At 43.4% G+C, this 288,358-nt stretch overlaps 9 protein-coding genes and 2 long non-coding RNA genes across 16 annotated transcripts; 6 read left to right on the top strand and 5 right to left on the bottom strand.

The window, feature by feature from the left end:
* Positions 1 to 2,617: 2,617 nt before the first annotated feature.
* On the top strand, positions 2,618 to 19,639 carry LOC134531174 (uncharacterized). 2 transcript variants are annotated; one of them, XM_063366816.1, is made up of 8 exons: positions 2,618 to 2,851; positions 5,452 to 5,548; positions 6,872 to 7,008; positions 8,723 to 9,071; positions 9,154 to 9,351; positions 14,211 to 14,541; positions 17,559 to 17,837; positions 18,180 to 19,639. In XM_063366816.1, coding segments are annotated over exons 1-8 (1,638 nt in total). In that variant the 5' UTR covers positions 2,618 to 2,849; the 3' UTR covers positions 18,425 to 19,639. The 2 variants fall into 2 exon arrangements, with proteins under 2 accessions (XP_063222886.1, XP_063222879.1); XM_063366809.1 differs by lacking the exon at positions 2,618 to 2,851 and having other exon boundaries at positions 5,458 to 5,548; positions 6,872 to 7,178.
* A 4,735-nt stretch (positions 19,640 to 24,374) lies between these two features.
* Positions 24,375 to 30,833, bottom strand: LOC134531187 (histidine-rich glycoprotein-like). 3 transcript variants are annotated; one of them, XR_010074960.1, is made up of 5 exons: positions 30,713 to 30,821; positions 28,550 to 29,111; positions 27,819 to 27,996; positions 27,144 to 27,270; positions 24,375 to 24,578 (listed from the first exon to the last, which is right to left on the bottom strand). XR_010074960.1 is itself a non-coding variant. In XM_063366835.1 (3 exons), the coding sequence occupies exons 2-3, from the start codon at positions 29,106 to 29,108 to the stop codon at positions 24,568 to 24,570; spliced, it is 570 nt and encodes a 189-aa protein (XP_063222905.1). In that variant the 5' UTR covers positions 29,109 to 29,111; positions 30,713 to 30,827; the 3' UTR covers positions 24,375 to 24,567. The 3 variants fall into 3 exon arrangements, 1 of the variants encoding a protein (XP_063222905.1); XR_010074959.1 differs by lacking the exon at positions 27,144 to 27,270 and having other exon boundaries at positions 30,713 to 30,833; XM_063366835.1 differs by lacking the exons at positions 27,144 to 27,270; positions 27,819 to 27,996 and having other exon boundaries at positions 30,713 to 30,827.
* Positions 30,834 to 46,064: 15,231 nt separating this feature from the next.
* Positions 46,065 to 83,586, top strand: LOC134528608 (uncharacterized). The gene is made up of 8 exons (XM_063362360.1): positions 46,065 to 46,193; positions 49,063 to 49,378; positions 49,410 to 49,511; positions 70,952 to 71,013; positions 71,088 to 71,284; positions 73,625 to 73,742; positions 80,049 to 80,371; positions 83,347 to 83,586. Exons 1-8 carry the CDS (start codon positions 46,065 to 46,067, stop codon positions 83,447 to 83,449), a joined length of 1,350 nt encoding a protein of 449 aa, XP_063218430.1. The 3' UTR covers positions 83,450 to 83,586.
* A 4,278-nt stretch (positions 83,587 to 87,864) lies between these two features.
* On the bottom strand, positions 87,865 to 96,017 carry LOC134528609 (uncharacterized). Its single transcript, XM_063362361.1, has 4 exons — positions 96,012 to 96,017; positions 93,307 to 93,492; positions 89,892 to 90,236; positions 87,865 to 88,021 (listed from the first exon to the last, which is right to left on the bottom strand). The coding sequence occupies exons 1-4, from the start codon at positions 96,015 to 96,017 to the stop codon at positions 87,962 to 87,964; spliced, it is 597 nt and encodes a 198-aa protein (XP_063218431.1). The 3' UTR covers positions 87,865 to 87,961.
* Positions 96,018 to 106,032: 10,015 nt separating this feature from the next.
* On the top strand, positions 106,033 to 112,565 carry LOC134531199 (uncharacterized). Its single transcript, XR_010074965.1, has 3 exons — positions 106,033 to 106,140; positions 107,096 to 107,275; positions 112,242 to 112,565. It is a non-coding gene; the product is annotated as an uncharacterized LOC134531199 (long non-coding RNA).
* Positions 112,566 to 117,975: 5,410 nt separating this feature from the next.
* Positions 117,976 to 121,953, bottom strand: LOC134531201 (uncharacterized). Its single transcript, XR_010074967.1, has 3 exons — positions 121,864 to 121,953; positions 120,138 to 120,377; positions 117,976 to 118,113 (listed from the first exon to the last, which is right to left on the bottom strand). It is a non-coding gene; the product is annotated as an uncharacterized LOC134531201 (long non-coding RNA).
* A 6,320-nt stretch (positions 121,954 to 128,273) lies between these two features.
* Positions 128,274 to 139,006, top strand: LOC134531205 (uncharacterized). The gene is made up of 7 exons (XM_063366864.1): positions 128,274 to 128,488; positions 129,825 to 129,893; positions 131,071 to 131,158; positions 132,467 to 132,531; positions 133,783 to 133,924; positions 137,973 to 138,042; positions 138,758 to 139,006. Exons 2-7 carry the CDS (start codon positions 129,840 to 129,842, stop codon positions 138,780 to 138,782), a joined length of 444 nt encoding a protein of 147 aa, XP_063222934.1. The 5' UTR covers positions 128,274 to 128,488; positions 129,825 to 129,839; the 3' UTR covers positions 138,783 to 139,006.
* Positions 139,007 to 139,467: 461 nt separating this feature from the next.
* Positions 139,468 to 162,831, top strand: LOC134537695 (L-xylulose reductase-like). The gene is made up of 5 exons (XM_063378460.1): positions 139,468 to 139,647; positions 141,557 to 141,815; positions 160,131 to 160,245; positions 161,991 to 162,201; positions 162,643 to 162,831. The coding sequence occupies exons 1-5, from the start codon at positions 139,596 to 139,598 to the stop codon at positions 162,744 to 162,746; spliced, it is 741 nt and encodes a 246-aa protein (XP_063234530.1). The 5' UTR covers positions 139,468 to 139,595; the 3' UTR covers positions 162,747 to 162,831.
* An 8,492-nt stretch (positions 162,832 to 171,323) lies between these two features.
* Positions 171,324 to 181,369, top strand: LOC134531213 (piggyBac transposable element-derived protein 4-like). Its single transcript, XM_063366874.1, has 2 exons — positions 171,324 to 171,473; positions 171,834 to 181,369. Exon 2 carries the CDS (start codon positions 171,837 to 171,839, stop codon positions 173,802 to 173,804), a length of 1,968 nt encoding a protein of 655 aa, XP_063222944.1. The 5' UTR covers positions 171,324 to 171,473; positions 171,834 to 171,836; the 3' UTR covers positions 173,805 to 181,369.
* A 9-nt stretch (positions 181,370 to 181,378) lies between these two features.
* On the bottom strand, positions 181,379 to 198,994 carry LOC134531218 (small nuclear ribonucleoprotein-associated protein B). Of its 3 annotated transcripts, none has more exons than XM_063366887.1 (6): positions 198,867 to 198,994; positions 189,965 to 190,058; positions 187,292 to 187,564; positions 184,716 to 184,892; positions 184,304 to 184,369; positions 181,379 to 181,739 (listed from the first exon to the last, which is right to left on the bottom strand). In XM_063366887.1, the coding sequence occupies exons 1-6, from the start codon at positions 198,867 to 198,869 to the stop codon at positions 181,717 to 181,719; spliced, it is 636 nt and encodes a 211-aa protein (XP_063222957.1). In that variant the 5' UTR covers positions 198,870 to 198,994; the 3' UTR covers positions 181,379 to 181,716. The 3 variants fall into 3 exon arrangements, with proteins under 3 accessions (XP_063222957.1, XP_063222965.1, XP_063222975.1); XM_063366895.1 differs by having other exon boundaries at positions 184,235 to 184,369; XM_063366905.1 differs by lacking the exons at positions 189,965 to 190,058; positions 198,867 to 198,994 and adding an exon at positions 189,774 to 189,927.
* A 30,679-nt stretch (positions 198,995 to 229,673) lies between these two features.
* Positions 229,674 to 233,362, bottom strand: LOC134531235 (immediate early response 3-interacting protein 1). The gene is made up of 3 exons (XM_063366919.1): positions 233,178 to 233,362; positions 231,984 to 232,085; positions 229,674 to 229,949 (listed from the first exon to the last, which is right to left on the bottom strand). The coding sequence occupies exons 1-3, from the start codon at positions 233,266 to 233,268 to the stop codon at positions 229,894 to 229,896; spliced, it is 249 nt and encodes an 82-aa protein (XP_063222989.1). The 5' UTR covers positions 233,269 to 233,362; the 3' UTR covers positions 229,674 to 229,893.
* Between the last annotated feature and the right edge of the window lie 54,996 nt (positions 233,363 to 288,358).

Raw genomic sequence — 288,358 nt, forward strand, 5'->3', positions numbered from 1 at the left:
AGTTTCTAAGACAGACCATGAACACACACATTTTGCATTGTCTCTGCATACAGGCATGCAAGGCTATCAAAAGAAAACTAGTCTCCAGACGCTGTTTGGGAACTCTGTATCTGGGAACTCTGGATCAGAAGACTGCAACACCTCCAGGCAACTGGAGAATCTATTAGGACAACAATCTCACTGATGGTATCACCTCTGGTCTTGCCTTGATGTGTAGACGTTAAACAACAGGCGCCGTGGAAGTTCGGCTAGAAGCGTCGTACTCTGTAGTTTTACGACAGTGCAGATATGGCCAATGTTTGCCCAAACATTCACCAAACAAATGTACATCTCGCCGAAGTCGTCGGCTCTTCCTGGTGCCTGCCCGTTGCACAGAAACAATCTTGCCCTGTGGACAATTACCTAGAGCTCAAGTACCATTCTTGCAAAATATTCCTAATTCTATCATGCAAAGCAACTAAGGAAAATGCTATAAAGAGAATAGTTTCAACCATTATTTCTCCATGGAAGCTAATGCAAATCTGTAAAACTAACAATTAAAGGGTATCCTGTGCGGGAGTATACTAAAAAGGAAAGTTGACAAAATATTATAGCCTGATGATTATTACAAAGATGAAACTGTGACCCGAACACCAAGCCTCTGGTACTCCGAAAGAAGACTTCAGGGACCTTCAGCTGGGGCTACTGTTGGTGTGGCAGCGACCTTCAACCTTCTCAGGGATTTTGGGCAACAAGGTTGGGTCCCTCCCCTACCCTGGCTTGAAAGGTACACTGCTGTCGACTTGAAGAAGGAAGATGAAGATGGAGCAACGCCAGGCTGCCTGGCACCCTGTGCGCCTGCAGTTCGAGCCAGTCTACTGGCTCGTCTGCCCACCGTCGAGAGAACTTGTGCTCTCGGCCATCATTCTTTACTGCTGTGGCTGCCTGGGCAGCTGGGCTGGGCTGACGAATGAAGTCGCCCGCCCCTGGGGGCGCATGCGCCCCTGGCTAATAATAACCCAGGAGTGCCCAACATTTAAATGCGGGCTGCAAGGCCCAAGCACCCAACCCCTGCATGGTTGATTTTTCATCCCCGCCCAACTCTTCTTACCTGGACCCTTCTTCCCTCTTGTCCAGTAGTTACCTGCTTGCTTAATGCATGTTATTTGATCCCCGCATGACCCGGCCCAGGGTTTTCCCTGTGTCACATTAGTTAGCTTTTAAGCTAGATGTTCAATGGGGCGTCAGCCATGGGGCCAATCGCTGCCATGGCTGGCCAGTAAACCCCAATTAGCACATAATGCACATGACCTTGTCCTCCATGGTTACAAACCCGCATGGTAGTGTGTATAGGCTTCGGCCTGAGACACACTTAGGTCCTCCCCTAACCTGGACCCTCCCCTTAAACAGTAATTTAGGCTAGGGGAAAAAAATCGTCTAGGTGGCTCTCCTCTCTCCCAGCCAATCTGGTAGAATAAAGAACAAAACGACAAATAGTGGTATTATTGGCTTACTTCTCTCTCCTCCGCTAGCGACTCCTAATGAGACCGCGGGCAATCCTCCGTTAGCGGCTCTTCGTGAGATCGTGGGCAATCCTCCGCTAGCGGCTCTTCGTGAGACCGTGGGCATCTTCCTCCTTCAACCCCCCCCCCCCCCCACAACTGTAAGGTTGACAACCATCATCCCCGAAGGCCCATTCCGCGCATGCACTTCCTTGGTCAGCTGCACTGGGCCGAACGGTCCACTCCCGCCTCAGAGTGCGAGGCTGCTCTACCCAAGAGCTGGCGCCGGGCAAACACCATGACTACCGAACGACCGAGTGACCTCCACCCCATCACCACATCTTCATCAGAGACGAGGCAGCGACAAACCAACACGATGCACTCCGCTACTAGCCTGCCGTGGACCCTCTTTCGTGAGCACAAATGAATGTGACAGAGTATTTTCTGTTCAATAAATCAAGACTCCTAACTATAAATCCATTACGCTTGAAGTAAAATGGCATAACACTTAGCAACTTTAAATTTACCTACGCAGTTCAGTCCTCTGATACAAAAATGCATGCCAGCAACTCACCAATCACCAATGAAAGCTATTATTATGCTGCTTAGTGTTATAGTCTCACTGTGACACAAATCCACCTAAACAAAACGGCCCCAGTTCCAGACCATGTTGTTTTAGGTCGTCGTCCTTATTTGTTTGCTCGTGACTGCAGTGAAGAGGCCGCCATGCCTCTCGATGACACGTTTCGTTCGGGTGGTGCAGGAAACCATGCTGCCAAGTCCAGTGCCTAAACAATTCAGGGAGTTCTAATGCTGAAGCGCCACTGCCTCTGGCCATATGGGAACCCTTGTGCTCTGCTCAAACGCATAGGGAGGCAGCTGGATCCATGTCAGGAGGATACCACGTCTGCAGCTCCTGTTCTGCACCAAGTTGGTTAGGCACTCTAAATTTTGGCTAAAGTTACTTTGGAATAAGTTTAAAATTACGTATTGTATTTACACATCATGAAACGTAATCAAGCACCATTTGCACAATGTTTTGGGCGTAACAATATGGCAATTACGAGGTAAAAATGTGGCAACATTATATCATGTCTTGTCTGAGAATCTCTAACTCTTTGACTTTTTACAGTGCTTTGTTTACTTCTAGCAAATATTGTATATTTGCTTCTAGTTTACGAGCTGTGTAATGTGTTTGTGTTTTTGACATATTTAGGGTATTTTAAGGAATGAAATGGAGATTGTTAAATTTATTGTGAAAGTATATTGAATTCTTAAATAGCATTTCTATATAAGCTGTAACATTAAAGTTTGGTTAGGTCATCAGTATGTACAGATTATTTTTTTAATATATTCCTTCTATACTTAATGTAAGTATTATGAATTAACGTTTTTCTAAAAGTTAATCAATTTTTGCTGCAACCTTTGGTATTGAGAATGTTTGGCTTGTCGAAAATGTGTGAATTTTTTTTCGTGTGCGTCAATCATAACCTGGTAGCTTTGTCGTAGGCTTGTCGACTAGTCCCTGACATACATACGTCCATCCTGCCGGCTACTCAGGGTTCAGTAGAGGGGGGTCCGGGCCGCGTGCCCGAGGGACTTAGTCTCGAGAATTGAAATGAGAATAACTTGAACAAAGTTTGCTGGTCCTTTATACTCAAGACGATGAACAATTTACATGGGGCTGCCGCGTTTCCGCCTGTGACTATTTCTATATGGGACGAAGCCCGGTTCCGCGCACTAATATGGTAATGAAAATACGGGACGTCCCGCCCGTGACGAGTATTACCCACACTGTAAGGAATAGAATTCTCTATGACTCGCGCGCAATAGGGTGTCTGTACGACTATACACCACAATGACCGGGGATAAATTTGAAAAGCACAGAACATACGACGGCGAATGTCCAGTTTGCAAAATAAACCATGACTCACAAAAACTAGGAGAAGAACACGCGTGCGACAAAATGACAAGATAAGAGCACGCGACTGAAAGACAAAGTAACAAACTCGACTGCAAGGCTGAAAAACACTTACGCACGGCCAAGTCTAGCACTACTACAAATACCGCTCCCGCTCAATCTTACCGTCCCGGAGCGAAGTCACGAACACGTCCGTCGCCTCTCGTGCCGGGTCCCCGACTCCTTGCCACTAGCGTGGAGCGATCACACTCACGTGACCGCTGTCCCCCGAGTCCTGGCGACGACTAACTCCATCCCCCGCCTGGCGCGGCAGAGCGCCCGCGTCTCCCCCTCTCCGCGAGCCCGCGGAACACGCTGATTGGTCACAGGCGGAAGCCACGGCCTTGGCGCCCGGTGAACAATTAAAACTTACACGAAAAACATAACCCTTCAATACAAAATTAATTATAATAAAATATAAGCAAAATATATACAAAAACGTAAAACAAAAATATATTTACAATAAAATAATATGTCAAATCCTGTTTGGAAACAAAACGTCGCACGTCACTCTCACTTGCGTCGCACAACACACGCAAGAGATGATGCTGGCGAGGCATAATGGCCTGAAGGAGCCGGGGAGATACTTGGGTCGACGTCAGCTTTTCGTTTGATTTGATTCACACTCGCAATTGGGTTTTTACCATTTGTCAAGGAATCATCAAATTTTTTCTGACTCGACCCTTCCTCCTCCCTTTCTCATTTGTTTCCTTAGGTCCCTTGCATATCTCGCCCCCAGCCCATTCTACTCCCTCCCTGCCCTCACTAGGACGATATGGCTTCCTCTTGTTTGCCTCCTTTCCTCCAGCGTTTTCAGTTGTCCCGAGCCACCTTCTCCCTGTAGCACCTTTAACAGCCTGACTAACCTTTCCACCTTCTCTTATGCTTCCTACCCCAACTCCTTGTTCATCTCAGAGGAACCATGCATTTCCCCCTCCTGCCCTCCCCTCCACCGCCACATACCCATCACACTGCACCTTCTCCAATAGCTAGGGATTCCAGATCATCGCTGCATACTTCACCATTGGCCTGACAAACATGGAGTATGTACTTTCCCTTGTGCTGATCTCTGCTCCCTGCGGGGTCCTGCCGATACCCCGGCGCCCTCCTTCCTGTACGCACCACTTGCGGGACCTTTTTGGCCCATCCCGAGTTCTTTTACTCTATTGCCTCCGTTATGCCCTGCCTCTTCCAGCTGTACACTTCCCTTGTTACATTCCTCCTAGTTATTTATTTATTTATTTTTATTTTCGTCCATCTGACCATACAGACATTTGCACAAATGGTATAAGACACAACAATAATTATAACAACAACAACAACAACAACAACAACATCTAATTTTACAGGTACTAAACATAAAAGCTAAAATTGTACATTTAATACAAGTAGCCTATAACACAAAATGGTTGCACAAACAGTAGTACAAGTACACATATAGGCTTTATACAATAATGCAGTTGTATACAGATCAAATTTAAACAGTAGTAGTGCAGTTACAATTATATTTTTTTTTACAATACAATAAAAAATACATATATCTAAACACAGACACACAAAGGTAAATAAGTAATACTTTTGAGACAAAGATTGTACAATATATTTTGATTACTACTTTATCTCATAAACATTGAAATTGCATTTACAGAAAATTAAAAAAATACGTATAAAGTGGAAGTTTAAGTCATTATATTGAGATATTCTGCTGTGGAGTAGTCGTATTTTTGAAAGTTAAAAACACTTTTTTTTTTAATTGTTGTAAATGTTTTCCTCGTGAATCTAACCACCTTCAGTTTGTACAACATTCAGCGACATCCATTTTTTCTCCTCTGTCCATCGTTCCAGCCTGATGAGATCCCCTTTCAGGTGTCCTCTTCCCCCTCCACCTCACACCTGCCTCCATTCCATCTCCTTCCTCTATCGTTCATCATTATCGTTTTGTAAGCTTGCTACATTTTCACATTCCTTTTATGCTTTGTGAGTACGCAGATTATTTTTTACCTCTCCCAGGTTGAGATGCCGAACCAGAGACTTGGTGTCGGAGTGGCGTGAGTTCGACTCCTCGCAATCGCGAGAGCAAGACATTTTCATACCTGCTTCTGAACTGGTGAGTAAGACATATCCAATCAAATGTACCTACCAGCATAAGTATTAGAACCGTAATAAACATTGTAATTGAAATGAGTTAAATTAAGTTGGTTAGAAAGTTTTAACAAAAAGCAATTAATAATAGTGGTGTAAAGGGTGACAAATTCATATAAATGTTGCTCTGTATTATATCGATGGCAAAAGTTTTGTGTCGAGTACCCAAGTCTATCCCTTGATTCTAATGTCATGATCCTGAATACATTAGTGTGGTGGTACATGATGCTTGCAGTTTTAATTTAGTACATCGAAAGATCCTGGCTATCACAAAATTTGTGATGTAACAATGTATTATTATATCAAATAAAATTCCAAAAATTATTATTTTTTTTTCCCTTCCTAGCAGTGTTTGTATTGTAATATTTTTTTCATGTCCAAGATCTTTCGACATACTAAATTGAAACAGCAAGCATCATGTACCACAGGCTCAATCATACAGTATCATGCTATAAGGATCAAGGAATAAACTTGGATACATGATAAGGCGCACTTAACCATATCAATACCAGGAGCGACCGTACAAAAAGCTATCAAGGTGTAAATAAAGGAAAGTTGTTGTCTATATCAGTGTTGACCATTTGAAGGATGCCTATTGGTTTGTGAGGGGGAAAAAATTTGTTTGTAGCACACCACTTGTTAGAATCAGTATGGAAACAATCTTTTCATTGCTCAATATATGGAAAGATGAAACATCTGAAGTACATCCATGCCCTATTACATTTGCAAATAAAGTGGTTGTGGTGTGAAACGTTCAGCTCGGTTGCCTCCCATCGATGGTGGACCAAGTTCGTCTTGCGCAAGTGGTGGAAATGTACGAGCTGGTGTATTTTCCTGCTGTGAGCCTGGTCCTGCCACGCGTGCTTTCCGTGAGTGATCTGTCCTCATTTCAACCCGCTCACCGTCACTCGTGATCTCGATGTGCACGAGATGTTGAACCCTCGTTCTTTCAATTACTGTGATCAATAAGTGGGTCCTAGTCTTGAATTTTTAAGTGGTATTTAGTTAAAATGCAGTAGCAGTAGACATTAAACACTACAGTAGAAAATGGGATTGTAACGTCACTTTTTCTCGGCCACGCGTGCTTTCCATAAGTGATCCTTTCTCATTTCAACCCCCTCGGCACCACTTGTGATCTCGACGTGCACGAGCGAGATGTTGAAACACTCGTTTCAATTACTGTGATCAATGAGTGGGCCCAGTCTGGAAGTTTGAAGCGGTGTTCAGTTAAAACGCAGTAGCGGTGGACGTGGTGCTGGATTGCGAGACGGGAGGCGGCTGTCCCCAGGCATGGCGACCGCCCGGAGGTGCCCGGCGTTCGCGACGGGCCGCTCTCTGTTCACGACGGGCGACGGCTACTACTACTTCTGCAACAGCCAGAAGCAGTGCAAGCTGTACCTGCGCTGCAGCGACAAGCGCTGCAAGGTGCGCGCCTCGATGCGCCGGAACCTGACCAAGCTGCGGTCGCACGGCCCGCACTGCCACCCCCCGGACCCCCTCCTCGAGGAGGAGAACAAGCTCAAGAGACGCATCCTGCGCGCGGCCGAGCGCGAGAGCGGCAGCCTCAAGGCCATATATGCGCGCGAGTGCGCCAGGCGAGTGCTGGCGCAGTTCTGTACGAGTGTTACTTGAGTCTGTAGTTAGTCACTCAAAGATACAGGAATACGGACTGATAAATTTTTAAGTACATACGTATTTTTAAGGTGGATTAACTTTCACCACATTGAAATAATTAACTTTTTGCCACAGCTTCTATTTATACTAGCTATTAATTCACTGTATTGTCGTAGCAGTGCATAAATAGGCAGTAGCGGATCCAGAGGGGGGGCTAAGGGTCTCAAGCCCCCTCCAAAAGCATCTGGGTCCACTATTGTTTTAGTGTTTGCCTTGATAAAGCCTAGCCTCAGCTGGGTCAAGCCCCTCCCAAACCAAAATCCTGGATCCGCCACTGTAAATAGGTAATATATTTTTAAGTGTATTCACGGTCTGGTGTGAATTAACAGGCTCCTGCGTGTAATCGCCACAAGTTAATAACTTATTTGATGACTTGGGGACACTAGGCCACAGGTGTGTTGACTTTAGTGATGTCAAGCTTACTGATGAAACTGCACTTCTACGTGCATGTTGTTTCTGATGTGCTGTTCGAATTAGCACATATAACTATTTGTCAGTTCATCCTCAAACAGTAACAATGTGTTGCAGTGCATTTATTGCTGCAATTAGTGGTACATAATATTCTTTTTTGTATTGGTAAAGTTGAAATGCATGTGTCATACAGTGCACTTAAAAATAATTGCAATCATTTCATCCTTACTTTTTCACATTCTTTTGATAGTCAATCCAATAATGTGCTGTAAACAACCAACACTGTTGGTTGTTTTCAGTAGTTGACAGTGTAACAACCCAGATTACAGCCTTCCTCATGCAATACAGTAATAATCTTTTGTTATAAATTTTTTTGTCAAATTTCAGGTTTGATGTAATTTTTTTTTCCTTTTAAAAGTTATTGTAAACGTAATTCTCCGGGTTTATTGTTTTTATTTTTAAAATTCATAAGTTTATTTGTCTAGTAAATTTTTTGCTGGCCTCTTTGTGTGGTACTGCGTGCTGACGTAATTCTCCTTCGTTTTTCCACAACAGAGGCTTCGTTTCACACGCTAGGCGCGTGAGTCACGGTCGCGGGAGTGCGAGAAAGAGACAAAATCGCAGCGTCGTGGGAACAGAAGTAAGCATTTCGTGGAAGCCTCTGTTGCCATGCGCCGTGATTGGCTGAAAATTACTACAGCGAGCCCATGACACTGCCCGCACGAAGGGAAGGAAGGCTGTAAAGTCAGTCATTGTCCGAGCACCGGACCGGAAGGTCGTTGTTCGAGCGCCGAGCCGAGCAGCCCGTGGTCGGGCGATGGCTCCCGGGGGTTAGCTTTTTTTTTTTACGTACATGTAATTAATATTTATTCCGGTTGTACGGAATGTAGTGTGATTTTAAAATGAATTTAAAGAAACAGGTAATACGTCGAACATTGTGAATAAACTTGTTCCTTCTTCGTGACCTGTAACACGTATGTTCCGCTCGGAGCTAGCCGGAGGTGGTGAGCGGTGGGCACGCGGCCAGGTCCGTGAGGCGCGCGTGTGTGCGCAGCTTCCCGGAGGAGGTGTGGCGCCGGCTCAACTACGCCAAGCTGGAGAGCACCATGTACAAGGCGCGCAAGAAGATGGAGCCCCCCGCGCCGGCCAGCCTGCAGGACTACGGCCGCCTGCTGGAGGACCCCCAGTACCTCGGCCGCTACGCGCTCACCGAGGACGGCCGGCCGTTCTACCGCGGCGTGCTGGGCCCGGAGGGGGAGCGCTGCGCCGTGTTCGTGTCGGACGCGCTGGCGGAGCTGCTGGTGGCGTCGCGCTGGTGGTTCGTGGACCACGGCCTGGGCGTGCGGCCCGTGAGCCCGCCCTCCGCGCAGCTGCTGGTCGTGTCCGCGCTGCACCAGGAGCACGTGAGTGGCCGTGCCCTCGCCCGCCCCACACCTGCATCCTCCGGTGTCCCTGCCCCTCTGACGTCGTTCCCACGCTCTGCAGTTGTACCCGGCCGTGTTCGTGCTCATGGAGCTGAAGACGGCGAAGGCGTACGAGGCGCTGTGCGAGCACATCAGGAGCTGGGTCGGCGACCACTCCCCGGACAGCATCGTGACGGACTTCGACCCGGTGCTGCAGGCCGCCTTCGAGGCAGCGTTCCCGCGCAGCAGCGTGCAGGGAGCCTGGTACTACTACGCGCAGGTCAGCGCCGCCTGGCGACGAGCACGGTCGTGTCTCCTACACGTGTCCCCTTCAGGCCACAAGTCCATACACATCATCATCATGTTTCAAGTGGGGACCTGTCTGTATAATTTCATCCTATTATTATTCATTATCCTTAATAAATAATCAATTATCATTAGCTGGGGAAAACTTACAAAAAGTTACTCCATATTAGCTTTACATATAAACTTTTTTTTTTATTATTAATTATTATGTATTTTCCTGCAGTATTGTAGGAGTAAAAAGAGTTGTTTCGTTGTGTGTGCAATGTATAAAACTACGTAGCAAAATTTCATCAATTTTTTAATTATTTTTGTTAGTGTGGATATGTGAATAGTTTTTCCCAGATGTCAATATTTCGGATGTAATAATCCATCTTTCAGGATTTTTGAGAACAACCAAGATAAAATGTTTATTTAATGTAACTAGGGACATACATAACAAAGAACTAACATAATGTACATTCTATAATGGTTCACATAATACTGAATAATATCTCTTTCAGTACATCAATGCCCTCTCTCAAAAATGTAAACTAGAATGGCTTTTACTTTTATGTTCTTTGGATTCCTCTGCAGTACTATTCCCCATACATAGTCTCCCATAAACAGTCCCTACGTCCCTGATTCCTTCTTTCCATGAGCTCCATGTTACTCTCTCACCTCTCCTAAATGTGGTCTAAAGAAACCAATATGGAAACAAATAGTGCATTGCGACAGACATTCTGCACCCAAGCACAAGGTAACTCGGTATCAAATTGTCAATCAGTTCCTTGTCATTTTCCACTTCTTTTGTTACCCGGAAAACATTGCACTACCTTTCGAAAAGTTTCAAGAGCATTGCGTTCATTAAGAGTCATTACATCTACAAGTTTTTTTTAGATTATAACATCGTACAAATCCGAGGTCCGGTAAATATTCCACCTTTTATTTTTGCTTCAGATGACTTGGAGAAACATTTGTCTGATGAGAGAGTTAGAGTTGCTGTTCAAACCTTTGATAAATTGTTTGATTAGTCCAAATTTGATATAGAGTGGGAGTAACAGAATCATCTCAGTAGACACAAGAAGTTCATGTTTTACGTTGTGTTTCGCCCGGAAGCAATTTTTTTCTGGTCGGCCAGTCTCTCCTGGCGTGACGCTGGTCGTCTGCCCTGCGATCCCATCAGCAGAGGAAACAAGACTACTTGATGTAGCCACTTGGAAGCCCCAGAAGAAACCTCAACATATCAATATCCCACTTGTGGCATCCACAGTTTAGTTTTACCAAGACCAGCTTGACGTTTTCATGTGTTTCTTTCAGGTGAGTAGCATGAGGTAGTGGGTGGAAGGAAACTTGCTCCCATTGTGTTAAGACTTGTACTTGAGCTGTGTACAAAAAGGTGCCACTGTTCTGGTTCATAAGCAATCTCCGGGTGTTGAAAGAGAGCATTACATTGCTGCAAAAACACAGATGTTCTGACATTTCATAGAAGCAGGCAAATAAATTCCTTGTGCCGTACTCTGTATTTTTTTTTATTTTGCATCCTTCTGCAGGCAAGTTGTTTTCCTTAAGACAGGATTTAAGGAGTTCAGCCTTTGATTTGGTTATTATCTTTGAAAGATTTGTGCAATGGGAGTGCATGACTTGATGTAGGCTTTTGGACATACGCCATTGCTTAGCAATGGCATATGTCCAAAAGCCTACATCAAGTCTTGATTTGGTTAGTTCCAACTCCCTAAAAAAGTCATCAAACTTTTTTTTTGAGTGAGGAGCTGTGGTTTCTTTCCATTTCATCATTATTGGAGAAGTCACTGTCATCACTAGATTTTTGTACTTCATCTTCAGTATTAGAATGATCTGGTGGCACTGGAACTGGCAGGTGCTCAGAGTGCGGTACCAGAGCAGTAGATGATGATATGCTAGGATATGGAATATGTTTTCTATTCTCGGTACTTTTGTAATGTGTAACGTCCACCGTACAAACGTAACAGTCGTCGTGATGGTTGGTTGGCTCACTCCATATTCGAGGAACTGCAAACGGCATAGATTTTCTTGTTCCACGTAACCAACCTGACTAAGGTACTGTGGCCGGCAGTTATCTTGGCGTGTCTCAACGCGGGGGTGCGGGGACAGCGGGACCGTAGCCGAGAGCCGTGTAGTGGCTGTTAGGAAAATATCGCCCTTCAGTGTATACCCGAGAATGGAAGGCGAAGGTGGCAGCACGCAGAGGCGCGGCAAAGTGATACATAGCGGAGAGCGGGAAATAATAAAAATCGTGATGCAGTTTTGTGATGATGAAGCGAGAAATAAATGTCTGCTCGAGCCTTTACAGAGACCGACGGCAAGAGCAGCGAAGTACACGGGTGTGAGTGAACTGTCCATAGTCAGGATTCGTAAAGTCAGCAAAGAACAACCACATGACCCACAGACTACGCCAGGAAAAACAGATATTTTAAGTATTTAATAAACAATGGAAATATATCTTTACTACGTTACTGTTACGTAGTGTATAGTGGAGTAAAATATTTGGGCAGTTAGGGTGTGTGTGAGTTGGGCGGCTATTAACAAGTAAGGTCTTGATAGCCTATTGTGGAGAAATGATGAGTATGAAGCGTTGACGAAATGACAGAACGGGGAAAACGGGAGTACCTAGAGAAAGTAATAAGAATAGTAATAATAGTAATTAATTTTAACTTAATTTTGTTTTTCGTCACCTAATACAATCAATTATCATGGAAAGAGAACTTCATACTTACATTAAACAAATCATATAATATATATGAGGTTTTGAAGGTTATAATATGCATTCTAAAGTGGAAATACAATGCAAATTGTATTTACATTTATAATAAATAATCGATTATAGGTGCATTCAAATATTAAGCCACACATACACAAGCATTTTTTTAATGCCATTAACGTTGGTAGTCAGGTGTTTCCTAAACGACTGACATGAAGTTAAAGCAGCAAATATAACATAACAAGCTCCATGTTTACTTAAATGTACATCCAGCGCTAAATTGAACGTTTTAGGTACGGAAACCGGAGAACGATAAGGGCTAGACTGGCTCCTGCGTCATCAACTGTGAGATAGCTTTCGCGCGGAGAGTTACAATTGCGTAATGTTTTGGTCGTTTGCTTTTTCTTGTAAGACTTTTGTTTTAATTAACTTTGAGAACACAATGAATTGTGAAGCATAGTTTTAAATTTATTTTACATACTAAGTGACCTAGTTTTCCAAAGTAAATCGTTTCTGGTTTTCGCTAGTTACTGAGTTAACATTTCAATTAATTTTGGTTAGCATAATAATTAGCAGACACCGTAAGTATATTTAATGGGACAAAGTAAAACGTTGCAGGTTTAGATAATAGTTTGTTACTTTTCCTGACAGATGAGTACAAATATTCGAGCACAACCATTGCAATTTACACAATGTTACACTTATGTAATGCAAGTACAATTCATAGGATTTCTCACTTTTGGTTTGGTAACCCATAGGCAAAAGTCCTTACCGCCCTGGGGCCCCCACGGACGTGGATACAGACTTACGTAGTGTAGGAAGTCACGCGCCGAATGTATTCTGTTCTGCTAGTACAAACCTGGCCGCTGACCTTGACAATAGGGTATCGCTTCCTCTTCGCCCTCCCCTCCCCCACAGACAGGACTAGGGAGCTCAGACGCCAAGATATCTGCCGGGCATAGTAGACCCACAGCTACCGCAAGACACATGAGGATCCCGTGCAACATTTTGATCTCCAACTGGTACACAGAAATAAGCTTTGTAAGCATTACAGAATTTTGTCCCAAGCACAATTTTGAGTTTCACTTGTTTAGATTCGATATAATGTCCACAAACATAACAAAATGTGTCCGCAGGCAATTTACAATGTCCGGATACTGACATGTTTAATATAAAGATAACCACCAAATTTTTTTTTATAATCACATAAACGCAGCAATACTTCACAAACACGAGGAAGACTGTTTTACAAAATATCGATATACATGGATAGGATTGTTACAGATGTCTTGTCTACTGATTTTACAAATGAGAAATGCCACTGTCATCAATTTCTGATCGCTCTGAACTACTACGATTGTCAGAAAAAAGTGTTAAAATCAAAACTATGATTAAATTATTAAAGTACCATTATACATTTTTATTTTGGAAAATATCGACATTAGAAAAAAAACCAATGGTATATTCGTGTTCACCTCGTTGATTTTATCCAGCAAACACTAAAAAAGGAACATAAGATGTGTTTGAAGTGATAACGTCTTATAAATCGATGAACGCCGGCTGCACGCACGAAAAAGCATGACTCACTGTCACGTTCCGCCTGAGCCGAGCGTGCAAGTACCGGCCAACCCACCGTGCGAGAAAATCTTCCGTAATATCAAACAGGTTAAGGCGGGCTTTTTAACTAATTGTTCGTCATTGTATTTGAAACAAAATTTATTAAAATTAAATTTGCAAAAAAAAACTGTAAATAATATTTGAAAATTAAAAAGTATGCAGTTTTTCATCAATGTATTCTTATGACGTTATCATGTAAAGTAAAGTCTACGAGAACACCCAGTGTGGAGGCGAGTGAGTGAGGAGGGGCTGCAGACGAGATAAGGGAGGGGTGAGGCGGGAGGCCTCCGCAGTACAAGGTTTGATCGATTCCTCCTCCGAGGCCTCTCCGCCCAGCCGTGTGAAGGAAAGGACGAGCATTTCCGCGCTTCCAATTCGTGTGTCCTGCGAGTCCTTGCCAGGACCTTCCGCCCTGCAGTACTGGAGGCTTTACAGACAAATCTCTTTTTGTTGTTACGTAGTGTGATGTGTGATAACGATGGCGTGACGTGCGTGCGCAGTGGGTGGGCAGGCAGGCGGTGGCGCTGGGACTGCAGCCCCACCTGTGCGAGAGCACGGCCGCGCGCGCCGTGCTGAAGATGTGCATGGTGCTGCCGCTGCTGGGGCCCGCGCTGCTGGCCCCCGGGCTGGAGGCGTGCGTGCAGTACGCGCGCACGGTGGGCCGGGCCGAGCAGCTGGCCGCGCTGTTCGCAGCCGTGCGCGCGCGGTGGCTTGGGCCGAGCACCAGCGTGCACGACTGCCCGCAGCGCACCAACAACCACCACGACAACTACAAGCGCCACTTCAGGAAGAGGATGGGGCTGCACTGCAAGAACGCCTGGTCCTTCACGGGTACGTCCCATCTCGGCTCCACGCGTCATTCGCTTGTACTTGTACTTTAATATAGTCTGCCTTTCACCTACTCAATTAATACACTAGAATCTCGTTATAGCGAGCACGGTAATAGTGAGAACACAGCTATAACGAGGTCTTTTTGAGGAATTTACGGCGTGATCGCGTGAAGCGCGCTTTGGTAGTTTGTCTGCTTTATCTCCACCCCTCTCGCTCGCCACTAGACATCTTGCCGTTGACACCTGTCACATTCTTCAGCCTCGCAGTCGCCACCTAAGTGCGTGGCTTTAAAAATAGAATCCCGTCCTTTCTTTTATCAAACTTCCGTTAGTTGTCTGTTCATTAATATTATTCTATTCCTGTGAACTCAGTATAACAAATGCTGAATGTGCTGGGGATATGTGCATGTGTAATGCAACCGCTAAGCTACAAAGAGTGCAGTCCCTTTGTTTAGTTTCTGACTACGTCGCTACAAGATAAGCCGGCTATCCTAACGCCCAAACTCAGTGCGTGCGTGCGACTTCACAGTCACAGCATCACTGGCTGGCTTCAAGGCCAAGGTATGCTCAACTCGAATAAACCAAGCCTTTGAATATACATATACTTGTACACATTTCTTATTATTTAGAAAATAGACAAAATCTATTTTTTCCCGCCATTAAACATAACAGTGTGGACTTTTTTTTAAATATAAATGCTCTTAATTAATTTTTGGGGACATTTTCGTTAACGAATAATAACATTGTTTATAACTATGTTAGGCCAAAAAGTCAGAGCCGTCTTTATACTTGTTGCTAATTGATCGCGTTAATAATACACAAATATTTATAAACTTGTTTGGAATTACGTATTTCAGTCGTGACACATTTACAATCACGTCACGTTATTTATTTTACTATCCGACAAATAGTAGGCACTACCGTAAAATTTCCGAATTGCTAGGACAGTTTTCTTGTTCGGTCAGTTGTTGGGGTATCTGTCCGGTTTGAGTTTAATCCAAATTTATTTTCTAAAAAAGTTAACAGGTTTCTTTTAATTGAAAAAAGTATAGTTTTCCAGCGACTATTTCGTTTGAGGCGTACGTGCGTTGCCGCACTCCTGCTTTTTAAACGTCGCTCTACACTAGCACCACCTGTTAACAACATCCCGAACCAACATGGCCGCCAGCAGACAGCCCGCGTCGACAATAGATAGCAGGACAATGCTGTGTCGGCCACGGGCTGAGATGCTATACTTACGTGGCGTGGTAGGGTATTCTGGTTATTTTGACGCAATCGGTGATCGCATCCGTACTTGTGGGGTATCGTTTTAAAGAGAATTCACATATCTGCTCACAGAAATTAAGATTTCGTTAATATAACCAGTTATTTTCCAATTATTCAGGTTTAAACACAATTTTTATGCTATTTAAGGTTAATTTTTATTTTTTGGGGGCCATAATCTGTCCAATTCGGTTATAGCGAGGAACAAACCCGGAACTGTGACACCTCGCTATAACGGGACTCTAGTGTACTTTCATATTCAACACCTAGTACTTTCTGGGAAAAAAACACTTCCCAATACTTTGAAACTGTTGAGACTAGCTGGAACGCACAGTATGTTTAGTCTCTATGACCTTACTGTTAAATCTACATCCAAAAATCTGCCCTCTTCAATGTGTGGCAGCTGCTGTCAATCTCCAGGTTGGTGCTCGTAACGTACTCATTACCAATCTCACGCCTCTTGTTTGTTTTGTAATGATACATCCATCTTCAGACATACGAGCACCACACGTGTCGCTGGTCTGCTCACACGCTCAGAGCTAGGCCGTGCCAGGGGTGTTGTAACAGAGCGGTGTGTGTCGCTAGTCTGCTCACACGCTCAGAGCTGGGCCGTGCCAGGTGCGGTGGAACAGAGCAGTGTGTGTCGCTAGTCTGCTCACACGCTCAGAGCTGGGCCGTGCCAGGGGTGGTGGAACAGAGCGGTGTGTGTCGCTAGTCTGCTCACACGCTCAGAGCTAGGCCGTGCCAGGGGTGGTGGAACAGAGCAGTGTGTGTCGCTAGTCTGCTCACACGCTCAGAGCTGGGCCGTGCCAGGGGTGGTGGAACAGAGCGGTGTGTGTCGCTAGTCTGCTCACACGCTCAGAGCTGGGCCGTGCCAGGGGTGGTGGAACAGAGCAGTGTGTGTCGCTAGTCTGCTCACACGCTCAGAGCTGGGCCGTGCCAGGGGTGGTGGAACAGAGCGGTGTGTGTCGCTAGTCTGCTCACACGCTCAGAGCTGGGCCGTGCCAGGGGTGGTGGAACAGAGCGGTGTGTGTCGCTAGTCTGCTCACACGCCCAGAGCTAGGCCGTGCCAGGTGCGGTGGAACAGAGCGGTGTGTGTCGCTAGTCTGCTCATACGCTGAGAGCTAGGCCGTGCCAGGGGTGGTGGAACAGAGCAGTGTGTGTCGCTAGTCTGCTCACACGCCCAGAGCCGGGCCGTGCCAGGTGTGGTGGAACAGAGCGGTGTGTGTCGCTAGTCTGCTCACATGCTCAGAGCCAGGCCGTGCCAGGGGTGGTGGAACAGAGCGGTGTGTGTCGCTAGTCTGCTCACACGCTCAGAGCTGGGCCGTGCCAGGGGTGGTGGAACAGAGCAGTGTGTGTCGCTAGTCTGCTCACACGCTCAGAGCTGGGCCGTGCCAGGGGTGGTGGAACAGAGCGGTGTGTGTCGCTAGTCTGCTCACACGCTCAGAGCTGGGCCGTGCCAGGGGTGGTGGAACAGAGCGGTGTGTGTCGCTAGTCTGCTCACACGCCCAGAGCTAGGCCGTGCCAGGTGCGGTGGAACAGAGCGGTGTGTGTCGCTAGTCTGCTCATACGCTGAGAGCTAGGCCGTGCCAGGGGTGGTGGAACAGAGCAGTGTGTGTCGCTAGTCTGCTCACACGCCCAGAGCCGGGCCGTGCCAGGTGTGGTGGAACAGAGCGGTGTGTGTCGCTAGTCTGCTCACATGCTCAGAGCCAGGCCGTGCCAGGGGTGGTGGAACAGAGCGGTGTGTGTCGCCAGATGCCCTGCGCGCGGAGGAGCGGGTGTGCCGACTGGACCTGACGCGCACCAGGAACGGCATGAGCGTGACGCGCACGCGCAGGGCTCGCTGGCTGCTGGAGGACGGCAAGGTCCTGGCCGCGACTGCCGCGCTCCTGAGCGGCAAGATCTCCGTGTTCAAGTTCCTGCAGCGCACCAGCGCGGCCGTCAACGCCATCCTGAACAAGGCCCTCTTCCACCGCCGCGCGGAGCTGGCCGGCACGATCCGTGCGGTGGAGTCCGAGCACGAGGAGGCCTTCAGTGAGTAGCGTGCTGCCATGGTGTGCAGTAGCCCTTGAACATCTGCCCTTCACTTGGACTTGCTAAATCCACACCAACAGACTAGACAGTCTTTTAACGTACATCTTTTGCATAATTTATTTCATGATTCTAAAAAAAAAAAAAAAAACAAGTTCTCGAAAAATGAGTATTAAAAGTTTCCAAGTGTGTTTCGTTGTTTAACTTGCGTTTGAGTGCTGCACAGTGAATCAACTGAGTATATTGCCGTGTCTTGTTCGTATCTTAAGTAACTCGTGAACAGCTCCTCTGAGAGCTGTGGAGGATGGAGCCGGTAGCCAGCGAGGAACGACACGACGGTTGCAGACGCGGAGGAAGACGAGCTGAGCGACTGGCAGGGCCACTGGCTGGCCGGCGAGGACCTGGGGGAGGGGGAGGACGAGCCGGAGTGCTGCGCCATGTGCCTGGCGCGGCCCCCCAATGTGCAGCTGGAGCCGTGCAGCCACACGCCGGCCTGCAGCGAGTGCTGGGAGCAGTGGCAGCAGCACTCGGACATCTGCCCCGTGTGCGGGCAGGAGGCCCACGGCTCCGTCACCATCCTGCTGCCGTAGCCGTGCGTTTCATCGCAGTATCGTCACACACCTCATTTGATAAGTAGGGGTGCGATTTCCATGTGAAAAAAAAGCATTTCCGTGGAGCTATAATTATCCATATAAACAAAACCCATTCATGGAAAGTACTTTCATTTAGAAAGTCGAGTACACGAAAACACGCCAAACAATTTAAACTAATAATTCACGCAACAAACACACATTTTGTTCGACTTTAAATACAAAAACGTAAACCGTAACCCGAACATGAGCTGGAACTAACGCATAACTGTCGTAGGACGCACCAACCACGAAAGAGTGCAGGCTATCAAATGTAATTTACGCAGCTAGAGATCTGCATGCAATCGGCGAGCTACCGATATTGATGTTCGACTGTGTGTGTGCACTCAGCACGGGCATCATCTGAACCCAACATGAATGATGCCAACTAGCGCTGGCTGCATTTTCGTAAGCAGTACACAGCGGTGACTAGGACGAACAGATAAAGCTTATAATGATTGAAAACATCCTTAAAAAAAGATTTACACATCAAATGTCATATTTCTGTTAATTATATAAGTAAGCGGTAATATCCGAACAAATAATAGATTTAAACTTTAAAAAACATAGTTTTGTACGGGAAAAGAAGTTTATGGGCAACATTTTAAATGGTAAAAAATAATCAATATCTTATTGAAAAAGTGGCGGGACTGAAAATTTTGACCTTGTTTGAAGGGAAATTGTATTGAGCAGGTACAACTGAAACGACTATTGTAATTGTATTTTCCCATTATAACTACCAAACCGCCTGACAGCAACTTGAAAACCGATTGCTGTTGCACGGAGCTTTATCCTATCATGTTTACTATCTGCTCAAAGCGCTCAGAATCTCAGTGGGACAAAAAACATAATGCAACGTTTATGCGACAATTTTTTTCTTCCCAATTTTGTTGCCCTAAAATATGGTGCGACGATTATGCGATGAAACACAGTACTCGTCGCAAATATGTTACTTGCAGTGTCAAGTAGAAAGCAAGATGCAATGTGTTGTGCTGACAAGAGTTGTAATGAACTGGTCCGTCGACATGAACATGCCAGCGTGGGGAAGTTACGGATCGCAGCATTTTGTCGGACATCCGAGTCTAGTGGTCCTTGAACTTTTGTGTTTTTTGTAGAGCTTTTAATTTATAGCATATACACACAAGTATAGTGAAATAAAGTTAAGCACAACTTTTATTTATTATGCGTTAGTGTTTGATGGTTGTGATATTGTGATGAGTTGTTGAAGCAGAGGTTCCACGAGAGTGCGCTGCCTCCTCGCCTCTCCCGGTGCGGCCGTCGCAGGCTCGTACGGAGGAAGGGCTTTAATCTAGCAGTTTGTAACCACGGCTGCACCAGACTAGCGAACGTCAATATAGTTTCAGAAGTGTGGGATGTAACCTGCTAGAAAACTGCAAACACTTACTGAAATGAAAACTGACTGTTACAGTAAACCCTGCAGTGGTGCGACATGGCGGTGAAGGTTTTAACAGCAACCCACCAAAAAAAATTTGCTACACAGTCGGCTTGACTTGTTCCGGATTGCAGTAATGAATTAAAAGATACTAATCCTCATGGATTATAGCTTTCCTTCACTTGTAATTGAAAACGAGGTTTAATGTTTTGAAAATGAACTGAAAGGAAATTCCATTCACATAAAAGGGATGTCAAATTAACAATTTTTCTGCTTAATATGGCTGTGCGGTTATAGTTTTTATTGATCGGTTTAGTTCCAGTTTATAAAGTAAAAGAAAAAACCCGGTTACTTTAAAATATTTAATATGAATGAGATTAACTGGGTTAACAACTGGTTGTTAACCCTTTGGTTGGTGAGGTAAAAATTAATTTTTGTGTATCCTCTAGAGGGAAGTTTTCAAAAAAAATTTTTTTACTAAATTTTTATTTCTTACAGAAATCTTAACATTCTTTAGAAAACTACAAAATCTTTTATTTTTTTTTTTTGCAAAAACAATTATTATCATTAGTTTTAAGAACCTTCAAAACATTTTAAAACTGACATTTTTAATTACTTTTTTTTTTAAAAACTACATATAATAATAATAACATATACACATTGTACACACCGATCAGATATTTAAGAAAAATCAATATTTCAGTGATCAAATGTACTTTTAATATTTTGAATAAATATTTTAATATTTTGATAAAAATTTAAAATATTTACAAACACAGTTTCTTACAGTGCAATCCATTTTGACTCGAAAAAATAATGTCTATGAAAGATTTTTATTTCAAGTTATTTCAAGATGAAATTATTTCGGTACTTACAATATTATACAAATATAATAAACAAAATCTGTTAACAAATTTAGAAGTTTTTTATTGTGTGGAATGTGGTGAAGCATGGATGTACGCAGAGTCCTACATCACATTCTGCACACATCCACCTTGTTTCTTTTCGCCTTGGTTTGGTCTTTGTGCTGTGCTTGCACACGTAACACTGTCTTTGTGGTTTGGCCTTCGCTGCTGTTGATGGCACTGGAGTTGGGAAGTGTCGAGCAGTTAGCCGCAATGGTGTTGGGGTGATCACAGCTGAGCGCCGCCCACCTTTTGAAGGCTTGCGCGTAGGACAAAACTCCTGCAGTAGTTGTCAAACCAAATTGAGTCTGAACTGCACCAGCCTAATTTTCTTGTTATGTCTGATATTGTACATAATACAGGCATTCAAAATTATTATGTCCAATATATGGAAAAACAATTTTTTGTACCATTTTATTGTCTTCCTAGTACTATCAACAAAACTTATCTGCATGTCAGCCTTATCCACTAACCCCATGTTTCGATTGTAGTCAACCACGGACCGAGGCTTCATTATGCTTTCACCCTTTGTTCGGTCTTTTTTGTCGGTTTCGACAAACACGTGGTTATGAACAGTAGTAAGCATGCAAACCTCCCTTTTGTCATGCCACTTTTCAGCTAGAATGTTTTCTGTGTGTGAGACTGCACACTGACCTTTTTTTACTTTTTGTGGAAATCTCGGCATTTCTTTCCTGTTTGGGCGCACTGTTCCGCATGCACCCGTCTGATGTTCAAAAAGAAATCCGAACAGTTTTGGGCTTGTGTACCAATTATCCGTAAACAAAATGTGACCTTTGTCTAGGTAGGGCTCCAAAAGTGTAATGACGATAGAACCTGAAATGCCGAGATCGCTGATTTTGACAATGTTGGTTTCACTGCCAGTGTAAACAATAGAATCAACAATATATCCTGTCTCACAGTCACACAAGACGAACAACTTAACACCAAATCTGTGCCGCTTGGATGGAATGTATTGCTTGAAGACCAAACGACCCTTCCACACCATAATGCTCTCGTCAATACATAAATTTTGATGCGGCTTGAACAATGTCTTGAATTTCATTTTGGTAGTTTCCAAAATAGTACTTATTTTGTACAGACGATCTCCGTGTGGCTGACTGTTGCTATCAGAAAAATGTAATAGACGAAGTAAGAGCAAAAAACGATCCTGTGAAAATATTTTTCCAAAAATAGGAGTAGACATAATTGGGTCAGTGGACCAATAATCATTTATACGGTTTTTAGCTGTGTGGGGCATGAGTATAACTACAGCTAAAAATGTATAAAATTCTGAAACATTAGATTTCACACATTGTTTGAGTTTAGATTTTTCTTTGACTTCAAATCTTTCTGTTATGTATGAATGGTACTTATCCGATTCATCAACTATGTGCTGGACCAAATCTTGATCAAACAATGAAACAATATTTTGAATACATCCAATTCACTGAAATTTTCCGGCAAATTGAATTCATCTGTGAGCCCCGAAAAAGAATTGTCAAAATTAAATGTCCTTGGTTGGAAATTTTCATTGTTTTCCCAATGGAAAGAGTATTCTGTATTAGTTGAAACATCTATGCTCACCTCTGTTCCTGTAGTTGCATTCATGGCACCTAGACTGGAAACTGCATCACTGTTAGTGTCTATGTCACTTACACTTTCATCACTTCCTGATTCCCAGTTAGCGATAATTTCTTGTAATTCTTTTTCAGAAAGTATTTTTCTTTTGCGAGATGTGGCCATTATTACAAAAATTTTTAAAAAAATCACATACGAATAACAGTCATAAAAACATTCGGTAAAACAGTAGCACTATATTTCTACTTCTACGAATTTATGGCCAATAGATAAACCCCGGCACTGAACATCGTTTGCACGAACAAGCCACTTGTATATCTTAGTAATTCAAATTCAATGACACAAGCATAGCGATGGAGTACATATCAGACTGAAAAATAATTGCAATAGAAAAGTGGTCTATACCTCCGCGAAAATATTGTGCTGTAAAGTTCTGAAAATGATAGCTATAGGCTATCCATCTTAGTAAGCTCCCAGTGGAAAAAATTTTGTACTTGCTGCTCAAACAATTCCTTCATCAATACGATTACTAGAATAGTATATTGTATAGAAAACAGACATGTGATTCATAATATTTACAAACTTTATTTTAAATCCCTTTCTTTTTTCGCACAGATTACTGGCTATTATGAAGAGCCTATAGTTCAGTATCTGTGACCGCGAAAATAAAAGCACTCTCAAATAAATACACCCCTGTTCACATTACCGGGAGATAAGAGCAGATAAAAGATTGACTCTGCAATTCTATAGGTGTGCGACTGTTGCTATCGTTCAAAAACCCCACATATAAGGACTTGACTACGCCGCTATCTGACGCATTGTGTTTCACCACCTTGTAAAATACACAAGAATTTTAAAAATCACTGGGAATCATTTTGTAAACTGTACAAGAGAATGTAGGACATTACAAAACATTATACTGCTGCCAAAACTTAAATTATGGTCATACTATTAAATTAAAGTTAAAAACGTACATTTACGTTCATACTCTCTAATACCATTAAAAATATGCCCGTACATGTACGTTCATACTAGCCAAAGGGTTAAAACCAATTCTAAAACATATGAATGAGGCAGTACACTCTGTGCATTAGCCTTAAAGTTTTTTTTTTTTGATAATTTTTAAGCTAACTTCAAACCTTGGAATAGGTTTTGGCGTCAAAATCCTGACGGTGAAGATACATTATCTTCTGGTTCAGGATTTGTAGCACCCATTATTATATTTTTCTTTTAATCAAAATTTAATTGTTCTCCATAGTCTAGTTTTAACATACATACTATGTTTATGCATGTATTCTTTGTTTATACTGTATTTATGAAATCGTAACATTCCAATTGGCAAAGAAGGCAGTAGTCAATATATGGATTTTTAATTTCTTATTTGTTAAAGCAGAGATCACGTGTAAAATTGTTTGAAACAGCATAGCAAATCCTGAATTATTTTTTCAATTTTCTCCTATCATAGTTTACTGCAGTGCTATAGATGAAAGTATGCTTTCAAACCACAACTAAAATTGTATTAAAAATTTTAATTTGGCGCTCTCCTGACCACGTTTCTGGTTCTGCCATTACCGAAAGGTTGCAGGTACAGTTGTTAATTCAGCGTTGGTCAACAGAATACAGAGTATACCCGTGTATAATTGTGTGGGATCTACAGTACAAGTTCGCCTCGTATTTACAAGTATGTGCAAGGCATGTGGTGAGTTCAGTGGTTGCAACTGGTCGCTGCGAGGTGCCATCGAGTTTCCCTGCAACAGTCGCTCAATCCAAGACCAAGATCGCTGCACTTGTCCATCCAAAATTCTGAACACACATTCATCCTCATTGTTTTGTATTAATTATTCACCAACATTTTTAAGAAAAACTCTGAATTGATGTATTTAATAAGATGCTACAATTTGTAACAAATTTTTATCTTGTTAGTAGTTCTGCTTTCTTATATGTTCAATGATTTAGTCTTGACAAAAGCTGTGGCCATGGCTGCATTATAAGTAATGTTTTTTTAAATGAGAAATGGAGAATGAAACTACATAAAGACTTTTTTCCTCATCAGTACTTTATTTCACTGAAATGTTGTTACATATGCAGTAAAAGTACAGTAATTGACAGGCAATTCAAATAATTGTACAAAATCTTCTCATTGACCCATCTTCATGGGATGCACCAGTGATGGTGTTGGTAGCCGTGGCGACAGCTGCAGGTTGCCGCTCGTCACAGTGTTGCCACGCTTAGCAGCAGCCTGCAACAAGACGATCCTTGCTTTAACGACGGCACCGCTTCAGCATACAGGACCCAAGTCCCATCTCGCAACAAAAATATCTACTGATTGTAGTTTGTTACTTTCACATTCTAGAACATAAATCTTCACAGCTATAAATCTAACCAAGTTCTGCAACATCCATTAGAGAACACTGTCAAATATCTTCATTGATCATATGGATGTTAAGACAGGAAAATGCAGTTCTCTCTAGTGATGTGTACACATCCAACTTCGATAATGAGCGAATTTGTGTTTTCTCATGTTGCAAACTAACTTAGTAATATGAAACTCTGAAGCCAAATGTAATGCAGAACACTTAAACAACACAGCACGTGATAAATATACGAAATGTATTCATTTAAGGGGGGAAACAAAATTTTTTTTCCCCCCTTCTTAAAACTTAAATATAATTCCACTTAACAAGATGGTATAGTAAAACCTTTACAACAAACACCTATGTAACAGAATCGTTAAAGCAGCTGTTAGGTCCTGTCAAAATGCTATTTAACCTTATGTATTTGAACCTCTATATAACGAAGGTTTTTTTTTTTCCTGCCAAAATATATGCTACAGTGAAGGTAAAATATCTTCAAAATGTTTCTACAGAATTGTTATATTATTTTTCCTTTCAATTTGCTTTATAAATGTATTGCGTTACAGCAAATAAATACGGGAAGACTTCTTTTCACAGACATAGCTAAACGCCCAATTGTGCATCTTTGGTTTTTTTCTTTTGTTCATTGTAAATATTTTTAATGTAGCTATACTTACCTAATTTAACCAACCGTCCACAATGTTTTAAAGTATTTATAATGTATCTAACCTATCCTAATTGACCGCAAAATTTAATGCCACACCAGTTTATACAATGAGAGAGAAGGGGGGGGGGGGGGGGGGGGAAGCTAGCATTAACTTCGCGTGTGGCTCTCTCGTCTATGAAATGAAGGCTTCCCAAAAAATACTGCCATCTTACAACTGCTGACCGCAGAACTATTGACATACCTAATGAAATACACTTTGCAGATTGTACCAACATTAAAAAAAACACTTGGATTAATCAGTGCTCCAAACATTGCCTTAAAATTTCTCACACATCCAACTTGATCAACCTGACATCTGTCCTGTGAAAATGTGTGATCATTGTAATGAGTGCCTATATGCATTCTAGATTCTGTGGATATGTTGCTTAACTAAAATTGGAGTTAAAGAGATTTTTCCAAGTTGTGGTAAAATAATTTTTTTTTTTCTTTCCTTATTTGGAGGTTAGTGTTTACCCTGTCAATTTATTTTACACGCAAATTAGTTGTTGGACAAACCATGTGACATAATTCATAAAAAAAAAAAAAAACAAAGCAATCACTCTTGCCACAAAACCGAATTCTGTATGCTGTTAATCAGGGATGCAAACAGGTCAACCTAGCTAAAAGTTTTATGCTGGCTTGCATAGTCATGACTAAAATAAAGTATTAGCCATTTAATTGAACTGTTAAGTGTTTGCTCTTAACATTCCGAACTCAACTATATTAACTATACTTATTCTATATTAACTATTTATTTTTGTAGTACTAATCACTTGTTAGTTTTGAATTAACCTCAGTAAAAAAACACCTAACAATAAAACACACACACCCAAAACAGTCCCTTCAAATCTGTTATAACCAGGTTTTACTGTATTATAATTTTTGAGGTTATAATTCTTAAGGTATGTTGAGGGTGAAATGCAATGAAATAAGTTGACAATGCACATGCATGTAGAAACTGCTAGAAGTCCTCAAGATGACGGACCCACTGAAGATGTACCAAGTGTATTGGTATGCCAAAGTAAACTTTATGGTAGTGAAACTATCCTTGAATATATTTTAATTTGAAGTCATAAAATATTATAGCAACTTTAAAAATACCTACAATTTATTAGCCAGGAAAGTTTTGTAGTGATGAACATGGCAACAAAAATATATAACATTCAGTTGGTTCTTTAAAGCATTACGAATGTGGCGCTATCTTTGAAGTATTTTTTTCAAACTCATAAAGTGCAGTCCAATCGATCCCAGATTTGGACTTGACTTTCAACAAGGCATTATTTATATTTAATACTGCCCATCTTTTTAAAATCATTAACATTTCTGAAAACCTGCCCCTTGGAAGTGCAGCCCATCAGGATTTTTCTGACAGTAGTGTTTTTGAAAGGTTGTCTGAATTGTTGCCCCTTGGAAGGGCAGCCCTTCAGGATTTTTCTGACAGTGGTTAGGTTAGGTCACTTTACAAACTAACCACTGTCAGAAAAATCCTGAAGGGCTGTTTCTCCAAGGGGCAGCATTTCAGTCACCCCTTATAATGTTATTAAATAGGTAAAAAAATTCTTCTTTTGGCAAGATTTGATCCTTGTAAAGCCAGTTATTTTCAGATCATTTAAAACTTGAGATTACTATTTTAAATGACTACATATTCTGGTTCACTAAATATATTCCAGCATAGTTTCACTATCATTACCTACTAAGTTTTATTTTGCACACCAATACATTTGGTATGTACCCTAATATTTACCAACGTAACGACGTGCAGATTTATGTAGAACGTAAGCAGACCAAGGTTGTCAACCTGGCCATACTTCCGACCTTGGCCATTTTTCTTTTCAACGTGTGAACTCTTGTGGTAACCATTAGTCATAAACCTAGTGAAAAAACCATTAGTTTTGTTTTAAAAATTTAATTTGTTTCTTGATTATGTCATGAATAATTACAATGGTATGTAAGCTGTACAAAGAGGGAATTAGTCAGCATTTACTGGAAAAATTATTAATTAAAATAGTACAAGTGTTTTTTTTTTGCATAATTGCAAGTTTCTGTCTTTAAAGACTAAAGAAAAGAGACATAAGTAATAAGCTTAACAAGTTCTATATGTTTAAACTTGGATCATTTTAATTCAGAGGAAAATACCACTGAGTCATTGCTATATTAATAAACTAAGGACTTGCATAGTATTACAATACCAATTCCAAATATCATTCTTAAGCGACTGGGTAACTAAATCAACCTATTTTAAGCTAAATACTTGGATTTGAGCCACTCTAGTTTGTTTAAGATTCCCTGGATTCTAGCAAAAAGTTAGTTTGCAAACGAAACAAGACCTGTTGCTTATTGAATGGAACATTCTAGACACACACAATTGCACAGAGTTATGCAATGGCACATGTCCAAAAACTTTCACTCTACAACTTACCACCGTTGCAAAATCTTTCACAGAACCGAGTGTGTTGGGTGTCCAGCCACACCGGGTCGAACGCGTCCAACCACAACGCCACGCCATCTCACGCTTGGTGTGTGAGGCTGCAGTAGGCTTTTTGCTGGGCTGGGAAGCCTTTATTCACACACACACACCTCACGCCTAACGGGGAGTCCTGTTGTAACACAACAACCGTTCCTGACACACAGGGGCGCAGGCAAGGAAACAAGGGGGAGGGGGAAGAATCCTGCACATTCTACCCCTTCCCCCAAAGTCAGAACAACATAGCTGAGAAAATTTTTGTATATTAAACTTTTAATTCAAGTTAAGGGTTTAGTATCTTTTGCAAATAAAAAATAATAATTTTACACACTGTAAGCTTCTGGGTTAAAAGACCAGGTCTATTGTCAATTACTTTTTTGATGTTTCGGGAAGTTACCAACAGTAGAAATGGCTTCAGACCAGAAGTCAAGATACGTGTACTGCCTCGAGGGGTTGAAATCATCCAGTTATCAAGTACGTTTTCCTGAATAAAAGAATATAACACAAACACAGTTTACAAATAGAAACTAATCAGTGCATTGCACTCTGAATTGCATTTCCTGCCACGCCCCTGCTTCAAGATGGCCACATGCCAACAACAGACCACGACACAGAACATCTTCCTCGTCACACGAAGACTGGCATCTCTTACGTGAGGACAGTGCCTAGCGGGGCAAGTTCCTCACCTGCGGGAGTGGCCCCACACTGCTGGGGTGGCACAGAGGCGCTGCGCCCGAGCCCACAGCCGCCGTGGCGATGAGGACCAAAGTGGTGCGGCCCATTCAGATGGAAGCCCTTGAAATGATGGCCACCCTTGTGGTGATGGCCCTTGAAGTGGTGCCCAAACTTTCCGTGGTGCCCAAACTTGCCGTGGTGGTCACCCATGAGATGGTGCCCAAACTTGCCGTGGTGACCCTTGAAGTGGTGCCCACCTTTGCCGTGGTGCCCAAACTTGCCATGGTGCCCAAACTTGCCATGGTGCCCAAACTTGCCATGGTGCCCAAACTTGCCATGGTGCCCAAACTTGCCATGGTGGCCACCCATGAGGTGGTGCCCACCATTTCCGTGGTGGCCCATGCCACGATGGTGACCCGGCGACCAGCACAGCAGTGACTCTCGGTGGGGAGGCAGGCTGCCGTCGGCCGGGGGAGCCGCCGAGGTGGAGGGGCCGGGCCCTTGCTGGGCCACGAGGCCGCCCTGCGTGCTCAAGGTCAGCACCAGGACCTGCTGCTCCTGTGGCCGCATCTCCTGCAACACCCACCACTCAGGCTTCATTCCTGATTTCTGACTCATGATAACGAAAACAGAATTGTCTGCATATTCAAAGTATATATTTTTCTGGTTTCTAATCGTTGCTAAGTTGCCAAGACGGAATTACAATAGTGTGTGGCGTCCGTCGAACACTTACACTGCCAGTGCCATGCAGCTGGCCAGGAAGTTCTCAACACTTCAACTGTCCGCCAGAATTTATTTTTGAAAATAGTAGTCAAGCATTTTTTTAATACACACGAAACTTGTCAACCTGTATCGACCCCCCTCTCCACCTTTTTTCCCCAAGAAAAAAAAAACACGCACGGAGATTATATTTACAGAACTAGTGCTGTGTGGTAATTAAATCATCTATGGGTAAATATGTAGTTGGGCGATGTTTGTTTAAAAAAAATTAAAATTCCGAAAATACTTTAATTCTATGCTTTTTAACTTCCTCTTTTCATAAAACCTGGCGGAGATAAGAAATTACAAATACTTTAGGAGATATAGCCGTTCTTATTTTGCAATACAAGACCTGTGCAATCATTCGACCGTCCCCATTTTTTATTTTGCCGTGTCTTCGTGAATGCCTAATTAATTTAAATGGTCGATTAGGTAAGGTCAGTTACATTATAAATACTTTCAAACTAAGCGGACATTAAAAATAATATGAATTAATTTTAATGGTTGTTTAGTTTTAAAGTATTTATAATGTAACTGACTTGACCTAACAAACCAGATCAAAGGATGAACAGTAGGAACTCACGTATAACTTTTTTTTTTTAACTTACTTGCGCAACAATAGCCAAATAATAAATATAACATTAAAATTTGAAACGTTAAAAACTCATCTAAGTCAGAGGCGGGTACAATTCCTTTGCCATTAGTAGAAAATTATTTCATACTCGTAAACAAGAAACAATGGTGAACACCAAATGAATGGCACAGGTATTGTGATGAAAATTGAAAAATTCTATATCTCCTGAGATATTTGGAATTCCTTATACTTATCTCCGCCGGGTTTAATAAAAAGAGGAAGTTAAAGAGCATAGAATAAAAGTATTTTCGGATTAAAATTTTTTTTAACACATATCGCCCAACTACATTATTATCCTCTATGTCTATGATCATGACATTGTAAGCTCAAACCTCCCTCCCCCCCCCCCCCTGGAAAAAAATTACATTCTAGGCAACTCGTAATTGATTATAGATATAACGCGATCTTGCGATGGGAGCGTAGGTAATAAAAATAAATGCAACAATTGAATGAATATCACGAAATGCTGCTGTTATTACAAACTTACCATGTCTAATAAGGTCGCCGTAAATTTTCATGTCTTCGCTTATACATTAACATTTTTGAGAATCCTGCTTAGTGCGTAATCAAGCTCGTCGACAATTACGTTAGGTATTTTTAAAAATAATTCGCAATTAAATATTTAACACATGACGAGTACTGTGTTATTTCAAAGTTTACATTAAAAAAGTGAATACCGAATGCTGAATTATTTGGAACATTTTGTCATGCAGGCAACGAATGTTAGAAAATCTGTTCTGAGGTCGCAATAAAAAAAAATACGTGAACAATGTGTACTTACAGTTACAGCTGCTGCTTCTGACGTACGTGTCAGTCAAAAAGCCTACGGACGTCGACGGGCAATAACGACTGGGCTACGCTGACTACGCCACAGACTGCGCAATATATAAGGCGTTGGCGTGGGGGTAGCGGCGCCTGATTGGAGGAAAATGACGTCACCGCACCGTGTGATCGTGAGTCATCGCTTCTCCGCGCATGTGCACTGCGCACAACATTGCGCTTGCGCAACATTGCGCAACACAGGAATCACTTTTTAAACATGAACAACAAATAACAATCCATAGTAGGACAGAGACGAACAGTTCGTAAGTTTCGTTTTACGTATGGTTACGTTTCCGGAACGAGTGTTCACAACAGAAGTATATTCACGTCCACGTGGTATAATCAGTTACCAATATGTGCGTTTTTTGACGTGAATACGTCTTTATAATTGCTTCCACAGTGGGAGGCAATTAAAAAAACGAATGATAACAAAATCGGGGGATACAGTTTGGTGTTGCAGCTACATATCTATTATCTCAATCCAAAATTTAATTACGCCACTGGATGGCTAAAGGATCAAAGAATTCGTTACGCTAATTGAGGTGTGCGACGAATCGCGCGGGGTGGAGGGGGAAGTGCCGCCATTTTGAGGTCATTTCGCTGCGTTTCGAGATTTCCATTTAGTATAACTTTTGACTCGGAGAAGCTACGACGTTCGTTTGGTTCGTTTGAGTTTCAATCGTCAGCTCTCGTCAAAATCTATCGATTGCATGTATAAAACATTAGCGTAAAAAAGTTACAGTGAATATATATGGTGTTAAAATAATAAAAAAATATATAATGTCTGCCTACAAGCGACTTCTTAAGGTGGGTTTACGATTTATTTCCTTAAGAATTATAACTTAACATCGAGCACACGATTAAGTCAAAACTACATTTTCCAGTTTATGATTGACATAGAAGTCGTTAATTCCAACCAATCACAGCACAAAATACATGGTCGGCCATTGTTCGAAATGGAGAAGCAGGTTTGAAATAGGTTATTGACAAATGGGATAGCTATCAAATTCTGTTGCATAAGAATGTTCACTCATGTCTAAATTAATTCTTAATTACAAATTTACGAATTCTAACCAAAAATACTGCCTCGCTCGGTCCAATATCAAGACATAAACTTCCGGCTGAAAGGTTCCGGTTTGTTGTGATTGGTCACTTCCCTTAAGTCTTAACGAAAAATATAAAATATAACCATTTCTGTTAAGTCTTAAGTCATCATATGGTTCGCACACGACCCGTCAAAATTCACACACGACAATCATAAACCATTCCACTAGTTTACATAGTCTTATATGGTAAGTACACGACTAAGTCTTAATTCTTAATTCTTAATTTTCAATCGTAAACCCACCTTTAGTGTTCAAACATGATTATAACATACATAAAATAGCGTATTTTATATTTTGAATAGAAAATATTATACCTATTACGTATACGCGTATTCACGTACAACACAAAGCCGTGTCCATGACACAGCCACACTTTTTTTTTCTTTTAATATTAGATATACCGACATCTGTACAAACCTGTATGTTCATACGCGAGTATTTGGGTCATTTTTAAATATATCTAATTGTGATATCGTATATATTGCGATGGGTGTAAGACGGCGTGCATGGAGTATTTTCAGCACGAACTGAGCGCAACTTTCTAAATAATCATAGCATGTTCAGTTACTGATTTTAATTCTTAACAAAAAATTAAAATTTGTCTCCTATTTTTAAGTAGGTTATGTTATCGACACACAAATAGTTCCTTTAGGAACAAGTGCTCTTGTAACCTGCCTACTCCATGTAAGTTGTTTTGAGTGTAATTGATGAGAAACTGTGATATTATTTTCAGTAATATAAAAATAATTAATAGGTACCTACCTTATGATTATAGCACAAAACTCCAGATCACACACATACACACATCACCCACCAACAACACCACCCACATACACATATATATATAAATACACACACATACAAATTGTATTTAATCGTTGAAAACGTACGATGCTAAATTAAAAAAAATTGAAACCATACTAATACGATATAACATAATATATTGACAACATTTTTCAAACGAATTTTAAAATAATAAAATACATTATTACTGAACCTAGGGATTTAAGTTGCTAATTGGTGGAATAAACAGATAAGAATGACCAGTGGCGTAGCCAGGATTTGTGTATGGGGGGTGTTAAGAAGCCTGCAACCCCCCCCCCCCCCGTATTAAAGCGGGTGGGTCCGGGGGTCCCCCCCCCCCCGGGAAAATTTGGATTTTAAGGTGTAAAATAGTGGTATTTAGCTGTTTTCGGTACTTAAATTTAAATATTGTAATGGTAAATTTTTATTAATTGTTAATATGAAATTTGTTTGAGTGATGAATAAGAAATTTAATTAAAATTTGCTGCTAAGGGGGGGGTTTGAACCCCTAAAACCCCCCCTGGCTACGCCCCTGAGAATGACGTTAGTAGTAGGTATATATAGTTCGTCCTGGGACACCAGAGGCAGGAGGGGGATTCGGGGATTCGAGGCGGCCATCTTGAATTTAATCACTTCCGGCGGCCATCTTGGATTACGTCACTTCCGGCGGCCATCTTGGACTCAAAAATTCCTCAAAATTTCTGAAAAACGACTCAAAATGACTCAAAATTTCCGTTTTGAGGAAAAATTTCTCGATTTCTTCCTCAAAAATTCAAAAATTAGGATTTAGAAAAAACTCAAAAGTCATTTTGCCATAGAAAGAACACAATGTACATATAGAGGCTAAAGCATCCATGTATACAGCCTCCGATAAGCCTCTGATGTCATCTGGCGGGGTAAGGGATCCAGCTGAACCGTACAAAATATTCAATTTTAGCTCTAAGTTTTATTATGCCTAGTTTATGTGCATCAAAATAAACAGCTTCCAGGAGTGAGTTATCTTTTACATTAACAGGCACCATGCCAGTTTTTCTGTATTTTCTGTAACATATAAATCCACATATAACTCCCGTTTGCTGCGAACACCCTTCACATGACTTCCTTTAGAGCAGGAATAAATCATTCATCCACCCATTCTTTATCTCGGTGATCATAGTTTAATTATTTATTTCGAACAAGGCTACAAGACTTCTTGGCTACAAAGCTACAAGCTACAAGGTTCCAATCGGCTACGTGTCTACAATACTACCAGGCTACAAGACCACGAGGCTATAAGGATACATCAAATGCATAGAAAAAAATCTGGGTATAAAAATACCAAATCAGCAAATTTAAAGCTTACTGTAGAGCTGAATTTCGAATATTTTTCAGTTTAATGCTTCTCTGTACTTAAACATTTGTGTGGAGAGGGAGTTGTGTGGACTTTGAATATTTTTTAGCTAAATGCTTCTGTGTACTTAATATTTTGTTTGAAAATGTAACTATATAGGGCTTTGAATATTTCAGCTAAATGCTTCTCTGTACTTAAACATTTGTGTGGAGAGGGGGTTGTATGGACTTTGAATATTTTTCAGCTAAATGCTTCTCTGTACATAAAAATTTGTAAAAGTTACCAGTTACCAGGACTTTGAATATTTTTTGACTACTTCTGTGTAACTTGTCAGTTACAGTACTTTAACATTTTAGTGATTTTTTAGATTTTTTTCGGGGTAAGGTAGTGCTAACTTAAGGATTGGTTTGTTGAAGCTGTAGTTTGTAGGTTTGAAGTTATGTATGCAATCATTCTCATGTAATGGGTAGCTACATTGTTTTCTTAAGACTTCTGTTATAGTTCTCCGTACGTCGGGCTTCCTTCGTGTGTTCCGTGCATTGAGCACAGACTACCGATTGTTGTGATGACATAAACCATGCAGAAATGACGTTTCTGCCCTGCTACCTATACGGCAGCTAATAACTGCTAGCGTTATGAACGTCAGTGTGCTGACAACCAGCAGCATGACCTCAAGCAGTGTCATCTGTGTGGAAAGATGGTTGCTCGCAGTGATAAATTGCGGTAATATCTTACAACATGTACTGGTGCTGCCCTCACGACTTCAGTCACCTGGTGTAGCTTCTGTTCAAAACCTTCGAAAAATCCAGCCATGTCACACATCATGAGAAGACGGCTTGCGGTCTCAACCCTAGCCATAAAATGTATTCGTGTGGGAACTATGCTAAAGTGTTCGCCAGGGCTGGTAAGTTGAAAGCACATACCAAAGTGTGCAAGGGTCCTGATCCACTATCAACTAAGAAGCAGAGAATGGCCGCGCTTAAGCCTGTAGTCATACCTAAGCCAAGCACCAGCCGAACATTGCTGGTGACAAGAGGCGGGTTTTGGCCAACATCCACGACTTCATCATTGCAGAAGTGTGAATCTGGGGTAACTTGAGGACTTGTGTGGTAGAAAATAATACCAGTTCTGTCAAGGACACATGTATATACTTGGACTCTATCAAGGTTAAACTAATAAGCCAACTTCTAGAGGAAATTGAAGAGGATGGTCCACTCAAGTATTACATCGTGCTTGAGTGCAATTGTGAGAAGCCAATGGGTACGTATGAAGACAAGAGGGCCTTCAAAACCACGAATGTTCCACTCTTTGCAGTTCGTGAAGTGGAGGATTTCATTACTGAATACATCTTTAAGATATGTAAAGAGGAAGAATACTAATTATGAAAGGGGTCCGAATGGTCTTTGTCTGGTGTTAAGCGACTACAACTACACATCAACAAGCTTGATCCACTTCGAGCTAGCTCCTACATCGTAATACCTACCTGTATCAAAGAAAAATATGCGGTGGTCAATCTGTAAATACTTAGATGAGCACATATGTTTTAAGTGTGCAATTATGGTCAAGTTAGATGTGGGTGAGGATTTGAGCATGTTAATCAGTCCTACAATGACTTGGAAGGAATGTTCAACTTCACTAACAACGAGTTTCCCAATCCACTTCGCCAGATACCTCTGTTCGAGAAACAGAATCCTCGTGCCTGCATAAACATCTATAGCATCGACGAAAACCAGATGATTGTAACATCACGAGTCGCTCTAGAAGAGAAAAGAACATCTTTCAAACTTCTGTTCTTGATCTTGAAATATACGGTTTTTTTGATTTGCGTGGATACTTGTTTGAAATATTCTGAGATGTGTTTGAAATATGGTGAATTGTGTTTGAAATATGAGTATTAGTGTTTTAAATGTGTCTTCACATTAGTAAAAAACACGTCTGTATTCTTTTAGAGGAATGATTCTGAGTAAATAAATTAATTTAATGGAATGTGCTTCCAGGTTTTCTTGAGTCATATATCTTTTATTGAGTTTTATTTTTTTGTATTGGTCTTGGAATATATTGAGAGATATCCGTTTGTATTGTGAATTCCTGACACCAAATAAGAAATGTCCGCATTTTAATCAGGTGGTACTTGAATAAATAATCCATTACTCATTCGTTAAATAGGCTAAGTACAGCCGAGAAACACTCGTTTGTAACATGATTCTCTCCCTCCTTGAGGTCTGGTTAAACAAGGCTGGTTAATGTTAAGAATTGTGTGTCCATAAAAGAAAGGAAGTGAAATGGTAGCAAAATATTAGACGACTATAATGATCACGAGAAATGTGAAGATGATGATTCTAATAGTACTATCCCAGGTCTTGTTAATTATTTGGAACTAAAAGTTAACGAAGAAAGTATCAATTTCATGGAGGCGACTAGAACTTGGTGTAAATTTTTTTAATTCCCCATTTCCCCAATTTTCAAACACAATTCATCATATTTCAAACACATCTCAGCATATTTCAAACAAGTATCCACGCAATTCACAAAAACCGCATATTTAAAGACCAAGAACAGAAGTTTAAAGGATGTTCTTTTCTCTTCTAGAGCGACTCGTGATGTTACATGCATCTGGTTTTCGTCGATGCTATAGATGTTTATGCAGGCACGAGGATTCTGTTTCTCGAACAGAGGTATCTGGCGAAGTGGATTGGGAAACTCGTTGTTAGTGAAGTTGAACATTCCCTCCAAGTCATTGTAGCACTGATTATCATGCTCAGATGCTCACCCGCATCTAACTTGACTAGAATTGCACACTTAAAACATATGTGCTCATCTAAGTATTTACAGATTGACCACCGCATAATTTTCTTTGATACAGGTAGGTTTTTCGATGTAGGAGCTAGCTCGAAGTGGATCAAGCTTGTTAATGTGTAGTTGTAGTCGCTTAACACCAGACAAAGACCATCCGGACCCCTTTCATAATCAGTATTGTTACGATCGCGCTTGGCTGCAGTGCTTGGCATCGCCGTGCTCGTTCGGCCTGTCTGCGCCCCCTTCCACCCGCATCCTCTCCCTGGTATCTCGTGTCATACTATCTCGCGACATCCTGACCGTCGCAGCGCGCACCTGCCTCAGATCGAGTTACTTAAAAGAGGCCGCACTGCGGAATAAAAGGATTCAGACATGTTTATCGGCGCGTTTTGTGGGAACCCGATGCTTGTTGCGTTTATCGGCGTTCTTTGAGCAGCCGCCGCGTCCTTCGAGGACTCACGACGCGTTTCTGGGCATTTCGATGGCGAAGGTCGCGCGATATCTCGGAGACATGCCCGATTGTTCTGGACGGGAACCCAAGGGCTATATAAGGAGGTTGGGCCGACCTTCGAGAGGAGTTCAGTGGGGAGTTCTCCCGCGGTGGAGTTTCCGGGCGATAGTGCCGCGGGTGCGGCAGAGTGGCAAAGTCCTTGGACGAAGGTTCCAGGGCAGAGAGTCTGAGTGAGTGGAGTCGGGAGTTCTCCCGCGGCGGAGTTTCCGGGCGATAGTGCCGCGGGTGCGGCAGAGTGGCGAAGTCCTTGGACGAAGGTTCCAGGGCAGGGAGTGAGTGAGTTCAGTGGAGTCGGGAGTTTCCGAGCGATAGAGTCGCGGGCGCGGCGGAGTCCCGAGTGAAGTTGCGAGCGAGTCGTCATGTGGGATCTCGGCGAAGGGTGTGACGGCGGCGGCGGAGTGCGGCGACGGAGTCCCGCGGCGGAGACCCACGAGGGGTGCTGCGGTCAGAGTTGCGCCGGAAGTGCGGCCCAGCGAGGTGTGTGAAACGAGTGACTGGGGAATTGACATTTCTTTATGGGTAATTCATTATCTGCCAATTTAGAAGATTATTTGTAAGTGATAAGTAGTGGTAATAAATAAAACTGTGTGTGAAATAAAATCTATTAATTGGGCTATCCTTTACGAAACCCCGCAGAAAATCGTAACAGTATTCTTCCTCTTTACATATCTTAAAGATGTATTCAGTAATGACATCCTCCACTTCACGAACTGCAAAGAGTGGAACATTCGTCGTTTTGAAGGCCCTCTTGTCTTCACACGTACCCATTGGCTTCTCACAATTGCACTCAAGCACAATGTAATACTTGAGTGGACCATCCTCTTCAATTTCCTCTAGTAGTTGGCTTATTAGTTTAACCTTGATAGAGTCCAAGTATGTACATGTGTCCTTGACAGAACTGGTATTATTTTCTACCACACAAGTCCTCAAGTTACCCCAGATTCACACTTCTGCAATGATGAAGTCGTGGATGTTGGCCAAAACCCGCCTCTGTCACCAGCAATGTTCGGCTGGTGCTTGGCTTAGGTATGACTACAGGCTTAAGCGCGGCCATTCTCTGCTTCTTAGTTGATAGTGTTTCAGGACCCTTGCACACTTTGGTATGTGCTTTCAACTTACCAGCCCTGGCGAACACTTTAGCATAGTTCCCACACGAATACATTTTATGGCTAGGGTTGAGACCGCAAGCCGTCTTCTCATGATGTGTGACATGGCTGGATTTTTCGAAGGTTTTGAAGCAGAAGCTACACCAGGTGACTGAAGTCGTGAGGGCAGCACCAGTACATGTTGTAAGATATTACCGCAATTTATCACTGCGAGCAACCATCTTTCCACACAGATGACACTGCTTGAGGTCATGCTGCTAGTTGTCAGCACACTGACGTTCATAACGGTAGCAGCTATTAGCTGCCGTATAGGTAGCAGGGCAGAAACGTCATTTCTGCATGGTTTATGTCATCACAACAATCGGTAGCCTGTGCTCAATGCACGGAACACACGAAGGAAGCCCGACGTACGGAGAACTATAACAGAAGTCTTAAGAAAACAATGTAGCTACCCATTACATGAGAATGATTGCATACATAACTTCAAACCTACAAACTACAGCTTCAACAAACCAATCCTTAAGTTAGCACTACCTTACCCCGAAAAAAATCTAAAAAATCACTAAAATGTTAAAGTACTGTAACTGACAAGTTACACAGAAGTAGTCAAAAAATATTCAAAGTCCTGGTAACTGGTAACTTTTACAAATTTTTATGTACAGAGAAGCATTTAGCTGAAAAATATTCAAAGTCCATACAACCCCCTCACCACACAAATGTTTAAGAACAGAGAAGCATTTAGCTGAAAATATTCAAAGCCATATATAAATACATTTTCAAACAAAATATTAAGTACACAGAAGCATTTAGCTAAAAAATATTCAAAGTCCACACAACTCCCTCTCCACACAAATGTTTAAGTACAGAGAAGCATTAAACTGAAAAATATTCAAAATTCGGCTCTACAGTAAGCTTTAAATTTGCTGATTTGGTATTTTTATACCCAGATTTTTTTCTATGCATTTGATGTATCCTTATAGCCTCGTGGTCTTGTAGCCTGGTAGTATTGTAGACACGTAGCCGATTGGAACCTTGTAGCTTGTAGCTTTGTAGCCAAGAAGTCTTGTAGCCTTGTTCGAAATAAATAATTAAACTATGATCACCGAGATAAAGAATGGGTGGATGAATGATTTATTCCTGCTCTAAAGGAAGTCATGTGAAGGCAAAGAATTACCTACAGTTAGCAATTTTATATCTTCCGATTTTTTCATCTAATAAATGATAATATCCACTCATGAAAGTGCGAATTGCCACAATAAATGAAAGCACTCAAAACAGAAGCTGGTAAAAGTTACGTGCATATATTCCTTAACCTCGTGACAAGACAATGGTGTGTAACGAGCTTGTAGTTACGTCTGCAGCGCCTGAATCTAAGTCATATTGACACAAAACGCACAAAAATTCCTGCGTTGCGTTTCTGTTTATCAAGCTAGTTATTTGAAGAAGCCCTAAGAAAGAGGGAAAATTAAGCACTTAATTAAATTAAATATTTGCTGGATGACATCTGTCTCCCGGTTTGGCTAGAACATAACGATCATGCATCGAGTCTCCTGGTAATAGCCATAGACACCTTGTTGAATTACTTTATGCCAAAAAACTGTCAAAGACATTTTATGTAAACAATGACAGTAGATGGAAATAGTTACTTCAAGGACAGGCACGGGAGCCAAGAGTCAGCGGCCATCTTTAATTTGACACTGACCATGACCCTGACGTCATCCTGGATTCCGCCATTTTGTTTATATAGAACCTTCCACCCTCTTGGATTATCCATCTTGGAATTGTGACATCACTATTGCCCTTTTCGCTAAGGCCACCATCTTGTATTGCACTTTTGATTACGACCTCCATCTTTGATTACCTTTTAAAATTTGACTTTTCGAATGTCATTTGGTCTGCAGTGGGCTGCCACCTTGTTTTCGTCTGCTGACATTGGCCATATTAGTTCCGAAGCTTGGAAGTAGGTTTCGGCGATGAATTTTATTTTATTTTTGTACAAACATCTTTATTTGAGTGTTTGAGCATCGAACCTTGGGATCCAAGTACATTGAGGTTTTAATGCATACACCCTACTATGCTATGAGATTACGGTATTTGGAGAATAAAGAAAGAAAGAATATATACTTTAAAAGCATGTCTTTATGCCAATAAAAATAGTGAGGTAGGGAGTATGTTTAAATTTAAAAAAAATGTTTCCCAGAGGGTACTATCTTAAGGTACAGCCATTACTGTAGTGTGTGCCACATTAAAAATTTAAATATTGCCTGCTAGATCACGCCACTGTCGACCATCTTTAATTCCACCATAAGATATAGATAGCACCATTGTTGACCATCTTAAATTCCAGGACATGCTACCAGATAGTGCCACCATCGGCCATCTTTAAATCCAGCTCAGGGTCCCAGAGGGCGCCACAGTCGGTAATCTTTAGTGTCATTGTTGTCATCTAGTCAGAGGTTATCGCCATCTATAGTGCAAGAGTCTTCCGCTAGGAAGCGCCATTTTGGATTGGATTTCATCTGCTAGGATGTTTCTCTACATGCACAGAATGTACAAAGAAAACCTTTAATGTGATACATCTTCTCGCCATCTTAGATGGAGTGGTGTAGGTAGGCATAGTGCGCCTAAGGATGTTCCATTATGTGAATTAAAAGCTGGCACGAAAAGCATAAGATATTTCTTTGTTAAAAGGCCCTTTAGTAATATCTGTGCTTTTGAAGGGATAGTGTTAGATATAGGCATACTATTTTTATGTCCATTTAAACATATGGTAATAAATCAATGTATAGATAGGAGAAGATACATGCATATTATGTTTATTATATTATTATTTCGTGACAAAGACAGTTTTATTTGTTAAAACTTTAATTTTCACCTAGATATTTGTGCTAGCATTAACTTTATTTGTTATCATATTTTTCCCATAATTTAATCCCACGATATTACCAGTCATGTCCGTCTCATAGTTACTCTAGCTAGTAAAAGACACAACCCTGTTTATTAAACATTCATTTAAAATTGTGTGGCACCATTTCAATAACGGGTACTTACTCAACAATGAAGACATGTCAGTTCCAAGGATAATATTTCAGACTGTGACAGTGTGGTATACTCCCACAGGTGATCTTGTATCATAATGTGTTGTGGCTAATAACTGACCTCAGCACAGTGAACCTTTGGCTCCAGATTGAATACCTGAATTGAAGTCTTCTGTTGTTACTCTGCTAGCGGCTCAAGATTCCTAAGAAGAATGTCGAAAATTACAACAATCACTGTAATGAATGCAGATTGTTAGAGAAATAAAATATTTATTTTAGATGGGAATTAATTCTTATAAACGTTATGATTGCAAACGTTTTTGAATAAAACAACCTTACAAATGAATTCTCCACATCAATCATAATAAAAAGAATCTAGAGGAACAAGAAATGGTATATATGTAGAGTAGCGGTATATGCGAAAAAAAAAATGTTAAAAATCCGAAAATACTTTTATTATATGCTCTTTCACTTCCTCTTTTCATTAAACATTCCAAATACTTTAGGAGATATAGCCGTTCTTATTTTACAATACAAGACCTGTGCTATCATTCGACCGCTGAAATTTTTTTTTTTAGTGGCAGCAAACATTAACAAACTATAATAGTGATTTGTTGATTTCTTTTTAATGATATTCTTATAACAGAGCACGATCATTCATGAGGCTTTAAGTACAAACCTCGTGTGAAATGCTGGCGATAAGAAGTCACGTGGAACTCGCCAGATGGCGCATCACTGAGACTATTTAAACAGCAAAGTGCGTGTGTGTTAGAGATAACAGAGCGCGCGCAATCTGCGCAGTGATGTCTGTTGTAGAACTTTAACGGCTGTGTTGGACCACGGAGCCTTCGTTAGCGCTTCCAACCACTGCAGAAGAGCAGTGCTGCGTGGATGATAAGGGTCTCATTACAATACAGGTGTATTATAAACGCACCCTCTTGCGGAGGGTTGATTCGGACCAGAAGCGTAGCCAGGAGGGGGGGGGGGGGGTTAGGGGTTCGAACCCCCCCCCCCCCTAGCACCCAATCTTTTATTAATTTCTTATTCATCACTCAAACATATTTCATATTAAAATTAATAAAATGTTTACCATTACAATATTTAAATTTAATTACCGAAAACTGCTCAAATAGCACTATTTTACACCTTAAAATCCAAATTTTCCCGGGGGAGGACCACCGGACCCCCCGCTTTAATACGGGGGGCCTTGCTTCTTAACACCCCCCATACACAAATCCTGGCTACGCCACTGATTCGGACAGGGCTTTCGAGATAAGTAAAGGACCCAGGGGCAAATAATTTTGGCCAGGTCGCCTCCATTAATAATTAATTAACAACTCTTCAAAACCCTCACTATTTAAAAAAGTGGTTGTCTGTAAAGTCAGTTTACGGACGATAGTTTAACGTGACAACGTCATAACAAAACATTGATGAAATGATTGCATACTTTTATGAATAAAATTGAATCATTTTTATTGAATTATCACTATTTTGTATGGATACAAAGAAAGAGTGAAAGGACTCTACAATTTAATTGATAAATTTACTTTTATTTGCACTCATTAATTCAAATATATGTATTACTTTAACGAAGAGATAATTTTAACTATAACTTTTATACATGTTTACTATTTAACTTCTTCCAATCTGTGTTATTCTGTTAAGGATAGGACGATGATAGGAAAAGTAGGAAACGAATGGGAGTGTTTCAAGTTTAATGTGCCTCGAAAAAGTAAAATCTATGGTTGTTCCAATCAAGTGGAAGAGAGATAGATGCAGCGCAAGCGTACAATGAGCGTAACGGGACAAAGCGTAACGGGACAATGTGTGTAACGGAACAATGAGTCATCGTTTTTAGTGCATGTCGCCGGCGTTCATCGATTTATTAGACGTTGTCACGTCAAAAACGAAGAGCATTTTAATGCTGTATAATTAAAAATACTACTATGGTGTATAAATAGGACAAAACTGATTTTATCATCGAAGTTGATTTACTTTATAAACGTGTATAAATTGCAGTTATATTATTTTTTCATGCTATATTTGGGGTCGTGAAAATCTTAATATGTCATTTTATGGTGTCATTATTTCAACATTGAGTAATATTTATTGTTAATTAATTATTATTTATTGATGTCCTGAGCAGTTATTTTGAACTGTGTAATAATTTTGTTAATTCATCTTTATTTAGGAAATTGTTGTCATTTCTTTCTCTCTCGGCCGTTTTACTCTTATGATATACTTACGAGTCGAGATTTGAGTTGCCAAAGAAGTTTCACTTTTATCACATGTAGGTAGGTGGGGGCAAAAGTTGCCATGGGGCAAAAGTTTCCATCTATATTTGAAAAAAACCGGGAATAGTTTTGAAGGAAATCCACTAGGCAGCGCACTTGTTTGTTGCTTGTCAGTTGTCTGATGAAACCTCGTGACGATCTACCAGCACCAGGCCAGGAATATGAGGTGAGTGTTTTTTTGTCCTTTTTGACGTAATTTTTTGCCGTTTTCGAGTGTTAGCTGACGTAACTAAAAAGTGTGTATAGTTTTGAGCAAATTTTCTCGTTTTAGGCCGGAACATAACCTTTCAAATCCTTTCACAAGATTTTGCACTACTTGTGTACAATGGCGGGAATTACAACTTAACCGAAGTAACCTAAAATGGGGTAAAAGTTTCCACACACAATGGGGCAAAGGTTTCCATTGGCATCCTTTGCCCCTATCATTATTTTTATTTAGTTTTATGTCCATTTTTGTTAGGGTTCATAATTTATACTCCTGTTCTCTCTTAGATATAGATTATAGTCAATGTAACTTGATTTGAATGACATATATAATAGTTAGGGTAATCATTTCAGGAATTACAAAAGAAAAACTGACCAAAAACCCCTCACTCAAGCTCTCTATGACCAAGCATGTTCATTGATGAAGGAAGGAGTTTCTTTGCGTCAGGCAGCCAAAGCGATTGGATTCTCACACACCGCATTAATGAAAAGGATGCGACTTGGAAAAGGGGGGTCAAAGCTTGGACGTTTCAGGAAGATTTTTACATTGGCACAAGAAGATGATTTAGTTCGTCACTGTGTGGAATTGGACAAACGGTTTTTCGGTTTGAGTCTCAAGTCTTTGAGATATCTTCTGTATGCTTATGCTAAGAAAAATAGCATCTCCTGTCCATTTTCTGACGAATCAAAAATGGCCGGAAGGGATTTTACCCGAGCGTTTATGAAGAGAAACAAGCTATCGTTGAGAACCGCACGTAAGACAAGTGTGGCACGTACCATGGGATTCAACCGTCATCAACTCAAACTGTATTTCGACAACTTGGAAGATACCTTAAAAAAATATAACTTTGGGCCAGAACGTATTTACAACATGGATGAATCCGGAGTTCAGACAGTGCCAAATAAAATACCAAAGCACATAGCTCCCACTGGTAAGAAGGAAGTGGCGAAGTCTACATCCGCTGAACAGGGTAAAACGATAACAGTGGTCTGTGCAATGAGTGCGGTCGGACAATTTGTACCTCCATTTTTTATATATGGAAGAAAACGAGAAAATAGGCTGCTTATCAAAGGAGGACCGATAGGTTGTGACATGGCATTGACGGATAAAGGCTACATGAACTCAGCAACTTTTGTGAAATGGCTGGATCACTTTAAGAAGTACACAAATCCTACTCCTGAGAACCCAATACTTCTTATACTGGATAACCACATTTCACACATCAGTTTGATAGCTGTTGAGTTTGCTAAATCCAATTACATTCATTTGCTTACCTTACCACCGCATAGCAGTCACAAAACGCAGCCCTTGGACAGGTGTTTCTTCAGGCCATTCAAAGCCTTTTATGATGCGGCTGCAGATAGCTGGACAAACGCAAACCCTGGGCAAACAATAAGTGAATTTGAAGTCTCACAACTTGTTAAAATTGCCTTTGAAAGAGCAGCAACTGTTGAAACAGCAGTTCAAGGTTTTCACAGCACTGGAATCTATCCTTTCGATAAAAATAAATTTACATATGTAGACTTTCTGCCCTCCGAAGTAACAGACCAAGAACCTGAAGTTACAGAACCACAAGACGATGAGGAACAGAGGTTCATATATTTCAACCATGACCGCAATGACCATCCTCCTCGAGGGGACGACCTACCACCGGAGTCACAATTACCAGATGAACCCACTTCCATGATGGATGACATAAGTCCTGGTCAACTCATCGGAGAGGCTTCATCTACTGGGAACTCGGCTCACATAGCTCAAGAAGTAGCACATTCTGTACATTATCCTGAGAGACCATCATTTTCAGGCGATTGGGTACCAGCAGTTGCATCACCTGAAGACATAATTCCACTTCCAAAGATCAAAATAAAGAGGAAGAGAACAGGGAGAGGCCTGAAATCAGTTTTACTTACCTCAACGCCTAACAAAAAATATCTAGAGGAAAAAGAACAAGAGAAGGCGAAGAGAGAAAAGAGTAGTAAATTGTTAAAGAAGAATAAGAAACCAAGAAAGGCATTGTTTCCACCATCCAAGCATAAGCTTCAGCGAACTAAGAAGCCATCACCACCATCATACACCTCCTCTGACAGTGATTCCTATTCTGTTCACAATTCAAGCTCGGATATGGATGGACTCTTCTCTGAAAGAGAAAATGAAGAAGATGATGAACCAAGTGAAAACAGCCAGAGCACCAGGAAGTTGCAGCTGAATGATTTTGCTGTGGTGAAAGTTCAAGGCAAAACCAAAGACTCGGTGAGGTTATATGTTTCAAAGATTGTCCACGTTTTTGACGATGGATATAGTGCTCTATTTTACAGAAGAATTCCTCAGACTCAGCGATTTTCAGAAACAAAAGAGGAAGCATTTCTTAAACCTCAAAATATTTACATGTCACTCTCCAAGCCAATCAAGTGCACTTCTGGACGATTCATAAATACAGTAACTTTTTCCAGTGATTTCAATGACTTAACAATTTATTGATAAACTTAAACTGGGATTTAAGTAGGCTTTGAATGAGTCTACTTCCCTACTTAATTTGTTTTTCCTACAATAAGTAGGTACTCCTTTGTTTTTACCCATTTATCTTTGTAATAATATTTTATAACATTTTTTTGTAATTTTCTTGTTTCTTACTTTTGTTGTTTTGTAATTTTCTATATTATAATAGGTAATAAATGATTCTTACATGCCTAAAAAGGCTGAATAAACCCAAACGTGTAGGCCTATGTTTTATTAGTGGTTTTTTATGCCTATCTAGCTATAAACCAATGAGTGGGGCAAAGGTTGACAGTGGTAACCTTTGCCCCACTCAGTGGGGCAAAGGTTTCCAAACACATGTTTTAGAAAAAAGAAAAATTCGGTGCCTAAATCTTTTGGAAAACAATTCATTTATATACTGAAGGTGCAGGAGATATCCTATTACAATACCAACCACTTTGTGGAACGATAGGACGATTTGGGGGCCCAGGGGAAAGTCAAACTTCGAAACTGGAAACCTTTGCCCCCACCTACCCTACCTACTGAGTTAGATGCACTATTTTTTCTTGTAACAGGAAAGGTAAAAAACGATAGAAATAAGAATTTTTTCAGCAGGCCTGCTTTATTATGGCTCATAATATAAAATACATGTGCTATGGTACAACATTTACATCAGTACAAACAGTCAAAGACAATATTTTTATTTGTCCATTGTCGTAAGGTCTAAGAGTGGTACACGCTGTGATCTTCAAGAGACGTCTTCATTCAACAAGACTACTCTTCCACGTTGTCTCAGCGCTCAGCAGCAGTCTGGAACACAAGAAAGTGTGTAAGAGTGAGAGAGATAAACTGAAGTTGAGTGGTGAAGGAGTCGTAACGTAGTGCTCCACATAAATTCGACAATAGTATTTAATATTTCAGGCAGTCAGACAACAACATCACATACAGGAGGGCTCTGTGGTGGCTGCAGGGAGAATAAGGGAGATGAATCCCCTCCCCCTTAATCCTGAAGTTATGAAAACATATGCGAGATCTTGGTGAAGGTAGTATGTTATTTTCAGTGATTAACGGTGAGTTCAGGGGCGCAACAACTAAATTTCCAAAGGGGGGACAATATACCTTTTTATAAAGAATCATCGATCCCCCCTATTGAAGCGGGGGGTCCGGGAAAATTTGTATTTCAAGGTGGAAAATGGTGCTATTTAAGCAGTTTTATTATCTAAAAATTTATTACACAGCACTTTCTTTGCCCCCGTTTGCCCCCACTTCAAGGTTTCAGAAGGGGGGGGGGGGCAAGATACCCTTCCCCCCCCCCTGTTGTTGCGCCCCTGGGTGAGTTGATATAACACCCGGAATCACTAAGGCAGTGATGCATGTTGAGAATGATAACGTAACTGTCTAAACCCCTTGTTGTTGACGTTAATTTATTGAATTAAAAAATTTCCGTACCAACCACTGGGGAAAATTATACACATCTCGCTAGTATAAAAATCTAGAAGCAATGATATGGGCCAAAGGCATGACAGTCAATTAATACATCACGAGAAATGTTTGACATAACAATTCAAGTTTTGCCTCAGAGATTCGCTGATGATAGCATTTTGTCAGCATACATGTGAATGTATGCAATTTTGAATGAAATGGACATGGTTTCCAGAAATCAACACAAAAGTTTATCACACGAAGTTAATTTTATAACAGGAAAAAAGATAATGCAGTACCTATACGTAAACTTGTCAAATGAAAAAGTAACATTTTGTGGTAAGATTGTTTTTTGTTTGAACAGTCTAAAATCTCTTAGTGTTATGACTGAACACCACCACCGAACTGGCTAGAATTGTCACTATTATTCTCCATATTTGAAAAAAAAAAATCATTTATCCAAGATGGTGTTGACAAAACATCCCAAGCCAAACTTTCAATAGTTGATCTTCCTCGTCATATCCTATACTATTTTTTGGTGATAAATGACATTGACTTTTAAACTTTGCATATGTAAAACAAATAATTTTTTTGAAGACTTTACATGATGTTTTATAAAGTATTACGAGACAAGTATAAACCTGATCAATTCCATACCTAACCACATTGTTCAGCAACACCGCAAGTCAGTCTTTTGGGAGATAACACTTTTTGTAAATTTTTGTTAAGCCTAGTAGCTGACAGGTTAACATAATGAGAAATAATCAGAAACACAAGTTTATAGCAATGTTTTTGTAACTTGACATTAATAAAAGGCAGCGCTGATACTCCGTCAACTAATGATATACTTGGCAGTATTATTTGATGATTATTTTAACATGGAATGCAATATGTACGTACGCAGATTTTAATTATTATATTTTATATTGTGTGTGTGTGTTTTTTTTTTTGGGGGGGGGGGAGGTATACAATCACTTTTCCCACTGTTTACTTTCAAATTATTTCCATTGCTGATGTAATGGCATTTAATACTCCATCCCCCCTGCATGCGCCCCTGTGAGTACACACACACGCACTTTCTCGCTCTCTTTATATATATATATACACACATACATACATACACACACATACACACATTGTTAGAAGTCATGTGAGCACTTTATAGAAGCTTACCTCTCGGAGTCCCATCACGGGGGTGAGGTGAAGAGCGAAATCCGTGCAGGAGGCCATGGTGACGAGGAGGTCCATGATGCCAGGAGTCACGGGGACAGCTGTGATGGCCATGGTGCCCGCCATGGTGCCCGCCATAGTGGTGGGGACCAGAGTGGTGGGGACCGTGATGGTGGGGCCCAAAGTGGTGGGGCCCAAAGTTGTGGGGACCGTGATGGTGGGGCCCAAAGTGGTGGGGACCGTGATGGTGGGGCCCAAAGTGGTGGGGCCCAAAGTTGTGGGGACCGTGATGGTGGGGCCCAAAGTGGGGCGGGCCTCTGTGATGACGACCGTGGCGCTCCGGCGAGAAGCTGTGACGCCCGCGGGGGGTCTGTGACCCCGGCGCCCCTGGTGTCCCAGGCATCCCTGGCGGGGACGGCGCCTGGGTCGGCGGCACGGCCTCCTGCTGCAGCAGGTTCCCTCCTGGTTGGCTGAGCGTCAGCACGAGGATGGGCTGGTCACGTGAGCGCATATCGGCGTGATTCTTCTGCAACAACAATAAAGCCGGCTGAGTAACACCCATACCTGCAAGCAGCAGTCTGGAAGGTCGCTATTGCATTTTATCACCAACACTGCTGTCCAAGTAGCCACAAGGAAGAGCCGCTGTTTAAGAATATTTAATTTAAATACTGAGTATTTTAATTTTTTTGAATTGATACATAACTAACCAAAATTATAATACTACTTCACTCCTTTTATTATTTTATTTCTATAAATTATTTGCATACAAAGTTAGTTTGTTATTACACCAAGAAGTATAACTTCTAACACGCATACACAAGTACACGCACACGTTTTTGAAAATTTTATTCAGTTTTTTATAAATATTTTTAGAGATTTCCGACCCTCAATATCCTGCGCGGATAGCATGTGTACACAGTTTAACGAATTAAATATAGTCTCATACATTTTTAATTTCTTTGTGGATTTTTGTCGCTATGTTTGTTACAATTGTGAAATATAATTTGCAATAAATATGACTTTTACATTTATTTATTTCCTTCAGTCGTTTGTGGTTGATAATATCGAATTTTCGATACAAGTTCGTAATAAAATAAATTGCATTTTAATACTCATCTAAACTGTATTTTAAAAATAAATTCTTTCATTTCAATAAAAACAGGTTCCCACTACTAAAATCTAAAAAACTTTTGAATCACAGAAGGCGTCTTTGGTTTGTATTTCTTCCTGTTAAACTAGTTCAAACTTTTTTTTTTTTGTTTCATAAGTTGATGTTCACAATTTGATTTAGTTTTCTTTCTCATTCGAGGTGCGGCAGTACAGGTGTAAAAATAACGAAAAAAAGCGTACCCGTATGTATTCGTTACTATAACAATTAGTACTCGTTACTATCCAGTGGCGTAGCCAGGATTTGTGTATGCAGGGTGTTAAGAAGCATGTGCCCCCCCCCCCCCTAGAATTAAAGCTGGGGGTCCGGGGGTCCTCCAGGAAAATTTGGATTTAAGATGTAACATGGTGCTATTTTAGCAGTTTTCGGTACTTAAATTTAAATATTGTAATGGTAAAATTTTTATTAATTTTAATATGAAATTTGTTTGAGTGATGAATAAGAAATTAATTAAAGAATTGGTGCTGGGGGGGGGGGGGGTTGAACCCCTGACACCCCCCCCCCCTGGCTACGCCCCTGTTACTATCGTATCGTTACGTTACTCGTTACTTCTGATAATACCTAATGTCATAACATGCTATGTTATGATCACGGTCTAAGACCTTCTTAGACCGTGGTTATGATAGAGCAACGAATCGAGTCGTATTGCGTACGCGTACAGTATGACGTCGCGTAAATAATAATAAATCGAATATAAACATTTAACAATATTTTATAATTGACAGCTTTGTTAACTAAGAAACAATTAAATCTCATTAGAGCGGCTTTATTATACTATTTCTTTTAAGATAAGATCAAAAAACATGAAAATAAGCGATAATAAAACAACAAAAACATACATATTTCTAATTTGTAAAAAAATACTTTCTTACCTTGTTTCTGTTCCAATCTCAAAATTTGTCTACACACACAATACCTTTGATAAACAGTAAAAAACTTGGACGACGAATTTCCAAAATATACTTTACTTAATAAACAAATATCGTTCTTTGTAACGTACGTTTTTAAATTCACCGAATAAGCGCGCGCATGCGTAAAACATACGATCAGCAAACGTTTCAATACACGCATCAACAGTACTTTTGCGTGAATTCAAACAGTGTAGGTACCCCTACTACGAAAAATGCGAGTAACAAAATTTATTCGTGTGTAACCTTTAGTTACTCGGTACTAGATGGCGCACACGTTTTTACTCAGTACCGAATACATACGGTTTGCTACAGCTCTATGCGGCAATGGCGTACCCACGAGGAAGGACTTGTTTATTGCACATCGAGCAGTGCGGGAATGTTCTGCCTGTAGACCGCAACTAAGCACGGGTACATCAGCTAGTGATGAACAATAAAGCATACGCGATATTATTGAAATGAAACTAAATGTGATTGTGCAACATATTCTTATGATATTTTAAATTTTCTTTAATGCTTACGATCGTTTTGATACTTGAGGTAGTTATTAATAAAGAGGCATTTTTTTGGCGGTCCCCCATTTAAAAAAAAAAAAAAATTCTGAGCAGGCCTAGGCCAAAAGGGCCTGCTCACACCCACCAATGAAGAAACATCATCACCCAGTCATCACATCACCATCACAGCCAGGGGCGTAGCCTTGGAGGGGGGGGGGGGTTAGGGGTTCAACCCCCCCCCCCCCTTAGCAACAAATATTTAATTAATTTCCTATTCATCACTCAACAAATTTCATATTAAAATTAATAAAAAATTTACCATTACAATATTTAAATTTAAGTATCGAAAACTGCTAAAATAGCACTATTGTACACCTTAAAATCCAAATTTTTCCGGGGGAGGACCCCCGGACCCCCCGTTTTAATACGGGGGTCCATGCTTCTTAACACCCTCCATACACAAATCCTGGCTACGCCACTGATCACAGCATCACACAACACGGATCATCGGCCCCCTAGGACCTAGTCGTCGGGAGGGGCCTCTCCCAGTGTATATTGTATTGGATATAATTTTTCTTTTCATTGTACTCATCAAGTGTAACCTTTCATGTTCTGTACTTGCTACTCAAATAAAGTTCAGTCATTTTTTGGCGGGGCGGACCCCCTGGGGGGTGTCCCGCATTAAAAAAAAATAAAAAAAAAAGCACATATTCGTTTTATACACTATCCCTGTAAAATTTAAAATTTCTAATAGCTTTCAAACGAAAGATGTACAACTAATAACCTAGAACAGACCGAGTTCCTAATTGAAGATCGGTGAGTACTTACAGGCAGTTAGTGGAGTCCCTTGTTGTCTGCTCCGCTGTTGTGCGCGCCGGCCGGCAGATGTCAGTGCTGTACTGCTGTGAGCCGCCGGCACCGCCATCTATATGGCAGTGCCGTGCAGTTGCGCCACGGCAGACAGAGATGGCGTCAGCGCACCTCGTGACCGTGAGTCACCGGTGCGCATGCGCACTGCGCATCTCGTGCAACCGACTGCGCATCTCACGCAACCCCAATACTGTCTGTAGGCAGAAATAGTGTGCTAATCACTCCCATTACATTCTGATTTACGCCAGCAATTACATTTTTTTAAGAGTTTTATAGAAATATTGAACATATTTTTTATAAAGAAAAAAAAAATAGAAATTCCGTGATTTGCGGAGTTCCATGATACGTAATTAATTATTTGATAACTATTTTAATATAATTTTATCAGTACTTTTTCTAATTGTTGAACATATTAATAAACTTAACGGAAATGAGGTAAGTCTGAATTTTGATTCCTTTTTTATGTTAATATTGTTATGATTTTTGTTCACTTAAAAATTACAATAAAATTATCTCCTTTTTTAAATTTTATCTGTTTTAACTACATTATACATGATAAAATACTTTACAAGAACAGTTAATGCAAACGCAATAATTGAAAATGTTATTTCCCCCCCCCCCCCCGCCCCTAAACCAACAAAATCGTAAAAAAAAAAAAACTATTAACACCAACAAAGGAAAGAATTTGAAAACAAGAAAAAGGCAAAGCGGTTCTATCTGCACCCCTTTTTATATAAATAAATTCTTCCTACGCTCCTGGCCGATAACCGTGTGACGACTCATCAACGGTACATTGTGTTGTGTGATTCATGTCCATAAATGTAATTGAAAACACAGTTTGCTTATATTTATCCCGCTCGGCATAATTTTAAAGAATTCCATGTTAAATTTCTTGTCCGAGGGCCAAGTATCGTATTACAGACAAATATTTTGGTCATAATTGTTACAAGTGTATTTGCAACACGAGAACATACGAATTTGCTCGTTACCGAATTAAGATGTCACACATCCCTGGGGAGTACTGCAAGACTCGCTCAATTGTTTTTCTTCTTTGTTGTTCTCCATGTGAATTTTACAGGTCTGGTTTATTTATTTATTTATTTATTCCATTTAGCCTTCTTTTGGTAGAAACCATAAGGCTATGGCTGTTTTTTATAATGTGTGGTAGTGTGTGTTTGTGTATGTGCATTGTTGCCGAGTTACTATTGGATAATGGATTTTAGTGAGCTGTGAAAATATTTAAAATTTATCACCAAATTAATTCACACAACTTGTTAATTATCATCGATAAATATGGGTTGAGTGTACGCCGCTGATGTGATAATCAGCCAAGCCTGTGTTGGATCGTTACCACAACGCCGAACGTACAATAACGCCGAATACCATAACGCCGAATGCCAAATTGACCGCAACGCTGACAGCTAGAAAACTGCTGTGTACCACAACGCCGAAATACAGTAACGCCGAAAAATGTTGCTGCGGGGAGAGGGGGCCACAGGAGCAAAATGAATAAATATAGTTTAAAAAACTAAAGAAACATGCTTTTAAAGATTATCAAACTAAAAAGTTAAAAATAATTTTAAAATTTAATTTATGACAATAGTATATAAGCAATACTAGTATAAATGAGAAAAAAGCTTGAGGCGCTTTGTGCCATATTTTTTGTATATTAAGCGCCCCATGCTTTTTTCTCATTTATGCTAGTATTGCTTATATACTATTGTCATAAATTAAATTTTAACATTATTTTTAACTTTTTAGTTTGATAATCTTTAAAAGCATGTTTCTTTAGTTTTTTAAACTATATTTATTTTTAACTTTTTAGTTTGATATTCTTTAAAAGCATGTTTTTTTAGTTTTTTAAACTATATTTATGTATAATTATCATAGGGAAATGAGTTACCGACACTACCTATTACCATCTGAGATAACTATTTGGAGTTGCAACGTCACAAAGAAATGGTAAAGTCTCTCCGAATCATTTACAGTTAGATGTATGGATAAAATCTTAGAATTTACAGGGAAAAAAAAAAAAAACATTTTTTTTTTTCGGCGTGGCCGGGAGTAGAACGCACGATCGCTGAATCCGAAAGCTGACGTCACAGAAGTTTCAATTAAATTCAAAAGTTTTTATTTACATATTTTGCACTTTACAGGTTTTGTATTTATAATATGACATTCCAGCACTCAGTGCTCTTTTGCCTAAAACTAATTCATATATTTACAGAAATTATTATTTTAATTAAACATGCTATTAATAAAAGGAAAATTTAAAAAACCTTTAGACCGCTCGGCTAACGAACGTAATGAAATTTGGTGGGACATTTTACAGTGATGAGCCACTCACTTTTAGTCGAAAGAGTTACAGACGGACAGACAAATAAACATACAAGTGAAGCTAATATAAAAAGCATGTAAAAACAACTGAATGAATTTGTGTGCTAACCTTACCTAACCTAACCTTTGTGGCATTCCTGCAATTACATTTTTCGGCGTTAATGTATTTCGGCGTTGTGGTAATTCGGCGTTGTGGTACACAGCAGTTTTCTAGCTGTCGGCGTTGTAGTCAATTTGGCATGCGGCGTTATGGTTTTCGGCGTTATTGTACGTTCGGCGTTGTGGTGCAGCCTTTTGTGTTTACGTTTTCCTTTTGAACGACCCCGCGCCGTCGCTAGCCGCTATTTACGTGTACTTACGTGGTTCCAACTGCGCGGCATGGCGCAGCGATACCTCATCCAAATACTGTATTCTTTTAATTACAAAGTTTTAGTTTAGAATTTAAATTTGTTATTCGTGTTATTATAGAGTGCACAGTAGTTATAATTATACACCTACAATACACCTACAAAATTCATGAATATTCCCTCACTCCTTGCATTGAAGCTCGGACGGAAGATAGTATAAACGGAATGATTTAAGCCGACCCCACACATTGCTCATTTCCTCAGTAGTTTTTCATGCCTATTTTCTGTTAGCTCTAATGTTGGTAACATTGCAGCACCCTTTCAAGGCGTCTGGCTCTGGGTATAAACGTTTTCATACCAGAAGTCTTAGCTAAAACCGTAATAGAACGTGTTTTTTTTTGGTATACCCACGAGCCCAAGTCAAGACAAGTCAATAACAAACATATTGGTGTGTCAAATTAAACTTTATGACAGTGAAACTACACTGGAATATATTTGGTAAACTAAAATATTCCTAGAAATAAGTAATCACCAGTTTTAAAATGCTTACGATAACTGGCATTACACTATTGATAGTATATAGTCTCCTTTAAAAGTTTAATATTGGTCTCGGTAGGGCAGCTGAGTAGCGCGTCAAACCATGTCATTGGCAAAACCTTTTACTTTTTTTTAATAACAGATTACTGGATTATACAAATTGTGCTTTAACCATATATGCATTTATACGTTTTTATTTGTTCATTTAATTGCTATAATATTATCAAACACATAGTTCAGTCCATTTCTCTGATTATTTCATACTAGATATGCCTATATATTTGATTTTACTTAAAATATAATAAAATTATATTTTCGAAAGTAATTTAAACAAAAATAATTCTCTAATTAAAACACCTACGTTTATTAGGAAATGGGTGTCCATAAATTATTAATGAATAAACTAACACTTCATAGAAACGCCACCCACACCTGCTAGCCTAAATAAAAATTCTAGATATGGTTTTCTTTAAACTTAGATTTAAGTTTACTGTGGGAACTACTATCTTAAACTTTGCGTGTATATTTGTCCCACTTGGTAAGTAAGTAATTAAATATCATATATAAAATATGTGAATCGGTAAAATTTTTAACTATAAAAATGAAATTAGGATAGTTAATACTGTAAATTAGCTAAATTGGCTGTCTGATTAATGTAGAATTATAAATATATGTACGTATCATAAATAAACTACATTAAAGCAAACTAATATTCCCTTGAATCCTTTAAATTTTATACGTATTTATAGGTTTTTGTAACTAACCTACCAATGAAAATTCTATCTCGTTAATTTAAAAATTATTATGTTTTTAGTTTTTAAATACTAAACCAAATTTGTTATTTTTTAGCAAGTGAAGTATAGAAGATAGCGTTGGCGGTTTTTCTGTAAGCATTCTAGGCATCGTGTGAATAGAGTAATGAATTATTTCTTTTCTTCAGCGACACAAACTGTTATGCCCACGGGTATAGCAGAAGGTATCGTGTTGAACAGCCGCCATGTTGGCATCGAAGCTTAGTTTCTGCGCCGCCAGCATGCGCCCTTTGTCGCGTGTCTTGTTTCTATAAACCGGAAGCTAACACACAAGTTTGCAGGTTGCGCAACAAAAGCGTGTACGTTACCGGAAAGAGAATGTAATTGTGATGGTGCTGGAGTCTATGTTGCATCAGTGTCGCTACAGACTTTTGAAAATGGCTACCTCCCAGGTCTAAAACGCCCGAGAACTCAATTATGAGCTGCAATAAAATATAAATACGAGACCCTAAAAGGGCTTTATTTCCTAGTCTTACCTTTAACGCACTTCTTGAGGAGCCTTGTTTGAAACTATCACGTGGTTCTTATCGGCCTATCCCTGCAGCCGTTACCTCGGCGTGTTTGTCACGTGACTTGTTATTTATAGGAATTAAATACTTAGTAGCGGGAGCTTAAGATATGGGTTACAATGCCTTAGTTTCAAGAAGCGAGATATAAGAATATCAGTGTAAAAAATGACGTTTATTTATTTTTATCGTACGCCAGCGTATTATGTCGTCACTATTTTGTCACATTCCAGAACAATTATATTTTATTTATAGATATTTTACAGAAACGCGTGAAACTACATCAGTTCAATTTTAATACACAATTTTTGTACTTATACCTAAGCACAACACCAACTATCTGAGTGGTAATAATTTGTGATTTTGTTTTCACTATAAAGATACCATTATATTTTCAAATTACTGTTTAGTATTACACGACTCCCTTGGCAAGTTCTTGACGAATGGGCGGATGTCAATTTTCGGGCCGTCTGATTGGCTGAAGGTGTCTTTTGTGACGGACTGACTGCTTCAAACTCCGTTAAACGTAATAAAAACAGTTATTATGGCCTGACAAGACTGAAAGTTCGTTATTATTAGGGGACAATAATATAAATAACATTAAAGCAAAATGTACGTAATTAGTTTTTTTGAAGTAGTTTATTGTAAACTGTTTCACTGTTGGGAGTATGTGCTTTGGTTTTTGTAACTAAAATCAGACCCCTTTTTGTTAAATAGAGCACAAGATATTTTTGCGGATTGATTAGCAATTGTGGAAAATTTATTTGGGGAAATTTATGTCAAAGCTTGCAAAAAAAATTTCGAATTTGTTTTAAGCTTCTTAAATAAATTTTCTTTTTCAAGAAAATTTTTAAATTAAACATATAATTTATTAATGATACAAGTTCAGTTCCAGGAATTTTATCAGTCACACACCCAGGATAAGCTTATGCCAGTCTTGATTCTAAAATTCCTTAGGGGAAAAAAAGGCAAAAATAATTGTTAGAAAGGATAAACCGAATAATAAGGGGCGTGAAAAAATTTCTCTTGCAAGTTTTGTTTATTTGCGATAGCGACTAGCTGGTTACAAAGAAGTTGGGCAGACCCGAGAGAAGGGGGGGGGGGAGGAATAGATAGATCTGCGCACAACAAGATGGCGGACCGTGATCTGAGATAACAGCCAGCAGAGCGCAGCACACACTGATAGTTGCGTGCTGCCTCGGGAGCCATGGCAGCGTAGGAGGTTATCTGCGCAGTTACGCCCCACACGCCAGGTCTACTAGCTGGCCTTGCATCTCACTCCCTCCAGTTGCAATGATGCTAAATTAAGTAGCGGATTGTCTGGAATATCGTTTATGAAGAGTTGACATTAACGACCTGAATTTTTTTGAACAGCATCTTTCCTAGGAGAATAGAAATTATAATTTTTTATCGCTGTTTTATCAGTTATTAATTTTAAATAATAGTTATAATACTGTATGCAGTCAACACGGACGTCACCTAGGCTAATCATATATATATATATATATATATATATATATATAAAGTGCATGGGTAGTAGTATACGAATGTATTTCCGGGCGCAGGCTTCAGGCTGTGGTGTCTGTGGTGTTTTCCGCCATCTTGGATTGTGACGTCACGGCGGCCATCTTGGATGGTTGTGACCTTGACCTTTGACCTTGACCTTGAATTTGATCCTCAAAAATCGCCAAAATTGGGCAAAATTTGCCCAAAATTCCTCAAAATTTACATTTCTGTGGAAAAAAATTCCGCCAAAAATTCTCAAAAAATTCCACAATCCAAAAATCAGGATTTCGAAAATCCTCAAAAGTCGTTTTGCCCTAGAAAGAACCCAAATTCCTAAAAGCGGCTTAAAACTCCTAAGAGCTAGCCGCTCTAAACCGCCGAGGTCATGACCTTGAAAACTAGGATGCCATGACAGCCATCTTGGATGATGACGTCACCGTTGCAATTTCCGTTACGGCCGCCATCTTTAACTTCTTTATTTATTATCCGATTTTAATAAATATTTTTTTAAAAATTATAAAAAAAATTAAATAATAAAATTTTAATAAAAGATTTATAAAAAAATATATTTTTACGACACGGAGTTCGGAGTCCTCGGTTCGAACCCGGTGAGGGCCAAAAAAAAATTAAAAATGGCGACAGGCTCCTTCCTTAATGGTGGCTGCAGGCAGACTGACTCCCACCACTTTTCTTAAAGCATATATATCCTCACCTAGTATGACGTCAGGTCCGCCATCTTGTCTTCGTTGCTGGAGACCACCATCTTGTTTTCGGCCGCTAGAGTGCGCTGACACCATGTTAGTTTAGTTCTTATCCGCTAGAGTGCAGTAATCATTTATTACTGTGACACCCGCCATCTTGAAATTTGTCCGCCATCATGTCTTCGTTGCTGGAGACCACCATCTTGTTTTCGGCCGCTAGAGTGCGCTGACACCATGTTAGTTTAGTTCTTATCCGCTAGAGTGCAGTAATCATTTATTACTGTGACACCCGCCATCTTGAAATTTGTCCGCTATCTTGAAAATCCGTAATTATTTAGCTAGAAATTCGGGAAAAGTTCCAAAATTAATTAAATAAATCGCTCATTAATTTACATATTGATTCGATCCGCTCCTGTCCTCGGTTCGATACCCGATCGATGCAATAATGTTTAATTTCATGTAAAAAATAATAATTTCAATAAACCATGTTCAACATTCGTAAAGAGACTTTAAATCCTCTACTACCATCATCCTATCAGACATCAAGACCACCATATTGTAAATTCGTAATTTTAATGCTAGAGATTCGGGAAAAAGTTCAAAATTCATAAAATAAATTAGTAATCCATATAATGATTGATTGGATCGACTAAGGTCCTTGGTTCGATCCCTGGCCGATACAAAACAACTTCAATTTAAAAAAATACTAAAAAAGTGTTAGGTTTGAGAAAATAAAAACACCGCAAGTTCTTTTAAAAACATTTTATTACATAAATTCAATACACTACTACAAGTACAAAAGAACACTGACAAATTACCAAAGCCTTTTGGATTCCTCGATTCAAACAGTCTTCTTATTGTACGGACTAAGCCTTTTACATGACTTTAAATGTCTATCCGATCCGTCCATCACCAGAGCCAGAGACGGACTGAAGTTCATAGCACTTATATATGGTCTCATTAGCCGGTACAACACATGAGTCAAATCAATAACCATGTTCATTATACGTCTCGGAGCATTTTTTATAATGATGATGTAAGCTATCGAGACGTGAAATTAGTTTATTGCACTTATTGCACTGAAATTGTATTCTTTGAACATTATTAGAACAACCGCTTCTTTCATGTCTGCGAGCATTTGAGGTGATAGTAAATGATGCACCACAGTATTTGCACTGATGCGAAGTACGCTCTTCATTAATTGAAGTATTCAATGCTGACGAAACTTCAGATGATGGTGGATCAGCACATATCGAAGTCTCCTCCAGTGTTGTCAGAGGCGTTGTCAACGGGATCTGCTCCAAAATCGTCGGCGCTGACGTCATGGTTCCCGTAGTCGATGGTGCATCCTCCATCGAGTTCGACGTTAAAGTCGGTAAAGATGCCATCGAAGTCTCAAGAACAGGCAATTACACGACTTATTCACCAGAAGAAACAAACTAGGTGATCCGTACACCGTCGACGGCAGTAACAAACTGAGCGTCCTGCTGTCTAGGACCCGCTTATATACATGCGCCGGCTGGAATAATACGCTAGTCAAATCAAGAACAATTTATTATAATACTAGAGTCAAAACAACATTAAAAAAATAGAAGCACCATCAACAAAAAAAAGGAAGCACATTTAAAAGCACCATCATCAAAAAGGAAGCACATTTGGAAGCACCATCATCAAAAAGGCAGCACATTTGGAAGCACCAACAACGAAAAGGCTGCACCATCATCAAAAAGGAAGCACATTTGGTAGCACCGACAACGAAAAGGCAGCACATTTGGAAGTACCGTCAACGAAAAGACAGCCCATTTGGAAGCACCGACAACGATAAGACAGCACATTTGGAAACACCGACAACGAAAAGGCAGCACCATCATCGAAAAGGCAGCACATTTGTCATTAGCACCAATATTCATTGGCTCCAATATTCATTGGCTCCATTATTCATTGGTTCCATCAGTCTATTGATTCCATCAGTCTAGTGACTCCATCAGTCATTGGCTCCTACAGTCATAGGCTCCAACTGTCTTTTGTATCATCAAATCCAAATATATTCAGCTAGAATTCTACGTGTCTAAGAGACTATGAGGCCACAAGGCTACGAGTCTTAAAAAATCTAGCTGGTTAAGAGTTATTCATGACCGCGAGACTGCATGACTAAACGAGCGCATGGCTACGAAACTACAGTTCTATGAAGCTACATGGATACAAGTCTACTCGGCTCCAACACGCTATGTACTTACAGTACACACAGGAAACGGAACGTACACACAGTACACACAGGAAACGGAACGTACACACAGTACACACAGGAAACTGAACGTACACACAGTACACACACAGGAAACGGAACGTACACACAGTACACACAGGAAACGGAACGTACACACAGTACACACAGGAAACAAAACGTACACACAGTACACACAGGAAACAGAACGTACACACAGTACACACAGGAAACGGAATGTACACACAGTACACACAGGAAACTGAACGTACACACAGTACACACACAGGAAACTGAACGTACACACAGTACACACACAGGAAACGGAACGTACACACAGTACACACACAGGAAACTGAACGTACACACAGTACACACACAGGAAACTGAACGTACACACAGTACACACACAGGAAACTGAACGTACACACAGTACACACACAGGAAACGGAACGTACACACAGTACACACACAGGAAACGGAACGTACACACAGTACACACACAGGAAACGGAACGTTCACACAGTACACACAGGAAACGGAACGTACACACAGTACACACAGGAAACGGAACGTACACACAGTACACACAGGAAACAAAACGTACACACAGTACACACAGGAAACGAAACGTATACACACAGTACACACAGAAAACGGAACGTACACACAGTACACACAGGAAACAGAACGTACACACAGGAAACGAAACGTACACACAGTACACACAGGAAACGGAACGTACACACAGTACACACAGGAAACGGAATGATCACACATACATTAGCGGAAACACACAGGCTTAGTTGGAAATCAGAATACAAGAAATAAAAACATTAAATTTTTACTTTCAATATTTAATTACTTCTCAACATTACACAAATACAAGTAAAGGAAGCCATTATTGTATGTAGCCAGCTTTCCTCAGTTCCTTGAGTATGAAGGATATTTCTTTGATGCACGAATAGTTTCCTGCACAAAGCGAGCCATGTAGAAGTCTTAGCCGGTCAACCAATATGTTTGGATCTTTCCATGATGTGTAATCAATCTCTTCTACCACCATCTTACTTGCTTGTTTATTATAAATACTGTTAATATCACAATCGTCCCAGTGATCATAATAAGCATTATCAGATTTATTTATTATAACACGACGTTTCCATCGTTTCGGTCTCAGGACATCGCCACATTCTTCGTTCTTGTCAGCTCTAGGTGCTTCATCACAGTCTATGCCTTTGTCAACAGCCTCAGAGTCACTGTAACAATCACTGTAGAAGACATCCTCTTCACCCAGATTACCGTATGAATTCGCTATCGATGATGTCGAAGTGTCTTCATCGTCTTCATGCTTCCTTTTTAGGAGTCCATCATTTTTACAAAGAATGGAGGATCTACTGAATATAGGCTTGAATGTATTCTCACTTTTCACGGTGTTGATACTTCCATTAGTTTCAGTCTTCCCGAAGCCATTAGCATCCTTCAATTTATGTTCTTCCTCACGATCGGGTGAGCTAATACCATCACGCTCAGGACAAGGAAAATTATTGTCGTAATGCAGATCACTCTTCTTTAGTCTAGTGGATCCATCGGTGTCCTCTATGCCGTAAGTAGTCTTGACTTTACATGTTCTACCATGTCTTTTTAAGCTGTCAATTCGTGTTAACAACCTGCTACAACGATTACAGCTTAACATGTTGCGTAGTGGGTTTCTAGCACAATCATTCTTCTCATGACGTCTAGCATTCCTTCTCATGGCAAAATCCTTGCCACAGTATCTACAGCGGCTTCCTTCCGATTCAGCTGCAGATAACAAACCACGATCCATGGTAGCTTCTGTGACTAATGTTAGATACAAACTGTCAGTTTTCTCCAATTGGAACCATTTCTTAAATAGAGTTTTTGAAATATTTCATCAGCGAGAGTTAAGTTATCTAATGCAAAGCAAATTGATGCAAGTAGTTCTGGCTGTCGTCAACAGATGTCGCCACGTGTTGCTTGCAGGTAAATAATATCTATTTCATTAATGTGGGATGCGGAACGCTCACTATCGATCGCAAAGGGAGGTTGGCTTCGATAGTATCCAAGGAGAAAAAAGTTCGTCCTTCCTGCTAGTGCTTCTCAGATTTCTCACGGTCCGCCATCTTGGATTGCGACGTCACGGCGGCCATCTTGGATGGGTGTGACCTTGACCTTTGACCGAAACCGCAGGAGTGATCGCAAGAACACGGAGAAAACCATCATAATATTGGCAAGAATAATCAGGAGCACACGGAGAAAACCGCCACAAGTTTTCTTTAATATCATGAAATACAAAAAAAAAATAAAAAATTAAAAATAAAAACGAAAAAAAATTCAAACATTCTGGCTTGTACTAGAACTCTATCTTTGCTCAACAATGAGAAGTTCACAAGCTAGCAGAATGTTTGAATTTTTTTTTCGTTTTTATTTTTAATTTTTTATTATTTTTTTTTGTATTTCATGATATTAAAGAAAACTTGTGGCGGTTTTCTCCGTGTGCTCCTGATTATTCTTGCCAATATTATGATGGTTTTCTCCGTGTTCTTGCGATCACTCCTGCGGTTTCGGTCAAAGGTCAAGGTCACACCCATCCAAGATGGCCGCCGTGACGTCGCAATCCAAGATGGCGGACCGTGAGAAATCTGAGAAGCACTAGCAGGAAGGACGAACTTTTTTCTCCTTGGATACTATCGAAGCCAACCTCCCTTTGCGATCGATAGTGAGCGTTCCGCATCCCACATTAATGAAATAGATATTATTTACCTGCAAGCAACACGTGGCGACATCTGTTGACGACAGCCAGAACTACTTGCATCAATTTGCTTTGCATTAGATAACTTAACTCTCGCTGATGAAATATTTCAAAAACTCTATTTAAGAAATGGTTCCAATTGGAGAAAACTGACAGTTTGTATCTAACATTAGTCACAGAAGCTACCATGGATCGTGGTTTGTTATCTGCAGCTGAATCGGAAGGAAGCCGCTGTAGATACTGTGGCAAGGATTTTGCCATGAGAAGGAATGCTAGACGTCATGAGAAGAATGATTGTGCTAGAAACCCACTACGCAACATGTTAAGCTGTAATCGTTGTAGCAGGTTGTTAACACGAATTGACAGCTTAAAAAGACATGGTAGAACATGTAAAGTCAAGACTACTTACGGCATAGAGGACACCGATAGATCCACTAGACTAAAGAAGAGTGATCTGCATTACGACAATAATTTTCCTTGTCCTGAGCGTGATGGTATTAGTTCACCCGATCGTGAGGAAGAACATAAATTGAATGATGCTAATGGTTTCGGGAAGACTGAAACTAATGGAAGTATCAACACCGTGAAAAGTGAGAATACATTCAAGTCTATATTCAGTAGATCCTCCATTCTTTGTAAAAATGATGGACTCCTAAAAAGGAAGCATGAAGACGATGAAGACACTTCGACATCATCGATAGCGAATTCATACGGTAATCTGGGTGAAGAGGATGTCTTCTACAGTGATTGTTACAGTGACTCTGAGGCTGTTGACAAAGGCATAGACTGTGATGAAGCACCTAGAGCTGACAAGATCGAAGAATGTGGCGATGTCCTGAGACCGAAACGATGGAAACGTCGTGTTATAATAAATAAATCTGATAATGCTTATTATGATCACTGGGACGATTGTGATATTAACAGTATTTATAATAAACAAGCAAGTAAGATGGTGGTAGAAGAGATTGATTACACATCATGGAAAGATCCAAACATATTGGTTGACCGGCTAAGACTTCTACATGGCTCGCTTTGTGCAGGAAACTATTCGTGCATCAAAGAAATATCCTTCATACTCAAGGAACTGAGGAAAGCTGGCTACATACAATAATGGCTTCCTTTACTTGTATTTGTGTAATGTTGAGAAGTAATTAAATATTGAAAGTAAAAATTTAATGTTTTTATTTCTTGTATTCTGATTTCCAACTAAGCCTGTGTGTTTCCGCTAATGTATGTGTGATCATTCCGTTTCCTGTGTGTACTGTGTGTACGTTCCGTTTCCTGTGTGTACTGTGTGTACGTTTCGTTTCCTGTGTGTACGTTCTGTTTCCTGTGTGTACTGTGTGTACGTTCCGTTTTCTGTGTGTACTGTGTGTATACGTTTCGTTTCCTGTGTGTACTGTGTGTACGTTTTGTTTCCTGTGTGTACTGTGTGTACGTTCCGTTTCCTGTGTGTACTGTGTGTACGTTCCGTTTCCTGTGTGTACTGTGTGAACGTTCCGTTTCCTGTGTGTGTACTGTGTGTACGTTCCGTTTCCTGTGTGTGTACTGTGTGTACGTTCCGTTTCTTGTGTGTGTACTGTGTGTACGTTCAGTTTCCTGTGTGTGTACTGCGTGTACGTTCAGTTTCCTGTGTGTGTACTGTGTGTACGTTCCGTTTCCTGTGTGTGTACTGTGTGTACGTTCAGTTTCCTGTGTGTGTACTGTGTGTACGTTCAGTTTCCTGTGTGTACTGTGTGTACATTCCGTTTCCTGTGTGTACTGTGTGTACGTTCTGTTTCCTGTGTGTACTGTGTGTACGTTTTGTTTCCTGTGTGTACTGTGTGTACGTTCCGTTTCCTGTGTGTACTGTGTGTACGTTCCGTTTCCTGTGTGTGTACTGTGTGTACGTTCAGTTTCCTGTGTGTACTGTGTGTACGTTCCGTTTCCTGTGTGTACTGTGTGTACGTTCCGTTTCCTGTGTGTACTGTGTGTACATTGCGTGTTGGAGCCGAGTAGACTTGTATCCATGTAGCTTCATAGAACTGTAGTTTCGTAGTCATGCGCTCGTTTAGTCATGCAGTCTCGCGGTCATGAATAACTCTTAACCAGCTAGATTTTTTAAGACTCGTAGCCTTGTGGCCTCATAGTCTCTTAGACACGTAGAATTCTAGCCGAATATATTTGGATTTGATGATACAAAAGACAGTTGGAGCCTATGACTGTAGGAGCCAATGACTGATGGAGTCACTAGACTGATGGAATCAATAGACTGATGGAACCAATGAATAATGGAGCCAATGAATATTGGAGCCAATGAATATTGGAGCCAATGAATATTGGTGCTAATGACAAATGTGCTGCCTTTTCGATGATGGTGCTGCCTTTTCGTTGTCGGTGTTTCCAAATGTGCTGTCTAATCGTTGTCGGTGCTTCCAAATGGGCTGTCTTTTCGTTGACGGTACTTCCAAATGTGCTGTCTTTTCGTTGTCGGTGCTACCAAATGTGCTTCCTTTTTGATGATGGTGCAGCCTTTTCGTTGTTGGTGCTTCCAAATGTGCTGCCTTTTTGATGATGGTGCTTCCAAATGTGCTTCCTTTTTGATGATGGTGCTTTTAAATGTGCTTCCTTTTTTTTGTTGATGGTGCTTCTATTTTTTTAATGTTGTTTTGACTCTAGTATTATAATAAATTGTTCTTGATTTGACTAGCGTATTATTCCAGCCGGCGCATGTATATAAGCGGGTCCTAGACAGCAGGACGCTCAGTTTGTTACTGCTGTCGACGGTGTACGGATCACCTAGTTTGTTTCTTCTGGTGAATAAGTCGTGTAATTGCCTGTTCTTGAGACTTCGATGGCATCTTTACCGACTTTAACGTCGAACTCGATGGAGGATGCACCATCGACCACGGGAACCATGACGTCAGCGCCGACGATTTTGGAGCAGATCCCGTTGACAACGCCTCTGACAACACTGGAGGAGACTTCGATATGTGCTGATCCACCATCATCTGAAGTTTCGTCAGCATTGAATACTTCAATTAATGAAGAGCGTACTTCGCATCAGTGCAAATACTGTGGTGCATCATTTACTATCACCTCAAATGCTCGCAGACATGAAAGAAGCGGTTGTTCTAATAATGTTCAAAGAATACAATTTCAGTGCAATAAGTGCAATAAACTAATTTCACGTCTCGATAGCTTACATCATCATTATAAAAAATGCTCCGAGATGTATAATGAACATGGTTATTCATTTGACTCATGTGTTGTACCGGCTAATGAGACCATATATAAGTGCTATGAACTTCAGTCCGTCTCTGGCTCTGGTGATGGACGGATCGGATAGACATTTAAAGTCATGTAAAAGGCTTAGTCCGTACAATAAGAAGACTGTTTGAATCGAGGAATCCAAAAGGCTTTGGTAATTTGTCAGTGTTCTTTTGTACTTGTAGTAGTGTATTGAATTTATGTAATAAAATGTTTTTAAAAGAACTTGCGGTGTTTTTATTTTCTCAAACCTAACACTTTTTTAGTATTTTTTTAAATTGAAGTTGTTTTGTATCGGCCAGGGATCGAACCAAGGACCTTAGTCGATCCAATCAATCATTATATGGATTACTAATTTATTTTATGAATTTTGAACTTTTTCCCGAATCTCTAGCATTAAAATTACGAATTTACAATATGGTGGTCTTGATGTCTGATAGGATGATGGTAGTAGAGGATTTAAAGTCTCTTTACGAATGTTGAACATGGTTTATTGAAATTATTATTTTTTACATGAAATTAAACATTATTGCATCGATCGGGTATCGAACCGAGGACAGGAGCGGATCGAATCAATATGTAAATTAATGAGCGATTTATTTAATTAATTTTGGAACTTTTCCCGAATTTCTAGCTAAATAATTACGGATTTTCAAGATAGCGGACAAATTTCAAGATGGCGGGTGTCACAGTAATAAATGATTACTGCACTCTAGCGGATAAGAACTAAACTAACATGGTGTCAGCGCACTCTAGCGGCCGAAAACAAGATGGTGGTCTCCAGCAACGAAGACAAGATGGCGGACAAATTTCAAGATGGCGGGTGTCACAGTAATAAATGATTACTGCACTCTAGCGGATAAGAACTAAACTAACATGGTGTCAGCGCACTCTAGCGGCCGAAAACAAGATGGTGGTCTCCAGCAACGAAGACAAGATGGCGGACCTGACGTCATACTAGGTGAGGATATATATGCTTTAAGAAAAGTGGTGGGAGTCAGTCTGCCTGCAGCCACCATTAAGGAAGGAGCCTGTCGCCATTTTTAATTTTTTTTTGGCCCTCACCGGGTTCGAACCGAGGACTCCGAACTCCGTGTCGTAAAAATATATTTTTTTATAAATCTTTTATTAAAATTTTATTATTTAATTTTTTTTATAATTTTAAAAAAAATATTTATTAAAATCGGATAATAAATAAAGAAGTTAAAGATGGCGGCCGTAACGGAAATTGCAACGGTGACGTCATCATCCAAGATGGCTGTCATGGCATCCTAGTTTTCAAGGTCATGACCTCGGCGGTTTAGAGCGGCTAGCTCTTAGGAGTTTTAAGCCGCTTTTAGGAATTTGGGTTCTTTCTAGGGCAAAACGACTTTTGAGGATTTTCGAAATCCTGATTTTTGGATTGTGGAATTTTTTGAGAATTTTTGGCGGAATTTTTTTCCACAGAAATGTAAATTTTGAGGAATTTTGGGCAAATTTTGCCCAATTTTGGCGATTTTTGAGGATCAAATTCAAGGTCAAGGTCAAAGGTCAAGGTCACAACCATCCAAGATGGCCGTCGTGACGTCACAATCCAAGATGGCGGAAAACACCACAGACACCACAGCCTGAAGCCTGCGCCCGGAAATACATTCGTATACTACTATGGGTGATGATAACAATTATTGTCAACCCTTAGTTATCGATACAGTTTTGGAGTTAATAATATATGTGCGTATGTAAGAGAGGCAGGCGGCGGGAACAGGTTTCCGCGTCGTCATTGTTCTCCAAGATACCGATGGGTAGAGACTTTAAAAATTCGCGGATTCATTTCGTGACATGCTACAATTCAAATAGTTATATATTAGTGCTGCTTCTGCCATTGGTGCACTGTTAATCTGGAGTAATGAGGGCCAATTAGAGACCCTCACGTATATAAGTGTCAATTCACAGGCCGCCCAGTCGAGACGACTCACAAGTCAACAGCCAATTAACAGTTGGCATTTGCCAGAGTGTGTAGAGGATAGTGGAGTCTATCCTGGAGGTCACTGAACCCGCGAATTTTTCCGGTCTCTAGGTGGTGGAACTGTGAGTCCTCTTGGGTGATCGGTGAGCTCTAACAGCAGCGGCGAGGTGGCGACTATCGCGACTGCATGGTGCACTAGGCCCGTAGCAGCCGAAGACAACTGCGCGGAGGTTCAGTCGGACGTGTTACGTAAACATCTCACTGCGGGTTGCTGCCCTCCAGGGGTTAGCAATGTCGCACGTACCATTCACCAACACTTGTGTTATTTCACAGCTCACTTGAAATTTTGTGTGGCTGTTATCGAGATGTTTCGTGCTATATTAATTCTCTTAAGTTCAGAAAACAAGGAAACTTCATTTTTCATTCTAACGTCACAATGTTCAGGTAAGCATTAAATATGTAATACATAACCTATTCCACAGTGTTCTTTAAAATTACCTCTGTTGTCGAAAATGGAATTTTATTATTATTAAAGTTGTACTTCTTATAAGAAGTTATCGCGTTTAACGTTTGCTTTACTTTCTAACGCTGCGCTGGAGGGGAGAAGAAACAGAGAGAGAGAGAGAGAGAGAGAGAGAGAGATAGCCGGTGAGTGATTGCTCTATGGCGCGATACACGAATATTGCTCTATGGCGCGGGGTTACTGATGCCGGTTACTGTTGGAAAGCAAAAGCGTATGACTTCATATACTTTCTCATACTTTTGCATACTCTCATAATTCGCAACTCTAAACTCTTAACTCTCAGGTTGGAACCAATGTTAGCATTGAAATTGTGAAAATCTGTGCAGACATTTTTAATAATGTTGTTAATCATATTTTGAACTATCATAAACCCATCGATTCATTCTTAGATTCCATTTGAAGACATGTACAGACACTAGTAAAAGTCTACTTCCAACGCATGACTACGAGTTTTCAGACATTAGAGTAGCATGCGCACTTCCTATACCTCTCATGTGTGAAGTGGAACTTCTGCCGTGTGGCGACCACGCACTGATGTCCTTTTTTTTATAATTTAAAACGAAAAAGGCCATCTTCACTCAGCGCCAGTTTAATGAAATGATGCTGTTACGAAACGCTTACCAGGACGAACATATCGACAAGTAATTCACCGACTGTAGGTAACTGCTCCCTGATGATGGCGACTGCAATGTCGACCGGAACGTCGGTGAATTATTTTCCAAGGACACGGCTGAAACCCAGAAGCCAAGCTACTTTCAGACAATGGCCGTGAAAGCCTGCGAACATTAATATCGACAAGTAACGATAGTTGGAGTACCAATGGATTCTATGGTCGTATGGAAGTAAAGCTATCGATACTTGTGACTTGTTCAGTCACGTCTGGAGCCGTCGGTGTTCGCGACTGGCATGGGTCTAGGGCTGGAGTCCAGTTTCCGCGTGATGCCTACGTCACTGTTAGCACATGTGCAAGTCCGGCGATGTGTTCTGGTTGTGTTTCATTGTTGACACATGCTGCGAACACCTGGCAGGAACCACTCTTGCCAGGACCGCACTGCGTTATTCCCGGCAAGGAGTGGTGGCTGGAAGCCGGGTCCTCCAGCATGCAGGTGCAGTCCATAGAGCAAATAAAGGGAGAGGCGCCACTCCCATAGTAATGATCGTTAGAAGAGTCTAGCGACAGCAATGCTATCTTCCTGCAACTTGCAACTGGCAACTGGCTCGTTCCGGGGCCGGCTGCCACACCGCTCAGGCTCGTTCCGGGGCCGGCGGCACGATCATATATCATCTGAAACTTCCATTTGTCGAACATGGCCTCGTGGCTGAGCGCTCTGTGGCGCTATCATCTAAACATAAAGTTGACGGTTCGAATCCCGGCAGGTACGAACTTTTTTTTGTACTTGTAAAAATAAATACGATCACGTAACATTTCAAAGGTAATAAATATATTTGAATAATGAATGCAAATAAAAGTATATTTATTAATTAAATTGTAATTTTCAGGTAAGGACATGATAACTAATGGTCAATTAGGTTAGGTTAGCTACATTATACATACTTTAAAACTTTGTGGACGGTTGATTTGGTTAGGATAGCTACATTAAAGATACTGTGAAATCATGTAAACTGTTTCCTAGCGCTGGATAGCTACATATTAAAAAGTTATTTGCTAAGCAACCATAAAATGATTTTACAGTAATTTTAATGTAGCTATACTTACCTAATATAACCAACCATCCACTAAACAGTCTATGTGGCATTTTTATACTGGAGAGAAAAAACGCGCGCTTAAAAATAAAAAAACATCCAGGGGGTAGGCGCTCCCGATCGGCTAACCTCGGAAAGGATCGGCATTTGCGGCCAGTTGCAGGAAGGTAGTATTGCTGTCGCTAGACTCTTGTATGATCGTTCGCTTAAATTGTAAACAAAACCCTTGCGATCATACCATTTCTTTGCAACTTGACAACGAAAAAATTACAGCCAAATACAACCTGAGGGAGGTTTAGCGCGTGATAGTTGGCATCTTTGTTCACGAGCTTGGTGCAAATACGGCACATCAATTCCATTTATTTTACTTTGCTCGTGTTTTTGTTTATATAAACGGCGAAAGCAACCTCAACTTGTCCTCGATAATATTGTGTAAACATTAACCTCCGTAGCACGCCTCACTGTTATTGTTACGAGAATGTGTGATACGGTTTTATGTTCTTTGAAAACATATATTTTTAACTTGCATTAAATTAAGGTGTTAAGCTTTAAATGGTGAACAATGTTTTTTTGCAACAATTGCACTTAACTACATTGACTCGTTGATTAATTTTACTAACAGTTCAAATTTTACCTATGACGCAATAAATGTAGTATAGGCCTACTTTCACTAAAATTAACTTAAATTAATTTAAAACTATTTATAATTAGAATAGAAGTAATTTCTATTACTGTAACAGCATCTTAGATTAACACAAATTAATAACAACTGGACATGTAATAAACTAAAGAGATCAAAACTTGTAATCTATTTTTCCCGATGTTGGCGAAACATGGTATGATCCAATTTTTAAGGATTCAGTTCGTCCTATATACTGTCACCCCCCTGGTGCAGTGTGTTACCACCAGGGCGGCAACTAGGGGGAGCAAGCGGGGCATACGCCCCGGGCGCAAAGCTGTGGGGGCGCCGAAATCGCTTGCATTGTAATTCCTACTACAACTGGTAACAGGTAAAAAGGTTTTTAACTTGCATGCCAGGAATGTCTAATCTGATTTACAATATGTCTCAACATATTTACCTAATGAACAAGTCTAGTGATTATACGGACTACTTTATGGACATAATGGGTTCATGCATGGAAGTTACAGTAGCACAGAAACTGTTACATGTAGGTATGGAAAATGCTTAAATAGCACCATTTTTCCGTGGGAGGGCCCCCGAACCCCCCCGCTTTATTGGTGTGGTATGCGCAAAAAACAAGGTGGGGGGGGGGGGGCGCATGAATCCATTCATGCCCCGTGTACCAGAGACTCTAGTTGCGGCCCTGGTTACCACTGCACCACCTCTCTCGGCTCGCTCGTGGACTCGAGGACTCGTACAGGCAAGGGGGAGGAGGGGACACATGGCAGCACTCCCTCACTCCGCAGATAAGCTAAGCCCGGACGTGATGCCTTGTCGCCACGTGACACGACGAGATATACCCCCCGTTCGGCACTGCGGGGCTACAGACCGCCGCCCCAGCTGACCCAGGCCAGCCAACTGTCTCAGCTCGCCCCTGTCAGCTCTGCGAGGCTGTCAGCTCCCGGTCACCTGCCTCTGGGCACGTCGTCAGGATACCAGGTGATTACACTCTCCGGAACCTTGTCATATGTAGTTGCTCCAGGGACCACACTCTGATGTCTCATTACATTGACGAGGCGACTGAAATGCTGCCCCTTGGATGGGCAGCCCTTCAGGATTTTTCTGACGGTGGTTAGTTTGTAAAGTGACCTAACCTAACCTAACCTAACCTAACCTAACCTAATCTAACCTAACCTTACCTAACCTAACCTGACCTAACCTAAACTAACCGTCCATACTGTTTTAAAGTGTTTTATTGTAGCTAACCTAACCGACCACTTTTAATGTTTGAATTATTTTTTCCTGCGCAAAAATAAAACAAATCCCGAAGTTGGCCGAAGGTGAATTGTTCGGGTGTAATCGGGAATGGCAGAACTTGATGTGCATCCTAGGTCTGCCGTTCCTCGCGAGGCGTCCTGCAGGCAGACTGCGCGCCGGAGTGTGGTGACGTCACGACCACGCCCCAGTGGCCAGCGGTCGGCTGTGACGTCACACGGACCCACGCAGCTCGTATGATGTGACGTAAAACCGCAACCCAGATCACATACGGGAAATGCCACGATATATTTAATGTTAAATCGGTCAATGGTGCACTTAAATTACATTAATATTTATTGAACAGGTGGAATGGTGATGTGGTTTATTTCTTATTTCTTTTTAGCAAAGTAAATAGCAAATGGAGAATTTGACTTGTTATAACGCAAAAACAATGAAAAAATAGAAGCACAAATTTGATGGAAACGGTATAGCTTAAAATGTCCACAGACTGAAATGTGTTTTACAAAAATGTAAATAAAATATTAAGTTGAAAGTTATCAAACGAACTTAGTTCTAAATATAACACAGAATAATGTTCATAAAATGTACTTTATTTTTTGTCGTAAAACAGAAGGTTGGAGGTAATGGTGGTACAGATGGAGCCACTGTTATCCGTAAGCATATATTTGAGATTGCACAGGCCTGGTTATAACATTTCATCACTCAGCGCTACACAGTAGAAAACAAGGTTGATGTTTGAAAGACAAAGCACTTCTGTTATAAAACGGCAGGTATATTTGCGACGGTGTAGGGCCTGCAGGGACTGACCTCGTCCTTACACTAGCAGCACTGTTAGTAGAGCCAGACTCCACCTGCCCAAGCCTCCTGCCACATGAGCAGTGATGTGCCACATGTGCAGTAATGTACCACATGAGTAGTGACATGCCACATGAGCAGTGACGTGCCACATGAGTAGTGACATGCCACATGAGTAGTGACATGCCACATGTGCAGTAATGTACCACATGAGCAGTGACATGCCACATGAGTAGTACCATGCCACATGAGCAGTGACGTGCCATATATACCACGTCGGCAAGAGAGCATGCACGTTTCGTTGTTTGCATTTTCACGTTAAAAAAACACTTCCTGATTCAAGCAGGAGCGGGTTGTTTGCATGTCCTGTTGTGTTTAGCAACACCGCTTATGCATCATGCATCTCCTGCAAGCAATTTATGCCTTCTGCATTGCCACTAGTTACGCATCGTAGTATTTTCAGTTCGTAAGGTTGAGCGGTACGTCTAACGTTGACAAACCTTTCTTTTTAATTACATTTTTTACTTAATTGCAATATTGCAATCATTCTTGACATATAGTTTTCCTTGATTATGCACGGAGATATGTTGATGGGCATTAAAAACTTACTCATATTTTAATGTGCCAAAAAATATATATTTCCTGGCAAGCAACACTATCACACCTCATTCTTATCGGAACTGTTATTTAGGGCGCACACCGAACAAACAGGAGATTATCGAGATAAGATTAAGATGTGTCAGGAACCTGATGGAATACTTACTCTAAAGCAGACGCAAAAGAAATGTCAGAATCGGGAGATAAGGATATGTGCCGACAGTGATTCACCACGAAAATATTTTTTCTTTTCAAACGCTGAAGCTTCTTCCTGAAGCTCTTTCAGTGGGTAATTATATTTTTGACGTGGCTTGGATGGATAAATAACATCCGTACTGACAGCAACCAATTTTGAAAGAAAAGACAAATCATTTTATTCATTTTTCTTTAAAAAATTGGTTAAGAGTTAGCGATATCTCCTGTGGCCGGATCGGACCCCAGGAATGTGTGTGCAGTCGATAGAGAGAGTCCCTTCCTCCAATCACAGAGGTGCGTGAGCTACCTGCCAAGTGAACCCGAGCACCGCTCAGCTGACTCTAGCGCGGGGCGTGGGTCGAGAACCACTCGCTATCATTCATGCCATTTGATAGAGCATTGGAAATACTTTTAATTAGGAATTTTTAAAAAAATTACGAATTATCAAGTACATGTTGAATGCCATGTTGTCCTGTGTTAGATTCATAAAGATGTGTAGTCTGTTGGGAAGTAGTCCATAGAGTGAGAGCCAGTTACCAAAAAAAAGGGGTGTCTGTAACGTCGGTTTACGGACGATAATTTTACGTGATAACGTCATAAGAAAACATTGATGAAAAATAGCATACTTATTAATTTTCAAATATTATTTACAGTTTTTGCAAATTTAATTTAAATAATTTTTGTAAATATAATCACGAACAATTAGTTAAGAAGCCCGCCTTAACCTGTTTGATATTATAGAAGATTTTCTCGCACGGTGGTTGGCCGGTTCTTGCACGCTCGGCTCAGGTGGAACGTGACAATGAGTCATGCTTTTTCGTGCGTGCAGCCGGCGTTCATCGATTTATAAGACGTTATCACGTAAAAAAAAAAAACCATTTAATGGGTTGGTTTTTGCATTCTATGGTCGTTTTTAGTACAGTGATTATAGAATGTAAGCTAGATAAACCTAACATTGCAGTCGGCATTATCTCAGTTTATTTAGCAGTCGTGTAGGGACTTCCCGTTAACTTGTTGGGTTGAGGGTTGCCCCTATCACTGTCGTGAAGTATTGTAATGCCGTAAGAACATATCGATATTGCATTCGCGTGCGTCAGAGGCGAATATTCCATGGTACCAAGAGAAACTTCCATTCCCATACTTTTATAGAAATAATACGTATATTTAATTAGATTCTAAATCAGTTGTCCAAATATATTATTTCACCATCATTAACAATTTTCGAACAAACATACTAAATATATGAGACAAAATTCTGAAATACTCTCCTAATATTGCGATATATTGTCTGTTGTCCGCTTCTTACGCTGAGACTCAGAGTTCATCTCTCTTTGAGTTATCCGCTCGTTCCCGAAGACGAAACGCGGCCAGACAAGGGAAACCAAACCTAAACAAGACATGTTTAAATTATTATTTTGCATCAACATTAGCTGTGAAAGTATATATTTTTAATTAATTCATAGATATCTAGAAACTAAAATTTTCAAACTATTGGAAACTTTAATTTTTCCAGGGTTTTGGGAATATTTAATTTCTGATATTTCTGAGTGAAAGCCTAAAATTAACGACGATGAAGGCTACTTAAATTAATCGTTTACCACATGCTTAATTTGAAAGTATAAATATGACTTTCAATCTATTAAAACCACTAATTGACTTGATAAAGTAAAAAAAAAAAACCACTGAATTATTTCAGCCATACAATTAATGAAACTATTCTTAAAGCACGCATAGTTGTTAAAAAGTAAATACAACCTGCCATTCTTTAACCACACATTAATTCATCATGTTGGAATAGTTTCATTATAATGCGTTCATTTTGTAAGAATGACTACAATAATTTTAGTCTCAGAAAATGTATTATTATGTGCCATGTGCTTAAAAATTTTTGTTTTTAAAATACTAACGTTAATATTAATCTGTGCGAAAAAAAAATGTATACATTGAAAATGGGATTACCTCTACCCCTTATATTCAATGATAGTAGTGTGTAAAAGGGGTTCCGAGCCCAGGTTTCAGGCTGTGAATTTGTGATTTTCGGTCCGCCATCTTGGATTGTGACGTCACGACGGCCATTTTGGACTCAAAAATTCCTCAAAATTCCTCAAAAACTACTCAAAATGACTAATAAATTACCGTTTTGAGGAAAAATTCTCGTTTTCTTCCTCAAAAATTCAAAAATTTGTATTTCGAAAAACCTAAAAAGTCTTTTGCCTTAGAAAGAACACAAAATCCTAAAAGAGGCTTAAGCATCCATGTCAACAGCCTCCGATAAGCCTCTGATGTCATCTAGTATTATGACGTCACCGTTGTAATTTCCGTTATGGCCGCTATCTTGAAAATCTTTATTTATTATCCGATTTTAAAGAAAAAAAATTAAAAATTTATAAAAAAATTCAATTAATAAAATTTTAATAAAAATATTTTAAAAACATACTTTTACGACATGAAGCTCGGAATCCTCGGTTCGAACCCGGTGAGGGACAAAAAAAAAATGACGACAAATTCCTCCAAGGAAGCCTTTGCAGACTGACTCCCCCCACCACTTATATCATAGTATATATATCGTCACCTAGTATGACGTAATGTCCGACATCTTGAAAATACGTATTTTTAGTGCGAGAAAATCAAAAATTTTTTTTAAACTCATTAAAATATTAATTAATCAAATTCAATTATAAAAATTTAATAAAATATTACTTAAAAACCACTGTTGCACTTATAGTTACGGTCGCCATCTTGGATTATATAAATGTTGCATGTTTCGTTACGCCCGCCATCTTGGTTGAGTATGATGTCATCGTTACACTTTACGCTACGACCGTCATATTGAATCCTTTTAATGTTGCAATTATCGTTACGGTCGCCATCTTGTAATAATAAATGATTACTGCACTCTAGCCAGTTAGAATAAAAATAGCATGATGGAAATGCACTCTATAAGATGAGTACATACACAAGATGGTGTTCTCCAGCAGACGAAAACAAGATGGTGGCAATGTCCTCTAGCAGCTGGTAGCTCCTGGTACCACGTACTGAACACAAAATGTCGGATCCAAGATGGTCGTCAAAGTAAAAGTCAAATTTCAAGGTAAAGGTATAATTTCAAGATCAAGGTCAAATATTAAGGTCAAGGTCAAATTTCAAAGTCAAAGTTAATGTCAAGGTCAAATTTCAATGCCTACAGTCGAGGTCAATGGTATGGAGAACATAAAATTATACTAACATACCATCAGCATACTCTAGCAGACGAAAACAAGATGGTGGTCTCCAGTGGACGAAGGCAAGATGGTGGACATGATGTCATACCAGCTGACGATATATATACCTTGCTATTGGTGGTGGTAGGTCAGTCTGTAGGTGGCTTATGTGGAGGAAGGATCTGTCATTTTTTATTTTTTGCTCTTACCGGTTTTGAACGAAGGACAGGAATCGGTCTAAACAATCAGAATATTGATTAAAAAATTATTTAGTGAATTTTGAACTTTTTTCATTAAAATCGGATTATAAATAAAGATTTTCAAAATAACGCCTTTCACGATAATTGATACAAGTGGTGACATAATTCAGAATGTCGCATGTGGCGTAAGACATTTTTATTAATTTTTATTGAGAATGTCTTAAATATATTAATAAATTACTGCTTTACTCTCGCCGGGAATCGAACCGAGGACTGAAAACGTTTAAATAACTAAACATTTGAAGTAGGCAATTTTTAAAATATTTTTTGGAATTTTTTCGGAATTTCTAGCAAAAAATTACAGATTTTCAAGATGGCGACCGTAACGATAATTGCAACATTAATAGGATCCAATATGACGGTCTTAATGTAAAGTGTAACGATGAAATCGTACTCAACCAATATGGCGGGCGTAATGAAGCATGCAAAATTTATATAATCCAAGATGGCGATCATAACGATAAGTGCAACAGTGGTTTTTAAGTAATATTTTATTAAATTTATTATTAAATTCATTTATTAATTTTTTTAATGATTTTTAAAAAAAATTCCCGATTTTCTCGCATTAAAATTACGGATTTTCAAGATGGCGGACATTACGTAATACTAGGTGACGATATATATACTTTGATATAAGTGGTTGGGGGAGTAAGTCTGCCAGCGGCTTCCTTGGAGGAAGGTTCGGTCGTCATTTTTTTTGTCCCTCACCGGGTTTGAACCGAGGACTCCAAGCACCTGTCGTAAAAGTATGTTTTTTAAATATTTTTATTAAAATTTTATTAATTGAATTTTTTTATTAATTTTTAATTTTTTTCTCTAAAATAGGATGATAAATAAAGATTTTCAAGATGGCGGCCATAACGGAAATTGCAACGGTGACATCATAATCCTAGATGACATCAGAGGCTTATCGGAGGCTGTAGACATGGATGCTTAATCCTCTATTTTGGATTTTGTGTTCTTTCTAAGGCAAAAGACTTTTTAGGTTTTTCGAAATCCAAATTTTTGAATTTTTGAGGAATAAAATGAGAAATTTTTCCTCAAAACGGTAATTTATTAGTCATTTTGAGTCATTCTTGAGGAATTTTGAGGAATTTTTGAGTCCAAAATGGCCATGTGACGTCACAATCCAAGATGGCGGACCGAAAATCACAATTCACAGCCTGAAGCCTGGGCTCGGAACCCCTTTTACACACTACTGGTGATTATTACACTTTTCCAGCTGAAACTACTTTGTAAAGTGTTTAACATAATACATAAACGTTTATTTCCTTAGCCATGTCTCGCTTGCTAAAACTATTTTCCCTACTTCTTCATCACCCAGCCTTTTATAATATACCTTTGGCAAATACGCTAAATCGGAAACAAATAACATGTCGTTTCTCGATTAAAGGGACAGCTTATAGTTCACTGCATTGTTACAAGTGAGAAGTGTGAGTGGTTAAGGAGGGTGAGAAGTAATGCCTGTTATATTGTTGTTTGTCCTGCAGTTGGAGAGCCGCCGCCTGCCGTGTGATGCCTTGGCCGCCTCCACCGCCGCCTCCCCATCACCACCCGCCCCCACCACCACATCATCACCACCCACCCCATCACCATTCTCCACCACCACCACCACACCACCACCACCCACCCCATCACCATTCCCCACCCCCACCACCACATCATCACCACCCACCCCATCACCATTCTCCACCACCGCCGCCACATCACCACCACCCACCTCATCACCATTCCCCGCCCCCACCTCATCACCACCACCCACCTCATCACCACCCGCCTCCACCGCCGCCACACCACCACCCACCGCCCCCAGGTAAGCAGCTACATTTCTCCCGTGAAGCATACCCTATGTATACTATCATAGTCAGCAGCTGGAGGCCAGCACTCTAGCCTGCACATGGCTAAGGCATCGCTTAATTGTCAACTGTACATTGCTTAGCAAATCAAATAATTAAATATCACATTCAATTTTTTTATTCTACAAAATATGGACTACAAAAATTTATTCATTTGTATGTATTGGAACATTCGGAGTAGGTATTGTGCCGCCAATTAGTATTTTTGGCACAATTCTAAACTTGAATTTTTGGAAAATAATGTCGCCAGTCATTTTTTTGCTGCAAGAACATAAACTTTTCCGCCTCCTGTACACTCCCATTTAATCTTTGTCAGGCCAGTCTCCAAAATCTTTTCCCAGCATTAAATCTAATTTTGCCAACTATCTAACGACCCAGCAAGTGCGCTCGTCTTGTCCCCGCCTTGGTGCATGTCCGTCGCCTGTAATTCTCCTCCGAGCCGTGACAAGAACTGCTATGTCCTGCAAGCTATTAGAGCAGCTAGGTTCTGAGAGCCAGCCTTACGCGAGCGATTTCAGGCACACCCGTGGGTTGCCTTAACTTACGTTTCGACACGACCCGGGTTCCTGCCGAGAGATTTTCCCACTGGCAGCAGCACATTACACCCCCCCTTTACAGCCTTTCCAGGGAACAAGTCCCAGTTCAATGGCCGGCCGTCAACCCCGGCCCAATTTCAAGAACACCTGTCAGTCTCCGAATTTATCACATCTGCTCTCTCGTGGCAGAGTTGCGAGTTATTTCCCCTGAGTGTTTGAACCCCTCGCTAAACGCCTGCCCCCTGGCGCCTCACGCAACAAACAGTGCCCCAGTAGTTCATTTCCAAGCCACCAGAGCGCTGCACTAGTCCCCTCCATAAGCCCAATGCTTTAGCAGTCGCCTCGTGTGAGTCGATCACTCCTTGTTTCGGACACCCCTCAGTATGTCGCGCTGGCATCGGCTAGTACCACCAACTTCGAGATATCGAAGTCAGTATTTCTCGACCATCCCCTCGGAAATTTTCGGAACCTTTCGGTCCGGAAGCCGAAGTCTCTCCCCGTTATTTCGATTGACTTCGTCTTTTAATTACGAGTCGCTGCCGCCCCAAAGTTACTTCGCGCCGCGAGAGCAGACGGACCACACTGCATTGTCGGCGAGCCGCACGTCAAGATTTAACTTCGATCTTTGTTCAAAAATGTAATCAGCTAGGCAAGGGATGTCATCCCTACAACTATTAGAAGTTGGTAATTAGTCAGTCTGCGTACCTCGTAGAAGTAGTCAAGCTTCGTTAATAATGCTTCATAATATTTTATATCTTTTTGAATCATGGAAACGTCCGCGACAACCGCTTGTTCGCGAGCTCCGCTCCCTGGCTGACGCTAGAAGCCATCTCCCTGTATGACAGAGTCCAAGGGCAGGATGCGGACCTAACATCACCATCGAGTCCTTCCTCCAGCAATCAGGACGACTAAGGCGCCCTGACGCCTCGTTAGCAGCTCAACTTCGGCCAGCGAGCGTCAAAACTTCGGTACTTCAGCTTTTTTTATATCTTCAGAATAACAGTTAGTTACCGACGTTGAAAAGATCGGAACACCAGAAATTTTTCTTTCGGGACTTTAATTGCTCTAAGCTATCACACTGGAATTGTGAGGCTTAACGTGTTTATTATTTCTGATTCTATTTTAATTGTATCCAGTGAGGTTTAATGGTATTTTCTAATTAGGGCCGGCCTATTATTTAGATAATGTAATTTTAAATCCATGTTAATATAATTTAATAATTCTAATATACTTGTCAATCAATTTATCAAGTATTATAATTCTATGTGAAAGTAATTAAAAGTTAAATAAACATAGAGGTACTTATACCTAGACGAAATCATTATTTTATCCTTTTGAAACTAAAAGATCCACCAGTCACACAAGTCATCAAGAGATAGTGAAGTGTGACAAAATGTTAACAGAGCTTGGGTGTACTATTTACCTTTTTATTACTATGTTATGTGTAACAGTATGTGCTTTGTTCGTTCTCATTGAAAAGTGATATTTTATTCAAACTTCAGTTCCTGTTTTCGTCTTTAATAAAATATGGACTTGCTAGATACTGAAATTATTTTAGTCTCAAAAATTTCAAAGGCACATATTAATAACTGAATTCATGAGTTAGCATGATGTCATGATGACACGCCGATATGGCTGTTTGCCAGTGAGGCTAGCGTCAAGGTAATTGTAATGTTTTATGTGTGGACTGCTGGGCGTGTCGGTTTATTGGGATGTTAGTGATGGCCCTTGACTCCCAGCCGATAGCAGCTATAGATGTCGGGGAAAGGGTGGGTTGGATCGAGGAGATAAAAAATATGTGGTGGGAAGAAAAGGTGAATATTTCGTGTGTAGCGGTAGGACAGGCTGAGCTGGTATCAGTGGTTGCGGCTTCTGGCTTCGCTGGGACCTATGAGGAGACAATGTAGTGTTGACGGAGTGAGGGGGTGGGGGAAACGGGATCACCGGGAGGGAACCCACTGGCTTGTGGCAACGTCCGCTATGTCTCCTTCTTATGGAAATGCTGGAGCGACTCTGCTGCTGGGAATCTAACCCAGGCCACCTTCATGAGACATGCGAGTGACCCCGTGGCCAGTGGCGTACGCACGAGGGGGGAGAGGTGTTTGGGAGTGATAAATCTCCCCCTCCCTCCCCCCCCCCATGAAATCCTAAAGACATATATCATTCCCACCAATAAAAGAAAAAAAATTAAAGCAAACGGATGGTAGAGTGGCTTTTCCATCCCCCTTCTTCCACGGATGAGATTTTGCATACATTCCAACCTGTGGCGTCCGTGTTTTGCACTGAGGCTATGGTGCTGAATGAGCCACACGCAGATTCTGTCAAGTGATTTCAAAATTTTGCAAATGAACGTGTTAAGAAGAAGTACAACAATTGAATGTTTGTTTTGTTCGCAGGTTTCCACCCGCCCCACCCCTTCTAACTCCGGCCAATATCGGAGCTGGTAACTCGCCCGGGCAAGGTGCTTGGTGGTGGAAGGGGGGGGGGGGGAGGAAGTGAAGGCTTGTCTCAAGAACCGCACTGCATCACGTGCGGAATCTGATTACAAGAAACATTACTGGCTACATAATTAATTATTGACTTTTTTGTTCAATGTGCATGCGTGCAGCTACATAGTAAACATATTACATGTAAAATTGTTTGACTTATTGATAATTGTCTTACAAAAATTAATATATATCATCTTTATAGTGTTTAAACGATTCACCAAAATGTGGATTATTATTTTTTTGGTACTAAGGCTAACAAATTTAAAGGGAAGTGGAAAATAGTACCCACCCTTAAAGGAATAGATGCTGTTCAACAGTTGGTGATTGGTAATAAAGTTTAATATTCTAAAGTTCATTAATAAAAACAACACTAGAAAACAGAGGAAGCGAGCCAAAATGTCGTGAGACGAGTAAATAACAACATTCATAAAAGAGTAGTATATAAATTTTCCTCCTATCCCTGGCTGCCGGGTGTGGGGCCTATGCCGTGATCCGCCATATTGTGACGTCACGGTGGCCAGCTTGTATTATGTTATAATCGCCATCATGGATTATGATGTCATGGCCACCATCTTCGAATCGAGTGCCCCACTCTCGAACGCTGCATTTTCCTTCATGATTGCATCGCGACTTTGACCTGTGACTTTGGCCTTTTACTTCTGACCTTGACCTTTACCCTTGACCTTTGACCTCGACATCGGCCGCCATCTTGGATTATGAAGTCACATCCACCATTTTGTTTTCGAGTATATTACTTAATTTGGTTTTCTAGCACTTTCCGCCGTTTTGAATTTGCTAATTATAATTATGACTTCACACCCACAATATTAATAATTCGTAATTATTATCCAAATATTTTTTTTAAATATACAAATATTAATTTAAATATTTATAAAATTTTAATTTAAAAAATGCAAAGTCATGAACCTTAGTGCCCTCAATCGAATACAGTAAAATCATTCAATTAAAAAAAAAAAAGGCGACAAGTCATTCCACTCTAGAGGCTACAAAAAACTGATCCCCACCAATCATTCCAAGGAATATCTATATATTATGTTAAACTTAATAACGTCATGACGGAAATATTAGACAAGCAATTTTGTTTACGTCTGTTTTCATTCGCTGCTACTTTCTACCCGCTAGAGTGCAGTAGTGTAAATCACTAAACTCTCGTAGCATCCGCCATTTTGTCGACTATGTTGGCTGCCATATAGGAAATATGTAACCATTATCCAAAAAAAAATTTAAATATTCCCAAAATCATTAGAAAATGTTATTATTAATATATTGATTCGATCGATAACTGTCCTTGATTCGATCCGTGGGTGATGTAAAAAAAAGTAATTTTAGTTTCAAAATACTTATTGTTTAAATAGAGTAATAAGTCCTAAAAGAACCTTAAACATGACATCAGCAAGTCGCTGATGTCATGTTAACCACCATTTTTAAAATCTGTTATCTACCTTCAACTTTCGAAAAAAAATTCTAAATGTCATTGGAAAATTTACCTATTAATGTATTTGTTGATTCGATCGATTTTTGTCCTTGGTTCGTTCAATGGTCGAGGCCAAAAAATAAAAGGTAAATATATTTATAAATATGGATTTAATTAAATATGGTAAAAAGTCATAAAATAGGCTTGAATTCACTATATATCAGCCGCCAGTAAGGTGCTGATGTCATTTCGCATGCATTTTGAAAATCTGTATTCATCTACCTTGAAAATTCGGAACAAAAAATTTTCAAAATTCATTTAAAAAATTGGTTTAGTAATATATTTGTTAATTCGATTGTTTTCCATCCTTGGTTAGTTCCTTTATCAGTGCTAAGAGTAAATAAAACTCTGAACTCATTATTTAAACCTTTACCTTTCGATGAGTTAATTAATCATCCTCACAACGAAACATGTCTGTGTACAAGACAACTGTCCGACTAAATAAATACGTTATGTAATATCACTATGCGTATGATATGATAACTAGAGTGCCAACTATAAGCATAACCATGACCCACGAGGACATTTTCTTGGATACTTGGAAAGTCTTTCAACCAAGTCATGTCCAGTGTCAAGCATATATGCCAAGCGTCTCTGAACCTGGGACATTTTCCGATACATGTTATAAATTTTAATCTGGTCATGTACATTGTCGGGTATATAAGCCAAGTGTATCTGAACCACGAGGCCTTCTTTTCCGAGACTTGTCTCACCTTTCGAGCAAAGCAGGATTCTCCGAACTGCCAGAACTGAGGTATGGATATAACTTATCACAAGCATATTTATCAACTAATATTGTTTTATGCTTACTATAGAACCAAGCATACCTTAAATATGATTTACACTTTCAATAAGTCCAAGAGGACCTGAACCATAAAAACTTCAGTCCTGACTACAGACTTTAATACGTACATTTAACGAAAAGGACACACATTTGGTCAAACATTTAACAAAAGGACACACATTCGTCACATAGGACACACATTTGTACACACGATCAATAAGTATAACTCAAATTTTGATACACATTCAACTAAAAGGGTAAACATTATTCTTCTAGGATGTACAATTGGACACTTATTCATCTAGGACACACATTCAACAGAAAGAACACACATTTGGTTACATATACATTAAAAAGGATACAAATTGGACATGCATTCAATAAAAAGGACACACATTTTGGACACACATCAACAAGAAGGGTACACATTCTTCATCTAAGAGACACAGTTCGACAAACATTCGTAATCTAGGTCACACAGGTGTATATGCTTTCGTTATCTAGGACACACATTCAACAAAAGAAGTCATATTCGTCATCATGGATTAGCATTATGTTTCAGTAGATCACGAAATAAATTTAAAATAATGATTTGTTACCTATATTTATTCACATTACTCTGTGAAAATCTATGAACTAACATATCAATATTTTTATTCTATGAATCCTGCTTCTTTTTGGATTTCAAGTAAGGATGATATCTCATCTGCGCGAGAATAGTCACCTGCACTTAGAAAAAAAATTAGTTTCAGCCTATCAACCATACCATTTGCAACATCCCACAATACATAATTCATCTCTTCTACTACTTCTATCTCTTTGCACCTTTACTGTCAATATTCTGGAAATCTCTATCATATTATATTTTATCACCAGTTTGAAGTTACAATTTAGATTAAAATATTTTTTTTTTTGGATAACAATAATGTATTTTCATCATGAAGGGCATGATGTCATGATTCAAATTGATGGAAAGTATTAGAAAAAATGGTGGGAAATTCTCGAAAAAATGGCACTCATATGTCAAAATTCAAGATGGCAGCTGTTACGTCAGACTCCAAGATGGCGGCATTGACTTCATAATTCAAGATGCCGGCCTAGATAAAGGCCAAAGTCAAAGGTAAAGTTCGCGATGCAACCATGATGAAACGTGCAACGTTCGAGAGTGGGGACTTGATTCGAATATGGTGGCCATGACGTCATAATCAAAGATGGCGGACCACGGGCACCACACCCGGCACCCAGGGCTCGGAAGAAAATTTATATACTACGTACTGAAAATAATCTCAATATATATTCCTCGAATTCAAATATTTTTTTGAATTTTTACCAGGTCGGTGTAATGCTGCTGTTAAAAAAAAATAAATAAACATGATAATGGTAACTGGTAAGTTGTTTTGTGTTGGGCAACATATCGTACCCAATAATTTTTATTTAGAAACTACCTGATAATAATTTAGAAATAAAATGGTGTTTTCGAGATGCGAAAATTTTGTTTTTTGCTTCCTCCATTTCTAATGTGTCGGGACAATGTTGGAAACAAAATATTATATGTTTCTATCTATTATTTGGATGAACACGTAGGATATAAATAGTTTTGAAACACATGTTATATTTGCTACAGCAGAAATCTCTCCATAAAAAAAACACAAACAAATATTTTGTTTGTATACTGGGTTTTTATGTATGCGTGCAGAATAAACTCGTAAATTATTAGTTAGTTGTACAAATGTTAAAGTTAAGTACTATGTAATCAAACATATGCCACAATGGATTGCCATTATTCTTAAAATTCATTCATAGTTCTGTATTGCCTTAAAAATTACGTTTTATAGCACAAAAATATACATTAATCTAAAGTGGGCTTAGTTGGTCATATGAATGTTACTTGTGTTAAAAACTTAAAAGCTGACAGTAGTTTATTGTTAGGTACAGTATATTCGTAAGACAACACATAAAAGTAGAAATTTGTTTGCAAAATTGCAATAGTTAAGTAGTGCTGATAAGAATATATATGGGCGTCTTATTTGAAAAAAAAAAGTTCTTAATTGTTGAGGTAAACATAGCGGACGCAGTCGCGTGATCTACGTCAGAAGACTTGTCGAAATTGAGTTGGTATACCTATTCTCCCATTAAGCACACCACCTCAGAAGATACTTTTTTTTATTACAAAAACACTCTTTTGGAAGGGCACAGAAACACGTTCAGAAACTCTGGAGTGACGAACATTTCTCAGCAGTTGTTTATTCACTGGCAACGCTGAACTGTTTGATGAGAGTTAGTTCTTCCTCACTGGGGCGGGCCTGAAACAGAGACCAGACAGTTCCCATTTCCAGACTTCTAATTGCTTAGACTGAGACCTAGTTCACTGAAGTAGTTCTGGTTTCACTCGCCAGATAGTAGCTTTCATAATAATTTCTAACATAGCTAGCCTACATTGCTTTTGAGAACTGATGCATCAGTTATAATCGGGCAAACAAAACAATGAAAATTTATTCACTTTATTTTGGTAGCCACATATTTTGTGGTGTGGCGTACCAGAAATTTTGCATCATCTACTAATTTATATGGAACGTTATTTCTTTTTTAAAATTACAAAACAGCATTAAGTGTTTTCTCGCACAGTTCCACTCCTGAGTGTAGGTCCGATGCACCAGCTCGTGACAGTACACGTATACACACTCCGTAGCCTACGTATGCGTAGATGCTGAGACTAGGGCCTCGTGATGAAGGACTGGGTAATTTCTCTAACCGACCTCGGTCAACCTGATGCTCTGTCCACTCCTGAGTGCCGGCTCGATGCACCAGCTCGCGAAAAAGCACGATTAAATTAAAGCTACCAACTAAACATATTTTAAATGTTTATTTCTATGTTAATTTAAAGTTTCTTTACATTAGCTTAAATTCAACAGCGTACACGAATTTTTCCCCTTCTTAACTTAGTCTAGGCTGGCTGGCAGCCTGGTGGGAAACGACAAAGTCGCCCCCGAAACAACCAGTGCCACCAAACAGGGGCGCAACAACTAAATTTCCAAAAGGGGGGGGGGGGGCAATATACCTTTTTATAAAGAATCATCGATCCCCCCTATTGAAGTGGGGAGTCGGGTGGTCCTTCCCCGGGAAAATTTGTATTTCAAGGTGGAAAATGGTGCTATTTAAGCAGTTTTATTATCTAAAAATTGATTACACAGCACTTTCTTTGCCCCCGTTTGCCACCACTTCATGGTTTCAGAGGGGGGGGGCAAAATACCCTTGCCCCCCCTGTTGTTGCGCCCCTGCCACCAAACTAAATGCGGACAAAATGTCCAAGTTCCCGCCCATTTGCATAGTAGTCTTTCTACTCTGTCCAACTCTTCTTCCAGAACCATCCTTCTGTTTCCTGTAACCAACCTGCTTGTAATTAATGCATTAAATTTTGCATCCCGCATGTCAGTACCCAGGGTTTTCCCTGTGTCTATGCAGGTTTTACCTGGGCCCAACTTATCTAGTTTTAACTTAGAATAGTCAGTGAGGGGAGTTAGTCATCTATCTCTCTCGGTTCTTTTTTTTTTTTTCATTTGGGTGGCGGACGAATCATCGCACAAATAGGAGAACGTAAACGAGTCTAGCAACGTATATAGCATAGAGCTCTCTTTATATATCTTTGGCCAAGTACCTATTCTCGGTCCTTTTTGTATCAGATACGTTTCACAACGATTTACCACGAAAACTTTGCCTTGAAATTTGGCCATGAAATCGCGGCCAAAGAAGTTTCATTAAAAAAAAAATCCATCTTCGAGAATGAATAAAACGAGACAATAGATTCTATTTAAAACTCATACCATTTCATGGATCTCATGTGCTATTCAGCCTTGTAATATTCTGTAATTCAGAGAGTAATGTATTATGTTCTAAATCATTGCAAAGATCTGAACATCCAATGGATTCAGAGGATTTCTTCGAAATCTACATTTCATGTCACCATTTTAATTTGTACAGTGCCTTGTGTTTTTAACCTTTGTATGTTTTCTTACAATAAATTGATGTTTTTGTGCGGGCCCCAGGTATGTGGGGCCCCTTGTAATAATAGTAATAATAATAATAATAATAATAATAAAATACTTCAAAAACAAGAAATGCTCTAAACACAAAAAGTTGGGCCACACGCAGTCTCAAAGTCGTGTCGCCTGTCACCTCTGGGGCCTGGTTCGTGCGGCCCATGAGGTGGTCCATGAGGTGGCCCATGAGGTGGCTCATGAGGCGGCCCATGAGGTGGCTCATGAGGCGGCCCATGAGGTGGCTCATGAGGCGGCCCATGAGGTGGCTCATGAGGCGGCCCATGAGGTGGCTCATGAGGCGGCCCATGAGGTGGCCCATGAGGCGGCCCATGAGGTGGCTCATGAGGCGGCCCATGAGGTGGCTCATGAGGCGGCCCATGAGGTGGCTCATGAGGCGGCCCATGAGGTGGCTCATGAGGCGGGCCGTGAGGCGCTGGCTCGTGCGGGGGCGGCTTGTGGGGCGGCGGGGGCGGCATGCTCTCTGCAACACGTCACAGAGCCGGTCAGACACAGCTGCCCGCAGAAGCAAGCACCACTGCAGCGTGTGTCGCGCTCAGACTGCGGTACACATCAGATGGCACCCACTGTTCCGGTACCACACTACCTGGCTTGCTGACGTCTAGAATAGTATTTGGCCTACCGAATTTAATTATAATAAGTTTTAGTACTTTCGACGTGATAACGTCTTATAAATCGATGAACGCCGGCTGCACGCACGAAAAATTGTCACGTTCCGCCTGAGCCGAGCGTGCAAGAACCGGCCAACCACCACGCGAGAAAATCTTCTGTAATATCAAACAGGTTAAGGCGGACTTTTTAACTAATTGTTCGTGATAATATTTAAACGAATTATTTAAATTAAATTAAATTTTCGATAACTGTAAATAATATTTGAAAATTAAAAAGTATGCGATTTTTCATCAATGTTTTCTTATGACGTTATCACGTAAGATTATCGTCCGTAAACCGACTTTACAGACAAACCCGTTTTTTAAATTTGACCTTTTTGTGAATTTTTTAAGACATTTAATTGTGTATAGGCTACTGACAGTATTATTACAGATGTAGTAATTCTGTTTAAGAAATAATTCAATGTTAACGGCAATCATTATTTCACAGAAGAAAAATTTCGTAGCGGCCAGTCAGTATTAAAAACGAGACATTCTATCAAATTACTCGTATGTGATATTTCAGTCAGAGCCAAAAATGTTAATACCCATTAAATTATACACAACATTTGCTAACAAAAATTGTTGAAATCAAGTGGCATCTTTCAGTTACCTACTTCTCCTTAGAAGTAAAAATAGAATAATATCATATGATACTTTATAAAATACAATAATCAAATTTTTTTTTTTCAAAATTCTCATTCTAAGTTTTTATTTACAAAATACAATGTTCAGAGGAATTTTTTTTTAAATTTGTGTCCAAACGTTTTGGGTTGTATAGCATACATATAGCAACAGAACACAGTGATACAAGGACAACGCTAATGACAGAAATCGTGCATTGGAAAGAGAGAGAGTAAATGTCAATCTAAATGAATACTGCGACCTAAGTATGAGATATCCTTAACAACCTGCCAATGCCGTGTTTACATTGGGCGATTGCTTATACTGCAGATCATTGTTACTTTGTCAGTCATGCTTGTTAATATTCCTAAGCATGTAATTGGAGTTATTAAGTTATTACTGTTATACAATTGTAATTACAATCAACCATACATAATACATGGTACATTTCCTATTCCTTTGATTTTTTCTTAAACAAATGTCGAAGAGAGAACATGAATTAATGGGGAAAATATCATATGATTGTGTACGATAAAATAGTTTTGAAATCACTATAACGTCTTTTCATTGTGATTCTTCACTGGCACCAAATTTGTCAGCTCTCACTTTAGAATAAACAAGCACAAACACAGATGGACTCGACCTTTTAGTCGTGAGCTCTGCCTTCAAGACTGCTGCTACTAGGAATTAAAAGTACAATGCAGTACATAAATTTAGTCCACGTTCATGTATACTCGTTAGAGGCTTTCTGAAATTTAAGGGCAACCGGGGCGAAAGCCCCGGGGCCTCCATAAACGGAGGGCCCCCACAATAAAGCCTTCGGAATTTTTTTTTTTTCAAATTCCGACATTAAACATTAGTAAACATCTTTTCCTTTGATATTCTTTTTTCGCTGTTTTACCTTTACGTACAGTACTTTGTACATATACATGATTATGTTATTGTTAAATATTAACAGAAATATTCATTAACACTAAAATTTAATTTCATATAATTCTTGTCTCCAATTATATTTTTATGTATGTTTTTTTAAATACTAAGAGAATCTACTTGATTACACAATAAATTATTTATTAGAAAACTCGACTGAAAAAAATTGTTCATTTCATTTGTAAAATAATTTTGGGCCAGGGGGCCTCCGCTCCTCTGTTGCCCCGAGGCCTCCAGACCTCTGAATCCGGCCCTGGTAGTGACAGTGACGAGTGTCAGCTGACTTCCGGCGGTGACAGCTGTCCGTCCTTGAGGGGGGGGGGGGGCAAAGAGACTCGCAGGAAGTGCTTCGTTCCGCCGTCAGAGGCGCTCGCTGCTCGCTACGCTTCGGAGGACTTCCTGTTGTTAGTTGAGCCGCTTCCCAACTCAACATCGGAGTTCCGACGCGCCAATGTCAGTGCTGAGCAGCTGGGAAACGTTTCTTTGTCGTCTGTCTCAAAGTTTACGCCTTAAAACATTCGCGAAATCTACCGCGTTGTACACGATGATGTCTAGAAAATTATTCATGCAGCAATTTGATAAAATCTTCTAATGATAACACCATAGTCTGAGTTTCATCTTATCAAATTTAATACTGCGTCTTTTAATGTAATTCGTTTACATTACAATCATTACAGTGTAATTTTAGCAGGTTTGACTGAATTAAAAAAAAAATATTTTTATAATTGTTGGCAACATTGTCGGCCACACGTTACATGGTTATTGACGTGATAACGTCTTATAAATCAATGAACGCCGGCTGCACGCACGAAAAAGCATGACTCATTGTCACGTTCCACCTGAGCCGAGAGTGCAAGAACAGGCCAACCACCGTGCGAAAAAATCTTCTATAATATCAAACAGGTTAAGGCGGGCTTTTTAAAAGCAGCAATTTTAAAAATTTGATTTATTTGTCCAATTTCGTCATTTCAAATCAACAATTTATTGACATTGATTCGATTTCAGTTTATTTCTATAAATAACTGTTCGTGATTATATTTAAACGAATTATTTAAATTTGCAAAAAACTGTAAATGATATATGAAAATTTGTTGTGGTACACAGCAGTTTTCTAGCTGTCGGCGTTGTGGTCAATTTTGACATTCGGCGTTGTGGTATTTCGGCGTTGTGGCAACGACCCGGCTAGAAGCACCAGCGAGCGTCGCGCGAACACAGACACACCCCAGAACAAGCGGGCCACGTGAATTATGTGCAACTGTTGACTAAGGATCGGCTGTCAGAGGACGTTCTCAAGAGGTTCCTATCGGTTGGAATGCGACATAAACGCACCTGTAGCTGGTGATGCCTGGTGATGCTCGGGGTCAGACTCCGTCGGGTGACTGGTGACCCTTTGATCGGGACGGCGACTTTATCCTGGCAGCTTCCTATCTGTTCTGCGGAGGGGGAAACTGCCCACACTCGAGGACCGAGATAACACTCGTGCGATGGCAAAAGGCGGCCTCGTTGCTGCGAAAGCTGGAGATAGCAAGTGAATGCTGCACTGTTTGCTTTCAGGAGATAGCCTTCGTGTGTGCCCACACGTACAACTGTACAACTGTACAACTGTACAACTGTACAGCTGGGCGTGGCTCATGGCCCGACTGCCGTCACTTCACTGCGCCAATCAGGGTCGTCGAGAGAAACCAATGGGGTATCTCCCCATTACCTCATGTACGATTGCTCAAAACCAAAAATTTAAAATAAACGTTACAGGCTATTACTTTGTAAATGAAACCTGTTCGCTAAGCAACATTCGTAAGGTTTCCAAAGAAAATTGTAATTTCGTCCTACTCTCAAGGTTAACTCATGCATTAAAAAAAATCTGGAAACTCATCCAGTGCCTTCATTTGTACTCCCCACCTCCCTTCCCCGGGGATATTGCACCCCTCCCCCCTCGGCGACCCTGTCAGTAACTGATAGCCCAACACTATGTTGTGAAAAGGTATATGAGAGGTATAACACACGCGACAGCTCAGCTCAACACAGCTGACAATGCAAGGCAGTAAAAAAAAATATTTTCCAAACTCTGGAATCGAGACTGGGGGACTTTGTTCATGTGAGGTAATGGAATCAGAAGATCATAAGATTTCACATGTTTAAGAATGTCCACGTTTCTGAAGAAACCAATGAGATTAATTAGCTGGAGAAAATATTTCACTGAGAGATGAATATGGCGAAGAACATTATTAATTCGCTCGACGAGTTATCGAGAAAGAATGCTTTCTTATTTCAAAACTACTGTGGTACGGGCGTGTTGCAAGGAGGTTGCAAAACAATGATACATTGGTAGGGACCGGAAAAATTCGCGGGTTCAATGACCTGTAGGATGAACTCCACAGTTCTACGTACACTCGGTCAAATGCCACCCACTCATTGGCTGCTGTCTTGTGAGACGTCCCAACGTAGCAGCCTGTGATTCGTTTAAAGCTTTGGTTGGGTGTTTCTCATTGGCCCAGAGTCATCCAGGTGAGATGTGAGCTAAAAGCAGAGGCAGCACTGAGGTATAACTATTTATATTTTAGCCTATCGCGAAATGAATTCGCGAATTTTTCCGGTCTCTATACATCGGTGATCGCTGTACGAACTGTTGCAGCCACACGTCACCAACTGGTCATAAACAAGGAGTGACGCAATGCTTGCAGGTACAGTCACCTGCAGCAGACTTGCTGGTCGCCCGGTGTACCGTGGCCAGGAGGTGTCCTGTCGCCAGTTTATTCTGTAGGTGTTTGTACATTCTACAGTTAACAGAACACGTAAGTTTATTTGTTAAGAACAAAGTTAAACAATCTCAAAGTACGTTAAATTACTATTTTTTGTATTCCCTAATATAGACGAGGAATTTTATTGTTTTTTAACATGTCAATTTTTTTTTCATTTTTATCATTGTTATAAGAGTGTAGGTATATTTTATCACTTCAGTAAAACACTGCAGTAATTCGTGGAACTATAAAAACTGATATTCTCGGCAAGACGTGTGTTGCGGCCAGGTGGCTTATCTATACTAGAATCACACACTCTTGTGCTTCGTTAGAAGTGATAGGCGATGGTTCACTGTACCAGAAACAGTGGCGATAGCAACTCACGGGTCTCTGACGAAAGGTGTCGGTCAGATATGTCACACAATTTTTTTAGCATAATTAAAAAATTTAACTGCTATGTTGTTTTATAAAGATTGGCAACATGGTGCTTATTCTAAATTTGTCGTATCCAGTAGCGTAGCCAGGATTTGTGTATGGGGGGGGGGGTTAAGAAGCATGGTCCCCTATTAAAGCGGGGGGTCCGGGGGTCCTCCCCCTGAAAAATTGGGATTTTAAGGTGTAAAATAGTGCTATTTGAGCAGTTTTCGGTACTTAACTTTAAATATTGTAAATTGTAATGGTAAAAACATTATTAATTTTTAATAAAAAAATTGTTTGAGTGATGAAGTAAGAAATTAATTAAAGATATTTTAATCAATCCAAGTGCCTTGTCCACGTCCACTCAAAATTATAAATCATGCTCGAAGCTCGACAATACAAAAAAAAAGGAATAAAAATGGTTGGGTTTCGGCAGAACTGGCCTATTCCTGGAAACAATTAGCTTTAGCTTGAAGAGTTACCCAGTCACCACCTGCTTATAATTACCGCGCTGGTTAAATACAATAGGTGTAGGTAAGATATTTGAAAGCTTGAGATCCGTCACGGCGTCACAACCTTATAGCTTCTGCTCGCGACAGGGGTAGGGGAAGGGAAGGAGAATCGGTAGGGCTCACCCAGGCTTTTAGCTAACCTGCTTCAGATTAGAAAAAAAAGGGGGCTAGGGGGGGGGGTTATAACCCCTAAACACCCCCCCCCCCCCTGGCTAAGCCCCTGGTCGTATCGATTAAATTTTTCGTTGCCTATCGGTTATCGTTCATTCTCGGAAGTTTCGTATTGTAAGTTTTTCTGTGGTGTCATTTTCGATGTTTAAAATCGTTACAAAATATAGTTTTGTAACGAGAGAGTATTTATTGTTACCGCCATAATGGTCGCTGCGTGGAGGCGTTGTGTGTTGTGTGTTCCTGTCGAGGTAGATTTACGTAGCGCTGAAAATCAAGTCATTGATTCTCGGAAAGAAAGGAACTCAGGAATAAAACCAATTACTATGAAATGAAAGAAAATTAAATTTGATGTCTCGCTTAAATAATGTTATATAGAATAACATTAATTAAAAATCTTCATTAATATACGCATGCTTGCCCTTTTTTCATTGTATGATAGATTCGTTTGAATTTAATTTTTTCTTGGGTCTTTACGTCTTATCGGAAAAGATTTAAGGAAAATTGGAGAAGCTAGCCGTAGTTATTTAGAAGTTTGAAAGTGGGAAAGAATATATCTTAATGCATACATAAGAACACGGTTGTAGTAAATGTCACGAACACTTAGCAAGAAAGGTTCAGCAGGTGTATCGTTTCAAACTACTCAACTTTTTTATTTGTGCCAATCTCATGACTGTAGGAAAATGTCGATATAAATTAATGGCTGGTAAATTATTCAGAAAACTAAGAGATACTAAGGCTTCTGTGTTTGTAAATGAACTAGCTGATCATCCGTGTTTCGCTACGGAAGTTTATGGGCAGAAAACACTAGCACTCATCACATACATCACACGAAGAGCGCGAAATATCCTGTGTTAGTGCTCGTATTTAGATATACAGTAATCAAGCAGTGAATTAGTGGATTTTTTTTAATGGTTAACTTACGTAATTAGACCTGGTCCTGCTAACATGGTCTCAAACCGTTCTTCTATACCAGATGAATAAAACAGGGGTGAATGTAAAAAACATCATAACTCCTTTTCCTTTTGTAGGCATACCATCAAATCCGTTCACATTGTTTGTAAATTTTATAATTTTTATCCAAAAATTTTGTCTGAAAATATTTTTGATAATTCAAACCATTACTGCAAAGGGTGGAAATAACAAGTGTTGAAAACCAATAAAGTAGTAATATTTTAAACATATATAATATCAAAATAAAGTTATAAATTATTGTAAAAATCCCTCAACTTTAACAAAAACCTTTGGCAGAAACAATTTTTGATGAAACGAACTATTATCATTAGACAAGAAATGAACATTTAAAAAAATTCAAAAACTTCCTTAGTATAAATTTTGTTTGAATTTATTTTAAAACATCTTAATATTATCTTGAACCTTGATCCAAAGAAAATTTTTATACGGCCACGTATTAGTGTTTGAAGACCAAACATTTAGCATAACTACCTTCGTAGGCAAAATATGACATTTGTTCTAAGTTGTTCAATGCTGTATGCATTGAAATAAAAACATTCAAAATATTTTCGCTGCTTGAAATATAATTATAAAATGTTAATCGATTATTTAGGAGTATTGGGGAACATTTAGGATGCTATGTACATTAAGTTCTTGAAATGGTCCAGTAGTTTATAGTTTATAGTTTCTAAAACATTTCCAGACTAAATAGGTACTTCGAAATCTACCTACGTCTGTAGGCTGTGTCGAAAGGTAATTTTGAAGTTACATTCTCTCAGGAAGAGGGCGTTTGTGCGGGGGCGGGGGGCGGGGGTTGTATGAAACTGTTTTTCTTCCCACGGCTATTTTTCCGGCTGACAGTCGTTGACGACAAACAGAGATTACTCATGAAGTGTTATCAGAACTCAGTGATAAGACGCGACAGACCAACCTGATAACGTATGATATGCTGTGCCGGGGGGGGGGGGGGGGAGGGGGATCTTTCCGCAGTTTCAAGAGAAGGCAATTGAAAAATGTTTACCGCACACTGCTATAGAGAATCCACAGATTTGGCAAGAAAAATATTTGATTAAAAAAAAACATGGTAAGGGGGAGGGGGCGGGAGAAAGAGCAAGAGAGAGAGAGTGTGTGTGAGAAGGGGAATGGAGGCAGCCAAGAGGGTCGACTATTATCCATATAAAATGATGACAATTTTGTAAGAATATAAAATAAACATTAAGTTTACATTTAATAGCGGTTATTACGCACAGATCCTCAAATAAGTATGAAAATACTTATACTAACAAAACATTCAACAAACATTTCAAATGCTAACACAAATGCAGGTACAATTCAGTTGATCCCCCTCTAAGAATTCTGGAATATCTGTTGCTTCCTTGCTTTCGGTTGGTTTGATCTGTTATTGTTTTAGTGATTGTTGTCCAGTACTTTGTTCTTTTAAGGTGGCATGGAGCAAATCCAGGGCAAATATAGGGTGTGCAGAGAAACCACACAAATTGAAAACTGCCCAAGATATACGAATGGGGTCAGTTTTCGAAAATGCATGTTTTCAGAGTACCTTTTAGGCACGAAACACCTGGTAGAGATTCTTGAAATCACTCAAGGGACTTGCATTACACCTTTATCTTCATTTCTCCGCCATATAATGCTATGGTTACCTCTCAGTGCAAGACGAGAATACTACGCACCTTGCGCTTAGAGGCGACACTGCGCTAGAAGCACCAGCGAGCGCCGCACTAACGACTAGGCAGGCCCTCAACTCGAGAGGTGTCAGATGAGGTTGAGGTCGGACACAGCAGGACTCCAGAGGTGTTGGTTGAAGTTGAGGTCGGACACGGCAGGACTCGAGAGGTGTTGGTTGGAGTTGAGGTCGGACACGGCTGTACTCGAGCCGACGAGACATGCGACAGCGGGCTCCTGACCACGTGGCATGTCGGCAGCTAGTCCACTCACCTGCGCTCAGCCTCGCCCCGGCCGTCATGGCCACAGGCCACACCCACCGTGTCCTTGGAGGCCTGACGTTCCCGTCCGCGATGCTCAGGTGAAGGGACATCTCGATCCACCAGGAGGATCCCCAACAAGTGCAATAATCCTCGACATAGCCGGAGTTAGAACCTGAGGTCTTTGCGCCTCCATCCAAAAGCCTTGAAACACTAGGTAAACCTCTTGACATATGTAATAGAGGCTAACGATTATGTATAATACTGTTACGAAGGTATGAGGCAAGGCCGCAAGACGAGCCAGGTACCAGGGCGGCCCCTTCCCCACCCCGCACGGCCACTGACGTCACGCCCGCATACCTTCGGGGATTATAGCGGCCCGGCCTCGCCAGCCCCTGCCCCCACTTCCTACCTCCTCGGCGCTGTCACCCATCCCTTAGCGGCCTGGGGATACTGTGGGCTTGCTGACGCCACCGCGTGAATAAAGGTTGTTGTTCTGGATGCTTCGAGCGTTTTGTGTCTGCCCGGGATGACGCGACACGTCACGAACACTCCAGCCAGTTCCAGAAAGACGGTTACGGGTATAAAAGCGGCGACGCCGTGGCCTCCGCGGTAGTTCCAACAGGTGAGTTGAGTGAAGTGCGAGTCCGGCGAGCGGCGCTAGAATCGCTACCGGAGCAGCCACTTCGACTATAGATTCATTCGATTTGCAGAGCGAAAGAATATACTACATCATGAAATGTCTCCGATAAAAAGTAAAAAAAAAAAAAATTGATAAAAACTAAACCCCCTTTTGGACCTGATTTTCGCCAAGAAATTTTATTAAAATACTGCCCACCTTGTTAACAATTCATTAAAAATTTAACACTTTATAGTTTCCACACATGATAGGTTACTATAAATAATTAGGTATTTAAAGATAGTTGTACTATTTTAAAGTTTTATTTTTATAATTCATTAGGCTATACTGTAAGTAAAAATAGAGGATATTAGCCTACATAGTATGAAATAATCAATCCAATAGACTGAGCTATGTAATTAATACCATTATATCAATACGATATACAAATAAAATGAATTTATATATATTTGCTTAAAGAACAATTTCTACAATCCATTTAACTGTAATTTAAAATAGTAAAAAAAAATTCAACATCTGAATTTTGAACCACCTATGTTCCTTAATGTATTGTTCGTGCACTATATTCACTGCACTATGAAGCCTATCAAATAATTAAAGGGGGAAAATTAGTTTTGTATTGGTTATATTTAAAACCTGAAACTACTCCCTACTGAGACTATTTTAGTTTACCAAAAAAAATATTAAGGGTAGTTTCACTATCATAAAGTTGCATTTGGCATACCAATACATTTCGTATGTCCCCTAATATTTATGAAAGTGACTTTTTTTGTTTTGTTTATTTTCATACGCGTCAGTCCGCCATATTCCTGTTAAAATTTTGTTGAATGGTGCTCGCATGTCGTAAAAATTCATTCTCGTCATTTTTCCATAATGCACCTAAAGAAGTATAACTTTACAAATATTTACATTCCATTTTTACCAGTGAAAATTTTAAGGATAATGGTTAGCATCTACAATGAGACAAGTATTTTTAAAAATATTTTATTTGAAATGGGATACAGAAATTTGATTACCGGTACCTTTAACCTTAGATCAGCGAACCATAGAAAACTTATCAGCGGCTACAATGCTAACGACGCGACGGTCAATATAATAATATGTAGGACTATTAGCAAACTTCAGCATGAAAACATTTCTTCTGCGGGCCCCCTCGCCGACAGTGTTGCTGACACTCGTCACTAGCGGCAGGCGGCCATGTTGTCTACACTCGCCGCTAGATGGGTCTGCGCTCCAGGGCAGGCGGCCATGTTGTCTACACTCTCCGCTAGATGGGTCTGCGCTCCAGGGCAGGCGGCCATGTTGTCTACACTCGCCGCTAGATGGGTCTGCACTCCAGGGCAGGCGGCCATGTTGTCTACACTCGCCGCTAGATGGGTCTGCGCTCCAGGGCAGGCGGCCATGTTGTCTACACTCGCCGATAGATGGGTCTGCGCTCCAGGGCAGGCGCGCAGGTCGAATGGTTGGCCTCATCACCAGAAGTGAGGAAGGTGATTTGTACCAAGCAGTACTTGAAGTGGAGCAGGGGGGAGGGAATTGTAAGGGGAGAAGGTGTCGGACACTGCTAGCACCAGCCGAAAATACACTCTTCATGGTCCGAAGTTAATGATTGTTTTTATCCATCACACTATATAAAATGATCTATGCCATCTTCGATTCAGAAAATATTTAGCCTTAGCTTTTATTACATGTTTATTACTTAATTTTATGGTTCATCAAACCACAGAAACTGGTTTTGGATTTTAGACACTGTTTAAGTTAACATTACCTAATTGATACTAAACTGCAGGAATGAAATATCGTTTCAAAAGGTATTTAAGATTCATGTCCATTGTTATACCAATAATTTGTAAGAGAATATCTGAATCCAAGATGGCGGGCGATAATCACATGTAACTTGATTCAAATACGTTTTTCTGGGATTATGGTCTCCAAAATTGTATTAATAAAATATAACAAATTTTGTTTTGTGAATGAAATGCAAAATAATCATTTTGCCATTCAGAATCAAAAATATTTGTTCTAGATTATAAGACAATGCAAAAGATTAAACAGCCATTGTCGGCTACGCATATTGTGTGAGTTTATGTGCAAGCATTTCTTTTATCTAATTCAAAAAATGTACAATCCAGTGTGCATGCACCGCCAAACTGCACAACAATACCCGTATTAAAATTGAAGGATTTTTTTTCCAATAACTCGTTTATCCATAACTAATTCTATTTTATGAAATTAGACGAAATTTTTTTTTTTAGGATACTGTGTACTGTCGAGGTGATGTTTGTCCTACCTACAGGTGGGGGGGAAGGGGGTGGCTAGTGATAGTGTGGAGGCGGCGGCGACCAGCGGTGGTGTGGAGGCGGTGGTGGAGGCGGCCAGTGGTGGTGTGGTGGCGGCGGTGAGTGTGGCCAGTGGTGGTGTGGAGGCGGTGGTGGGGGTGACCAGTGGTGGTGTGGAGGCGGTGGTGGGGGTGACCAGTGGTGGTGTGGAGGTGGTGGTGGGGGCGACCAGTGGTGGTGTGGAGGTGGTGGTGGGGGCGACCAGTGGTGGTGTGGAGGCGGCGGTGGGGGTGACCAGTGGTGGTGTGGAGGCGGTGGTGGGGGTGACCAGTGGTGGTGTGGAGGTGGTGGTGGGGGCGACCAGTGGTGGTGTGGAGGCGGCGGTGGGGGCGGCCAGTGGTGGTGTGGAGGCGGCAGTGGCGGTGGGAGAGCTGACGGACAACGACAGCTCGTGGAGGCACAGCAAGAGCAGCACACCATGTCCTGTGGCAGTCTTCCTGCAACACACAAGAATAGTTCCTCGCTCCTGTTACGCTCCTGTTCACCTCTATGTGCAAGACACTGAATTGTCGGCAGCATGCATCTACAGTATTTAAGTAATGATCCTGTAATCTGATAGAGAAATATCTGCCCATCTTTATTGCTGAACACATTGCGTGGAAAAATGTTTTGTACATTCTTCAGTGTCCAAAAAAACTAAATAAAATTTAAAGAAAAATTAAGTTAGTAGGTCCAAGAACATTTAAATCTTGGGAGAAGTAGGAAACCATGGAGGAGGGAAGAAAGTGAATGTCCCACCATAGAAATCCTTCGAGAACGAAGTACAAAAACAGACCGAATAAAATAAATTCTCAGATGGAAGTAACCTATGTAAACTATGTCTTTTATGAACAAGAGTTATTTTGGGTAATAAAGAATTGACCACTTTTATTACCTATCACACTGCGGTTATCTGCAGGATAAAGAGGTTTGTTTTCACTAATGTATTTGGTGGGAGGATGCCAAGCCAACACCCCAGTCACGAGGCGGTCGAGCTTTTTTTTTGAAGCAATGTTTGTACTATGCTATGTGGCTTCGAACAGACTGTCTTGGGAGTGAAGGACATGAGTGCTACGTTTTGCACGAAGAGAGGTTCCTGCCAGCTTCTTTTGTTATACACAAATGAAGGCGACTGTTGTGTGGAATGGCTTTCTTAACAATGTTATTTTGTCAGTGTGTACATGCCGTCACCCGGCCTCTGTAGAAGGCCCAGGAAGTACCTGACGGGCGCTACTGGCGTCGCGGTGCTGCTGTTGTCCGGGGGGTGCCAGGCTAGTGGGACACTAGGCCATTGGTGATGGGTCGCGGGTACTCTGCCCCCGCGTGCCCCGCCAGGTACGCAGCTTGAAATCTACCCTGAGACTCCCTACTTGGCTGTGAGGCTGCTCGGCCGTGTGGGGGACGGGGTGGTGCGAAATAATCGTAAGCGACACCGGTTATGTTGATTTGCGTTTAATTAACGGACTTCTCCGGTGGTACGCATGGGTACTCGGTACTCCTTATGTGTACTCTACGTGGTGGCAGAACCACTACAAACAATATGCGAATGCGCTATGTGGCGTCTGAGCCGTTGTACAATTACACTAACACACGCTGATTACAAAAGAAAACACGACACTAACATTGTTAATGAGGTTAATGAGTTAATGACTGTTAATGAGGTTCATTGTCTGCTCCGTGCGTGCGGTGCTCGCACGGGGTAGCTACGACGCACTTGTTTAATGCCTGTGAATTAATAATTGTGTCCTAATGTCTTGTTACTTAATTGTTTTATGGGGTCAAGCCCCCGGGGTTTCATGCCCTGAAGTTTATTTGAGTCTAGTGGGGTCACGCCCGAGGCGCTCGCCTGACTCATTCCCGCTGGGCTGGGGGTGCGCTCCGAAAACGGGATCTGGTACTAGCGGTGCGGAGCACGGGCTTAGAGGCCACGGTCGGGACGACGTCTAACGTAAATGATGGCTTCTGTGTGAGTTCCATACGAAGTTTCTCTAGGGGATCGTCTCTGGTGGTCCACGAGAATGATTCCGAGGGCGTTAGAACACAGAAGCTCGCATGTGAAGGGAGGGGGAGGGGAGTCCTGCCCCTTCAGGTGAGTAGCGCCAACTTCTCAACTAACTGTGATATCATTCAAAATGGCTGACATCTTAAGATGAACGAGATACCACCTCCCAACTTCTCAATTAAGTCCAGGAGGAAATTTAAAAAGAATTATTTTTGAGAAAGAGGGGGCAAGCGGGAAATGAAAAATAATGATAAATGGGTTAAGCCCCCCTGGGGGGAGGTGATGCATGGTATTGTGGAGAAGGGACTGGAACAATAGAATAAATTATGATGACTGATTGGGGTAGGGAGGGAACAGTGATTAATAGTGATTAATATGGATATCATTTGTGCCTCCCAGAATGTGAACATCCTCCTACTGCCACTACCCGAAGTGGCAGGGCCATCCACCAGTCACCACTACTCGAGGAGGCCAAACCATCCACCAGTCACCGCTACGCAAGAAGGCCAAACCATCTGCCAGTCACCACTACCTGAGGAGACCAGGCCACCCCCCCCCCCCAGTCGCACTATCCAAGGCAGTGGGAGGCAGGCTGATTATGTCGTGTTAGGTATTCCTATGGCATCCTGTACGTTACTGTTGAGAAACTGTGAAACAATATTAAATCACTTGCTTTAGTAGTTTAGTTGACATTCAGCTAGAGGTCTTGGAGATACAGCACTGTGGAAAGCTCATAATGGCCGGTAGTTTTTTTATTAACTTTGGCTGTATTTTACGAAACACATTTCTAACAACAATCGAAAAACATGACTTGGTCAATTATTGAAGAATAATTATTATTTACAGATTCTTTACTACCAGTTTATATTTAATGTCTTATAGGTTGGTATGTCTTTGTTCGAGCTGTACATTTCACCCCGCATATCCGCTGCCTCGCTGGCTACAGCCAACAGTGACCTGTAGGCTACAGTACCTCTCTGTACTCACGGTCTGAAGCTGCTGGAAGCGACGAGCCGTGTGGTGGTAGCCCTGGGGCCGAGACCGGCTATCTCTGATCTTATCTGAGCAGCAGCCTCGCAGTGATGTGGCGTACACTGGGTGAAGCCTAGTGATGTCACATCCGGGGATCAGCGATGCCATCGCTCGATCAAGTAGACATCGCATTTCTTCTTGCACCCGTACATCATGTGTCATCGACACACATGGAGTCGGAACCACAGTGGAGTCAGTAGGCCCGTGTGCGTGTTAGAAACACAAAGTCCCGCGCTACTTGCAGCACCAAGGATAAAACTGCCGTCAGTTTTTTTTATAGCTGCAATCCTTAGCGCATGGGAGTGAATGTGTAAGTTATTCCAATGGTGTTTCCACTTGCAGCTCATCACAGGGCCAATATCAAGATCATAACCATGTACCTAGTTGATATGGATAATATTCATATATTCTAAAAAATAATTCTCGATGCATTAGTATAAAATATGTGAAACATTTTGTCTGCAAAGAATATGTACAAAATTTTGTATTTATCATTTTGGAGTATTTGCGGTTTATGTGCAAAAAAATCAATAACTGAATGTTATGGTGTGTGTGTTACCGGTACATTATAAGTTTTCCTCCTATTTGCTTTATTTTTTGGTGGAAATGATACCTTTTTTAGGTGGGAATGCAACACATCTCACCATCACCTAACAACTTTATCACCCCTAAGGGGATGAATTATACAAAATTAAAAAAAAATAGCTTTTAGTTTTCGTATGTTCATTATTGGTACCCAAAATCACATGTTACACTTAATAAAATTCGGAGATACTATTATTTATCTTACAACCAGTGTAGCAGTTACCTACTCAGGTTCTTACGGAGCAGGGCCTCTGTGATTGGTTGGAGCAGCAACCAACGCCTGTATATCGAGCCTAAGGAGATACTTTAAAAAAGTGATATGTTGAAATGATAACCACTAATATCAGATGCCTAGTTTTTAGTACAAAATTAAAGTATGAAGTATGAAAGTACTTAGGAAATTAGTTATGGCGAAACGGAAACTAAGCGATATCCATGACCTGCAGGTTAGACATCTATGCTTACTCGGATCTTAATGACAAATCAATTGACTGCTGGTGTGTGTGAAATATTATTTTCGTCTTGATTCGATTGTGTTGGTGTATTGTCTTCAGCAGTCCCTTAGTACCTTTTATATGAATCCTCGACATCTCCGTGCCTCTAAGGCACAGATGATTCAGTGGCACTGACGTTACCACGAGATGCAAGACAGCGCTCCAGAGGAATACACATGTCTTAGGCGCCGAGCTTATCAGTGCGTCGTTATCAGCGAGGATCAAGGCGATCATCTCACCACGCCGGGCAGAACAACCTGCTTCCACATTACCTGAGCCACCTCGCGACAGAGGCACCATTCTGGAACCACAGTCCAACACCGTGATTACCACCGCTCTGCCTCACGTTCGGCCTTCAGCACCGTGAGTACCACCGCTCTGCCTCACGTCCGGCCTGCAACACCGTGAGTACCACCGCTCTGCCTCACGTCCGGCCTCCAACACCGTGAGTGTCACCGCTCTGCCTCACGTCCGGCCTCCAACACCGTGAGTGCCACCGCTCTGCCTCACGTCCGACCTGCAACACCGTGAGTACCACCGCTCTGCCTCACGTCCGGCCTTCAACACCGTGAGTGTCACCGCTCTGCCTCACGTCCGGCCTCCAACACCGTGAGTGTCACCGCTCTGCCTCACGTCCGACCTGCAACACCGTGAGTGTCACCGCTCTGCCTCACGTCCGGCCTCCAACACCGTAAGTGCCACCGCTCTGCCTCACGTCCGACCTGCAACACCGTGAGTGTCACCGCTCTGCCTCACGTCCGGCCTCCAACACCGTGAGTGCCACCGCTCTGCCTCACGTCCGGCCGTGAGTGTCACCGCTCTGCCTCACGTCCGGCCTCCAACACCGTGAGTGCCACCGCTCTGCCTCACGTCCGGCCGTGAGTGTCACCGCTCTGCCTCACGTCTGGCCTCCAACACCGTGAGTGTCACCGCTCTGCCTCACGTCTGGCCTCCAACACCGTGAGTGTCACCGCTCTGCCTCACGTCCGGCCTTCAACACCATGAGTACCAGCTCAGAGCTCCAGCTAATCAAGAAAATCTCCTCTCTCAGGCGAGAGTATTTAATTGCAGGAGAATTTTCAAGTACCTAAGACCATGTGCCAAACCTATCTCCCGCCCATCAATCCAAGTGATTTTACAAAAGTATGGGGTACACCTGATAAAAATGCATTAAACGAGACATAGATTAGCCTCTGGTTTCGCACACACTAACTGCTCCGGATGGCAATATGACGGATCTGCGGCAAATACCTGAGTAGGTAACTGTCTGAACAGCCGACCCATTGTTGTGAAGTGTGTGGTAATGTGTGTTCTCCAGGGACGAGCTTTTTGTGCTGCTGGTGACTGCTGGAGTCCTATCTGGGCATCATGGGCTCGTGCTGCGGCTGCTGTGAGAAGAAGGAGCCGTACCCCATTACAGTAGAGCTGCACCCGCCTCCAGCGCACTTCGCCCCCACACCTTTCAACGGCCAGCCACCCCCGGACCCGCCGCACTCAGGTCAGTAGCTCTCAGGTCAGTAGTGCTCATACCAGTAGCTTTCAGGCCAGTAGTGCTCAGGTCAGTAACTCTCAGGTCAGTAGTGCTCATACAAGTAGCTTTCAGGCCAGTAGTGCTCAGGTCAGTAGCCATCAGGTCAGTAGTGCTCATACCAGTAGCTTTCAGGCCAGTAGTGCTCAGGTCAGTAGCTATCAGGTCAGTAGCTCTCAGGTCAGTAGCTCTCAGGTCAGTAGCTCTCAGGTCAGTAGTGCTCAGGTCAGTAGCTCTCAGGTCAGTAGCTCTCAGGTCAGTAGTGCTCATACCAGTAGCTCTCAGGTCAGTAGCCATCAGGTCAGTAGTGCTCATACCAGTAGCTTTCAGGCCATTAGTGCTCAGGTCAGTAGCTCTCAGGTCAGTAGCTCTCAGGTCAGTAGCTCTCAGGTCAGTAGCTCTCAGGTCAGTAGCTCTCAGGTCAGTAGCTCTCAGGTCAGTAGCTTTCAGGCCAGTAGTGCTCATACCAGTAGCTTTCAGGCCAGTAGTGCTCAGGTCAGTAGCTCTCAGGTCAGTAGCTCTCAGGTCAGTAGCTCTCAGGTCAGTAGCTCTCAGGTCAGTAGCTCTCAGGTCAGTAGCTCTCAGGTCAGTAGCTCTCAGGTCAGTAGCTATCAGGTCAGTAGTGCTCAGGTCAGTATCTATCAGGTCAGTAGCTCTCAGGTCAGTAGCTCTCAGGTCAGTAGCTCTCAGGTCAGTAGCTCTCAGGTCAGTAGCTCTCAGGTCAGTAGCTCTCAGGTCAGTAGCTCTCAGGTCAGTAGCTTTCAGGCCAGTAGTGCTCATACCAGTAGCTTTCAGGCCAGTAGTGCTCAGGTCAGTAGCTCTCAGGTCAGTAGCTCTCAGGTCAGTAGCTCTCAGGTCAGTAGCTCTCAGGTCAGTAGCTCTCAGGTCAGTAGCTCTCAGGTCAGTAGCTCTCAGGTCAGTAGCTCTCAGGTCAGTAGCTCTCAGGTCAGTAGCTTTCAGGCCAGTAGTGCTCATACCAGTAGCTTTCAGGCCAGTAGTGCTCAGGTCAGTAGCTCTCAGGTCAGTAGCTCTCAGGTCAGTAGCTCTCAGGTCAGTAGCTCTCAGGTCAGTAGCTCTCAGATCAGTAGCTCTCAGGTCAGTAGCTCTCAGGTCAGTAGCTTTCAGGCCAGTAGTGCTCATACCAGTAGCTTTCAGGCCAGTAGTGCTCAGGTCAGTAGCTCTCAGGTCAGTAGCTCTCAGGTCAGTAGCTCTCAGGTCAGTAGCTCTCAGGTCAGTAGCTCTCAGGTCAGTAGCTTTCAGGCCAGTAGTGCTCATACCAGTAGCTTCAGGCCAGTAGTGCTCAGGTCAGTAGCTCTCAGGTCAGTAGCTCTCAGGTCAGTAGCTCTCAGGTCAGTAGCTCTCAGGTCAGTAGCTTTCAGGCCAGTAGTGCTCATACCAGTAGCTTTCAGGCCAGTAGTGCTCAGGTCAGTAGCTCTCAGGTCAGTAGCTCTCAGGTCAGTAGCTATCAGGTCAGTAGCATCAGGTCATTACTACTCATGTCAGTAGTACTGTAATGCTCGGGTGTGAAGCTATGAGGCCAATAGCACACAGGTCAAAAGCTATCAGGTCAATAAAACACAGTACTGTAGCACCCAGGTCAGTACCACTTAGGTCAGTAATATTCAGGTTAGTAGCCTTAGAGTCAATAGCACACAGGACAGAGACACACAGAAACACACAGGTAAGTACTACTCATGTTAGTAGCCTTAAGGTCAATAGCACACAGGACTGTAGCACTCCGTTCAGTAGTGTTCAGTTCAGTAGTGTTCAGGTCAGTAACACTCTGGCCAGTAACACTCAGGTAGTAACACTCAGGAGTTCTTGTTGAAGCCAACCTCTGGGGTGCCTGTATCACATGTCCTCTTCACTCGATGAATACACATCGTATCTCAGATTCAAGGCCAATCTTTCTCACCCGAATAAAGTTTTCAATATTTTTCACTATATATTAATTATTAGCTTCATTCGTTTGGGTATCGTCAAAAAAAACATACTCCAGGGAATTTGCCTTCGATCGTGTACTCATAAGGGCTAAATCCCATGTTGAGGATGACTTCGTACCAAACTTCCACTATTTAGGGGCTTAACAAGTAAATTTCTACCTGAGTCTCGCCAGATAAGAGCATCGCATGGAAGTAACCTTAGCGGGCAATAAGAACGAAACTTTATGCTTTATGTCGAGTCCCGAAAGTACAGAAAGAACCGGGAATCGATTTTAAATTTTTTTCGCTAAATAAATAGTACCGTGAATCCTCGGTTCTGAACTCTAATACCAGATGCCAATTGTCCGTCCTGACGATAATTTAAATTCAGTTATCAGGTATTTCTGTTCTGCGTATCTGATATTTGCGTCTATTTCTCAGTGTGTCATCTTCTCGTGGCTTAACAGTTATTGTTATCGCTTGTGCTTGGCGTTTTGCAGAACAGAATTTTAAAATTTCAACACGATTTAAACTTGTAGGTCCCTTATCTTACCAGTGAGTTACATGTGCCGTCTGATATAGTCATCGGTATATTTTCTTAAGAAAGGTTTCGTTGAAGTAAGTCTGCCTAGCGATAGTAAACTTGTGTGTTCACCTGATGACTCGAGGGAAACCCAAAGGCAGGCGCTTCCTCTCCTAGGAACCTCGTGATACCACACACTCACGTCTCACTGATAAGCCCTCTCACTTTAGATCATCGGGGACCAAGATAACTGACAGGCATCACTCATGTCCCGCTCATATCAATCTATGAGTTTGTGTGACGTTAATACACGACATCTGTGGAATAAATATAATATACATGGGAAGCCTTCCTTTCACAGACGAGAGAGCCAAACGCCCGATCGTGCATTTTCGTTTTTTTTTTTTGTTCATTGTAACTCATGATAACTAATGGTCAATTAGGTTAGGTTAGCTACATTATAAATACTTTAAAACATTGTGGACGGTTGATTTGGTTAGGATAGCTACATTAAAGATACTGTGAAATCATGTAAACGGTTTCCTAGCGCTGGATAGCTACATATTAAAAAGTTATTTGCTAAGCAACCGTAAAATGATTTTACAGTATTTTTAATTTGTAATATACCTATACTTACCTAATATAACCAACCATCCACAATGTTTTAAAGTATTTATAATGTAGCTAACCTATCCTAATCGACCGCATAATTTAATGCCACACCGGTTTATACAATGAGATAGAACGGAAAGAAAAAAGCGAGCATGAACTTCGGGGAACTTCGGGTGTGACTCTCTCGTCTGTGAAATGAAGGCTTCGCAATATACATTCAAAGTTCATTAAACTGCTTTGGCAATTTCAGTTGAAAGATTGGATAGAGCACAGTTAATTGACCACGTAGCGAGGACGCGCGATACTGTATAGGATGAATTGAGGGTTTGAGACGAAGGAGAGGTGTTGGTTGTTTATGTCAGTTTACCAACTTACTTCAGGCGAATGATGGTATGATTTCTCAACTGACGTACAAACTGCAAGCGAAGGTAACCTCTTAGCTTTGTGACTCGAGAAAGGAACAACTCGAACGATATAAACAACAACTCGAAAAACAACTCCACACAATACAGATGGACATTTTTAAGCACACACTTCCTGAATTTGTTAATCGAATTTCTTTACGCACCAAATTCTGGCTAGTAAATGAAGTGGCATAGGTAGCCGACATTTCAATTGAAGTGTAAAAAAAGGGGGGTTGTCTGTAAAGTCGGTTTACGGACGATAATTTTACGTGATAACGTCATAAGAAAACATTGATGAAAAATAGCTTACTTTTTAATAATCAAATATTATTTACAGTTTTTGCAGATTTAATTTAAATAATTTGTTTAAATATAATTACGAACAATTAGTTATAGAAATAAACTGAAATCACTTCAATGTTAATAACTTGTTAATTTGAAATGACGAAATTGGACAAATAAATCAAATTTTTTTAATTGTACTTTTAAAAAGCCCGCCTTAACCTGTTTCATATTATAGAATATTTTCTCGCAAGGTGGTTGGCCGGTTCTTGCACGCTCAGCTCAGGCGGAACGTGACAATGAGTCGTGCTTTTTCGTGCGTGCAGTCGGCGTTCATCCATTTATCAGACGTTATCACGTCAAAAGACATGAGGGTATTATCTATTGAATTATTTTCTCACTATTATTAGACAGACACGAACAACGTTCCTTAAACTGACCCCACAGCAGTCGCGTGACCTGGGTGTTGGGTTGCAGTCGCATGACCTGGGTGTTGGGTTGCAGTCACGTGACCTGGGTGTTGGGTTGCAGTCACGTGACCTGGGTGTTGGGTTGCAGTCGCGTGACATGGGTGTTGGGTTGCAGTCGCGTGACCTGGGTGTTGGGTTGCAGTCACGTGACCTGGGTGTTGGGTTGCAGTCGCATGACCTGGGTGTTGGGTTGCAGTCACGTGACCTGGGTGTTGGGTTGCAGTAACGTGACCTGGGTGTTGGGTTGCAGTCACGTGACCTGGGTGTTGGGTGCAGTCGCATGACCTGGGTGTTGGGTTGCAGTCACGTGACCTGGGTGTTGAGTTGCAGTCGCGTGACATGGGTGTTGGGTTGCAGTCGCGTGACCTGGGTGTTGGGTTGCAGTCGCATGACCAGGGTGTTGGGTTGCAGTCGCGTGACCTGGGTGTTGGGTTGCAGTCGCATGACCAGGGTGTTGGGTTGCAGTCGCGTGACCTGGGTGTTGGTTTGCAGTCGCATCACCTGGGTGTTGGGTTGCAGTCGCGTGACATGGGTGTTGGGTTGCAGTCACGTGACCTGGGTGTTGGTATGTAGTCGCGTGACATGGGTGTTGGGTTGCAGTCACGTGACCTGGGTGTTGGGTTGCAGTCGCATGACATGGGTGTTGGGTTGCAGTCGCGTGACCTGGGTGTTGGGCTGCAGTTGTGAGGGGTGTGAGGTGTGAGGTAGTGCTGGCTGTTCCAGACGGGCCGCCCAGGTGGTGAGGTCAGTGTCTCACCTGGCACCTGGGAGAATCTCCAGACTGGAGGCCGGACTTCCCAGGACGACACATCCCCGCCAACTTCAACTTTATAAACTACACATGCAATCGTGAACGAGATCTGTGGCAAACACTCATGTATTTTCCAAAAAAGTGAATTATTTTATAGGAATATTTATCCTAACTTATTTCTACCAGTCAGACGGAGTGAACAGCAGCAATAATGAGCGGCTAAACTACTTGATGTTCTAACGCTTACGTCACGCAACACCGTTATGTGTTTCATTAGCAATAAACGTTTCAAACAATGTGGGGCATGTTTTGAATTTCTGTTTTTCCCTAAATATTTTTAACTAGCGACCCGTCATTGCATCGCACGGAAGCGGACTCGACCTACTTCTGTAGCCTTATTTAGATCTAATAAGTGACTATTATAAGTATTCTGTTCTCGTAAGTGCAATATGTTTACAAAAATTATATATATATTCTAACACGCACTGCCCGTAACTAAAGAAACTATTTGTCAACAATATCATTGGAATTAGTTTAATATTAAATTGGATAAGAATTAATACTATGTCGGTCAAAATAGCTTCGCAAATAACTCATTAATTTTTTTAACAAATTTTCAAAGATGAAAATAGTTATTATGCGTCATTCGTAGACGAAAGACATATGCTATCGCGGTCTTTTCTGTATGTCTTTTAAGACCTACACGTCTGTAGTACATAAATTTGATGTGTCATTCATATATAACAGCGTAAACCCCGTGTGCGCCCTAAGAGAGTTGTTTTACGAATTGATACAAAACATCGAGATTTCTCTACTATATTTAAATTTAATACGAAAGTGTAATGAACATAAACCTTCCGGAAGAAATTCTCTAACTGACGGTGAAAACTGCATCAAAATCCATTTTGTAATCCCCAAGATGAATGCGAAAAAAAAAAAACACAGACTCGGATAGCGACTTTGTTTTAAAACTATCTAGAGAGTAAATATATAAACAAAATAAGAAATCGAGTTATCTTTACGAATCGTACGTTGCATTAGTGTCAGGCGCTGCTTTATTGACAAAACACTGACATATTTCAAAAATTTTTGTACAAAATGTCTACAAATTATACATACGAACCTTCCTCGTTTAACGCTATCCGTTCCGTGGTTCAGAGAAGTAAGCGTAGAAACAGCCAGTGACTTTGTTTTATAATATTTATAGAGATGTCCATTACGGGGGAATTCGAGGAAGGGCATACTCTATATGATAAAATGATTTCTTAAAAGACGGACAACTTTTATTATGACAAAATTTTTTTGCCATTCGTGGTTAAATTAGCGAAGTCCTTAGTCATTAGTGTTAATATGAGTATTACTATAAAATGGAAAGCAAGACATTTTCTTGATTAATTTATTATAGCGGTTTGATTGATAGCTAATTATAAGTGCAGGAAAAAAAATTAGGTAAATTTCAAACAAATACTATCTATTGCAGCCGTTACCATGGTGCGACTTCAGACGAAAAATTTTATATAGTTTTTCGTTTCATGGTCCATAAATCCGAAAACCCCCACCAACTCAAAAGTGTGTGGTGAAATTTTCGATGAATCTAATATATAAAATTCTCGTGTCACAGTTTTCGTTGCCATACTCCTCCGAAACGGCTTGACCGATTTTGATGAAATTTTTTGTGCTTATCCGGTATCTATGAGAATCGGCCAACATCTATTTTTCATCCCCCTAAATGTTAGGGGTAGTCCACCCCTAAATTTTTTTTTATTTCCAGTTTTTGGTAGGAAATCACCATGGCAACGGCTGTTGCTTTGTTGATGCTTCATTCGTCTCTATGGCAACGGCTATTTCATTGTTAGTGCAGTCCTCATCACCGTTGAAATTTTGCAAGTACTTTAAATATCAAAAATTGCCCTTTTTTTTTCAAGTATATATATTTTACAGACTTGAAACTTCACAGTAATGTTCCTTATGTTACGCAGGATGACATTTTCCGAAAATTAGATCCCATAGCATAGGTGGTTAAAACCAGGCAACAGTGGGTACTTTGTCTGCATGAGAACAGTATTTTGCATTGTTCATGCCTTCTGCGTCTCCATGGCAACAGGCATCGCGCGGCAGTGGCGTACCCACAACGAGGGGCATGTATTATGAGCGGCGCAAGAGTGATCTGCCTGTAGACTGCCGTAGCGAAGTACGGGTACATCAGTTTTATGTTGCGTGCACGAGTCGGGAAACCATCGGTACATTATACAGCATTGTAATAAATTTTCACGGAATTTTTTATTATTTACCATTACTGTAAATGGGAGATGTGGCATAATTCTTTTTCCATTAGTATAGCCGTGCGAAGCCGGGTCGGGCAGCTAGTATATATATATATATATTCATCGAAAGTTTCACCATGGTAACGGTTGCAATAGATAGCATTTCTTTGAAATTTACCTAAAATTTTCTTTTTTCTTGCACTGATAATTAGCTCTCTCTCTCTCTCTCTCTCTCTCTCTCTCTCTCTCTCTATATATATATATATATATATATATATATATATATATATATATATATATATACACTAGCTGCCCGACCCGGCTTCGCACGGCTATACTAATGGAAAAAAATTAAGCCACATCTCCCATTTACAGTATGGTAAATAAAAAAAATTCAGTGAAAATTTATTACAATGCTTTATAATGTACCGGAGAGAAAATGAATAGCACCGATGGTTTCCCGACTTGTGCACGCAACGTAAAACTGATGTACCCGTACTTCGCTACGGCAGTCTACAGGCAGATCACTCTTGCGCCGCTCATTATACATGCCCCTCCTTGTGGGTACGCCACTGCTGCGCGATGACCGTTGCCATGGAGACGCAGAAGGCATGAACAATGGAAAATCCTGTTCTCATGCAGACAAAGTACCCACTGTTGCCTGGTTTTAACCACCCATGGGATCTAATTTTCGGAAAATGTCATCCTGCGTAACACAAGGAACATTACTGTGAAGTTTCAAGTCTGTAAAATATATATACTTGAAAAAAGGGCAATATTTGATATTTAAAGTACCCGCAAAATTTCAACGGTGATGAAGACTGCACTAACAATGAAATAGTCGTTGCCATACAGACGAATGAAGCATCAACAAAGCCACAGCCGTTGCCATGGTGATTTCCTACCAAAAACTGGAAATTTTGATATATTACGCCCCCGAAACTCCCCTTGGGATCGGATTTCCGCAGAATCCGTTCTTAGTGAGCGTCTAAATCACAAAATGAGTAACTGTGCTAAATTTCAAGTCAATCGGGTGTATAGTTTTAGAGATCTCGTGATAAGTGAGTCAGTGAGTGGTATTTCGCTTAATAAACTTCTAGCGCCTGCGGAATTGTCAACACACACTTCGTACGTGTACTGCATGTTGTATATAACCCCCTCCAACGCATTTGATTCTAAATTGGACTTTTAGTAAGGATCCCTAATGTTATTGATAATATAATATAGCCTATAGCCTTCCTCGATAAATGTACTATCCAACACTGAAAGCATTTTTCAAATCGGACCAGTGGTTCCTGAGATTAGCGCGTTCAAACAAACAAACGAACAAACAAACAAACTCTTCAGCTTTATAATATTAGTGTGTGTGTGTTTATATATATACACACACAGTAAACGATAACTGTCACGATTTTTCACAAATCACTTCCAAACTGATACATCAAATCTCGCTCGAATTCGTTAATGGGCAATATCCGACCAAATGGGTAGAAATGGGGAAAGGTTTTTTGAAAAACATAAAAATTTCTGTAAGTCCCACAATAAGGTAAGTATCACTTCCGTTGAACGTATAACTCGTAGGAGTAATACCAAAATATTTTGTATGAATAGGTTTTTGATACGACCAACCATTACTTCAAAGAGTTGAAAAAACAAGGGTTGGAGGACGAAAAAATCATATCTCCCTTCGTGGCACAACATCGATTTTTACAAATTGTGTATTAATCATAAAATATTTATATAAAACTTTTATCTGACGATTTTTGACTAAACAAACCATTGCTGCAAGGGGTTGAAAAAATAGTAGGATTAAAAAAAATGCATAACTCCTTTAGTAGGTATTCTAGCAAATCCGTTCAAATTGTTTGTAAATCTTATAATTTTTTAGCTAACACTTTTGCCTGAAACAAATTTTGATAAGACGAACTATTGTTGCCAGGGGTTGAAAAATAAAGGGTTCGAATTTAAAAAAATAACAATTTACGTACAATGAACACCGTTAGATCCGTTCTGTTTGATTGTAAACCCTTAAATTGTTATTTGCAACTGTCGTCTATAATATTTTTTTAAATGTCCAGCCATTACTCCAAGGGGTAGAATAAATAAGGGTCAAAGGACAAAAAAAAATCGCAACTCCCATCGTAGGTACAACATCAAATTCTTTCGGATATTTTGTAAATCTTATAACTTTTGTCTAAAAATTTTGTCTGAAAATATTTTTGATTAGTCGAACAATTGCTGAAAGGGGTTGAAAAATAAGGGGTAGAATTTAAAAGATTCATAACTCCCTTAGTGGGTACACTATCAAATACGTTCAAAATGTTTGTAAATCTTATAATTTTTATCTAAAACTTATGTCTAAAACAATTTTTTTATAATACAAACCATTAATGCAGGAGGTTGAAAAAACCTGGGGTTGGAATGAGAAAATAAATAAAACTTATGTACCTAGTGGTAAACTATCGAAGCCATTCTTATTTTTGTTAAACTATCTAAATATTGACTAAAACTATTGTTAAAAAATGTATGTAATATATGTGTGTAGTAAATTATGAATAGCTGTATAGTTTTACCTAACCCTGTAGCACGATTTGGTTTTCTAGAAACATTTGTGTATAATTACATAAACTTTACTAGGTTTTCAAAATAACATGACAAAATGTAACATTAACAAACCTCTGTATATGTAATATTACGAATTTTTTGACAGTGTAGGTGAGGCTTTGCCTCTTGCCTCTTAGCTTCAAGGAAGTCATCTGTGTTAGTGTAGGGAGATGTCTTGCGAGGAACGCCAGCAAGCATATAAACTAATAGCCTTGTAACTTACCTTTACTACATTTTATTTGACAAATTTGCCAGTTGAAGAATATATTTAGACCATACACGGAGCATACATAAATCTTCCCATTGGTGCATAAAATATAAAATAAAGTACAGGTACGCAGTTCAGAAATAGTACTAATTTATTTAGTCGCGGGGTACAATTTTGACAACACTATATATGTATTTATGTCTGGACCACAGTTTTTGGTACTTTCCTAGACTCCTTATTATCGATCACCAGTTATCACTATAGTGACTGGTTCATAAACAGTGCACTCGATATATCGGAATACAGTCTTCTTACAAATACAATAAAGTATCTGGAGTATATATGTAAGTTTACTACCAGATCACATCGAAACTTAAAATAAATAACAATGTATTTTACTAATCTTCATATTTTATAGTCACTCTTGGGTGTTTCTTGAGTCATCCTTAGTCATGCCATTCCTCTGTGTGACGTCAGGAAGAGTAATCCAAGGGTATGTCTAAAAACCGAGGTTCAAGCATTCAAGTGAAAAGGAAGCTTACGTTTTTTTTAAAAAAATCCACAACTGTCTCCGAATGGAATCGCCAAATTCGCAGACCTGTTTTGAAATCATAAAACTGGTACAAGTAGTAAACAAAAGTTAGGCGAAAGTTTATTTAGTACATACAAGGCATACATGTTTCAGCTGGTTGGTATTCAGATCAGCATTAGACTGAGGATCCACTCCGGAGCTCAGCTCTCAGTACGGGTGGTGGTGGTGGGGTGGACCTGTAAGAGAGACAAGCGAGCATCACCATCGAGTCAACAAGGCATCGTTTCTTAGAATGATACTTGGATTTGGGAAGATGATGAAACGAAAACTTGTAGACATTTGCCATTGCAGGGCATCGTTTCATGGTGCACGACACAAGGTCAGTCACTGTCAAACCACTCTATGACGACCACAAAGAGAGTTCTGCAGAGGGAACTTCGTCAGTAAGCATAAATAAACGAGACAGAAATAACAGGACGTATAAACGCACTCTTGCAATCACTCACGTTTTCAAGGCAAAGTTGTAACTATTACCTCTCTTATCCCACTCTCAACCCCATTATTACAGCTGCCAAGACGTCTGATCGATAACAGTGTAGTTCATGTTGTAAATTATCTTCCAGAGCACCACACTCACAATCTTACAATTTAGGCACAGACAGCGATATCATGAACATTATAAATAAATATTTGCATTTTTGTATTGGATTGAGAGAGTGGAGTGGTTGTGTGTTAGTTAAAAGTTCCTTTCAAAATTGTTGCCCTAACATCAATTTGCAAACCACTTCTACACATTGTGAGCAACCCGTAGCTTATAAATCAGCAAATAGCCAGTTACATTCATTGTGATTGCTTGAATCACGGGTAGAGGGGGTATGATACCACATGGTATTTTGGTACCTGGTTGTAATAAAATTTGTACATACAGGTACTTCACTAGTGTGATTGACTTGTGATTTGTTCCAGATGCTCAGAGTGTTCTAAGCCAGTAGAAAATACTTAATACTTGTGACAGAAATATTCAGTGGCAATTCTAAAAGAAAAATATATTTTAATGGAAGGCACAGCCTACTAAATCGTTATCATTCGCATTCTATTAAGGAATCACGAAGTCTAACCTGCTAGTAAAACACTGTGCAGTCTCTTTATTTGAAATCTGACATAATTCCTAGCTCTGTGACAATGTGCAATTTTCTGATGTAAGAAACTAAACAAGTGTCCTGCCATGGAATAAGCTTATAAGTTCCACACAATGGCTTAGCCCCAGCAAAGACGTGAAGAAATTTGAAGGAAGGTTGTGATGCAATCTCCTGCTTAAGTCTTATTTATTGCCTGCATTCGGTAAAAACAGCTAGCTGCTGATAAGGTGTTATCAGCTGTGACTATGAGATAACTGATGTTTGTCATGTGCTGTTTTCTGTAGGATGGTTGATGGATCAATCAAGATATTTGTTAGGATCTCCAGGCTCTGTCAAGGAGAGACGACTGTTGCATGACCAGAACTGGTGTGACAGGATGATACTAGGAAGATGAGCCATTTATAACCGCTTGAACTGAGACTCGAACCAGGAACCTTCTAATCACTTGTCAGGGATCTCGGCCACAAAACCAAGCTGTCACACGTCCTTCAGATACAAGCGTAAAGAAAAGGCAAATCAGTGGATGGATGTGTTGAGAGAACTCATATTGAGCTATTTCAAAGAGACGTTAACATTAGTTTCTTTTTTTTGTTCAGTCTTTGATTATTTTGCATTCACTTAGCATTCTCGAATGGACTAATAATATGTGAGAAGTTTTGGGAGGCTCTTAACCGATAACAACTCAACAATGAAGGAAATTCCAACTGTGCAGCCCAGCCATGAGTGAAACTGGCTTCCCGACAAGGCACCGTCAGAGTGTGCAGGATAACCTCCGTGCAAATGAAACCACAGGTTTGTCTTTCCTGCTCATTTTCATTATGCTGTGATCAGAAACATGAGTTTTCATGCTCCCATGTCGTGGCATTCAGTGCTGTACACTGGAGTTACAGTTTTAAACGGAAAAGAGTTTGACGCTCAGACTTTGCGTTAGTAAATATTGGACTGCAATAACCATCATGCTCCACTCTGCGCATACCAGGGCAACATAAAACTTTGCTTTAAACTTAATTTAACATCATTCATTTGGAAATTTTTTTAATGAAAGTGTTTACACAGGATAGTTAATCATGCTGTACAAATCATAATTATCAAGAAGTTGGGCTCATCTTTGGTAGCGTTACCTGGGGGCGGCCCGTGGTGGTGTGGTGGAGGCGGTGGGCCGTGGTGGTGCGGTGGAGGCGGCTCATGGTGGTGTGGTGGAGGCGGCTCATGGTGGTGCGGTGGAGGCGGCTCATGGTGGTGTGGTGGAGGCCCATGGTGCGGTGGAGGCGGCTCATGGTGGTGTGGTGGAGGCGGCTCATGGTGGTGCGGAGGCGGTGGGCCGTGGTGGTGCGGCGGTCCAGGCATTTATATTCACTCAACTGAAACAATCACACCTTCACTTCAGCTGATTTTCGCAAACAAACAAAACATGAGCGGTATGAATTACGTAGTGGAGTTGATTGCAGTGTCGTATCCACACGGAAAGGGACCCAGATCACATACGTAGTTAAGTATTTAATTTGGCCGTACGACTTGTATGGAGGCAATTAGAGGCGGATACACGCAGGACAACACAGAAGTAATTGCCAATGGTCCATCCCGGCATTGATGCCAACCTTGGAAAACATAACCGAGACCTGACCCCGAGTTCTCCTGCAAACTGAGTTTAATGTTTTGCACTTGCGCCAACTCAGGTGCACATAGAACAGAAGCGAGTGTTATGACCTCGATGCTATAGTTTCCTCTGGTATCTTCGGGGCCAAAAAAAAACTTGCCAGTAGTCTCCAAATATGTATGGTTCGGAAAAATAAATTCAGGCCATTTATTTAGTTTCTGCATGGACCAGGAAGGAGCCAGATTTTTTTTTACCTATAACAATTAAAATGTAATTGAAATTACTTATTTATTAATATCACCATCATAACTTAAAAATATTTAAAACATATTCACCAGAAAATGAAACGAACCATTCTCGTTGACAATAAAATTAGTATATTCTAGGGAGTAAGTAGTTTTAGATATGGGAGTAGGTAGGTCTACGTGAGCAATGAAGGTAGATAAGTAGGTGATCAACCAAATGGCTGTGTGGGTTGTAGTGTGGTTCGCGGTTAATATCTCTTGAAAGGAGCAAATATGAAGCAAATAAGGAGAACAAAATCGAATAGCAAAGGCAGTCATATCCGATTTGAATGACTTGCAATCCTACTTATATTCAAAAAAAATTTTTATCCGAGTGGCCTTCAATTTAAAGCCCACCGATGTTGTCCAAAGAGAGTAGAGGAGTTCAACTGGCCACAGAGTTTCATTCTGACAATAGTAAAGTTAGTGCTCTGTTTTATAACCTTTATTTGAGATGATCTTTGAAAGATATGTGCAATGGGAGTGCATGACTTGATTTAAGCTTTTGGACATACGCCATTGCTAAAGCACATGTATGTCTGTAGAAGAAAACTACGAAAAACACAAAAGACAAAATTACAAATTAAGCAAAAAATTGCTGTTGTCAACAGGATATAAACACCACATAATATTCCATGGTGTTTATATCCTGTTGATAACAGCAATTTTTTTCTTAATTTGTGATTTTGTCTTTTGTGTTTTTCGTAGTTTTCGTCTACAGACATACATGTGCTTTAGCAATGGCGTATGTCCAAAAGCGTACATCAAGTCAACCTTTGTTTCGGATGGCCATGCGCCGATGTAACGACACAGATACCTACAGGGAGCTGGATTCTGGATAGTAAACAGACTTTTTTCCAAAGCTGATAAGGGTCCAAACAGAATGTTGGGGGCGATGACCAGATCTGGGGACGACGCGACATGGCTGGCCGCCCTGAGACGAGGAGTGCTGCTGTTGGTACTCACCAGACCTCGGAGTGGACGGCAGACTCGGCTGCAGGAGTGACACCCCACGGAGGGCGAGGCTCTATAAGAGCTGGAGCCTGCTATCTCCTCCGGCAGATAAGGGGCACAACACTCACCTCGAGAGATAAGCCTCGTGGTCATCACGTTGGCTCCCCTGAGTGCTTGTTCGCGGTACACACGCCTGACTCACGCCTGTCTCAGAACACACGCCCCAGGCGGAGTCCCGGGACGGGCGGGTGACGAAGTGGTCAGGGTGTCCACAAGGAAAACATATTTCGTACCAACTTAGGCGAGAAAAAACTACTAGATTTGAAAAAAAAAGTACTAAATTATAATTTGTCATGGTTTTAACAATTTAGGAAGTTATTATTAAATTGCAATGCTCTAACTTAAATATCACACCACACACACATACATTACATAGTTTTTAAAAATAATTATGCTTAATAATAAAACATATTGGAGTTACTGTAATATTATTATATTAAAGAAAAAAAAGTACTAGATCTGAGCGTAGATGCACTAGACCACCAAAAATCTTATAAAAGTACTAGATCTAGTAGGAAAGTACTAACTGTGGACACCCTGGGAGTGGTTCAGCCCCCTTCCCTCTTGGCTGCTGGTTCGGTTCCCAGCTGTCAGCGCGGGGAAGAGCCGCGGAGGGGATGCCGCGTGGGTTCCCCCTGCCCTCTGCAACACCAGGACTCTCAGTCCGGGAGCCTAACATCCAGACAAGAGCCACGAGTCCTCTGGCAAGCTCGTCCTTCATCATTCTCCACCTGGGTTCAGCCTGATCCTTTCTAACACGTCATTCTCCACCTAGGTTGAGTCTGATCCTTTTTAACACGTCATTCTTCACCTAGGTTGAGCCTGATCCTTTTTAACACGTCATTCTCCACCTAGGTTCAGCCTGATCCTTTTTAACACGTCATTCTGCACCTAGGTTCAGCCTGATCCTTTTTAACACGTCATTCTGCACCTAGGTTCAGTCTGATCCTTTTTAACACGTCATTCTCCACCTAGGTTCAGCCTGATCCTTTTTAACACGTCATTCTGCACCTAGGTTCAGCCTGATCCTTTTTAACACGTAATTCTTCACCTAGGTTGAGCCTGATCCTTTCTAACACGTCATTCTTCACCTAGGTTCAGCCTGATCCTTTTTAACATGTCATTCTCCACCTAGGTTCAGCCTGATCCTTTTTAACACGCTTATATTAGCTTCATACGTATGTATGTTAGTATGTAATGGAAACTTTGAACGTGATTTTGACCCCCTTCAAAACGTCGTATTAACTCGAAATTTGGCATACTTATCAAGGACCGATGACAATTCAATATTTTAAACAGTTAGATCTTTATCCTTACTAGGGTAATCAGGATTAGCAATTTTTTGTGTTCCTAAAACTGGTACCTACCTAGTGTCTTTGCGTCAAGACCAAGAAGGGAAACCACCAGGCGCGCCATTCACCTATTTCTCGGATAAGTTACCAACTTTGAATAAGATGAAATTTTCGGAGAGGGAACCTGAGAACCAGCTATCTCATCCAAGGGAGGCAGCAGGCGCCCAAATTGCTCATTTCTCGGATAAGTTACTGACTTAGAATAAACATCAATGACTTACCAATTTTATTGAAAATCATTGATTTTCATAGTAGGATATTGAAAATATTGTGTAGGTACTATAGTTCTTCAACACGCTATATAGAATATATATTTTAAAAGCAGCCAATATCTACTCAGACTTACTTTAATAGTAAATTGATGTAATAAAGAAAACCCAACTAGAAAATGAAAAATAAATAATAGCTTAAAAAACAAAAAAAAAACACGCTTTTATAGAAAATCCGACAAAAAATGAAAAATAAATAATAGTTTAAAAAAACTAAAAAAACACGCTTTTATAGAAAATCCAACTAAAAAAATAGAAAATAAATTTTAATAAATTTGAATCAAGAATAGTGTAAATAAGAAAAAATGTATTTTATTGTGAAAAAAAAAGCGTGGGGTGCATGGTGTCAATAGTTATAAATATTTTATTGACATATATGAGTAGAAGGATTATCATTTTGATAATATCTTAAAAAGCACGCCACGCTTAATTTACAATAAAATATTTTTTTTTCTTATTTACACTATTCTCGATTCAAATTTATAAAAATTAATATTCTATCTTTAATTGGATTTTATATAAAAGCCTGTTTTTTTGGTTTTTTAAAACTTTTTTTTTAAATTGCGTGTATAGCATCTCTACAATTATTATTAGGCCTATTATATTAACAAAAAATAATTGTGAGAAGTCATATATGTTTAAACGTTTTGACGAATTTTGTAATAGTTCTGACTTTTAATGGCAATAGTTGTTCATCTGAAATGTGTGTACATCGTAAGTTGAGAGGTGTGCCATCTTGGATTCCGCCAACTTGTCCGCTTAACCTTTGACCCCCAAACTGATATCCTGGGTCCCCGCGTATTAGATTTCGTCATCTTCATTGAACTTACATTGACCATTCAACTGTCTTGGATGATTTGAATCCACCGTCATCTAGATCCAGCATCTTGGATTTAAATTTTTCCCTGCTCCCTGCTCTATTATTACACTTGAACTATCTCAGTCCTCTTGAACTATGCTCAGTTTTTAAACAGCAATCAAATTTAGGTAGCCATCTTGGAATGTCGTCTGCAAAGTGGTAGCCAAGTGTTTCTCACATCACCTACTAAAGTGTGCTAGTGTCGCTGGTCGCCATTATGGATTATTTCCTGCTATGACCACCATCTTAGTTCTCATGTTTCCAGTAGTTCTCTAGAGTCACTGGTCATCACATTGTATTGTCGTCTGCTGGTGGTAGTCATCTTGGTTCTCACATCACAAAACTAGAGTGCAGTAGTTGTTTTTTTTCTGTTGCGTTTAAGGTCGATGTTCCATATGAAGTACACATTTTTTATAACAAAGTAAGTTAAAGTATTTCCAATAGGGTGGCTTCAAATCACTAGACCCTGTACATCAGAAAATATCGAACAAAAAGGCAATGTATTTAACTACTCGGCCATTTTTACATAACCAATGTATGGTTCTAATAGAGGTATAAGTATAACAAGATTTGTTCTGCATTTATAAAAAAATTTCAAGTAGTTTTATTTATTTCTTAATGTATATAATAAAATTACATTTCATTGAAAAAAATAGACGTATCTGTAACCTTATGACATATGTACATCTTTATCCTTAGTCCCTTTATTTTGATACAGTTGACTACTGAAAACTTTAACCATATCAAATTCAATTTCTTTATTTTCAAGTAACTAAAGTCGTACATCATGAAATATTTGATTTATTTTAATAATCAATACATATATTTAAGATTAAAATTATCATATATATAGTTACACTCATCACTCACCTGCTGTCGCCTGGGGTCTCGTGTTCGAGACCGGGCGTGTGTCCTAGCAGATATGTGGCTGTTAGGTGTTTCTCCGGGTGGGCGCCAGGCTAGCTGCTCCAACCATGATGTGGGTGTGGGTGTTTCGCTCCTTGCATGGTCTACTAGGATCGTGGGCGGTACTTACTACAAATAATGTACACGGGTTTTCTGAGACGTCTTTCAATTGCGCAGCGCGCACTGATTGGGCATAGCCTGCACTATACGTATGTTTGCAATTACATACGGAGTGACACGACGCGTTACAAAGGGAGTTACACGACACATTACACTGTAAAATTACGTAGGTTGAAAGGCACTGCTTCCTACGTGATACCCTAACGCCAGTGGCGATTGTAGGCGGCCAATCCCGTAAATTACAAGCTGAGTGGAGGCCGGGCTCACCTGTGTGAGCCGCGGTCCGAATCGAATCTAGCGAACAAGTCTGTTACACGGTTGATATCGGCACTCGTGTACCTGACACATTAAATAAAGTTCTGAGTCCTCGGGAGTCGGCCCGTGCCGTGAAGTGACTACACTGCGGGTCTAAGTCACACGCGAGCGAGGCGTTAAGCGGCCGGGCTAAGCCCTGCACCGTAAAAGGACGCGGGGGGTAGTTAAGAAAAAGGGTTAGGACGATGAGTTAATAGTTACCAGAATGAACAGTTCAGCGAAGACACTATGTCCGCCCCGGTTCGCGAGTCGCGCGGTACTGGCGTCTGGCCCTGGCGCGAGGGAGGGGGTGAGCACTCTCTCGCGCCAAGGTTCCTAAAGTGCCGTTATTCGAAAAATATGAAACATGAGTAAGTTATGGTTGTACACAAATTCTATTAATAATTAGTTATAGGCAAATTAGGCGACAGAAGGCCTACCTATAATAATTATGCTAATGAAATTTACGTAAAATTATGTTTGAAAATCCAAAGTCACGCTAGAGACTGTTCGTCGCTTGTTGACTACTCTAGTGATTGCTTATGCGTAAAAACGCGGAGGCCTAATTTGGTAGACATAACACTACACTTGATTAAGCGGAAGGTCGCAAGGGGGACACTCACGCTCATAGGTTAACACGTTCCTGCGGGAGTGACCCGGGCACTCCTGCATCGCACTTTCCCCAGAGGGGGTTGGGAAACTGGTGAGTGGCGTCTAATAATTAGGTGTGCGGGTCAAGCAGTATGGTGGTTAAGTGCTGTGGCAACAGTTTCACCTTAGAGTTGGGAGGCTTGCCTGACTCGGGTTGGTTTAGCTAGGGGTGTGTTCCGTCAGCGGGGTCAGATGCTGGCGGTTGCAGGTCGGGCTTAAGGCAGCCTTAGGCCGGACGACGCCACACTGATTCATTAATGCCAAAGATATATGTATACCTTAGACAATCTTATCAGGAAGCATAGATATTAGCCAACTCCATAGATATGTGTTTAAAATAGAAAATGGAAGTGTAACAATAGAGGAACATTTAAAATAAATCTACATAAGTAGAACACGCCTTAAATATTAAATTTAAGTGTTTATATTTATCATTTTTCAGTAGGCGCCTTATGAAAAGGTATGCTCATAATTACTAAAAAGGTTTATATCTCAGAAAGTTTAGTTCTAAACGAAAATCTGTGAAAATGTTTTCCTATTTGGAAATGTAAGTGCACATCATTGGGAATCTCGATGATATTTTAAATTTTGTACTTATGTCCTTTCGACAATCTTTGTTTTTTATTATTAAATATGCTTATATCTTTGAGGTTACAATTTTATCAAAAAAACCGTTGGTATGTTTGTTTTTTATGTATATAATATATGCTCGTACGCCCAAAAGTTTGTTTTGCCAAATTTTCTTTTTTGTAGTTATGTCAGTTTTAATTTTTATATTATATACTCTTCTTATGTGGTCACTTCATTTCTCGCTGCTAAAATTATCGGTACATAGATTACGGATTTTTTTTGGTACTAAAAATTTATAATTATATTTATATTTTTTGAAATAATTTTATACATCTGAATTCATTTTCATGTGCACAATATTACAATAAATTAATTTTTTTAATAAAAATGTTGCATCTATTAAATTGTATTGTTTGTTATATTCACAATTTTTCAATGGGCGCCTACTAACTAGTAGATAATAGTCATATCGAGTCCATTGTAACCATATTATTTTTTACTTATCCTAGGTCATACGCCCCATACATTCAGACACATACATGTCCTACCTATTAAACCAGTTTTTTTTCTCAGACTCCTTCCAGCATATACTCGAACACTACATGTTAATATGTTCAATTCTTAAGAATCCTATCAATATTACCCAAAATGGTGGCCAGTTAAACTACCACACTCTATTTTGATGTGAGAACTAATATGGTAGTAACTGGCAGATGAAAATCCCATATGGTGACCTAAATTTGACTGCTGTTTAAACATACCTATGATTCTGGCATAAGAGAATTAAACAGCAGGAGGATTAGGGATAGTCAAGGGGAATATTATAGGCCGAAAAAATTGTAATCCAAGATGGCACTGGGTGTTAAAGGTCAAGTTGTTCAAAGATGGCGGAATCTAAGATGGTGGAATCCCAGTTATCTAATACAAGATGGTGATCAGCACCATCTCCTGTCGTGTAACAGTGGACAAGGACATATTCTAAAATTGGCTACTAAAATATACTAAGAATCCTTCAGTCTGAAAATATTTCAAGATAACAGCAAACATTTCTGAATGATAGTCTCCTGAACTTGCCCTTGCTTGCTTAGTTTACGGTTATTTTATTTATAACTTAAGGCTGTGAATTATACTCATACGTCCACCACATAAAATAGCTCAAAATTTTCTTTAGAGTAAATGTATGATGTATGTATTATTTGAAAGTTGGATAAATACAACTTCACTTTTTGATGTCACGTGTTTTTACTGCTCGGGCACGTTGAATCAGTGTTCTCGCTGGTAGATACCAAAGTGCAACTTGATGAATACGCAGGTGTCACCCTTATCGTCACTTGGGTTGGAGCATGACAATGTTTCTTCGTGACCCGCGGACTCGATCATGTTGCCTTGAAGACTTTCCACGGTGCTCTACAGTGGGAGTATCTCACCTGAAGGTTGGAGTGATGAGTTCTGCTCCGGTCAGCTGATAGGCGCTATGTCTTGTCCTCACGGCGTGATAACAGCTTGGAATAAAAGCTCACACTCTGACTGAGCCGACTGCAGTTCAGAACACACAGGTGAGTAGCGGCCTTAACTACTTCTGCGTTATGTTTCTGAAACCTAAGCTCTAAAACAGCTGAGATCTTCGTAGATGCTTGCATCAGGAGTCGGAACCATCACAAGGTGAAAGTACCGGGATTTGCGGACTAATTCTATTACAGGATAGACTTCAAGCACGTATGACGTGGTTCTGTTCATCGTTGTGAATGCCTGAACATCAGCTCCGTGAACAGGGCTCCACCACGTGGCGGAGTGAGCGGCATCCAGTCAGCTACGAGAATAGCGAACACATGCGTGTAGAGAGTATGCCTACAGCCAAATAAAACAGAGTAACGTAACATTGCTCGCGGATGTATCATGAAGCTATGCCTAGACTTCAATGGGCTATGAGTACATCGCGAGTCACAAGTCCATATTCTGATGTTTGTTGTCATTAGCGTTTGGAACATGGCCACCGACTTAAGGCTCTTGCTTACACACCATGTTTGTCGTTTCTTTTAAATTCATGACTACAACTTTATGGAAATAAGATATGTCTCAAATTTTCTCAGCACATATTTACTTAATATTATCTCATAAAGATAAAGCACTTTTCACTGCTTGTAGTTAAGGTTCAATAAATACTATATCTGGTGAGAAAATTTTTAACTCAGCAGCAAACATACATGAACAGGAAAAATCCATTAACTAACGGTAACAATCTAATGAAGTGCAGTTACAAGACGCGTGAGAACGAGCCTCAATGGTATCAAATGGCCCGAATCACAGAACATAACATTCCAAATTTAATAGGCTTATTATCTACAATGTCCGTTCCTAGATAAAACCCCCAATAAGGCTATTCTATGAGATAATAGACACTAATATATATTAATTACAATTTTTAAATATTCTATCGTTGCTTTATAAATAAGTATACTCGTCTTCCGGGGGCATTGCGAGGTTGTCAATGTTTATTCCGATCAATTGCCTCATTTACCGGCAGTCAAGCTCCATATCATTATTGTTCATTTAATATTTTTTATCGTAGCTTTTATAATATATTACTAGCATAGCTGCATAGATTGTGAGAAGTAATGCACCAGCTACTATCGGCCAAACAAACCAGTGAAAATTAATCAACTCTATTTTTGGTAGCTACATATTCTGTGGTGTGGCATACCAGAAATGCTGCATCTCATACTAATATATATAATTAAAAAAAAGTATCAATTTTTTTACACAGTTTAAAGCTCTTCTACTGAGCAATCAGTCATCAAATAGTTGTATTATAACTAAAGAGCTAACACTGGCGACCTGAGTCCCAGAACAGGCCAGTGTCTCGAGTGAACACGGGTGCTTGCTTGTTCGCAGCCGAGAACAGCAGACATGGAGCGCACTCTCCTGCTGGCGCTGTTCCTCTCAGCGGGGTCTCCCTACTTGGTGAGTCCTGCTCTCGTTGTCACGGGACCCCCAGCTGTCTACGGCGCCCTGACAAGGCCACTGACAAGTGTCACACAGAGAAACAGTGGTCAATTAACCGCGACGGTCGGGGCTGACCCTGCTGACACCGCGGCCCACCTGGACGAGCCAGGGCGAGGCTGCAGGTGGCCGAGTGTGACATGACGAGGTCACAATAATCACCTCTCGCTTCGAACCCGCCGCTTCGTGTGAATTACAAGCTGCCACACACGGAGTTCGTTCAATCTGGCCAATACTGTGAAGCAACTAAACGTTTTGTGTGACGACGATGGTACAGCTTTGACAGTAAAATAATACTTTTTTCTTGTGTACGACGCATTGTTAGTGGTGGGTACATACAACAACTCAGTCCACATAAATTCATGAAGTAAACGAAAATATCTAAGGATGAAAACATACGTGCGGACAACTCTGCCGCCAGTCAGTAGCGTAGCAAGCGGGTGACAGGGATGGCCCCCACCAGGAGGGGGGGGGGGGGGTTTGCTCCGCCACAACGGTTTGTGGTTACTGAACCCTCGCCCTCTCTTTCAATCCAAGAGGGGGCGCCATATTTAAGTCTGGCCAGGGGCGCCAGTCACTGCAGCTACGCCACTGCTGCCAGTGTCTCGCGCCGAGCAATGTCACTCTGCGACTCATAGTGTCACTTTCTGCCACGGCGTCACGCCGGCGCTGCTGCGGTCATTCGAGAAGGGCGCGTTCATAGAGAACTACTGTGTTGCGTGGTGCAACGAACATTGTTACTGGTTCACTTCATGCTGCGGCATAAGGTGTCGCCGTAGAATTAAAAAAAAAGAAAAAAAAGAAGCTTTTAACAGTTACACGCTAAAAAGTTAAAGAATTCCGCTATCCAACATCCTGACTCAACATCAGATGGTACCAAAAAAAAATTGTACTGCCATCCGGATTACATACACTTGCAAAGTATCAGAACGATAAAGACGATTAGAAGTAGGTTAGAATCGACCTCCAAGATTTGTTTACCTAGTTCGTTAGTTAGTTACAAGTGAAATTAATAAATATAAGCGTATTAATAAGTAAACCACGACGTGCTGTTTGCTGGTCGCTGCTCGCACCACCTGCGGGGTTGTGCCCTCTGGGCGTGGTCCGAGGCAAGGCCCGGGACTGCGGGGTGTTGCAGGTGGCCCAGGAGGTGGCCCAGGAGGTGTCCCAGGAGCCCCTCCACGCGGTGATCGCCCGCTGCGGCGCCGAGCACGAGGTGGACTCCGGTGAGTTCAGTCCCTTCTGCGCGCATCAGTACCTCTCCCCCTCATCAGTACCTCTCCCCCTCATCAGTACCTCTCCCCCTCATCAGTACCTCTCCCCCTCATCAGTACCTCTCCCCCTCATCAGTACCTCTCCCCCTCATCAGTACCTCTCCCCCTCATCAGTACCTCTCCCCCTCATCAGTACCTCTCCCCCTCATCAGTACCTCTCCCCCTCATCAGTACCTCTCCCCCTCATCAGTACCTCTCCCCCTCATCAGTACCTCTCCCCCTCATCAGTACCTCTCCCCCTCATCAGTACCTCTCCCCCTCATCAGTACCTCTCCCCCTCATCAGTACCTCTCCCCCTCATCAGTACCTCTCCCCCTCATCAGTACCTCTCCCCCTCATCAGTACCTCTCCCCCTCATCAGTACCTCTCCCCCTCATCAGTACCTCTCCCCCTCATCAGTACCTCTCCCCCTCAACTTACTTACTAGTACTCGCGTCCGTTTCAACACTTCTGTTTGTACGACCGCAAACCCAGCGATCAATTTAATATTAGAAACTTGCCCTGCATGTTTCTCGTAACGCATATGTTATGTCAAAAATATAAATGTATGACGTCAGATTTAGTTACCGGGCAGTTCGATATCCGTGCATTCCCTTGCGATAAAAACCATGGCCGTACCACAGTATCTCGTTAGACAAAGTGGCCTAGCTAAAACATGTTGTTGTGGAATTATCAAAACTCTTTAAAAAAAAAAAGGATTTTAGAACGAGTCAACAATGCCTTTATTATTCGTTCGTGTTTTACAAACAGTAGTGATAAGTTTATCGAAGGTACTCACAAATGATTTTAGGCAGCTGGAAACCTAAGTCATGGCGAAAAAGTGTCTATCAGGTTGTTTGTCAGCACTTAGCATGTAGGCTAAGCCTTAATAAGCTTGCTTGCGGTGTTGGAATTCAATGTTTAACGAAACTATAAAATAAAAAATACTGAACTAGAAGTTAATTGCAATATATTTTTTTTTCATAATCAAGGATACTGTCGATTTTTTCTTGTTTGGGAGCAGCATCCCCTTTTTTTTTACATCACGGTTATTTAATATTGTTATGTTTAATCACATGTATATGTTTATATATTTATACGTCTAAAAAATCAATGCCAAATAATTGTTTTTGAAAAAAATATATTTAGCAAGTAGTTTTGTCATAACAATAATCGGTTCAACATGACTTGGAAATACATGTAGGGAAATAATAAATAAATATATAATACATCGACTATATCCACATATTTTTACTGTGCATTGTTTTGTTTTACTTCCAGAGAATCCATTAGCAGTGAACTGGAACACGAGCCTGCCTAGCAACATCAGCCTCAACAATACCATCGTGAGTGCGGCTCTGGAATATGCTCTTACGGGCAGAACTGCAACCAATAGCAGCTCTGCTCATCGGCAGGGCGTGTTCACTACTGTAGCCGTCCACCTAGGGGCCATTCCTTGTGTGACCGCACCATGCTATCTGACATTACACGTTCCGTTTCGCATCCGGTAACAACTTAGCACCTTCGTGATATTAGTTTTCAACATTATGTACTTCGATTTTACATATGGGGAAACAATGCAAATAGAAAAAAAATTCTTTCAATTTCACATACTTTAGGCTACAACTCCCGAAATAAAATAAAATGCTAGCTAAATTCGTTACATACTTTAACCCGCACTTTTCTTAGGAATGTCAGCGGTTACGTCCTTTGATCTGTTTTACTTTATGCTCCGGCTAGGACAGGGTGAATTCATGACAGGTTGCGTAATCAGAAAAATGAAACAATATGATTCAAAATTGGCCGCTCATAAAATTCAGCTGCAAGGTTTAATTAATGTCCAATTGATGAAACACTTGTTACTACTTTTAACTATGAGAAATATAATTATTATCTAAATTTTATTGCATGTTGCACATGATGGATGTTAGCAACGAGAAGAAGACAGTGTGGCGTTGTGATCGTGACTTGCGATTAACTTGCCAAATCCCCAACGTGGTTTTAGCTCACTAAAATATTGTAAATCCCTTGCAATTAACTCAGGATAGCACCTCCTCCACATGCTAACGAAACGAATCTCCAGTTTTCTCACAAAGATTTGTTACACATTGTAAATGCTTATTGCTTACCTGCAATTAATTTTTAGAGTAAGAATTAAGCTACGGCTGAGCATTTTAATATCTCGACAAATTCTTGCCCCAATATGATTGATAAATATCATCAGCTCACGAGCCACGCCAAAATGTCTTCCTACTCTACTCTCCTCTCATTGGTTGTTGTGCCATGCGTCCGTAACAGAAATAAAATATATTCATTTACCTTCCATACACACATCTCTCCCGTGCACACGACCCTCCTATGCGCTATTGTGAATCAGTAGGTTCAAAAACATGGCGGTACAATCTTGTGCGCACGACCTACTGTTACTGTTATTTTTGAATTGTGCAACCAGCTTAATGCTTACATTAGTTGATTTTGACAGTTCTTTTGACAAGTAGCAATATTGACTTACGAATCGTTTGCCGCATTGTAAAAGCATGGTTGCCAAGTTTGCGATCCCGCAGAGCTGCTAGTGAACTGAGTTGTCATGTTGGCAGCGCTTCTTGGGCTGCTTGTACTCGGCGGCGGGGGTGAGCGCGGCGCGTCAGCTGTACCGCCGCGTGCTGCACGTCGTGCGAGACCATCTGCAGCTGCGAGGCTGCATCTCCGCACAGGACCTGCGCGGCTGCACGCAGCCAGGTCAGCGCTTGCGCCTGCTTCGCCGAGACTCTGGTAGCGGCGTCGCTTTCAAACTGAACTACCAATACCAGGAGAACAACATTGTTATACACAAAGATCACGAATAAGTAGAGACCTGCAAAATTCGCGGATTCATTCGGTGATAGGCTAGAATTCAAACACATATACCTCTTAGATAATTTTGCTATTGGCTTACTGTTCATCTGGACGAATCTCAACCAGGGGCGTATCCAGCGTTTTATGTCAGGGGGGCGAATGTAGGTTTCAAAAGTATTTAAAATGGGAGAGTCCGGGGGTCCACCCCACGGAAAAATTATATATTTTCGCATGCAAAATGGTGTTTTTTATAGCAATTTTGTGCTTAAAATGTCAAATACACTTTTGGTATAATCAGTAAAACTTTTCACAGAAAATTAGTTTTGGTAAATGATAAAGATATCAGAAAATAATAAATAAAATATAATAATTAAAGAATGGGCATAACATTTGTAGTAATAACTAAAATTAAAATGTCTTGTACATATAATCATTGTGAATAACTAGAAGTTGCAAAAAACCGGTTTTTCTCCATCATAAAATGAATTCCACCCTGTAGGTTCTCTTGCTTGCAAAGCGATCAATGACTTTTTCTTTATCAATCTCGCAGCCATTATGAATATGCAATAATGCAAGTCCGGTTAGTCTGTCTTCCTTTGTGGTAGATCTCAACCACGTCTTAAGTCTTCTTAATGTCGAAAATATTCTCTCTGCCGAAGCGACACTTACGGGTAAGGTGACTAAGATTTTCAGGAGAATGTAGATGCCTGGATACAGCTCCTCGTCACACGAAGCGAGAACATCGAGAGCTGTGGAGGGTATTGTATTGTTAATTTCTTTCTCACGGGTCCACTTCACCTCCCATGATCGAACCTCGGCATTAAGTTGTCTTTCCACATATTCCAGCCCATTCACTCCAATGAGAGAGCCATACTTTGTAGAAATGTTTTTGACATTTACTTGACTAGAAGAGGAAGTTGGTAACAAAGCTGACAGGCTGTGAAGCTGTTGCGTTTCTTCCGAAAACCGATGTTTTAAATCTTCGACAATGTCCTCCAGAATGGGAATGAATACAGCTCTTCGGAAATATTCAACAGGGTTCGTTGATGGGTAATTTTGTCTGTGTGTTTGCATTTTCACAAGTTAAATCTACACCAAGCTCCTGAGCAAAACCATCAGCTTCGTTCAAAAGTTGAGAAAATAGCTCTTCGCACTGTGTACGTTTTGTATTTAGAACAGAAAGAGTATCTGCCAGTATATCTTGGGCAACCTTAAGGTCTATGGAAGTCTTCTGATATAGTCTACTCAAAGGAAGAGTGTCTCCCAGCATATCAGATAAGCAGATGACTGTGACAATAAATTCACTTTCACAAAGTGCAGTCAAAAACGTATTTGCTTTTGCAGCACTTTCAGCATCTTTCCAAGATTCGGCACACTCTAAAGCCTGAGCTACTTTCAGAAAAGATGTTCGGAACTGCAAAACGCCATCGTGTCTTTCGATCCAACGAGTTTCACATAGTCCAGAGAGTTGGTGACATAAAACTTTCTTGAGTAAAGCTGAGCGTTTTGATGATGCAGTGAAGAACGAGATTATCGTTTTCATTGTTGCAATAGTATTTCGAACTGCTTGGACGCAGGAAGATTTTGATATCGCCAAATTAAGTGAATGGTTGTGACATGGACAGTGAACAGCATTCACAGCTTCACGTCTGACTTCAGCCACAGCACCACGAATTTCTGACACCATGACACTGCACCCGTCTGTGGATATGCCAACCAATGGCTTAGGTCAAGACAGTGATGCTTTAGAGCAGAAAGTACTACTTGCCCAATATCTTTGCCACTTACAGTTGGTTCATATAATTCATCTTGATCCTTGTCCTCACTGTTCACAAATTGTCGAACATTTAAAAATTGTAAAAAATCTTCGTGCACTGAATCTTTGTGTACATACCTCAAAACAAGTGTTAACTGGGACTCATGTGAAGCATCAGTAGTTTCGTCGAACATGATGCTATAAAATTTGGAATCCTGCACACGTTTGATAATTTGTGAAATAATCTCTTCCCCACAACTACCAATCAACTCATTCTGCGTGGTTTTGCTGATAAAAGTTGCTCTAGATGATGCTGTTTGTAGATGGTCTTTTAGTTCATTGTCACCACACTGGATACGGTATCGAAGAAGGGCGCGGAAGTTACCTTCATTTGCAGTAATACTCTCTGTTAGTAAACCGTCATCACGATGTCCTCTGAATGCAATATTTTGCCTTCCAAGAAAGATAATAGTGCCAATTATAGGTAATAATCTACAACAGTTTTCTTAAATTTTTTTCAGACGGTGACTGTTGATCTGATTTGCCACATTTTTTCAGGATTTTCCATACACTGGAGGAATTGCTTTCCAGACTCAACAGCCAAAATGTGGTATTCATTTCTTTTGTGGGACTCCAGAACACCATCCTTTCCTAAGATTTTGGCAAAGTTCTTGAGAGGCTGAGTCACCATGGTTTTTAGTTGAACAGTTTTGTCGAAGCCACCTATATTGTTCGTGATAAACAAAGGACAAAATTTGTAATAATAACCTTTTTGGACATCAGAAAATACAAGCCAGGGATTGTTGTCGAGGTTGGTCACACTGCAACTCTCCTCACTCCACCCTCCACTCCAGTAACGAGACAGCCCAGTTTGTCGCCCGCCACCCCCTTCCAACATTCCAAGCAACGCTTTTCCCTTGAGCTCAGGACAGCTGAAAAGTTGAAGGATGAAGGAAACATGCCCAGAGTGAAGTTATTCTGTGTCAATGTGGCACACATTCGGTTTCATGTAAGACTTTGCATGTGTCCTTATGTATTTGGCTACATCATCGATTTTTCTTCCCTGGGTGAAGGGGGGCGATCGCCCCTATCGCCCCCCCTTGGATCCGCGCCTGATCTCAACCAGTTATAAACCCTCAACCAAAGAAGGATCGAATCACAGACAAACCAGCTGAGACGACTTACAAGTCGGCAGCCAATGAGCTTGCGTTATTTGCCCGAGTGTACAGGGGTATGTGCAGTCTATCCTGAAGGCCATCGAAACTGCGAATTTTGCAGGTCTCTACGAATAAGTTATTTTTGAAGTGAAAACTTCTTTTGGCGCACCGCACACACATTTTTTTCGTAGGTAGTAAGTTAGTCTGATCCCTCACGCTCTGAGGGGAAAGGCTCGATCGGGTGAACTCGGGACCGCCGAGTGTACCCGAGCGAGAAAGATCAGTCAACTGCTCTTCGCTGTTGTGTCGCTGTGTTGAGTATTATCAATTAATACGTAATAATAATTGTCATCATTATTTTAAATCTTAAGTATGCGATTACTGTGCAGTAAAAAGTGACTATAAAATATATTAATATTCTCATATAGATATATAATTTGAATAACGAAAGAAAACGGAGTCTTTGTAGCAATATAACCTAAAAATTAAGATCATAATTTTTTTAATACCTACAATTACATACTTCCAATGCGTATTTTATAGTAATTTAGCAGTTATTTTACTAACATGATAAAACAAATTTGTTGTGGAAATTATATTATTTCGTAAAAATTGCGAAAAAATTTTCACTTCTGTCTGCAGTCCTCATGACTGCTTTGAAATTTTTTATTTTTTTTCATTGCATTCATTCCAGCTGTCCGTAGTTAAATGTCTGAAACGTAGAAATGCAAACCTACGATAGTTTGTACGGTCAGGGCGTAGGCAACAACAAAAGGAAATAATTTAGAAGCAAAAAGCGGGGAAATTGATTATTCCCCTTCCTTTTATTTATTTTTTTTTCATGAAAGAAAAACTGCTTAAGCTCCTGAGCACTGTTCTCCTCTTTACACTTCACCGTGTGATTCTTGTTTGGAAGCGATATCGTGCCAGCTGTCTCCAGTAGTGTGCGGAAATACTTGTGTGCTCTGTACTGACTCTGTGACGTCAGTTGAGCTCTCGCAAGACCACAAGGCAGCCGTGCGGGGCGTGTGTGTTGCAGCCAGCAACGGGACCAGGGCCGGCGAGGACTCGACGAGCAACGTGATCAGGACTCTGCTGCCTTGCGTCCGGTGAGTGGCACTTCCGGCGGCACTAGCGCTCCTGGTGGCGCCGGTGACACTAGCGACACTAGCGCGCCCGGCGACACTAGCGCGCCCGGCGACACTAGCGCGCCCAGCGACACTAGCTCACCCGACAACACTAGCGCACCCGGCGACACTAGCGCTCCTGGCGACACTAGCGCTCCTGGTGGCGCCAGCGACACTAGCGCACCCAGCGACACTAGCGCGCCTGGCGACACTAGCGCTCCTGGCGACACTAGCGCTCCTGGCGACACTAGCGCTCCTGGCGACACTAGCGCTCCTGGCGACACTAGCGCTCCTGGTGGCACCAGCGACACTAGCGCACCCAGCGACACTAGCGCTCCTGGCGACACTAGCGCTCCTGGTGGCGCCGGCGACACTAGCGCACCCGGCGACACTAGCGCTCCTGGCGACACTAGCGCTCCTGGCGACACTAGCGCTCCTGGTGACGCCGGCGACACTAGCGCTCCTGGCGGTGCTGGCGACACTAGCGCTCCTGGTGGCGCCGGCGACACTAGCGCACCCAGCGACACTAGCGCGCCTGGCGACACTAGCGCTCCTGGTGACGCCGGCAACACTAGCGCGCCTGGCGGCGCTGGCGACACTCAGCCAGGCACGCGAGCCCTGCTGCTGAGCTGTATTGCTGCGGTCATTTCAGATACATGCTGCTAAAAGACAAGTTATAATTTTTTTCTGTTTTCAGGGGCGTATTGTCGTGTCTGACTTGAAATTGTGCAGAGGAGAAGCAGAAGATGAAGAAGCCGGGAGCCATTACTAAAAAAAAATCAAAAATGTTACGTTTTTAATATATTTAGTAAAATATGCCAACATGTAATCAAGGAACATTAAAAAAAAACCTTAGTGTGTGAATATATTGTAATTATAATAATTATTTCATTAAAAACGACATAGGAATGTCGATGAATGTATAAATAAATCAATACATAAACATCTAAACATGCCTTCTAATGGGCAATCCCAGTTTGTTATTTTCATTCTCAACATTCCAACTTTTAACTGACAATTGCGGCAAAGTTACAAGTAATTGCTATACAGTTAATCCCTAAAAAGGTGTCAAATAAATTAAACATCCTAAACTGTAACCGACGTTTGCAAATAAACAGAGTTTTAAAAAATTTGCCCACTTTAATACGAAACTATAATTTAACACGATATTCATGAGCTGAACTACTACTAGCGCTGTTAGTTCGCAGCTTCACTAGCAGACGGGAGGATGAAGGCAAGGTGTCAGGCCTGTCTATAATATGACACTTTTTTACAGCCAATAACATTGTGCCAAAAAATGTTCTATTGTGCAGCTAGTAAGCACAGTCACCCACGTCTTACCTCCATGCTTTAGAAGGTCGCTTTAATGCATTATTGTAATCTTAGTAATAAAGAAATAACATACGTACATAGTCTTTTGTTTATATATAACAACACAGTCTGTGTACATTAAAAGATAAACAATAGCTGCATTTACCCATTATAACTTTTATATTTTAAGGCAGCTGATTTTACATTCTATCAATTCGACCACCATGGAAATAAGTTTCGCATCCAAACGAGTGTGTGTTACCGGAGCTGGTCAAGGTAATTTACATTGCTTCATAGTGGGTGTGTATGGAGCCACGCGGCTCAGTGGTAACACACTGCACTCCATTCCAGAGGACACTGGTATTTCCCACTCCAGCCGTCATCAAATCCAGAAACCCATACAGCAAGTTATTGGGACAGTTCCTTACTTAAGGCCCCGCCACTCTTATCACCAACACCTACCAATATACTGTGTCAAATAAAGATGGAGGCTAATGACGTCGCATAAACGTCACTAGCGCATCCATGTTTGTTTGACAAGGTGGTAGACTTGAGATTCCGTTAAATATTTTCCATAAAGGACGGGTTCTAACATTTTTTGGATATTGAATGCATTCGGCCAATCAAACAATGAATGTTTATTCTCATTATGTAATAAATATCATTGTAAGTTAAATATATACCGGTATGAAAAAATTAAAAATTCACAAATAGTTGTAGGTAACAAGTACAACAATTTCATCCAGCACTATGATGCATTATTTTATTTTAAAATCAGATAAAAATTGAAAAATTGGAGTTAACTCAGACCAAAAATAAACTTGCATAGTGAAACATGACTTAAAACATATTTTAGGTTAAATATTCAAATATATTTGATTCTGAAAATTGAAAGCTATAAGCTATCCATTACTTCCCCTATAACATTTTAGAGTGGCGCACTTAATATAACGTTCAATCATCAAACTCGTGTCTTAAGTTATCCGTAGGAGAGATTCTGCAGTATTGTGCACGCTTGCACCAACACCTTCTGCCCATTGGCTGCTGACCTTGTGATAGGTTTTGAACGGGTCGAATGCAGAGGTCTGAGAAAGGGGTAAAAAAAAGCTATGGTGAAATATATGACACTTCGGTGAAAGCACCTTTTGGAACTTTCCGTAATAAACTGCAAAGATTGTTTACAGTGGCGGATCCAGGATTTTGGTTTGGGAGGGGCTTGACCCAGCTGAGGCTAGGCTTTATCAAGCCAAACACTAAAACAATAGTGGACCCAGATGCGTTTGGAGGGGGCTTGAGCCCCTTAGCCCCCCCTCTGGATCCGCTACTGATTGTTTACAAACGCCTGCATATCAGTGTTGTTTTGGTCAAGGCAAGGTGACCTGTAGCAGCACCCGGAATCACAAACCACAAAGCAAATGCACAAAATGTTGTTAACATAAGATTTTTAAATTAAAACAAGTGTTCTCTTTTTATTTTTAGTATTTCATATCCCCTCCAGAAACAAATCCCTGTACCTGCAACTATTAGTTAGTGATTTGGTATTTCAATGGACATTTCTTCCCCGCCTAAAGAGGTCTCCCGTGGGCGTGTCAGAGTGGCGGTGTGCAGGCCCTGCCGTCACCTTCTCAGACCACACAGTGAGCCAGTCTGTAGGTTCTCGCCAGAGGTGTGCAACATCTTACCTCGGTAGCCAGGTGTTCTCAGGTTTTGAATACACTTATAATACCTGCCGAACTCTGACACGAAAAATCAATGTAGAGTTATTTAAAATAATGCCAAGCGTGTTTCCAACTAGTCTACATTTCTGGACGCGAATCACAAGTAGTTTCCGCACCCGCCGCTAGAATTCGTTGCCGGATCAGCTACGTCGACTACTGAAATCATTTGATTGGCAAACCCAACATTTCTCTGTTAAATCAAAAGTCAAACCTCGGCTTTGGACCTGACAAGGAATTGTATTTAAATACTGCCCAACTTGTTTAAAAAAAAACATTAAACATGTAGTTAATATAATAAAATTTTCTCTTTTGTCTTTGTGAACTTTGGTTCGCGCCATCCGCCACAGATGGCAGCACTGTGGTTACACATTTCCGTTCCATTCGAGAAATGACCCCAACCAGTACGAGCGCCGAGATGTTACGCTGGTAGCGACTGCACGGTGTGCGGGCATGCACACGTGGCGCAGGCATCGGGCGCGCCCTGGTGAAGAAGCTGCTGGCCTGCGGGGCGCAGGTGGTGGCCATCTCGCGCACCAGGTCCTTCCTGGACTCACTGCAGCAGGAGTGCGCGGGCTGTCCGCTGACCGTCATCAGCGCCGACCTCAGCGACTGGCAGACCGCGCAGTCGGCCGCCTGCCAGGCCGGGGACGTGGACTGCCTCGTCAACTGCGCCGCCACCGCCATCCTCAACCCATTCCTCGACATCCAGCCCGAGGACTTCGACAGGTAGCTCCTCGTCGCCAATGTTGCAGCACCAACATTGCCAACACATCGCTGTAACGTTGCAGCACCAATGTTACAAACACATCGCTGCAACATTGTAGCACCAACAAATGCCAACACATCACTGCAATGTTGTAGCACTAACGTTGCCAACATATCACTGCAATGTTGCAGCACTAATGTTGCCAACATATCACTGCAATGTTGCAGCACTAACGTTGCCAACATATCACTGCAATGTTGCAGCACTAACGTTGCCAATACATCACTGCAATGTTGCAGCACTAACAATGCCAAAACATTTCTGAAATGTTGCATCACTAACATTGCCAACATATCACGCACTAATGTTGCAAACACATCGCTGTAATGTTGCAGCACCAACATTGCCATCACATCACTGCAATGCTTCAGCACCAGTATTGCTGTAATGTAGCACGAATGTCTCAGCAAGTTCACGATACATTCATGAAACAAGTTGTTCGCTGAATGGGCAACGCGCACATGCTAAGTTCTCTTACATCGCTCGGACGCACTATGCGCAAACGTAGCACTTCTATAATCTCCAAAGAGGTTCCAGGAAACATCCACGTCATTGGACTTATGACCAAATTCCGGAATACAAGTGATTTCAAGCAATGTGAATTGTTCTGATTTTATACAAGGTATTTCATAGTTACATAACGAGCCTATATTACAACAAAGGTAATAGAGTGAATATTGAAGCAGAGTGCAGATGAGGCTGTTTGGTGTCATTGCACTAAATATTGTAGGTAACTAACTTGCAGAATGTGCAGGAATTACAAATTTGAATACTACAGGCTGCCGTCCGCCGCGGTCTCGTGTTCGAGGTCGGGCGCAGGTCCTAGCGGGGTGGCTGGCTTTCTTAGAGATTTCTGTTCCGGGAGGGCGCCAGGCTAGCTCGGTGTCTAACCGTGTGATGGTCGTGGGTTCGTTGCCCCAGCGTGGTCCGGTAGAACCGTCGGCGGTGATGGAATTTGTTTCCTGATTAGGTTGGGTTGTTTAGGTTAATTTACATACACTGTTCTGGTTGTTCTACGGGTCGCACGTCGCGCACGGGAGGTGCGGGGTGGACTTTTTATTGTACACGATTTACACTGGTTCATTACATTAGGCGCGAGGTTTACTCGGCGGTACATGACTGCCAATGAGGCGTCGGAACACGTAGAAGTTTTGATTACACTATTATTACAATTACACTTGATAAACCGGCACTCTGTGGTGCTTTTACGTACACGATTACACTGCACAAGTTGTCTGAGAGGGACACCTGCGTGCCTCTACGTGTGTTTACTTATTAAGTCCTCACGCCAGTCGCAGTCGAGGGAGAGCGTTCGATTAGCATCGGCTAATCTCGTAATCTGTAACTTGAAACGCGCGGGCCCACCTGTGCGGACCGCGGCTCGCTACTAAATTAAAAACACGTTTAAGCTTGAATGTAGCCTGTGCCTGTGCACTGGGCGATTAACTAAAGTTCTGGGGTGGCGGGAGACGGCCCGTACCGTATACTGCACGGCCCCACGTAATGCTTTGTGTGGGGCGTGTTAAATTGACGCGGCTGGGTTAGGCCCTACACCGGAAAAGAACCGGGCGCACACGAGGAGTATTAAAAAAATAGGTTTTGGTTGTGACTATAATTACCAGATGGATGTTCGGTGAAACAAAGAGATGCTGGCTCCCCGTGGGACGTGCGTCCGTCCCGGTCCGCGAGTCGCGCTGTACTGGCGTCTAGCCCTGGCGCGAGGGGAGGGGTGAGCTCCCTGTCGCGCCAGAGTTTCTAAAGTTCCGTTATTCGTAAAAATCTATATAATTAACTAATTTTAAATGGCTCTAAATTCACATAATAAAACTTAATGATTAACTTAATATCTATATAAGTTTTAGAATTGACATTTAATAAGTTTGTCTAAAATAAGTTTGAATATTAGAGTCAAGCTGGAGACTGTCTGTTTCTTGATAACTACTCCAGTGGCGAATGATAATGCTAATTTGGGGCGGTTTGCGTTACATCACACGTTTCACTACTGAATTTTGGCTGAAGGCCGCAAGGGTTGCACTCACAGCTGTTTTAGTAGAAAACTACACGTGATTGACCCGGGCACTCCTACGTCGCACTCTATTAATTAGGGGCTTTTGTTTGTTTTTGATTACTTTATTATTGTGTGGGGAATTTTGTAGGCACGGGGAGTGCGTTGCATGCGTAATTAAAATGGTTCGCTATTCTCTACCTTGGGCTGCGGTCCGCTCACTTGACTCAGGTGGGCCATGGCTAGGGGTGCTTTCCGTTAGCGGAGCCGAGTACTGGCGGGTGTAGGTCGGGCTTTGGGGTGGCCTTCGGCCATACGATGTCAAAGGCCCCCCCCCTCGAGAAGCCCGACCTTGCGCTGCTAGTGACCCCGCCACGTGAGGGCGCCCCTAGCTTCGGCAGCAGCACCGCTTCAGCGGTGTCCGTGTTGGCCGCAGCTGGTAGGCTCTACGTCCTGGGCACAGGTCATCCCACATTGGACACCCGGGTGCTGGCCATGGGGTGGTGTCGGCGGGGTCGTTCTGCGGTTGTGCCCTAAGCACCTCCCCGGACTCGTTCTCGGAGGGTGACAGTTGTTCCGAGTGTGGCTGCGGTGTCTCGCAGCGTGCGGCGGTGCAGTGGTGGCCAGGGTGCCGGCCGACAGGGGCGGCGGCGACCAAGGTCAGGTGGCTCTCGGCAGGCGGGCAGCAAGCGTGGGTGGCGCTCGGCACGACCCGGCTCAACCTTGCCGACATGCGAGCGTTTCGCGGCCCGTCGTGTCAGACGGATGACAGGTGTCATCGTCTGAGTGACGGTCACGTGCGGTGGTGGGGCGGTCGGGTGCACAGGTGCCGGGGCGTCGACCTGCATTGTGTCAGGCAGATGCAGGGAGCTCAGGCGACCCGGTAGCCGCGGTGACGTCACGGTGTTGTGGCGCGGCGCCTGTGGTGGCTTGAGTGCGCGTCGCTTCGGCGGCTGCTGCGGCAGGCCGGCCGAGGGGCGGCGTTGTGGCTCCTGTGGCGGCTTGAGTGCGCGTCGTCTCGGCGGCTGCTGTGGCAGGCCGGCCGAGGGGCGGCGTGGTGGCTCCTGTGGCGGCTTGAGTGCGCTTCGCCTCGGCGGCTGCTGTGGCAGGCCGGCCGAGGAGCGGCGTCGTGGCGCCTGTGGCGGCTTGAGTGCGCGTCGCCTCGGCGGCTGCTGTGGCAGGCCGGCCGAAGGGTGGTTTCGTGGCGCCTGTGGCGGCTTGAGTGCGCGTCGCCTCGGCGGCTGCTGTGGCAGGCCGGCCAAAGGGGCGGCGTCATGGCGCCTGTGGCGGCTTGAGTGCGCGTCGCCTCGGCGGCTGCTGTGGCAGGCTGGCAGAGGGGCGGCGTCATGGCGCCTCTAGAGCACAGAGTGCGCATCGCCTCGGCGGCTGCTGCGGCAGGCCGGCCGAGGGTTGGCGTCGTGGCGCCTCTGGAACACAGAGTGCGCGTCGCCTCGGAGGCTGCTGTGGCAGGCCGGCCGTGGGGTGGCGTCGTGGCGCCTCGGGCGTTCCTGATGTCGCCTCAGGTGGTGACGAAGACGGCGTCAGCATCGTGCGCGTCTGTTTCGTTCTGGCGGGTTGTATCGATTGAGCCTCGAAGCCAGGCGGGCACCGCGGGGCGAATCCAGGCGGCGGGGCCTCGCACAGGCGTCTCGGCGTCGTGGCCCTGGGCGTTGCGTGGTCCAGCGTCCCTTTTGAGACCGCGTACTCATGTGGCAGTGAGGACGGCTGCATGACGTTGAAGCTAGGCGGTGGCGACGGTGTGGCGCGACGTGTCGGTGTCGAGTCTTGTGGCATCCTGGATGAGGCGTGTGTCGGAGACGATGCGGGTTGCATCGGAATGGTCCTTCGCGGCACTGTGACGGTGATCAGGTGCGGTGGCGAGGCCATCCCGGCATCGTGAGGTGTCTCCGACACGAGGCGGGTTCGGGACGTCGTGGCAGACTGCGGTGGGACGGTCGGCGTCGTGCGTTGTTCGGTCGGCTTCGGCGGGTCAAGCGTCGTCACAGTCATGTTGAGTGGCGTCAGGTCTGCGAGGGGTGTTGAGGCTGGTGGCTTTGGGCCCGGAGGCGGAGGGAGCAGGATTGGTGGCGAGAGGGTGACGAGCGTCGGCGTCGGGACGTAAGGCGTCCTTGGTGAGGCGCAGTGCGTCGGCGTGAGTGGCGTCAGGTTGATGAAGCGTGGTCTCGCTGGTAACGGTGTTTCCGGACTTGGGTCGGGAGGCGTCAGGTCTACGAGGGATGCCGAGGTTGGTGGCTCCGGGACAGGAGGCGACGGGAGGGGGATTGCTGGCGTCAGGAAGCCGAGCGTCGGTGTCGGGACGGTAGGTGGCTGGAACATTGTACGTGACGGTGCAAATTCCGTCGGGACGTGCGTTCGTGATACATCATGCGTCTGCGTGAGTGGCGTCTCGATGTCGTGAATCGTCGCGGCGTATTGTAGGGGAGCAATTGAAACGTCGCTGCCGAATACTGCACCTGGGTGGCTCGTTCTGCGGCACATCGCGCGCACGTGAAGGTGAAGGGCTCGCGCCGCAAAGTCCCTTCACGCTCGTTGGTGCAGTCTCGATGCCATAGGCCGGCACACTCGTCGCAGTGGTAGCCCATGCTACTTCCTCCAGGACACGACAGGTTTCCACACATCGTCACCCCATATAGGCGGTACTCTTGACAATAGCCACACTCGTACCCCGCGGCGGTCCTGCCATATAGGTACCAACTCGGGCAGGGATGGTAACACCCGATGCATTCGTCTGCATACATCTCTTGTTATCGTGTGTGTTCAGCTGTGTCGATTCGTGTTTTTCACTCGTGGCTCTGTGCGCACCCTGCAAGTCTGCGCGCGGGGTCGCGCTCGCCGGCTGGGCAGGTGCCCGGACAGCCGTACAAAACGGAGGCCGAGAATGGCCGCGGCGCGGGCGGGGGTGCGGATGGGCGACCGAGGCGATGGCCGAGAGCGCCCGGACAGCAGCACAAAGCGAACGGGTGGAGGATTAAAGGAGGGGGAAGCTGTTCGGATGGCCGCGCAAAGCGGAGAGTTGCTAGGGGGTGTGGGGTGGGGGGAAAGGCATTCGGCCCGTCACGCGAAAGAGAAAGTGGGATGGTGCGGAAGTGAAGAGGGGTTGGGGGTGGCCGCTGGGCTGTGACGTCGCGCGTTCTGCTGGAATGTCGTGCGCTGGGGGAGGGGGAGAGGGATCCTTTGTCTGCTGCTCCTGGTGCGTCAGCCTGTCTAACCCTCGCGCGTCCAAAATGGCTGTTTTCTTGCAGTTTGTTCGGTTTTCACGTATTTTGTTCAAAATTTAACCACATGCAGGGTCGCCATTTGCCGTCCGCCGCGGTCTCGTGTTCGAGGTCTGGCGCAGGTCCTAGCGGGGTGGCTGGCTTTCTTAGAGATTTCTGTTCCGGGAGGGCGCCAGGCTAGCTCGGTGTCTAACCGTGTGATGGTCGTGGGTTCGTTGCCCCAGCATGGTCCGCTAGAACCGTCGGCGGTGATGGAATTTGTTTCCTGATTAGGTTGGGTTGTTTAGGTTAATTTACATACACTGTTCTGGTTGTTCTACGGGTCGTACGTCGCGCACGGGAGGTGCGGGGTGGACTTTTTATTGTTCACGATTTACACTGGTTCATTACATTAGGCGCGAGGTTTACTCGGCGGTACATGACTGCCAATGAGGCGTCGGAACACGTAGAAGTTTTGATTACACTATTATTACAATTACACTTGATAAACCGGCACTCTGTGGTGCTTTTACGTACACGATTACACTGCACAAGTTGTCTGAGAGGGACACCTGCGTGCCTCTACGTGTGTTTACTTATTAAGTCCTCACGCCAGTCGCAGTCGAGGGAGAGCGTTCGATTAGCATCGGCTAATCTCGTAATCTGTAACTTGAAACGCGCGGGCCCACCTGTGCGGACCGCGGCTCGCTACTAAATTAAAAACACGTTTAAGCTTGAATGTAGCCTGTGCCTGTGCACTGGGCGATTAACTAAAGTTCTGGGGTGGCGGGAGACGGCCCATACCGTATACTGCACGGCCCCACGTAATGCTTTGTGTGGGGCGTGTTAAATTGACGCGGCTGGGTTAGGCCCTACACCGGAAAAGGACCGGGCGCACACGGGGAGTATTAAAAAAAAAGGTTTTGGTTGTGACTATAATTACCAGATGGATGTTCGGTGAAACAAAGAGATGCTGGCTCCCCGTGGGACGTGCGTCCGTCCTGGTCTGCGAGTCGCGCTGTACTGGCGTCTAGCCCTGGCGCGAGGGGAGGGGTGAGCTCCCTGTCGTGCCAGAGTTTCTAAAGTTCCGTTATTCGTAAAAATCTATATAATTAACTAATTTTAAGTGGCTCTAAATTCACATAATAAAACTTAATGATTAACTTAATATCTATATATGTTTTAGAATTGACATTTAATAAATTTGTCTTAAATAAGTTTGAATATTAGAGTCAAGCTGGAAACTGTCTGTTTCTTGATAACTACTCCAGTGGCGAATGATAATGCTAATTTGGGGTGGTTTGTGTTACATCACACGTTTCACTACTGAATTTAGGCTGAAGGCCGCAAGGGTTGCACTCACAGCTGTTTTAGTAGAAAACTACACGTGATTGACCCGGGCACTCCTACGTCACACTCTATTAATTAGGGGCTTTTGTTTGTTTTTGATTACTTTATTATTGTATGGGGAATTTTGTAGTGACGCCACTTCCGCTGCCTGTTTTAGTTTTTTAATTAAATATTGACGTTGTAAAAGATCTCAGGGGTTTTAACGGGGGTTCGGCCTCGTGGCTGCAGGCAGGAGCGTGTCTCGGTTCGCAAATTACCTGGGCTGTTCAGGCCACCCAGGACGCCTTGTAAATGAATGGTAAACGAGTTACAGGACACTGCACTTTATTCAGTATTGATACACTCATTCGTCCCGATACTGGCCGCGTCCATTGTTGGACCGCTGTGACACGTGTATCCCTGTACGTAACGGCGCGCGCGACCAAGATAGATTGCAAAGTTATATCGATAAGCTGAAACAGTGGATTCTCGTCCCTATGAAAGGTTTAGCAGATAAACACGAAACTGGTGTTGCCACAAATTAGGCTGGCTGGTAAATACGTAGAAAAGTTCCTATGTTCAGGATTATTTGCAGTCTAGCCTGCTACGAAATATTAACGTCTCTGAAATTACGTGGAAACGCCAGCTGGAGACGTACACGTAAAAGTCCCTTGGAAATGAAAGTTATTTAGATAAAACACACGTTACACATTGCACGTTTAGAATGATGATAATTAAAAGGCGAAAGTTAGTCAGTGTTATTCTCAACACTGATTACGGAGGATCTACGACGATGACGATTAATTGGCTAATGAGCCGAAAATTGCGTACCACTACTACGCGGTCCTTAAACTGGACATGGAATTACGTATGAAAATCAAGTTCCCTGATGGGAAGAATTTAATAAGTTAAGAGTCGCACGAAATTTCGTGCGACTGGGTTGGGGTCGGCGCCGAGCTGATTAAAAGATTTACAAAACTTACACTATTGCTGAAATGTTGAAGAGATGCTAAAGTTGATGGCCCGACGTTCGCGGAGCGCCCGACCCTTGCGAGCTCCCAATGGTAACTGAGCGCGAGACCGCCCTGCGGCCTCGCGCCTAACCACGTGGAACGCGGGAAAACCGTCCCGGCCAGTTTTGGACTTAAAGACAAGTTACACAATATATGCTTATAAAACAATTAGACATAATTTCCCTTACATGAATCCTCTTTTTAATTGTTATTAATTTAGTTGTTTTAATTTGACAAAATAATTATATAATTAATTAGGCGCATTGCCACACCCGGCCGGGCGCTGACATCGCTTTGGTGTTCGTCGCGGCGCACTTTCACACACTCGGCGGACATCACGCTAGGGCGTGTTCGATGCACTTAGGAGCAAGTGTTGTTGTGGCATAACGACCTTTGCGGACCAGAGGGAGCACCGGCGGTTGGCGTCAGTAGGCACGGGGAGTGCGTTGCATGCGTAATTAAAATGGTTCGCTATTCTCTACCTTGGGCTGCGGTCCGCTCACTTGACTCAGGTGGGCCATGGCTAAGGGTGCTTTCCGTTAGCGGAGCCGAGTACTGGCGGGTGCAGGTCGGGCTTTGGGGTGGCCTTCGGCCATACGATGTCAAGGCAAATGAATGTTTCATGTTGCAAAAATCGAGTAGTCGGTTTTTATTATGGGTTCCTTTTTTGGGGTGCTAAGTCCAAATATGGCGTTATCCATAAAGATTTTCTGATGCGTTATAAGATATTCACAAAAAAACAGCGACATTTTCGCACCTATATTTTTTTTAGCTTATTTTTTGAAAAGTATGTGGGAGAGCGTTAAGTTTACTCTGTCGTCACCCGACCTCTGATCAAGGCCCGGGAGGTACCTGACGGGCGCTACGGGCGTCGTGGTGCTGTTGATGTCCAGGGGGCGCCAGGCTAGTGCGATACTAGGCTGTTGATGGCGGGTCGTGGGTACTATGCCCCCGCGTGCCCCACCAGGTACGCGGCTTGAAATCTGTCCTGATTTGCGGCGCTCGGCCGTGTGGAGGATGGGAGGGTGCAGAATGACAGTAGACGACACAGTTTGTAGTAAATGGGGTTTAATTCACGTACTTTCCGGTGGTACACTAAGCGGTACAAAGTCGCTACACAAACCACGCTAATGCGCTGTGCGGCATCTACGCCGTATTACATTTACAGTTTAAAACAAAACACGACACTACAACAACCCGGCAGTCTCGCGGGAACGTGATTAATGTTTGCTGGAAACGGCCAGCGCCGAGAGTTAACGAGTCTGGGAGGGCTCGACGAGCATGACCCTAAATGAACTGTAACATTTATGTGACGTTGGAGCCGGCAGGCGTATGCGCGGCGAATTAGCTAAAGACACTGCGGCTGGAGTCGGCCAGTACCGTAAGTGGCGTGATCCGCGACACGGTGCGGAATCACTAAAAAGACGGCCGGGATAGGCCCGGCTCCGCGGAATACACGCCGAGTTGACGTGAGCAGCAGCGAATTAGAAGGTTACGTGATTACATTACTTACAGAAAAAGCAATCGGTGAGCACAAAGGTGAAGGCTGCTCACAGACGAACACGTCTTGACCCGGCGCGGAGTGGTTCGAGACTGCCGAACATGGCCGCCTCGCAAGACTGGGGGGGGGGGGGGGGGGGGGGTTACTTTCACTTCCCTTGTGAGACAGCGCCAAAAACTTATATTATATTAATTGGTTGAATTATAACAAAAAACACATTCCAGGAGCTTAAATAAAGTTTAGCACCTGGTAATTGGGTGTTTAAGACTTAACAGCTGTTTTGTATTTTTTAATGATTTTAAATGTCGCACCAAGTTGGCGACTGTCAATATAGTGACAAATTGTATCCGTGTAAATTGTTTAGGTTGGATTTCTCCTAACCTGACTTGATCAGGTTCACGGGCCCTGTAATTAAGGTCAGTGACCGCGGCGACTGGTAATGAGGTTCGTTGCCCACTCCGTACGTGCGGTGCTCGCACGGATTACCTACGACGCACTTGCTTAATGCTTATGAATACTTACTATTGTTCTAGTGTCTCATTCATTGATTGTTTTATGAAATCGAGTCCCCGGGGTCTCGTGTCCTGAAGTTTATTCGAGTTAATTGAGGTCACGCCCGGGGCGTTCGCTTGACTCATTCCGGCTGGGCTCGGTGTGCGCTCCGAAAACGGGATCCGGTTCCGGCGGTGCGGAGCACGGGCTTAGAGGCCATGGTCGGTATGACGTCAACTCCTACCTTTTTTAACGTCATCTAAATGAGTCACAATTTGTACTCAACTGCAACTCTGTAGGTATAATACTTCCCCATAGAAAGCACTTCAAATATTGTTTGTTTGTTTTTTATTTCAAAAAGTGAATTTTTAAGTTTTGGGTCAAATTTTCTGTGTTTCTGTGACAGCCCAGCTGTCTTAATGCCGAAACTGGGCCTCACAGGGTGCACCGTACCTTAGCAGCTCTCAGCTAGTTCCAGAACCTTCACTCTCATAGATAATGATTCCACCAGATACACAGCATTACATTGTGTTCAGTGATTCTTCTCTGGGAGACTTCGCAGTTATCAGGTGTCTCATGTCAACACACAAAGAACTGACTCCTGAAGTTGAACGTGGGTGTTTGCCGTCGTCCGGGGTCTCGGGCTCGAGTCCCGGTGCGGTTCCTAGCGGGAGTGGCTGTTGCAAATGTAATGAGTCCGGGTGGGCGCCAGACTAGTTCTGGTGCTAGTCGGTAGTTGGGTCGTGGGGTCGATTGCCCTGCGTGGCCCACTAGGACCGTCGGCGATGTTGCGTGGGTTTGAGGACTTCCCTACTCGGCGGGGGTTGGGAATAGCAGGTTTAAAGAAGCGTACGCTGAAGTGAGATAATAAATGATGTGCGTCATTTATTCAGTCGACAGTGGCTCTGGTGTAACGTTGCTGGTTACACGCCACGTCGTATAAGAGGTGACGTTACAAGATACAAATTACACAATTACACGCAACTGAGTCTGAGAGTTACTGAATTACCGTAGCACAAGTTTACAAAAGGAATGTTACACGAGGTTGCGTTATACAAGTTTACGAATATTACGTGGAGAGGTGCGTCGCACAAGTTTACAAAAGAATTGTTACACGAGGTTGCGTTGCACAAGTTTACAAAAGAATTGTTCCACGAGGTTGCGTTGCACAAGTTTACAAAAGAAAATGTTACACGAGGGTGCGTTGCACAAGGTTACAAAGAAATGTTACAAAGTCACTAATTATTCCGTATTATCGTGTCCCTAGGCTTTTCTGAGCCTGGTTACTCAACGAGGGGTGAGGGTGATTGGAGGCGGCCAATCCCGTAAATCTGCGTATTGAGGCGGTGCTCGCGTCCACTGCCGTGGACGCGAGCACCGCAGCTAAATTCGCTCAAGAGTTCCCTTACGGGGAGTGTCAGCGCCGGAGCGACTGAGATTAACAAAAGTTCTGTCCTCGGGAGTCGGCCCGTACCGGATAATGCACCTACCCCGCGGACCAAGTGAGGTGCAGGGGGGGTGTGATATTTATGCGGCCGGATGAGGTCCTGGACCGAAAAGCTGGACCGGGTGCACACGGAGAGATTATTAAAAGGGTTTGAAGAATGACTATATTTACCAGAAGTGAACTCGGTGTGGACAAAGGATGATGTCTCTCCGTGGGACGTGCGTCCGCCCCGGTCCACGAGTCGCGCTGTACTGGCGTCATGTCATGGCGTCCGGCCGAGGCTCGGTGGCCCTCGCGCCAGGGTTGACCTCATTACGTTAATTTCTGATCTGATAAGTTAATAAGAGAATTTAATGATGCTAAATTCTTATATTAATTATAAAGGGTGAATTAAGGTCATTTGTCCCTTCTATGAATTGAAAGTTATTATATTTAGGAATTATTATGTTTGAATGTTTTACGTAACACCAGCGACTGTTCGTCTCTTGTCAGATTGCTCTGGTGGGGTTAATGACGCAACACAAGGTTTGAATAATTATGTCATAAGGTCTGGTTGATTGATTCAGGCAGAAGGCCGCCAGGGGAACACTCACACGCGTTTTGCTGTAGTTACACACGTGAGTGCCCGGGCACTCCTACGTCGCACTTCCGTCAACCGACTTTAAATTACTACGTAATATAGTTTAATAATTAGTGTTTGTTTTTTATAACGTGGTTGATTGCAGTCTGTTTATTTGGGGGAGGTCGGGTTCTACCTTAGTTGTTGGTGGCTCGCCTGACTCGGGTGGGCCATGGCTAGGGGCGCGTTCCGTTAGCGGGGTGAGTACTGGCGGTTGCAGGTCGGGCTTTAGGGTGGCCTTCGGTCGGACGACGTCAAACGCCCCCCCCCCCCTTTCGAGAAGCCCGACCTTGCGCTGCTAGTGACCCCGCTACGTGGGGGCGCCCCTAGCTTCGGCAGCAGCTCCAGCCAGGTGGTGCTCGCGGCGGCCGCAGCTGGTAGGGCCTGCGTACTGGATCCAGGTCGTCCCACGTCGAACAGCCGGGTGTTGGCTCGTCGGTGTGGTCCGGCAGCTGATAGGGCCCGCGCTCTGGACCTGGTGCGTCCCGCGTCGAGTGCCCGAGGTGGTCCGGCAGCTGGTAGGGCCCGCGCTCTGGACCTGGTGCGTCCCGCGTCGAGTGTCCGAGGTGGTCCGGCAGCTGGTAGGGCCCGCGCTCTGTACCTGGGGCGTCCCACGTCGATCACCCGGGTGTTGGCCTGTTGGCGTCGTCCCTCGGCGCCTGGTACGGCGCGGATGGGTACAGCCTCCTCTCCCGTTCCGGTATGCCGGGCGGGTTTGGAGTAGAGGTTTCCTCGTCCTTGTTGTCCAGTTCCATCACCATGGGGGTGGTGTCGGCGTGGTCGTCCTGCTGTTGTGCCCTAAGCACCTCCCCGGGCTCGTTCTCGGGGGTTGACAGTTGCTCCGAGTGTGGCTGTGGTGTCTCGCAGCGTGCGGTGGTGCGGTGGTGGCCAGGGTGCTGGCCTGTTGGGGCGGCAGCGACCTAGGTCAAGTGGCTCTCGGCAGGTGGGCAGCAAGCGCGGGCGGCGCTCGGCACGGCCCGGCTCAGCCTTGCCGACATGTGGGCGTTTCGCGGCCCGTCGTGCCGGACGAATGGTAGGTGTCACCGTCTGTGTGGCGGTCACGCACGGTGGTGGGGCGGTCGGGTGTCCAGGTGCCATGGCGTCGACCTGCATCGCGTCAGGCAGATGCAGGGAGCTCAGGCGACCCGGTAGCCACGGTGACGTCACGGTGTGGTGGTGCGGTGGCTCTGGCGGCTTGAGCGCACGTCGCCTCGGTGGCTGCTGTGGCGGGCCGGCCGAGGGGCGGCGTCGTGGCGCCTCTTGAGGGCAGAGTGCCAGTCGCCTCGGCAGCTGTGGCAGGCTGTCCGAGGGGCGGCGTCGTGGCGCCTCTGGCGGCTTGAGTGCGCGTCGCCTCGGCAGCTGCTGTGGCAGGCTGTCCGAGGGGCGGCATCGTGGCGCCTCTGGCGGCTTGAGTGCGCGTCGCCTCGGCAGCTGCTGTGGCAGGCTGTCCGAGGGGAGGCGTCGTGGCGCCTCTGGCGGCTTGAGTGCGCGTCGCCTCGTCAGCTGCTGTGGCAGGCTGTCCGAGGGGCGACGTCGTGGCGCCTCTGGCGGCTTGAGTGCGTGTCGCCTCGTCGGCTGCTGTGGCAGGCTGTCCGAGAGGCGGCGTCGTGGCGCCTCTGGCGGCTTGAGTGCGCGTCGCCTCGTCAGCTGCTGTGGCAGGCCGGCCGAGGGGCGGCGTCGTGGCGCCTCTTGAGGGCAGAGTGCGCGTCGCCTCGGCAGCTGCTGTGGCAGGCTGTCCGAGGGGCGGTGTCGTGGCGCCTCTGGCGGCTTGAGTGCGCGTTGCCTCGTCGGCTGCTGTGGCAGGCTGTCCGAGGGGCGGCGTCGTGGCGCCTCTGGCGGCTTGAGTGCGCGTCGCCTCGTCAGCTGCTGTGGTAGGCTGTCCGAGGGGCGGCGTCGTGGCGCCTCTGGCGGCTTGAGTGCGCGTTGCCTCGTCAGCTGCTGTGGCAGGCTGTCCGAGGGGCGGCGTCGTGGCGCCTCTGGCGGCTTGAGTGCGCGTCGCCTCGTCAGCTGCTGTGGTAGGCTGTCCGAGGGGCGGCGTCGTGGCGCCTCTGGCGGCTTGAGTGCGCGTCGCCTCGTCAGCTGCTGTGGCAGGCTGTCCGAGGGGCGGCGTCGTGGCGCCTCTTGAGGGCAGAGTGCGCGTCGCCTCGGTGGCTGCTGTGGCAGGCCGGCCGAGGGGCGGCGTCGTGGCGCCTCTTGAGGGCAGAGTGTGCGTCGCCTCGGTGGCTGCTGTGGCAGGCTGGCCGAGGGGCGGCGTCGTGGCGCCTCTGGCGGCTTGAGTGCGCGTCGCCTCGGCGGTTGCTGTGGCAGGCCGGCCGAGGGGCGGCGTCGTGGCGCCTCTAGAGGGCAGAGTGCGCGTCGCCTCGGCAGCTGCTGTGGCAGGCCAGTCGAGGGGCGGCGTCGTGGCGCCTCTAGCGTTTTTGATGTTGCGTCAGGCGGTGACGAAGACGGCGTCGGCATCGTGCGCGTCTGTCTCGTTTTGGTGGGCTCCATCCATTGTGCCTCGAAGCCAGGCGGGCACCGCGGGGCGAATCCCGGTGGCGGGGCCTCGCACAGGCGTCTCGGCGTCGTGGCCCTGGGCGTTTTGTTTTCCAGCGTCCCTTTCGAGACCGTGTACTCGTGTGGCAGTGACGGCGGCTGTATGTCGTTGAAGCCAGGTCGAGGCGACGGTGTGGCGCGACGTGTCGGTGCCGAGTCTGGTGGCGTCCCGGATGAGGCGTGTGTCGGAGACGACGCGGGTTGCGTCGGAACGGTCCTTCGCGGCACTGTGACAGTGGTCAGGTGCGGTGGCGAGGCCATCCCGGCGTCGTGAGGTGTCTCCAACACGATGCGGGTTCAGGTCGTCGTGACAGACTGCGGTGGGACGGTCGGCGTCGTGCGTCGTTCGGTCGGCTTTGGCGGGTCAAGCGTTGTCACAGTCATGTTGAGTGGCGTCAGGTCTGCGAGGGGTGTTGAGGCTGGTGGCGTTGGGCCCGGAGGCGGAGGGAGCGGGATTGGCGGCGAGAGGGTGACGAGCGTCGGCGTCGGGACGGAAGGCGTCCTTGGTGAGGCGTATTGCGTCGGCGTGAGTGGCGTCAGGTCGATGAAGCGTGGACCCGCTGGTGACTGTGTTTCCAGACTTGGGTCGGGAGGCGTCAGGTCTACAAGGGACGCCGAGGTTGGTGGCTCCGGGACAGGAGGCGGTGGGAGCGGGGTTGCTGGCGTCAGGAAGCCTAGCGTCGGCGTCGGGACGGAAGGTGGTGGGCACATTGTACGTGACGGTGCGGATGTTTTCGGGACGAGTGTTTGTGGTACGTCATGCATCGGCGTGGGTGGTGTCCGGATGTCGTGGATCGTCGCAGCGTATCGTCGGGGAGGAATTATTAGCGTCGCTGCCATGTACTGCACCTGGGTGGCTCGTTTTGCGGTACATCGCGTGCACGTGAACGTGAAGGACTCGCGCCTCAAAGTCCCTTCACACTCGTTGGTGCAGTAACGATGCCACAGGCGGTCACATTCGTCGCAGTGGTAGCCCCCGCTACTTCCTCCGGGACACGACCGGCTTCCACACATCGTCATCCCGTATGTGCGGTACTCTTCACAATAACCGCACTCGTACCCAGCGGCGGTCCTGCCGTATAAGTACCCACTCGGGCAGGGGTCGTAACACCCGAAGCATCTGTCCGCATACATCTCTGCGCACTTGGTGCTCCTGTTATCGTGCGTGTTTAGCGGTGTTGGTCTGTGCTTCTCGCTCGTGGCTCTGTGTGCGCGGGGCAGGCCTGCGCGCGAGGTCGCGCTCGCCGGCTGGGCAGGTGCCCGGACAGCCGCACAAAGCGGAGGCCGAGAATGGCCGCGGCGGAGGTGGTGCGCAGACCGTTCTGCGCAGCGGCGGCCGAGAGCGCCTGGACAGCCGCACAAAGCGGAGGTCGAAAACTGTCCGCGTTGGGGAGGGGGTACAGATGAGCGTGCGAGGCAACGGGCGAGGGCGCCCGGACACTCGCACAAAGCGGAGGCCGATGATGGCCGCTGCGGAGAGGGGGGTCGGGTTGTAATGTAGGCTTCTGCGTCGCGGCTGGCGCTGGAATGCCGAGTGGGGTGGGGGGTGGTTGAAGCCCCTTTGTCCGCTTGCTTCGTCGCGCCGGCCTGTCTTGACCCTAATTACTTTTGCCTGTGCAAAATGGCCGTCCCGTGTCCGTGCTGTGGCTTGGCGTGGCCGGAAAAAAAAATTTATGATTTAATAATGGCTCAAATTTTCCGTTTTTTCGTGAAAGTTCTTGTGATTTTTCGTGGGGAAAATCTTGATTTTTCTATCTTCGCCCCACGCAGCGGGCGCCAAATGCCGTCGTCCGGGGTCTCGGGCTCGAGTCCCGGTGCGGTTCCTAGCGGGAGTGGCTGTTGCAAATGTAATGAGTCCGGGTGGGCGCCAGACTAGTTCTGGTGCTAGTCGGTAGTTGGGTCGTGGGGTCGATTGCCCTGCGTGGCCCACTAGGACCGTCGGCGATGTTGCGTGGGTTTGAGGACTTCCCTACTCGGCGGGGGTTGGGAATAGCATGTTTAAAGAAGCGTACGCTGAAGTGAGATAATAAATGACGTGCGTCATTTATTCAGTCGACAGTGGCTCTGGTGTAACGTTGCTGGTTACACGCCACGTCGTACAAGAGGTGACGTTACAAGATACAAATTACACAATTACACGCAACTGAGTCTGAGAGTTACTGAATTACCGTAGCACAAGTTTACAAAAGGAATGTTACACGAGGTTGCGTTATACAAGTTTACGAATATTACGTGGAGAGGTGCGTCGCACAAGTTTACAAAAGAATTGTTACACGAGGTTGCGTTGCACAAGTTTACAAAAGAATTGTTCCACGAGGTTGCGTTGCACAAGTTTACAAAAGAAAATGTTACACGAGGGTGCGTTGCACAAGGTTACAAAGAAATGTTACAAAGTCACTAATTATTCCGTATTATCGTGTCCCTAGGCTTTTCTGAGCCTGGTTACTCAACGAGGGGTGAGGGTGATTGGAGGCGGCCAATCCCGTAAATCTGCGTATTGAGGCGGTGCTCGCGTCCACTGCCGTGGACGCGAGCACCGCAGCTAAATTCGCTCAAGAGTTCCCTTACGGGGAGTGTCAGCGCCGGAGCGACTGAGATTAACAAAAGTTCTGTCCTCGGGAGTCGGCCCGTACCGGATAATGCACCTACCCCGCGGACCAAGTGAGGTGCAGGGGGGGTGTGATATTTATGCGGCCGGATTAGGTCCTGGACCGAAAAGCTGGACCGGGTGCACACGGAGAGATTATTAAAAGGGTTTGAAGAATGACTATATTTACCAGAAGTGAACTCGGTGTGGACAAAGGATGATGTCTCTCCGTGGGACGTGCGTCCGCCCCGGTCCACGAGTCGCGCTGTACTGGCGTCATGTCATGGCGTCCGGCCGAGGCTCGGTGGCCCTCGCGCCAGGGTTGACCTCATTACGTTAATTTCTGATCTGATAAGTTAATAAGAGAATTTAATGATGCTAAATTCTTATATTAATTATAAAGGGTGAATTAAGGTCATTTGTCCCTTCTATGAATTGAAAGTTATTATATTTAAGAATTATTATGTTTGAATGTTTTACGTAACACCAGCGACTGTTCGTCTCTTGTCAGATTGCTCTGGTGGGGTTAATGACGCAACACAAGGTTTGAATAATTATGTCATAAGGTCTGGTTGATTGATTCAGGCAGAAGGCCGCCAGGGGAACACTCACACGCGTATTGCTGTAGTTACACACGTGAGTGCCCGGGCACTCCTACGTCGCACTTCCGTCAACCGACTTTAAATTACTACGTAATATAGTTTAATAATTAGTGTTTGTTTTTTATAACGTGGTTGATTGCAGTCTGTTTATTTGGGGGAGGTCGGGTTCTACCTTAGTTGTTGGTGGCTCGCCTGACTCGGGTGGGCCATGGCTAGGGGCGCGTTCCGTTAGCGGGGTGAGTACTGGCGGTTGCAGGTCGGGCTTTAGGGTGGCCTTCGGTCGGACGACGTCATGTTGATGAACGATATGAACGGTTTCTCTCACCCACTTCAGGCGTGCAGTAAATCATTTCTCCATTAACATAACTGAACTGTTCTTTTCAAACAAAAGAACTTTACCATTCTTCCTACTTACTTCAGCCAAAGGATTCAAACTTAATTTCACTGCACCTGTAGGAGTCCAATACAAATAACACAATCACAATATTTCCACGCGAAACGATTCAGTAACTTGTCAAATATACCGACAGCCCAAACTGTGCTATGACACAGGGCGACAGAACAGGATTCCTCTCCCTGAAGACAACCACCTGGCATCCACAAGGGCCTACAGGGGTTCCACCCACACAATTTCCCTTAGTTTGGACCACTCCTTGTAAGCATATAATAATACCTTACAAGAATATCTTATTATATATTTATTTTTGTCACATGCCCATCAACAGTCGAACTTTTACGGTGGACACGACCCATACGAACAACAGAACAATAGTCACTGCAAGTACATGGGCACTGCCCTCTGGCAGGCACCACCTGAAGGAAAGTACGCATTCCAACGGGTAGGCACCATCGCAATGTACCAGCATACAGCGAGGTATAACTGGAAGTGTTTGCCTTGAGTACCTACATCATAAATCCTGTCTGCCCCAGGTCCTTCAATGCCAACGTGAAGTCCATCATCGCTGTCAGTCAGGTGGTAGTCGAGGGAATGTTGAAACGACAGACAGGCGGTGCTATTGTGAACATCTCATCTCAGGCTTCGCAGGTAAGTAGACTTCCGAAGAATGGACCAAAAATACTTGTTCAACTTACATGTATAAAAAAAATAAGTAAATGAGGATATGAGGATAACAGAAGAAAATATTTTTTTTTTCTAAAAAAACCACAAAACTTGTATTACAAATTGACGTCGTACCGACGCTACCTTCAGCCGGTTCTCACCCGATCAGTGACCCTCCCGTTCGGAGCGCGCCCCAGCCACGTCCGGAACGAGTCAAGTGAGGGATTCGCCACCTGACCTACGTAACAATTAAAACATAAGATGCTAATTACCAGGATATTTGTCAGTGCCATTAAATGAAATCCAGGATCTCATCAGTGTTAATGCTTGTAAACAACAGTGTTCCATGTGACTATATTTTCAAACAGTTAATTATTAGTGATAGAAATATTAAGCCCTCAGCAAACAGTTTCCAGGTACTAATTTTTAATTAAGTACCTGGAAGGATGTATTATATAAAATTATAACTTTAAGATAAAATAAAGGTGTTGGCGCGCGGCACGGTGGGGGGGGGGGGGTACGAGTCCTCCCGCCCCCGCGTGGTGGCCATCTTCGGCAGTCTTCGAACACTCGCGGCCGGGGCGGATGTGTGTCCCGTGAGTAGCTTACATTTTAAGTGCACCGATAAGTCTTTATGTTCAGTAAGTAAATATATCACAACCTCGCTTTACCGCTGCTCACGTGTCCCCGGACCATTTTCGGCAGAGCCGGGCCTATCCCGACCGCCTTAACAAACACCCCGCGCAACCGCGTCACGGGCTAACTCACGGTACTGGCCGCCTCCGGTAACCATACCGACTCGCGAGACTGCCGCGGAGATTAGGGTAGTTTGAGTAACGTAACCATGTAGTGCTATGTAGTGATATGTCATAAACGTGTACCAGTGCTGTGTGTCAATTGTGCATAACGGCGCATTATTATAAAGTAATTCAGTCCAACTCGTGTGTAATTTCAGTTTCACATGTATAGGTATGCAGTCTCCTACACTGCCTAGGGCGCATCCTGTATCCACTCAGTAAGCCAATCACCACCGTAAGCCGACGTACCTAGCGGGACACGCTGGGGCAGCGAACCCACGAACCTCCTCACGGTCTAGTTCTTCCAAGCTAGCCTGGCGCCCACCGGACAACGAATCTAAAGCTACGCCCTTAGCCCGCTAAGCATCCCCCGTAACTATTCCATAGGAACGGGTGGTGGCAAAATTAACAAGAATGTGTTAGTTTCCTCATGATGAAAGCACGAATCAGGATGTGAAGAGAGGGGTGTGGCCCACAGCTGGTAACACAATAGTGAATTCATATTTTTTTTGTCCCTATCAGAGCATTGAACGAATATCTTAACTACCAAATTGTTATTGCATGACAACAGTTCCGGTTTGCTAGGATCCACTTTTGCTGGCACACACTCAACCTAGACTCTTCCAATATAACTTGGTTTCATGGCGAACAAACTGTATTATCACTATAGCCAATCAAGTCTACACAGGTAACTAAGATGGCTCCAAAGAGCAGAGAGTTACAGAGATGGCTCCAAAGAGCAAAGTGTTACAGAGATGGCTCCAAAGAGTAGAGTGTTACAGAGATGGCTCCAAAGAGTAGAGTGTTACAGAGACGTATCCAAAGAGCAGAGAGTTACAGAGATGGCTCCAAAAAGCAGAGAGTTACAGAGATGGAGGTGGGAGTGGCCAGGCGCCACGAGCGCGACCCCCGGAGGTGCGACGGTCTGTGCAGGCAGCCCTCGCGGACCACACCGTCTACTGTGGCACCAAAGGTGCCGTGGACATGGTGACACGTGTGATGGCGCTCGAGCTGGGACCGTGCAACATCCGGGTCAACGCCGTCAACCCCACGGTCGTGATGACGGCTATGGGCAGGATCGGCTGGTCCGACCCTGAGAAGGCTGGCCCCATGCTCACCAAGATCCCACTGGGTCGCTTCGCAGGTACGCCTTCTGCCTCCCACCCACCCCGTGTGTACCTACCTGCCTCTCCATGCTGTTTCAGCTCTATCTTATCACAAAATGAATGCATCCAGTCACATTTATCCTGGACTAAAATAGCAAAGTAATTACATGTTCAGTGGGGATATAAATTACTGAGGCAACAAAATGTTCAGCATACTTACATATATACAGTTAAATATATATATAATTTAGTACATATATTTTAGTAAAAACTCCATGCTTAATATAGATTACATTTTTGTAATTTGAGTTGAGTTTTGATTAACTATGCTGATTAATCTCCTGATTTTTTTGACACATTTTGGTGTTTCGTGGTGTACTGACATGCTTTCCGGTGTTAATTTTGGCTTCATTGCAACTGACCAAACAATGTCGTCCCAACACGCGTGTGAACGACGTGCGGGGGCGGTTGCGTTGCAGAGGTGGAGGAGGTGGTGAACACCATCGTCTTCCTGCTGAGCGACCAGGCCTCCATGATCAACGGAGTCACGCTGCCCGTGGACGGAGGCTTCCTGGCCACGTGAGACCATATCCCTAACACGACCACTCACACTGGCTAGTTATGATGTAAGCATGTACTGAACTGTCAAATAAAAATACCAAAACTTGCGTTAGGTTCAGTTACTGCACTGCCAGACACAACATAAAAAATTTAGATTCCACGCAACATTAACTAAGAAGTAATATTACAAAATTAAACAAAACGGAACACAATGAACAAATTAAATCTAAGATGAACCCCACAGTACCAATATACTCATTATTATAACTTCTCCAAAATATTTTCACCAAAGGTACCAGGTACAGTACCAATATACTCATTATTATAACTTCTCCAAAATATTTTCACCAAAAAATACTTACACTATAACAGTTATGAAAGATATTATGACGTCGACCCAGAGGCCACCCTAGCTCCTACAGGCCGTTATGGCGCGTCACCGCCTTCTTCTGTGCGCGGGCGTGTGCGGGAGCCAGTGGTGCCACCTTCAATAAATCAGTGTCCCTCCGACGTAGTTTTTTTTATGTATATTTTCTTTTCTTTCAGCAGGACATAATTTTTATTGTAAAAACTATAATATCATCCATCATGTATAATTTAAATTAGAAGGGTAAATAACATGTATTTTAATATGCACGGGGTGAACAAGTCGCGGGTTCCCGTCCACGAGGACGTCAGATGCTGCACGAGACGCGCGCGGGGAGGGGGTCGGCGCGAGCAGAGGAGGGAGTCGCGTCTGGAGAACCGCGGAGGAGTGACGTGTCGGCCGCGAGCTCTCGCCAAGACGAGTGAAACGGGTGAGCATAGAGGCCTCCGGGCTTAACGTCAGTGACGCGGGGAATAGATCAGCAACAGTCTTCGAGTCGTGTCAGGCAGTTCGAAACTATGGAGATTAGTATGTAAACTATTGCCAAGGGGTCGCCTTATTGTAAATAGTTTAGTTTTCTTTTTATTAGTGTTTCATAATTTTTTCCTTTCCTCTTGTATGTATATATATATATATATCTTTATTCGCTTGTATAGTCATGCATTGCCTAGGATAAAATAGTACCATTGTGTCATGGACGAGACCTCGCCATTTTAATGGGACATTTCAGAAACTGTGTCCGCAGGTAGTGCTTGCCTGAATTCGCTATAGGACAGGAAATCAAAGCCCTGCCGGTTTGGGACAAACGCCATCGGTTAGCGCCGCGACGCCGGCGCCTACTACTTCCCATAGGCGGCCGTGTAAGGGGAAATTCTCGTGTAGTCAGGCCTCACCTAAGAACGGTCGTAGGCGGGAACTGCGATAGCCCCGTGCCAGTGCAAATAGTGGCCAATAAAAAGAGTGAGTGCCACGAAACCCTATGTAGTTTCATTATTAGCAGGCTAGATCCTCTTAACTGCCACGCGGCCCGAAACCCACCCCCAACTGAGCTAGCCCAAGAACCTACACAACCAATAAGGGGATCAGCCCGCTCGACGACAAGTGGCCCCCAACTAGGTGGCAACGCATTCTCAAACTTTCAAATTTTCAAAACTTTCAATTTTTTTTAAAAACTTTCAAACTTTCGAAATTTTGTCTCAAAGGGCGTAATTTGGCAAAGTGCGGGTTGCCAAGAACACGGACAAAGTGGGCGGAAAGGACATCACGGACATTATATGGACTGGAGTAGCGTGCGACGTAGCGCGAGTTGCGTCACGCGAACGGCGCGGGAGCTGCCTGGCGCGGCGGAGCGGCGGAAGCAGGCGGAAGGAGCGGCGCGGGAAAGAGATAAGGAGACGCATCCACGCCGGGATCAGGTTCACGCGGGAGAGAGATAAGGCGGCGCGACCCACGCCGGGCTCGAATTCGCGCGGTATCGCGCTGCGGCTTATCGCGCGCCGAGAGGCGAGTTCGCCGACCGAGCCGAGAAGGATCGGATAACCAAGTGAAGCCGGGTGACGACCGGAAAAATGGAGGGACCGGATGAGACAAAGGCGAGGGTGATGGACACGTGTGTGGGGTGTGGACTTCCGTTCAGGGGGAGACACGGACAGGACCTTTCGTGCGAATGCCCATGGGGACTAGCGGACGTGAAGAGTAGCGGGGAGAGTAATGACAGACAATCGGGGAGTCATTTACCGGGTCACCGCGACGAGGGCGTTAGAGAGCCCATAGGTCATGGTCATCCGAGTATAGTGATGCGAGTGGTCGAGGTGGCTAGCCCATTACCGGAGTTTGCGGGAGAACCGCACGAAGATCCGAGTGCGTTTGTAGCCGCGTGTGTGGACAGGCTTAGGGGAGTGCCACGAAGGGACTGGGTGACGAGAGTGTGTGGCCAGTTACGGGGCCGGGCGGCGAAATGGTGGACGGACACGGGGGACTATCTATCCGAGTGGGGAGAATTCGAGCGAGCACTAGAGAGGCGGTTCAACGGACCACTGGCACGAGCCGAGTGTCAGCGACAACTTTACAGTGTACCACAGGCCGCAGGGGAGAGCGCCGAATCATTTATCTATAGGAAGGTGCGGTTGCACCGGCGAGTGGGGCCGGAGAGAACAGTGAGCGAGGTCATGCCCGTAATATGCGAACAGTTGTTGCCGTCGCTACGCCCTTTTCTGCGACGGGCCGTGGACCTAGAGGTATCCGAGTTCGTGGAGCTGGCCCGGGAGACTGAAATGGACTTGGCAGCAAGTAGGAGGGAACTCTGGGCAAGAGAGTCACGACGGGAGCCTAGGATGACACCAGTGATGTCACAAGAGACTGTGACACCCGAGGACGCAATGACATTGGTCCGATACAGGGGCGGGGCCACACCACAAGGGCAGAGGACGACAGGGGGACCCACACGGGAGACCAGAACACGGTCAGAGGAGCGGAGTACGAATCAGCGGACGAGTGACAACCGTCCACCCAGGTGTCAGTATTGCCGCAGCCCGGAGTATCACTGGCACGCGGAGTGTCCAACCAAGGCGGAGTTGTGGAGGAAGATGGAAAGGGAAGGACGCCATCCGGGAAACGGACAATAGGGGGCAGGGACAGAGTCGGCCACTGCCTCCTAGATACGAACCCGGACAACATGACAGAAAAGACCTCACCGAGCCCGAGAACGAGTCAGCCCAACGACGCCCGCCATGACACCAGCCACAGGGACGAGAGGAACACAGGGACGTCGCCCGCCAAAAGTGACAGCCCCACTGGGCAGCTCGGAAGAGACACGAGGGACCACGGGAACCGCAGCATGGACGCCACAGCAGACGGGGGAGCCAGTAGCAGTCCAACAGCAGGGGACAGGTCACCACCAGAGGAGCAGGGGGCTCCTCCAGCACAGCTGGGACAGCTGGGCACGGACCAGGCGGCGCTGCTCCGGGTGCCAGTGCTCCTGAACGGCCGTCCCGTCCACGCGTTGGTGGACACGGCGGCGACCCACTCTTTTGTCTCCGCCCACCTGGTGCCGGACGAGGACTTGGAGCCACACGAGGACGAGGTGCAACTGGCAACGGAGGGGACAAGCGCGTCCACGTCTGGACGCGCACAGGTAACCATCGGTGTTCGTGACTTATTCAGTCGGACTAGCGCCCTGGTGATGCGTGGACTGCGGGAGGAGTTGATCCTGGGCCTGCCTTGGCTGGTCCAGGAGGACGCCGCCATTGACATCAAGGACAGTAAGTTGCACGTGGGCCGTCAGGGGCGCCGAACGCTGTACGGCGTGGGCCGGGCGGGCCCTGTTCCTCCCTCACCACAGATCCAGCTGGCAGACCTCACTCATGACGTGCCACCAAATTACACAGGGTTGTTCGAGGGCGTGTTGTCGCAGCAACCGTTAGTGTTCGCGGCCACAGACATGCTGCGGCGGACAACGGTGACGGAACATGCCATCCCTACAAAGCCACACAGTCCCATATACGTAAAGCCGCGGGAGTTTGGACTCAAAGACCGTCAGGTAGTGCAGGAACAGATAACCGAAATGCTCCAGAACGGAGTAATAGAAGCTAGTGAATCTCCGTACAATAGCCAAATCGTCATGGCTAAGAAGAAGGACGGGACCTTGAGGTTCTGTGTGAACTTCAAACCCGTGAACTCTGTCACCATACCCGCCCCACCACCACTGATAAACATTGCAGACGCGTTGGCAGGCTTGGGGGACGCCCGTATATTTACGTCACTTGATCTAAGGTCCGGGTATTGGCAAGTCCCCGTCAGGCAGGAAGACCGTCCTAAGACCGCGTTTACGGCCCCGGACGGACGCAGGTTTCAGTTCCGAGCCATGCCGTTCGGGCTGATGGACGCCCCCTCGACATTCCAGGCCATGATGGTCCGCGTCCTGGATGGGTTCGTGGGCGACTTCGTCACGGCCTATCTGGACGACGTGATCGTCTGGTCACGGACGTGGGAGGACCATGCGCATCACCTGGCATTGGTCCTCGAACGGCTGGCCAGACACGGGCTGACCTGCGCCCCGCACAAGTGCCATATCGGGGCAACGGAGATCAGATTCCTGGGGCATGTCGTCAGTGAGAAGGGGTGCCGCCCTCTCCCGGAGCACCTGGACCTGATCGCGTCCAAGGCGGCTCCACAGACGAGAAAACAGCTGCAAAGACTCATGGGGCTCCTGAACTGGCTGCGGTCCTTCATACCGGACTTCGCAGCGGTGACGGCCCCCATGACGGACTTGCTATCCCCCAAAACAAAATACAGGTGGACCGCGGAGGCCGACCGCGCCCTGGCTACTGTCAAGCGCTTGTTCAAGGACAGTCACACCCTCGCACGGCTGGTGCCGGGCGAACCCCTGTACCTACAAACGGACGCGAGTCAAGTAGGTATGGGGGCCGTGTTGTACCAGGTTGGACCCAATGGCGAGCGACGCGTGATGGAGTATTCCAGTGCCAAATTCGGGCCGGCCGCCCGGAACTACGATGTGAATGAACAGGAGTGCTTGGCAGTGGTGTGGGCTGTCAAGCGGTACCAACACCATCTGGAAGGGCGGGAGTTTACTCTTAGGACGGACAATCAGTGTTTAAAATGGTTGAACTCGATGCAAGGGAGGAAGAGTAAATTTACCCGGTGGGCTGTGACCCTCCAAAACTTTGCATTCACAGTGGAACACGTGCCAGGGAGGACTAACCAACTTGCCGATGAATTGTCACGACATCCTAACCCAGAGGACATCTTTGAGGACGAGGGCACGTGGGACGATCTGCTTCCTCCGTCAGGGCGCGCACCCGTCACGGGAGACCAGATGGGGCCCGCGGCATTGTACGCGGTAACACAGGAGGAACCAGTCACTGAACCCGAGGCAGTGGACACTCTCTCCCAGCTGATTAGCGCCGTGCAGCGGGTTCAGCGGGGGGACGACGTCTCGAAGGCCGCCGTGGAGGCGTGCGGGAACCAGGTGGTACCGGATCAGCGCTGCGTGGACGGGGTCCTGCAGACGCGGGTGCCGGGAGGTGGGGATGCTTGGCGAACTCACGCCCCGAAGGGGGCCCGCGCGGCCATACTGGGTTATTTCCATGACCACCAGCTAGCAGGCCACCCCGGGGCCGAACAAACCGCGGAGGCAATCAGGGTCTCCTTCCACTGGCCCGGCATGGGACACGATGTCCGGGAATACGTCCGACGCTGCCACACTTGCCAGCAGCGCAAGGCCCGGAGGACAGACGGCGAGGAGCAACAGCGACCTCGCCGCCCGCAACACCCATTCCACACACTAGCTCTAGATATCATGGGGCCCTATCCCCGCAGCAGCAAAGGCAAGCGCTTCCTTGTAGTACTAACAGACCTGTTTACCAGATGGGTCGAGGCCTATCCGGTCTCCAACGTCCGGTCGGGAACGTTGATAGCGCTGATCGACGGAGAGGTAGCCCCTCGCTTCGGGTACCCAGCGGTGCTCCTATCGGACAACGGATGTCAGTTCACGGGAGCCCGCTGGAAACAGGCCTGCAGAAGGTGGGGGGTGAGCCACCACACGACGCCGACGTATCACCCGAGGGCCAACCCAACCGAGAGACGGAACCAAGAGATAAAGGCTCAGCTCCGTCTCCGGTTGGGAGAGGACCATTCAAAATGGGATACCCATTTGCCGAACCTCTTATACTGTCTGAGGCGTCGTACGAGTGCCGCCACGGGTTACTCGCCGGCAGAGCTGGTCATGGGACGGAACCTGGCGCTGCCAGGAGAATGCCGGGTAGAGGCGGCAGCCACAGAAGCCGGATGGGGCGAATGTCTCAATACCGAGCTGACCAGAATGCAGGAGAGGGCTAGGCGGAGACAGGAGGCCTATCTACAGCAGACGACACCACAGTCCACTAGACCCCCCCCTACTCTGAACCCCGGGGACCAAGTGTACGTCCGACAGCATCCTCTGTCGTCAAGGGCAAAGAACTTTTGTGCAGGTCTAGCCCCGAAATGGGCGGGCCCCAGGACCGTTCTGCGACAGGCGGGGGCCACATCGTACTTAATACGTACACCAAGCGGGAGGCCCGCAAAAATTCACAGAGACCAACTGCGCCTAGCCGCGGGGGGGAGACAAGCTCCAAGGGACACGGACAGGGGAGAGGGGTCTGCCTCTACACCAGTCACCGACGCAAACCAAGCCAGCCGTGACATGGACGGAAGGTGGGACGAGGACATGGCGGGACAGAAAGAACAAGGAGACGTGACAGAGACGCGACCGGCAGCCGACACAGGGGCAGCCATGAAAGGAACGGAGACAGGAGGGGCAGAAGAGAGCGTAATGGAACCAGCCAGGACATTTGGGGAACCAGACGAAACGACCGCCGACACAAACGTGATCCAGTTCATCACGGAACCGGACACGGACGGGGAGGACGAGGAGGGGAAAGACCCAGACACCCCTCTCTGGCCCCTCAATACGAGTCTGGCGGACTCGTCGTTCATTATGACCGTCACCGAACCAGACTCAGATACAGAACGGGGGGACACAGAGGGGATGGAGGAAGAACTGATGGGGGTCCTGACAGGTGAACCAGGATCTTCGGGGTGGTCTGCCATCCCAACCACGAGGATGGGGGGAAAGGGCAGGACATTAGACCCCAACTGTTCGCTCAGCCCCTCAATTTCCAGAAGCGAATCTGGGGAAAACTCCCGACCTAGGAGGATACGGCGGGTACCCACCTACTTACGGGAATTTCAGTGCAATAACCTACCAAAGGCAAGCCACCACACTAACACAGGATCCCGACTCAGTGTCATGAGTTTACTGCCACCCTTCGCGAGACACCCGCACACGATACACACCAGAGGCCAAGACACTTCCTACCCTCTCGTTTCTACGATCAACGAGTGCAACGGCAGATGCGATTAAGAGACGTTGACGCGCATAATGGCCTTGTGGGAGGGGGGGGCATTTGACGTCGACCCAGAGGCCACCCTAGCTCCTACAGGCCGTTATGGCGCGTCACCGCCTTCTTCTGTGCGCGGGCGTGTGCGGGAGCCAGTGGTGCCACCTTCAATAAATCAGTGTCCCTCCGACGTAGTTTTTTTTATGTATATTTTCTTTTCTTTCAGCAGGACATAATTTTTATTGTAAAAACTATAATATCATCCATCATGTATAATTTAAATTAGAAGGGTAAATAACATGTATTTTAATATGCACGGGGTGAACAAGTCGCGGGTTCCCGTCCACGAGGACGTCAGATGCTGCACGAGACGCGCGCGGGGAGGGGGTCGGCGCGAGCAGAGGAGGGAGTCGCGTCTGGAGAACCGCGGAGGAGTGACGTGTCGGCCGCGAGCTCTCGCCAAGACGAGTGAAACGGGTGAGCATAGAGGCCTCCGGGCTTAACGTCAGTGACGCGGGGAATAGATCAGCAACAGTCTTCGAGTCGTGTCAGGCAGTTCGAAACTATGGAGATTAGTATGTAAACTATTGCCAAGGGGTCGCCTTATTGTAAATAGTTTAGTTTTCTTTTTATTAGTGTTTCATAATTTTTTCCTTTCCTCTTGTATGTATATATATATATATATCTTTATTCGCTTGTATAGTCATGCATTGCCTAGGATAAAATAGTACCATTGTGTCATGGACGAGACCTCGCCATTTTAATGGGACATTTCAGAAACTGTGTCCGCAGGTAGTGCTTGCCTGAATTCGCTATAGGACAGGAAATCAAAGCCCTGCCGGTTTGGGACAAACGCCATCGGTTAGCGCCGCGACGCCGGCGCCTACTACTTCCCATAGGCGGCCGTGTAAGGGGAAATTCTCGTGTAGTCAGGCCTCACCTAAGAACGGTCGTAGGCGGGAACTGCGATAGCCCCGTGCCAGTGCAAATAGTGGCCAATAAAAAGAGTGAGTGCCACGAAACCCTATGTAGTTTCATTATTAGCAGGCTAGATCCTCTTAACTGCCACGCGGCCCGAAACCCACCCCCAACTGAGCTAGCCCAAGAACCTACACAACCAATAAGGGGATCAGCCCGCTCGACGACAATTAGAATTAAGGATAATATAAGACATAATTCCTAAGAAACAAAATAGGAGATGTTTTTATCCACTTTCCATTGTTTTGAATTATAGTAATACACACACAATAATTTTTCCTTTAACCCTTTATAAGGCAGAGAAAAATATCTTCCCATTCAATAATTAATCGTGTAACAGGCCAAGGAAATATTATTCCCAGTTGTGCATTGTGCTGCTATCTTATGGTGTCCAGACAAACCAGTGTAACATTAGGAAAGCGCGCATATATACCTTCTATTGTTGATGTATACATTGTTCTATGGCGACTACAGTAGTGTTGTGGAAATGGATAGCTGATATTTGAAGGTAAATAATATTGCAGTAGATATCTACATGACTTTTAAAGTTATAATATGATAATTATTTATACTTTACCTGTTTTATGAACCGAGCTACAAGTGAAGAAATTTTAAGATTATGTAAGATACAATATATTTATTTGTTGTATGCATGTGGGAAAATATTTCCCAGCACCCACATGTAGAACCAAATTTTTTTAGAATGTAGTAAACAATGCATTTCTGCAAAATAAATAAAGCTCACCGAACTAATTTCTAAATGTAAACTGTTTAAAATATGCAAATACACAGAATATTAGCTGTTATACCTGTAAAAAAATCGATTGATTTGACAGTTGGAATAAATGCTGACCAATTATGGTTTCAGATCATGGCATCTAAGAAATTAACTTCAGAAGAAGCATTAGCCCTATATTTTTCTTTGCCTGAAAATGCAAGTGAATCTGAAGAAGATGGTGACACTTCAGATGAAGATGAACATGAACCTTTTGTTCCAGTAACAACTAGAAATGAAGCACAACAATCTCCATCTTCTTCGAGTGTCTGTGACCCAGGAACTTCTACGCATACGCCTCAAACAAGAGGTTTTGTCCAGCAACAACAAAAAATAAATGAAAGCCAAGAGAGGGCAATAACAAAGTCAGCAAATAGGCCTACGTGCAGACAAACTCGTGGCCTACAACGAAAATCAGATGAAATGTTAGATGAAAATCTAAGTAGGGTTAGTGCAGGCCAAGTTTCTTCAGATTCAGAATCTAGTGAGTCAGACGAGTGTGTAGTTCAGAGTAATGAAGAAATATGGTCCCAGAATGTACCCCAGTTTTATGAATCTTTGCCAGATTTTAGTGTACCTGTGCAACCTAGAATACAGTCCTTAGACTTGGTTGAGTGTAGCAGCCCAGGAGAATTTTTCTGTGCCATTTTTGACAATGAACTCTTTGAGCACCTAGTGTCTCAAACAAATACATATGCAAAGCAAAAACAGTTGGTCCACTGGACACCATGTTGTGTTGAGGAAATGAAAGCGGTGTTTGGCGTGTTTTTGCTAATGGCTGTTCATGTGTTACCATCATTAGACCATTATTGGTCTTCAGACCCACTCTTCAGAGTTGAATCAATTTGTCAGACGATGACTTGTAAAAGATTTAAAAAAATCTTAGAAGCATTGCACTGTAATGATAACACAAAGGCCAAAAAGCGTGGAGAAGAAGGGTATGATAAACTGTACAAAATACGGCCTGTATTTTCTGTTCTTCGATCTAAATTTGTGGCACTGTATACTCCTTCATCATGTCACTCAATTGATGAGTGCATGATACTCTTCAAAGGGCGGTCTTGTATGAAACAATATATGCCGCTAAAACCAATCAAACGTGGGTACAAAGTGTGGGCGAGATGTGATCCACTAACTGGTTTCATGAGCGATTTTGATTTCTACACAGGTAAGGGAACTGAAGTACATGAACAGGCATTAGGTTCAACACTTGGTTCAAGAGTAGTTACTAAGCTCTGTTCCAGTTTGTTTGGCAGCCAACAACCTACTCTGATTGTATTCGATAATTTTTTTACTTCTGTAGAATTACTGGAGATACTGTATCAGAAGAATCTCTCAGCTGTGGGCACTGTTAGGCAAAACAGACGATACTTACCACCACTACTAAAGAAGAAGAACAAGTTAGCAAAAGGAGAGCATGTTTACTCAGTGAAAGCTTTTGTGTGTGCAATTCAGTGGAAAGACAACAGGCATGTAAACATCCTATCATCTGCACATAATCCTCAAGATATTGTCGAAGTGAAACGTACACAGAATGATGGTACAAGAACTTTAGTCAAATGCCCAAAAGCAGTAAGAGATTACACTATGTATATGAGAGGTGTAGATCGTTTTGACCAGATACGTGCAACATACACTGTGTCACGTCGTTCCAGAAAGTGGTGGCACCGAATTTTTTATTTTCTGGTAGATGCTGCACTTGTGAATTCGTTCATTTTGTACACACTTTCTGGTGACAGAGGTCAAATTTCATACAAACATCTTGACTATCATATCAGTGTTGCAAAGCATTTGATTGGTAATTTTTCTTCTCGAAAACGGAAAGGTCCTATTTCTGCCAACTATTTGAAAAAACGCTTCCATAAAGATGGCAAACCCCTTGGAGTTCCTTTAGAAACTAGGTTTTCAAATGTTGGTGTACATCTACCTGTTGAATTGGCATCATTCAGAAGATGCAGACTGTGTTCCTCCAGTAAACACGAAAAAAGGACAAGAGTTGGTTGCAGTCAGTGTGATGTACCACTCTGTAGTGTCCCGTGCTTTAAGACATTTCATACAAAGTGAAGAATTTTGCTGGAACATGAAAAAAGCAGTTAAGATTTGTGTCTTTTTGTAGGCCATGGGAATATTATTCCCACTTGTTAAATATTTGAGCAGGCCATGGGAAATAATTTCCCATGCTATTTTGAAAAAACTAACGCAAAACATTGTTATATAAGGGTTTTGTGTATGATACTATTTCCACTGAATTGTAAATAAAGTAATAAAACTGTCTAAATATAACATTTCATAGTACTGCCTTATAAAGGGTACACACACAATAATTTTTCCTTTAAACGTACTTGCAGATTGGAAAATTTTCCAGGTCTCTTGAAACACGTTTAAAATGTAGTTTTAATAATATGAACTGTAAATAATGATTTAGATGTTTTCAAATACAGCATACAGCATTGCTGTCATAAACAATATGACACATTTACCATACTTGAGCAAAAACTGATAAAAGAAACATTACCATGAGTGCACTTATTTGCTGAATCAATAATTATAGTAGTACATAATATGGCAGTACCTGAATTTTTTTCTTTTGGTTTAAAATTATTATTTAAAACACCAACAGATTTAATTAAACGGAGAAAGAAAAAAAATAAAATATAAAAAACATTTAAGCATAAGACCGGTATGCAAAGTATTGAACACATGCATGTACAATAAGTTAAAAATTTTAATATTTGTTGCAACATAACCCTATAAAAAACTTTACTCGCAAAACTTCGCCTCAAAAATTGTTGCAGGATGGAACATTCTGTACTTTACCAACAAAAGATCATAGTTGCCCGGTGATTTCATTGACTGTGTATGAAGAATATATTTTCCAATTTAAGTGCCTTTTAAACACAGTTGCAATTTCCACAGGCAATAATATTTGCATGTTTACTTAGTATTAATAGAATTTTATAGACATTTCATATGTTAAGGGAACTAACTGTACCCAGCATCTCTGATTTTTTTTAAATATAGGCCTCATATTGCAGTACACATCTGTGGTTGCACAGAACATCGAACGGGTCTGCACACTTCCAAGCCAGTGTTTGCATCGCAGTGTACATGTTACTCATCTGCGTCGTCAGTGTGAAACACCTAGCTGTTACCTGCTGGCAGTTGCACGCTGGAGCCTGTTCACCAATCACAGGCCAGACTGGTGCAGCATGGATAAGGTTATAAATACTTTTAGTTTTTGTTTTGTCACACCAATTACCGAGATGAATGATTTAAAATATAAACTATAGCAAAAACTGGACAATGCATGATGGATGTGGCGGGTGGCCCACAGCACACGCCGAACTGCTATTGGCTGGTAACTTGCGCACTGCGACTGGACAGGGCAACTGTGTCTCGCGGACCACTAAGCCAGTCCCTCAGCCTCTGGTCTGCACAAGTACTTCTTGATATATTAAGGCCTCAAAAAATAAGCTGTAAAATTGTCGACATTAACTGCACATGTGCTAAGAACTCTCTCTTTTTAGAGTAATTATGGGAAGAAAAAGTTCTTCAATATTCTGGATATTGTTAAAAAGAAAAAAAGGAAGTAAATTATTTATTTAGCATGTGGTTTCTTGTAATTAAGTGTGATGATGTTTCTGTAATAAGTCTTTGGAAACAAAAAAAAAGTTTTTTGTTAGAATACTATAAATATTAGTAGCTGTGTTATTCAGTAGGCCTGTGCAAGTAAACAAATTTTCAAATACAGTGTAAACTCTATATAACGACACTTAACGGACTGAGCATTTTTCGGCGTTATAGAGTGGTCGTTAAATGGAGAGAAATCAAAGATATAATTTTACTATTCTATATATGTATTTACTAGGGATGGGGCGAATCCTGATTTCCTCGAATCCGAATCCTAACTCAAATCCTCGACTGGAATTGCTGAATCTGGAACCCGAATCCGAATCTTTTAACAGATGATGTCCACATATCTAATGTAAGTGAGATGTATTCTGCTTGCACTAAAAGTCCCTTGACTTTATCACATGTAGTTTGGTACATTTCTGGTATAGCCTAAGTGTATATAAAGACAAAAATATTTTCTTGAGAAATTTCAGTTTTAGTACAGATTAGCGGTTAGGATTTTTTCTATAAATAAGCTAGAGGTCTGCGAGCCTAAGAATTTTACTTCGAGCCGAGCTCGAGCTTTTGTGGTACAGTTACACTTTTGGGAAATTATTTTTATCTTAACCTTAGTATAATGTTTGAATAAAGTATTAAAATGAAGTGGGCTTATTAATTTTGGGTAAGTATTGACAGTGTGTGTTTACATTTTGCACTGCTAGAAAAAAATAACATTTTCTTTCCCATTGAATCTTACATGTTTCCATTGGTTTATTAGTAACTGATATCATCCAACTAACATAACCAAGTATATGTTTGTGTAAATGTAACATATCTTTGGGAAAATTTCATCCTTGTCAATTTTTCTGGAGTCCTTACTGAGCTTCAACAAACTTAGCACCAAAAATCATGTTGTTTGAAAAGTACATTCACATTGTTTCAACATTTCCACTTTTCAGCACAATAATTCTGAGAGAGATTGTCACAGAGTATTAAATTCTGTTCTTTAATCTATCATGCAGAACAATAATTTGTTCTGCATGTTCAGGAGTTAAATTAGCTCTACGATTGGAGATAGTGTTTCCAGCAGAAGAGAAGCGTCTATCGCTAGCAACCTGCTTGGCTGGAATGCTTTAGTAAAATTGCTTAACCTCAAAATTAGTGTCATAAATATCTGTAACTGGTCATTAAAGTTTAATCAATTGAAAGTAATAAAATAAAAGCATTTTACTTCATTCAATTTACACTTGCAAAAAAAAAAACATACACACATAAACCTACATGGAAATTAGTCTTTTTCAATATCCTGAAATCTGAAATATGTTTACTCATGTCATTAAATGTAGAGCTGTATTGAAGAAGCCGATTTTGCCAATATTTAGTTGAATCGGCATTTCTGCCGACTTCCGATACAGTACGCTTGTTAATTTTCGGCCGATATTACTGAAAAACGAAAGAGACTGACATAACCTAAAAATCCACGAGTACCATTTTCACTTTTCGTAGTAGTACTGCATTCTTTCACATCACATTATTTCTTAGCAAAATGTGCCAACCGTACATATCAAAGTTTAACATCCTTTTTTTTTTCAACAATGTTCTTTAATTTAATATGTCATAAATAAATAATACATTACTATCACGGTAAATATAGTGCAAATATGGTAGCCATCATGCTTCTGTAGTAATTATGGTATCTATAAAGAATCTTTAGTTCTTATTATGGTAATTATCTTAAAATATCTATTGGGTTTGTACTGCAGTTATGGTACATCATTCATATTTCTTCGTATGTTGTTGTTCATTTGTCTTTTTTTCATATTTACGTGCGCCATTATTTGAGACAGAAAGTTTCAGAAAAAATTTTAACGGACTTTATGTCACACATTTAATGGCGTAAATGATGAGACCTCGGGCAATTTAAACGCTTTATACGGAAAAACCTAACATGCGGGACCTAGTGAGTTTTACTGTATTTTTTTTCCCGTAAATAGTAAAAAACCGAATCCTTTGACGAATCCTATATCAGACCCGCCGAATCTTCGAATCCCTAGGATTCGGCGGATTCGGCGGATATTGGATTCGGCGGATATTGGATTCGGTCGCCCCATCCCTAGTATTTACTAATATAGTACACATTTTACTCACGAACATTAATATTCATACAAATAACATTTTACTCACGAACATTAATATTCATACAAATAACAACACTTATTGTGTATAGTTTTTTTTTTTTTTTTTTTTTGTTTTTCCATATTGTAGACATGGTAGAGCGGCTAAATCCAAAGCGTCTTCCAACATCACTGATCTTTTCACCCGTCTCTATTGAGCGTATTAATAAAACATTTTCGTTAATACACAAAGATTTTGGTTTACTCGCCATGTTTACAGTTCAAAAGTCTGTATAAGCAACTGCGATAATGTTAACTTGTAACAAATTGTCAAAAGTCTAGTGACAGAGGTAAACATGTGCAAGTTCATCGTTAAAAAACCAAAGACAAAATTTCTTAGAATTTCCGGTACCTACGTCAGTCGAAGTAAACACATGCTCGAAATACAACAACAAAACAGCAAACAAAAGAACCTAAAGCACGTACACAGCTGCAGTTCGTATCAACTTCGGCAACTTAGAAAGTTCTGCTTAATGATTTATAATGCCGTATTGTTGTCGTTCAATAGAGTGAGCGTGACACTATACAGAGTGTATTATTGTATAGAAAACAAGGTAAACCAACCAAAGTCAAGCAATTTCGACGTTTTAAGGAGTTTGTCGTTAAATCGAGTGACGTTATAAAGAGTTTACACTGTACATGAAGACTAGAATTCATGTTTGATTTGACTTTGAATAATAACACTTAGTAGTAACGAACATTAATTTGATTACGAATAATTGACATCGCATACTTCGTGAGTCTGTAGTACATCAAAGTTTACTGTTGAGGTTGAGGTTAATTTAATTTTGTGGTATAAATACCCAGTGCTACTGTTTTAGCGGGACCACATAGTTCAAAACATGAATGACATTTTAAATGCACAAGTATTCAAAGCTGTCTTGTGGAGCATCAGTGAAAAAATCACGTCAACAATTGAAAACATACTTTTTTTATAAAATAAATTTATAAACAGGAAAACAAATATACAACCATGAACTACAACAGAAAACAGATAGTACTCCTAATAAGTGTACAAAGTTTTTATGTTCTTTTTATTTAAGAATGAGAATACTATAATGATAAATGAGTTGTGTGAACTGTTGTTTCAAGCCGGCAGAAGTTATTATTTTATTATATAATATTAACACAAAAAAAATAATTATTACTGTGTATTATGAGACACTTGGAATTTTGGACTTTTATTGTATGCATGACAAGGAGTGAGTGATACAATGTTTCAAAATATTATGGTAATGTTAAAATTGCAGATAGAAACAGAGTTAGCTAGGGATAGAAAGTTTGAAGTGTAAATATTACAAGTTGCAGCCTAATGATGTATCAAGTTCACACTTTTCATTTATGTCACAATGTCTGTTAATCAAAGATACATAAGCAGGTAAGCTGCTACTGCGTGTCATGGTGGTATATAGATTGTCACCATCAATTTATACGCCGTTGCAACTATCACGTCAATATTTTTTAATTGCCACTGCAAGGGAGAGTCTGTCATGGTTTTTGGCTTTCATTTATTTTTTCCCCCACTACTGATACATGCGATATACCTAAAAATAATAGTTTTTTCCCCCTCAAGTTTGAAAAATTCCAAATAGTCCGTGCTTCAAATCTTGCACACTATATTTTCCGCTTTCGATTTGCATAATGTAGGAAAACTTGTAATTAAAACACAGAGTATTGTTCATGTTTGATTATGCAGTCCCATTAAAACATTAAACTTGGTATTCATATCATACAAATGACCTAACCTAAACAGTATATGACATACTCATGAGGAATCATTTTTATGTCAAATATTCAAACACCAGTAAAATATTTGTTATTTTAAAGTGATAGGTTTCGAAGACAAATAAATTGTTTCAAAGTCCAGTCAAATACAAATAAAATCAACTATCTGTATTTTCTAAAATTTCACAATATTCACATTGGCCTAGAAAATAGCCATGGTAACAATTAAAAAATAAAATTTTTAGTAGTGTTGGGCCGATTCCTAAAATATACCGATTCCGATTCCATTTTCGATTCTTAAATTAAAGGGTCGATTCTTCGATCCGATTCAGATTCCTTAATTTTTAGCTGACAATGTTCAACAGAGTAATACACTCAGAAAAAAAAAGGTTGTTTATGATTTTAAAAATATAATTGCATAATTATATATAATATATATATTATTGATATAATTGTGTTTCATTTTCTGTGCAGAAATTAACATTATATACAGCTTATATAATGTTAAAAAGTATGTTCATTACCATCAAGTTATGCTACCTTGAATTTCTAGCACAATTTGGCCTTTTAACCTTGCATATAGTTAGACGAAACATGTGTTCAAACACTGCCAATAATCAAAGATGTCTTATGACGTATTTTGTAAATAATGTTATAACTTAACCAACTTTTGATACCTTACATTATCAACTCAATTAATTAATTCTAAAAAAAGAGGTTTGTACGTTTAGGTTAAGAATTTTATTTTCAAGCGCAAGTAAATAATGATCCAAATAAAATGACAATATAACCTCGTTGATACATATTTCAAGGGACCATCTCACTTGGTGAAAAGAATAAATCCATCCAGTCTTGCAGTTCTTCACAACCGTAAAGAGAAAATAAATTTTCGGTTCTTGACTAAGAACATTCTGTGCATGTTTAGCATCTCAAAATGTCCACATTTTATGGTGAGATTTTCTTACACAAAATAATTAAACTCTTAAAAAAATTGTGTGTTAACATTTAATTCATTTCAAAAATTTATCGGAAACAATTCTGTTAAACACAACTACTTTCAAGATTGTTTATGTCTGGTAATAAAAATTTACGAACGTTTCAGCAGCAATGTTTGGAAATCCAGATTAGCCAATATATCTAATGTAAAAAGAGCATCGCTGAACACGCACAAGAACGCCGATTTACAGCAATTTGGTTATGTTGCTTTTAAACTTATTTTAATATGGTCGCAGTAATCCACTGTCAATTTGGGTAAAATCTCGTTCAAAAATTATTTCATTTAATTCTGTAAAGTTTAAAGTGCAGAGATGTGAAACATCTTAATTTTCACGTTCACGTCACCAAAGATTTGGTTCATGGCCGTATGGTTTACCATGGCCGGTAGCACAAACAAAAAATTAGGTTGTTTACAATGGCAAATGTAGCTGCCATGATCAAGTTGTTAACGTTTTACGTTATTTTACTTGCCGTTTACATTTACATAATTTTCTTTAAACATTTATGGTTTTGTCTAGTTATTTTTGAAGGTTTACTATTAAATGCAGTGCTGCTGCAACGTAATTTCCGAAAAATGCTTTCGTTTAAAGCGGGAAAGTAGATACTGCATTTGTACTATAGGGAAAATGGCGGTGCAAGTAAATAAATACGTTAATTACCGTAATTCGTAAATCAGTTTTGTAAAAAAGATTGTATTATGTAGTTTAAAAATTATATTTGCATTCATTTTAGTATTTTCTTACGTTGCGTAGGAGATGTATTTTGTAAACTTAAAAACAATGCAGGAATCGGTCATGGTCGATTCCAAAACCATTGTATTCTGAATCCCACGATTATACTGGAATCGGTGGGACCGACCGATTCCGGAATCGGAATCGACCCATCACTAATTTTTAGTTAAGGAAAGAATTATTCAGTAATGAGTAAATTTTTTCACATTACAAATGGAAGATAAGATTCCTCTCGCAACTGACATGGAATCATGTATGATTCAAAACATACAGAATGTTGAGGAATTGTACACATTTATATAAGTTTGCTTAAGCAACAATAAAACTGACAATTTTATATCTATTAAAAGTTGTCTTCAAAGTTTATTTTTTAAAAAAAAAAAATTAAAAAGGCCTAAAATACAATTACATGTTTTATTGGGTCCGTTATTTTACAAAACTAAAACCATCATGGATCGAGAACATATTACACTGACTTAGCCTTTCGAAAACAGGACACAATGGCATGATATTACCCAAAATAGCAGTAAAAAATTTCACTATTTCACACACATACAACAAACAAGTTTGATGTAACCTGTTGGCGGTCCATACGTCCTGCTCCGAACACTGTCGTAACAACACACACGTCCCGGCTCAGGGGAGCCGCAGTAAGAACAACTGACACTGACTCGGTAAAAAAGCTTCAACACAGTAAATGTCCTAGGACTTTGTCCCACCGCTCTTCCTTCCAAGTGGCTAGTACGGATGGGGCGGCCCACCTGAAAGCAAAAAGCACCACACCAGTCACACACTTGCATCCCCTCAACACGTGACGTCCCGGGCACAATGGACACACGAGGGACGTCACTTCAGCAGTAGCGACACCGCGGCTCTTTGCTGTGTCACTGTTCGTCCCTGTTAGCGCTCTAGACAAATATATACCCAGAAAGGGCTTTGCAAACTCTGGTGGAGGAACGCACATTTCCGAAGGCCAACCCGATGCTTCACACTAGTGGTGCACCGATATGACTTTACCGATTACCGATTCGAATACCGATTATGAGAGCAATAATCGGCAGATACCGATTCAGTTACCGATTATAATGAACAAATTTTTTTAAGTGTAATAATGCACACAAAATTTTTATTCCCATGTGAATTTAGGTAACATTGAGAATACAGTTATAATAACAGTATAAAAATATATAAAATACACTATTAAGTCATTGCAAAGTGTAAATTAAATTAACTTCTATTTATATTTGTTATTGTAAACAACTTGAACTACAGTCTAATAATTGTAATTTACAATGGGTAGGTTTTTGTTGCAGAAAACTAGCATTATCATCGACTATGACATAAGGTTGCATCGAGAAATTACCGTTTAACAATGTAAACATGTTGCTTTATTTTGTTCACTTGAGTTTATAGAAAAATGTTTCCACACTTCACTTTTTTTCTCCCTACTCGCCATCTCACTATAATTATATAAAAATGACCTAAAACCAATTCTAGCACATGTGATTTTATTTATGTTGACTGAATATATAAAATTATAAATACTTTTTCACTTTTCACGTCACATACAAATAACACAACGGATAATGTTACCAAAGACGCCCATAACGAGTTTGTAAAACGCAGTGATAAACTCTAGAAGGTATCGGGACCACGATTTTGAACCGCTAGTACGACTCGAAAAGATCAATTGTCATAGAATCCACTGCAACTGCTTGTGGTATTTTGATTACGTGCCATCTATTTTACGTCTCTGGCTATAGGTAGTGTACAAGGCCACTAAACAAAAGACAGAACAAAAGACGAAACGTAAATAAACGTGTAGGAAAAATGTATTTTTTATTGTTCGAGGCAATGAGATTTATTAAACTTAACGAAATATCTGTAATCATGATATGACGGAGTTAGATGAATTTTGTAATATATACAAATATTTTCGTATTTCGTCCTAAAATGTGTAACAAAATATTACACGGTAAAAACCTACTTAATTACGCCAGGACGTAGATAATCGGCAAAGTAATCGTTATGATAATCACCGATTACGATTAATCGGCAAGTACCCATAATCGCCGATTACGATTCATTGGTATCCGCATCGGTGCACCACTACTTCACACCAACGTAACTTCACTGAGGAGACAATGACGTAAAGACACCGAGATGAGAACCTGGAGAACGGAACAGTAGAATAATCCAATTGCTAGTTGTACTAAATGACTTTAGCTACATGTTATCATAAACTTATGTAACGCTGAAAACTACCGTTTTTTTTTTATTTCAGTAGATTCTTGACCATTTCACATTACAAAACAAAATTCTTTGACTTGTGAGATTTTCTCATTTACCACTCTTTAGGAATATGCAATGTAACGTTACTAAGAGTTTCTGGTTGTATTTTTTTTCGCGTGCTTGCCCTGCTATCTTGTGTTGCGGAAAATGTTATTAACAGTCCTGAAAACTGATTTTGTTTGTACTCAGTCGCCGATGTCACGTGATCATACTGTTCAAGATGCTAACATGTGTGTGTGTGTGTGTATTTATCCCAACAGTTGAACATCCTAAAACCACATAAACCCTGGTTTCAACACTAGTAGTTTTACACTACCTTACTTTTCTTCCATGTAAGCTTCAGTTGAAAGATATTTTTTACAGCTAAATTTCAACAAGCTAGTCGTAATATATTTCATGAAAGTTGCAAATATATTACAGCTGTCCATTCAGTCAACGAGCTCAATGACCGAGACACTGACTGGACTTACAGTAAACAAACAGCTAACTCGGTATGCCAAGTCAAACAAGGAAACCGTTTCACCAACGCAACAGCCCAATATCAAAGCATGCTCCATGTTACAGGAGAATATATACCTTGCATGCTGAAGTACACACAATACCTCTTTAATCAGTTCTTTAACAACTAATCACGTTTCCTACTGAATTGCATTGTATGAGCTTCACAATTACTATGTATTCCAGGATGGTGTTAACAATGTTTCATTAAGGTTTTATTACGTCCCTATAAAAAACAGGTACTTCTCGAAATTTTCAAACTTTAATATCATGCTCAAGTTGAGTACTTAAAACACATCTCGACTCACCCATAGAAGTTGCATTGTTTCTTCCAAGCAGTTACAGCAAGAACAAGAAGGTAATGAAATCAAGCCACTACAGTGTGTACATACTGGGTTCCATGCAACAGGTGTCGGTTAGCGAGCGAGGGAGGGAGGCGAGCGGAGCGGGACGAGAGAGAGGTTACCAAGCGACAGTGGCTGAAGGTCCTCCACCGGGGCCGGCTCCCAGGAGCACTACTGGAAGGGGTTCGTACCTGGTCCTCGCATGCCCGGCGGGCCCATCGGCGGAGCGCCACGACCCATGCCCATGGGCGGCATGCCTGCAACACCACACGATCCCTGCACTCAGCCCCTCTTTCCTTCGCACGGTCGTCATCAACATGGCAACATCCATACAATACGTCGTGTTCACGACTAGAATTGTAAACATTTCATAAAACTAGTCATTAGATAAATTCATAACTTTTACTGAAGCAATGTTACAACACGTAAGTTATGTCACATGTCGAGGAAGATTGACAAAACAAACATTAATTTATAATTTTAAAATATTGCCCATTTTCCACCCAAATCACTGATGGATGCATATTGGCTATTTACATACTTTTTTTGAACTCAAACAATTAGTTAATATAATGTAGACTGTAAAAAGATGGCTGCACTCACCCATCATGCCAGGCGGGGGTCCCATCATGCCGGGGGGCGGGCCCCCCATGGGCATGCCCCGGGGCCCGGCCTGGGGCCGCATCTGGGGCGGGGCGGACACCTGCGGGCTGCCGCGGCCTCCGGGGGTCATCACCTGCTGGGACGGACCGCCCACGCCTCGCACCGGCCCCTGCAGACCTGCAACCAGCGACGCACACCTGCAGTCGGCACCCGTCGTAACCCTCTTGCAGCGCCGGGGTCCAGCGAACTGGTTGCTGACGCAACACAAACTGCTTTGATAGCATTTTATGTGGAAAAAAAAAGGGGGGTTGTGTCTGTAAAGTCGGTTTACAAACGATAATTTTACGTGATAACGTCACAAGAAAACATTGATGAAAAATTGCATACGTACTTTCTAATTTTCAAATATTATTTACAGTTTTCTCAAATTTAATTTAAATAATTTGTTTAAATATAATCACGAACAATTAGTTAGAAAGCCCGCCTTAACCCGTTTGATATTATAGAAGATTTTCTCGCACGGTGGTTGGCTGGTTCTTGCACGCTCGTCTCAAACGGAACGTGACAATTTTTTGTGCGTGCAGCCGGCGTTCATCGATTTATAAGACGTTATTACGTGAAAAAATATCACTTCGAGGAAAATATACTCCAGACTGGAAAAAAATTTACTAATGCATATGCATTTTTCTGGTTGATAATATTTTTAATATCTATATTTCTGCCTAAGGTCTTTATTCACTGCATCAAATCACCAATGTCACTTGACACCTCCATCCCATATATATAAAACAGTTGTTAGTTAAAAAGTTAGCACTGTATAAACTCAAATAGTGGCTCAGGTTTTTATTCATGAAAACCGCTCATGAAAACATAGGTCGGCCTGATACAGCAGCAAAAAAAATCCATGTACACAAACATACCAAAGAGCAAAATCGGGTAAACATATTGACAGTGCATAAACAGCGGTTACTTAAACTTTGAGTTACAATGTCTCTTGATCAGCTTTATTTAAGATGTTGCAGAAAAAAACATTTCCAAATGTGCAAATTTTTTCTTTACCAACTTAAATTTTAAAAAAAATGTAAATAAAATATTTGGTAGCATGACAACTAACATACAAACAAAAAATTACTGTAACTGAATTAGGGTGTTTTTCATTTCTTTAAGTCTGGAAAAAAAATTAATGAACGTATGTTGGTGTGCTTGTTTATGATTGAAAATATTTTCTTTCTTAAATGTAACGTTAACTTCAATTGTATGGTAGACATGGCCAAATTGAAATTTATGTTTACAAGTTTTTTATCTACCTGTTATTTGTAATTGGGTCGAAAATGTGGCACAACTGCATCTCATATTCCAAAATGAAAAAAAAAAACACTTTTGATAAACATTACAACCTCAGAGTTATACACTTGACATATAAACAACTGTGCAGTAGCATCCTAATTTGGATTATGAGAGAGTAACGTGTAAGACGAAGGATGTAGAAAAACAAGCTCATGTATATAAACAAATTAGTGAAAGTGATTCTGATTTAAAAAAAAAAAAATCACTGGAAGGGACATTCAAAAGTAGAGATCAATCTGATATCGAAGTCAACCTCTAGTCTGGACAATGTAGTAAAACATCAAAAGTAAACATTTGAACTAAGTAAATATTTTACTCTTACAGGGTTCCAAATGAACTTTAACTTTTGAATATGAGCTCACTTTCCTTTACTATTCCTGATAAATAAAGGTAAAAGATCTGACTTATTGAACATGTAATGAAAGAGTAAAAATTTAAATTATACAACAGAAATCAGAAACAGAACCCACAAAAATTGTTCAAAACTCAACTGCACTTTTGTTTCAACAATTTCAAAGATAATGTCTTGAAGAGACACTTACTCCCTCACACAATGAAGTCTCATGTACAGAGGCAAGATTATACGGTGAATAGTGATAAGACACAACACCTAATAGCATGTCAGTACACAGCTAACACTGAAGTGCACATTAATACACCACAGTATCACTGAAAAATGGAGTTATAAAATGTAATTAAACAGCATTTAACAAAAAACATAAAACAAGCATTTTTTTTAAATGTTTTAAATTCAAGAAATGTCATTATTTACAGTCAAAAGTGGTTTCAGAGAGCGTGGATCAGAAAAAATAATTTGTTTCATTGTGCATCCCGTAGTGAATGACTTTTAAAATGCTCGCTGATTCATTTTTATTGTTCTATCTGTTATAGAGAGATTTATTACAAATTATTTTATTGTAAAATACAGCACACACCAAGCAGTCTTACTACAGTATTTCGTCGGCTTACTTCTAAACCCTCGTAACTCCATTTCAGTCAATTTTACAGGAGAACATATGAGCTTTTGGAGCACGGTTTCGACTGACAAAGATACGAGTTTTTATAATTTGTGAAAAGAAAAGAGACAGTAGAGTTGACTTACGAAAAAATGAAAAAATACACGAAACACATCCGGAATATAAGACTGGGAAAATCTGACTCACGAGGTTTTAGAAGTAAGCTGACATAAGTAAAGTAACACGGAAATGGAACCACGAGGGTGGCGCTACCTGCGGGCACGCCGGTGGCGCCCGAGGGCATGCCCCGGCCGGCGGCGCGGCCCACGCCCGGCCCGGGGGCGGCTCCCGGGATGGGCACGCGCGGCAGGCCCTCCTCGGGGGGCGGAGGCCCCTCCACCGTGATGGACACGATGTTCTCCCCACGGAGCAGCACGAAGCCCAGCACGCGCTTCTCGTCGCGCTCCGGCTGCTTCGAGTTCTTGGGCTTGATCTTGCGGAACTCCTCGCAGTCCCCCAGGATCAGGTTCATGTGCTTGTCGAACGCTGCAATGCAAGCACGGTGCGGGGGCCACGTTAGCCCGCCCCTCGTGAAGACTCTGCCAGGTACCACCCTGGAGGAGGCAAGTGATCCGACCACACGGCCCGAGCAGAAGAAACTTAGAGGACAGGAACCATTCTGTTTATTCCCTCATTTCGAAAAAATATCCCCCTGAGAAATATTTCCAACAACATTATTATTATATTCAATAAAGATAGACGTCTCAAGAATTTTCTTAATGTTTTTTCTAATATTCAAAACAGTAAAAGGACTTCCAGTGCCCCAAGCACTTTGAAAATAAGAGAGCTAGAAATTAAAAAACCTCACATCTTGACAATGAACGACTGTCTTCATGCCGATGAACCGGGAGATAGTCGTCCATCATCCAGAAGGTCACACAGAGGCTACCACACGTACTGCTTCTTACATGCATCGAAAAAGGTCACTTTTCGTCCATTTTTTTTAAAGGTTCTGCACATCACAGCTGTGACCGAACAGGACAGCAGTGGTATAACGGCTCAGACACGGACACGGACGTCTGCCTTTTGCAGACTGTGGCCGTGCTTGTCCGATGCTTGAGCACGGTGCTACACCTGCCAGCACCCCCTCCGGACGGACACTTGCTTGCACGACTGTGCGATGTTGGTAGTCTGTCATTTCAATTAGTGTTTGTACTACTTGTAGCTACAGTTAACTCCCTATTATCCGCGCATGCTACGAAAAAATACAGCAAATATGTAAATCTGTATTTTATTACAAGTAAGCAAATTTGAACTCTACTGACGAGTGTATTGTGTGGAGTATACAGTAAAATGCCACAGGCCTTCTCGGAACTCACGCAATAGGCTGGCATGCGTAATTATTCGGTAAAATATACAAATTTTAGCATCATAAAAAAATTTTTTTACTGTTAATTGTAATGTTTACTGTACATACATTTTTAGATTTTTAAGTTGAAATTAATGTTTCCTTTTTTTTTCCCATTTTCTGCTCTTTTCGGATTATCCGCGATTTCCCCTTTCCGCGGTGGCCCTGCAACTTAATTTCTTGTATAATCGGGAGTGTACTGTACTTTAGTTTTAATAAAGTGACAACAGTTATTATTCAACCATTTCCAAAGAGGAAAAGGAGATAAATAGTGGCGTATTAATTCATGCAGAAGCACTAGACTACCTTCAACAATGCACATTTTAACATTAAGAACATGTTTCAAAAATTAACATTGTCAGAAGACAAAAGACAGATGTTTCTGATACTTAGTTATTTGAGGAAACTATGGAAAACAAAACAACCTATTTGCCAGTTTCCTGATATAAAACATTTTCAGTTCCTCACTGACGTATAACACTGAATTAACTCTTACAAACTTGTCACAGTGAAGGCAGGTAATCTGTAACTCTTGAGGCTTTTCGTACAAACAAATTATAATAGAATTCCGATAATTGTGGTTTTGAACACTAAACATGTTTCTCTATTTACAAGGAAAACAGCATTCGCAAATTCCTACTGGATCCTGAAAAACTATGGTTTATAGGTTAAATTAGGTAGCTTGTGCACTGTTGCCATTGTTGTGCTTTAACAGCGCGGCAGAGACTCTTCTCAACTTAAGATATACCCGATAGTTGTCGCAGCCCTGCTGTTTTATTGATACTAGCTGCAACCTGATCCCGTGCTTCCCCAGGGATCCTTACGAGTAGAGCTTAGCCGAGAGTTTTAAAAATTTTGTATTTAGGGTAAATAGATGGACTGTAGCGTTGGGGGAAAAAACACTTTCGTAATTTTATTTTTGTTAATGGAAAAGATGCAACCCTATAAATTTCTATAAATTTACCCAATTACAAAACTCTATTATTACTACTACTACTACTATTACTAATGCGAAAGCGGTTTCCGGTCTGGACCACTTCCTAATAGAAGGGCAGAAAGAGAGGACTGTTTTTAGTCAGTAAAAATCTGACACTACCAACAATTCCACCTGATTTTTAAACCTCTCTCTCCCCCCCCCCCCCCCCCAAAAAAAATACTACTAGTAGTTGTAGTAGTAGTAGTACGCAAAAGCCACGAGACACAACATCACGCCAGTTAGCTGATCTAACTGGTGGTGGGGAGCTTCACTCCCCCGCCGAATTAGGTACACGTAACTTTTATAGCATTACACAACCTACCAGCGCACACACAGGCCCGTGTGCCAAACTTATCCTACAAGACACGCACCCCGCCCGTCGATTCAAATGATTCTTCACCAGTGTGGGGGTGCACCTGATTTACTATGCACTTAGCGGCTTGTAGAAACTTTGGTTTCTGGCCTCGCCCACGCTTACTGGCCCGGATGGCAATATGATGGATCGGCGGCGAAAGCCAATGAGACTACAATTGATGCAGCGAAGGTGGCCAGTACTACCAACCTTTGAATGTGCCGATGAACGTACGAGAGTCTTGCAGGATGATGCGCACCCGGTAGTTGATGTGCTGCAACATCTTGTTGTTCTTGCCGATAGTCTGCAAGCAAACATTCAATTACTACATCTGAGGTGTTTACAAAAAGAAACCTTTAGCAACTTTTTTTTCTTAATAAATATAATATTTGTAATTCAGATTATCTGAAAAAATTTTATCAATGTTTGTTTTACTTTAAAGTTACAGTCAAACCTCTCTGAAACGACCCCTCACGGTTCCCAGGAATTGGGTCGTAATAGATGTTTTCAGAAATTTCCAGTTGATTTAAACCCCCCCCCCCCCCTCAAACCGCTACTCGCTAAGGAACCAGCCGTACAATGGCAGGATGCTGTCACTCACAATGCTAGACGGCTTTGCTTTAAACCCACCTCAACCTTAATGACTAGTCCGTTGCCCTACAGGCCACCTCTAAAGAAAATATGTCAAAAGACAGTTTATTTTTACTGGTTAGTTTACATGTACGTTTTCTGCTTGCCGTAGTTAAATACACTAGAACCCCAATGTCACGAACCCCGGATTTAACGAATACATTCTCGAGAAAACCGTAAAAAAATTGGAGATTTTGACCAAAATGTGAAATTCAGAAAGAAAAAAAAACAAAATGAAAGAACATTAAAATCTGTTAATTTTAACACACAGCGTATTTTTGTGTAGGCTTTAATACTTCCAATAATGTTCATGTAAGAATAACAAAAAAATAATGGGTCATTTCCTTTAAAAATATGTCAGCTGTAGGTTCTGCAACGCGAGTGGGCGCACACGAAGCTCGCCCGGCTGGCTGGCGGCAGCGGCTTCATGACGCATAAGCTCACCCCTCCCTCCCCTCGTTAACATTCTTCAAGGCTAGCTCATCTCTCCGAGACACACAAACCATATAGTGTCCTCCCTTATAACACCCCAACCTCACTTCCTTTGAAAAATCTTTGGTGAGAAAATGCTCATTTCACCCTCCCTTCTCCCGTAAAATTGGGCTTTTATGAATGGGGTACTAAAGCGGTGAGGGAGGGGTCAAAATATGTCACTTTTCACACCAAGTTCGAGTTCAGTCATCTCTGGCAAGGAATTTATAAGCTTTCAAACTTAAATATAAATGTATTTTAATAGCAAGGGTCCTATGAAAAGGAATATACCGAATAAAATCAAGCTGCTGTCACCAAACAAAGCATAAAACGGCCCAATGCGTGGTCGCTTCGTTATTGCTTGCGCGAGAGGTGAGACGTGGAATGTTAGAAGATAAATGTGGGGGAGACAGACAGCAGCCAGTGTGTTTCCTGAGTGGGGAATAAGTGGCGTAGCCTTTTTTTTTATGCTGGGTGAAGCGACCTTTTTCTATCAACCCACGGGCTGTCAAAATAAACATCGCTGCGGCAGTTAACACAAGTCGAGGCGGGCGTGCATCCAGTCGGTCGCTGTGTAAACACGTTGCCACAAAAACCTTTATCTGCACCCTGCCGGCAAAGGGACGTGGAATGGGGGTTGTTAAGAGCTGACAGCGGTCAACAGGAAGTGGTATCTATTTTTAGATATGCGCTGCCTACGGCAGTACAGCACTCGGCAAGAGAAACACAGTAACACGCTACTCACCACAAGAAACTTATTTTCTTCAGATTTTCGGCAATTTTTTCACGGTTCCTCGAAATCGGGTTGTAATAGAGAGGTGGTCGCAATAAATGGGGTCGCAACAAAAAGGTTTTACTGTATATGTATGTAAAACTAAATATGTATGTGTATTTGAAACTGTGTACATGTAAAACTGTATGTATATGTATAACTGTAAATATTTAAATGACATGTTCCATAGCCTTATGGTTTCTACCAAAAGAAGGCTCAATAATGGAATACAAATAAATAAAATAAAAAATAAAAACTGGTTTGACTAAAACCTTAAATATACTTTTCAAACTTGACAGTTAAGGGACAATTATTCGGAAAGCCTAATTTTCACAAATATTTCAAATTACACAATCAAGCCTTTCAAAAAAAATATATAGCTGGTCATAATGAGTATTGAGTATATGGAGCAACTGGCAATTGTCCCTTTTAGCCAAAGCAGTGTAATAATGCTGCAAAAAGACCCCACTTATCAAAGTAGTTGGCATGTCACAGAGTTATAAACATTTTATATATTCAAACATTTTATACCTACATTACCTACCAATTTCAAAATAAATATTGAAAGTATGTGTTATAATTGAACTATTTTGTATACAAAAAAAAGGTCACATGGTAGTAGCTTGACTTCTATGGCATTACTAAAATTTAACCTGAAACATTTCAAAGCACATATAACACTAAGTATATATTTTTTTTATATGACAGAAATCAGTCTGTAAATATACTTCCTACAAACCAACCTTAACCCAGAGTTGATTCAACATTTTAGATTTAATAGTAAAAATTTCATTATTATTATTATTATTTCAATTTTTTCTTCATTTTTCATGACATTAAATATATGAAGGCTAAAAATTACATAGTTTGTTGTCTCTCTACAGTATTATGAACACTGCGCTATTTCTACATATGAGCCATTCCACCTCAATTCAGGCAGTTAGCAAGATAATGTGTCAGGTCACCATCTCAGATTTGCTTTAAAAAATTACAGCAGTTACAACCAGTGCAGACAAGAAGTATGCCAAAAGGATTTTGTCCCAAAAAATTTTTTCCCCATGTTATAGCCTTTTGAAGTTGGTTCAAAATCAAAAAAGGTGGAAAAAGGGGTGTTTTTTAAATGAGCGGCATTTCAAAACTATTTTACTGATTTTGTTGATTTTTTATTTTATTTTGTACCTATTAAGTATAGTGAACTACAGAGTGGAATAGTTCCAATGAGCCCAACGACAATATCTTTAAGGGGGGGGGGAAACTAAAAAATTTGGCAAAAAATTTAGATTTTTTTGGATTTTCAAAAAAAAATTTTTATGTGGAATAATCAATTTTCATAAAAAGTAATTCTGGTAATATGTAGACCTATTACAGTAGTTTTACAGGAAAAATTGTTTTTAATTCTATGATGCATGGAATTATTAAAATTTAACTTTAAAATTTTCAAAATTTGACAAAAGTGCCATTTTTGATTGAAAATTACTGAAAAACCCCATATTTTAAAAATCTGAAAATTTGTAACTTTGAAGTCCTCACCTTTATTAATAGCATGCACTTTGTTGGATAGTGTGTTTTTGCCTGTAAACATTTCTAGAATTTTTTGAAAATGTAATGTCATTACCTTTTGTATGTTGTGCATGCTCAATTAATAAATGTTTTGTTGGTATCTAAATAGTATGTGATAATTTGTAACTGGTTTTGTATGAGGGGAAACCTTGGGAAATATGAAGGGGGAGTCCCTATCTGAATATTCCCAGGCGCTTGCTGTAAGGGGAATCCCTGGTAGCTTGAGGGAAATCCCTGGTGACCATAGGGGGAATCAACTACAAGACTACAAGGGAATTCCCAAACTTTTGCTGTTACAGTTGTGTTGTTTGTGTTCATGGGTGATGTTCAGCTAGTGAACTAAATCATGTCTGATTTTCATAGTACGGAGAGAATTAAATGTGTGGACTACATTAAAAGGCACAAAAAAAGTGTGTATAAAAGTAAATGTGTGAGGATGTGTAAGGTGAATGATTTAGCAGATGATATTCAAAAGTTTGTGGGTGTATCTGTTTCAGTAAATAAAAATGATATTTTGTGTAGCAACTGTGTTACTTTTTATAAAAAGAAATTTCTGGAACTTGCTGAAGATGCAGAAGAAACATCCACATCAGAGAATTTTATTCCGGAGGATGAACTAGTAAGTGTTTTAAATAGCAGTCTCATTAAAACATTAAATGTAGAAGTATCACCATTGAAATCCCCTTCAGAGGTGAGATTGGATAGGAGAGAAGGTTATGCGAGGAAAAAGAAGATAAAATTAGTTGATGAGTTAAAAACTTCTGCTGTGAACAAATTACAAGACATATATCACGTGCATCTTTCAAGTGAGTCTGATGATGAAATGCCTGTGTGTGTCAATTGTAGTCTATGGTTTTCGAATATTGACTCAGCTCTTCATACTTGTAACTACAATGGAAAAGTACAGCTACTAACATTGGTACCACAAACATTTAGTAAAACTGTATTGAAGGAAAAATTACCTTCAGTGTCAAAGTACCTCATTGATAAATGTCGCACAGTTATAAAAAATAAGGGAATTTATGCTCAACCTGACCCCTATAGTGGACATCCTTTACCTACACAGGTACAAGATCTAGCATTATCATATTACCTAGAAGATAGTAAAGACTGTTCAAGGGAAAGTCCAAACAAAAAAGATGTTATTTGCATTAAGGATGGTAATGGCGAGAAAGTAAAAAAGGTTAAAAGATTCATGACAAGGTCCATCAAAGAGGCATACAAAGCATTCAAAAAAGATAATCCTCTTATAGAAATTAGTCTTTCAAAGTTTTATGCCTTACGACCAAGATGGGTGAAAATTCAGCCAGAACAGACTGTGTGTTCTTGTATTTACTGCAGTAACATGCAACTTATCTGTGTAGCTCTTCGAAATGTAACAAATAACCAAATTGATGAAGACTATCTTCTACTGAAGTGTTTGTGTGACGAAACAAGGAATGAAGATTGCTGGCTCGAGGAGTGTGGTGACTGTCCTGGCACAGAAACATTAACTGTTGAAAACTTTGGCTTGGATGAAGGGGAAGAAGTTACATTTGCGATTTGGGAACATGGTGACCTCATAAAAAAAACTGTATCTGTAAATAATTTTCTGGAACATGTAAGGCATTGGGTTAAAAAAGCTATTCCTCACAGTTACATTAGGAAAATACAAAGGGAAGGAATAGCTGAAGCAAGAAGTTCTGTCCAACAAAATAATGCTCTTGTTTTACATTTTGATTTTGCTGAGAACTGGTCAGTTGTATTGCCTGATGAAATCCAAACTTACCACTGGCAAACTGATCAGCTTTCACTGTTTACCTGTGTTGCATACTTTGGTGCGGAAATAAGAAGTTTTGTTATAGTATCTGATGATATAGCTCACGACTCTGCTCACGTTCTCTGTGCTTTAGAGGTTATAAAACTGGAAATTTCAAAATTTTGTCAGTTAGAACTTTTGAGTTCAATAGTGTACATTACAGATGGGGCAGCTGGACATTTCAAAAATAGGTTTCAGCTGTATGAACTATGTAAAAATACTCAAACTGTTGAAAAAAAAATGGATTTTTTCTGCTACAGGGCATGGCAAAGTGCATGTGATGCAATAGGTGGTTTGTGTAAACACTTTGCAACTAAGTTCAATCTTCGGGCAGAGTGTGTTAATGCCATTAGAGATTCTGCTTCATTTGTTGCTGAAGTAGGTAACCTTGTACCAAAGATAACTCTATTGGCTCTTGAAAGTAAAACAATTCAAACGTATAGGTCATCTAAGGAAAAAGAATGGGCTACTGTAAAACCAGTTGTTGGAATACAATCTAAACATTACTGGCTGATTAAAAATGAGACATACATGGGACGCACAATTAAAGATAAAATAGAAATAGTTGTACAATCTAACCAGATTAAAACACATTATTCAATAAATGATTTCCAAGTAGGCCAGTTCGTTGCTTGTGTATACGATCAGAATTGGTGGATGGGACAGATCACTGGTATATCTAAAGAGTTGAACGACATGACAGTGTCTTTTATGCATCCCCATGGTCCAGCTAAAGGGTTTCAGTGGCCACAGGAATCTGGAAAGAAGAAGGATGAATGTCCGGTGCCACTACAAAATGTTTTGTTAGCAGTAAGCAATCCTACTCCACTTGGACAATCAGCAAGACTCCACACTTTCGACAAAGCTGAGTTGATGAAGATCCAGCAGATCTACTGTCTTTAATCAGCCAAATAATATTTTAGGAAGTTTGTCAATATATGTTACATATAGTTGAGGAAGGGTAAGCAGTCTACATATAATTAATTATAGGTACATATTGTTGGTTTCAATTTTACTTTGAAATTTTGGTTTTCATGCAAGTTAAAGAGTATGCATATGTATTATATGTGTGTATATGTATTGTGCATATTATGTTAATGTGATAATGTATACACAGACTCTCCTTTTGTAATTCCCAAGGTTTCCCCAATTTACAAATTACATCTCACTTTTTGGAAACTAACAAAACATTTGTTAATTGAGTGTGCAGACCTTAGAAAATGTAAGAAAATTACATTTTCAAAAAATTCTAGAAATGTTTACAGGCAAAAACACACTATCCAACAAAGTGCATGCTATTACTAAAGGTGAGGACTACAAAGTTACAAATTTTCAGATTTTTAAAATATGGGATTTTTGAGTAATTTTCAATCAAAAATGGCACTTTTGTCAAATTTTGAAAATTTTAAAGTTAAATTTTAATAATTCCATGCATCATAGAATTAAAAACAATTTTTCCTGTAAAACTACTGTAATAGGTCCACATATTACCAGAATTACTTTTTATGAAAATTGATTATTCCACATAAAAATTTTTTTTTGAAAATTCAAAAAAATTCAAATTTTTTGCCAAATTCTTTAGTTTCCCCCCCTTAAAGATATTGTCGTTGGGCTCATTGGAACTATTCCACTCTGTAGTTCACTATAATAGGTACAAAATAAAAAAAAATCAACAAAATCAGTATAATAGTTTTGAAATGCCGCTCATTTAAAAAACACCCCTTTTTCCACCTTTTTTGATTTCGAACCAACTTCAAAAGGCTATAACATGGGGAAAAAATTTTTTGGGACAAAATCCTTTTGGCATACTTCTTGTCTGCACTGGTTGTAACTGCTGTAATTTTTTAAAGCAAATCCGAGATGGTGACCTGACACGCTCCTGCCTGAATTGAAATGGAATGGCTCATATGAGTGTTAACTATGAGTTGTGAAAAATTGTAATGCCAGGATTCAAACATATTTGTTATTCATTATTTCTTTTTTAATGACTATAAATTAAAACCAAGTATTAAAGAATAGTTGTACTAGCCTATTATAATTTTTTTTTAATATCCATGTGCGGAGTAATTCAGCGATATTCAAAAAAACAATATGTACGGATGATTCACGTGGGTCCGCCATCTTTTAGAGATATCAGAGACTTCCACAGATGGCAGCACTGTGTTTACAGATTTCCATTCCATTCACAATATTACTCCTACCAAATGCTGCATACGAGAGATAAGATGGTACACACAAAAAAATTACATGTTTGCATTGCCATATCGTATGGATATTGAAGAAGGCAGAGTTGGAATGTATTATGACCTGTAAGTTATTACTGTATAAGCGTGGGAATAGGGCTTTTGGACAGGGAAGATTAACATGCGTGTTTTGAACAAGAGATTGTTATTGAAGAAATTATATAAATAGTATGAAATATATTTTCAGTATTGTATTCTACAGTAGAATAGATATGTACCTAGTATACTTCTCGATACCAGAGAAGTTTGAATCATATTAAAAAGTAATAAACAATTATATGCATGTGTTATCACAAAATATACTAAACCAGGCGGGATTATAGTATAGGTACAATTTGATACCATGGGATATATATCTTTGGTAATGTGTTCAACACTACAACAGGTACGGCTATAGTATAGAATATGATACCCAAAAGTAAGTTTAATGAAGAAACAAATATTGAGCAAATCAAGCATGTGAATGCTTCCTATATAAAAACCACCATAATCCCGCGCTTGTCCCGTATGATTGTAAGGGTGGCAATGATGCCTCCACCGCTATGTTGGTGACATCAATACTTTTATGGTATTAAAATAAAGACTACTCTCAGTAAGTAATTAAATAAACAATAAGTACTTAGAAGGTAGTAAGAAATTAACTGTATATGTATGGTATTGAGTGAGAAGTCACAATAGAAAGGTTGTGTTTCAATATATTGAATTAATTTAATGTTACTGTGTAGAGCAGCAGTTCCTTTTTTTTTTCCAGGGAACCCTATGATCGACTTTTTTTTGAATGGAACCCCAACTCCTTAAAAGACAGTTATTTGACAATAATTGTGCCTGCTTTATATTAAATTCGTCCTGACTCACAGAACCCCCGTGACAAATAAATATGTGGTTGTGGCAATACAAGTGATGAGGGAAATGACTGTTATGTTTCATAATAATGAATTTATTTAATGGGGAAATGGCTATTTGGTAATTTTATAGTTTAGTGGCTTCTAAAAAAAAAGTTTCTTTCTGACAAAAGAGTAGTTACATTTCAATTATTTGCAAAAACATTTAATATAGGTGAATTAGTGTATTCACGCCAGTTTAACTACAAAAGCACGTAAATTTCCCAATTAACTGTTTTAGTTTTCGTCTGCGCAAAAACGCGAGCGCCGCCATGCTTGCTTACAGCTTGTTTCAATAATAACAAAAACCTTTCGCGTAGAGTTCGGTATCAAGAAACGTAAATATGCATGCTGCAGTTTTCCCATTAATATTGCTATCGTTTTTACGGAATAGAATTCCAAGAAATTCGCTAGTGGGAAGAGCAATGAACACGGTGCAAATTATGGGGGTAAAAAGTAAAAGCATTAAAAACTACCAATAACCTAATCGAAATATTGCAATACCCTTTTAGAGAATCATAATAAAACCGGTGGGAACAAAAAAAATTCATTGTCTTTTTTTTTTCATGGAAACACTCCTCTCGTTCAATAAACATTTATTATTTAAAATGGATTAAACTTATTTTAGGTTCAGTGTACTCAAAATTGACAACGAAAGTAATTTCATTTGCCACCAATTTTCATTGAAACCACCATAGTTTTTTACAACGATATACGTAAAACAAAAATTTAAAAATGTATTATAGAAAAAGCTTACCATTTTGAAAATAAATCAACGATGTCCTTTAATAAAAATTACCCTGCACCTTAGCTTTTACAAAAACTAACAACACCGGCAAATGCGGCAACAGAATACCTAGTACTCGACTCTCGACTACACACCTCACAATCCTGCTCAAAATTTTATAATTTACTTAAATATAAACAAATAGAAACAGCTATAAAGTAAAAGTAATATCATACACACTTTATAACATATTTGGACATTATAAATACATATAAAACATTAAATATATAAAAATAATGAATATAAAAATTAATCTTTTTGTTTCACCGTCAAACAAAAGTACATCAAGTAATCCAATAATCAGTTTATTAGAGTTAGATGCTATTTTGATTGTGAAAACGATAAGCTTTGTCTACGATACAACAAGGAGTATGTACTGTCCGGGCCAAACATTTTGGTGGCTACCATTATTTATTCGGATGCTGAAAGTGGAAACAGCCCGGATAACCATAGTTAGTACTTGTAACAGCTAGTTTGTATTCAGACTGTGGTGCCTACTGTCCCATTTAAGGACGTTAATTGGTGTCATCTGCTGAGCTGTCCCGTGTGTGAAGTTAGGTACGTTTATGCCGAGTGAGTCTTCTAGGAGAGTTCCTGGCTATGTGGCGAGACAGCAATTACGAAATGAAGAACAAAAGATACAGAACGATGTTTTGTTTTAATGCAGTAAATACACTTTACATGGTGCTACCACAGCACTCAGCCCATTGTGTTTCGGTGCCGGAGCACGGCAATGCATACTTATAGAACATAAGCATTATGGTTGGGAATCGGTACTCGAAATTAGCAGTTTTAAGATGTCGCGGAGTAGAGGTTCACGAGAAACTGTTGTCGACGTTAGGGCCGTTCCCGTGGTTCGGAGTCGCTGCCCAGCTGCTCTGGTAGAGAGGTTACGTGCCACGTGGCAAGGGAACTACCATAACTCGGGTGAAATAAAAGAGTTTATGATGTTAAGTTTTGTTTACTGCACACGTCACACACTGTACATGGGCTGTCACGGCCCCCATCGGTGACAGTCCATCAGGGCGAGGCCCGGCTCCACGCACTTTGAGCGCGACACGACACTACCAGTGACCTGACTGGCAGTGACACGACAGTGACGCGACTGACAGTGGCGTTAATGACGGTGACGTAACAGCCGACGCGAACGACGGTGATGTGACTGATGGTGACGTGACTGACGGTGATGCGATTGACGGTGACGAGACTGACGGTGATGTGACTGACAGTGACGCGAAAGATGATGACACGAATGACTGTGATGTAACTGCCGACGCGACTGACGGTGACATGACTGACAGTGACGCGAATAACGATGACACGAAAGACTGTGACATAACTGCCGACGCGAACGACGGTGACGTGACTGACAACGCGAATGATGGTGACGTGACAACGGTGACACGACTGACAGTCTCCGTTCGACTCTCACTCACAACTTCGCGACCGCACTCTCTCACCCCACTCAGGCGACTGATCCACCCATGATCCGCGACGTCTCAGCAGCCTCCCCCCTTGCTGCGCACACATGAAACCCCCTCTTCCCTTCGAGTGCGAGTGCGTGGAGCCCACATGGTCACAAGCGGGGAGACGCGACTTAGTCGCCCGGGAAACAAAAATACACGTACACAACAACACAAATAGATATTTACACACTCACATAATTACATAAACAAAACCTTTGTTACACTTTCGCGCACGGGCGCCGGTGCACACGCAAGCCTGAAGCAGCAACGGGCAATAATGGCCTCAGCGAGCCAGAGGAGCACTTGGGACGACATCACTGTATATAGTACTGATTAATTGACACACGAAGTACATGATGTAGTAGATGATGAAAACTTTTACATGGCAGATCACTTTAGGATGACATAAAACACAACACTTTTAAAATTACAGAATGTTATAAGAGTAAATAGACCGAGTCCCAAAGAAAAAAACGACTGCTACGTCTCATGGGAAATAGAGTTCAATTTGTTTACATATGAATTAACACCATGACGATGTTGCATAGGATACTAAGCGTATCAATAATTAAGAATGGGCGAAGGCTCCAACGTTCCCAACGTTCCCGTTTTTCATGTGGTGACGCAGCCTACAGCAAAAGTCCCACAAAAAAATTAATACAAATCACATTACATTAGGAAAGAGTATACCTACATGTTTCAATCGTCGATGGCCTAGTGCAAGCGAAAGTCAACAGTACACAAATGCAGTTTCCTGCCCGAGGATATGGTCGTACATGGCCCTTCGACTTCAAGAGTAGTGAAGCTACATTTCGATAACGTGCAGTTGACGTCACCGACCGAAGGCCACCCTAAAGCCCGACCTGCAACCGCCAGTATTCAACCCCGCTAACGGATCGCGCCCCTATAGCCATGGCCCACCCGAGTCAGGCGAGCCACCAGCAACCAAGGTAGAACCCGCCCCCACCCCCCCAAATAAACAGACCGTCATTTCAACTAACCACATTATAAAAACAAACACAGATTATTAAACAGTATTACGTATTAATTTAAAGTTGGTTGACGAAAGTGCGATGTAGGAGTGCCCGGGCACTCACGTGTGTAATACGTCGATACGTGTGTGAGTGTTCCCCTGGCGGCCTTCTGCCTGAATTAGTCAATGAAACCATATGACATAATTATTCATCCCTCGTGTTACGTTATTACCCCCACCAGAGCAAACAGGCAAGAGACGAACAGTCGCTGGTGTGACGTAAAATTTAAATGAAATATTTTCTAAACATAATAACTTCAATTGGTAGAAGGGACGAATGATCTTGATTCAGCTTTAATAATTAATGTAAGAATTTAACGCCCTTAAATTCTCTTATTTAACATGTCACATAGAAACTAACGTAATGAGGTCAACCCTGGCGCGAGGGCCACCGAGCCTCGGCCGGACGCCATGACATGACGCCAGTACAGCGCGACTCGTGGACCGGGGCGGACGCACATCCCACGGAGAGACATCATCCTTTGTCCACACCGAGTTCACTTCTGGTAAATATAGTCACTTCTTAAAACATCCTTTTTTACTAATCTCTCCTTGCGTACCCGGTCCAATTTTCGGTCCAGGACCTAATCCGGCCGCATAAATCTAAAACCCCCCTGCACCACACCTGGTCCGCGAGGTAGGTTCAGCATCCCGCACGGGCCGTCTCCCCAGGAACAGAACTTTAGTTAAAATCAGTCGCTCCGGTACTGACACCACCCGTAAGGGAACTTTGAACGAATTTAGCTGCGGTCCGCGCTCCACTACCGTGGACGCGAACACCGCCTCGATACGTAGACTTACGGGATTGGCCGCCTCCAATCACCCTCACCCTTAGTGTGAGTAACCAGGCTCAGAAACGCCTAATCCACGCTCATAAGTAATAGTTAGTGACTTTGTACGGCGCCTTGAGAATTTTTCTTTTGTAAACCTGTGCAACGCACCTCCACGTAACATTCATAAACTTGTGCAACGCACCTCCACGTAACATTCATAAACTTGTGCAACGCACCTCCACGTAACATTCATAAACTTGTGCAACGCACCCTCGTGTAACATTTCTTTTGTAAACTTGTGCCACGTTTTATTAAGTAACTTTCAGACTTATTTGTGTGTAATTGTGTAGCTTTTTGTATTTTGTGACGTCACCTGTTGTACGACGTGGCGTGTAACCAACGGCGTTACTCCCAGACCACTGTCGCCTGAATAAATGACGCACGTCATTTATTGCCTCATTTCAGCGTATGATTACTTAACCCTACGATTCCCAACCACTGCCGAGTAGGGAATTCCTTAAACCCACGCAACATCGCCGACGGTCCTAGTGGGCCACGCAGGGCAATCGACCCCACGACCCACCTACCGACTAGCACCAGAGCTAGTCTGGCGCCCATCCGGACACATTACATTCACAGCAGCCACTCCCGCTAGGAACCGCACCGGGACTCGAACCCGAGACACCGTACGACGGCATTTGGCGCCCGCTGCGTGGGGCGAAGATAGAAAAATCAAGATTTTCTCCACACAAAATTACAAGAACTCTCACGAAAACACGAAAAATTTGAGCCATTATTAAGTCATAATTTTTTTTTCCGGCCACGCCAAGGCACAGCACGGACATGGGACGGCCATTTTGCACAGGCAAAAGTAATTAGGGTCAGACAGGCCGGCGCGACGAAGCAAGCGGACAAAGGGGCTGCAACCCCCCCCCCACACCACTCGGCACTCCAGCGCCATCCGCGACGCAGAAGCCTACGTCACAGCCCGACCCCCCTCTCCACAGCGGCCATCATCGGCCTCCGCTTTGTGCGAGTGTCCGGGCGCCCTATTCCCGTTGCCTCGCACGCTCATCCATACCCCCTCCCCAACGCGGACAGTTTTCGACCTCCGCTTTGTGCGGCTGTCCGGGCGCTCTCGGCCGTCGCTGCGCACAACGATCTGCGCATCATCCCCGCCGCGGCCATTCTCGGCCTCCATTTTGTACGGCTGTCCGGGCACCTGCCCAGCCGCCGAGCGCGACCCCGCGCGCAGACCTGCCCCGCGCACACAGAGCCACGAGCGAGAAGCACAGACCAACACTGCTAAACACGCACCATAACTGGAGCAACATTCAAATCCGGAACTCCGACGTGGTGTGCGCCCAGTGCTTACTGCCTAGGGGAACGGATCTACTGATGGGGTCGAGACCATGGTACATGACCTGTCAATGCACCCCCCACAGTAACGACCCACACGACCACTCATGGGTACAGCCGTGGAACGGACAGTTCCCGGGGAAGAACCACGCACAAACCGTAAAGACGGAAAAAGAAACTAACACTACCGTGGTGAGCACTCGTCCGACCACCTCCACGACATGCACACACGCCACGCAAGGGGAACGCCATGCGCAACAGCAAACACCACTCGCCGACCCAAACCTCGTCACGTACAACCGCACCCAAGGTTATCAGGGCAAGTTCACACTACCTGAATTCGGTGGCCTCACACATGAGGACCCACGAAGTTTCGTTGAAAACTGTGAAGTGCGATTGACCTGGGCAGGTATACCCGTAGACGAGTGGTCGGGACAGGCCAGCAGACAGTTGCGAGGCACAGCACACGAATGGTGGGACATATGGGGACGGTTCGGCATGCCGTGGACGGAGTTCGCCGGCGCACTAATCCGCCACTTCGACACTGAACAGGCATTGGTCAACTGCACCTCGCAGTTCTATGGCGAGCGACAGAAAGACGGCGAAACGGCCGAACAATTCGTAGCACGAAAACTACGTCTCTTCGCGCGCGTCAACCCGCACGCTCGACCCACGACAGTGCTACCCACCGTTACGGCATTACTCCACACCGGCCTCCAGCCATTCATGCATCGTTGTCGCCCAGAGTCAGTAGAGGAATACGTGCAACAGGCAGCGGCCATCGAGCAGAACCTGCGCGATCTCTGGCAACGGGGCACAACGGGCACGAGTCGGGGATGCCTCAGTCAGACATTACAACAGGGGGGAGCTGATACCCAGCCACCGACCCGGCGACGAGCTATCGAGAACGCACCCCAAACCAACGCAACACCTACCAGGTCGGCATCACAGGACGTCCCAGAACTACCACTGTGTCAACGAGGTTGCCCAGATGGTACACGCCACTGGCACAAGGACTGCCCATTACCACCTCCTCGAGCGAGTAAACCGCCAAGAAACGCCAGCCCGGGGGCGGACCATTAGAACCACCGCCCCCGGTTACCACGGGAGGGGAAAGACCCCCCCAACTGTACCAGCTGACCCGCCCGCGGGACAGCCTCCTGCGCATCCCCGTGGAGGTCGACGGGCGAGCCGCGGCTGCTCTAGTCGACACGGGGGCGAGTCACGTATTCGTAGCCCCCCACCTGGTACCGCCCGGGAAACTTCAACCGCAACAGACAGAATTACAACTAGCCACAAACACCCGGCCAGGCCTGACCGTAGGGCGAGCAACACTACAAGTTCGCATAAGGGGCTATATCACCACCGTGACTGCCCTCGTAGTCGAGGACCTCCGCGAGGAGATAGTCCTGGGGCAGCCCTGGCTAGCGGAGCAGGATGCCGTGATCGAGACCAAGGCCACTCGGGTATACATCGGCACACAAGAGCGGCTGGTAGTCTATGCCGTCGGGTCACTACCCGCAAGGGCTAATGAAGCCGTAACACTCCACCAGATACGTCACGACGTCCCACTCGAGTACCGCGCCGCCGTAGACCGGGTACGAGCAGAGCGACAGGAAATATTCACGGTGTCTGACGAACTACAGTCACCGAGCACCACATACTGACCACCCACAACAAACCGGTGTACGAGCCCCCCAGAGGATACGGTTTCCGGGAGCAATGTGCCATCAGAAAACAGGTCGCAGAGATGCTCCGGGATGGTGTTATTGAACTGTCGAATAGTCGCTACAACGCCTGCATTGTACTCGCGCCGAAGAAGGACGGGTCATTGCGTGGATTCCGGCCACTGAACACAATCATGGTTAGCGCCCCGCCACCCCAGATCAGCGTCGAGAACGCGGTAGCAGGACTAGGACGAGCAATGGTGTTCAATACCCTCGACCTTAAATCAGGGTACTGGCAGGTTCCCATACGGACTGAGGACCGCGAGAAGACCGCGTTCACCATCCCCGACGGTCGCAAATTCCAATTTCGAGCGATGCCATTCGGGCTGAAGTGCGCCCCCGCGACGTTTCAAAGGATGATGACGCGCGTACTAGAGGGCTATGTCGATCGCTTCGCACTGGCTTACCTCGACGACGTAATCGTATTCTCTAAGACCTGGGAGGAACACATCCGGCACCTTACATTAGTCCTAGAACGCCTCGCTACCCACCACTTGACCGTCGCGCACCACAAGTGCCACATCGGGACACAGGAGGTCGAGTTCCTGGGGCATGTCGTGAGCGCCGCGGTTAACCGGCCGCAAGCGGGCCACCTCACGAAGATCGCCGAAGCCGAGGTACCACAAAAGCGGAAACAGCTACAACGCTTCATCGGCCTGATCAACTGGCTCCGGTGCTACGTACCTAACTTCTCGAGGACAATAGCCCCCCTGACGGACCTCCTGTCACCCCAGTCACGGTACAGATGGAACGACCATGCCCAGCGCGCATTTGAAGAGGTTAAACTCGCCTTCACACAGTGTCACACGCTCACGCGGGTAAACCCAGAACGTCGCCTCTACCTACAGACGGACGCGAGTACCCTCGGAGTGGGCGCGGTATTATACCATGTAGGCCCAGACGGCGAGCGTGAGATAAAACTACTACGCTAGCGCAAAGCTCGGCTCGGCGGAGCGCCGATATCACAGTAACGAGCAGGAGTGCCTAGCCGTAGTCTGGGCCATGAAAAAGTACCGGCCACACCTCGAGGGAAAGAATTTCACACTTAGGACAGATAACTGATGCCTGACGTGGCTGCACACAATGCAGGGCAGGAAGGGCAAGCTGATTCGGTGGGCCTTGTTTCTCCAATCATTTGATTTTGAGGTAGAGCATGTCCCCGGCACCGAAAATCAGCTGCCCGACCTGTTATCACGAGAACCCGACCAGAACACCGAACTGCGGGACGACGACGACTGGAACGCCATGTTACCACCAGTCACGCCGAACCCACTCGAACACGGCGACACGACGTGTAGCCGCCTCACAGCCGAAGCCAATGACGAGGAGGGACCGACCAACACTGCTGCCGACTTGTATCGACGCGTATGCCAGGCCCAGGAGACGTCACCCGACGCCGACCGCCGGCGTCGACAGATCCCAGCGGCCGAGCACGGTACCTGGCGCGTGCAGGATGGTGTAGTAATGACACGGACCCCAGGCAACCACGGCGACTGGCGGACCTACGTCCCCACAGAGGCGCGAGAGGCCACGTTACGATTCTATCACGACCACGACCTCGCCGGACACCCCGGGACGGACCAGACCCGCCGCGAAGTGGGCCGACACTACCACTGGCCAGGCCTGACCCACGGTGTCCGTGAATACGTACGCGAGTGTGAGGTCTGTCAGAGACGAAAGGCACGTCGACGGGACGGGGAGGAACAACAATGGCCTAGGGAGCCCACCACCGCCTTCCAGACCATTGCGCTGGACGTGATGGGCCCCTACCTCTGCATGCCCCGAGGGAAACGCTTCCTGCTTGTCGTGACAGACTTGTTCACGCGGTGGACCGAAGCGTACCCGAGCAGCAACATCAGGGCCACCACTCTCCTTCACATCCTGACCAACGAGTTTCTGTAACGTTGGGGCTACCCCCAGTCCATATTAACAGACAATGCCAGCCAGTTCCTGGGCCATCAGTGGAAGACCTGGTGCACCGACCACGAATTCGAACACCACACGACGCCAGCCTACCACCCGAGACCAAACCCCACAGAACGACGGAACCAAGAACTGAAAGCGCAACTGCGCATACAACTGGGGGCGGACCACACTCAGTGGGATATCCACGTGCCAGACGCCCTGTTCTGCGTCCGGAGACGCACCAACGCCGCCACCGGCCGCACACCGGCAGAGATGGTGCAGGGGCACAACCTGCCACTGCCGGGGGAATGGACCACACATGGACCACCCCACCCAGCGGAAGACGCAGCCGACTGCGATCAGCGACGCACCGTCGAATACGGCGAGGCTCGGCAACGTCAGAGACGATACGCCTAGGAGATAATACCCACGACCGAACACCCCCCGCCCGCGGTGCGGGTAGGCGACCAGGTGTTTGTCCGCGTGCACCCCCTCTCCAACGCGCCTCGCAACTATTGCGCTGGACTTGCCCCAAGGTGGAGCGGTCCCCACCCCATACGCCGACTGCTCGGGAGGACCACTTTCCTAATACGAACCAGCGGAAGACGGGACAGAAAGGTGCACCGCGACGACCTGCGGCTGGCCCACCTACCCGGGGAGAACCCCCCCGACGAGGAAGCAACACTCACGCCGGACACCGAGGGCGAGCCTGAGGGGGACACGCCCACCGAGACCACCCCGGCACGAAGACCAACTGGTCAGAGCCAACCACAGACGCTCGTGTACATAGACACGACAGCCACACCGGCACCAGAGGTAGCCGACGAGCTCAGCGGGACACCTACCCTTGAAGACGAGCCCAGCGGGACACCTACCCTCGAAGACGAGCCCCGAAGACCCCTCATCGAGTGGCCTCCCGTCACTGACGAACCCACGACCACACCGAGACCGCCAGAGGACGGCGTCGAGGCACTCTCGATCACCGAGCTCTCGGACCCTCTCAGCACCCCCACAGAAGACAGCGACGCTGATACAATCCCCGTGGTGACAGAACCAGACGACGAGGCCACTGACCTGGGACCGCCTGGCATCCCAAGGCGGGAGAGACGCCCGTACCACTCTACGCCGCGCTCAGCCCCGGACAATCTAAGGCCAGACACCACCGCACCTCCCCACGAGCCCCCGGGCCCGGGAGATGCCCCAGGGAACCTCCCCAAGAGGACCCGCCGACCACCCAGGTACCTGGACGACTACGTAAGGGGGGAAGGTGCCACGGGCCTCCGCCAACGTCCCACCACCCGGACTTCCGACGCGGGACCACCCAGGTCCAGAGCTCAGGCCCTACCAGCTGCCGGACCACCCCAAACACTCGACGCGGGACGCCCCAGGTCCAGAGCGCGGGCCCTACCAGCTGCCGGACCACACCGACGAACCAACACCCGGCTATTCGACGTGGGACGACCTGGACCCAGTAAGCAGGCCCTATCAGCTGCGGCCGCCGCGAGCACCACCTGGCTGGAGCTGCTGCCGAAGCTAGGGGCGCCCCCAAGTGGCGGGGTCACTCGCGGTGCAGGGTCGGGCTTCTCGAGGGGGGAGTGGGGGGGCGTTTGACGTCGTCCGACCGAAAACCACCCTAAAGCCCGACCTGCAACCGCCAGTATTCAACCCCGCTAACGGATCGTGCCCCTAGCCATGGCCCACCCGAGTCAGGCGAGCCACCAGCAACCAAGGTAGAACCCGCCCCCCCCCCCCCCAATTAAACAGACCGTCATTTCAACTAACCACATTATAAAAACAAACACAGATTATTAAACAGTATTACGTATTAATTTAAAGTTGGTTGACGAAAGTGCGATGTAGGAGTGCCCGGGCACTCACGTGTGTAATACGTCGATACGTGTGTGAGTGTTCCCCTGGCGGCCTTCTGCCTGAATTAGTCAACGAAACCATATGGCATAATTATTCATCCCTCGTGTTACGTTATTACCCCCACCAGAGCAAACAGGCAAGAGACGAACAGTCGCTGGTGTGACGTAAAATTTAAATGAAATATTTTCTAAACATAATAACTTCAATTGGTAGAAGGGACGAATGATCTTGATTCAGCTTTAATAATTAATGTAAGAATTTAACGCCCTTAAATTCTCTTATTTAACATGTCACATAGAAACTAACGTAATGAGGTCAACCCTGGCGCGAGGGCCACCGAGCCTCGGCTGGACGCCATGACATGACGCCAGTACAGCGCGACTCGTGGACCGGGGCGGACGCACGTCCCACGGAGAGACATCATCCTTTGTCCACACCGAGTTCACTTCTGGTAAATATAGTCACTTCTTAAAACCTCCTTTTTTACTAATCTCTCCTTGCGTACCCGATCCAATTTTCGGTCCAGGACCTAATCCGGCTGCATAAATCTAAAAAAAACCCTGCACCACACCTGGTCCGCGGGGTAGGTTCAGCATCCGGCACAGGCCGTCTCCCGAGGAACAGAACTTTAGTTAAAATCAGTGGCTCCGGCACTGACACCACCCGTAAGGGAACTTTGAACGAATTTAGCTGCGGTCCGCGCTCCACTACCGTGGACGCGAACACCGCCTCGATACGTAGACTTACGGGATTGGCCGCCTCCAATCACCCTCACCCTTAGTGTGAGTAACCAGACTCAGAAACGCCTAGTGCCACGCTCATAAGTAATAGTTAGTGACTTTGTACGGCGCCTTGAGAATTTTTCTTTTGTAAACCTGTGCAACGCACCTCCACGTAACATTCATAAACTTGTGCAATGCACCTCCACGTAACATTCATAAACTTGTGCAACGCACCCTCGTGTAACATTTCTTTTGTAAACTTGTGCCACGTTTTATTAAGTAACTTTCAGACTTATTTGTGTGTATTTGTGTAGCTTTTTGTATTTTGTGACGTCACCTGTTGTACGACGTGGCATGTAACCAACGACGTTACACCCAGACCACAGTCGCCTAAATAAATGACGCACGTCATTTATTGCCTGATTTCAGCGTATGATTACTTAACCCTACGATTCCCAACCACCTCCGAGTAGGGAATTCCTTAAACCCACGCAACATCGCCGACGGTCCTAGTGGGCCACGCAGGGCAATCGACCCCACGACCCACATACCGACTAGCACCAGAGCTAGTCTGGCGCCCATCCGGACACATTACATTCACAGCAGCCACTCCCGCTAGGAACCGCACCGGGACTCGAACCCGAGACCCCGGACGACGGCACAGTTGCAAGAAAGAAGTATACTTATGTTAAGCGGTGAGTGCTTTAAAGCTGGCCGAGTTAAGGCCGGCCACACGGCCGATGAAAGAAGAGTAGGATATACTTATACTATTGTATTTAAGTTAGACGAACAAACTGAGAGGACCGCATGGTACGCGCGCGGACACATCCAGCCTCTGAACCGGGAAATCGACGATAAACGATTAACAGTCACTGCCGCCACTGGCCTTAATTAAAATGCCCGTGACGATGATCAAGTCAGACTAGGAGAAATCCCTCTAAAACAATTCGCAGAGGGACAATATGTTAGTAAATTTACAGTCGCCAACTTGATGTCTCAATTTGAATAATTAAATACATTAAAAACCATTGTTAAGCCTTAAGCACCTAATTACCAGGTGCTACATTTTAATCAAGCACCTGGAGCATATTTTTTTACTTATCATGTAACCAATTAAATTATTATAAGTTTTTAGTGCCGACTCACAAAGAAGAGAAAATTTCTCTTCCTTGCGAGGTGGCCATTTTCGGCAGTCTCCAACCACTCCGCGCCGGGAACAGACGTGTGTATGTGGGCAGCATTCAAGTTTCTTTCATTGATTATTTTTATTCGGTACTAAATCTTTAAATTTAAAACCTTTTGTTAATTCACCGCTGCCCACGTCGACTCGGCACGTATTTTGCAGAGCCAGGCCTATCCCGACCGTCTTCAGTGTGATACCGCGCTACGTATCGTATCACAGAACATACGGTACTGGCCGACTCCAGCGAAAGTGTTTTAAATTAAGGACGCCGTGCATATGCCGGCTGCACACACATAAGTGTTTCTCCGAACTTAGGAGCCCGCTCATAGAGCCCCCCCCCTGCACCCGTTAACTTTCGGCGCTGGCCTTCTCCAGCGAGCATCGATCCACGTCCCGCGAGACTGGTGCGGTAACCATTAGTGTCGTGTAGTGTTGTGGTTTTTTTTTGTGTTAATTGTGTAACCGCTAGACCTCGCCAAGTGTTGGTGAGAGTATTTGTAGCGGGACTAAATTAAAGGTAATCCTCACCAACTCGTGTACAATAATTTTCCGTAGTCTCCCGTCCTCCACATGGCCGAGCGGCCTTCACAGTCAAGGGAGAACCTGACGCTACTCCCGCTGCCTGTTTTTAGCTTTTATTTAATTATTAATAATGTGAAATATCTCAGGGGTTTTACGGGGGTTCGGCCTCGTGGCTGCAGGCAGGAGCGCGTCTCGGAGTTTGAAAATTACGTTCAAAAATTACCTGGGCTGTTCAGGCCACCCAGGACGCCTTGTAAATAAATGGTAAACGATTTATAGGACACTGCACTTTATTCAGTATCAATACACTCATACGCCCCGAGACTGGCCGCGTCCGTTGTCGGACCGCTATGACACGCGTATCTCTAAACATGACGGTTCGCGCGACCAAGATAGATTGCAAAGTTATATTGACACACTGAAACCGTGGCTTCACGTCCCTATGGAAGGTTTAGCATGTAAATGAATGGTTATTGCCACAATTTAGGCTAGCACGTAAATACTTAGAAAAGATCCTATGCTCAGGATAGTTTGCAGTCTAGCCTGCTACGAGATTAACGTCTCTGAAATTACGTGGGCACGCCGACTGAAGACGTGCACGTAAAAGTTTCTTACACATAAAAGTTAGTCACTTAATTACATGTTACACTTTGCACACTAAAACGGAGAAAGTTACAAGACGAAAGTTAGTCAGTGTTATTCTCAACACTTATTACTGAGGATCTACGATGATAACGATTAATTGGCTCATTAGCCGGAAACTGCGTACCACTACTACGCGGTCCTTAAACTGGACATGGATTTACGTATGATAAATAAAGCTCCCTGGTGGGAAGAATTTAAATTAATTAAGAGCCGCACGAAATATCGTGCGACTGGGTTGGGGTCGGCGCCGAGTTAATCAAAAGGTTTCCGAGAACTTACACTATTGCTGAAATGTTGAAGAGATGCTAAAGTTGAAGACCCGACGATCGCGGAGCGTCCGACCCCTTCGAGTCCCAGACGGTAACTGAGCACGAGACCGCCCTGCGGCCTCGCGCCTAACCACGTGAAACGCGGGAAAACCGACCCGGCCAGTTTTGGACTTAAAGACAAGTTACAAAATATATGCTTATAAAACAATTGGACATAATTTCCCTTACATGAATCCTCTTTTAAATTGTTATTAATTTAGTTGTCTAAACTTGACAAATAATTATATATAATTAGTTAGGCGCATTGCCACACCCGGCCGGGCGCTGACGTCGCTTAGGTGTTCGTCGCGGCGCACTTTCATACACTCACGCTCGGGCGTGTTCGAGGCACTTAGGGGCAAGTGTTGCTGTGGCATAACGACCTTTGCGGACCAGAGAGAGCACCGGCGGTTGGCGTCAAACCATTCAGGTTAGGTTCAAGCCGTGTACCTGGCGGGGCACGCGGGGGAAGAGTACCCACGACCCAACATCAACGGCCTAGCAGCCCGCTAGCCTGGCGCCCCTACGGACAAGAGCATCGCGACGCCCGTAGTACCCGTCAGGTACCCCCCGGTCCTTTTACAGAGGTCGGGTGACGGCAACTTTAATTAATTAAGAAAAATAGGTGATGAGATTTTAATCAATAATTGACAAGTAAAGAAAAAATAACAAAGTTTAGGAACTACATTTAGTGGCATGGTGGAGGAATACATGGACCCTTGATAACCGCACGGGCGGCTATCGACTCATTGAACTCACTGTCGTTCTTCTCGCTGCACTACATTGCATCAGACTCTTCTGAGGCGTGTATGTGACACATGCTAAGGGCAGCCAACAATGTTGCATATGGCATGTGCGACAGAGAAGCACTGACAGTTGGCATCAAAGGATGAATATGCTGTGGCACCAGTTGATGTGCAGTTTACCTGTGCTTCAACTCACGGAGCAATAATCCTCTCAGTGACCTATCGTGTAAGGTCACAGTGTGACAATTGGAGCATTAGTACACTGGCTATACAAGATTACCCCGATGTGTTTGTAACCCTCAGGATGCTATGCTAAGATGAAAAATGAGTCGGTTATTCATTACACTGAACATCCCCTTATAATAAATTTCACTGATGTGACCCGATTCCTTCAAAAGGCCAGAATGTTTGTTACACATGATGTGTGGCTATGACAAAATTCAATGGTTGACCACAACTGCAGTGCAGTGTGTAGTACTTCAGTATGACATCTGCGCCTTGCCCCTGTGTCCACTAAGGCAGCTATTTGTCGGCCATTCAGTGTGACCTGAATCCGCATCAGTCGACTGGCCGGTGCAATAATCTGTCCCAAACTCCGTGATGTCACATTTGGGTTGTTAAGGGTGGTAGGTGGCTCGGGGAATAGTCCTCCTGTTTTCTGATGGCTGATGCAGCTGCCCAGGGTAATCCACTGACGCCGCCGTCAGTGCTCCCTCTGAGAGCACAGGCTGTTATGTGTCCTCAACACCCGATCAGTGCCGCGCCTCGAACGCGCCCGCGCGCGCAACATAGTGCAGTGCCCCGAACGGCGTGACGTCAGTCATGGCCTCCTACGTGTGCAAAGCGCCCGGCCGGGTGTGGCACTGCGCAAGGGTATTATTTATTCATGCATTTGATAAGATAAACAGAAACTAATAAGTCTAAAACCATTAATAATTAATGTTAATTTAATAATCATTTTATAAAGGGTTATCATTCACAAAACTGGCCGAAGTCATCTTCCCGCGCTCCGCAGTTTTCCCGCGGAATTTCCCCCCTCCCTGGCCCCGGCGGCCAGGGAGGTTAGTCAGTAGTGATGGGCAGAACGGGTCTTTTGACCGATTCGGTTCTTTTGGATCAGTTCCGTGAAAGATTCGTTCAGAACGATTCGGTCATCTCGTTCATTTCGTTCTTTTCAGCGCTCTTCACAATAGCGCGGCGCGGCGCGATCTGGCGACGCAATGAAGCGATAGCTCGCGATCTAACGCGAAGTTGCTGGCTGTACACTTCACAATGGCGCGACGCGGCGCGATACGACTGGCGAAAAAAAAAAAATGTTGAAACAGCCTGCTATCTGCCGGTGACATCTGATAACATATAAGTAAATATAAACTAACTTTGTGGATGTAAATTTTTTTTTTTTGCCTGGCATTGCATATGCAAGTGTACTGTAACTAAGCATCGGTGAAAAGAGATATGAATAGAAATCGCCATGCAGTAAATGTTCACAGGCGGAGAGTGTTGTGTTTATTATTACTTGATAATAATAATAACAACAAAAGATGGAACACAAGGCCCACAAATGCAAATAGATTCGGTCAAGGGGACTACCATAATCTTATCTCAGAAATGCGATTAGGAGACAGTGACAACTATTTATTATTCATGAGGATGTCTCCTAATGAATTTGATTGGTTGCTGCATATTGTTGGTCCAATGTTACAAAAAAATTCTCACCGCCTACCATTGAGCCCAGCAGAAAGACTGTCGATGACACAAGGTATAACTTGCTAACTTGCGTGTCTAGTTCAGATATTGTGATTTTGTAAGTACAGACACTTCTTGTAATTGTTTTGAATTTGGCTGATTTAAAAAAAAAAAAAATAAAAGGTACCTTACATCAGGAAGTTATTTTACATCAATATCACTTTCCAGATACCTATTACCTTCTATTTCAATCGTTTGTTTACTAACAACTGATATTCTTATAATTCTCCGAATTATTGCTTGCGATTGGCTGTTTACTCTTACGTCATCAGCGATGTCGCCCGCCGCGGCAAGGCAGTCTTGTCGCTTGTGCTCACGTCGCGAGCTATCGCTCGCCGCGAGCGATGTTAACTCTGATTGGTTGGTATCGAATGATGTCACATCGCTACGCGTCGCATCGCGCCGCGCCGCGCTATTGTGAAGAGGCCTTTCTGTGTATGGGATCTGGCTCCTTTATCAGGTGTCGTAACTCGTCAAGGTCATTAGATACCAGGTCGTCTCAACAGAAGAAAAACGAGTTTGGTCGTTCGGGTGTTTCCGTGATATGACGTATCCGCTAGACCTTCAAAGTAAACAAAACTGTGAAATTGCGTGCATGTTTTGATTTTGTTTTCGTGCTGTGGTTTAGTAATGTAAAAATGCCTGCTGTTGAGAAGAAATTGGTTGCCTTATTTGTAAGAATAAGGACTTTTTTAAGATTGAATCATTTCAATCGACAGCTAAGTAAAAAACGTGTTGGAAGAAGCAGCAACAAAGTGTGCAAGAAAATGAAAAAAATTGTAACATAAATAGTAGGCTTATAGATTTTTTGAAGGACTTACTTATTTACTTATTATTACTTAACCTGCAATTGGGCTTTCACCCGGTGGCAAGAACTCCCACTCACTCCCCTCTCCCCCCCCCCCCTCCATCAGCTTTCTCCTCAGCTCCCTCCCATCCCTGACCTCCACCATTTCCTCCCCCAGCCCATTCCACTCCCTCCCCGTCCTCACCAGGAAGGTGTTCCGCCCTCTCTCTGTCCGCCTCCACACCCTCTGGAGCCAGTTGAGATGCCCATCTCTGTTCCCTTGACCCCATCCCCTCCGGCCCCTTTTCCCATGCCACCCCTGGCATGTTCAGATCCCCCGCCACTATCACCCACTTGCCTTCCCCTAGCATGTCCAACCTGTCCTGCACCTCCCGTCCTCCATTACCACACTTCCCCTGACCGCCTCCATTGGTCTCACAAGTGATGATAGGAATGAGATGGGAGAGTTTAAAGGATAGAAGACAGAAGGAGAGACTGGTCAAGATATACCAAGTGCTGAGTGGAGTGGGAGGATGGGGAGAGTTGGGGAGACAAGTCAAAATGGGAATCCCTAGAAGTAGGAAGGAAGTGTCATTTAATTTAGATTTAGCAAAAAAAAAATTGTGGGGTGTGTTTGGAGTGATAGTAATCTTTTGTATTTCATATGAAATAATTTACATGTGAATTGCAGTCATGGATAAATTCAGAATGTGTGTTTGCTACAGAATTGTTTAACAAAAACTTATGACTTCGCAAGATAGAACTTCTAAAACTGTTTGACAGGACTAAATGTTATTGGATGTATTATGTTTGTAGGAAAACAATAAGGCTCCTGATATTGCTCAGCGTTCATTGAATAAAAGCATGTTTGATGTGAACCACACCTAATGAACTTCATTTTCTGGTTTAATTAATTTGTCATTGCTTTGTTTATATTTAAATAGTAAACATTCCATAGCTTGTCAGATCACTCATTCTTTCATTGTATTGTTTTCTTTCTCTGGTTTTTCACTAAATTGAAACTAAATAAATAACTCTGGTCATATTGCAAAGAGTTGTCCCTTGTTACATTCACAAGTAATTGTCTATGTTCTTATTATATTTACATATTTGTGCATTTTATAATTTTTAATATGTTTTGTGGTCATAATTGGGCCACAGTGATTTAATGCAGTTTAACAAAAAAAAACCTGAACCTAACCACAGTTGTTTTCAACATGAATATAAAATATGTAGCATATCAAACTAAGTAATTCAGATGCATGGAAAAGTTACAAATGTGTTTGTATACTTATGTAACAAGCAAGTGCACCCATGTGATATTTTGAGGGGGGGGGGGGGGGAAGTGAGATCTGGAGGTATATGGTGTTTTAAATATTTTGGAAGACAAATGGTGATTTGTAAGTAGGTACATATATTTAAAATCTTCTACGTGAAAATATTTCAGTGTTGGACGACTTATACGTAACTACATTTTTGTCTTTCTCTATCAAGGGGGGGGGGGGGGGGGGGAGGTGCTTTGCCCCAGGTATGGGTGCCCATGGTAACAAGTAATAATCTAGTGATGTAAAATATGTCTTGTTAGCTCCAAATGAAGTATTTAGGGAGTCATGCTTAGTTTTACCTCAATTTATAACCTGTATTTGTCTACCACACACCAAAATTTATACTAAGCATCATTATCCACTGTTTCCAGCCTGTGGCTGGGTCAGCCAAGTGGGTCTTGTGACTTTGTCCATTTAACAATCACATTAAAGTGTGATGATATTGAAAGCCTTGCAGTTTATATTTTATTCGTACAAATATATAGTAATGTATGTGTGTGTGTATGTATATATATACACACACACATACATACATATGCCATATAAATTTCAGAGATAAAGAAAATATGGTATTAATTTTCATGGCTAGCTGCCACACTAATTCTCAGGATTTTGTGCGAAATGACTTTTATAAAAAAAACTAATGGCAACAGTATAATAAATAAATTTAACATTTAATAGAGGTGGTATTAACCAACATGTAAATAATGTTATATCATTTACATAAATATCTTGGTAACAAAATTTATTTATGTACATATTTCAGTAAGGAGACTTAACGCTAAACCATTTGAAACTTCGCAAATATGTAAAATTACAGAAAAAATATTAAATTACTTTTTATGTAAATTAATGTAATAAATTATCAGCTACAAGTTGGGAAAACAATTCCTACACATTTGCATTGAAAAAAGCAATTAAAGCAAAATAGTAATGAGATAATGCCTGTAGTAAAAAATAAAGTTTTGTGTATTTTTTGTCAGCTTTTTATTTATCTTTCAAATATGTGTTCATTATAAAACATACTTGAAGTGCCTATTTATGTTGATGAAATATTTAGAAAGAAAAATCATGTCAATTGATGTAGTTTGTATGACAGAACATAGTGACTAATTGTATTTCTTTTATAGCTTCTTACTCACCACAATTTATAATAGGCATAAGTAAATGTAGATTATTATGGATTACCAATATATTTTGTTAAATACTGAATTTTGATGTAATGAATTATGTTCTGGGATCAGATTTGGAGTGTTGAAATATTTCTGATGAATTATTTGAGAAAAATTACCTTGTTACTGTTTCTAGCAGTAAAGAATTATGATGAGAGTATACAGACTGCATCTAATAAAATGAAAACAATTTAAGATATGGAGAAATGTGTTATGTGCATGAAAAATAATGAAAATCTGTTAAATTAATGGTGACTTCGAAATGCAAATCATCAATATAATCACGAGTACATTTAGTAATAAATTTAATAGTCACAAAAATAAATATTGCAAGTTTTAAAAGATGTTACACTCCTAGGATACAAACACTTACCTACAATGAAATATTTTTCACAGTAAATTATTATGTTTATTTGGCTCAGTGGTTTGTACGTAGTTATGGATTACAAGTTTCCAGGTTTAAATCCTGTCACTTAAGAATTATTTTAAGTAGGTACATAAATTTTTACTACATTTTAACACACTAGAGTTATAGTGGATTATATTATTGATGGTTATTTGTTCACATAATTGTTGTAATTACTATTAGCTTGGTCATTTTTCACTAGGTGGTCTTACAAAATTTATATATTTCTTACTTGTAACAAAAAATTAATCTTACAAACACAATCAAGGAGATTAATTACGAACATGTAAATAAACATTTATATTGATACAAATTAAGTGTATATTTTTTTTGCATGCTGTTTTTTTATATACAAATGTACAATTTTATTCTACACAAATAAAGTTTTGCACATTTAACCTTTGAAACTAGAGGAATGTCACTGTCTACACATTTAAAAAACCTGCCTCTTTTTCTACCTCTTACAGCAGAAGTTTGGCATTTTGTGGTGAAATTTTTTGTAACTAACAGTTCAAAATATGATTACTACTGTGAACATCTGATCACAAAAAAAAAAAACTATTCTCATGCTCCATCTTCTACCAGTAGTTTAATTTTCTGACAAATTAAAAAAAAGATATTTTTTTATTCTAGTTACTCTCGTTCAAAAAAAAATTATGTTTGTCTAAACTGCAAATGATGTTTATGTGATACTGTTTCTCATTAACGGCTTAGTACAATTTTACGTTCCAATGTTAAGATATGAAATAAAATTACCCAGCGATGTATCATGTAATAAAGACTTTGAACAATGGTCTGTGATATTTGTGTTTTAAGCCACATTACATATTTGTGGACCACTTGTTGGAAAGTATCACAAGGTAGGAATAAAGTGTTTCAGTGTTTTAGGCATGTTTTCTTCCAGAAGAAGTGTTCAGGTAAATCAGAAACTGAGTATGCCTTACTGCCTGCACTATGGTGCGTAAGTAGTGGCCGTAGTGGGAAAGGAGCATATTTAGGAATACCAGCTTGGAAACATGTACCTGCCAAGAATGCCAAAATACCAAAATATTTTTATCATGGTAAATGATCTGGGAGTTTGTTTTGCAATTTTAATTTGAGATTTTATATCAAAATTTAATAGTATATGTGGTAATTTTGGAGACTATTAGTTTTTGGTAAATAAGTTGAGTAAGGATTAAAATGAAAGAATTTAAGCAGGGAAATACATATCTTTTAAAGAATTAATTACTTTAAAAAAATAATTGTGTTATTATTGTACACTAATAAATCTTTCACATAGAGCTACCATTTTCAGAATTACAGATCCTAGTTAACCTAGCAAACCTTTCACATAGTGATAATTTACCATGTTACTCAGGAGTTACCATTCTTAAGAATTACATGTGATGGAAAGGGACATGGTTAATAGTAGGCCAGATAACTTTAGAGTGCAGTTTAATTTTTTTTACCTAAATTAATAATTATAAATGACAGGTCTATAATAAAATTTTCTATGCAAAATTACTAGCTCACTTAATATTAAATTAATGGTAGGAAGAGGGAGTGGTGACATGGAGTACGTACCACAGGGGAGTGCCATGGGGCCCTTGCTGTTCATAATGAAAGATGTCTGGGAAAGCATGATGAGTAGATTAAAAAAAAAAAAAAAAAAAAAACAGCAGACGGTGAAGAAGTGAGTAGGGGTCTGGGGTTAACTGCTATGACACTAAAGGAGAGAAATAAAAGTCAATGAAAAGGCATCTTCCATGCTGGTGATAACCAGATATGGAATACGCCACAGGAATTTGGGACTCGTACCTAGCGATGGACATTTAAGAGTTATAAAGGTACAATGCAATGTAGTGAGATAAGTGACAAATATCGGAGGAGAAATGATGACGGAAGGAAGATGCATAGACCATCAGTGATGATGATGGAGCTTGTGTGGGACACACTGTAAAGGAGGAGAAAGAAAGAATGGTGAAATAGGTTAAGGTAATTAAAGGGAGGGGATTTTGGAAAGCTCAGAGATAGGTAAAGGGCAGAGGGATCACATGTGGAAGATCCACAGGTTAGAATGCAATGGATTAGACAAAATCATATTACTGCACACAAATATGAAATTTGGTAGTTAAAGGGCCATTAAATATTCTTAGAATATTTTTTGGAGGATAGTCATTACCATAAAACTTGTTATATTGTATGATATTTAATACACTTACAAAGTTTGTTTACTACTGCAAATGAACATAACATGTTGACACTTAAACATCTAGCAAGGAAGCTAAATGTAATATTGAATATAATTACTTATCAATGGTAACAAGCATAAACAAACTAGCATTAAATAACACAATGTTGTGAATATTGCAAGAACAGCACGCATCACAATGTTTACCAACAACACCAGTTTAGATTTTAAAATACACATTTGAGCCTAATTTACGATTAAATAACTGACAACATAACAAAGATTAAATATATTACTAGCGGAAACACGTGATACATTTAACCTGTACATAAATTACATCAGTCTATGTGAATCGGAAAATTTAAGAAAGTGCCATTTAGACACGTGATTAATTTGAATTCCCGCGGCAATATGGTCTAGCATGTACGTCAGACGCAATTGACCAATAACAGTAAAATAGCGGGATGAGATGACCTGGTATCTAATGACCTTGGTAACTCGTTCATCCTTTAGAGTATTAGCTACGTGTTTGCTTCCAGCCTCCCCTCGTTATCGCTTGACCCGATAACGAGAGGAGGCTGGATCGCGTGGGTGGTTATATTTATCTACTCTGCATGGGTAAATGAAATTTCAAACGTCTAGTTGTATACTGACTGTTAAAAACTATTGACTGTTGATCGCTGCAAATGCTTCCTGCAGTGATTCTCAATAATACGGGAGCATTAAATCTAAGAATGTTACGAAAGTGATTTTTCTTAACTTTAACCCCTTAAAGACCACTATTATAAAAAATAAAGTTAAAAAATTTTCACTAGTGTTTTTATTGTTTAATAGGGATATTATTTACATAAAATATGAGTTCAAAGTTTATTCTTACTTTATTATATAAAATTCAATTATGTATCAAATTTGATACACTGGTCAACAAGTGGTAAATGTCGCACCAAATATTTAGTGGCAGATAAATTCCTAAAATTGTCCAGATAAGTATTGTAATAAATACACAAAAGAATTTTTTTCATAAATCCGAATTACACTGAAAAGAATAACTTGGTTTGTGTGCCTTTAAGATTTACTATGGTTGTAACAATGCTAACAGTACAATAAATAATACAGTACAATAGGAACACACTGTTGTAGCATTTCTTAGTAATTCATCCAATGTTGCTAACAATGCAAATTATTTGTGTATAGTAGGAATGTATAGTTGTAGCATTTCTTAGTATTACATCAATGATTTTCTTATGTCATAACAATGCTTATAGTAGAAAAAACAATGCTGAACAGAAAGAACATGATAACATATCTATGGTCATTATAATGCTAACAGTATAACATATTATACAATACAGTAGGAACGTGCCATTGTGGCATTTATTAGTAAGACATCCCAGATTTTTAAAAGTCATTACAATGCTAAGAGTTAAAACAAAATGTTGCACAGTAGGAACATGTCATTGTGGCATCCCTTAGACATAATTTGAAACACAGCAATAATATAGTCCACCATGAAATGAAAAATGATACATTGGCTCATTGTAACAAAACAAATCTAAAAGTTTTGTATGAAATCCCATTTAGGAATGAAATTCCACAAAACAATTTTTATGTTTTGTGATGCATAAGTGCACCTTACACTTGGTACAATAAAAACTTGTCAAGCCTTTACATAACATAAATTTACATCTTTGCCTGCACTCTTGGACCTTGGGCCAGTGACCGAAACCATCCCTCTTCAACACAAATGATGGCAAGATAGCGGCTGATTTTTTCTTCTTCTTCATCATGTACTCGTGGTCTACTGCAGCTTGAGAATTTACATAAGATATATTTACAGCTTTGCCTGCACTCTTAGACCTTGGGCCAGTGACAGATACCATACCTCTTCAACACAAATGATGGCAGGACAGTGGCTGATTTTTTTTCTTCTTCTTCTTCTTCTTCATGTACTCGTGTCTACTGCAGCTTGAGAAGATGATCTGCCAAGCTTCTTCATATCGATGCCTTGCTTGCAGAGATGTTCAGCAACATAAGTTCTGAAGAACAGAAGATCCAGGCAGTCATTTTTGCAAAGATTTTGGGAGTTGCAGTCACTTCTGTACAAAAGCCATTAGTTGACAAGCACAAGGTCAATAAAGTGAAAAAAGAAACGCAAGTATAATTTCTTTGAGCGGATTTGAATTCTGTAATATGCTATTAGAGCATCCATTAGGTCCACACCTCCCATGAATTTATTGTATGAGGTAACTGCTCTAGGACATGAAACTTCAGTTGAAGCCTTCTGTTTGCTGTCATATCTTTTCACATTGCTAACAGGATAATATGCAGATTTGAAAGTTGAGCAAACTACTACACAACGATTATCGCACCATTTTACTGCTCTGATATCAATATCATCAATGTTTGTTTCTTTCTCTTCAATGCAACCTCTTCCTTTCTTTTTCATTTCCTTGTCACTGGAAAAAAGATAGACCAGAGTATCTGTTTAGTCTCACAGTAGGTACTGAGAGATCCAATTCCAAGCTTTCCGAGTGTTACAAGTAAGCCCGGTGATGAAAACCAATTGTCAAAATACAACAAATAGTTTTGGTGACCTGTAGAACATTCACTGTGGTTAGCAATCCAGTCTCTGTCATCATCACTATCGTCAAAATTATCGTCTTGTGAACTGTCAGGCAGAACTGCTACGTTCTTTATCTGGCACACGACTCATCTGTAAATAAACAAGTCATTAACATAAGCAAATGAAAATATATGCATCTGTTTCAAGATCTTATCAGTAGGTACTAAATAGTTTTCAGTTATTGAGCCAAAATAGCGTACACTTTACATTCAAATATCAACCAATACATTGAAATTATTTAATAGTTGATGCAAAATCAAACTAACGCCTCATATCTTGAACATTTCATTATTTTAGATCTTAAAAATTTACATAACCTAAAATTGGACATTTTCCATTGGTGCCCAATGTAACTAATTTGATACATAAACATTTTTGTTATTTCAGAACATAAAAATGCATCAAATTATAAACTTCTTGGTATACACAGTTAGCTAAAAGTATAAGGTATAAGATGATATTTTTTATGTAGGAGAAATATTATAATTACCTTTGTTTGGCGAATATCAACTCAGTCAATTTGAGAGTATTCTTCACAAGATGGCTGCTATGGAAAACAACAGCACCATAGATTACACTAACAACAGTATGGCAAAACTTGTGGCTAAAAAATATCACTGAAGTGTTTCTAGACACATTACCAAAGAGATATAATGAATATTTGGACAAAAAATAATATTTATAAGGTTAAACAAATTATGTATCAAATATGTTACGGTGGACTATAAGGGGTTAATTTGTAATCGCACTATAGCTAGTATTTGAACATTGCTTTTCGTAGCCAGTGAATCACAGTTGCGTATATGAAACAAGATTATTTATATTTTTTTACTTTTTAAGTTACAAATATTAATATACAGGCTATTTACACTCTAGTGACAGTAAAGTGTTTACATGTAGACCAACACATTTAGAGAAAAAAATACAAAAATTTAATAGGTACTACTAACTTACTGCGTTTCAGTATGAAGAGAGACAAATATGAAGTACAAAAATGGTAAGTGTGAACATTTGTAGTTACTTTCCCTGTTACGTTTAATTCATACGTTTTTTTTTGTTTTTTATTTCCTAATTTGTGTATGTGAATTTAAAAAAGCAATTTTACACCACTACTTAACAGTTGACATTTTCAGGTATATATACTTTTCATGTTACCCTATTTTATTTTTATCAGTTATTGTTTGCTCTTGTGAACATGCGCACGCTGTGATTATTAATTCTTCAGACTCCTGACATCATGAATCATTTCACGAACGAATCAGACCGGGCGCGTGGCCGGTTCTCTCATCTCGTTCTCTCGTTCTTCCGAATCTTTCAAGGTACCGGCTCTCAAAGAGCCGGAACTTTGCATCGCAAACGAATCGCAAGATTTCGTTCTCTCAAAGATTCGTTCTTTTTGAACGAATCGTTCACGAACGACCCATCACTATTAGTCAGTCGCCATCCAGCACTCGCCCGGGCCGGCAGCCTACGCACGGGGAGCCCTCAACTTTCGCGCCAACATCCAGTAACTACAATAGGTAATTATAGCCAAATCGTTTTAATTCAGCTCCCCAGCCGGCCCGAATCGACCGTTCGAGATCCCGCGCGGTCCTTTAATAAAATGTGCAGTCCAACACAGGACTTTTAGTATAATACGTAATTGACTAGGTGGCCCATAGTGGCACCTGCGCCTCACGCTGTAAAGTCCCACATCGGGACACAGTTCATCGTCCACGCAGGGCGGCACTGCGCCAAACGCGATACCAAACTTTCAGACGAGTCATTAACTGGGATGTGCCACGGCCACGTGTGTCATATCCTGCAAGATTCCACCGTGTCCGTACCCAGCGTAACGTGGCCCTCGCCACCACGTGGAGTAGCCGCCTTTGTATATCCATCTGTGCGGGACTAATCACAGGGATTATAGTGTAGTGTGTTATCTTAAGTAATTTCGCGGGACCTATCGTCCACGCATTTCACGTTACGTCCACATACTTTCACATAAGCCGGAATATGTTCATCGTGCGCGGAGCTTAGGTCGACGATGAAGCGGCCAGTTACGTGAGCGTGTAGATTGTGCGACGGAATAAAACAGCTAAAAGTACGTGTGTGTTTTATTAATAAGGCGTCCTGGGAGGCCATAACAGCCCGGGGGGCCCTTGTCGACGCGTCCCTGCCTGCAGCCACGAGGCCAGGAACCCCGCCCTTGAGACCCAAAATTAATTCAACAGTTTAAATTCACGTAAAAATCAGATCAGGCAACGGGGACGGCGTCACCACATACCAGTGATAGTTTCCTCGTGGACAATGGTGTCAATGTGATGGTCATCACTCATTACACATAATTTCAATATATCGTCATTCCAGCTGAGGAAGCTGGTGGTTATGGTTGAGGAGATGCCTCCTCGATGACTAAGACCCTCCCTTGTAGTGTAATTCACTGATTTTTGAGGCGAGTTCTATGTTTGTTGTCTCATCTCGCATCTGCCGATGGTGGCATTCATCTGTCTTCCCAGTACACTTGGCAAAGTTTGTTCAATAGCCACATCCTGCTGCACGTATTCCTCCACCAAAATATTGTAATATTGCCGCTGGAATGGCTGCAACTTTCCACACACCAGTGCCATCACGTTTTTTCTAGTGGTGCCCTCGGTACAGTTGGATCATGCCCCCCACAAACTTCTCGAGCACCTCGGTGTCCTGCTTTGCCTCGCCATAAAAATGGGCCTTACAACTCAGGATCAACTGATTGTCCACGAAATGTCCGAGAAGTTGGGCAAACTCTTGCAACCACATGTTATACCATCTCCATAAGGTCCACAATCCACGTGCCTTCCTGTGAAGCTGCTCACTGGTTAATGGTACCCACTCTTACATAAATAGGTCGCAATGTACCCAGTGATGTAGCTAGGGTGACTGGCGCCACTGGCCAGATGAAAATGGCACCCCCTCTTGGTTTAAAAGAAAAGGGGGGGGGGGGGATTTCGGTAATGCGAAACCGTCGCGGCGGCGCCCCCTCCTGCTCCGGCGCCCCTAGCGGAGGCCATCCCTGCCACCCGCTTGCTACGCCACTGAATGTACCAGACATGCCTCGCACAACTGCAGAAAGACTAGTGTGCAAGTCTTTGAAATTCCGACAGCACTACGTGGCTCATCCCCATGGCAGACATTACTTCACACATCATCTGAGAGGGTGTCTCTCATTGTTCAAAGTTCAGTGACGCAGTTTCCAGCCTGCACAGTTTGTTCTCTTACACCTCACTTTTCATCGCCACAGACTCCATTGCACTCGTCACATCATTCCTCGGTTGTCCAATTACTGACTGTATCGCAAACCACCTTATTTCACTCGACGTCACAGCCAAGTGTTCTAGTAGTATGCCTTCTGCTGCTTCCTGTTTTGCCTTACTCTGCCACGACAGCATGCACACACAAGTGTTCCGCCAATGCAGTTCACCTTTAACCAAGTCCACTCCTTGTGGCGATGACAGTTCACACACGTGGTCATCCTGGTGTGAGGCAACATTGTTTACTCACACGGGACAATGCATGGCCTGTCCATCTATGAGATTGTTCCTCTTCCCACCTGCATATAGCCGATGCACCATGCATAAGGGGGGAAAGTGAGGTTGAGCACGTTCTACTATTGTGACAGTTGTATTTAAGGGAGGCTATGTATTATCAATACTGTAATGCCAAATTTCTTTCATATTTTACCTTTTGGGATTAACTTTTAACATGACTATTTTACTTACTTTAGCAAATATATTCTCGGGTAATTTCACCATCATAAAGTTTCGTTTTGCACAAAAATACATTTGGTACAGTATGTAATGTATTTACGAAATTTCATTTTGTGGCTTCATGTGGGTTAGCCATCTTGTGTCACATATCAGGTCAATCGACTTTGGTTCCATATTCACGAAATTACCGGTACTCCTACCAAAATGCCATATATCAAGAGCTAAGATGTGTATACATCATAAATTGCAGGACTGCTACTTCTGATACCAATGATAAATCATCCAGATTTTACATACATTTTGAACATTTAATACCTTATTAGGACAGGATTATAACATGTAGTTTATAACCAATACACATCATTTATAGATTTGTGACACCTCCCCTTATTTACGTTATGCTCCTGATTTTGTCGCACAATTACTAATTAAAAAAACACGTAGCTTCATTAGCATTGAGTGTCCACTTAGTACTAGTACTTTATTTTCTCCATGTTGTTACATTCTAGTGAGAACATCAAACAGCAAGTGATTTTGGCAAAAACACCAGTTGCCTTGGAAGTAAGCTGACAGAACGACACACACCTACCAATGAATAAATATGCATAAGTAGTACATATAGATGTCACCAAAATCATCAATGAATTAGTAAGTATAGGTACAAAAGAGGTTAATAGTATATGTTAAAATGTTAAAACATGACATTCAGAATTCTTGCTGTAAGAGGAATGTCACAGCCTGTGAACTCAACGCCTGACCTACCCAGATGATCCGATCCCACCTCACAAGTAACTTACCAGCCACATTGCAAAAATACATCTGTAATATGGGGGGAAAAAGAGTTTGTAGCATTCATAATGAAAATATTATAAAAAAATTATCCCAGGTGTCAAAGAAGTACGAATCTTCAGAGTTTCTCATCAATGAAAATATTATGCAGCTAATGACATCAAAGTGTGATCATCATACAGTAAGTATATTTAGTTTTATGTCTATTAAAGGTCAAAACTGAAATTTCATTACTGTTTAAAGACAATCATAAATGATTGTTTCTCGTACTATGTTAGACATTGGGGACTATGGTCACTTCCTTGCTGGGTGAAGCAGCTCTTGATTGGAGGCAGGGTCTCCAGTGTCTGCGGTCCTCTGGTTCCTGGGCGAAGCTGGCGAACAGGACATTCTTCCAAGCGTATTACATGTTATGTTAGACCTTTATTTTTTTACTAACAGTAAATCATGCTACTATAATATTGTGCAATTTACAAATTGCAATAGAGTTACAAGTAGGGACAAGATAATATGGCAGGTTCAGATAAAACTGAAATAATACCAAAAAGCAGGTCGATGCACCATGTAACACCAAAAAGAAAGTTATCCACCATAAAGCACCGAAACATAAGCTAAACTAAAATCACGAACTTAACATAAAACTCAAATTTTAAATTATTAAAAGTAATTTTTTCAACATGAAATTTGTACAAAAATTATTATCTAACTAAATTGCAATAAATAAATAAATATTACCAACTTTGTTTGAGGTTGCATATATTATTAGGGCCAATTTCACTACTATCACTTACATTTAATGTTGCTATTTTTATTTCCTTTTCATTGGTTTGAAACAAACCCGAACCATTATAGGCAAACGACCTATCTCGTTCATCTATAACTATAACATATTTAATTACTACGAATAAAGAGCTACATTTTTATTGAAAACATTTTCACAAGCTAACCTAAACAAGAAATGTTCAAAGGCCAAAATTATACTTAATATATTACTTATCAATTGCATCTAAATTTTACATGCACATTTCAACACATCAAGACATTTTCATAATTTTATTACAGCTAGGTATACAATTTCATCTAACAGATAATATTTGATGTGATTTAAAAAATACTTGATTTTATATAATTAATATAACAAATGTTTAAGTAATTAAAATATTAATTAAACTATTAAATTAGTAACTAAACTATAAAATTATTTTATTAACTATATTTGTTTACAAAATTACTTGATATGACCCAAAAACGAACACAATAGAATGGCCATTGCTTCTAATTAAATTTCAATTGTTAATAAAGTTAAAAAAAAAAATGCTTTACTACCTACCTGAAGTTAGGGAAACACAAGAAATATGTGGTGAAGTAAAAAAGCTTAACAATAGTTTAATAAGGTTAGGTGACTCAAAAACAATCCTTAGTTAAACTTCTGTTAACAACAGTGTGGTGAAAACTGGCCCTTAGTAACTCAATTTTAAATACCTGATGTCTGTACATTTTCCAAACAAACCATCACTTGCAGATTTAGTTTTATTCCTAACAGTTCGAGATATATTTATTACAAATTATTTTATTACAAAAGTGCACCATATGTTAGTGAAAACGGTACTACGATGGTGAAACTAGTATCAAGAAATATCAGTGTGTGTTTATGTTGTAAAAAATAATAAGTCTATACATGAAACAAATTTATAAAAATAAATTGATAAAATTCTGTCTTTAATTTTAAGTGCGTATCCTAACATGAATATTTGCATGATTTGAACAACAGTAACCAAGTGATCAACAATATTATTTAGCACTCATTCATACATAGCTTACAAATGTTTACAAAATGCCACGGTGGTTGTATACAGTTCTCCCGCGGCCACAACACTCTCACAACCTCACAACGCAGATGCATGCTCGGAAACAGGTCCCTCGCTAGGAATGAGCTGGCGACAGAGTCTCGCTCGGAATGTCCGCGGGCCGCTCACGCCTCTCGCTGCGGGGGTCATCCGAGCAGGAGCTTGAAGACGATGGTGAGGACGTTGAGGAAGATCAGCGGGACTGCAACACAGCATTGACCTGCGTGAACCTGCGTAAACCTGCACTGTCCGGTTCCCGAGCTTCGCGATCACAGCATCCGACCAGCATCGTCAGGTGCCAGCAAACTTGGTACTGCTTACGGTACTGGATCTCAGCAATGCCTTCCTTCCGCTCGAAATAAAATCATTTTCAGAACCAGCATTTTCCCCTTAAGAAAAAGCCAGAATTTCCTGCATGTCACATTTTCACATATCATGGAGATGACATCAAATCATCCTCAAAATGGCAAAAACACGCAATTCTTTTGCATGACTATCGAACTAAATAGTGTAGTTACCTATTGACTCACTAAAATAACAATTTTAAACCATGCGAATAACTTAAAATTTTTTAATGAAAGTTCTCATTCCACTCTAACAACAATAGTTTGCTCAGTAATGTTTCTTGTGATTTATGGGAACAAATAATTATATACTAATCAAGTTGATATCATTTAAATTATCTGAATAAGTTGTAACTCATACCCAGCTAAATACTACTGTAAAATTAAATTAATTAGTAAATTGTAGTGAAGTAGCTTGGCTTCTGGGTTGTAGCCGTGTCCTTGGCGAATAATTCACCGATGTTTCGCTTGATATTGGAGTCACCATCATTTTGCTCCCTGATGATGGTGACTGCAATGTCGAGCGAAACGTCGGTGAATTATTTGCCAAGGACACAGCTTTGACCCAGAAGCCAAGCTACTTCAGACAGTGGCCGTGAAAACCTGCGAACATTATTAGTAAATTGTAGTGTAAAAAAAAAGAGGAAATAAACACATTTATTATTTAAAAAAAAAATCTTATTTTGTGAGAAATCCCTGACTGTATTGTAAATCCCCTTTCTGTGGCAAACACACATTCTATTGAGAATCCTCCTCCTGTGGGGAAAAACCTTTTTAGTGGTTAAGTCCCAGTCAGATGTGCAGATTTGCTGGACTTGTTCTTTGATGTTATAACGTTTCTGGTTCAAATTGAGTGGCAGAAATTGGGATGATGTATGTAGCTTTCATTTGACCATGCTGAGGACCAAAATAACTAATATTAATAAAAAAGCTTGGTTTGAACAACAAAAATAACCTTTTTTTCTTTCCAACCCCGGTTTCAAAGTAAACTTATGATTGTAATCTTGGAGCTAGTACTTACATGGTAAAAGTCATGCACACTTTGTGTGGGCTTGTAATGGCTAGATAGGAAATCAGAATAGAACATAAGCTATCACATGAAGTGAGAGTATGTGATGAAGATAGTATAATACATACTTGATGCCTGGACACACACAAGACAACAGTCAATGTTTTAATGCCAAATTCCAATACAACTCATATTCATTTATGAACAGCGAAACAATCCTAAGAGCAGTTTGCAACACAATGGAATCTTGAGAACCGTACCACTTCCAAACATTTACACTATTATTATTATTATTATTATTATCATAGCTGCAATTGGGTACAGAAGTGCCCGGTGGCAAGCATTATCCCTATTTCCCCCGCACTCTTCTGAACTGATCCACACTCCCAGCCGACACACACTCCTCCTCCAGCCTATTCCATTCCCCTCCCGTCCTCACGACCATCACATTCTTTCCCCTTTATCCTCCTCCTCTCTTTGAAAACCTTCCTAGTATTTTCCTTCCTACTTCTAGGCATTCCCAGCTCTCCCCATTCTCCCACTCCACTCAGCACCTGGTACATCTTGACCCGTCTCTCCTTCTGTCTTCTGTCCTTTAAGCTCTCCCATCTCAATCCTATCATCATCTCTGTGGTACTAGGTAGAAAACGTAATTTAACATCTGTAATACCTAAAAACTGGTAAAGTCGAAACAATGAACAGTGATGATGGCTTCAATTAACAAGACTTGCAAACAGAGAATGTGCAATAGCTGGCATTCGGGTCACGACTGTTGCTTCACACAGGCACGGTAGACTGCTAATCCTAACATTCGCTACACTGCCGCGTGTGTACGGACATAGCCACATCCTTCTCGGAGACGTGCAGGACCGCGGATACTCACTCCTCATGACGGTGCGTATGGACCGGACCAGGTTCAGGATTTGGGACTTCACCGTGGGCGCCTCCCCGAAGCCTTGGACGCTGTGGTTCACTCCCCACCCCACTGCCAACAGAACACACGACCATAATGTCAGGTTCCATCTTATGTCATATTTCATTTGGGCGGTTCATCACGTGAGGGGTGCACCTGGAAGAAGGGGGGGGGGGGGAGACATCTGAAAATAGCTTTTTTAAGTTCCTGACTTTTTTCTGAAAATAACATAACAGTGCATGCAGCATTTCAAGTAGTTTATTGTTTTAAATGTTACTTAGGTTACATTGGCAACATTTGAAATACTTTCTGTAAAACAGTATGGACATTTGGTTAGGTTAGGTTTGCTACATATAATAAAATAGTTTTTTAACAGATTCTTTTGGTTGATTTAACTAAATTGAAAATACCATAAAATAATGTTAATGGTAGATTAGGAATGATCTATTTTAACTGTAGCTAACCGAATTGATCCAACCAAATTCTGATATATTTGATATTACAAAAGAATGTTATAAAATAAATTTTATCCACAAATTATATTTAGTTTAATTTATTGTTATTTAAATTTACTATGACTTACAGTAATATCTCAATCAAAATAACTGCTCTTACACATTTGTGACAATGCTGGATGCAATGGCTCTTAATGTTCTAATGCTACTCCTGAATAATTTTATTTTTCAAGAAAGCAGAAAGACCTAACCATGTGAAAAGACGTAAAACAGGAACACATTAAATTCAAATGGCAATTTCCTAGAGCCGTGGCTAATTCGAGAACAATAAACACTTTGGAAATTGTATTTTATTTATTAAACCTTATAATGTTTAAAACAGCAGTTTAAAAAATTCTCACTAAATTCTGAAATATGACAAAACAAGTTCAAGTGTCATTTACCTACCCTAATCAACTTTAAACATAAAAATTACTGTAAAATGTGTGAATGGCTGGATAGATAAGGTTAAGCTGCCTTAAAAGTACTGTGGAATCATGAGAACGGGTGGTTAGGTTAAGGTACACTAAGAATAGCGTAAAATTGTGAACGGTAGGTTAGGTAATCAAAGGTACTTAAAATGTGGTCAGAAAATACCATTAAAACATTAAATTCCGCAAATAAATCTGATAATAATAAAATAATAATATGCAACACAAATAATGCTCACCCTTCGCCAAAAATCGTTCTTCATGGAGAACACACACAGCATTTAAACACAATAACGTAGCTTCAAATAAATTCCACAAAGTAAAAGCCATTTTTTTTAAACCTTACATTAAGCAAATATTGTAATGCATGTAGAATTACAGAACACCACCATTTATGTTTATCAGTGTATATCAGTGTTGCCAGGTCTCTGAAACTAATTTCTTTTAAAGGTTGGTAAAATCAAAGATATCCCATGCGAGAGACTGCCATGACTCCTTTCAAAGTGAAAATTATTTCCATGTTTACGTACGGTATTAATTTTTATAAATTAGTTCCACGTCCCTTCTACGGAACAAATTAAAAAAAAATTAAAAAGAGTATTTAATGATTGTTAGCATGTGTAGAACCAATCGTCTAAAGTGTGAGAGTTTCAATATTTACAGAATCAAAGTTAATGTATAAATTAAAAAAAAAGTAGAACTCTTAATGCAGATGCTCCTAGCATCCACTGAGGGATAGCATGTTCTATGGGGATAGCCTAAAATCTAGGGGAATCCTTATTTTCACAGACGAGAGATAGCAGGAAATGGGTGGGGCAGGACTGTGTGGGCAGGGATCAGGTTCACCTAACAGAGAGGGGAAAATGGATGCTAGGAGACCTGCTAGGAAGGGAGACTTCTGGCCATTTGGAAAGGGCAAGGTTTGAGCAGCAGGGAAGAAGATAGCAACTAGATAGTGAGGAAGGTGGAGAGAAGGGGGGTGATTGTGAATATAGAGCCGATAGCAATGCTAGGGAGGAGGTGACAGCTAAAGTCAACAAAACTCAGATTGGTTGGACGGGGAGCGAGGAAGGAGGAAAGAGGGGGGTGGAGTTGGATAGGGCTGCAAGAGTGCTGGAAATCGGGGTTCTAAGGGGAAGGGGCACTCGTATCAGGGCGGAAGGGACAGAGGCGCAAAGGGGAAAATGCCAATATGTAAAAGTCGCAGTTATAAACTGTAGAAGTATATATAAGAAGGTGGAGGAGTTCTGGGGCAGGGTGGAAGCCTATGGGGCGGATATCATTGTAGCGGTGGAGACATGGTTGGACGAGGAAATTAGAGATGGGGAACTGAAGAGAGCACACTTTGAAATATTTAGAAGGGACAGGAACAGGAATGGAGGAGGGGTAATGGTGTGCATGCGAGAGGGACTCTGTGGTAGGGTTGTATGGGTTGGGGGGAGAGCGGAGTTATTGGAGATGCAGTTCCAGGTAGGAGAGAAAAATGTACGGCTGATTGCGGTGTACCGGCCACCAGGGCAAGGGGATGAAGCCATACGGGAGGTGCAGGACAGGTTGGACATGCTAGGGGAAGGCAAGTGGGTGATAGTGGCGGGGGATCTGAACATGCCAGGGGTGGCATGGGAAAAGGGGCCGGAGGGGATGGGGTCAAGGGAACAGAGATGGGCATCTCAACTGGCAAACAGAGGACTGGAGCAGGTGGTGACTGAAAGCACCAGAAAAGGTGCCAGGAGAGGAGAGCAGGATGACGGGAACCTGTTGGATGTGGTACTTGTGAGACCAATGGAGGCGGTCAGGGGAAGTGTGGTAATGGAGGGCATCAGTGATCACAGGATCCCAGTAGTGGAGTTAGACGTGGGCTGGAGGGAGAAAAGGGTAAGGAGGGGAAACGTGGTAAACTGTTGGGGTAAGGCTGATAGAGTGGGGGCAGAGGCATTCCTGAAGGGGGAATACAGTAGATGGGTAGATATAGAGGACCTCGAAGGTAGATGGGCTGCCTTAAGAAATATTCTGCTGCAGATGGCTACACGTTTTGTACCTCAGAGGAGGGTAGGCCAAGGAGGTGACCCTCCCTACTATGGAAGGGAGTTGAAAGTGTTGAAAAGGAAATGTAGGAGGCTGCATGCGAGGGCAAGGAAGCTTGGGGGAGAGGAGATAGAGGCGGAAATGAAGGCGCTTGGGAAGGAACTAGGGAGGAAATCGCGGGAAGCAAGGGATGCTTACATGGAACAGCTGATGGGGGAAGGGGGGACGGTAAATGGGGCGGAGCTCTACAGATACATAAGAAGAGTGAAGGGTGAGGAGGGAATAGGGGTTCTCAGAGGAGGAGGGGGGCAGGAATATACAGAGGACAGGGAAAAGGCAGACTTACTGCAGGAGCAATATCTGGCAGTATTTACAAAGGGGGAGGCATGGGAGGGTAAAGAGGACGACAGTTTAATGGGCAGGAAGGCCTTTGAGCTGCGACTGACAGATGTAATTAAGGTGATCAGGAGGTTGAAAGGGAGAAAGGCAGCTGGGCCAGATGGTATAGGGAATAGTCATTTGAAGTTGGGTGATAGGGAGATTGGGAAGTACCTGTTGGAGGTTTTCAAGCAGTCTCTGGAGGAGGGGAAACTACCAATGGAATGGAAGGAGGCAGTGGTAGTTCCCATCTACAAGGGGGGAAATGATAAGGCGGAGCCAGGAAGTTACAGGCCGGTCAGTTTGACGTCCTGTGTAGGAAAAGTGATGGAGAGGTTGGTAGGAAGGTACGTAAAGGGGGAAATGGAAGATCTGGGGTGGGTGGATAACAGGCAGCATGGATTCAGGATGGGGTTCTCATGCGAGACCCAGATGGCTGGGCTGTTGGAAGACCTGGTGGAAGCGGTGGACGGGGGGAAGCAGATAGATGCAATCTTTATAGATTTTGAAAAGGCGTTTGATAAGGTCCCCCATAGGAGGTTAATGGAAAAGGTTGAGTTGCTGGTGAGGGATGGAAGGGTGGTAAACTGGGTGGGTGATTTCCTGAGGAATAGAAGACAAAGAGTGAGAGTGGGTGAGGAAAGCTCCGAGGAGGGGGAAGTGACGTCGGGGGTGCCACAGGGGAGTGTGCTGGGGCCTCTGTTGTTCACAATTATGATAAACGATCTGGGGGAGGGCATGAAAGCCAGATGGAGGCTATTTGCAGATGACTGTGTAGTGTATGAGGTTGTGGGGGAAGGGGGATGTTTAACAGAGGACTTGATAAGGTTGGAGCAATGGACGGAGAAAAATGGAATGTCCTTGAATGTTGGTAAGACAAAAGTTGTCAGATTTACAAAGAGGAGGAAAGTCACACGAAATGTATATTACTGGAAGGGGCAGGAGATAAGAGAGGCAGCAGGATATAAGTACCTGGGGGTGACACTGAAAAATGACCTAGGATGGGCGGAGCACATAGAGGGGGTGGTCAGGAGGGGAAGGCAGGCGCTGGGGTTGCTTGGTAGGACCCTGCAGGGAGCTGGGAGGAGGACAAAGGAGAAGGCATACTCCACATTGGTCAGGCCAATGTTGGAGTATGCGGCGGCGGTCTGGGACCCCTACCTGGTGACTGAGGTGAAGGAGCTGGAAGGGGTGCAGCGCAGAGCGGCTAGGTGGGTGATGGGAATGTGGAGAAGGAGGGAGGGGCAGGATGGGAAACTGCATAGCCCAACGGAAATGATTAAGGAGTTGGGGTGGGAAACGTTACAGAGGAGAAGAAGAGTGGAAAGGTTGGTCAGGATGTTCAAGGTGCTGAAGGGGGAAGGGGGATGGGGGCAATTGGGAAGCAGAGTACATAGAGGGGAGTACAGAGGACGAAGAGACCACAGATGTAAGCTCCAGAGGGTGTGGAGGCGGACAGAGAGAGGGCGGAACACCTTCCTGGTGAGGACGGGGAGGGAGTGGAATGGGCTGGGGGAGGAAATGGTGGAGGTCAGGGATGGGAGGGAGCTGAGGAGAAAGCTGATGGAGGGGGGGGGGAGAGGGGAGTGAGTGGGAGTTCTTGCCACCGGGTGAAAGCCCAATTGCAGGTTAAGTAATAATAATAAATCCCCGATTGTTCATCTTCGGTTTTTTTGTTCATTGTAAATAAATATGGCGGTGTTGATAAAAGGATACTAATGGTCAATTAGGTTAGGTTAGCTACATTATAAATACTTTAAAACATTGTGGACGGTTGATTTGGTTAGGATAGCTACATTAAAGATACGGACAAAAACATGAACTTCGGGGAACGTCGGGTTTTGGCTCTCTCGTCTGTGAAAAGAAGGCTTCCCCTTAAAATCTAGTATGCATGTTAAGTCAAACGCCTGAAAAATGTGCGTTGGTACAACTTCCGGAATTTTACTTCTGCAAAAGATAAAAATATTTTACACGATAAGGGTCCACAAATACGGTGTTCTATAAATATCCGAGTGATGTATGTTTTCGAAAAGCATTTAAGAATATGCTGAAGGCTGATGAGTACCTAGTAGTTCTGTCTCAATATTTTATTTTACAATTGTATTTTTAGAAGTGCAAAAATGGCTCAAATATGTGCTTTCAGAATAATTTTGAAGCATAAAACACTTGGTACATATGGTTACCACTCAGATCTCATCGATTCCTGCCCGAGCCTCTGAACGATGCCGTCCTGTCCTGCATACTTCAGAACCATACCTAGGCACATCAACTACCATGATCGCTACGAGTGCGGAATCGCCACTGAAGTCAAGGGCCCGTTTTTCGCCGCGGAGTTGCACTCTGCGAGGGCTCTCCCAGCGGACCTAGGCGAGCGGCTTGCGGCGAACGCACTGTTGTACGGGGCGCACCTGCAGCCATGTCCGGAGGACCGGATCAGGGCTGCAATATACCTGTGGTCCGCGCAGCAGATGCGGGAACTGGAAGAATTCGCGCGAGAACAGCAGCCCCCGCTGCACCTAGAAGAGCAGGCAGTCCGTTTGCGCGCATCGTGCAGCGAATCGCCTGCCAAATATACCTCGTTCGCCATCTACGAGATAATTCTGCTAGTAGAGGAGGCAAATGAAAGTGGGCGAACAACACCAGAGCCCGCCCCAGCAGCACCAGCACCACCAGACACGGGACGTCTGTACGCAGTCTGCGCCCCCGCAGCCTGCCCCAGAGCTGCGCCACAGCAGCTGCCAGACTGTCCCAGCTGTGCGGAGTCGGCACCAGTGGAGCCAGACGCCCGCCCCAGCCAAGTGCCGGGAAACTGGCACCCAAGCAGCTGTTGTAACAGCTCAGAAGAGCACCACTGCAGCTCTTCACGTGGCACCAGAGTACTCTCCACTGCTGCCGCCGCCGGTAGCTTCTGCAGCTACACAGACCGCCTCCAAGGCGGCCTCGGCTGCGGGGAAATAGGCGCGGCAGCCAGCAAAGGAGCAGCCCAGTCAGCACCCACAAGATCACCGCGCGCCCTGGCACTTTGTCGTCCTCAGGGGCGGCAGAGGGGCCGGGGTGCCTGCAGCAGAAGTCGACGCAGCCTTGCGCTCGGCCGACCACACGCCGACCAGGTGCTGGCGCGTCTGCAGCAGGGCAACAGGGCGCCTCACTGGCCTCTACAGAGTGGCCTTCGCCACTGTTCAGGAGGCCACTCGCCTGCTGGAGGCCGGCCTCACCATCAGAGGCGCCCACTGCGCAGCTGAACCAGCCCACACCAGACAGCAGCTCCCCAGGGCCTGGGGCCACGACGAGCTGCAACCAACCCCGCGCGGCGCAGTGATGCAGTTGGCAGAAATGTTAACTGCGGTCCTGAGCCGCGCTAGGTTCACACCGAGCCAGCCGTGGGCAGAGGGGACTCGTCCCCTCCGCCGGCCTAGCCCCTCTTCCCGTTAAAGGGAGGGGGTCAGCAGCCCACGGTTGAGGAATCTCGCAATACAGACAACACACTTAGATATACACAGTTAATTAGTCCAGCATTTGCCCACACGCAAATAAATAACTCAACACGTTTTAATTAACAAAATAAAAATCAAGACAAACTGAGCAGCCAAGGCCAACTGCTCAGCTTAAATTAATATCCCCCCCCCCTTCCCCCCTTTGAATTTAAATTTTTAAACATAAAGGGAGGGCTGGACAACACACGAGTTTAAAGTAGAGTCATCACACGATATTAAAGTAGATTATTACAGGCCATTTGCAATTAACCACAGCTTCGCAGCTTATTCAAAAGTCATTTAACAGAAAAGTCTAAACCTAACACACATCAGTCAAGACAGGAGGTTATGGGTGGCAGGACGCGACCTGGCACTCCTAAAGGGTCGCGGGGTTCGATGCCAAGTTGCGGCATTCGGGCCCCGCGGCCCTCACTGGCGATGATGTTATCCCCCTTGTCAGTCAGACGAACGACTGCCGGGGGGGGGGGGGGTGCTTCATTAAGCACTTGATACTGAGTCAGATCTCACAGTTGCCATTGCCCAATGCACGACGAGAAGACCGCGCTAGTCCAAGGCCTTGCGCTTGTGGGCGATACCACACTACTAGAAACACCAGCAGTGAGTATCGCACTTAGGCCCTATTTATTTTTTTATTTATTCAGTTTTTTAATCTGTACATCCCATATGGAGGTAAGGACTCCGGGATATAGAACAAATCAATTAATACAAATATAGGCTACACATATATACAAACATACTGTACAACCACAAAAACTAAATATTAAAGAGAACTTTTACATTTCAATAGGAAGAAAGAGAGAAGAAAAAAAACATGGGTACATAAGAAATGGTATAAACACAAGTCTAAGGCTCAGAGCGAAGAGATAGTTTACAAAACTCAATATATTTCTCCTCGTTTTGTGATGGATTTAAATAGGATTTACCAGAGTTTAGTTTTCTTATCTGTTATTAGGTTAAATAATTCTATTAGAGAGTAGGAAGGATGTTCTAACAGAACTTGATTGATTGTTCTTTTGAATAAATAGATAAATCGGTTATATTTGTGACATTTTGTGGCAATAAGTTGCACATTTTTATGCCTATGTAATTTGTGCCCTTTTCGTACTGACTGGTATTATGAACTGTTATCCTCAATGTATCATCCCGCCACACTAACTCAAATACACATTTGACCAGATGGATCTCTTAATGTGGCAAACTGAACCCAACCACACTTTCACTTAGTTTATAGTCACCTGAAACTGCAGGAAAAAAAAAAAATTCTATGCATGTCTTAAAAAATGTTTCCATTGTTATAAAGATGAATAAAACCTGGGTTTAATATAAAATTCTTAAGAAAATTTTATTTTAAATAACTACTTATATTTTCATTTGTATTTAAAAAGGATTTACACAATTTCAAGATTACATTTATCTCGAAAAAAAAATATATATATTTCATGAACTCATTTCGTGTTTGACTCCAACAAAACAAGTTAAAAATTTGAGCGATAACCAATAATTGCCACGTCATTGCCAGCTCATCTGTTCATTGGCTTGTGCAAGGGAGGAACATGAGAGCTTTATCCCCCCTTCCACCGCTCTTCACCGAAGTTATGAAAAATATTTGCGCGAAATTTTAGTGAAGGCGGTATTATATACTTTGGATATGCAGGGTAGGGCGACACAATGCCGGGAACAAGCTGCACAGACAGTGACTCATGTTGAGATGGATATGCAAGGTAACAATCTAAACAACGCGTTGTTGACGTAAGTTTTTTGAATACACAGATTCCTTTTTTTTTCTCTCTCTTCAAATCCCCCTTCCGCGTGATTAAAAAATTGGTTGTCTGTAAAGTCGGTTTACGGACGATAGTTTAACGTGACAACGTCATAACAAAACATTCATGAAATGATTGCATACTTATATGAATAAAATTCAGTCATATTTATTGAATTATCACTATTTTGTATGGATACAAAGAAGGAGTGAAATGAAATCTACAATTTAATTGATAAATTTACTTTTATTTTCACTCATTAATTCAAATATGTTTATTACTTCAACGAATATATTATTTTAACTATAACTTTTATAGGTACATGTTTGCTATTAACTTCTTCCAATCTGTGTTATTCTGTTAAGGATAGGACGATGATAGGAAAAGTAGGAAACGAATGGGAGTGTTTCAAGTTTAATGTGCCTCGAAAAAGTCAAATCGATGGTTGTTCCAATCGAGTGGAAGAGAGATAGATGCGGCGCAAGTGTACAATGAGCGTAACGGGATCCAGCGTTACGGGACAATGTGCGTAACGGGACACTTTTTCGTGCATGCAGCCGGCGTTCATCGATTTATTAGACGTTGTCACGTCAAAAAAATTCTTTTAGGTATCCGTCACTGCACCTGTAGTTAGCCAAATGTCTATACTTAATACGTGCACAATAACAGCTGTCATTCAAGTGACCACTTTGCCGTTACAATGGCTGCGTCAAGACACTTCAGAAACCTTAGAAATATTAACTCGCCAAAATTTCTCATCGATAAAGACGATAAACTGTACGCAAATGAAGCATTTTTCATCATTAGCTATTTCAACAGACATTATTAAAAAAAAAAAAACTTTTTCAAATTCAGTTTAGAAGGCTTCATTCAAATTAACAAACCACCTACTCTTCAAAATATAAAATTTAGCATGATTATATATTTTCTTTTTCATTTAAAATCGCGTATTGCTCAGGTGATACATTAAATTTATTTCTTAAACACAGATTTAGTTTGTGTTTGTTGTATATGGAATTATGAATTTATATCGAATTTCTAACTTTGCTTTGCAGCGAGGGCATCCCCTTAAAAAAACCTTCGCCATGTTTACGTCGTCTGCGACCAAACGACCGAAAGTCTTTCCTTCTTTTTTTTTTCTTTTCCCTCCCCGGACTTGATCATCTTCCCTACGCTGTCTCCGCGCGGGAGACGTCTTGCCGCGCCGCAGGGCAGGGGGAGGGAGGGGACAGAGACGCCCGGCGGTCAATAACACCCCTCCCTCCCACCCGGGCTACACCGCGTGGCCACGCCCACTCATTTGAATCCCCCCAATCGCCGGCCGCCGGACGACGCCGTCCCCGCCAATCGCGCGACACCAGAGACCCCCCCCCACCCCCACCCCTCCCGCGGGGCAGACAAGGGGGACAGTGTTGCACGCGTGCTCTTATGGTGAAGGAAGAAGATGAAAGAAGAGTAGGCTATACTCGGGGCTGCCAGCGTCTGCAAGGAATATCGCACGCAGCGGAGCGCAAGAACCGGCGGAGCTGGCTGCTTCTTCCCGCGACATAAACAAAAGCCTGTCGCTGGAGCTGTTTCCCGGGACGCATCGCTCCGCGCGCGTCGCTTGTTACTTATTACACAACTACACACCTCACTATTTAACAAACTGCAATCCTTCAGGAGGCCATAATGCTGTTTAAATATAACAACACTAAATGGTTTTAAGAACAGTTTTTCAAAAATATGACAATAACTTTTCTTTTAAAACTTAACAATATACATAAAAATGAACTACTTAAAAAAATAAATAAATAATGGGTGCGTGTACTTAGGTACGCGCGTAAAAAGTTATAGCCTACTTCTTTGGCATCATTAAAAAATAGTTTTTAATTGCATGAAAATAATTCTCCATGGTAGCGTTAAACGTTTAACGCTACCTTGTTGGAAGTCGCATTACAAGTATAACTTCAATAACATTACTTAATACCGTTCAACTGAAAAGTCAAAAAGCATTTAAAATTTAGTTTTTAGTGCTTTAATATCAGTGAACGTTTTAACAATAGAATCAAAATTAACCATTCAAAATTAATTCTAAATAAATTTGTCTGCCCTTCTTGGCCTGTTCATCTTTTTTGTTTATTTTCTTTCCGCTTTTGAGCACCTTATACATGTCGACATTCCATAATTTCCAGGAAACATTTAGCACATTCCGTTCTTCGTTCACTTGTATTTTTAAATTAATAAATTTAAAAAAATTGGCATTTATCGATGAATTTAACAAGCCTGCTCTCATATTTCTAGCTCAGAACAAAATAAGATTCGATTTATATTTAATATGTCACGTAACAAATATATTTAAAGTTGCTCTATTTATTAGCTACATGTTCAGCGATACACACACGTCACTATTTATTGTGTTAGATTTGGGTTTTTTGTACTTACAGGTCATTTAATTAATATTCCAAGCAAATTGGACACATCTAAATCTAAAAAAAAAATACACATATATGTAAGACGATTATGCTTCGTCAACTGTGTGTGTGCGCGTTGTGGCCACTGTAACATGCTAAAACAGAATGAACGCGGTAGACAAATCAAGGAGCGTAAATAAATCTGAGTCACTGACTGTAACATTATCTTGCAATAACATCTCCCTCACAACATCCACCTGCAGTGGCCGGCAGACTTCCCATTGTCTTATCAGGTTTATAACATCCGCCGCCGAGCCTCCTCGTCTTACGAAAACTAAATATCTTATAGATATATTTTTTGTCTCTCCTTGTAGTCTGTTATCGTAACTTCCTTCCAGGAAGATTTGCTTGTCCAAAGTTATGTGGCCACGGCTGGAAACTTGATATGAGCATATCGCAGAACTTAAAGTTTCAGGACTTATAGTTTTTTCGTCCTGCTGTCAGGGTAGTTCCAGGTTAATTCATTCAAAAGTCTTGCAACTGGGCCCCGATGATTTGCCCCCCCCCCCCCAACCCCTTGCTCTACCCTGTCTCGACGGCACGGCGAAAACACCCTCTTAAAATCCAGAAAGTTTTCACTCATTCGTTAGCTGAGGGAGGAGACCTAAAACCCTCGTATAAACGTGACGTCACACAACTGGAGTACACCTTACTGGAGCATTGCTCATGTTCATAACTAGAGACCTGCAAAATACGCGGATTCATTCGGTGATAGGCTAGAATTCCAACACATATACCTCTTAAATAATTTTGCTATTGGCTTACTGTTCATCTGGACGAATCTCAACCAGTTATAAAACCTCAACCAAAGAAGGATAGAATCACAGACAAACCAGCTGAGATGACTTACAAGTTGGCAGCCAATGAACTTGCGTTATTTTCCCGAGTGTACAGGGGTATGTGCAGTATATCTTGAAGGCCATCGAAACCGCGAATTTCGCAGGTCTCTATTCATAACTATGTTTGAGCTAGAAGTAGTATCGAGCGAGGAGCTACGACCTGCTGGTGGTTATAAGGTCCACACTCTTCAACATTTCCCCCTTAAACTAACGAGGAACGCTGGCTACAAATTATCCAAGGATCTTAGTAAACTTACAGGTACCTACTATGTTCACTAACGTTTACCACGAATCCACACGAATAATCTTTGTTAATTTATCAAAGCTTTGAAAGACTTGTTGTCTCCTGCAAAAACACTCTTATTTCTCTTACAAAAGGAGAACTCGGATGTTTAAATAAGGCGTGGTATTTTACGAAGATTCATTTGTCTACAATTACGATGTATTCTTCGTTAATTAATTAAGGTTGATTCTTTTTTTGAAAAGTTCGTAATTTTACATTAACTTTTAACAGGGTATAATCTGAGGTGCGCTAAGGGCGACGCTCGCTCGCGAAGCACGTGTACAGTAGCCTCTATGCGCAGTCCCTCCGTGGACAACTCGCCTCGTACTGTCCTGCTGCGCGCTCATTTCAAAACAACTCACCGGCATTTCCCTTCATACCGTATCTGGCCGTTCCTCTGTGACGAAATACACATAACTAATTAAACGATGTGATGTAACACGTTAAATTTTATAATTAATAATTAAAAAAATATATTCCCTGAGTAAAATGTTGTTTACTTTATTAAAATAGGATTTTCTAACAAACAAAAGTATAGGTTTTATTAGGCCAGATTTTGTTCTGTTGACAAAATGTATTCGGGAAATAATATTTTTGGGAAACCTAAGATGTACATCAAGCTCTGTCCCTGCCCGAATATTCACCTTCGGCCAACCTCGGGATTTGTTTTATTTTTGCGCAGGAAAAATGAATTAAAATATTACAAGTGGTCGGTTAGGTTACGGTTAGTTAAGTTAGTATAGCTACATTAAAATAAACACAGAAATATAAATATATATAAATGAACCCGAGGTTGGCCTAAGGTGAATATTCGGACGTTTTCAGGCAGGGACAGAACTTGATTTACATCTTAGGCTTTCCTAATATTTTTCTAGGAGCACAAAATATGTTTGGTTTCACATTTCCTTCAGGTGAACCAACAAAACACAGTCGACAGCAGCGAGCAGCGAGTAGCGCTACTCGAGGCGGCAGTCTGTCAGCGACTACCCGCACGCACTCTGCCGGCGAGCGAGTAGTCCGTGGGGCCTGGACGCGCCGTCACGAGCTACTCCCCCGCTGCTACCCCCGCAGACAGTCTCAGCATCTCATGTCGTTTACTGGCCACGAGCTTTGAACTCCTAACTAGAGTCGTAGCAAACACTTAACATATGTCATGTAACTAGACAATCTTCAGCGTCCTTACAACTCATTTAAATTAATATAAATCACAACTATAACTAACTATATAAATAAATCAATAATATATAAATATAACTAACTCAATAAATAACTACAATTAAATATAATACTATAACTCAATAAACAATAAACAATGGCCCACTTTCCTGGACAAATAAATTGGCTTCCTTTTCAAATTCACGAAGAGGAATTATATTGAGTAGCCACTAAATATTTAGTCAAAAAACTTCTTCGAAATGTAAAACAACAGCAATTGTAAGCAACACACACATTACGGGAACTTCAACCTTCTGTTTGATCCAGTTGACACCCTGGAGACGCAAGGTCTGCGCTGTGTCGCTCCAAGCGGCGACCACGGAGTGAAACCCCTGCAGCTGCGACTTCCCCGCTCAACAGCTGCGTACTTCGAATTGCAGCTCCAGGGTCTCTAGGCGCCGATTCCAAAGATAATGTGATGCAAGAACCTGGCATTTCGCCGTGCAAGTATTTAACCACAAGAGCAGGGACTTGACCGGGAAGCCTTCATTTCACAGACGAGAGAGCCACACCCGAAGTTCATGCTCACTTTTTTTTTTCCCGTACCACAACAGGTGTATTTATTTGGGATGTAGCTTACTCATACGTCATACGCCGTTCTATCTCATTGTATAAACAGGTGTGGCATTCAATTTTGCGGTCGATTAGGATAGGTTAGCTACATTATAAATATACTTTAAAACATTGTGGATGGTTGGTTATAATTGGTAAGCATAGCTACATTAAAAATACTATAAAATTATTTTATGGTTGCTTAGAAAATTACTTTTAAATATGTAGCTATCCAGTGTTAGGAAACCGTTTACATGATTTCACAGTATCTTTAATGTAGCTATCCTAACCAAATCAACCGTGCACAATTTTTTAAAGTATTTCTAATGTAGCTAACCTAACCTAATTGACCATTAATTATCATTAGTTGTCCAAAATAAACATTCACGGACACACGGCAAACGAAAAAATATGGCGGCGTACAAATAAATATCGTTGCCTTGTTTATGGTCTTTCCTTTTATCAACACCGCCATATTATTTATTTACAATGAACAAAAAAAAAAAACCGAAGATGCACAATCGGGCGTTTGGCTCTCTCCTCTGTGAAAGAAAGGCTTCCCGACTTGACCAGTTTATGCAAGCTCGAGAGATGACAACTGTTCATCGGCTGTCTGTCCGGGGATACAGCAGTACTCCTCTCTTGGCCGATAACGGCACTCTTGTGTTTCATTTGCAACGGCCTGGCCGCAGACAACGCGCGCGAGGACTTCACACTTGTGTTGCAGTAGTTCACAGTGTCGCCACAGGCCAGCAGCACTGCTGGCCATGAGCCGGTGTCTTCTGTACGCCGAGCTGTTCTGTGCCCGCCGTGTCCTTGGCCGGATGAGACTTCCCCCTCCCCTCTCCCGCCACTGCGGCCCCTCGTCTGTTTCAATTAGAGGAATGGCGATCATCCCCCCTGGTGGTGGGGTGAGGGGGGAGGGGCCCTACAGGGCTTACAGGGAGCTGGAACAGCAGCGAGGCACTACGACAATGTTCGAGCCCCGTCTCACGCGCCATATTGCTGTTTGTTATCCACCACCGTTTCATGTTCCTACGAAGATGTTTTAACACAATAGGTTTTAACTAAGTGTTATCTAACAGCTGTTAAATGTCACGCAATAACCTATACATATAAAAAAAATTTCAAAGCAGTCATGAGGACTGCCGACAGAAGTGAAAACCGTTTTCGCAATTTTTACGAAAACATATTAATACGTGTTATAAACACTTGAATGTCAGTTTTATTAGGTACATTTCGAAGAAATACTACCCGTTGTAGCCGTTACTATGGTGCGACTTCCGGAACATTTTTGTATAGTTTTTGGTGTCATGGACCCCAAAACCATCGTTTACTCAAAAGTTTATATATATATATAATTTTTATGGACACGATAACTGCCGTAATTTTTCACAAATCCCTTCCAAATGGATACGTAAAATATGGTAGTGGAAAAACTCGGTCGAGTTCGTTAATAAACAATATCCGACCAAAGAAGAAGATATTTTAAAAACAATTAAAACCGCTATAGTTCTCATAATATGACAAATATCACACATGTTTTAACGTATTATAACTGTTAGGAGTAATACCAAAAACGTTTGTTTAAATAAAGGTTTTATATGATCAATCATAACTGAAAGGCATGAAAATTAAACAACGGTTGAATGACAAAAATAAAATTATACCTCCATTTGTAGGCACAATCTCTAATTTGATCAAATTATTTGTAAATTGTATCAACTTTATCTAAAACTTTTGTCTGAAACAATTTTGGATCAAACGAACTATTGCAGCAAGGGGATCAAAAACCGGGGTGGAATTGAAAAAAAATAATTCATAACTCCCTAAGTAGGCAAGCCTTCGAACCCGCTCAAATTGTTTGTAATCTTGTAATTTTTATCTAAATCTTTTGTCTTAAACATTTTTTGATAAAACTAACCACTGCAGTAAGGGTATGAAAAAATCAGAGGTAGAAGGACAAAAAAAAAATCTCCCTTAGTAAGCATAGCATAGAATTCGTTCAAATGGTCAATCTTAGAAATTGTACCTAATTTTTTTTGAATCAGTTTTTGATAAGACGAGCAATTGCTGCAAGGGGTTAAAAAAACAGGTGTATAATTAAAAAATAATTTACGTACTATTTACACTAATTAATTAATTCTGTTTATTGTTAAACCTTACTTTTTATTTTATACAACTTTTGTCTGAAATAAAATAATTTTTTGTACGACTAAAAAATACTGCAAAGAGTGGAATAAACACGGGTTGAATGACAAAAAATGCATAACTCCCTTAATAGGAACACTATAAAATCCTTTAGAATTGTTTGTAAACCCAATATATATTATCTTAAACTTTTGTCTGAAACAAATAGTGATACAACCAACCATTGCTGTATAGGTTGGATGAAGAATGGTTAAAATATAAAAGAAATGAATAACTGCAGGCATACCATAAAATCCGTCCCCATTGTGTATAAATCTTATAATTTTTATCGAAAACTTTTGTCTGAAACTATTTTTGATAATACAAAACATTGCTGCAAGGGGTGAATAAAATCTGGTGTTGGAATAAGAAAATAAATAAAACTTTCCTACTATGTACGCTATCGAATCCATTATAATTTTTGTATAACTATTTAAACATTTTGTAAAGTAAATATTTACTTAATAAACCATTACTGCAAAGAGTGTAAATAACAAGGGTTGAAAGACAAAAAGTAATTGCATATTTTAATAGATATATATTCATAAGCCTTATATAAAACTTTTGACTGAAACCATTTTTGATGAAACGAACTTCTATCATAAAAAAGGGGTGAAATAAAAAATACTTCCTTGGTATCAAATTAGTTCAAATTTATTTTAAACCACCTAATAATACCTTAAGCCTTGGTCCAAATAAAGATTTTATACGACCACGTATTTGTGCAAGGGATTAAAAATAGTGTTTAAAGGTGAAAATTTTTGCATAACAACCTTAGTAGACATAACATGAATTTAGTTCTACACTATTCATTGATGAATAGTGAATGAATTGAATTAAAAAAAAAAACATTCAAAATATTATCACTGCATGGAACATGAGAAAATGTTTAATCGATAATTTTGGAATATAGGGGAACTTATAGGATGTTATGTACATTATGTTCTTAAAATGCTCCAGAATTTATAGAAGTTTCCAAAACCTTTTTAGAATAAACTGGTATTTAGAAATTTACTTACGCCTGTAGGCTGTGTAAAAAAGGATAATTTTTTAAAAATTTGTAATTACATTTTACTATGACGATTTCAGTTTACCAAATATATTCCAGGGTAGTTTCACTATCATAAAGTTTCATTTGGCACGACAATACGTTTGGTATATCCCATAATGTTCGCGAAAGTGACTATATACGGGTTTATGTAGCTGCACGTGGGGCCGCCATCTTGAAGACTTCGGCGCCGTGGTTACACATTTCTTTTCACTCGACTTCTGTCACATTCACGAAATAACTCCTATAAATGCTGTATATCGAGAGTTAAGAAGTTTACACATCAATAAACCATTTATTAAAAAAGACCGGAAAAATACGCGGGTTCAATGACCTCCAGGATATACTCCACTATCCTCTACACACTCGGGCAAATGCCAACTGTTCATTGGCTGTTGACTTGTGAGTCGTCTGGACTGGGCAGCCTGTGATTCGACACTTCTACGAGTGAGGGTCTCTAATTGGCCCTCATTACTCCAGATTAACAGTGAACCGATGACAGGTATAATTATTTGAATTGTAGAATGTCACGAAATGAATCCGTGAATTTTTCAGGTCTCTATTTATTTTGTATTACGTAATTCGCTTAAGGTTACAGAATTGGCAGTCCTCTTACACAATAATTTATAAATCGTGCGCGATGGAGGAGATATAAGTACAGTGTTCAGTCAAACATAGGTCGTGGGTTCGATCCTCCACCTATTCTCTCAGATTGTTACAAGATTTAACTTGAAAAATTAAAGCTGATAAAATTTAAAAAAATAAAACGCTTTAAAGTACACATTTCTCATTAACAGCTATAACCTAAAAAAACGAAAATATTTTTGGAAGTAGTGCAAATTAACTTGTTCACTGTCAATGTAAATAAACTCAACAATTTCAGGATAATTAACTGACAGTTTTGCTAAATACACACATGCATGAATGTGTAAATTTATGCATCACGGAGTGAAAGTACACCAACAGATATATGAGGTACATTGATAAAGTAATGGCCGTTTGGTCAATACAGAAAAAAAATTTTGGGAAAAGGTATTTTTAACTGCTTTTAGTTACTACATATCTACTTCACTTTTCCACATAATCGCCATTCAGTTCCAAGCACTTTTCGTAACGCTGCACCAGTTTCTTTGAGCCCTCTGCATAGAAGTTCGCCGCCTGGGAACTAAGCCAGTTGACAACGGCAATCGTGAGTGTCTCATCATCAGCTTCTTGACGGACAGTTCGTAGTCACCAATAAAAGCGGCCGCAGCAACAACTCCGAAGACAGTCCAGCAAACAGCAGCCAGTCTCTCGGAGCGCCGAAGCGAGCAGGCGAGTCACGCGCCTGGAAGTGCGGCTACCTGCAGGTCAGGCGAGTGAAGCGGGTAGCCTGCACTTACACCTCATCATCGGCCTACTGCCAGTGCAAGGCAAGTGAGGTGCGACAGACTGTAGGGAAGCCTTCTTTTCACAGACGAGAGAGCCAAACGCCCGATCGTGCATCTTCGGGTTTTTGACGTGAAAACGTCTAATAAATCGATGAACGCCGGCTGCACGCACGAAAAAGTGTCCCGTAACGCATATTGTCCCGTTACGCTGTGTCCCGTTACGCTCATTGTACGCTTGCGCCGCATCTATCTCTCTTCCACTCGATTGGAACAACCATCGATTTGACTTTTTTGAGGCACATTAAACTTGAAACACTCCCATTTGTTTCCTACTTTTCCTATCATCGTCCTATCCTTAACAGAATAACACAGATTGGAAGAAGTTAAATAGCAAACATGTATAAACGTTATAGTTAAAATAATCTCTTCGTTAAAGTAATAAACATATTTGAATTAATGAGTACAAATAAAAGTAAATTTATCAATTAAATTGTATATTTAATTTCACTCCTTCTTTGTATCCATACAAAATAGTGATAATTCAATAAAAAAGATTCAATTTTATTCATAAAAGTATGCAATCATTTCATCAATGTTTTGTTATGACGTTGTCACGTTAAACTATCATCCGTAAACCGACTTTACAGACAACAATTTTTTTTGTTCATTGTAAATAAATATGAAGGTGTTGATAAAAGGAAAGACCATAAACAAGGCAACGGTATTTATTTGTACACCGCCATATTTTTTCGTTTGCCGTCTGACCGTGAATGTTTATTTTGGACAACTCATGATAACTAATGGTCAAGTAGGTTAGGTTAGCTACATTAGAAATACTTTAAAACATTGGGGACGGTTGATAGGATAGCTACATTAAAGATACTGTGAAATAATGTAAACGGTTTCCTAGCGCTGGATAGCTACATATCAAAAAGTTATTTGCTAAGCAACCATAAAATGATTTTACAGTATTTTTAATGTAGCTATGCTTTCCTATTATAACCAACTATCCACAATGTTTTAAAGTATTTATAATATAGCTAACCTATCCTAATCGACCGCAGAATTTAATGCCACACCGGTCTATACAATGAGATATAACGGCGTATGACGTATGAGTAAGCGACATCCCAAATAAATACACCTATTGTGGTACGGGAAAAAAAAACAGCATGAACTTCGGGGAACTTCGGGCGTGGCTCTCTCGTCTGTGAAATGAAGGCTTCCCCAGACTGTATGTGTAGGGTCAGGAACTTTTCGGGGGAAAATGTAATATGATAGCCCATTAGACTGCAATAAGGTATGCCCTGTGTAACTGGCAGCCGCCTGCAATATAAGTCATTGCCCTGTTTGGCCGGACCAGTCAGGGCGTGTGTGCTGCCGCACTGGACGGCTGTGATTGGTGCGCCGACAGTGGACATGCGTCTGAAGCAAACCCAGCCAACCACGAATCACAGATAATGCTACAAGGTAGAGACCTGAAAAATTCGAGGATTCATTTCGTGAAATGCTACAGTTCAAATAATTATACCTTGGTGCCGCTCCTGTCATTGGTTCACTGTTAATCTAGAGTAATGAGGGTCAATTATAGACCCTCACTCATAGAAGTGTCGAATCACAGGCCGCCCAGTCGAGACGACTCACAAGTCAACAGCCAATGAACAGTTGGCATTTGCCCGAGTGTGTAGAGGATAGTGGAGTCTACCCTGGAGGTCATTGAACCCGCGAATTTTTCCAGTATCTACTACAAGGTTTTAACACACAGCTGTCGATGATGGTAGAAAAAAAAAAAGCCCGGGTTTATTTTTGAAATCTTGCGGTCGAAAATATCCTGCTTGTTTGTTTTTGCGTGTGCAGTTGACGGAGAAGTCAGTGTTCTCGGCGTGGAAATGTAATCGTTTTAGCGGGCGCCACTCCATCTGTTCCCCGCTGACTTTTCGTCTCGGAGTCACTCGACTTCAGCTCGGTGGGAAATAATTCCAAGAGCACTTTTATTTTTCATCCCTCAAGTAATTCCCCCTCCCCATGCAGCAGACTGTGTTGTGAATACACCCCCCCATGCAGCCCCCCCCCTACCCCCGCGCGTGCAGGCCTGCCAACCCCGCCCACCCCGCCGGCCGGGGGATGATTAATGAGACCAGAATCCACATGGCTTCCCCCCTCCACCCCTCCACGAGCCAACAACCAAGCACCCATCAGCGTATACAAATTTATTAGACGTCAGCAGGGCGAGCCGGGCCGGTGGCGGGCAGCTGTTGGCAGGCCTGCGGCCGCATCTGGAGGCGACCAGTGCTACCAACCCGCGCCAGCCAGCGCCCGGCCGTGTTCGCGGCGCGCCCAGACATCGCTCGCGCACTGGGAGCAGGGTGTCCACAACGAATAAATATTTCGTACCAATGTAGGCGAGAAAAAAGTACTAGATTTGAAAAAAAAGTACTGTATTATAATTTGTTATGGTTTTAACAATTTAGGAAGTTATTATGAAATTGCAATGCTCTAACTTAAATATCACACCACATACACACACATTCCATAGATTTTAAAAATAATTACGCTTAATAATATAACATATTGGAGTGACTTTAATATTATTATATTAAAGAAGAAGTACTAGATCTGAGAGTAAATGTACTAGAACAATAAAAACTTATAAAAGTACTAGATCTAGTGGGAAAGTACTAACTGAGGACAACCCGACTGGGAGGAATCCGAGACACCACTCCTGACATCACTTCCGCGATTGCCGCCAGGATCATTTTGGCAAGCGTGTTTAAACCTTGTGCCAACAGCCAACCCCGCAGCAACGAAAGAAAAGAGTTTCGCTCATCATAAAAACAAATATAAGTATTAATTTAGTACCCAATAGATAAATAAATAAATAGAAGAGCGCGTATAACTCAGTACACGCGATAGAAGTGAAACTTCGTTGGCAATTCAAACCTCGACTTGTAAGTATATCGTAAGGGGTACAGAATGAGAGCGAGAGAGAGAGAGAGAGAAGGCAAGAAATAAGACAATTTTATAAATAAAAATGTATTAACAAAATTATTACTTACCATTAAATAAGCTCCAACCACGTCGTGTTGCCCTCTGCCCTGATACCTTACTAGACGCCAGCGAGTCGGTTGGCATCTGGCGTGACCCGCCTATCCCTGCAGCACGGCGGGGTTCCACCTGAGCCGCACGCCGCCACGTGGAGCCCGCTGAGTTCTCTGCTCCGTCCGCAACATATTCTCCGACCTTTTCGCGTCAGAAACGTTGTTTAACGAAAACGTTGCATTAAATTTTCGGCCTTGAAATTTTACTTCCATCGCGTCTAAATAAGTTTTTTTTTTAACTTCAATAATTATAAATTAACTATACCTAGAGACCTGAAAAATTCGCGCATTCATTTCGTGAAATGCTACACTTCAAATAATTATACCTTAGTGCTGCTTCTGCCATTGGTTCACTGTTAATCTGGTGTAATGAGGGCCAATTAGAGACCCTCACCCTTATAAGTGTCGAATCACAGGCCACCCAGTCGAGAAGACTCACATGTCAGCAGCCAATGAACAGTTGGCATATGCCCCGAGTGTGTAGAGGATAGTGGAGTCTATCCTGTAGGTCATTGCACCTGCGAATTTTTCCGGTCTGCAGCTATAACTGGTCAGAGGCATCCAGAACTTGTGAGGACAAACCTGGGATTGAAGAGAGGGTACTGGCAGCCACAGGCTGGGGGATATCACGTGACTCGCCGAAAGCTGGTCCGCGACTCAGGATATAGTAATCAAGGTTGGGCGCCTACCACGTCATCAGTATAGACCTGCAAAATTCGCGGATTCATTCGGTGATAGGCTAGAATTCAAACACATATACCTCTTAGATAATTTTTCTATTGGCTTACTGTTCATCTGGACGAATCTCAACCAGTTATAAACCCTCAACCAAAGAAGGATCGAATCACAGACAGAACCAGCTGAGACGACTCACAAGTCGGCGGCCAGTGAACTTGCGTTATTTGCCCGAGTGTACAGGGGTATGTGCAGTCCATCCTGAAGGCCATCGAAACCGGGTATTTTACATGTCTCTAGTCATCGGTGACGTCAGACCACGGCTGCGCCCGCCCGCACGGGGGCCATACACTGCGATTGTTCAGCAAAGTTTGATTTGTGAGTTGTCGAAGCGAGCGGGAATGCTGCGTGTCGGGAGTACACCCCCCCCCCTCATCCCTCCAAGGCCCGGCGCTTGTTTCGCGCGAGGACACCGCGTCCCAGGGGGCAGCAGCGGGGGGCGGGGTGGGCTCTCCCGGGATCCCGCCCCCAAACACGCCCGGGGAGGGGGCCGCGAGATAACCAATTTAAAGTGGTCCACCGGGACTCCCCGCCGGCGCGTAATTATGATTCATGACACTGCCGCTGCCGCGCTGCGAGCGCGCGGGTGTGAGTGTGTGTTTCCCCCGTCACGGCATCGCTATGTGCGCCAGAAGCCAGTCCTCGCGACCAGACACCAGCAAACAGCACGACCATCAGACGTGGAGCCGTTTTTATTTCTCTCTTCTGATTTCCACATACCAATATGGCGGACGTTTGTTTACAGTTGTATCAGCTGGTGGGAAGCCTTCTTTTCACAGACGAGAGAGCCAAAACCCGAAGTTCCCCGAAGTTCATGTTTTTTTCCGTATCTTTAATGTAGCTATCCTAACCAAATCAACCGTCCACAATGTTTTGAAGTATTTATAATGTAGCTAACCTAATTGACCATTAGTATACTTTTATCAACACCGCCATATTTATTTACAATGAACAAAAAAAAAAAACCGAAATTGCACGATCGGACGTTTGGCTCTCTCGTCTGTGGAAAAGAAGGCTTCCCATCTGCTGGTATAGCCTTCTTTTATCAACGACTGCAGTTCAGCTGTTCCGAAGAAAATTAGATCAAAAATACGAGCGTTATTGCTTGATATATACTATAAGTCCAAAATGAATCTTCAAAGTACAAAATTAATGATATGAGTTGACATTTTATATTTAATTTAATCTCTAATACAGGTACAGATTAGACATTTGCAAACAAACTGCCACGGTATTGGTATGTGTAGTTCACTGAAACCCCCCTCCCTTTTGGCTTTACTACCTCACCCCTCGTCTGAATTTAGACTTTGTGCTCTAACTGTATATTTCCCTAATCTCTGTTTGTGACAAGGAACATGTTTATCTCGTTACCAATCACTCATAAACTAGACACGAACAGGGTAGAAAATGACCTAGAATAACCAACAGTTATCATGACGAAGTGTTAAGCCACTCTAATGAATAATTTGAATTATAGCTATTAGTTCGAGAATATTACTCCCACAAGTTAAAACAATCAAATAAGCATGTCGAACAAAGCGGCACTTGGACTCTGAATCCTTGCCGTAGACGATGCAACAGGTGTGTGGTATCACGAATGAGTCAGTTAATGTTTCATTGGGAAAAAATAAGTCAGGATAAATATGATTGAATTATTTCACTTGATGATTTTATGTTGAACAGAACTATAAAGATAGCAGGCTTTCGCGGCCAATGTTCGAAGCAGCTAGGCTTCTTGGTTGTAGCCTATTAGCCTTGCAGTCTCAGTTGTCATGTTCTTCGCGTGAGGTGGACTTACAGCTTCTGGTTGTCTCCAGGGGTGGTGCGGGGGTCCACTCCAGCACGCTCCAGCACGCTCCAGCCCTCATTTCATGTTTCTTGGCTGTCAAAATCGTAACAAATTTGAGAATTTTGAAATGCCAGGTAAAATTAATTAATATTTTCTGAAAGAAATTCAAACCATTTCTTGAAGAAGCCAGTGGCATTGCAGTTAAACCTAAAAAGTTTCAGTTCTGCAATAAATTAAATTCTTCTTATTTGTACAACCCAAAAACGTTAAAAATGTAACTTTGGCAGCTAATTATGCAAAAAAGTATGTGCTTTATATATTTCTAATTTCGTGAAAGTTAAACAATTGAAAATGTCTAAAATTTATCAGTGATTATTAATATAAATATAAAATCATGACCTGAGATGGGAGGCACACCCGTAATTCCTCAAGTCAGATTGTTTAATGATTAATCAATCAGTTCAGACTGTTACTTGAGGAATTATTCCAAGTGTCATGTTGTTATTTCTGTTTGAGACTACAGCTCATCTTTCGTGTTTTGAAGAAGCACCCTGGTTGGACAAGTGTATCCTTCCCTGTGAGCTCAGCGACCAATCACAAGCGGCGATCACGGGGCCAGGTCTCAACTAGCCGGGGACTTGCGTGAACCGGAGCGCTAGTCAGGCAGTTGCCTTGTTTCAATACTCATATACTTGTTTCAGTTTAAGAAGGTTCCTATGATGAATCAGTTGCGACGTTTCGGGAACTAGCATCTGTTCCCGTCATCAGACACACACATACTGTTTTATTTTCATCGCTGAGTTAATATGTTAGCTTCCTTGTCCAGGTTGTCTGTCTGCATCTATTGTTCTTGTTGAAACTGTCTCTTCGTTGCTAGTCCACTCACTGTGTTCGTCTGTTCTGTTAATGATCCATGACTAGAGACCCGAAAAATTCGCGGATTCATTTCGTGTTATGCTAAAATTCAAATAATTATACCTTATTATATTATTATACCTGCCAGGTGCTGCTTCTGTCATTGGTTCACTGTTAATCTGGAGGACTGAGGGCCAATTAGAGACCCTCACTCATAGAAGTGTTGAATCACAGGCCACCCAGTCGAGACGACTCACAAGTCAGCAGCCAATGAACAGTTGGCATTTTCCCGAGTGTGTAGAGGATATTGGAGTTCTATCCTGGAGGTCATAGAACCCGCGAATTTTCCGGGTCTCTATGCATGACTAAATTCCTTCCGAGGAATTCTTGTGCATGGGTGTTGATCCTGGAGGGTGGACCCAGGGGGGGGGGGGTGTCCTACTGGAATTAACAAGCCCTGCACTGAGGGGACGCTCGCAAAATTTGTCACTGTAAAATGAGTTTGATGTCAAAACTACGGATCATAGAAAACTTATTGTATAGAGATCGGAAAAATTCGCGGGTTCAATGACCTCCAGGATAGACTCATCTATCCTCTACACAGTCGGGCAAATGCCAACTGTTCATTGGCTGTTGACTTCTGAGTCGTCTCGACTGGGCAGCCTGTGATTCGACGCTTCTACGAGTGAGGGTCTTTAATTGGCCCTCATTACTCCAGATTAACAGTGAACCAATGGCAGTAGCAGTATTAAGGTATAATTATTTGAATTGTAGCATGTCACGAAATGAATACGCGAATTTTTCAGGTCTCTATTAATGTATATTAAAAAAAAAAATTCTGCTCATTGCCAGCACACAGGCCCAAAATATGAGCAGGTTAAATAATGTGAGCACCCAGCCCACAGATGACTTGTGTCGGTTTAAAACCACGCGCAGAACTCTGGGGTCACCCCCCCCCTCCAACGCCCTGGCACCACTGTTCTGATGCACTTTTCAGACGTCCCATTCACAATTTCACAGATATAATGTATAGGCCTACATATATATTTAAATAGAAAGGAATGCACCTTTTTTAAAACCGTGATTCGATCCTTCGAAATTCCTGGGTCCAACTCAAGTCCTCAAAGTCTCGAGTGGGAAACACAGCGGACGTTGCGGACGGGTGGGTTTCCTCGGTGTGCTCCGATAAGTTCCTCACCTCACAGCTGGATCTTCTGGACGTCACACGAGGTCACAGACGCCAGTTTGCAGCGGCGGGGGACGGTACACACGCCCCCGCGTCATGGGCCTGACTTACCCCCTCCCCTGAGTGCAGCCACCCCATTCACTTTGCACCCCCCCCCCAACCACCCCCGGGCCGGGCCGTGACGAAGGGGTAGCGCGAACACGCTAGCAGTCGCATAAAGGGATTTCTCGAAAATCACAGATGGGTAATCGCGCCCGCTGAACGCACGACCCCCCCTCCCCACTCCATAGTGTTCGGCGGTATTTCATGTGCCTGCCGCGACACAAAGGCCCTCTGTTGTCGGGGAGACTGCGGGCTCTGCCGCTGGGCGCAGCACCGGCGCACGCGACTCTGCGACTCTACGACTCTACGACTGTTCCCTTTCCCGCCGTGTCCTCCGGTATCACAGGGGCTTCATTGGCTGACCATCTGCCCGGTGCGTTCGTCTACCAACTTTACACCAAACAAACACGAGCATTTGTTTTTTAACGCAGACGATACTAAACAACACCAGTCATGAAGCACTACATTTGAACTCTCGAAATAATTACCTTTCAGCTTAAATTATTAAAAAATATATATGCAAGAACAACTTCACGGCCTGGGCGTATTTTGTTTCATATTTGAAGTCGTGATGTAACACAGGACAAAGAAGCCAAATAAATTCGGCCAATGTTAATGACTTAGCTCTGCAGGCGCCTGGATCGAGAGAACACAGGTTGTGCTCACTGCATGCCGGATCAGCGGGAAGTGTCCGTCGAAGGCCACTTGCTGGCCTGTCCAGCTGTCCGCGGAGTGCACGGACAGGAGAGCTGGACCCGGACACCGAGTGGAGTCTGTCCGTGCGGCGCGCCGCCGCAATGCAGCATGCTTTCAAGTTACAACCTGTTGACAAATACATTCGCGAGATTTCATTGCTTCAGAGGGGTCCCCCGCCCAGCTGGGCACACACATAACGGAGCGAAGAGATTCACAAAACAGTCAAAAACAACGAGTTTTAACTCTTTGAACTCCTTTGTTGAGTCAGGTTCGCCATCCTTATTTCCTGTTCCGATTCTTTGTTGAATCTGGCTCTCCTGGCCCTTGCATGGAACAGTCACATGATTCCAGAAATTGGAGAGATACGCTTGAAAAATAGTTGGAACAGGATTTAAAAAGTTTGCAAACCTGATTGGAATGCAAAAGGTCAAAAAGTTGCTAAATATATACACGGTGTCTGATTAAAAATAAATAAATAAATAAGAAAACGCCGAAGTTCTGTTCCCGTACTTAATTTTTAACAGTAGTTTTATAACAGTGTAAATGGCTAAAACGAGTGTTTTCGGAACAGTTTGTAACCACCTGTTGAACAGATGATTTAAAGCAACCAAGGGACTGGCATCACACCTCCACCTCCACTTCTCAGACCTCGTGGTCGCCAGGAGCCTCTGCGAGCCCCGACCAGAAGCGTCCCTGGCGCGCGGTCGGTGTAAGTCGTGGTTGTCAGGGTCGCGGGAAGACGGAGCGGTCTTGGACGCATCTCCAAGTGGAGCGAGAATAAGAGAAGCCTGAGATGTACATCAAGTTCAGTCCCTGCCCGAACACGCCCGAATATTCACCTTCGGCCAACCTCGGGATTTGTTTCATTTTTGCGCAGGAAAAATGAATTCAATTATTAAAAGTGGTCGGTTAGGTTAGCTACATTAAAACACTTTAAAACACTATGGACTAACATGAGGTTAGTATAGCTACATGAAAATAAACAGAGAAATATAAATATATATAAATGAACCCGAGGTTGGCCGAAGGTGAATATTCGGGCGTGTTCGGGCAGGGACAGAGCTTCCCTGAGAATGAGGCCCCTGTGTCTGGCCGTAGGGGCGGCGGCAGGCGCGCAGCTGACGGCCCGTGCGCCCTTATTGCCCCGGGCACCCGGCGAGGGGGCACCTGCTGGCGCCGTGGAGGGGGTGCGGTCGACGAGGGAAGCTCGAAGCCGTAATGTCACAGCGGGAGGCCCGCGCAGTCATGATTACTCCCCCTCCTCTCGCCCCTATCACCGACACCCTGTCATCCGAGCGGTGATAAACAGTGGCGACTGCGGCCTGCCCCCTCCCTCTGCCCCGCCGTGCTGCTGAGAGCTGGTCTACTAGCTGGTCTACTGCGCGGCCTGCCCCCTCCCTCTGCCACACAACCAGGTCTGAGTGCTGCTGAGAGCTGCTCTACTAGCTGGTCTACTGCGGCCTGTTTCTCCTCGTGATAACACACTCCGAGCCCTTGTTTAGCCACGGCGAGGACTTCCTCCAAGTCAGCAGCCAACCAACTCTGTCACAGACCTGGTGCGGCCTTCCTGTCCTCGTCATGATGACCATTCGGTGACGCGTGCTGTTTGGAAGTGACCCTCTTACCGGCGAGCATGGCTGTAAGGTCGACCTGCCAGCTGTCGCCGGGTGCAACTCTCGTCTCTGTGTACTGCAGCTCACTCAGGAACTCTTCATATTATTCCGCGACTACTGTCACTGTCACTGGGCGGTGTTGGCTTGGATTGCATAGTTTTGCTTGCTTCTTTTTTTACGCGGCACTTTGACAAATCTTGAAAATCCAGTATCGCGATTTTTTAAACGTCTTGATGGGTTATCCTGTTTTCCGATAAAATACTAAATGCATGTGTGAGAGCCCTCTTCTGTACGTCTCCGAGGTTTGCTTTGCTTTAATTACCACCTTGACCCAAGGACGCAGCAAGATTCAGAGGCTTTGCGACCTAGAGAGGTCAAATAAAAATTATATAACGTACAGGAACTTACAGTTGGTATCTATTGATGAACAAAGATTATTCAAATGTAGAGCCAAATACTTAGCTATGAGCGAGGTATTAGTGCATTTGTAAACTCACATGAAATCCAAGAAACTCTAAAGACATTAGTTTAAACATACGAAATTAGTTGGTGTTTATTCAGCGATTGTTCAAATTGGTGTCAATGTACACTACATCTGATAAAAAAAGTAATTTCATGATAAAAATACTCATATCTATATCCAGATTCTTGGTTACAGCTTCCCAAATAATTATATTACACGTTTTTAATCTTTCACCCATGGTAATCCATATATGCCTATTTTTATCATGCAAGAAACCACAATAACGTGAGTTTTTACCTTACCGTAATCAGATACATTACTATTTTAAGGTAAATATTTTTGTACTAGCTTGGGTATCATAATCATATAGTCACACACGAATAATTGAATTCTTTTTTTGACCGTCATTCCTGTGTGAATGTGTAGGTCGTTGTCTCATATCTAGCTCAAGCTCAATTATCTCTCAAAGCTAGTTGCCTGTTGTTTCCGACTGGACGATACTGCATTTCAGAACAAAAAAACCTTAATTTTTTTTTATCTCATTCGCCACTGGTTCAAAGATAATCTGACTCTCCGCGAAGAACTCCGCAGAAGTGGAGTTGTGCGCCACTCAGTTCACACTCAACTGTATCGCCGTGAATTCATCAGCCAGACGCCAGAAGGTGCTGTCTGGGAAGTACAGAGGCACGCGAAGTTCAGCCTTGCTGAAGTATCAGAGTCCGTGGATATGATAGTGGAACAGAACTGGTGCCATAATGTATACACATTGTTACGACACTGCTAGAGATGAGGCTGGCCAGTTAGCCTAAAGGTTTCCCGGGGAATGAACACCCCTCTTCCCAACTTCAGTGGGACCTCCCCCCCCCCTTCGCTACTGTTACACGGACTTCTCAATGGCGAGCCTCATAATCCAGGCATCGCTGTCTCTCTGCAGGGTTTCGTAAAGGTTCCCAGAGCTCCATCGCACAAAATGGCGTAACTAGAACGCCGTTGTTCTAGAAGCTTCGATTCGAAGCATTTGGAGCCGTGTCGCAGCGCGGACAGAGTCGAGCTCCTGTGGGGGAGAGTGAACCGTGGACTTACGAAAGTGTGATATGGGTAATTATACCCTGATGATGGCGAACTGCAAAGTCGACCGAAACGGTCGGTGATAACATTCGCCTTTTGGACGCGGCCACAACCCAGAAGCCGGGCAACTTCATTAGTTCACCCATTAGTTAGTAAATAAAACTCTAGTTACGTAACCGGGCTGTCCTTACATCGCCACTTTGTTTACAATATCTCGTACTATCAAAGTAGCGACACTGAAGGCTGGCGAGGCAGGGCCCAGTTGTGACACGGCGCGGAGTGTACCCGCCGCGCTCCGAATGTGGAACAAGTGCAGGAGTTTCTGGTTGTTTGAATACGTTTTGTCGCTGCGCGCGGGCTTTTATTCTGATGAACAGAAAGAGCGCGTTTCCCTGCAGCCGGTTGGGAAGGGGTGGGGGACATGTGATGAACAGCTCGCGATCCACCCCCCAGGGGGGGGGGGACAAGCCAGCTCCGCGCTGCCATTGTCCGTGTCACTCGAGGGGTGGAGGGAGGGGCGGGTGTGCCTACCTGCTGGGATTACGACAACATCGGCGGGGCGTCGACAGAGGCACAATACACGACTCACAGACACCGGCCGTGTGTGAGTGCCACTCGGCCTTCACGCCGACTCTGCGACGACGGAAACAAAACAAGAGATTAGCGAACAAGACTGCAGTCGCCGATCAAGCAGACGAACGAACCTGACCGTGAATAATTCACACTGCAGCAACAAAAAACTGTTTTGGACATACGCCATTGCTAAGCACATGCATGTCTGTATAAGAAAACTACAAAAAAACACAAAAGACAAAACCACAAATTAAGCGAAAAATTGCTGTTGTCAACAGGACGGGATTGTTGACAACAGCAATTTTTTTTGCTTGATTTGTGTTTTTGTCTTTTGGGTTTTTTGTAGTTTTCTTCTACAGGCATACACGTGTTTAGCAATGGCGTATGTCCAAAAGCTCACATCAAGTCATGCACTCCCATTGCACAAATCTTTCAAAGATAATACTGTTTTGCCAATTTTCACCCTACCGAACATTCTGTCCACGAAGTAGTAGCAAGTATTTGGCAATTCTGAAGGAGAGCCTCTTTTCTAATATATATATATATATATATATATATATATATACCTATATATATCTAGATTTGTTTTATTACTTCTTGACATGTTTTTTCCAGACATCACCTAAGCGGAATTTGTGATACTTTTAGTAGTTTACCGTAATTGACCATTTTATGGAGTGGTTATGATAGTTTGGATACATTAAAAATAATATAAAATATTAAAAACTATTGGTTATGTTAAGTTAGCTACATTTTATATTGGTAATTCCTGATCAGTCGTTCTTGATTTTTTACAGTCTTTTAAATGTAGCTAACCTTACATAATCAACTGTCTACACTATTTCAAAATATTTAAAAATAAACCTCTAACCCAACCTTAAACATTCGTCACACTATTATTATAAATAAACTTTAATGTAGCTAACCTAACCAACCATTCTCACATTATATTATTTGTAATATGCAACCTAACCTAAAAACTCGTTAAAATGGCAAACTACCAGTAAACGTTTTGAAGCAAAACAACTACCTATTAGGAAATTATTGTTAAACATACCAGGAAGTAACTTAACATTATATTTTAGGTAGATATCAAAGTAATACTACCTATTGTAGCCGTTACCATAGTGCGACTTTCTGAATTTTTTTTATAGTTTTTCATTTCATGGTCCAAAGAACACAAAACCATCGTCAAATCAAAAATTTATAAATATATATAATTTTGTAAACACCTTAATTGTTGTAATTTTTCACAAATAACTTCCAAACTGATACATAAAATCTAATAGTATAAAATTTCAGTCAAGTTCATTTATGGGCAATATCCGACCCAAGTGCTAGAAATGGGGAAGGAGTTTTGAAAAACAGAAAAAATTCTGTAACTCCGTTGAATGTATTATAACCTGTAGGAGTAATACCAAAATATTTTTTCTAAATAGGTTTTTGATACGACCAAACATAACTGCAAGGGGTTGAAAAAACAAGGGTTGGGGACAAAAAAAATATATTAACTCCCTTCTTGGCACATTATCGATTTCGTACAAATTGTGTATTAATCCTATAATTTTTGTCTAAAACTTTTATCTGACGATTTTTGATTAGACAAACCTTTTGCAGCAAGGGGTTGAAAAAATAAGGGGTTATAATTTAAAATAAATTAATAACTCCCTTAGTAGGTACACTATCAAATCCGTTCAAATGGTTCGTAAACCTTATAATTTTTTATCGAAAACTTTAATGTAAAATAATTTCTTATAATAGAAAATAATTACTGCAAACTGTTGAAAAAACTTTGTCTTGAAAAAGAAAATAAATAAACCTTCCCTACAATTAATGCACTCTATCGAAATAATGTTAATTTTTGTTTAACTGTTTGAAAATGGTTTACATCTGTTATCTGTAGTAAATTTTATATAGAAAATCATTACTCCAAGGGGTGGAAATAACAAGGGTAGAAAGACAAAAAAAGCCATTACTTTGTTAATAGATGTACTATCAAATACATTATAATTTATTGAAAAACACCTAAACATTTTCTGAAAATTTTGGCTCAATTTTTGAAGGAACGAACTATAACCGTAAAAACAAGATTTGAAATTAATAAAAAAAACTAACTTTGTATCAAATTTATCAGAGTTCATTAATAAACATCTTAATATTACTTAAAACCTTTGTAAAAAAAATATACGACCATGTATTAGTGCAAGGGATGAAAAATAGTGTTTGGATGACAAAAATAATAGCATAACTACCTTAGTAGGCATAATATGAAATTCGTGAAGACATTAAATGATGGATGCATTAAGTTTAAAACATTTACAGTATTTTCGCTGCATGGAATATGAGAAAATGTTAAATCGATATTTTTTGAATATTGGCAAAAAATGTAAGTTGTTATCTAGGCTACATTAAGTTCTTAAAATGTTTCAGAAGCAAAATATTTACTTCGAAATCTACATACGCCTGTAGTCTGTGCTAAAAAGGATTTTCCCCCTTTTTTTTCTTAAAAAAATTGGATTCCTTGAGAATGATTGAGTTTTTGTGGTAACTAATAAGTAGAGGAACATATTTTTCGAGAGAAAATCGTGAAAGTATTAGACTACAACAAGGTATTACTGCGTCAGCTAATTATTCATTGTAAGTGTCCACAGTTACCGCCCGGACCAGATATATGAGCTGCGCATACCAACTCAGTGTTCATCACTTGCAACAAGTGACGTAGTCTTCACGAGAGTTTCCATGATTTCCTTTTAAGGACGGTTTTTAAACACTTTTAACAGCCGATTTATAAGAATAAACAACTCTATTGTAGAACTGAAATTCCGCTTTTTAAAAGTCAATACAGCTGGTAACTCAATCTTTAGATATTATTTACTTTTTTTAATGTATGTAACAATGCTCCATTATTTTGAGAATCTTGTCAAAAGTATACAGTTTCATAACTATCTTTTAAGCATTGTAACTAGGTGCAAGGCTATTAATTGAGTCATCCCAAGTCTTCAAGAACTCGGTGCCACTGTGAGAACTGACACTAACAATTTATAAGTAGGGACACCTGTAATTCGCGATTTCATTTCATGTCAAGGTATTTCACAAAACACACTGTAGCTTTTTCTAAGAGCCATGGAAAATTGTGAGGGTGCAGCAGTACGGTGACCACATTCTCATTGGCCCCGTCAAGAGCGGGACGACACCTCTCACCGACCTCAGCCAATAACCACAGGAGAAAAGCTACAGTATTTTGTGAAATACCTTGACACGAAATGTATTCGCGAAATACAGATGTCCCTATTTATAAGTTGTATGTCTGCAGCATAGCTCAATGAAGGTATTCATTTACCTATAATCTAGTTATGTTTATTCGGTTGGTTTTTTAAAAAAAATAATTTAATGCTCTGGAAAAGCTGTTCCTGGTGTTGCTGCTACGCGGACTATCTTGACCCTCTCGGGCGACTGAAGTGAGAGCTGAACTGTTTGCTGATGCGAGTGGACAGAAATGACAGTCCGAACGGGTTGCGACTCAGTTGTAGCACACGTTGTTCCCGAGAGTCAACGAAGGCATAGCTCTGGTTGGTTGGGTTTTTGCGCCCGCCTTCTCGGGAAGTGCTTGAATCCAGCGGCAGTCCAGACACACCTCTCCAGCAGCAGTGTCGCTGGAACACGTCTGTCAGCACTGTGGCAATGGCGGCTTCAGGATGACTTTCGGGAGGGGCTATCGCACAAAGAAAGGTCGTAGTTGCAAAAAATGAAAGTGGTCAGATATTGGCCTTGGAATATTATTTACAAATTACAGGTTTCAAATACAGAACCTTAGTAGCTCCATGCAACTTTTGATGAGATAAAAGTTTAACATATGACATTAAATATTTAAGTAAACATGAATATACACTAATCAATGAAATGGGTCTCGGGAGGGGCTATCGCCCCCACCGCCCCCCCTGCCCCCTTCTGGAGCCGCGCTTGCACTGCGGTCGTGGGCCGTAAGGGGACGCCTCCCATTTCAGGTAAAGATTCCATATTTACAGTAGTCACAGATAAACTTGTATACTTTATCATTTGTCTGTAACTAAATCAAAAAAATATACAGCACATAGTTTTTGCATAATTAACTGCCAAAGTTACATTTTTAACGTTTTTAGGTTGTACAAATAAGAAGAATTTAATTTAATGCAGATCTGAAACTTTTTAGGTTTAACTGCAATGCCACTGGCTAACTCAAGAAATGGTTTGAATTTCTTTCAGAAAATATTAATTAATTTTACCTGGCATTTAAAAATTCTCATATTTTTACGATTATGAGAGCCAAGAAACATGAAATGAGTTTTTGTGATAGAAATGCAAACCATGTCATGAAGTAGCAAGTGAAATTGCAGTTCAACCTAAAAAGTTTCAGTTCTGCAGTAAATTAAATTTTCTTATTATTTGTACAACCCAAAAACCTTAAAAATGTGACTTTGGCAGCTAATTATGCAAAAATTATGCGCTGTAAAATGATTTTTTTTTCATTTCGTGAAAGTTAAACATTTAAAAAAGTCTAAAAGTTGATCAGTGATTAATATAAATATAAAATCATGACCTGAATGGGAGGCACGTCCTTAACCCCGAGAGCTCGTGTAGCGCAGTGGTAAAGCACTGCGCCCGCACCACAGAGGAGCACTGAACATGCTCAGGCATTAGCGACACCTGCCAGGTAGGCTACCTTGAGCTGTGACGTGCGCCTCGCTGATTGGCGGGTCTCCACAGTGCAATAACTGAAGTTCGCGAGCAGTCTTCGCAGCAACCATACATCACCACCAGTGACAGAATAACAAGGGGCAGGCATTTTTCGCCAAAAGATCTGAACACTTATTAGACTGCAACAAGGTATACCCACGCCTGTGGTTTCTTCCTTGTGATTGGCGGCCGTCTGCGAGAGAAGTCATTGATAGAAACAGGAAAATTTCGCGAGTTCATTTCGCGATAGGCTAAAATAAAAATAGTTATACCTCAGTGCTGCCTCTGCTATTGGCTCACAACTCACCTGGATGACTCTGGGCCAATGAGAAACACCCAACCAAAGATGAATCGAATCACAGGCTGCTACGTTGGGACGTCTCCCAAGACAGCAACCAATGAGTGGGTGGCATTTGACCGAGTGTACGTAAAACTATGGAGTTCATCCTACAAATAATTGAACCCGCGAATTTTTCCAGTCTCTACAAATCAGCGCTTTTAACTTAATGCAGAACAGAGTCAAGTCATGACAGCACTTAAGATACTAATAGCCAGTGCTCATTTGCTCTGAACATTGAGTCATCCATGATTTGGCAGGACTTCTTCGAATTCAGGGTTGACATTCATAGCGGCATGTTTATTCCGCGAAGTAATAAGATCGTTCATTAGACTGCCAGAAGGTATTCCATAGCTAGCGATTGCTCTCACGTGATTGGAGGCCATCTATTTGGCCGGGCCATTCAGGTCGGATATGCTCCCCCATAGGCTGGCTGTGATTGGTGTACTGACAGTAGACAAGAATCTGGAATAAACCCAGCCAACCACCAGACACAAGACAATGCTAACAAGTTTCAAACACACAGCCGGTCTGGGAATCTTTTTGTGAAAATTAACAAACCCATTTTGTTGACGCTAAGCTGCGGCAAATAACTTGTGTATCTACCGTCCCAGGTTGCTACAGGTAGTGGCCACCAAGTTGGTCATCCCAGGATGATACAGTTATTTGGCCACCCAGCTTGCTGTAATCACAGTTAGCTACATGTAGTGGCCACCCAGCTTGTATGTCACAGGTAGCTACAGGTAGTGGCCACCCAGCCACACGGGCACACAGCCACACAGGTGCTGCCACTACGCGCAGCGGCGACCGGGACCAGTTAGCGCAGATCGTCTCAGCCACCGACATCACAAGAGGGCGCTAAGTGTTGCCAAACTCGGTTAACTGCCCCTGGAGGGGGGTGTGGGGTTGTGCTGGCGGGGCGGAAGAGAAGTGTTTTTCCACCAGCTTGGCGCATCAATTAAATTGATTCCGGCGGAGGGGGCGCGGTGCGTACTACCCGACCAGATAACATCCGCTCCCACTCTCCCTGTGCTGAAGAATTGTCTTCAGTCTAGTTGTTGCAATGTGCCGTGTACCAACCCCTGCTGGTGTTTTACTGTATGTTTGATAGCATGTCTATCTCTCTGTTCGTTTAGGTTGCAGTCTTCAGTCTAGAGTAGTTCAGTCGACTTCGCTACTAACTGCATAGTTGTAATTGTTTACGAACAGCATGAAAAAAAACATTATACGTCAGAGCTACACATGAAAGAAAAGAGTTCATGTCTGAGTGCAAAGTCTGCTCTGTTAACATAATAATAATAAATGGTCATTAATTATTCGCAAAAATATTTAGAAAATAACTGTGTGTTAAAGACTGTGGCATCGTCTGTGATCGGCTGAATTCCTTTCAAACACAAGTATGCTGTCGGCACTCGTATCACAGCAACCTGAGTGGACACAAACGCGCCCTGATTGGCTCAGCTGAATGAGGCGATGTCTTCTCTCGCCGACAGCTGCCAGACACAAGGATGGAACTCCTGGCGCGGGAATTTATAGGTGCTCTGTATTATTTAATTTTGTAAATGGAACAGAGATATTCATGCAAATGTAAACTTGTACATTTATATTAAAACAACTGTATCACTACAAAATAGTGTTCGCAGTAATAATACTAGGCTCGGATTCTTACCCGGGCTTTGAGGTGTCCCAGTACCACCACTAGTTAGAGACAGGAAATATTCGCGGGTTCAATGACCTGCAGGATGAACTCCACAGTTCTACGTACACTCGGTCAAATGCCACCCACTCATTGGCTGCTGTCTTGTGAGACGTCCCAACGTAGCAGCCTGTGATTCGATAAAGCTTTGGTCGGACGTTTCTCATTGGCCCAGAGTCATCCAGATGAGTTGTGAGCCAATGGCAGAGGCTGCACTGAGGTATAACTATTTGTATTTTAGCCTATCGCGAAATGAATTCGCGAATTTTTCCGGTCTCTACCAATAGTTATAGTTATTTATGTAAATTGTTCCCTGATCAGCTTTCCAGTGTTAACTGAAACATGATACAACAAAATATAATTGTTGGATATTATGCTTGCATGAAAAATCAATTAAAATATTAAATTATGTGACACATTTTGGTAATAAATATCAGTATTATCTAGAAAAAAAGGATTTCATATAGGTATGAAATTAACCATAGTCAGTGTTGTACAAAGTCACAATATCTTTGTTGTAATTTTACGATCTATTTCTTGGAAACTCGTTTCCATTGGAATCTTTCGTAAAATGCAGAATAATCTTTTTTGTGCGGAGTCTAATTAGCGTTTACATTTTTTCCCGCACATAAAGATTTGCCATCGCTGAAGACACGGTGGGTAGATAATGCTTATAAAGCTACTATAAGTAGAGACATTAAAAAATTAGCGGATTCATTTCGTGACATGCTACAATTCAAATAATCGTACCTTATTGCTGCTCCTGCTATTGGTTCACTGTTAACCTGGAGTAATGAGGGCCAATTAGAGACCCTCACTCATATAAATCGAGACGACTCACAAGTCAACAGCCAATGAACAGTTGGCATTTGCCCGAGTGTGTAGAGGATTGTGGAGTCTATCCTGGAGATCACTGAACCCGCGAATTTTTCCGGTCTCTACCCATTGGTCTTGACTCAGCTCCCGCAACACTGACCTCTACTGGCGCAACTGGCCGAGCTGACTGACCTCGATCCACCGCGGCTTCCAGGAGGGCAATGTTTCCAGGACGGCCAGTACGCGAGGCCCCCGGCCGGGGGTGTTATGACGAGGCAGAGGGGGCGGGGACCCTGGTTTATTTCATTACCGGCCGTGGCAAGGCGACCCGGGCGACACTGCGCCCCCCCCCCCCCCACCCAGGGCATTATCCACTTAGCAGCGCCATTAGCCCGCGCGCAGGCCGATCTGAATACATCTGCCGCCAAATGGGCTTTTGACAAACTCCCCGGCCGATAACTGGCCCGCCTTCTCCCCAACAGCCTGGCCAGGGTAGACTGCAACACAGTGGTGAGTCATCTCACAGCTTCGCCCTCATTGGTCCGGGCAAGTGAGGCGTGAACTTCCTTTAGGTCACAGTGTATTTGTTTCGCTAAAAGATTCCGAGACCAGCTGAGAGTTAAAACCGTGTATCATCACCTGAGTTTGGGATTGGTCGAGCTTATCGCAGGTACACCTCTCCTGTCTTAACACACCAATCACAGTAATTCAGCGCGGAAGAGAGTGCATCGTGAATTGCTCGGCCAAATAAGGCAAACGGTTTTTAGGGACTGGAAAAATTCGCGGTTTCAATGACCCCCTAGGACAGACTCCAAGATCCCCTACATACTCGGGCAAACTGCGTTTACTCATTGGCTACTAACTTGTGAGACCTGTCAGTTGGGATGCTTCCGATTCAAGACTTCTTTGGTTAAAGGTATTTCACTGGTTCAAAGTCCTTCGGAAAAAACTGTGAGCCAATCACGGGAGAAATATGAAGTTGCATGTGTTTGGATTCTAGCATTACGTGAAATGAATCCGTGAATTTTTCCGATCTTTACTTATCATGCAGACGACCGCCAATCACAACAAAGAAACAGCAAAAGCGGGCACATCATGTTGCAGTTTAATAGGTGTTCCGATTTTTTTTGCAAAAAATGCCTGCCCTAGTCAAAATTAGAAGCTTGAACATCGACACCATGAATTTGCTGAGGGGACTACAATCATCCGATCGCATGAGGGTAATAATTAGGTGAGTGGTGGGGGAACCGGTAGAGGATAGTGTGTGAGCGGCGACGTCACTACAACGCATGCACTAGCCGTCTAGTGGGAAGACGACAAAGAAGGGTGGATAGGTAAGTAGCGTAGCATGGTATACGCTAGTTTTATTTAAAAGTTATTTATTTATTCGCGTGGAAAAGAGTTTTTGATTTGTGCAGTTAACTATAAAGGCATCATTCATTTTTATACGAACATCGTGATTGAAAACGTAAAGAAAATGACTTGGTATAGACTTAAGGGATTAGCTTTATATGTGCAATTTATTTTTGGCACGTGAACACCGTGATTTGAAATGTCCAACGGACTTTTAGACTTGAGGGATAAACTTTATAAGTAGAGACCTGAAAAATTCGCGGATTCATTTCGTGAAATGCTACAATTCAAATAATTATACCTTAGTTCTGCTTCTGTCATTGGTTCCCGGTTAATCTGGAGTGATGAGGGCCAATTAGAGACTCTCACTCATAGAAAAGGTCAAATCACTGGCGGCCCAGTCAAGAAGACTCACAAGTCAACAGCCAATGAACAGTTGGCATTTTCCCGAGTGTGTAGAGGAAAGTGGATTCTATCCTGGAGGTCATTGAATACGAGAATTTTTCCAGTCTCTATTTATAAGTGTACCTAATTCATAGAGACCGGAAAAATTCACGGATTCCTTTCGAGACAGGCTGGAATCCAAACTCGTTTAGCTTAATGCTGCGTCACTGATTGGACCGCAATTTACCTGAATGACTCTGAGCCAATGGCAAACACTCAAACAAAAGAAGTATCGAATCATAAGAATCGCAGTAAACAGGTGTCCCGAGTTGGTAGCCAATGACCAAGTGATAGTTGCCCGAGTACATAGAGAATCGTGGCATCTATCGAAGTGGTCATCGAAATCGCGAATGTTTCCGGTCTCTACTAATTCATGTTAGACTGGAGTGTTTTTTGTTCTTTCATTTTATTCAGTTGGAAATATTTATTTAACATCATGCCTAAAATTATAAAAAAAATTTCAGATGCAGATAAGTGGTATTATCAAAGGCAACATGGGAATAAACCGCCAAAAGAGGCTCCGAATAGTGCCATTGAACGGAGTACAGGGCGCGGAAAAATGATGTCAGCAACCTTACTATTCTCAATTATTTTCTCGCCCAAAACTTTGTAGAAATGTTGCTTGATAACATCTGATGAATGATGATGTATAATAAGTATGAATTAGAATCTCAGTATTTAAACCAGTCACTTTCGTTAAAAAAAAGTAATTTAAATTGTTTCCACAATGCAAACACTACACCTCAGCCATTGTTTCGGGCGTCTAATCAATATGGCGCCAAAATTAACGGAAGCGGCGGGGGGAGGAAAGCTTCATACATCATACATTTACCAGGTAATAATTCAGACGTGACCAACCTCTGGTGTTAACTTACCTTGAACGTCAATAAATAACTTTTCTGTTAGTAATTACATCAAAATAAAATAATATTTAGTTACTGCTAATGTCATCTAGTGAGTAAATTTGTAACTAACTTAAGAATGTATGACAGTCGTTATTTTTCAATAAACAGTCTGTTGCTAATATCCAACACGTCTTAATATTTTCATTATAAAACTTATAAATAATTCTAATAAAATGTTCGGTGTTAGTTTGCTCACAACATGGTACAGTCAGCGCCTGAACAAGCCTGCAGGTAGCACTCCCTGGTAAGCTCGGAGTGTTGTGAACGAAGCATGACGGGAAAGCCGACAGCGCTAATGACGCGCGGTGCATGCCGGGAGGGAACATGGCTGCCTCGCAGTGACGAGGGGAATAATTGCACGTCTGGGACAGCGGGCCAGCGAGGCCGTGTGGAGGGGAGTCTGGTCTCCAGGGGCAGTGTACAGTGCCGTGCAGGGCGCCTGCAACAACACTGCTGTGCTGTAGCCTGTCTCCTGGACAGCGGGCCAGCCAGGCCGTGTGGAGGGGAGTCTGGTCTCCAGGGGCAGTGTACAGTGCCGTGCAGGGCGCCTGCAACAACACTGCTGTGCTGTAGCCTGTCTCCTGGACAGCGGGCCAGCCAGGCCGTGTGGAGGGGAGTCTGGTCTCCAGGGGCAGAGTACAGTGCCGTGCAGGGCGCCTGCAACAAGACTGCTGTGCTGTAGCCTGTCTCCTGGACAGCGGGCCAGCCAGGCCGTGTGGAGGGGAGTCTGGTCTCCAGGGGCAGTGTACAGTGCCGTGCAGGGCGCCTGCAACAACACTGCTGTGCTGTAGCCTGTCTCCTGGACAGCGGGCCAGCCAGGCCGTGTGGAGGGGAGTCTGGTCTCCAGGGGCAGTGTACAGTGCCGTGCAGGGCGCCTGCAACAACACTGCTGTGCTGTAGCCTGTCTCCTGGACAGCGGGCCAGCCAGGCCGTGTGGAGGGGAGTCTGGTCTCCAGGGGCAGAGTACAGTGCCGTGCAGGGCGCCTGCAACAAGACTGCTGTGCTGTAGCCTGTCTCCTGGACAGCGGGCCAGCCAGGCCGTGTGGAGGGGAGTCTGGTCTCCAGGGGCAGTGTACAGTGCCGTGCAGGGCGCCTGCAACAACACTGCTGTGCTGTAGCCTGTCTCCTGGACAGTGGGCCAGCCAGGCCGTGTGGAGGGGAGTCTGAACTCCAGGGCCAGTGTACAGTGCCGTACAGGGCGCCTGCAACAACACTGCTGTGCTGTAGCCTGTCTCCTGGACAGCGGGCCAGCCAGGCCGTGTGGAGGGGAGTCTGGTCTCCAGGGGCAGAGTACAGTGCCGTGCAGGGCGCCTGCAACAAGACTGCTGTGCTGTAGCCTGTCTCCTGGACAGCGGGCCAGCCAGGCCGTGTGGAGGGGAGTCTGGTCTCCAGGGGCAGTGTACAGTGCCGTGCAGGGCGCCTGCAACAACACTGCTGTGCTGTAGCCTGTCTCCTGGACAGCGGGCCAGCCAGGCCGTGTGGAGGGGAGTCTGGTCTCCAGGGGCAGTGTACAGTGCCGTGCAGGGCGCCTGCAACAACACTGCTGTGCTGTAGCCTGTCTCCTGGACAGCGGGCCAGCCAGGCCGTGTGGAGGGGAGTCTGGTCTCCAGGGGCAGTGTACAGTGCCGTGCAGGGCGCCTGCAACAACACTGCTGTGCTGTAGCCTGTCTCCTGGACAGCGGGCCAGCCAGGCCGTGTGGAGGGGAGTCTGGTCTCCAGGGGCAGAGTACAGTGCCGTGCAGGGCGCCTGCAACAAGACTGCTGTGCTGTAGCCTGTCTCCTGGACAGCGGGCCAGCCAGGCCGTGTGGAGGGGAGTCTGGTCTCCAGGGGCAGAGTACAGTGCCGTGCAGGGCGCCTGCAACAAGACTGCTGTGCTGTAGCCTGTCTCCTGGACAGCGGGCCAGCCAGGCCGTGTGGAGGGGAGTCTGGTCTCCAGGGGCAGAGTACAGTGCCGTGCAGGGCGCCTGCAACAAGACTGCTGTGCTGTAGCCTGTCTCCTGGACAGCGGGCCAGCCAGGCCGTGTGGAGGGGAGTCTGGTCTCCAGGGGCAGTGTACAGTGCCGTGCAGGGCGCCTGCAACAACACTGCTGTGCTGTAGCCTGTCTCCTGGACAGCGGGCCAGCCAGGCCGTGTGGAGGGGAGTCTGGTCTCCAGGGGCAGAGTACAGTGCCGTGCAGGGCGCCTGCAACAAGACTGCTGTGCTGTAGCCTGTCTCCTGGACAGCGGGCCAGCCAGGCCGTGTGGAGGGGAGTCTGGTCTCCAGGGGCAGAGTACAGTGCCGTGCAGGGCGCCTGCAACAAGACTGCTGTGCTGTAGCCTGTCTCCTGGACAGCGGGCCAGCCAGGCCGTGTGGAGGGGAGTCTGGTCTCCAGGGGCAGAGTACAGTGCCGTGCAGGGCGCCTGCAACAACACTGCTGTGCTGTAGCCTGTCTCCTGGACAGCGGGCCAGCCAGGCCGTGTGGAGGGGAGTCTGGTCTCCAGGGGCAGAGTACAGTGCCGTGCAGGGCGCCTGCAACAACACTGCTGTGCTGTAGCCTGTCTCCTGGACAGCGGGCCAGCCAGGCCGTGTGGAGGGGAGTCTGGTCTCCAGGGGCAGAGTACAGTGCCGTGCAGGGCGCCTGCAACAAGACTGCTGTGCTGTAGCCTGTCTCCTGGACAGCGGGCCAGCCAGGCCGTGTGGAGGGGAGTCTGGTCTCCAATGGCAGAGTACAGTGCCGTGCAGGGCGCCTGCAACAACACTGCTGTGCTGTAGCCTGTCTCCTGGACAGCGGGCCAGCCAGGCCGTGTGGAGGGGAGTCTGGTCTCCAGGGGCAGAGTACAGTGCCGTGCAGGGCGCCTGCAACAACACTGCTGTGCTGTAGCCTGTCTCCTGGACAGCGGGCCAGCCAGGCCGTGTGGAGGGGAGTCTGGTCTCCAGGGGCAGAGTACAGTGCCGTGCAGGGCGCCTGCAACAAGACTGCTGTGCTGTAGCCTGTCTCCTGGACAGCGGGCCAGCCAGGCCGTGTGGAGGGGAGTCTGGTCTCCAGGGGCAGTGTACAGTGCCGTGCAGGGCGCCTGCAACAAGACTGCTGTGCTGTAGCCTGTCTCCTGGACAGCGGGCCAGCCAGGCCGTGTGGAGGGGAGTCTGGTCTCCAGGGGCAGTGTACAGTGCCGTGCAGGGCGCCTGCAACAACACTGCTGTGCTGTAGCCTGTCTCCTGGACAGCGGGCCAGCCAGGCCGTGTGGAGGGGAGTCTGGTCTCCAGGGGCAGAGTACAGTGCCGTGCAGGGCGCCTACAACAAGACTGCTGTGCTGTAGCCTGTCTCCTGGACAGCGGGCCAGCCAGGCCGTGTGGAGGGGAGTCTGGTCTCCAGGGGCAGTGTACAGTGCCGTGCAGGGCGCCTGCAACAACACTGCTGTGCTGTAGCCTGTCTCCTGGACAGCGGGCCAGCCAGGCCGTGTGGAGGGGAGTCTGGTCTCCAGGGGCAGTGTACAGTGCCGTGCAGGGCGCTTGCAACAACACTGCTGTGCTGTAGCCTGTCTCCTGGACAGCGGGCCAGCCAGGCCGTGTGGAGGGGAGTCTGGTCTCCAGGGGCAGTGTACAGTGCCGTGCAGGGCGCCTGCAACAAGACTGCTGTGCTGTAGCCTGTCTCCTGGACAGCGGGCCAGCCAGGCCGTGTGGAGGGGAGTCTGGTCTCCAGGGGCAGAGTACAGTGCCGTGCAGGGCGCCTGCAACAAGACTGCTGTGCTGTAGCCTGTCTCCTGGACAGCGGGCCAGCCAGGCCGTGTGGAGGGGAGTCTGGTCTCCAGGGGCAGTGTACAGTGCCGTGCAGGGCGCCTGCAACAACACTGCTGTGCTGTAGCCTGTCTCCTGGACAGCGGGCCAGCCAGGCCGTGTGGAGGGGAGTCTGGTCTCCAGGGGCAGTGTACAGTGCCGTGCAGGGCGCCTGCAACAACACTGCTGTGCTGTAGCCTGTCTCCTGGACAGCGGGCCAGCCAGGCCGTGTGGAGGGGAGTCTGGTCTCCAGGGGCAGAGTACAGTGCCGTGCAGGGCGCCTGCAACAAGACTGCTGTGCTGTAGCCTGTCTCCTGGACAGCGGGCCAGCCAGGCCGTGTGGAGGGGAGTCTGGTCTCCAGGGGCAGTGTACAGTGCCGTGCAGGGCGCCTGCAACAACACTGCTGTGCTGTAGCCTGTCTCCTGGACAGCGGGCCAGCCAGGCCGTGTGGAGGGGAGTCTGGTCTCCAGGGGCAAAGTACAGTGCCGTGCAGGGCGCCTGCAACAAGACTGCTGTGCTGTAGCCTGTCTCCTGGACAGCGGGCCAGCCAGGCCGTGTGGAGGGGAGTCTGGTCTCCAGGGGCAGTGTACAGTGCCGTGCAGGGCGCCTGCAACAACACTGCTGTGCTGTAGCCTGTCTCCTGGACAGCGGGCCAGCCAGGCCGTGTGGAGGGGAGTCTGGTCTCCAGGGGCAGTGTACAGTGCCGTGCAGGGCGCCTGCAACAACACTGCTGTGCTGTAGCCTGTCTCCTGGACAGCGGGCCAGCCAGGCCGTGTGGAGGGGAGTCTGGTCTCCAGGGGCAGTGTACAGTGCCGTGCAGGGCGCCTGCAACAACACTGCTGTGCTGTAGCCTGTCTCCTGGACAGCGGGCCAGCCAGGCCGTGTGGAGGGGAGTCTGGTCTCCAGGGGCAGTGTACAGTGCCGTGCAGGGCGCCTGCAACAACACTGCTGTGCTGTAGCCTGTCTCCTGGACAGCGGGCCAGCCAGGCCGTGTGGAGGGGAGTCTGGTCTCCAGGGGCAGTGTACAGTGCCGTGCAGGGCGCCTGAAACAACACTGCTGTGCTGTAGCCTGTCTCCTGGACAGCGGGCCAGCCAGGCCGTGTGGAGGGGAGTCTGGTCTCCAGGGGCAGTGTACAGTGCCGTGCAGGGCGCCTGCAACAACACTGCTGTGCTGTAGCCTGTCTCCTGGACAGCGGGCCAGCCAGGCCGTGTGGAGGGGAGTCTGGTCTCCAGGGGCAGTGTACAGTGCCGTGCAGGGCGCCTGCAACAACACTGCTGTGCTGTAGCCTGTCTCCTGGACAGCGGGCCAGCCAGGCCGTGTGGAGGGGAGTCTGGTCTCCAGGGGCAGAGTACAGTGCCGTGCAGGGCGCCTGCAACAACACTGCTGTGCTGTAGCCTGTCTCCTGGACAGCGGGCCAGCCAGGCCGTGTGGAGGGGAGTCTGGTCTCCAGGGGCAGTGTACAGTGCCGTGCAGGGCGCCTGCAACAACACTGCTGTGCTGTAGCCTGTCTCCTGGACAGCGGGCCAGCCAGGCCGTGTGGAGGGGAGTCTGGTCTCCAGGGGCAGTGTACAGTGCCGTGCAGGGCGCCTGCAACAACACTGCTGTGCTGTAGCCTGTCTCCTGGACAGCGGGCCAGCCAGGCCGTGTGGAGGGGAGTCTGGTCTCCAGGGGCAGAGTACAGTGCCGTGCAGGGCGCCTGCAACAAGACTGCTGTGCTGTAGCCTGTCTCCTGGACAGCGGGCCAGCCAGGCCGTGTGGAGGGGAGTCTGGTCTCCAGGGGCAGAGTACAGTGCCGTGCAGGGCGCCTGCAACAACACTGCTGTGCTGTAGCCTGTCTCCTGGACAGCGGGCCAGCCAGGCCGTGTGGAGGGGAGTCTGGTCTCCAGGGGCAGTGTACAGTGCTGTGCAGGGCGCCTGCAACAACACTGCTGTGCTGTAGCCTGTCTCCTGGACAGCGGGCCAGCCAGGCCGTGTGGAGGGGAGTCTGGTCTCCAGGGGCAGAGTACAGTGCCGTGCAGGGCGCCTGCAACAACACTGCTGTGCTGTAGCCTGTCTCCTGGACAGCGGGCCAGCCAGGCCGTGTGGAGGGGAGTCTGGTCTCCAGGGGCAGTGTACAGTGCCGTGCAGGGCGCCTGCAACAACACTGCTGTGCTGTAGCCTGTCTCCTGGACAGCGGGCCAGCCAGGCCGTGTGGAGGGGAGTCTGGTCTCCAGGGGCAGTGTACAGTGCCGTGCAGGGCGCCTGCAACAACACTGCTGTGCTGTAGCCTGTCTCCTGGACAGCGGGCCAGCCAGGCCGTGTGGAGGGGAGTCTGGTCTCCAGGGGCAGTGTACAGTGCCGTGCAGGGCGCCTGCAACAACACTGCTGTGCTGTAGCCTGTCTCCTGGACAGCGGGCCAGCCAGGCCGTGTGGAGGGGAGTCTGGTCTCCAGGGGCAGAGTACAGTGCCGTGCAGGGCGCCTGCAACAACACTGCTGTGCTGTAGCCTGTCTCCTGGACAGCGGGCCAGCGAGGCCGTGTGGAGGGGAGTCTGGTCTCCAGGGGCAGAGTACAGTGCCGTGCAGGGCGCCTGCAACAACACTGCTGTGCTGTAGCCTGTCTCCTGGACAGCGGGCCAGCCAGGCCGTGTGGAGGGGAGTCTGGTCTCCAGGGGCAGAGTACAGTGCCGTGCAGGGCGCCTGCAACAAGACTGCTGTGCTGTAGCCTGTCTCCTGGACAGCGGGCCAGCGAGGCCGTGTGGAGGGGAGTCTGGTCTCCAGGGGCAGAGTACAGTGCCGTGCAGGGCGCCTGCAACAACACTGCTGTGCTGTAGCCTGTCTCCTGGACAGCGGGCCAGCCAGGCCGTGTGGAGGGGAGTCTGGTCTCCAGGGGCAGAGTACAGTGCCGTGCAGGGCGCCTGCAACAACACTGCTGTGCTGTAGCCTGTCTCCTGGACAGCGGGCCAGCCAGGCCGTGTGGAGGGGAGTCTGGTCTCCAGGGGCAGAGTACAGTGCCGTGCAGGGCGCCTGCAACAAGACTGCTGTGCTGTAGCCTGTCTCCTGGACAGCGGGCCAGCCAGGCCGTGTGGAGGGGAGTCTGGTCTCCAGGGGCAGAGTACAGTGCCGTGCAGGGCGCCTGCAACAAGACTGCTGTGCTGTAGCCTGTCTCCTGGACAGCGGGCCAGCCAGGCCGTGTGGAGGGGAGTCTGGTCTCCAGGGGCAGTGTACAGTGCCGTGCAGGGCGCCTGCAACAAGACTGCTGTGCTGTAGCCTGTCTCCTGGACAGCGGGCCAGCCAGGCCGTGTGGAGGGGAGTCTGGTCTCCAGGGTCAGAGTACAGTGCCGTGCAGGGCGCCTGCAACAAGACTGCTGTGCTGTAGCCTGTCTCCTGGACAGCGGGCCAGCCAGGCCGTGTGGAGGGGAGTCTGGTCTCCAGGGGCAGAGTACAGTGCCGTGCAGGGCGCCTGCAACAACACTGCTGTGCTGTAGCCTGTCTCCTGGACAGCGGGCCAGCCAGGCCGTGTGGAGGGGAGTCTGGTCTCCAGGGGCAGAGTACAGTGCCGTGCAGGGCGCCTGCAACAAGACTGCTGTGCTGTAGCCTGTCTCCTGGACAGCGGGCCAGCCAGGCCGTGTGGAGGGGAGTCTGGTCTCCAGGGGCAGAGTACAGTGCCGTGCAGGGCGCCTGCAACAAGACTGCTGTGCTGTAGCCTGTCTCCTGGACAGCGGGCCAGCCAGGCCGTGTGGAGGGGAGTCTGGTCTCCAGGGGCAGTGTACAGTGCCGTGCAGGGCGCCTGCAACAACACTGCTGTGCTGTAGCCTGTCTCCTGGACAGCGGGCCAGCCAGGCCGTGTGGAGGGGAGTCTGGTCTCCAGGGGCAGAGTACAGTGCCGTGCAGGGCGCCTGCAACAAGACTGCTGTGCTGTAGCCTGTCTCCTGGACAGCGGGCCAGCCAGGCCGTGTGGAGGGGAGTCTGGTCTCCAGGGGCAGTGTACAGTGCCGTCAGGGCGCCTGCAACAACACTGCTGTGCTGTAGCCTGTCTCCTGGACAGCGGGCCAGCCAGGCCGTGTGGAGGGTAGTCTGGTCTCCAGGGGCAGAGTACAGTGCCGTGCAGGGCGCCTGCAACAAGACTGCTGTGCTGTAGCCTGTCTCCTGGACAGCGGGCCAGCCAGGCCGTGTGGAGGGGAGTCTGGTCTCCAGGGGCAGAGTACAGTGCCGTGCAGGGCGCCTGCAACAAGACTGCTGTGCTGTAGCCTGTCTCCTGGACAGCGGGCCAGCCAGGCCGTGTGGAGGGGAGTCTGGTCTCCAGGGGCAGTGTACAGTGCCGTGCAGGGCGCCTGCAACAACACTGCTGTGCTGTAGCCTGTCTCCTGGACAGCGGGCCAGCCAGGCCGTGTGGAGGGGAGTCTGGTCTCCAGGGGCAGTGTACAGTGCCGTGCAGGGCGCCTGCAACAACACTGCTGTGCTGTAGCCTGTCTCCTGGACAGCGGGCCAGCCAGGCCGTGTGGAGGGGAGTCTGGTCTCCAGGGGCAGAGTACAGTGCCGTGCAGGGCGCCTGAAACAAGACTGCTGTGCTATAGCCTGTCTCCTGGACAGGCAAGGAGCTCGCTGGCTTGACACTGCGCGCCTAGAGGGCAGTAGAGGTTGAGGTAGAGGTCGGCTGGGATCAAGCCTCGTGCCTCACGAGGCACTACACCATCAGCAGGAGAGTGCTAGCCTCTACGCCAGGAGGTCGAGGACAGCTGGGCTTGAGGCAAGTGCTCATGAGGCACACACACTCTACACTACACCACCAGCAGGAGAATGCTAGCATCTACGCCAGGAGGCCGAGGACAGCTGGGCTTGAGGCAAGTGCCTCATGAGGCACACACACTACATGCTACGCCACCAGCAGGCGAGTAATCTAAATTCGAGGAGCTACGAGGTACTACCAATTAGAGAATTAATAACATCAGTAAGTAGCCAGCTGTACACATTGACTTTTGCTACTTATTCCTTTTAGTATTTGTTACGTGTACACGACAAATAAAAAATGGGAATTTGACTAACAATAAAAAATGTCTAAACTAACTTCAGAATATATTGAGGGCTGTTCTACCTGGCCCTTGTACACAAACGTGTACGTGATGAAACTAAGATTTTCCATTTTTAATTACTCAGAACATTATTCCAGGACTTAATACTAGGGCGCCAGAGGTCATCAAGAATTAACAACAAAATAACACAAAAAAACTTATTTTATTGTTTTAATCATAATGAGAAACCTCGAGTCATGGAAATAATAAACAAATATTAAATAAAGTCTATGGGATGTCGTAGATAACCTGACTCTTGAATAAAATACAAAATAAATAAAGTTCCTGAAATTGTTCACTGAGTAAAAGTTTTGGGGTTTTGCTCCGGCTTGCTCGAGCATGAAACGCCTAACCAAAAGACTTCTGGACTTGTGTACATATAGTTTGTGCCAATGTGAGTAAATTTGCTGTTAATCGCCGAAAGTCAATGTTCTACTAATTTTATGATAATCCAAAGTTTATATAATTATAGTTCGCGTATGTTGACGGTAAAATTTACGCCAATTTTAATATATAGCGATGATGCAGACCATACCTTAACTCGGGATGATTAAAGTCGTTCGTAAAATACTCCGTCACTCACGTGAATTGAATGCGATTCTTCTGCATTCAATTACAGGGCGTCAATTAACATTGCCCAGTATTTTGACGTAATTTCCAGATCAATAACGCCGAAATTAGCATCGCCACGAACGAAATATTCCCAGAGGGAATACACTACCACACGCACTAAATGGCGTCATTTTCCACTCTCTCTCTTCTCTCTTGCCGAAATTAAATTGTTAATTGAAAAGGGCCAATCACGGCCGCGACACGTTAGCGTCCTTTTTAATGAAGCCAATGAAATGTCAATATCAATCAAGCATAGGCTCGTTAAAGCTGTTCCGAACGCCGCGCGATTATTTATTTTAGCAGTTGTCATGACGACACAGCACGAGATGCGCGCGCCGCCATGCGTGGAACAAAACAAAACACTGCCGAAAGTATCGGGAAGCGGTATTAACCTCGAACGTAAAACAATAATAAACAGTTTCAGTTAGTCTGATAATACAGTAGTATTACACCCTCAATACTCGCTGCAACCAAACAACTCTATTTACCAATTTTTTTTACTAAGTATCTCTTCTCAACATATATAAACATGATAAGTATTAATAAACACATTTAATCAGGTAGACAACAATTTGTATTCCAAACCAAGTTATGCAAAATTTAAATGTTTGTGATGCCAATCCTACTAAATATTATTCAATTTGGTTAAACAGCTAAAATAAAACATAATTAAAAACTGTAAAGGAAAAAGTAGTCAAGAAAACTAATTAATTTTCTTAACTTTGGGGTTAATAGTATGGTTTAGGATTTGTTGTTATACAAGATGGCAACATCACAAACAGTAGCAAAAATTAGTGCAGTAAAGTTCTCATAGTTTCACAAATCAAACTAACTTTATGAGCACCCAAAATCTACCTAGTGCAAATAACTCTACTATGTTTAAAAAGGTCCAATAGACAAACACAAAATGTATCAAGCATTATTAATACAAGGGGAAAAAAATTATGAATGCTTATCATTATACCAGGTTTAAAAATCAACATCTTTAACACTACTGGCCATAAACTGGACGATAAACAATACTCAGCTCTACAAACCCATCCTTCTTTGAATCTCTGTCTCTGTCTTTGTCAATGCTGTCCCTCGTGTGTGTGCATCACGTCTCCTGCCTTCTCTACTGTTTCTCTGTTGTAGAGTCGCATACGCTCCTAATGTCCATCAAATACCGGTACAGTCACACCCCTACATACGCTTCTAATGTCCTTCAAGTACCAAAACTCCTGAGATGCACCTGGACACTTCTGGAACATTCTTAGCACGCCTGTAAATCCACAGGCTTCAAAAAACCATATGTGAGACTTCCGGTTTTTATTCTTCACTCACCATCCTACAACTGTTACGTGTTATATCCTAGTGATGAAATCAAACTAGCTCACGAAGCACCCATCTAACCGTTTTATGGTTGCTCTGAAATGTTCACAGTTTCTGCACTGTTAAAACTTGTCACTTTCAATTTTCTCAGAACGCTGGGCACAAATTATCCACGGATCTTCGTAGATTTACGGAAAATGAGTTCAATTTCTTTGAACATGATTCGAGACTAATATAAAAAAATATTCTTTGTATATTAACAAACCTTTCAAAAATTTGTAAAGAACACACTACTAATGCCAGGAGTATGCTTATAACTTCTACGTACCAATAGGAAATAAATTAAAATGCAATTATTTGTAAAGAAGTAGAACATTAAGTTTAATTGAATTTGATTCTTCGTTGAAAATTATTGTGAATTTACTGTAATTTCTAACAGTGTTTTTTACCTATATGTGAGTAGTTGATAGTCGTTTTCCATTATGGCAGCACAGAGCCTGTTTTCCACGACTGATACAGGTAATTTATAGTTTCCTTGACCATGCGCTTGGTGGGGAAACGTACTAACCACCAGCTCCCCAGTCGCACTGTCTCTGCAGGGCACAAGGCGACCCAGCACGAGCCAACAGGCGAGCTACGAGCCAGGCTCCGAGGAAAGAGCTCGGAGAAGCGCGGAACTGATTAAAGCCAGTCCCCGCAGCGATGTCGGCGGATACTTCTGTTTTTTCATCTGCCGGCGCGCCCTCTGAAGGAGAGATCATTTATCAGGCTGCGGCGCGGGCGATTCACCGCCAGATTAAAACATGAATAAGTAAGGACCGCGGCCTGATTAGGCGCGCGGAGGTCGTCCCGTGACCCGCGAGCAAGCATAGCCGCCGGCCGAGCGGAGATTAGTTCCCGCCGCGTGTTGATTTAGATCCCAGCCCTCGCTCTTTCCCGCAGGCCTGGTGTTCCTCCTGGCTTGGTGGGATCCTCCTGGCTTGGTGGGTTCCTCCTGGCTTGGTGGGCTCCTCCTGGCTTGGTGGGATCCTCCTGGCTTGGTGGGCTCCTCCTGGCTTGGTGGGTTCCTCCTGGCTTGGTGGGATCCTCCTGGCTTGGTGGGTTCCTCCTGGCTTGGCGAGTTCCTCCTGGCTTGGTGGGTTCCTCCTGGCTTGGTGGGTTCCTCCTGGCTTGGTGGGTTCCTCCTGGCTTGGTGGGTTCCTCCTGGCTTGGTGGGCTCCTCCTGGCTTGGCGGGTTCCTCCTGGCTTGGTGGGTTCCTCCTGGCTTGGTGGGATCCTCCTGGCTTGGTGGGATCCTCCTGGCTTGGTGGGTTCCTCCTGGCTTGGTGGGATCCTCCTGGCTTGGTGGGATCCTCCTGGCTTGGTGGGTTCCTCATGGCTTGGCGGGTTCCTCCTGGCTTGGTGGGTTCCTCCTGGCTTGGTGGGTTCCTCCTGGCTTGGTGGGCTCCTCCTGGCTTGGCGGGTTCCTTCTGGCTTGGTGGGTTCCTCCTGGCTTGGCGGGTTCCTCCTGGCTTGGTGGGCTCCTCCTGGCTTGGCGGGTTCCTCCTGGCTTGACGGGTTCCTCCTGGCTTGGCGGGTTCCTCCTGGCTTGGCGGGTTCCTCCTGGATTGGTGGGTTCCTCCTGGCTTGGTGGGTTCCTCCTGGCTTGGTGGGCTCCTCCTGGCTTGGCGGGTTCCTCCTGGCTTGGTAGGTTCCTCATGGCTTGGTGGGTTCCTCCTGGCTTGGTGGGTTCCTCATGGCTTAGTGGGCTCCTCCTGGCTTGGTGGGCTCCTCCTGGCTTGGTGGGTTCCTCATGGCTTGGTGGGTTCCTCCTGGCTTGGTGGGCTCCTCCTGGCTTGGTGGGTTCCACATGGCTTGGTGGGCTCCTCCTGGCTTGGTGGGCTCCTCCTGGCTTGGTGGGCTCCTCCTGGCTTGGTGGGTTCCTCATGGCTTGGTGGGTTCCTCCTGGCTTGGTGGGTTCCTCATGGCTTAGTGGGCTCCTCCTGGCTTGGTGGGCTCCTCCTGGCTTGGTGGGTTCCTCATGGCTTGGTGGGTTCCTCCTGGCTTGGTGGGCTCCTCCTGGCTTGGCGGGTTCCTCATGGCTTGGTGGGATCCTCCTGGCTTGGTGGGCTCCTCCTGGTTTGGTGGGCTCCTTCTGGCTTGGTGGGCTCCTCCTGGCTTGGTGGGCTCCTCCTGGCTTGGTGAGCTCCTCCTGGCTTGGTGGGTTCCTCATGGCTTGGTGGGTTCCTCCTGGCTTGGTGGGCTCCTCCTGGCTTGGTGGGTTCCTCATGGCTTGGTGGGTTCCTCCTGGCTTGGTGGGCTCCTCCTGGCTTGGTGGGTTCCTCATGGCTTGGTGGGCTCCTCCTGGCTTGGTGGGTTCCTCCTGGCTTGGTGGGCTCCTCCTGGCTTGGTGAGCTCCTCCTGGCTTGGTGGGTTCCTCATGGCTTGGTGGGTTCCTCATGGCTTGGTGGGCATCTCCTGGCTTGGTGAGCTCCTCCTGGCTTGGTGGGTTCCTCATGGCTTGGTGGGTTCCTCCTGGCTTGGTGGGCTCCTCCTGGCTTGGTGGGCTCCTCCTGGCTTGGTGGGCTCCTGCTGGCTTGGTGGGCTCCTCCTGGCTTGGTGAGCTCCTCCTGGCTTTATGGGATCCTCATGGCTTGGTGGGTTCCTCCTGGCTTGGTGGGCTCCTCCTGGCTTGGTGGGCTCCTCCTGGCTTGGTGGGCTCCTCCTGGCTTGGTGGGTTCCTCCTGGCTTGGTGGGATCCTTATGGCTTGGTGGGTTCCTCCTGGCTTGGTGGGTTCCTCCTGGCTTGGTGGGCTCCTCCTGGCTTGGTGGGTTCCTTCTGGCTTGGTGAGCTCCTCCTGGCTTGGTGGGTTCCTCATGGCTTGGTGGGTTCCTCCTGGCTTGGTGGGCTCCTCCTGGCTTGGTGGGCTCCTCCTGGCTTGGTGGGCTCCTCCTGGTTTGGTGGGTTCCTCCTGGCTTAGTGGGATCCTCATGGCTTGGTGGGTTCCTCCTGGCTTGGTGGGTTCCTCCTGGCTTGGTGGGCTCCTCCTGGCTTGGTGGGTTCCTCATGGCTTGGTAGGCTCCTCCTGGCTTGGTGGGCTCCTCCTGGCTTAAGGTGTTCCTCCTGGCTTGGTGGGATCCTCATGGCTTGGTGGGTTCCTCCTGGCTTGGTGGGATCCTCATGGCTTGGTGGGTTCCTCCTGGCTTGGTGGGCTCCTCATGGCTTGGTGGGTTCCTCCTGGCTTGGTGGGTTCCTCCTGGCTTGGTGGGCTCCTCCTGGCTTGGTGGGCTCCTCCTGGCTTGGTGGGTTCCTCATTGCTTGGTGGGTTCCTCCTAGCTTGGTGGGATCCTCCTGGCTTGGTGGGTTCCTCCTGGCTTGGTGGGCTCCTCCTGGCTTGGCGGGTTCCTCCTGGCTTGACGGGTTACTCCTGGCTTGGCGGGTTCCTCCTGGCTTGGCGGGTTTCTCCTGGCTTGGCGGGTTCCTCATGGCTTGGTGGGTTCCTCGTGGCTTGGTGTGATCCTCCTGGCTTGGTGGGCTCCTCCTGGCTTGGTGGGCTCCTCCTGGCTTGGTGGGTTCCTCCTGGCTTGGTGGGCTCCTCCTGGCTTGGTGGGCTCCTCCTGGCTTGGTGGGTTCCTCCTGGCTTGGTGGGCTCCTCCTGGCTTGGTGGGCTCCTTCTGGCTTGGTGGGTTCCTCATGGCTTGGTGGGTTCCTCATGGCTTGGTGAGCTCCTCCTGGCATGGTGGGCTCCTCCTGGCTTTGTGGGTTCCTCATGGCTTGGTGGGATCCTCCTGGCTTGGTGGGTTCCTCCTGGCTTGGTGGGCTCCTCCTGGCTTGGTGGGCTCCTCCTGGCTTGGTGGGTTCCTCATGGCTTGGTGGGTTCCTCCTGGCTTGGTGAAATCCTCCTGGCTTGGTGGGTTCCTTATGGCTTGGTGGGCTCCTCCTGGCTTGGTGGGTTCCTCCTGGCTTGACGGGTTCCTCCTGGCTTGGCGGGTTCCTCCTGGCTTGGCGGGTTCCTCCTGGCTTGGCGGGTTCCTCATGGCTTGGTGGGTTCCTCCTGGCTTGACGGGTTCCTCCTGGCTTGGCGGGTTCCTCCTGGCTTGGCGGGTTCCTCCTGGCTTGGCGGGTTCCTCCTGGCTTGGGGGGTTCCTCCTGGCTTGGCGGGTTCCTCCTGGCTTGGCGGGTTCCTCCTGGCTTGGCGGGTTCCTCCTGGCTTGGCGGGTTCCTCCTGGCTTGGTGGGTTCCTCCTGGCTTGGCGGGTTCCTCCTGGCTTGGCGGGTTCCTCCTGGTTTGGCGGGTTCCTCCTGGCTTGGCGGGTTCCTCCTGGCTTGGCGGGTTCCTCCTGGCTTGGCGGGTTCCTCCTGGCTTGGCGGGTTCCTCCTGGCTTGGCGGGTTCCTCCTGGCTTGGCGGGTTCCTCCTGGCTTGGCGGGTTCCTCCTGGCTTGGCGGGTTCCTCCTGGCTTGGCGGGTTCCTCCTGGCTTGGCGGGTTCCTCCTGGCTTGGCGGGTTCCTCCTGGCTTGGTGGGTTCCTCCTGGCTTGACGGGTTCCTCCTGGCTTGGTGGGTTCCTCCTGGCTTGGCAAGTTCCTCCTGGCTTGGCGGGTTCCTCCTGGCTTGGTGGGTTCCTCCTGGCTTGGTGGGATCCTCCTGGCTTGACGGGTTCCTC

The sequence above is a fragment of the Bacillus rossius genome, chromosome 1 (genome assembly GCF_032445375.1).
Source record: "Bacillus rossius redtenbacheri isolate Brsri chromosome 1, Brsri_v3, whole genome shotgun sequence".
Lineage (NCBI taxonomy): Eukaryota > Metazoa > Arthropoda > Insecta > Phasmatodea > Bacillidae > Bacillus > Bacillus rossius.

Excerpts from the sequence above, each read along its gene's own strand:
- LOC134531174 (XM_063366809.1), top strand. The coding sequence starts at position 6,874 with ATGGCGACCGCCCGGAGGTGCCCGGCGTTCGCGACGGGCCGCTCTCTG. Across the intron at positions 9,072-9,153 it reads CCGCGCTGCACCAGGAGCAC|TTGTACCCGGCCGTGTTCGT; the intron begins GTGAGTGGCCGT and ends CACGCTCTGCAG. Across the intron at positions 14,542-17,558 it reads GAACGCCTGGTCCTTCACGG|ATGCCCTGCGCGCGGAGGAG; the intron begins GTACGTCCCATC and ends GTGTGTCGCCAG.
- LOC134531187 (XM_063366835.1), bottom strand. The coding sequence starts at position 29,108 with ATGCGGCCACAGGAGCAGCAGGTCCTGGTGCTGACCTTGAGCACGCAG.
- LOC134528608 (XM_063362360.1), top strand. The coding sequence starts at position 46,065 with ATGGATGGACTCTTCTCTGAAAGAGAAAATGAAGAAGATGATGAACCA. Across the intron at positions 46,194-49,062 it reads AAGGCAAAACCAAAGACTCG|GAGGCCATGGTGACGAGGAG; the intron begins GTGAGGTTATAT and ends AAATCCGTGCAG. Across the intron at positions 73,743-80,048 it reads CACACGGACCCACGCAGCTC|TTGGAGAGCCGCCGCCTGCC; the intron begins GTATGATGTGAC and ends TTTGTCCTGCAG.
- LOC134528609 (XM_063362361.1), bottom strand. Across the intron at positions 90,237-93,306 it reads CCAGGCATCACCAGCTACAG|AGAGCATGCCGCCCCCGCCG; the intron begins GTGCGTTTATGT and ends GACGTGTTGCAG. Across the intron at positions 88,022-89,891 it reads GCACGAACCAGGCCCCAGAG|GCCCGCCCCAGTGAGGAAGA; the intron begins GTGACAGGCGAC and ends TCTCTGTTTCAG.
- LOC134531205 (XM_063366864.1), top strand. The coding sequence starts at position 129,840 with ATGGAGCGCACTCTCCTGCTGGCGCTGTTCCTCTCAGCGGGGTCTCCC. Across the intron at positions 132,532-133,782 it reads TCAGCCTCAACAATACCATC|CGCTTCTTGGGCTGCTTGTA; the intron begins GTGAGTGCGGCT and ends TCATGTTGGCAG. Across the intron at positions 138,043-138,757 it reads ACTCTGCTGCCTTGCGTCCG|GGGCGTATTGTCGTGTCTGA; the intron begins GTGAGTGGCACT and ends TTCTGTTTTCAG.
- LOC134537695 (XM_063378460.1), top strand. The coding sequence starts at position 139,596 with ATGGAAATAAGTTTCGCATCCAAACGAGTGTGTGTTACCGGAGCTGGT. Across the intron at positions 139,648-141,556 it reads TGTTACCGGAGCTGGTCAAG|GCATCGGGCGCGCCCTGGTG; the intron begins GTAATTTACATT and ends CACGTGGCGCAG. Across the intron at positions 141,816-160,130 it reads CAGCCCGAGGACTTCGACAG|GTCCTTCAATGCCAACGTGA; the intron begins GTAGCTCCTCGT and ends TGTCTGCCCCAG.
- LOC134531213 (XM_063366874.1), top strand. The coding sequence starts at position 171,837 with ATGGCATCTAAGAAATTAACTTCAGAAGAAGCATTAGCCCTATATTTT.
- LOC134531218 (XM_063366887.1), bottom strand. Across the intron at positions 184,370-184,715 it reads ACCCCCGCCTGGCATGATGG|GCATGCCGCCCATGGGCATG; the intron begins GTGAGTGCAGCC and ends GTGGTGTTGCAG. Across the intron at positions 181,740-184,303 it reads GCCGGGCATGCGAGGACCAG|GTGGGCCGCCCCATCCGTAC; the intron begins GTACGAACCCCT and ends TTTTGCTTTCAG.
- LOC134531235 (XM_063366919.1), bottom strand. The coding sequence starts at position 233,268 with ATGGCTTTTACTTTGTGGAATTTATTTGAAGCTACGTTATTGTGTTTA. Across the intron at positions 232,086-233,177 it reads AGAACGATTTTTGGCGAAGG|TGGGGTGGGGAGTGAACCAC; the intron begins GTGAGCATTATT and ends TTCTGTTGGCAG. Across the intron at positions 229,950-231,983 it reads CATACGCACCGTCATGAGGA|TCCCGCTGATCTTCCTCAAC; the intron begins GTGAGTATCCGC and ends GCTGTGTTGCAG.